This window comes from Scaptodrosophila lebanonensis, unplaced genomic scaffold (assembly GCF_003285725.1).
Source record: "Scaptodrosophila lebanonensis strain 11010-0011.00,11010-0021.00 unplaced genomic scaffold, SlebRS2 tig00000113-arrow-arrow-pilon, whole genome shotgun sequence".
NCBI classification, from domain to species: Eukaryota; Metazoa; Arthropoda; class Insecta; order Diptera; family Drosophilidae; genus Scaptodrosophila; species Scaptodrosophila lebanonensis.
The window spans coordinates 1,125,554-1,413,911 of NW_022060575.1; the positions used below are offsets into that span (position 1 = coordinate 1,125,554).

General features: G+C 38.6%; 18 protein-coding genes across 31 annotated transcripts in view; 8 read left to right on the forward strand and 10 right to left on the reverse strand.

The window, feature by feature from the left end:
- Positions 1-12,425: 12,425 nt before the first annotated feature.
- On the forward strand, positions 12,426-13,246 carry LOC115628292 (peptidoglycan-recognition protein SD). The gene has a single exon (XM_030524338.1). It carries the CDS (start codon positions 12,472-12,474, stop codon positions 13,039-13,041), a length of 570 nt encoding a protein of 189 aa, XP_030380198.1. The 5' UTR covers positions 12,426-12,471; the 3' UTR covers positions 13,042-13,246.
- Positions 13,247-13,560: 314 nt separating this feature from the next.
- LOC115628264 lies at positions 13,561-16,888 on the reverse strand. The gene is made up of 3 exons (XM_030524283.1): positions 16,381-16,888; positions 15,618-16,196; positions 13,561-15,236 (listed from the first exon to the last, which is right to left on the reverse strand). The coding sequence occupies exons 2-3, from the start codon at positions 16,177-16,179 to the stop codon at positions 14,275-14,277; spliced, it is 1,524 nt and encodes a 507-aa protein (XP_030380143.1). The 5' UTR covers positions 16,180-16,196; positions 16,381-16,888; the 3' UTR covers positions 13,561-14,274.
- Positions 16,889-17,103: 215 nt separating this feature from the next.
- On the forward strand, positions 17,104-135,711 carry LOC115628352 (elongation factor-like GTPase 1). Its single transcript, XM_030524425.1, has 6 exons — positions 17,104-17,122; positions 17,425-19,817; positions 19,919-20,360; positions 20,427-20,540; positions 125,429-125,613; positions 135,409-135,711. Exons 2-6 carry the CDS (start codon positions 17,622-17,624, stop codon positions 135,595-135,597), a joined length of 3,126 nt encoding a protein of 1,041 aa, XP_030380285.1. The 5' UTR covers positions 17,104-17,122; positions 17,425-17,621; the 3' UTR covers positions 135,598-135,711.
- On the reverse strand, positions 21,532-64,057 carry LOC115628327. Its single transcript, XM_030524384.1, has 7 exons — positions 63,416-64,057; positions 62,585-63,364; positions 29,381-29,529; positions 29,113-29,191; positions 22,366-22,516; positions 22,116-22,298; positions 21,532-22,061 (listed from the first exon to the last, which is right to left on the reverse strand). Exons 1-7 carry the CDS (start codon positions 64,055-64,057, stop codon positions 21,532-21,534), a joined length of 2,514 nt encoding a protein of 837 aa, XP_030380244.1.
- Positions 96,877-114,981, reverse strand: LOC115628399 (protein giant-lens). The gene is made up of 5 exons (XM_030524488.1): positions 114,861-114,981; positions 114,448-114,800; positions 97,906-98,513; positions 97,279-97,450; positions 96,877-97,211 (listed from the first exon to the last, which is right to left on the reverse strand). Exons 1-5 carry the CDS (start codon positions 114,979-114,981, stop codon positions 96,999-97,001), a joined length of 1,467 nt encoding a protein of 488 aa, XP_030380348.1. The 3' UTR covers positions 96,877-96,998.
- Positions 135,614-141,449, reverse strand: LOC115628353 (proton-coupled folate transporter). Of its 2 annotated transcripts, none has more exons than XM_030524426.1 (6): positions 141,403-141,449; positions 139,973-140,192; positions 138,222-138,986; positions 137,827-138,165; positions 137,431-137,759; positions 135,614-135,913 (listed from the first exon to the last, which is right to left on the reverse strand). In XM_030524426.1, the coding sequence occupies exons 2-6, from the start codon at positions 139,985-139,987 to the stop codon at positions 135,769-135,771; spliced, it is 1,593 nt and encodes a 530-aa protein (XP_030380286.1). In that variant the 5' UTR covers positions 139,988-140,192; positions 141,403-141,449; the 3' UTR covers positions 135,614-135,768. The 2 variants fall into 2 exon arrangements, with proteins under 2 accessions (XP_030380286.1, XP_030380288.1); XM_030524428.1 differs by having other exon boundaries at positions 139,973-140,186; positions 141,403-141,418.
- A 745-nt stretch (positions 141,450-142,194) lies between these two features.
- Positions 142,195-147,148, forward strand: LOC115628354 (protein scarlet). The gene is made up of 7 exons (XM_030524429.1): positions 142,195-142,594; positions 143,843-143,892; positions 144,020-144,156; positions 144,222-145,187; positions 146,228-146,469; positions 146,527-146,627; positions 146,691-147,148. Exons 1-7 carry the CDS (start codon positions 142,260-142,262, stop codon positions 146,864-146,866), a joined length of 2,007 nt encoding a protein of 668 aa, XP_030380289.1. The 5' UTR covers positions 142,195-142,259; the 3' UTR covers positions 146,867-147,148.
- Positions 147,149-149,790: 2,642 nt separating this feature from the next.
- LOC115628351 (adenylate cyclase type 6) lies at positions 149,791-178,078 on the reverse strand. Its single transcript, XM_030524424.1, has 24 exons — positions 177,834-178,078; positions 177,535-177,655; positions 176,187-176,388; positions 174,116-174,265; positions 172,298-172,419; positions 170,363-170,455; positions 168,979-169,125; positions 168,611-168,769; positions 163,972-164,116; positions 163,817-163,911; positions 161,876-162,035; positions 161,718-161,815; positions 161,456-161,546; positions 161,237-161,350; positions 158,979-159,134; positions 158,750-158,910; positions 157,282-157,415; positions 155,739-155,848; positions 153,961-154,130; positions 153,678-153,859; positions 153,473-153,597; positions 151,017-151,755; positions 150,667-150,932; positions 149,791-150,618 (listed from the first exon to the last, which is right to left on the reverse strand). The coding sequence occupies exons 1-24, from the start codon at positions 178,036-178,038 to the stop codon at positions 150,376-150,378; spliced, it is 4,188 nt and encodes a 1,395-aa protein (XP_030380284.1). The 5' UTR covers positions 178,039-178,078; the 3' UTR covers positions 149,791-150,375.
- Positions 178,079-213,220: 35,142 nt separating this feature from the next.
- Positions 213,221-215,293, reverse strand: LOC115628423 (proline-rich extensin-like protein EPR1). The gene is made up of 2 exons (XM_030524511.1): positions 215,240-215,293; positions 213,221-213,979 (listed from the first exon to the last, which is right to left on the reverse strand). Exons 1-2 carry the CDS (start codon positions 215,291-215,293, stop codon positions 213,221-213,223), a joined length of 813 nt encoding a protein of 270 aa, XP_030380371.1.
- A 5,294-nt stretch (positions 215,294-220,587) lies between these two features.
- LOC115628425 lies at positions 220,588-236,480 on the forward strand. The gene is made up of 2 exons (XM_030524512.1): positions 220,588-220,695; positions 235,785-236,480. Exons 1-2 carry the CDS (start codon positions 220,588-220,590, stop codon positions 236,478-236,480), a joined length of 804 nt encoding a protein of 267 aa, XP_030380372.1.
- A 9,363-nt stretch (positions 236,481-245,843) lies between these two features.
- On the reverse strand, positions 245,844-260,881 carry LOC115628295 (multiple inositol polyphosphate phosphatase 1). 2 transcript variants are annotated; one of them, XM_030524343.1, is made up of 5 exons: positions 260,431-260,881; positions 248,123-248,388; positions 247,824-248,060; positions 246,806-247,047; positions 245,844-246,738 (listed from the first exon to the last, which is right to left on the reverse strand). In XM_030524343.1, the coding sequence occupies exons 2-5, from the start codon at positions 248,384-248,386 to the stop codon at positions 246,087-246,089; spliced, it is 1,395 nt and encodes a 464-aa protein (XP_030380203.1). In that variant the 5' UTR covers positions 248,387-248,388; positions 260,431-260,881; the 3' UTR covers positions 245,844-246,086. The 2 variants fall into 2 exon arrangements, with proteins under 2 accessions (XP_030380203.1, XP_030380202.1); XM_030524342.1 differs by having other exon boundaries at positions 260,427-260,878.
- Positions 249,698-250,274, forward strand: LOC115628296. Its single transcript, XM_030524344.1, has 2 exons — positions 249,698-249,784; positions 249,964-250,274. The coding sequence occupies exons 1-2, from the start codon at positions 249,717-249,719 to the stop codon at positions 250,091-250,093; spliced, it is 198 nt and encodes a 65-aa protein (XP_030380204.1). The 5' UTR covers positions 249,698-249,716; the 3' UTR covers positions 250,094-250,274.
- A 162-nt stretch (positions 260,882-261,043) lies between the features above and the next one.
- On the reverse strand, positions 261,044-266,064 carry LOC115628294 (nuclear RNA export factor 2). Its single transcript, XM_030524340.1, has 8 exons — positions 266,012-266,064; positions 265,723-265,955; positions 265,207-265,659; positions 264,545-264,685; positions 264,329-264,475; positions 264,171-264,272; positions 262,977-264,116; positions 261,044-261,798 (listed from the first exon to the last, which is right to left on the reverse strand). The coding sequence occupies exons 1-8, from the start codon at positions 266,031-266,033 to the stop codon at positions 261,487-261,489; spliced, it is 2,550 nt and encodes an 849-aa protein (XP_030380200.1). The 5' UTR covers positions 266,034-266,064; the 3' UTR covers positions 261,044-261,486.
- Positions 266,065-266,788: 724 nt separating this feature from the next.
- LOC115628341 (survival motor neuron protein) lies at positions 266,789-267,659 on the reverse strand. Its single transcript, XM_030524404.1, has one exon. The coding sequence runs from the start codon at positions 267,578-267,580 to the stop codon at positions 266,891-266,893; it is 690 nt and encodes a 229-aa protein (XP_030380264.1). The 5' UTR covers positions 267,581-267,659; the 3' UTR covers positions 266,789-266,890.
- Positions 267,660-267,747: 88 nt separating this feature from the next.
- Positions 267,748-268,707, forward strand: LOC115628305 (26S proteasome non-ATPase regulatory subunit 8). Its single transcript, XM_030524352.1, has one exon. It carries the CDS (start codon positions 267,817-267,819, stop codon positions 268,609-268,611), a length of 795 nt encoding a protein of 264 aa, XP_030380212.1. The 5' UTR covers positions 267,748-267,816; the 3' UTR covers positions 268,612-268,707.
- A 367-nt stretch (positions 268,708-269,074) lies between these two features.
- On the forward strand, positions 269,075-270,949 carry LOC115628238 (cytochrome b-c1 complex subunit 2, mitochondrial). Its single transcript, XM_030524251.1, has 5 exons — positions 269,075-269,234; positions 269,398-269,537; positions 269,591-269,894; positions 269,958-270,716; positions 270,773-270,949. The coding sequence occupies exons 1-5, from the start codon at positions 269,190-269,192 to the stop codon at positions 270,857-270,859; spliced, it is 1,335 nt and encodes a 444-aa protein (XP_030380111.1). The 5' UTR covers positions 269,075-269,189; the 3' UTR covers positions 270,860-270,949.
- On the reverse strand, positions 270,937-271,874 carry LOC115628239 (syntaxin-8). The gene is made up of 2 exons (XM_030524252.1): positions 271,321-271,874; positions 270,937-271,263 (listed from the first exon to the last, which is right to left on the reverse strand). The coding sequence occupies exons 1-2, from the start codon at positions 271,829-271,831 to the stop codon at positions 271,103-271,105; spliced, it is 672 nt and encodes a 223-aa protein (XP_030380112.1). The 5' UTR covers positions 271,832-271,874; the 3' UTR covers positions 270,937-271,102.
- A 693-nt stretch (positions 271,875-272,567) lies between these two features.
- Positions 272,568-288,358, forward strand: part of LOC115628233 (protein boule) — a 39,854-nt gene continuing 24,063 nt past the window's right edge. For 3 of the 12 annotated variants that reach the window (XM_030524241.1, XM_030524244.1, XM_030524243.1), the window contains exon 1: positions 272,568-272,843. The gene's annotated coding sequence lies outside the window, so the exon portion shown is untranslated. Of the gene's footprint in view, positions 272,844-278,847; positions 279,002-288,358 lie in introns of those variants that run through there. The other 9 variants (XM_030524235.1, XM_030524238.1, XM_030524239.1 and 6 more) reach the window with 7 other exon arrangements.

The following is a 288,358-nucleotide window of genomic DNA, read 5'->3' on the forward strand; positions in this document are numbered from 1 at the left end:
ATTAACATTTCCACCAAATATGGCAGACAGAAATGAAGCAAATGTAAAAAATATTTGAATAATTGGTTCTTTTTACGCAAATTAAAAACTCTGAGTATTTTATATCCCGAGTACGAAGTAAAGGGAACTATGAAATTTTAGTTACCATAGGCATAATTTAAAATTTAACTCTAACTTGGTCCATTTCGAGTCGTTAGTCTTGAAGCTACCTTACAATGAAAACGTTGCGACTGTAAGCTATAGTACCATATTATTCAATAATTCATTAATTTATTATAATTTTGTAATCCATAGCCACATTTCACAACCCACGAATTATTCAACAACACTCCCTATATGATGCTATTTGTTTCCATAGACTTTATAAAAAAAATTTTCTCACAAAACATCTATTGTGTTCATATTAATAACGGTCAAAAATATTTCGTGTATTACGAAAGTTGTCTTACTTAAATTGAGTTTTTGCATTATTGTAATTTAATTAATTAACTAACTAAAATTAATTATGGCATAGTGGGTTGACGCGAAAAAGGCGTTGCTGCCTTATAGGACTGTAGTGATTAAAAGAATCAGATGGACAAAGGCAGGTCACGATTTGGACGCGTATGGTCATGTCTATTGTACACGTAGTTTAGCCGACGTACTATATACATATATTTTCTATACTAGTGTACTATTCTTCCTTCTGTGGGTAAGATAAGCTTACACCCCAAACGAATAAAGCGTTTGGCGAGTGGTTTATCAAGAAGCTAGGCATACATCAAATGCCTTATATGGATTTCCTTTACTCCTATATTTCTATTTTTATAAAATTACTGCTGTTTTATTTCTTGCGTTACAAATTGGTAGTAAATTTTGCGGTTGAGCTGTTACGAAATTGGCTTGAAAATTTATACGTTTTCGTAAGGACTCGGCCAGTCATAATATTTTATTTAACAATGAAAAATGCGCGATAAGTAGGTCGATTCAACTTGTGGAGCTGCTTTCTACGAGTATACGTTAACAGTTATACTTACACCGACATCTGTGCACGAGTGGGACTGTTGGAGCAGCCAAAAATAGTGCCTGAACACATAACTGTTCATATATAAGTATATACTTATGTACATATAGGCTAGTAAATGCACTCTGTGCTTTAAGTTTCCAAGTACTGCCAGAAGCGGCAATTTTGTTCATTTCTGCTGTCAATAAGCTGAGGAATAATATTTTCTGCTAAATTCATATTATAATTATTTCATTCATTTTATATTTATTTCGCTTATCGATTTTTGATGCAACTTGTGTCCTTTAGTTTGTCATATGTACAAAGCTAGACACTGTTTGTTTTCTTAAACTATCGGTATATTAATTGTTGCTGCAGGAATATTTAGTCGACAAGGCCTTCAGAGGCTGAACTAATTTATTTACTTTATTCGATTTGCATTGAATGTTGAGTTAGTTCGAAATCTTTCGCATCTTGACAAGAGTTTTGATTAAATACATAGAGATAGAAAAGCGATTTACAGAATACATGAATCGCATAAAAACATTGATTTCTTAAATTATTAATGAAATTTTATTAAAATTGCCATTCAATTTACTATGAATGCTGAACTCAAATAGTCGCATATTCATTAATTATTATTAGAGATAGAAAAGCGATTTACAGAATACATAAATCGTATAAAAACTTTTATTGCTTACATTTTTAATTAAATTGTATTAAAATTGCTGATCAATTTACTATGAATACTGAACTCAAATATTAATTGTGCATTTATTAAAAGAGTATTCTCCTAACAGTAAGGCAAAGAATGTGATTTTTAGGCATGTTAGCTGGAAATGGGCATTTTATATTTATTTTGAAATAACAGATATATGATTTTTTTCTTGTTAAATGTAGTAACTTAACTACAAATAAAACCTTTTTGATTCTTTCAGAAAACTGTGAAGAATAAATAAAAAATGGCCCTGTAGCTGTTGTTGTTCAATGTTGATGCGAAAACATTGTTTTAAGTATCTTTTTAACGGGGTTTTATAAGAAAAGTTGGCAAACATCTCTTTACAAGGACATTGGAGTAAATCTGCATATGCAGGAAAAGTCTTTTACGGCCCAAAGGCGATATAACTTGGTTTTGTGGGGACAGATTCAAGCCGCAATTAATTATAATGGATTTAAGCCACAATTAATTATAATGGGGATAATTTTTTTCCGAAATATTGAAAAGGATTTTTGCGATAGATAAACATAAGTACATACACGTGCGTCTTTAGCTTTGTGCCAACACCCTTTTGAGCTGACCTGCAGCTAGCGGAAGCAGTTGACTCCTGGCAAAAGCGTTTCTGGTTGTCTCTGGCAACGCACAAGTTGTTCGTTGCTAAAATAATTACTGACAAAGGCTTAAATATTAAATTACACACTTATTTATTTTGTCCAGCCCGGCTGGGCGGCGCAACCAAACCCAGCCAGCTGGCAGACAGGACACTCCAACGTCCACTCGAGCGCTCTCTGTCCTCAGCACGTCCTCACGTACAATGTGCTTGTGCCGCTCCATCGCTGTCGTTGTCGTTGTAGTTGTAGTTGTAGCTGTAAAAGTGTACGCAATGTCTTTGCTGGCTATTCAAATACCTTTTTGCCCGCCACTGCCACTCTGGTGTTTACTTTGTGGTTATTTTGAGGCTACAAGTTGCAACTTTTACATTTGCGAGCAAACAGCAGCAGCAGTAGCTGCGGAGGAGCGGAGCACACGTAGCTGCCACCAAAGGACCCCGTCCACATCCTGAAGTGCAGCCCAGCTATGCACTTGTCCCCTATTCCAATTGCGATTCCTGTGGCTTTGTGTTGGTAGCGATGAAGTTTGGAACGTTGCACCCACTTTCATTATTTTCTTTGGTTTGTTTGCAGCCCCCATCTCTGTTCATTGCAATGGAAATACTGGAGAAAAATATATTTAGATGCTTATCTTAATCTAATGAAAATGAAATGGGTGTACTCGCGCCCTCCCTCCGACCGCTGCTCATCGATTTGAGCGACACTGTCAGCCAGGTCGACATATTAAAGTGGCGTTTCATTAACCCTATTCTGTTTGCTGCCGCCTGCTGTTTTCCAGAGTGCAACTTAAATTTCAATAAACCGGAATGGAAACTTACGAGTACGTCTAAGCAGATGTCTAAGCGAGTGCATGTCTATGTTTCTGCCTCAGCACGCAGCGGGCTTCGAGCTGTCTGGCAGCGTTTAAATCAAAATTAAACCCCGAAAATAAGCTTGGCGCACAGACAGGCACCCGGAAAAGATGCAGTAACAGTAACAAGAACAACTAAGTATCTAAAGTCAATGGCTGATGTTGCAGGACGCTTTGGCCAATGCTGCGTATACGTAACGTGCTTCCATCTACGTCTCTGTATGTATGTATGCGTGTATGTATGTACGTATGTGCAAGCAAAACTTTGAGGCAACAACCAACCAAATTCAATGCCACACTCATACGAATACCAACACAGTAAATCAGCTCTAAGTGGAATACGAGTCCGGGCTCGAGTGACCCCTTTAAAGATTCAAAACAATTCTAAACAAAAAGAGCAAACCAAGTTAGTCCTCGAGCCATATCTTGGAACCATATCCCCAAAAGAAATATCGATGTTTCTCACGTATTTAATGATTTATTTTTAAAACAACTACAATACAATATTTCTTTATTTCTACTTTATGCTCTAGACAAAAAAAAAAATGTCATATCCATTGAAAAATTGTTATGCATACTAGGCCCAAAAATAAAAAAAATGTTGTTTATACAAAAACGTCTGAAAAGCATAGTAGTTGAGCACATTTACAATATTAGAACTCATCATGAACATACAAATAACGCTAAAGTATTCGAAACTCAAAAGCTAATTATTAAATAGGACGGTACGAGTATATGCAGCTGCAAGGCTACATAAAAAACTTTGACAAATGCAGTTCCAGATAGTACCAAAAAGAACAACTCTGGGCAGAAAACTATGTGAAACATTTATACGGAAGTAAATTGGCATAAAATACCTCACTGGAAACTTGAAAATTCAATAATAAAAGAGACATCAGGAAGCCCGGGAATCTACATTTTATTATGGCTACATTAAGTTTAAGTTAAGTTTTTTTAGGAGTTTTTTTTTTCAAATGAAAACTTCCGTCCACAAAAAAAACGCACATTAAAATATTAATGTGTGAATTTAAATGTAGATTTCTTCAAATACGATGTGAATACTAACTACGTAACGATTGATTTTCATTATTTTGAACTATAAATTATGAAAAACTTATTGAATCAATCAACTAATGCGTCAATTTGGTCCATATTGCAAATAAAATATTCAAAATTATTATAGTGTTTTTTATAATAACTTATAAAAAAAATCTATTTTTCTGCATATTCTTAGCTTCGTCGAAATAATTCATTTTATTTATGCAATACGTTTTCATTTCATTATCAGTGGCTGCCTCGGCTAGCTTTGTAATTGCGCATCCTTCTAATCCTGTTACCTATCCAAGATCTTCGTGGATTGCTCGAATAACACACGCAAACTTAAAAAAAAAAAGTCCATTAACTAAGTTTAATTCTGAAAATTCTACTTCTATATACTAACAATCACATCTTATTTACAGTGTCTGTTAAATAAACTTTATTTGTTAGATTTCTTGCGTTGTGCAAATTCAGTATTATTTTTTTTTCTATGGTATTGTAGGGTAGTATGCGATCTACTCGAAAAAAGACTAAGAATTGCATTTTGGTTTAAAGATATTTTTAATTTTAGTTAGAATATATGCACATTAAGTATGTTTTCGCTTAAGCATCCTGCAAGAGTCCTGCAAATTAAACACCACCTTAAGGTCCAGTGCGCCGCACGGTCCTTCATTTCTATTTTTAGGTGAATGATAAAATTTTAGAGGTCGGACTGTAGACATTCGTACATGCGTACAAGTAGCTGTCTGTAGCGATTTAATAAAAATAGATGAGTGAACTGGCATTAGAGTCACAATATGGCCGACATCACACAAACATGCAAACATGCAAACAGACACACAGACACACAAACACACTTACACATGCACATGCACACTCCATTGCCTTTGTGCCGCACTTCAAGCGTTACAAATTCAACTTTAAGCGTTTTGACGCTAAGTAGTTGATGATGGGGCCGTTGCTCGGCAACCGGGAGTAGAAAGCCAGCCACGAATGAGTGCACTCCTACAATATTTCTTTAGCATATATCAAAAGTTATAGTTAAGGCGTTGCATGTTTGCTGCCATATCTATATCCATATCCCATATCCCCTCTCACTCTCGTTCTCATTCTCGTCCTGGTTCTGGAGCTCGCCACTGCTAACGCCATCGCCATCGCCATCGCCTGCAGCTTCACTTCTTCTTCCTTCCGGCACTTTGACTGACTGGCTGTCTAACAGCCTGGCTGGCTGATTTTTGTCTGCTCGCCCGAATGCCACAGTCCTCTAACGTTCCGCTTTGCCATGTGCGCATCCTTCAGACCAAATTGAAGTGTTTGTGCACAGAACAAGTGCCCCAAAATGTATATGAAAACAGCTTACATTGCATGAAACTTGCTCCCACAAGAAGTCTCCATGCTGCCTTCGTTGATGATGAGGACTACCAGCGATGATGATAATACCACATACATACATATATACATACTTGTACATACCTACTGACTCTCCTCTTGGCTGAGCTAATGCTGATGCCACGCACATCATTGCACTTTAATATTGCATTATAAAGTTTCGCATTTTGACGCTTCTCATATTAAAAATGGCACGACTAGAGTAGGACAATCGTACCCCTAAGTTGACATTGCGTATACGTTAAATATTTTCGGTCACTCATTCGTAATGCAATGCTAATGCGATACATCAACAAACGCACCCTTTAAATACTCGTATAAACAGTGCACATATGTTATGTGCGACTTACTGAAATATTATTAAGATATTATTGTAAGTATAATGAACTAGAAGGAGGTGAAGATCTGGTCTATTTAGTTAACTAGTATACTCTTCTTCTGCTACAGCTGTCAAGAAGAGAAGAAACTCCTACCTCTTGAATTATTCTTGTCATAAGCTTGTTTCATGACTGTGACCCTAGTTGTAGGGAGTGTCCAATCCCCTTTAAATACTAATACTCGCATAAACAGTGCACATATGTTATGTGCAACTTACTGAAATATTATTAAGATATTATTATAAGTATAATGAATAAATGGTCATACCCAACTAAATTAATGTGAAGATCTGGTCTATTTGGTTAACTAGTATACTCTTCTTCTGCTACATCTATCAAGAAGAGAAGAAATTCCTACCTCTTGAATTATTCTTGTCACAAGCTTGTTTCATGACTGTGACCCTAGTTGTAGGGAGTGTCCAATCCCCTTTAAATACTAATACTCGCATAAGCCGAGCACATACTTGTATGTTATGTGCAACTTACTGAAATATTATTAAGATATTATTATAAGTATAATGAATAAATGGTCATACCCAACTAAATTAATGTGAAGATCTGGTCTATTTGGTTAACTAGTTTACTCTTCTTCTGCTACATCTATCAGAAAATAACTTGATGATTTGAAAATTATTATTGAGGCGTCGGCGTTATGGTGTAAGAAGGATTAGGAACTATTTCATGCCAGTCTCAGTAGACGAAATAGTTTATTTAAATAGCATGGAAATAGATATTGAATAACTGCTGTTTTACAAGCATCCCTTTACAATTCAGAACGCATGCAATTTTCATTGCATGCCAAATTTGTCAGCGACAATTTTGTGAAAATATTATGCAGCATTAATTTGCACTTTATTTAAATTCGTTGGCAGACATTTGAAGCTGCCGCAGGGCTTGCATATCAATGTGCCATATTACGATGACAACAAGTGCACCAACAGCAACAACAGCAACAACAACAGAAACGTCAGCTGCCGACAGAGCGGCGTATACGTAACGCTAATACCAAGCCGGGGGTATTTATTGCTCGTTGCTATCAAGTTGGGGAGCGATGCATTGGAATGTAAGGCGTATGCCTGGCTTGCCAATTAAATGGACGCCGTTCAGGAACAATGTTAACTTGGAAAGGGGGAGTAGGGGATTGGGGCGGCTTAGATGTAAATTCAAATCTACATGCATATCTACACAGAGGAGTAGTTGGCTTGGCAACCGCTAAGTGTGCGCCGGCATGCCAATTAGCAGCAGCACTCTACGTGTTAAAAAGTGCAACTGGCTTAAATCGGCCAGTGCCTCTTTAAGCCAACTGCAACCGCAACAACAACAGCAGCAGCACATCAACATGGGCACACATACTAGTATATACAGAAAAATTCATAAACGAACTTTATTCATTAGCTGCGCTGCATTCTGCCTCTGCCTCTGCAGCAGCATCAGCTCTGGCTGCAGTCGCTTACTGCAAACATCAACATCAACACAAGTTGCGCGGCTCGTAAACGAAATAAGTTTTTGTGTGCGAGGGTTTTGTGAAATTTAAACAAGTTGTCATAAAAATGTCGCACCGAAATCGCATTACTACTCGTACAAGTACAACTATCGCAGTCGCAGCCAAATCACAGCCCGTTGAGCGTTATCACCTAGAGATGGGTGCGTGAGTGACGATGACTACGCTCGTGTAAACATGCATTTATTTGAATCAAACAAAACGGACAATTCTCAGGACAAGAGTAAAAAAATGCATTACCTCAACTTTTATATATATTAGCAAAAGAAATTACAAAAACTGCCAACTTTAGATTTCTTCGATTGTTTTTTACAACAATTATAACATAATTTTATTATAATTAAATTATGTTTAAGATTGAAAATATTTTACGTGATGTTTTTTTCAAAATGGGTTTCAAATTGCAGTAACTTTTGAAGCAATAAATTTGTTTATTCTTATTTATATACGATACTAGCGACCCGGTACGTGCTTCGCTACGTATAAAGTGAAATAATAAAAAATATTTTATTAATTGCTAGCTATTTTAATACTTAATCCAAATCATTTGGATAAACAATATTTTTCCCCCATTTTGAGCATGAATAAACATACGGTTGGGGGTGTCGACTGTGGAACAGGCAACATAAAGTTGGAAATGTTTAAAATATGATTCTTCCAAATTCACACCACAATCCCCATCTGAATAAAGTTTTAATTTGCAAAATCCCCATGAACAAATTGATCCTCCATTTATTGAATTCATTTGTTACAAAAAATGTGATAAATAAAGAACCGCTCGTCCGATTATGTGCAAACTTCACATAAACCATCTACTAAATAGTCCGAACAAAGCCTAAGCATTTGGTTTGGATAGGTGAGCCCGTTCGTGAGTTATAAAATTACAACGAAAAGTGGCATTGCTTTTTATATACTTGTATATAGATTAACATTTACACATTTGAGGGCAAGGCATCTATTATAAGTAGAAGTTTGCTGTGGAGTTGGGTGCATCAGGAAACAGAAACGTTAACTTCCTAGGGCTTAAGGGAACCCGGATCACAAGTTTGGTTATTCTATCTCTTTCCCCTTCTGAGATCCTTGCGCTCATACAGACGGACAGACGGATGTGGCTATATTGACTCGTGTTGTCATTCTGGTCAAGAATATTTTTATATTTGTTTATTTATTATTAGTTAATAAATTTATGCACTACTTGTAGTCACAAAACTAAATTTTCTTAGATAAAATTAAGAGTTAAGTGAAAAGTTATTTTCCTTTAAAAATGTGTTTCGAGTCTTTTGAATACCCAAAAGGTTTAGGGATTTTACGGGATAAAAATATTAAAATGATAATAGTAATAGATAAATAGTTTTCCTGAGCCAGTGATATTAGATGTGCTCTAGGGTCAGTGTCACGCACTCATCTCTAGCTGCAGCTACCAATGCCGAGGAAAAGTTGTGCACGCTCTCGGCGTGCTTAAATCCACTGCGGTTGCTGACGCCCGCAACTTTTGCTCTTTCTGGTTCATGTTGCGATTGTCGTTGGCGACGGCTGTGGCAGCTGCAGCTTCTCCTCCTTGCAGCTTCTCTGGCTGCTCATCCTGCTGCCGCTGCTGCTGCAACAGTGCATGCAATTTGCTGTTTCGCCTTGTTTTCACAGAACTTCTTTACACAACAGTTTGGAGTTTTCGGGTGTCGGCTGCCACAATTGACACCTTTGAAATGTGACAGAAGCCCGAGGGTATTGAGGGTCTGGGCCTGGGTCTCGGTCTCGGTCTTGGGCTTGGGCTTTCACAAAGTGCGGACAAAAAGTTGTAAGAAGGTTGTTTGGTTGGTTTGTTGGTTGCTTGCCAGTATGTAGTATTACTGGGTTGTCGATGTTGCTGTGTTGCTTGGTGCGAATACTCGCATTTTAATTTGTGTGCATTGGCCAAAAACTCATTGCCTACCCGAGGGCGCTTTTTAGCCTTTCCGACTGCAATTTGGACAAAAGCTTGTCTCAGGCATACATAACTTGTTTCGCTCAGGTGGCTCAAGTTTTGTGCACTAATTTAATAGATGGCATTGTTTTTGGCGACAATGCGAAGGGCAAGAGCCCAACGTGCACAACAACAACAACAACAACTACAAAACGTGCCAAACATGAAATTTTCCGGAACAATTTGTAGCACGAAAACTTTTCTTTAAATCAGTGCGAAGACACAACGAATACAACGAACGAACGAACGAACGAACGAACGAACTAGCTGAGAGCACTAAGTTCTTTTAATTTTAATTAAACGGATGAGCAGCAATTAGCGGAATAAATCTGACAATTTTGCAAATGAGTCCAGTCTGGTAGGGAGCGTCTCAGGGGCTGCCAGCAAATTACCGAAGGCTGCAACAAAATGCTGGCGAATAGCTGTTAGTTGGTGTTGCTGGCTAAATCGCGTGTTTTTCCTCCTTTGATATAATTTAAATTGCAGCAGCTTCAATTGCAAAGCAAAGTCGCAGTTACGGCTCGAGTACAACAGCAATTTAATTGTACATTTTAGTTGAATTGCTTCACTTTGGTCCAGCCAAAGGGAAAAAAGGGCGAAAAAACTCGAAAATAATACGAAAAAGCGCTCGTTTAGCTTGAACTTCAGAGCTAAACGGTTTTTGCACTTTTCAACTGCTTCCCATTCCCTTCTGCGGGCTCCTGCGGCCTGCACTTTGAATAGTCCTTTTTTTTTGTTTTTTTGCTCCTGCGTTTTATATTCATTTTGTTGCTTTAATTGAGGCGCTTACTTGCATTTTCGTTGTCACTGCAGGATTTGTTGGAGCAGAAGGCATAAGCCAAGACATGGTGGGAAAGGGGGACAGAGGAAGCAGAGCCAGGACTCTGTCTGCAGCTTCCTGGCTGGCTATGTGACTCTGTGTGTGTGCCCCGTGTGCATCATCGCGTTGCGTCTTCACACAACATTCCCGCCTGCCATCAGTTTTTTTTTCGTTGTTTGCTTTTGCATTTAATTACGAAAGTTTTTAATTAAATTACTGGGTAGAACATCTGTGTCAAGTTGAGGTTTTTGGTGTTTGTGCGAATTAACATAAAGCCAGTGGGGCTGAATTTCAAAACACATCTTTAGAGCGAAAATGAAATTATTTTGAGCCCCCATGATATGTTTAAGGAAAATTAATAAAATTTTACCGGAACCTGAACGTGACCAGAATAGAACTTACTATATATAGAAAACATAGAACATACTACACCTAATTCTGTTTTTACACAGTAAAATGGTTCCAGAAAAAGTCGTGTAAAAAAACCGTGTAAAAAAAGACATTGCTCATATGTTATTTTGAATCATGCTAAATGGATATATACAATTTTTAATTTTCAAACCGTGTTAAATCAAAACCGTGTAAAAAAGGGCCGTGTAAAAACAGAATTAAGGGTAATCTTAACACCGAAGTTAAATGAAAAAAAAAAAAACATTCTTGAGTGTTCCAAAAATGTATTAATCTTCTAATTCTGCTCTTCTTTCCTAGTTTCGAAAAGCTTTCTTATTTTCAACATTAATGTAAAACTATGTTGTCAGAAGGATTCTTTCTACTTTCAACATTTTCCCAAATAATACTTTGCTAGGTTGATAGGGTACAAACATCGAAAAAAGTAAAGATATCCGCAATACATAGCTCTAATTACTTAGATGTATAAAATCCGCTTATGCATAAAATACCTACTATAAGAATTACAAATATAGTAGATCTTAATATCAGCCTGTATAACAAATGCAAAATCATGCACAAAACTTCTGAAACTAAGCAAATTAATACTATAACATTTAACATAAACCACATATTTTATTTTTCTCCCGCATTAAAAATATTTGTTCCCAAATCTTTTCATATACTAACTAAGCATTAGACAATAGCATAAAATAGTCAACGATAAAATATATTTTTGGTTAAATACCTCCATGTACATAAAAATGCTTTCATCAATATATAAATTCTTACTATAATATAAGAGCCCGTGGAATACTTTGAATTCCGATTTACAGCCTATCAAGTATGAGAAGTTAACTATTGATGACCAAACGAATACGAATGAAAAATTGTTTCGTAGTTTTTCCGAAAACTATCACGATATTGAAATTATTTTTCTTATTTCTTGCCAGCAGATACATAGGCCAAGAAAGGAAGAAGTTTATCAGGTTTATAGTTGTCAATGCAGGAAAGTCCGCTCCCAAGAAAAGGCTCACCTGGAAGCCCCACATTGTTGCTAAGCGCACACAACCTATCGATTAGCTTAGAAAAATGAACTGGTTGTTGGTTAGAGAATCTGAGCTAAAATAATGAAACGAGCTTTTGCTATAGTATACAAGAGTATACGCACGCCAGTTTGGACATATTACATCCACCTTTGCGGCACGGCCAAGATATTGCAAAACAAAGTACTGAGGAGAATCTCCAAAGCTAATCCGTTCATCACTAATGAGGGCAGTTATCGTGAACTTGGTGCTTTTTAAATCATAGACGAAGCAACGCTTCTTGTAACAAAAAGCTAATTTCAAAAAATATTCACAACAGAAATACATTTGTGTAGAGAGCGCTGTACTTGAAACAGTTTTGCTGATAGACAGCTATCACACCTTCACAACTATACATATTCTTATAAATACATACATATATACATACATACATATGTATATGAACGAGTTTGGGTGAATCCCCGAAGTGAGGGAATGCGTATAAAATGCCCCAGGGTTACGTCATAAATGTATATTTTATCTACAAACTCGTGAGTACATACATACATATGCATGTATTTACAAAAATTAATTGCAGTGTACATACATTTGGAAAGATCTTAAAAGTACCTTTAACATATTGCTTATTTATGTACATTTGTATGTTTGTACATATGTACATATATTTGCACATAAGGCTATCTGTGGGGGCACATCGTACTTAATCAGCGATGTTAGTGTGAGCGGGGAATTCGTAAATAGATGAGCCAGCTGAAGTCAGTTGCTCAGTTGTGTGTCAGATAGCGTGCTGGAATGATCTGTGAAAGATTTCTGATCTATATGGTGGCTGGTGTGGTGCTTGGTGTAGCCAACGCCGAAGATCTGGTCGTAGTTAAACGATCCGAATGGGGAGCCCGGCCGGCCACTGACGATATGAGACTTCTGGAATTGCCGGCAGACCGTGTGGTGATCGCCCACACGGCTAGCACGACCTGCAACGATGAGACGAGCTGTAAGGAGCGGGTGCGCAACCTCCAGCGTTTCCAAATGGTGACCGCACGCTTTGCGGACATCGCTTATCATTATCTAATTGGCAATGATGGGCGTGTGTATGAGGGAAGGAGTGCGACGAACCAAGGGGCTTTTGCAATCGGTCACAATGCTGGAAGTCTGGGCATTGCTTTCATAGGCTCCTTTAACGAGAATGTGCCCACGGATGAGGCACTGAAGGCTGCCCAGGACCTCATTGCCGAAGCTGTGCGACTGGGACAACTCAAGGAGGAGTATCAGCTGTATGGTCATCGTCAATTGTCGCCCACTGTCAGTCCTGGTGATGCTTTGTACGCCGTACTACAAAAATGGCCCCACTGGCAGAGCACGTGAAGCAGATATCGGGAAGTCCAAATTACTTGGCGTCTATTATATACAGACATATGAACTATCCGGTTTTTGAGACCCCTTCAACGTGATTTTTGTGGTATTAATCGTCTTTTAAATACGCTCACTTCATTCTCGCATCTGTACTTTCAAGAATTCATTTTTGTGGGTATGATCAAATAAAATCATTTGATAAATTTTAAAAAAGGAAGGATAAGGTGTTTCTTCTAGAGGGTGATCGAAAATTCCAAAAATTTACTTAATACAACTATGGAACAACCTAAGAGAATAATACATAACTACTTCTGGAAGTGCTTATCTCAGAAATCGAATATAGTTCGTCGATATGGGTATTTCATTCCTGCCATACATAGCATTATTAAGTTGGTATGGCCGATCAACTTCTGCATTGGTCTTGAACAAACGCATCCGTATAGTCAGCCTCAATTAGGCTCTCGAAATTAGTGCCAAACAGAAGAATCGATGTTCTAACTAAATGCACTGTTAGTAAGAAAAACCACGTGATTTTCATTTGAGATATCGACAGGTAAAGACGACCATTTCTTACACATTTATTGTAAATATAATTATGTATAATTTGTTGCTTGCTTAAATACCAATACTAAACTTTATTCTTCTTTCTTGATCTGTTTCTTATCAACTTTTTTTGCACAATCTCATGCAGTTTATTATTTTTTTTTGTTTTTTTTTTTTGGCTGCTCGTGTGCAGGTTGCTAAGCTCCCCAGGAGCACTGGGTATATTTTTTCTTTCGTATTGCGCAGTGGAGATTTGAGACATCACATATCATACACTGAACAGTTGGCGAATTCGCAGAGGCAAATAAGTTTTCAAATAATTGCTTGATTAAGGAGTTTACGCCGTGTACAAAAAAAAATTTTTATGCAATTCTGCTTAGGCCCAATATATTGATTTCGTGGGGACTAAGAAAGAGAGGAAGAAGCAAATACAATCCATAACGTTCTATCAAATATTTGCTAAAATTATTTACCTAAGGGAATTCACCATTTTTAATAAAATTAAACTAACTTTACAAAAGTTCGCATAGATGTAAAAGTACATAATAGAGATTGAGACTAAGACAAAGCTCGAAACATAATCAAGGCTTGGCAATCAAAATAAAGATGCATTAATTATAGAGGGAAACGACAGCAATGTGGATTTAGGAAATATTAAACAAGGAACTATACAAAATTCGTAAAGTACTTATATAAATTGCACTAATATAAGCCACCGTTCTGCACTGTTTCCAGTGGTAGCAGCTGCAGCCAGTTCTTTTTCTCTAGCCCCTCCTTTGTATCACCGCGTTGTGGACACAGAGGCTGAAAGCAAGTAGTCAGTCCTACGCTGGGCGTGAACTCTGCACGCTCGCGCAGCTCCTCCTCTGTGGCCAGCATAATACAATCATCATCGATGTCGTCGCTGTCGACGTACGCCAGCTGCTGTTGCTCCCGCTGCTGCTGCACAATGCTGTCACTGTTTCGCCGAAAGGAGTCATCCGTTTTGCGCAGGAAGTTGTAAAGCGCCACACAGCCGAGCACAACCTCACAAATATGCTTCTCACTCACTCGCAGCGGCTGCGCCAGTATTGGGAACATATTGCATAATATGCGAATCGTTTGCTCCGCGTGCGCAGTGACCTGCTCAAGCGCCTCATAGGCTGGACTATCTTTGGTCACATTGCGCGTGGTTACCAGATATGATCGGGCAGGTAGCACAGCATCACCCACAAAATAGTAACCTTTGCAATGGGGTTCGGCCTGCGTTTCCATCGCATTCATCTTGCTTTCTAACAGTTCCACGGCAGTTGTCTGGTTGTATATGTCGTTGGGCCGACTATTGGTGGCACGTTCAACGTTCACATATTGGAAATTGTTTTCTGCATCCACAATGCCTGTGAAAATGATGGGGGCGCGTTTACGATCATCACTAGCGCCTGAGCCGCCTGCGGCATTGCTCTGTAGTTGTATGCTGCGCATGAACAGGTTGCCCACACACTGTGGCAGGTTGTGCTTGCGCTCCATGTCTGTGGCCGCGTTGCGCCACTGCTCATCAGTCTTTGGTAGTTGCACGTATTGGTCCTTGAGGTGCTCGTAGAAGCCCAGACAGATATTGGCAATCATCTCGTTTATCACAAACTTCGAGGCACGGAAGCAGTAGTTTCGACAGGAATGTACTTCACCTGGAGACAGAGTTGGACAAAGAACAGTTAGAGAATAGTTCATCAACATAGTTTCACTATAGCTATTGACTAATAATTTTTCTAAATCTATGGTAAGACAGCGGAATAATTTGCGCACATATTTGTCAAGCTTCACAAGTATAATCCTTGGTTTTTACATTTAATGGATCACTTGTACAAATATACGACAATTATTTGCTTGAGACGTCCCAAATCCTTTAAATAGTTAAATGTGAAGAACTTTGCCATTAATGCTGAGGAGACAAAAGGTCTCAAAACTTTGAATATATCCAATATTATTAAGTTAAGCTTATTCTGGCGATCTGTATAGTCAGATGAAAAGTTAAACAATGGACAAGATGTTTGTTGATTATGACTTACCCGTTGCCAAATATTTGAGCGTGATGGCTAGTCGCTCCTCAGCACTGAAGGATTTCTTTTTGCGCTGAGGCGCATACTGACTGATAATCGGCTCCAGCTTCTGCACCAAGTACCGAAACTGGCTCTCAGTTATGGCTAGGAAGTAATTCAAATGGTAGCACTCGTTCTTCCTCGACTGCAGCTCACTTAGGAGATTTTCCTTGCTGAGAAACTCGGCCTGGTTCTTGCGCAGCCATTCCTTTGTCCATTCGAGCCGTCGCCGGGTATTCAAAATCCCGGCTAGATCTAGTGCGCTGATTTTTGAAGTCTGAGGTCGCGATAACACCGAAGTGCGGGCCGCCCCACCCACACCGACGGCAAGCGCATCGTTACGTTCTGCTCCAGGGGCGTTGCCATTGTCCCCATTGTCCTGTGTGACCCCGATTGTGACGGCCACGCCCACCTGATGACCACCGTTGACGACTCCGCCGCCACCGCCGCCGACACCACTGCTGCGATTCACGTTCGTGCCGCCGTCGCGTTCGCGCAGCACGCCAATAACCTTTAGTTTGATTTTGTCCATCGCACCAGTTAGTGCTGCTGCAATATAACAACGATTTACAACAACATTTACGTATGCATCTCATCAAAATAGTTCGCCAACTCGCCCACTTCCATTTGCCTCGTGTGTGTGCACATTCTCTGATGTGTATGTGTGTGTGAGCGAGTGTGTGCGTTTGTATGTTTGTGTGTCGTTTTGTGCAACAAATCGATTTTTACTCACCTCACCTCACTCCCCCCTTACGATGGCCTAGTGCTGCTGCTGCTGCTGCTCCCGTTCCTTCTGCGTTTTGGACGTTTGTCGTCGACGTTGTGTGTATAACCAGTTTCGTTCTTCAGAGGGTTGGGGGGAAAGTACAAAATATACGACTCTTGTATAATTCTATACGGCCCAGTGACGTTTTATCTGTGTGCGTTGCCTATCTGAATTTTACAAATTTGCACGTAGCTTTGACTTTTGCATCTGTCATCTGAGTTAGGTGATCGGTCCCTTAAAACGAAATCGTCGAACAAGACATAGGGCAACAACAACATACAGCTACGTTGGCCACGAGGCTATATTAGCAGCAATTTCATAGTCTGATTGTGCGTTTCTATTGTTTATACTTTATTAGCTATTGCTCCGCCCTCTGTCAATTACACAAATTTGTTTAATACGACATTATTATGTACATTTTCACAGCGAGTCCGTTTTTCTTAACCCCACCACTGTTCGCGTACACGACGAAGTGGTTCTTCGTTTAGTCAGCTGTGCTCAGCTGAGGGCAGGGTTGTCGAGCACTGGGCATGCGCCGAGCCAGTGTGGTTACCGGAACTAGTTAATTTTTTGAAAAGAATCAAGAGAATAAAGCTGTGAATGGCAAAAGCCATTGTAATTATTTTTGCCTTAATCATTAAAACAAAAACATCCACTCTTTTGAGAAAATTTAAGTAGTTCATAGACGGTTTTATTTGTATATGGTGAGGTAAGCATCCTTCTATAATAGTTCCTATGCAAGTATTACAAACAAATATTCGGAATGTCTTCAATGTTCAATGTTATTAAAAACGATATTGGTATAAATAGTCTTGTTTGGCATTTTACTTACGTGTACTAAAAAACAACGACTACAAAGAACAATGTTTTCGCAGCTCATTGTTATGTTTCTTTTTGTTACACTCATACAAACCTTGCATATACATTGAGCTTTCAATATCTGATAAGATAATGCAATTTAAATGCGCGGCTACCTTTTATACGAACTAATAACGTTCCAGTTCTCAATAGGCGGAATCAGTTCAGCAGTCAGCTGGAGCACTCACAGCTGTTTGGGCTTTTACGTTTACACGCCCAAACAAATTTGACGAACTGTTGCATCTGGTCACGAAATATACCGCGTGTGTTTTTGTTTACAATACGCGGGCAACAAACGCTCAATTGGAAATTCGAAAACTGAGCTCGCAATCCTTGAAATCCTTTGCAGAATGCCTGTTGTGGACGCTAGCGATCTGGCAATGCTGCAGAAGCGGCCGGAGCAAATACGAAATATTTGCATTCTGGCGCACGTGGACCATGGGAAGACAACATTGGCAGATTCACTGGTGGCTAGCAATGGAATAATTTCACAACGCATGGCTGGAAAGTTGCGATACCTGGACAATCGGCAGGATGAACAGGAGCGTGGCATCACTATGAAGAGCAGTAGCATTTCCCTGTATTACAGGGGCGGCAATGAGTTGGCATCCAAACAAAGTGATTATCTGATTAATCTGATTGATTCACCCGGTCATGTAGATTTCTCCAGCGAGGTGTCCACGGCCGTGCGCTTGTGTGACGGTGCCATTGTTGTAGTCGATGTAGTTGAGGGTGTAGGACCACAAACACGAGCGTGTTTGAAGCAAATCTATGAAGAGCAGCTAAAGCCTGTGCTGGTGCTCAATAAATTGGATCGACTGATATTGGAAAAGCAAATGACGCCGCTGGATGCCTATTTCCACATAAGCCAGTTGCTAGAGCAAGTGAATGCTGTGCTGGGAAGCATCTTTGCCTCCGATGTGCTGGCGAAGGAGGACATTACGCAGAAGGACAACTACGAATCGGCACTGGAACAACTAGACGATTCTGAGCTCTATTTCTCGCCTGCCACGGGTAACGTGGTCTTCTGCTCTGCCTACGATGGTTGGGCTTTTGCCGTGGGAGACTTTGCTGTTACGTATGCGGAGCGTTTGGGAATGACGCGGGACGATTTGGAGCAGGCGTTGTGGGGAGACTTTTACTACAATGCCAAGAAGAAATGCGCTGTGGCGGGTGCTCAGGAGAAGGCTAAGAAGCCAATGTTTGTGCAGTTTGTTTTAGAAAACATATGGAGCCTGTACGACATCATAGCGGTGCGCAAGGATAAGGAAAAGTTACCTTCCATAGCCGAAAAGCTGGGTCTGAAATTGCAGGCGCGCGACTTGCGCGTAACAGACCCTAAGGTGCAGATCAAAACAGTGCTGGGGCAATGGTTGCCCATCGATCGGAGTGTACTAGAGATGGTTGTCCGGCATGTACCGCCACCTCACAGTATCAGCGATGAGCGTGCCCAACACTTGCTCTATCCGGCCAATGTGGATTTAAGCTCGCTGCCCGTCGAGACGTTAGCATTGAAAGAAAACTTCAAGAGTTGCGCTGCGCAGAGTGAGAATGTCATAGTATTCGTGTCTAAGATGACGCCCGTCCATGTGTCGCAGCTGCCACAGAATCGGCCAAAACGCCTGAACGATGTGGAACTGCAGCAGCGTCGGGATGAAGTTCGTCGCCGTATCGAAGAACGCAAACAGCTGAGTGAGCAAGCAGCGTTGGCGCAGCTAACCGAAGGCATGGAGCAACTTCACACTGTGAGCGCGCAGACTGCAGAGTGTACGCCCACATCTCAACCAGAGGTGGAGCAGGAACAAAGTGACTTCGTGTTTGTGGCCTTTGCGCGCATTTTTAGCGGAACGCTTAGACGTGGCATGGAATTATATATTTTGATGCCCAAACATGATCCTCGCCAGCCCACGCATCGTGTACCTGAAGAGGCGCCCTATGCCACGCGCGTCGTTATCGGTGATCTTTACCTATTTATGGGTGGCGAGCTACAATTGCTGGACGAGGTACCAGCCGGCAACATTGTAGGCATGGGCGGACTGGAGACGCACATTGTGAAGACTGCCACAATCAGCAGCACGCTGAGCTGCACATCCTTTAGTGAACTGAGCGTGATGGCCACGCCCATTCTGCGCGTTGCCATTGAGCCGGTGCAACCACAGGATATGCCTAAACTTATCAAGGGTCTGAAGTTGCTCAATCAGGCGGACGCATGCGTGCAAGTCTCTGTGGCGCCTAGTGGAGAGCATGTGATTACCACATTGGGTGAGGTACATGTGGAGAAGTGTGTGCATGATCTGGAGCAGAGCTATGCCAAGATCAAGGTGAATGTGTCCAAGCCAATTGTGTCGTTCAGGGAAACCATTGTGCCTGCAGCTACTGTGGACATGGTCAATGAGGCTATTGTGAAGACAGCCGAGGACAAGGACATTAGCAAAAAGATAGCCACTCAGCATACGCTCAATAAGCTCGGGACTTTGTGTGTCATTGCACTCCCGTTACCGACTTCGGCTGTGGAACTGCTGGAGAAATACAGTAACTTCTTCAAGGTATGCACTCGACAATCAGAGGCTCGAAAAGTTTATGTATAATTGAAAAAAAAAAAAAGTGAACTAAATAACAAACTACCTTCTTCTATTGCTACTTACAGGAGCTTGCCAGCATATCACGCAACACATTGCTTTCTGAAAAGTATTCTACACTGCTGGCCCAGATAAAGGCTCAACTCACCACAGCCCTAGCTGATTTGGATTTGCTAGGCTTAAGCTCCCTTAAAGCTGAGGCTCTAGTCGATCGCATTTGGGCTCTGGGCCCACGCAATTGTGGTACAAACATTCTACTTAATCTGACTGATTACGAACAGCCAGACTTTTGGTCACCGCATTCCAAGAGTTCTGACACGGATGTCCGCGCATCATCAACAGATGTGCGGCGAGATTACAATAGCTCCTTGGTCAATGGCTTTCAACTGACTACGGCCGCGGGTCCATTGTGCGAGGAACCCATGCAGGGCGTTTGTTTTGCCATCCTAGAGTGGTCTGTCCAATCCGACCGTGAAGATTTAAATGCACGCGCTTTTGGGCCTTTTTCGGGTAAGCCGTAAAAAACGAAAAAGCACAGCAATGTTTACTTATTTCGAGTAAATTTTAATCTGTTAGGTCAAGTTCTTACCGCTTCTAAAGAGGCCTGCCGACAGGCATTTCAAAATCAACCGCAACGTCTGGTAACGCCCATGTATAGCTGTAATATTGTGGTGAACGCGGAAATGTTGGGTAAGTGGAATGACTTTTACTTACTTCCCCTCTCTCTGAAATGGCTAGCGAGATTTTTTTTTAAATCTTTGCACCATCTGTATCTTTTAATTCGTGCAAAGAATTTATTGTAGAAAATTGCAAGGATATGTCCTATCGTATAAGAACTCCATTCCCCTCTTCTCTGTTTTATGACATTTCCAGCATACTCGTAATACAAATTCAATTTCACTTTTACTTTTTACTAATGAGTATGTATTTTTAAATAATTTATTACATTTATTTCCATTTTCTTGAGCAAATTGCCAAAGGTTTGCATCATATTGGAAATGTTTCCGCATTTTTGTTCAAAAATGTTGTTATTGTTGTTTTTAATTATCTACTAGTAAATGCAGCTTAAAATTAAACATAAATAAGCAACTAAATGTAATTTTTAAATAGTGTTCGATTGTTTTTTTTTTTTAGATTTTGCACAATTTGCTTGCTTGGTCGGTGTTTGCTTTTTGTAATAGGTTATATTATAGTTTCAAGTAATTTGCACCTAAACTAGTTTATTTATTTTTGTATTCCATTTTTTTAAATAAATAAAAAAATGAATTGAGGCCACGTTTACGTTAAATGCAAAACAAATTAATTAAACAATTAATGATGGCGAGTCGCGCGTAATTGTTTAATTAATTCGTTGGTCGCTTCGTTTCAATAAAAGTAGAGTTAAAATTTTAGGCGACGACCAATCCCTGCCAGTGGCGCCGCCCCACAAATGCCATTTTAAATGCCTAAACTTTACGTGCCTAGCGCTAAATACATATAGTACGTGTTAAAACCGCCTCTCGCAGGCAATCCAGCTCTCATCTCCTCTCACTCCCTTCTGGCCCAGCTGCCTTGCTTCAGTCACAGTAGGTTGCAGTTTGTCTCAAAAATTCGCTCGCTCTCCTGGCTAATCGAAATTTTGTGCTATCAATTTTACGTTACTACGCTAATGTTGACGCGATGCTGACATCGTACGTCAACTTTAGTCCCAGACTATGGTCTGTTGGAATTCCAGTACACGATCCCAGGGAAACTCGGGCTCATAACTCTCCGCCTCCGACACCACGGAGCGTTTGCTGCGGCTCTCCAGCTGCTGCGGCTGCTGAGATTCCGTTGGTTTGGCGAGCTCACTGGCCGCAGCGGCCACTGCCTCGCTCAGTTCTGCTTGCAGCGTGGTGCGGGCTTCGTCGCTGGCCTGCGTGCTGCTGGCTATGGATGTCTCCTCTGCGCCTGCCGCCTCAATGGGCGCATCGCCGCGTCTTTCATTGTTGCGTCCGTAGTTGCTGCCTGGAAAATTGTTGATAGAGAATTGATCCGGACGGAAGTTGGGCGCATTATGCGAGTGCGTGCTCTCCGGGCGATTCAGATATTGATAGCTGCTGCCGCCGCCATTCTGAAAGCTTTGATCTGGTGGTTGGTAATTGGAGCTGAGAGCGGATGCACCACCGCCCGAGTTGCTACCACCGCTGTAGATGGGTCGTCCATAGCTATCCTTTTGAGCCGAACCATACACTGCACTGCCGCCGCCCAAAATGCTGCTGCTTAAGCCTCCGTTGCTGGCACCACCCGCCACTCCCACATAGCTGGATTGTGTGCCCGGTCTGTAGAAGGGCTTCTGCAACTGATAGCGTTTCGGCGGCTGCGAGCTGGGCTTGCGTACCGAATAGCCCGGCTTGACGCACATCATGCCGAATACGCGTATGCCGGGGACGCTGGCATACGTGGGCTGATCATGCGCCATTGGACCCTCTGCATGGAAATATAGAAAGTTTACTTTCTGCGATGCTACTGCCTGTGTTTTTGACGCTTCACTCACCCATTTTAAAATGATCCGGACAGCGACATATGACCAGGTAGTGGGACTTGCCAGTGCGCGTATTTTGCAGAGCCAGCAGCGACCAATCCTTGGGCGAGCGGCACTCGCGCATTTCTGTGGTGGCCTCGCAGGTCTTCGCCAAGGTAATTGCCTGTTGAAAGGAGCAGTAATGAATGTGTGCTACGATAGATGTGCCGTTAGCTTGTCTAGACTTTGATGATGGGTTGCTGCTCTAACTGTGGCTAATAGGTGATGCATTCACTTGGTGGCTGGGCATTTATTGCGTCTGCTATTTTGGCCGGAAGGCGCATCTCATTTTGACGAAGCAAAGAGAAATGAAAGTTGTCTCCTTGCCTTGGCTAGGCTTGTGGGCTTCCATTTTCATGTTAACGAAATTGGTCTTTTGATTAAAGGGTTGCTAGGCTTCGAGGTTTAAGATAATACAATTGCTTTTGGTAAAAATAAATGAAGAAATACTAGTTCTTGATAAAGTGAACGCGTTTCAGAGGCAAGAACACGTTGTGCATTTTTTTTTTCCAAAATAACTTGCTGGTTTCAACATCTTTTCTTGAAATACCAAAGTCGTGTTTTCCCAGGTCATGGTGTAAACATTGAATCCAAATAATGCCTTTACTGGTCCCCAAAAGACAATAAAGATGACGGCATAGAGTGCGAGGCGAATGACATTTTCAAAAATTGCCTTTTTTATTCTGGAAGGAATCTACTCGAAAACTAGTAGCAGTCTGCTATGAAATTGCGTATTCAAATATTTTACTTTGAGTGTCAACAATGCGTTTCATGGTAATAGAATAAAAAATATTTATTTATTTATACGCATACATTTTATATGAATAGTTTAGTAGCAGCCTTGCTCTTCCTTTGACAGAAAATTTAGTCTTACTAGTATTTCAGTCCCCACTGTACAACTTTTATAGGCTTTGACGATAGAGTGGGGCGGACTTAAAAGAATGCGCATATCAAGTTGGAAAACTTCAGTTCTCATTTTGTTCGGTAACCTTGCCTTTATACAGACGAATAGATGTCTTAGTATCTACGGATATCTACTGCTTTGAATAGAATATACATATTTGTTTTTCATTTGAGGATACCAATAATTGATACGTACTATTTATATCGACTTAGGGGTCTTTTAAACTTGTAGTTAAATGTACATCGATGTTCATAAGACAGACAGGCAGATAAACAAACAAGCTATATCGATTTAATTCAACTAGATTTTCCGGTCTGATATGAGTGTTGTGGCGCCTGCCACGTCTAGTTTTGCTTGCTACACTCACATCAAATCAGCTAGTAGGTAGGACATAGAAAAAGAGGAGAATTCTGCAAGTTCATCTTGCTTTCGATCACATCTTATTGTGAAAGTTTTAATTGAGCTTCTAGCTGTGCCCGCCAATGGGTTAATCTTTTCCAGCAATTTCAACTCTGCGTTCGATCAAGCCGCATGCTCGAGTGTCAAATTGAATAGCAACATGCAACCAGAGCGCTGACGGCCCAGTCAGACTGCCCTGATCCCAGCAGCCACCGTGTCAGCGCCATGCCTCAGTTTCGATTGGACAAGTAGCTGTCACTGAGTGGAGCCGCCACACTCACAGCTCGGAGTTGCCACCCAGAGGGCGCATTGAGTGTCTGTCTTTTTGTCTGCACTTTTAGTTGCAACTGCAAGGCGTGTTTGTGCCACATTAACTAAGCTTTCCCAAAATGACTGCCAATTGATGTGCTCAACAGCTTAACACTGTCCCGTGCTTGTGGCACAGTCTGATTTGTGTATAAATGTGTGTGCATCTAACTGATTTTTTTTCGACTTGGCTACGTGGCTACTTGGCTACTTGACTACTTGACTACCTGGTTACTGTTGCTGCCTGTTGTGTTGTTTGTGTGGTTGTTATTGTTGCTGTTGTCAATAATTTGATTGACTCGAGGCGCTTTGCATGTTGCCGCCATTTCTTTGGCCTCGCTTGCTACTGTGACGGCCAATTGGCGGCCATTCAGGTTAATGCGACTGCCAGTTGTCGGCGTTCCAGTTTTTGCATTTTCCATTCAGATCTTGGTGGTCTCTCTCTCTTGTTATTGTCACATTCTCATAATTTCCGCAACGGTACAGTTTCGCCAGAGCTTTGTTCAGCAAAGTGTTCGCACTTAACGGAATGTGGCAGCGCTCTCTGGCCATTAAAACTATTAGAGGTTTTATTGTTTAATTTATTTGAATGCCTTTTAATGCTTTGCTGCAAATACTCGTAGCCACAGACTCGACTGGATGGGTCTGCTTGCCACTTACTATACTCGTAACATATAACTCAACTAGCAGGTATTGCCCGTCTTAACCCGGCTCAATATAATGTTTCCAATTGTATTTATTTTGTGTGTGCATAACCTACCCATATGTTTTCACCTTATAAGTTACCAGTAGGAAGGCATTTAAGGTATTTAAATGAACATTTTCTGTTCTTGACAAAAAATTGTTCAGTAGTCCGTTACATTTTTGTTCTTGCCAAACTATTTCTTTAAACGAACATGACCACTATAACTAATATTTTTTTAAACCTCCCCCCTTTGGAGTTAGAATTTTCCAAAAGCCTTTCTTAGTGTGCTCCTACACTATGATGGATACTATGAAAGGATACTTGAGTCCAAATTTCATCTTTTACCGTTTGGGCTGTGCGTTGATCACCAATTAGTCAGGACAAACTGTTTTATATATAGAGATAACGCAACGTTTTAAGATAGACTATGTGCAAAAAAGGGGAATAATTATAAGGGTATATCCTAATTTTAAATTCACATTTGAGTCAATACGGTCACGCACAAACTCGGAATATGAAACACGGCACTCGTGTCAATGCCGTGCAGCGATGAGCCACGATCAAAAAGCACTGACAATTCTCATCTCAATTTGCTAGAGTAAAACTTTCGATAGTTGAAGCCACCGATACCATCAAAATATCGAAGTTTGAATGCAATAAGCAGAATATTTAAATAATAAAATCTAATTATTTATTGAGATCGATAAGAACAAATCATATACATACATACATCTGCCCGCAATGCGAAGCAGAATATGCGTAGCTCCGTTATTCGGTTTCTGCTTTACTATCGCATACGCAGTCGTTGCTTAGCGACGGTAACTGTAAACTTTTGGCGTTTTGCCTTTGCAATTAACATTAAATGGTCAAAACGAAAGAAGATGAGCGAGCCAACAACTTGAAGTTGTTGTTGTTGTTTTGTATTTACATGCTTCATACATATACAGGCATAGATACATATGCTTGTACATATGTATGTATGCATGGGCACACATAGACACGAACTGTTCCCAACTATTTGATATTTGATATATGGCAAGTAAAAAACATATTGCTATATTTTAATCGTTGAATGCCAATTTGTTGATATAGTTATGTTGATTACATTACCCAAATTTGAAATCGATCGGACAAAATTTATAACACAAACTATTCATTTGAAAAAGTGAATAAATATTAAAACCCCAATAATAAAATTAAATGCGATATATCGAAAATATCGATACTTGTGTTGATATATCGTAATACATGTCGAATACAAATACATCGAAAAACATCGTTTGAGAGTTATTGATTATAATACTGTATTCGATTGTACACTGTACACATACATACATACAAATTTATTTGTATGTGTACTGTAACTGTAAACTTTTGGCATTTTGCGTATGTAATGAACAGGCGTAAATGATCAAAACGAAAGAAGATTTGCGAGCCAATAACTTGAAGTTGTTGTTGTTGTTTTAAAAATTTTGATTTGAAACCATAGAAAACTATTTTTTACAATTAAACAACAGTGTTCGATAGCCCACTGCATACTTGTACATACAAACCTATATATGTATATAGGAATGTATGAACGTACATACATACTTATTGATGTACATACATACATATGTACATGCTATACATACAGACGTATGTACGTATGTAATACATATGGTGCTGCCGTAATTCATAATGCGAAATTCTTTCTAAGGGGAGAAATGTCCCCCCTGCCCAACCTGTGTACGCCCTTGTAGTCCGTTGTCCTAAAAACCCCTTATGCCAAATGTACTAAACAAAGAAAAAATAGCATAAAACTGTTTATGTTATAATGTTAATAATTTTTAATTAATTAACATTTCTTGCCCTGTCAGTGCAAGACGAATGTACTTTTGTACATACATATGTATGTATGTATGTACATATATGTGTACAAATGAACATTCACACATTAGTGTCTCACATTTTGCTTTGGCTACTTCAACCGTTTACACGCAACTACACGAACAGCTGCTTGTATGTATGTATGTGTGTGTGTGTGTATGTATACTTAGTTGTCCCCAACTGTTTGATATTTTGTATTGTTTGTTCTACCTGCATTTGTAAAATGCATATTTTAAAAATCGTTAAATGCAAAGTTGTAATTTTAGTTACGTAGATTATATTACCCAAATTTGAAATCGATCTGACAAAATTTATAACACAAACTTTTCATTTGAAAAAATGAATAAATTTTAAAACCCCAATAATTCAAGCTCCAACACAAATTTTGAAAAACCGAGTATGCAGTTTTGTTTGTATTCTTTTATAGATTATAAAACCTAAATTTAAAGTTGATCGATTCAAAAATGCAGAATTTTCAAACAAACTTTGGAGCTACTTTTCCCCCCTTTGGAGCTCGAATTTTCCAAAATCCCTTCTTAGTGCGCATCTACACCATGATAGGATACTTGAGCCCAAATTTCAGTTTCCTAGCTTTTACCGTTTGGGCTGTGGGGTGTTGATTGTGTTTCAATTTTTCCACAGAAAACCCCCCTTTTTTCATGCCCCAGGAAAAATGGTGAAAAACCAAGTATACAGTTTTTCTTGTATTCTTTTTGAGAGTATACAAACTAAGTTTGAAGTTAATTGGATGAAAATTGTAGATTTTTCATACAAACGTTGGAGCCCGTTTTCCCCCCTTTGGCGTTCGAATTTTCCAAAACCGCTTCTTAGTGCTCACCTACACCACTGAAGACAACATGTGTCCAATTTTCAGCCTCTTAGCTCTTACCGTTTGGGCTGTGCGTTGATTGCACATAGCTTTTCGTTTACCGAATTTTCCACCGGAAAATCATTATTATTCAGGCCGCAGGAAAAATATTGAAAATCCAAGTATACAGTTTTTTTTGTATTCTTTTTGAGAATATACAAACTAAGTTTGAAGTTAATCGGATAAAAATTGTAGATTTTTCATACAAACGTTGGAGCTCGTTTTCCCCCCTTTGGAGCTCGAATTTTCCGAAACCCCTTCTTAGTGCTCACTTTCACTATAAGAGGGATCTTGTGTCCAAATTTCAGCTTCCTAGCTCTTACCGTTTGGGCTGTGCGTTGATTGCCAATCAGTCAGTCAGTCAGTCAGTCAGTCAGTCAGTCAGTCAGTCAGTCAGTCAGGACAAACTGTTTTATATATATAGAGATTACGGTGCGGTACAAAAAAAAAAAAAACGCTCTGCCCACTAATAGACTACGTGAGATACACACACCACACTCAAACACATACATACATACACCGAGATGGCTACTGCTTTTGCAATTTTCACAGCGACCACATATACATATATATGTAAGTTTAAACACATTTCTAACACAACCTGCTCTGTAATTTGTAATTATATTCGCTTACGTTACAAAGAATTAATGAATTTCTTTTAAAAACTTCTGGAACGGTACAAAAGCGGTAAAAGGGCACACAAGATAAGTAGTAGTAACCAATCATAGTATGAGGAATCACGTAAATTTCATTTATGTTTTTATTCGTCTTACTATACGAGGGGCAGAGGCGGTGTTTTTTTTTTTTTTTTTTTTTTTTTTTTTTTTTTTTTTTGGGATTCCCCCTCCTCTTCCCTCTGCAGAACTTCATCAATACTGTCCCCAATTTCAAAGCAACTCATGCTAAACTTTACGTATGTACGTAATTAATATATAATTCCCTTCATCTAGATGCTAGAAGGATATATCCTGTTTAAATATGATGTTTTAAATATTATATGTACCTATTTTATAAGGTACTTGGATTTTCATCGTTATATCGTAAAAATTTGTTTTTTTCATGTTCCGGGGTTGTTTAGACATCCCAGTTATTTATTTATCCGAGTTATTTATTTATATCGTTCAGCCATTAAATTAAATCCGCTTATACGTACTACTATTCTCACTAATCGATGCTAATCATGAACTAAAATATTTTTCCAGAATTAACGTTGGGGCACAGTAAAGTAGACCTACGAGCTCTAATTTTTTTTTTTTAGAATCTTTCTTTAAAGGTTAAATTCGATCTCTAAGGCATTTTAGACCAACATAATGATACCAAATTAATGTATGCACTCTACTCCCGCCTTTCGCAGATATCTAGGTTGTGCCTTGCAATTATACACGATCATGAATTTAAGTTCTTCGTACACGAGTATGCATGTCGCATCTCGTTCGTGGATGTTGCCAGTCTGAGCCATCGTGCCACGGAGCTCAATGAAATCAAGTCAATTATGCGCTTGTTAGGCACTTAGTAGGAAACAGCTGGACATTAGACAGCGAAAATACTGTATTTGCATCTCTGCGAATGATGATGCAACTCTTTGAGTCTTGAAAACAGTTACTCAGTTACGTAATGAATGCAGCAAATGAATGAATACGTCGGGAGCAACGCCTCCTGCCGTTTTTAGTGCGCTTCCTGGTCACTTACCTTCTTTTTATTATCACCAACCAATTTCGTTGTGTGCTGATCGTCTTCGTTCAGACTGGCCGAGCAGGGATCACGATATCTGTGGCATATAGCATAGCAAACGTAAGGGATTAGTATCAGTGTTGAGTGGGGAAAGCTCAGCTGAGCTGTCTTAGATTAATTGCTGCCGCTGTTGAGTCGCTGTGGGCGCTGTCATTTCCAGAAACCCGACAACAAGAGACAAACAAAAAATGAAAGAAAACGGTTGCCCAGCAATCGGATCACTTACCTTGATGGACATGCGCAGAGCGGTTGGGTGTAATTTAAACGCACGTAGACAGCATTACAAACTTGCTGGATTGCACACTCGGGCAGCAGATAGATGTGTTGATTGTGTGGATAATAATGATATTTGGTGGGTTTCGCTGTCGCTGTTTTCTGTAAATGAGCAAGTTAGATGGAATGAGAAATGATTAGACATATAATTTGCAGATGCTTGTTGATTGATGTGCCAAGTGTTTGTAATTAAAGGCCCCTACACTCAGCTAACCATCTCGAAGGCTTAATAGATAGAGCCAACTTGACGTTGCGACTTCGCCGCCAATGGGCACTTTGTGGTAACAGACAGGCCGGCTTGAAGGACATAAAAGTACTCTTTGTTTGAGGAACGAGTATTTCTATTTTTAATTCACCTATGCTTTCTTATTTTCTGGAGCATGTTTAGTTTAATTCGAATTTTATTTAAGAGAATTTTGAATAAATTTGTAATTTATCTTTGACTCCTCTTTATGGGACATGAGCTACCGGTAAAAAGGGTGTAAATGCTCGTTTTACATTTTTAGTTCACTTATTCTTTCCTATTTTCTTGAGCATTTTTAGTTTAATTCTAACTTATGAAAAGAATTCCTTATATACATATGAAATTGTAATTTATTTTTGACTTCTCTGTATGCGCTAAAAAGGGTGAACCCAACCACCGCCCTTCAGAAAATATCTCTTAAATGTTTATATACATATGTTTGTACAAGCATTTTGCTACTCTAGCGGAGTAGTTGAAAAAGTCGAATATACAAGTAGAAGCTGAGCATCCCACAGTCGGTTGAACTCAATTGTATAAAGCGTTCTTCTGTCTTGCGCTTCATTCGCTAAAGTGTCGGACAGTACGCGCCTTTAGGCCTTCACTCGTCGCCAGTCTTGGCTTAGCTTGTTTGTCAGTTGCAAATATTTGTTTGTTTATTTATTTGTCTGCCAACCTGCCTGCCGGACTGCCTGCCTGCCTGCCTGCCTGTCTGCTTGCTGCTCTATGAGCCGTCTAAGTGTTGCACATAACACATATTTGCTACTCAGTTAGTGAGTGGAGACTTTAGAGCGCGAAATTGATGCTGTCGAGTGGCAGCAACAAACCATTTTTAAATAATAATAACAACAACTACTGCAGCAGCCGCTGCCGCAGCCGCAGCAGAAGCCGCAGCAGTAACAACAGCAGGAGTGTTGAAGGTAAGGAAAAATTGAAAACGGTTAAATGTAATAAAGTTCAGTCGTTCGTTGGTCGCATTCAAATAGCATACGGGTTGGCAAGTCAGCCAAAGCGGGTTAATGGCTAGCGAGACCCTCACATAATGCCGGTACGTTCGAGCTCTTGAAATTGGTTTGCTGCACTCGTCTTCTGTTCATCTTTTCCTCTTTTCCGTTCGCTCGTAACGAATGCAGCGGAACCGCAGTCAAGGAAAATGAAAAGTTATTAAGAAAATGGTGCAGCAGTATGTTCGGGAAATAGTGAGTTATGTGTGTATGTATGTGTGTGGTCGCTTGGTGTGGGTGAAGCGGAGCGGAAGGTAGGAAGCTGCCACTACTACCACTGCTAAATGCAACTTTTCTGGATAATTTCAGTTGCACGGCACTTGCGCGCTGCCACAACTTCCTTCCTGCAACTAAGACTCGCTTCCCTGCTCGAACTATTGCTTCTTGCTTCCAATTTCATTTATGCGGTCTGTTCTTTTTGTTTTTCATTAGTCGAAACTTTTCAAATATGGAAACGCACCTCACAAGTTTGGCTTGTGTGGGTCGGCTGCTCCTACGTTGTGGTTTTCGTTTCGGAAAACTATTCAAACATTTATGGCACATTTAAAAGTTTTGAGGTAGCTGCCACTTTGTCTAGCTTTGGCCAATTACACATTTTTCATGAATTATGTAGATTATATATATTTTAAAATCGAAATCAAGCACTCGCCTAATGAGAAAGAAACTGAGCCAATAATGGTTGTAATAAGTAAAGTTATTTATTTCTCACTGGGTTTCTATTTGTAAAGCAATTTATTAACATGCCTGCATTCACAGCTGGAATTGAATAAGCAAACACGATTTATTTTGATTCATTAACTTGAATTACTCAAAATATGATTTATGCGCCGCTTTGGTTGCACTCCATGTGCTCTTTGAATTAGGGGATCTAATCATCAGATCAGTAATATCTTCAACAATTTATTACTCATATACATATACAATCGATTAAATGGGGGGTCTACCTTGGGGGGGGGGGGGTCGTGTTCTCTGTTTTTTCTTAGTCTAGTTACTAGTTAATAATTGCATTCAAAATGTGACTAATTTTGACGAAATTCGCTAAAGGGGTGTAGGGGGAATCAAGATGGATATGTCTAGATCGATTTCTTTCGTCATGCTGATTAAGAAAATATGTACTTTACGGGGTCGGAGGCGATAAATTATGAAAGATATTGGGATAAGATTTGTCCGGGTTGTTCGCAAATTTCAAAGAAGAGAGAACGCTACAGTTGACCAAACCCAACAGTGTCATATATTTTTACACTACGGGTGCAGGATATGATTATCAAAGCATTTGAAATCGATTCCATGTTCCAGGAGAATATATCAAGACCTGCACCCCATTAATTCAATTTTGTTCGATATAAGTACATATATGTATGTTGTTTTATAGCGATCCGTTAACTTCCATTACCAGACACATTGCCTGCCATTTTCTCAGATAATCGGCAATTTTAAGTGCAACTAACTAATTGCTTCTCCAGCTCCTTGTTACCTGCTGTTAATTGAGCTTAACGTGGTGCTGGCTAGCAAAATGTTGTGCCATTGCACTTCACCTACAAAACGAAGTTTCCCATGTCAATCATTTGGTGTTTGCCACAAATGCAACGCTGCAACGTCGGACGCCATCCGCCTACTGTCGGGTAGGTCCAAAGCTTCACTTTTTGCTGCTGCTGCTGCTGCTGCAGAGGCTTACACTCTCTGTCTGTCCGATTGCATTATTATTGAATTTTTGCTGCAATGCTCTTTCCAACTGCTGCCTGCATAGTAACTTCTCCTTCGCTTCCCTCCCGCAATGTTCGGCTGTCTGTCGCAGCGTCAGCTGCTTGTCCTCTGTCTGTCGCATTGTCGCGGGCCTTGTCTAACTGTCGCCGCTTCGCATTGTTGAGTCGTCTGCCTGTCCGGTCGAACAATTGCCATCTTCCCGAATCTACGACCGTACGCTGTCTGTCTGCCAGTCTCTTTCACTTTGGTTAAGCACATATTTACCATGTTGTTGTTGTTTTTGTTGTTGTTGCTGTTGTTGCTGCTGTTGTTGCTGCTGTGGGGGTGCTTTTTCCATCAGGTTATGTTGGCTAACTAGGCCCTTGCTAAAGAATTTTCCACGAATTGCAAATTAAAGCGTCCGCTTTTCAGTTTAATTTTGTGCAGTTTCAGCTTCAGCTTCAGCTTCAGCTTAAGGCTCAGCTCACACATACACACACACACACACAAACACACATACATTGTGATGGCTCGTAGGTTAAAGTTCAGGCAGTGGCAGTTAGTAAGTGCGATCCCCCCTCTGCGCCTCCCCGCCCTCCAAGTGCCACTCGAAAATCGTGTTTGCCTTCATGTTTCGCTCGCTCGCTCGTTCGTTCGCTGGCTACCTTTCCGTTTTGTTTTTCCTACTTTATACTTATTTTTACCTCTTCTCGAGTGACGCGACCTTTCACGGCATTGCAGCACATTTTCCACTGTTGCCCCCTCTGCTTCAGTCGCTGCCTCCGTTGTTGCTGCCGCTTTGCATTGCAGTTGATTTTTTCGAGTGCCGTGAATTGCGTTTTGATTGAAAAGAAAGTGACATTTCCGTTGATTTCTTCTCGGCAGTGTTGTGTTGATTTTTCGCGCGTGCAGAGTTTTCCTTTTTACCATACACACACACACACACTCTTGTATTCTTCCATACACACATACGCGCACGCATACACTGAGTGTCGGACTTTCAGATGAATCGCCAATGTGTGTCGACTTTTGTTTTCTTGCGTGTTGTTAAATGAATTTCTGTTGCCACTATTTTGCATATGCCTGAAGTGTCAATTAAGGTGAAGTTTTTGGCGGCCATCCCGTCCATCCATCGATTCATCAATCCATCCATCATTCCTTCCATATATTAAGGCAAACATGTAGTTTTCTGTTTCATTAGCTGGTCAATATGCTGCCAATGGCTCGTATTCTGACACATCAGAGTAAACGCCTACAGACCTCTTTTCGGTAGAAGAACAATGTGGCGTATGCGTAATATTTGCAGTCCTTTTTTGCATCTTGAACTCTAAAGCTATGTTTGAGCAGTTGTCGGTAATAAATGGGGCCTGACATAGCTCATCAAGCTAAAAGGAATCCCGCAATGTGAATTCGTTTCCTGAACAAAACAGTCGCATTGTGTAATAAATTCGCGTTTTCATTTTAAAGGACAAATATAGGTTTTCAGCATTATTATGAACTAAGATAGCATTCTTTAGATATAATTGTAATAAACCACGTATTATCGCTTGCCTTTCGGTTGCATTCACCTGCAAATTTGTCAGAATCTTCTTTTAAATATCTGTTGCCCCTCATAGGTTTTTTTGCCCTCACTGTAAAAGAACAATCTACACAATTCTAGAAGCAAAACGTTTCAAAAAATCTTACCACAACAAAATTAATTGCTTCCAATTTTTCTTTTGAAAGCCTCTTGGATTATTGTTCTCACGAACCGCAAATCATCAAATTATTAAACCATGATATTGAGCACTAAAATGTAATGGATTTCATTAAAGAACGGAAATACAAACTTTGCAGCTATATTTGCGAATATTGTATGAAGATACGAACGCTTAGCTTGAAATTAAGATCTCCGATTGCAAGGTGTTAAAAACTATTTTTACAATTAAATTAAATAAAATATTTTTAGTCGTATGTTTTGCTTAGGCGTTATTTAAAAATATTCCAGCTACTTTAAATGATATTGCTTACTAAATAATTGTGATGAAATATTACTGCCAGCAGGATTTTATTTATTTTGTGGGTATTTTCACTATGATGCTATCGAATATGGAGTATATTTCTTTAAGTCTATTTCATTTTACTTTTGTGAATCTAAATTAATTAATGAACTTTTCTTGGGAATGTAATAAAATGTGGCTGAACATAGCGGTAGAGAAATTTGATTCAATTCGTGGGGCTACAAATGCCAAAAGGTCGCACAGCTGGTTACAGAGGCCTCCAAAGTTTGTTTATGCCAGAGTAGTTAGCGCTATTGTGAAGTCGTTATGGAAATAGCTGACGAGAAAGTGAGAGCACTGATGGATGATCTCGGCTGCACAAACTGCGTCATTATACTTACTATAGAGACGAATCTTTAATCGCTCTGCATTACTTTAATGGCACGAAGCCAGAAAGTTTACGGGCTGCACATTTTATGGGACAAGTCTGAACTTTTCGTATCAGTCCAAATACCTTTGAGCAATTTGAGTGGCTGAGACTTCTGGGAACTGTCCCATCAATAGCGCCTTGCCCTGCATCTGCATCTAATCAGTGTTGCCACGAGCAATGGCAACAGTTGTTGCCTACTTAGTTGCTCTTTGTGCCAAATGCTAAACGCCACGCGCTTGATTTATGCCAACACAAATTTGCTTTTAATGAGCGCCAACAGCAAATGTTTAACGCATGTAGCTGCCACTTGGCGTAGTAGCTCGTTGTACTATCTCACAGATACAGATACAGGCTCTGCTGCTTATGTGGTTGTAGCTTGTGAGCAGGCTGCTGCCACTTGGCTATTCAAATGCGCTTGAAAATTTCTCCGAGCGGCCTCAGAAATTCAAAGCCGTGGCTTTAATGCAAATTTACATTGACGTAGCCATCTCCCATCCCCTCCACCTCTGCTCGCACAGCCCACGGAAAATGCGCTTTAAGTGACATGCTCACTAGTCTGTGCCTGCAATTAATAAATAATTTTCATTTCATTTTCATTTGAAATTTTATTTAATTACGTGAAAGTGTGTGTGTGAGTGAAAAAGAACAGAAAATTAGCTGCCATTATTTATGTTTGTTATTGTAGCTGTTGCTGTTGTTGTCGTTGGCGTTGCATGTAAACAAGAAAACTCAAACCTGGCTTCGTTAGCTTGCCTCTTATTATTATTTTTATTTACTTTTTTTTCATTTCATTTGTATGGCCGCATCAAGGGCATTATTTAATTTTATGCATCAAGTGAAAATGAATTTTTGAGCTCTGCTTTATTTAATTGCTGGGCAAGTTCTCGTCAAACTTAGACTCGGTTGCTATGTACATATTTATAAAGCGTGAAATTTCAAGTAGTGTTGGAGCCAAGTGAAGGTACGAGTAGACGCGACCAAGATAATCGTTATGCCCGACGGAGGAGAGTGGAATGTACTCGTATGTAGAAAGAAGATTAAGTGAAGGCTGCCCGCTGGCTGCCAAATGCTACCGAAAATCTTATTTAACTTCAAGTTGTTTATTGTTTGTTGTCGCTGCTATTTCCACACACACACTCACATACACGAACACACACACTTACAATCCACTTGAGATGTTTTGTTTTTTGTTAACTGTAGTTTCTCATGCAAATCCACGCAATTCGTGTGCCGACCGTTTATTTGTTTCTTGCTGCGTTTCGTTCGTCTATTGTGGTTATGGTTGTTATTGTTGTTATTGTTGTGTTTTTCGTCTTTTCCGGTTTGGTAGTAATTGATAGTCATCATCAGCATCAACATAAACATCAGCATGCATGTCGTCTTGGTCTTTTGCTGCCTTCGATGTTGTTGTTATTGTCGTTTGTTTGTTTGTTTTCATTTTGGCCATTTCTTTTTAAGTTTGGCGCCAGTAAAAGTCAAGTGCCATGCGCTTGTTGTATCTTTGAACTGCACTTGGCCGCTCTCGTGGGTTACTTTTTGGTTTGTCAAAATCCAACTTCAAAACAGACATTCAAGTTGTTTGTGGCCCCGGGCCGTAATTAAAATGTTCAATAAATCAGTAAATGACCAAAGTGAAGGTGTACTCTTTATTTCTATTGCCAAAATGAACGACCGTAAAAGTCAGAGTGATTTATGTGCAGTTAACGGATACATTAAACAATGGAAATCTACTAGTATGAACTTTAGAAACACATCGCATTCCGTCCAATTCTATTTAACTACCAGTATTTCTGCAACTACAAGCCACTAAGAGCTAATCTGAAACTGACTTTATTGAAAATGACTTTGATAATAGTTTACCATTTAGTCATCACTAATCTAAAACAATGTCGCGACTTTTTTCTTAGTTAGTTGTTTGTTTGTTAAAAATATTTTCTTTTTAAACGTTAACTGAAGAAATGCTGCTGAAACCCATACAAATTTGTTAAATATCAACGAAAAACAAAATTTATCTAATCTAAAAAAAAACCCCGAAACTAAACGAAAGTATTGAATCTTTTAAATTCTGTTAAAGTTAAATTGCGGAAAAGCTTTCTTTAAATGTGGCCATGCCTTTATTTATTGCTAAAATATTGTTCCTCTGCTAAGCTATTTACAACATGTTTGTTTACAAGACTTTAGATAATCATACTTGACCTCCGTGGCGTGGGTCTGGCAAGATCAAACCAAATGACAAGGCATTACTTGAGGCAGTAATTTGCTATTCAACGTGAGTTAGATCTCTTCAACTGACTGGGGCTGTCCAGTTCAAAGTGCATGCAAACGCATGAAACAATTCGCAAACCGCATAACCTAAACTTCAACTTCAATTGCCAGCTTCTCAGAACATTCAGGCCATAACTAAAACATCACGACAAAGACAGGCAGCTGGCATAAACGAAACAACAAGCCAGCTATCACACGAGTGGCCATTTCGCTTCAGGCTCCAACTTTGGCTCTAGCTCTGGCTCTGGCTCTGTTTGTTACTCAGACTATGGCTCCATGCGCATGCGTAACTGATATCCATCTTTGGCTGCAGCGCGTTACATTTTTTTGCGCGCATAACTTGTCAAACAACAAACAAAGGTAGTCAGGCGGCTAGGCGGCCATTCGGGCAGCAACCGACGAGCGCATCTATGATATAAGGCGGGCAACAGAAATTGTTTAATAAAATGCTCAGCCTTCGCCTGAGATTGCATCAAAAAAGAAGAAGAAAAAACAGTGCAAAAGCGCAGAGAGGCAAGCAGCCTACACATAAAAGCTGAAAGCGTTCAAAGGCTGGCAGTTAAGGAGGCAGTGGGGGGCAAAAGGGGACTGCGAGCCGGCAATTACATTATTTCGCTTACCATTACAAGCAGCAGCGGCATTGGTGGCTACAACAAAATTAAATAATCCAATTGGTTGCAGTCTAGCAGCAGGCCGACATGCAACTGCAACAACATTCCATTGCCGGCAATGGCAACTACAGACGAGCCCGTCAAGTTGATCGTCCCTCAATATGTGGACCACAAAGCCGTGTAGACCGCTTTCTACTCAAGCTTGTAATACTTAAAAAGTAATTTATTTTTCCCTAGTGCACCAGCTGCTTGTCTTATATGTTGACCATGAAAAGATCTCTAATACATGTCATTAAGTCATAATACACTGCGACAAATTTGCTTTAATGTAGCAGGTTTTTGAGGCTCGCGCGCCCCTCTTTTATAAGTAACATTTTCTGGGCAAATCGATTAATAGGTAGTTCAGACAAAGCAAAATAAACTTTTTTCGGAAGTCGTCATTCGACTCAAATTGTATCAGAATGAACGTTTTTCTGTTAGACCCATCGAAACACAAACTATGTTTTTAATCCAACTGTATTACATTTTATTTATTACTTGATTTTGAACAATTCGCTTTCTGTATTCTATAATTTATCCAAAACATTAGAAACCGCTAGTAAACACCTTATGTAGTTTCGACTGTACTTGGCAATTGGTCGCCAGGAACTGACCGCTGCTGGCTGCGCGTGTTCATAATTGTTTAAATGCGAGCAGCAAGTTGTCGCCGACTGCCGACTGCCGACTTTGCAACTTGGCAACTGGCACTGCTCGCCTTAAATGGACAGGCGACGTGGCGTGGTCAATTTGCCAGGCCAGGCCAAGCCAGGCCAGAGCAGCAGCAGTAGTAGTAGCAATAGCAACAACAAAAACAACAGCAAATGCAACAGCATTCGCGCACTCCAGCGACAATCTGTTTAATGTGTCAAATGCAAGGCGTAAAGTGTAACATGTTGCAGCTGCACATTGGCATTGGCATCGGTGTTGGCTGTGGCCTCATTTAATGGCATTTTGTGTTAATGCATAGCAACATGTTGCTGATAAGAAAGCAACATTTTCCAGATACATACGAGTGCATGCACGCTGGCAGCCCACTGCACCGCTCGCAGCTTTTAGCCGATGGATGGATGGATGGATGAATGGATGCTGCTGCTCTAATTGCACTTCACTTGCGTCTAATTTACCGTTGATTTATTTCCCTCTAATGAATGTCATCAACATTGTGCCAACTTCGCTGGTCAAATTTTTCTGTCTAGTCATGAGCAGCACTCTGGTCCAAAGCTAACGAATTGTTCGCCCGTTTCTAATGCGTAGTGCCGTAATATTCGTAATGCTGTATAGTACTTGAACGTTGTTGTTGCTACCTACTGCTGCTTCTATTTTGCTTTGTGCTAGTTGTTGCCCGAGTTTATTGTTCTAGATTGGTTGCCACTGCCATTGCCGTTTCATAGCTCTTCTCCTTTTTTTTTGGTCTCAGTTTAAAGTTTGTTGAACTTATAATGAGTTTATATGATTGTTGTTGGTTTTCATTATGATATCTGTTAGCTGGGCCCTGTCTGCCTTTTCTGGGACAGTTTTTGGGGCAGGTAATGAGAAAGGCATGAGAACTTAGCAAAATTGAATGCCCATGCATTGTGTCAGCAGTGTGTCTAAGCCAAGCTATTTTAAATGCGCCCCAAATGAAATGAATAAGTTAATAACTTATTGAGTTATGGGTTTTGGTTTCTACACAAAGCAGACGCCTTTCGCTATGGAAATGCGAACTGGCGAGGTAGATTAAAAATTCCTCGGTGATGGTCGCTATTAAAGTCCCAATTGTATTAAATATTAATTTATTCACACACATAAAATCCACCTCTTTTAAAGTACATCAAAAAGTTCTTAAGCACAAAAGCCAATCTAAATTATGAGCCTGTTCGGTGAATTGTCGTTTTTATAAGAATATCACAATTCAATTAAAAGAAATATTATTTTTAAAGAACATCATATTTTTAAAACACTGAAGAACATTCTCTAATCAATAAAATATTCATTACACAAGATTGCTGTTTATGCTCCAAATGCAAGTTGTTTATAATTTATGCATCATAAAGATAAGTGTGTTTAGTAATACAATTTAGTGCACAGGTCGTTAAATTGCAACCATAATCATGTCATTTTTGCCGTTTTATTGGCTTAAAAATAAATAAAGCTGCTTTAAAAAGGAATATTTATAAATTGTTATAAAATAAATAATTTTTAAAAAAAAATTGTTATACAAGTATATCCTAAAGTTGCAGTAACACAAACGACAGACAGGTACATATATAGTGCGTAGATAAATGTTTCAATTTGTTGGCTTTTGTCGTCGACGATTCTTTTCTTCTAGTAATAAACCCATTTGATTGAATCGACTTATCTCAATGCATTTCACAAGTTGCTCCAGCATCCCAGCCTCCTCAGCCTCATCTGCTATTATTGTATAGCCAAGCAAATTCTAAGCTCGTTTAGTGAGAGCCACTTAAGCACATGACAAACACTTCAAATGGCGGCATAAAAACATTTTCCGAGCACACACATGTATCGGGGCCAATTGAGTTGGAGTTGGGAATAAATGCGTGTGTCGACATGCTTGCCTACCAACGGGTCATTTGTCCACTTGGCTTTAGCTGAACAACAAAAGGTCGCGGCAGTCAAAATGTTTACATTTGTTTTTAACGCAAATACGCACACAATACCCATAAACCGTACTGATCTCTGTGTACATAAAAATACTGAGCCGCCAACACAAAAGCCTCTCAGCATGTTTTACCTTTTGTGTTTTTCTAAACTTTTACAAATGGATACGAACATTTCTTGTACTCACGTAATTTTGCGGCTTTGTATTGAGACTGTTGCTTACCTGCAAATACAAAAGAAAGCGAAATTAGTTGCAATCCACTAACAATAATAATAAAAATAATAACAATAACAACAGCGACAACGATAACCCAAACATTTAAACAAATGGCAATACATTAGAAGAGCTTTGCATTTAATTTGAATTTGAATGAGTATTGTGCCTGGAAGCTTAGTAGTTGGCCATTGTGCGCAATTTAAACAGTTTAAATTTAAATAAGCTGTAAACTTTCTAAAAAAAAACTGTAAACTGAACTTGTTGCTCATTGTGAACGCCCCCAATTGTTGGCCCCACTTTCGAAAGGGGGTGGTCAGCCCTAAGGCTAAGATCAGTCTCTTGATGTCATCTGCATCTACACCTTCGTTTACGTACAAGTACGTATTGCCGAGAAAGCGCCCAGGCAAGATTTTCAATTAAATTTGCAACTTTGTGCCACTAATTTGTTGCGCCTAATTATTTCATTTGTTTTCATTGTCTTTGTTTTAGTTGCTGTCTTTGTGTGCTTGTCTTCGGTATAGTTTATTTCTTCATTATTTTCTTTTACAATACTTATAATGCATATTTACCAACTCGCCTCGAATCCGCCTACGGCGAACACTTTCTTCAGCTCAGCCATCGCACACTTTCTTCGAATTTATCAATGCCGCTTGAGTTGCACATCTCCGCCTGGCTACCACCCCTTTCTGCCTGTGCCCTAGGGCGGCATTTTGCCTTTTGTTTTTCTTGTTTTCGCATGCTGGTTTTTTACTGTGCCATGCAGAAAACATGAAAGAAAAATGCCAACATTACGCGCTTTGCATTTCTTTTATGTTAATTATGAGTTTCCGCTTGATTCGCCGCAGCTGAGACAAGACTGAGCACCAGACAGCAGGCAGTAAGCAAAGAGCAGCGGCTTCAGCCTTTGTGGCGTTTTTCCATTGCCCCCGACTGCTCGACTGACTCCCTGACTGAATGACTCTGAACGAATGAATGAGTGTGCGAGGGAATGCGCATCGGGCGCGCTAATGTCTTTATTAGACAAAAGAAAATATGGCGTTGTGTTTTCCTTACTTGCCACATTCCCATTCGCATGGCCGAGTGCCAGCCTGCCAGCCAGCCGCCTGCCTGCCTGCCTGCCTGGCTGTCTACTGCCTGACTTTAATTTCCGCATTGAAATTATTTTTAATAACTTGAAAGCAACATGTTGCTGCAACATGTGCACTGCTCGCATAGCAACTTCCGTTTCATTGTCCACACACTCGGCCAACAACAATCAAAGCATGCAAACATGTCTGTCTCCCATATGTGTAATAACTTGCTCTAAATGGCCAGCATTGCTGGACATGCATATTTGCAGATTTGTGTTTTCATGTGCGGTCCAACAAAAATGCTGTCTTTTCCGTCAGACAACTGGAAATATGTGACATGCTTTGCATTATGCTTGGCCTACTCCCAAAATGTACTTCACTTTAAACAGGCAATATGTAACATGACGTCACTTTTAAAGAATTGGAGGACATTTATAGTAAATATAAACGGGAATAAGCTAGTTACACCACCTGCGAGTGTACGCTATTTGTGTAACTAATACAACTTTTAACATAAAACACATACTTAAATTGTCTTCTACTTCGAATAAAAATAACTCAACATGTTAAAAGACAACCACCTAATAAATATACTTGTAAGCCTTATCACGTAAACGTTTTAAGCTGTTAAATTGCTAAAAGAAACGGAATTATTCTGGAAATCCAATACACATTATTTTATTAAGACAGCTTTGATTCCGTATTTATATTTGTACATACGTACATGAAATGGCAATCAAGTCAATTTACAAATATATGAAATATCATAAACTCATAATAAGAAATTGTTGAAGAATTTCAACATCATACCTCTAATCTGCGTCAAATTGTTATTAATTCAACATTCACACAGGGAGCAAGATTCTCGCGCTTTATCCATAACAAATATTAAAATATAGTTTGAGCTTTTCACACAATCATCACCTGACATTTTTGAAACTGTAACTAAAGTTTAGTTGAAGACGCCACAGTGTGGGATACATTTTTTGGAAAAATGTTTGAGGGTCATGTTTAAAGTATATTGAACGCCTTGAGCTTATATACTTGGTATATTTTTTATTGAATAGCTACAAATTTGATATGTTTTTCTTTAAGTTATAGAAAAGGTTTTAAAGTTGCAGAAAAGTGGACACATTTGTTTTAATGCTGTTCTTATTTAGTTTTTTTTTTGCATTGGATGTACATTGTTTAAAATTGTAGAAGTTGACTAAATACTTTTGGTGCAGGATCATAGCTCTCAGACTGTCATAATTTAGGCTTGAGAGTAAAATTCCATTTCGTAGTGCAACTTACATTCATGATAGCCTATGCAAGACAAACTAGGCGCATGATTATATAGTGACCCTAATTCGTTTAGACACTTTCTCTTACAGTTCTGACTCCGATCTCAATGCTTTTCAAATCGGCAGAAACTTGAACTTCCAATGGCGCTTCACCATTATTTAAATTAGCGAGCAGTTGCTCAACATTGGAATATGCAAATGGCATTTGCAGTTGCTGCCAAAAAGGCGCAAGTGAGAACTTTGTGAGCAATGTGGAAAAGTCATCAGCAGAGTTGTGCTGCATGTCTGAATCTTCGTCGGAAGTTGGTTGTGGCAAACCGCAGAGGAGGGAATCTCAGTCTGTTGGAATTTATGTAGCTGCTTATGGTAAAAATGCAATTTGCGACAAATGCGGAGTCGTGGTAGAAATTTCACTGCAATAGTTGACTGGTTGCCGACTGACTGACTGTCTGACTGACTGTCTGAATGAATGACTGAGTGTCGCCTGGACTGCCATTTTTGTGACTTGGCCACGCTGTAACCTCAATTTGCATTCGGACGCTGTGCAGGCTGTCTGCCATAAACGACAAATATGCAAGTATGGATAGCTCGATGATGGCTTGACTGACTCTCAAACTAACTTTATACGAGTACAAGAGATTCGGCTTCATTTTTTCGCCTGTTTTTGGTATTTGGTATTTGATATTTTTGAGGTTACGCCGTTTTGATTGCTATATAAAAAGAGATGTTGGCATCGTGCCGCAGGCCGTTGCAAATTAGCCAAGCAGCGCGTTAAGCTAACAGTAAATCAATCAGCATAGCAGCGACAGAGAAACAACAGCGGCCACTCGTACAATATACATACTTGTATCTAAGAGATACAAAGAACTGGCGCTCGTGTCTCGTGCCTTGAGTCTTGTGCTCACAAATCCACAATCAGAATTTACAGCTATCAATCATAATTAAATGAATGATAATCAAAATAGGCATAATTATGCATTTGAAAAGCACTCGGTTCTTGTTCATGTCCGATTCGTAGCATCTTTGTTCGCCAGCGTCCACATCCACATTCACAGCCAAGTCAGCGTCGGCTTTTGTATGCTATTAGAGGTAATGATAAAGCGCGAAAACCGTACGATCCGATGTGGTGGTCAGCAGCGACGAGCAGCGGAAAATATACAGGTCAGCACATTCATATGTGGCTCTAACAAGCGCATTCAAATGCGTTAGAATGCGACTCAGACAACGAGTGTGAGTTGGAGTACGCGTAGTTACAAGTCGTTCTATGTACACTTATGTACATACATTCTATCTACGAATGTGTCTGAGCCGTTGGTGCCGTTGCTTGACATGCCAACTGTTAACAAATTTAGTACGCTGAGCAGTTGTTGTAGCGGGTCTCTCGTACTAGCTTTCATTTTGCATAGGTGACAGCCCAGCTACTCGTACATACTCGCATGTGCAAGTCTACAGATATACATATAGTATATGAGTTACAGGCCCGCCATTTGCCCACCAACCCAACAACCGACTAGCCAACTAGGCAGGCTGACAGCCACATTAATTTATTAGTTGCACTTGCTTGTTGTGTAAAAGATACGCACTCTCACACTCAGACTCTCACAAATTCAGATTCTCCTGCCTGGCAGGCTTGTTGTGTCCACTCGTCGCCGCTGTTGGCTGCCTAGTTGTCTCCTATCAAATTACCCCAGCATGCCAACAACATTGAAATATCTGGCATTTATTGTTGTTGTTGCTGCTGCGGCTGAGTGGAAAATGTAACACGCATAGTTGTTTTAGCCAACTTGGCTAGCTAGCTAATCAGGTATTTGGCAATGCGCTTATGCGTACGTTCTATGCGTGAATTTGAATTTTTCAAACGCCGGGAATCCGGCTTAATGTGATATTAATTAAATGCACATTTTAAGAATCTACCCAATTTAATTAATTTAATTTAAGAGCATGGGCAAATCACTTATAAATGCCCGTAATAGTTAGCTGTTAGCTGAAAAACTGCTGCTCTGTCATCTACATTTCTAAAAGATCAGGCATTTAGAGCCTACAGGTCGTATGAGAAATGTTTAAAAGAACACAATTATGTTTCAGCGCATGTTCCGTTGACTAGCACATAAGTAAAAGTGCTGCATTATCTAACTTATTGCCAAAGTTCCAGTGCAGTTCATTCTGCTTCGAAATCATAGATATTCCATGTAAGTGCATTGCTAATAATGTACTTAAATGATCTACTTATAATGCAAAATACCCAGAAGAGAAGGTAATTTCACATTAAAAATTTGCTTCACTAAGGAATTTTACAATTATATAGTAAAGTTAATATCTCTGGAGCTATGAATATTTCAAGTCAAAGATTTTGTGGTTGATGAAGAGCACTTTTTTAAAGAATTTTTAGCATTACCAGAAGAGAGGGTAATTTTACAAGAGAGATTCATTAAAAATTTGCTTTACTAAGGAATTTTACAATTATATAGTAGAGTTAATATTTTTGTAACCATTCAAGTCAAGTATTTTGTGGTTGATGGCTGCAGAACTTTTTTTAAAGCATTTTTAGCATTACTATGAAACTCTTGAAACCACCTTTTTATTTAATCTATAAAACCGCATCTAACCAGTTATTGGATTTAAGTTTTTAAAAAAAGGACAATACGCTCTTTCATTTAAAATAACATTAGATTCTTTGCATTAAAATGTGAGCTTAAAAATATAAAAATTTATAATTTGTAATTAATATTCGAGTACATATTGCTACTCCGAAGCCATAGTTGTTCATTGGTTTTGATGCATGAAGAGAAAGCAAAATGCAGCAAGAAGAAGAGCAGCAGAGGGTAATGAGAGAAATGCTAAAAACAGCTGACCAGTATGATACTTTGGGAAAGTCTATCCAAAATATTGCTTAGATGAGAAAACAGACAGACCTACATATTAAATCAAAATGAATAGCATATTAAAATATTAATGTATAGTATGTAAGGCCATATCGTGTTAACTAAAATCGGATTAAGCTCGAACGTTTCTCCTAATTACATTTCGCCTACTGTAATGCATAAACATATGACATACACGTATGTATATACATATGTATGTATGTATGTATGTATGTATGTATGTATGCTTGCATGTATGTACATCAATCCTATAGCTACTTTATTGAGCACACATGCAATCCCATCTAGGAGTTCGGTCTTGGGCCCAGTTCGGCGAGCAAATTTTTGCTCATTAATTTGCGCGCGCTCGCCGCTTCTGCGTTTTGACGTTGATTGAAGATGCGGTCGTGTTATGGGTGCATGGGAACGGACTGAACATCGCAACCTGGCCATGATTAATAAAAGCTCTGCAGTGCAGCTCCGAAGTGATTGTGTGTCTGTATCTCTGTCTGCCTGTCTGAGCGCGACTTTGGTTATCTGAATGACTGAAGAGGATTGCCTCTGCTGTTGTTGTTGCTGTGGCTTCTGCCCGGCCATTACATACCTCTGCCTTCTGTCTGACTCGTTCGACCAGGGCTTTTCTTTGTGCGCGACTTTTGAACTCAATTAGTGTTTGTCTATCGTGCCGCTCTCCTCCGTCTCTTACCCTCCATAAGCCGCCGTCCTCTGCCACAGTCTCAGCCTCAGTTTCAGCCTCGTCCCTGCCGCCGTCGATTATGTCGACTTCAAATGACACATATTGCTTCTTTGGCTGCTGCCTGGCATAAATTTCCATTTCAATTGGGCGCAGGCCGGCCGCATTGCGCACGCCTACCGCACACGCTTTTAACCCACTGAGAGGCAGCGTGCAACTTTTGCTTTTTTGGCCTTTTTGTGTGCGGCGGCCGCCATTTTCTTGCCATTTCCTTTTCGGTTATTTTTTTGAGTCGTCTTTTTTTCTTCGTTTTTTCGCCAAATTTTGATGAAAATGATAAACTTCGATGGCTTCATGATAGGCTTTGTGCCCAGTTAGAAAGCGCATTTTTCTGTCTTGCCTTAAGTCGCTGCTTTGTTGTTGTTGCTGCTGCAGTTGCCAATGCTTTGCTGGCCATAATTGCTTGCTCGTCTCAGTCGTCGTCGCTGCTGCTGCTTGTACCCTTTTTGCACCATTTGTTGTGGTTTTCATGCCACTTACCGCCCCCTCCGCTCCATCACTGCAGCTGATGTTGCAGTCCTAGTTTCGTAGTTGTAGTTGTTGTTGTTGTTTTTGTTGTATTTTATTGCAGCTTTGGCAGCTTTGCAGCTTACGGTTTTGACCATTTTCGTTTCGTTCCGTTTCGAATCTTTGCGTTCGTTGCGTTCGTTTCGTGCGCAATTTGTTATTTTAATGATTTCGATGGAATCTGCCAAGTCTCGCACATAATTGCCGCGACCGTGCGCGGGTGTTGTTCTCCTTGTTGTTGTTGTTGTTGCTGTTGTTGTAGCCGTTGCTGTGCTTGGCCAGGCCCCATTGACTTCTGTTTTGGCTTTTGTTGAGAAAGTAGCGCGACGGTTGAAGTTGCATTCAAATGCATTCGCTTCCAATGGCAGTCAAAGTGTTTACACGCCTGACAATCAAAAACTGACAAATAGACAATACAACAGCCACAACAACAGTAACAACAACAACAACCACAACAGCACGGTTGCCACGAAATTGCTGGCTTTGCCACTGTTGGTCAGCACGGTAGTTGACACAAGAACAAGAAAACACAGACACACTCACTCTCACCTACTGCTTGAAAAGTGCTTGTGGCTGAGGAAAACTGACTACAGTAATAATCGTATAAGGGAACCACAAAATGTGGATAAAGACTGCAGGGCTTAGCTTTGGTGAAGACATTATTTTTATACCCTGTACCCAAAGGGTACAAGGGTATATTAGTTTTGTGCGAGTGCACATGGAACACACAGAAGGAGGCTTGGTAGACCCCACAAAGTATATATATTCTTGATCAGCAGGACAAGCCGAGTCGATATAGCCATGTCCGTCTGTTTGTCCGTCTGTCTGTCCGTCTGTCTGTCTGTATGAACGCAAGGATCTCCGAAAGTATAAGAGCTAGAATAACCAAACTTGGTATACAGATTCTCCTGAGACCGAGAAAGGACGAGTTTGTTCATTTTTTCTGATCCACCCCCCCACTCCCCCCCTATTAACGATTTTCTATAACTCCCGTAATTCTTGGAATTTTGAACTAAAATTTGGTTGTCACATTAGGTTAGTATCGTTAGTATAGTTATATCCGTATCTCATTATGATAGAATGATCGGAAAGAAAGTTATAGCCATATAACCAGGCCCAATGCACACATACATACATATGTACAAGTACACAAACACGCATAAGGCACGATTCTGATGTAAATGTAAATGTATGTGTGCATGCATGGAATATTTTATATTTAATTAGTTAATATTTAGTTAATTAATTAAATTAGTTTAGTTAATTAATTTAATTTAATTAATTAATTAATTTAAATACTTTTTTGTGGGGTGGTACAGGGTATTTAAGAGTTGAGCCTGCTCGACTTTAGCATTCCTTTCTTGTTTGTTCTCTCAAAAAGGTGTTGATGTTGTAAAATGTAGTTAATTGTTAAATAAAGATAATTAATTATTTGCCTTAATTTTAAACAAATGTGTTTTGGGGGAGTTCTACCTATATAGTATGATGCTTAGCATAGATATGTTTAGATAGGTGAAGTTATTGGCTGGCGGAATCACTCTCGCTTTCATCTACATTAAATGAGAAATAATTTTGATCTTATTTAAATTTTAAGCGAATCACTATTCGAGCAAAAATTTGTTATTACTTATATTTTCCCTTAAATTAGATAAAGCTGAAGCCCACTTTAAGCACATAACTGAAGCAACATTGAACAGTAGCTTTTGTTTGTATTAGGAGGTCTCGACACCTTTGCTGAACTTGCTGAACCTAAAAAGACATTATTACATTCCTATAACTTTAGGATTAAAGGGAAGAGATGCAAGGTTCGTTTGATGTGCAAAATGATGCGGAATAGCTATACAAGCGGTCTGTATTTCAGGATACTTGTAAATTTCTGTTTCGTGCGGTCTCTTTTAAACAATTTCTACCGTGTCAGCTTTCTTAGACACTCGAGACGCCTTAGCTCAGCATTGTCAGCCATTGTAATGATCGATATTCACATACAAGTATACGATGTCTTCGCACATGTTCATAAGTATACTTCTGGCATATACACAAATATTTACTTTTTCATAACAGCAAAAGCGATAGCAACAACAACTAAGTGCATTCGAATACTTGTAATATCCGTAATATACAAAAGGCTTTCAATATGCTCGTATCTCTAACAACAACTTAGTTTATACGACTATCTGTGCATAGAAGTGTGTGATAGTTGTGGCTTTATGGCAAGAGCTTGTTGCTGTTGTTGTTGTTGGCCGTTCGCTGTAGGGCACATTTGTGCGCTCAAGTTGTGCGTCGGTTGCTGTTGCTGCGGTGGCTCTATGGCCCAGTGGCACGTTGTCTGGCTTGCTTTTCCTTGGATTTGTTGTTGTTGTTATTATTGTTTCTGTTGTTGTTGCTGCTGCTGCTAGGGTTTGTTGTTTCTGATTATTTTTCTTTATGGAAATTGACACTTTTGTCGTAGTTGTTGTTGCAATACATAGTTCTCCTTGCTGTTGTTCTTGGCCCTTATTAAAAATTGTGTCAAGCTGTCAGCAATTACAACCACAGTCAACTGTCAGTCTGTCATTCAGCTCATAAATTTAACCTAAAAACTGACCACAGTTCTTGTAAATCCATGCGATGTAGTTGAATGAAGTTGATGAAGTTGAATTGAGAGACATTTGGCCCCCCTTGTGAATGCAAGGGAGGCACTTTTGCGGATATTAAAAAATTAATAATAATTGCTACAGGAAGAAGTAATTGGAATTAATCTATATATTTGATGATGCTAGGGTTCTAATTATTATACTGCGAGGTCCTATAAGCTGTACCCAAAGGAATAAAGATTATTCTAAAGTGCGAATGTATAAAAAATACAAAAGGAGACGTGGCAGGCCCCATATACTTGTACACATTTTCTTGATCAGTATAACGAGCTGTATGAGCGTACAAGACAAATAGTACTAAACTTGTATACCCATGTACGGGTTCATAAAATGTTTGTAAAGTGTTGTTTTCTGAGAAGTGAGTATAGAGTAATTAACAGTTCTGTTCACTCCATTCCATCCATGTTTCAATTGTATAGATTAAATGCTTCATTTATAGAAATTAATATTAATAAGTTGTTAACATAATGCACTTTTTAGATTAACATTTCAGTTTGAGTTATGATTAAGGGATTCATTACTTTATATCCACTCTTATTTGCCAATAATTTGCTCTTTTAAGTTCTGACATTTTTGGAGATTGTAATGCGTTGTTTTTAAAAGTGTTTGTAATTATACGTATATACATTATTTATTTATTTTTCATAGCCTTAGCCAAGTACCAAAAGAATTTAAAAGGAGGAATAAGATCAGTTAAAGGTTTAAAAGGAGTTCTTCTTTGACACGGAATCGTAAAGTTTTTTTTAGCCTTTTTTTTAGTCTAATTATTCGGTTCAAAGCTTTACTGTTGTTTGTTTCAAAATTTGAGAGTTTATTAATGTCTTCCGATTTATAGACATATTTATGTACATATGTACATTCACAAATGTATATTGTAATTACATATATTTTACATACATATATGCACATTCTGTCTCAAGAGTAAGATTCGATAGTCAGTGAGCTTCCGTTTCTGCAAAAGTTTGTGTCTGACTCATACGTAGATGCCATATGGAAATGCGGCCCTCTGGCCCTACCTAGGAATATTATTAAAGTGAGTTGCAAGTCTGTTACAGCAAGTAATAGATAGCCAACGCCCATTGAAGATGCCAACTGCTGACTTAACCACACTAAATTGCGCATTTTTATGTCACTGGAAAGGTCGTCTTGTCGGAAAACAAAAAGCATCATCTACTATACGTGTATGTTCCCTGCCATGTACAACAAATTATGCGCTTCGTCCGACAAAGTTGGCGCATTTTTATGCATTAAGTTGGCTACTGTTGCCCATGCCATTGAAGTTGCAAAGGAGGAGTTGCGGCAGCTGTGCAATGTCTAAGTTCATAGCAAGAAATTACAATTTATAAACATAAACATAAATAAATAAAAGGCCGGGGCAACTACTATAAACATAGTCGGGAAGAGAAACTGCAGAAGCAGCAACAGCAGCACTAGTATCGGGAAAAAAATTAGCAATTTAAATTCGTGCCAAGCCCAAAAGCGAAAATTGTGTATGCAATTGCAAATAATATTTTTACAAAAGTTGGCTCGTGTGCAATTTATGGGTTCAGCGGCTATTTGCAACATAGTTGCTGCAACATGTTGCTAATGTGTGGGAGCGCCGCAGCTTGCTGCTGGAGTTTGGCAAGAGCTAGATGTTTGTAGTAAAAGTTGTTGCCAAAAGTTAAAACAGAGATCATAATTTATGGTCCATCTAATGTGTGTGTTTGTGTGTGCTGAGTGAATTGTGTCAATGTGTTGTTTTTAGTGCAACTTGCCACGCCTCTCTTAGCACTTTCTTTTGTATAAGACATAAATATTATGACGCCTTTAATATTAGTGGTTGCTGCTTGGCGGCTTGGCTGTGTGAGAGGTCCGAAAACATTTAGCAGTCAGTAAAAGTTGTTGCTCTACAAAAATCAGCTGGAATGGCGGCAGTCGATTGCTTCTCATGCTTGAAATTATAAGTGCGCCACATTCAGTTGCCATTCAAAACAAAACTTACAATTTATTTTGTTAGTTTTTCGTTGATTGCATTCACCTGCCGCTCTACAGAGACGGAGACGATTTACCGGCCTGTCTTTTTATCCCCACACACACACACAAACACATTAGTCTGTAAAGCTGTGAGTGGGTTTAATGTTGCATGTCGTCTACATCGATTTGCTTTTGCAAGAAGAAAGTTTTATTGCCTCCTGTGTGTGAATGTGTGCACAGGCAGCTCACTCAGATCCATATCTAGATGCAGCCAAAATACTCAACGTTAATTGCTAGCAAACATAGAAATTGCTAAATTAAGATGCCGATGCGTAGATTAGGCCAAGCCGGCTGGCAGACTAGAAGACAAACAGACTGGTAGACTGGCAGACTTAAAACCAAAGTTGCTTGTGCAGCAATCAAGTCGGGCTTAAGGTCAAAGTTGCCCCGACTGCTCATTAAGAAACGCAACATATTGCATTGCCTTCGGGCTATTGCCAAGATATAGTATGTAGGCGTTTCATACAGCTCTCCAGGTGGAGAAAAAGGCCAGTGAAGCAGCATCGGCGTCTCTGCAAATTCAGTTGGTAACGTGGCTCAGATACTCAACTGTTCCCGCTTAGCATAATTTCTTGATTATTTGTTTAGAAAGTACAATAAATTTATAGACCATAAATGTGAAAATTGCCATGCCATGCCACATGCCGCGTTTGCCTTATAAATTATTTATCAATTCTAAGACCGCGCAATTCAATAGAATATAAAAGCAATAAAAAATGAATCTTTCGATGCGCAGATTGCTTACTCTTCTAAAATCTTTTACCTCTAATATTTCTATAGAAACTTCATGGAGCTTTAAGCTGAATTTCGCTCAATTCATAAATAATATAAAGTATGTAATTCAAGAAATAAAAGTTTTAAATATATATCGACTATTTTTTAACTGATTATTTCTAAATGGCATTTAAGTATACTCCAGTAAAATGGATGAAAATGGATATTGTTTGACTAAAAAAATGGGTTCAGTTTTCTTTATAAAAGTAAAGTTTATTATGCAGATTTTAAAACTCAAGAAGTTTTTTATAATAAGACGATCGTTTTTATGACAAAAATGGATGCATTGGGAGAATATCAAAGATTCAAAAATTGCTATATCAAATAAAATTGTTAAATGCAAGCAGAAATCGTAAGCAGCAGGTTTCAGATGCAGTTTATTTTATGTTTAAGGCTTAGAAAATTATAATTATTATATTTTGAAAACAATGTAAAAAAATATTAGGAGCCATATTTAAAGAAATTAATTTTCAATTATATCAATATTTTTAAGCACTTGTTTGCATGATATCTTTATGCTATAGACTCAGGCTGTATCGGGCCCAGGTAGCCAGATGGTAAGCAAAATACATCAATTAGATATTATTTTACAAGTACGAGTATATAGTTTTGTTGGATTATGATTATTGCATTGGGTTGTGATAACTTTCCCTGTGCGTTTCAAATATTATATAAAAGTTGGGGGTGCATTGCAGAAAAAACGGCAAAATTAGATAAAGCAATTGTATAAATTGTTTTTGTTGCCGCCGTATTTGCAGGAAATAGAAATACTATATGTACGAGTGTGGCAGCAGCAAGAAACTGAGGTAAATGCAAAAAGCAAAAATGTGATTTAAATGCAATCGAGTTTTCTGCTACAATTACACGACCTAGAAAGTCAGAGCAGCAGAAAGTAAAACAACAACAACACCAACGTTAAAACAGAGCTTAGCAAATGCGGCACAGCCACAGCCAATGGGCTAACGTGCAAAAGCCGCAGTTGATTTTGCTTTTAGCCATTGACTTTGACTTTGGATTTTCTCGACCACGGCCAAAAGCGAGCTTGCGAAAATTTGTAACATATTTGCCAGGCGACGGCAGGTGAGAGGGCAAGAGTGCAGGATGGTAAGAGTGTAAGAGTGTGTTGAGGGGGATGTGGGGGTTGTGTCTCGAGTGCTTTGTAATGCAAATAGTTTGTCGAGAGCGGCCCAAGAGACATTTTACAATTAGTTTCAAATGCTTTGAGATCTTAATTTGGCATGCACGGCCGAGCAAAGTTTTTTATCGCATTTATTTTTTCGCTTTTATTTTTTTGGGAGGTTTTGAATCGTGCGCCTGCGCACAAAAGTCGTGCGCCGGTTGCTTGCAGCGAATCAGCGAAGCAGCCTTAGCTGCTTGAACGGATGGGCGGATAGGATGGATGGATGGATGGATGGATGGATGGATGGATGGGTAGACAGGCGCAGTGCTACATTGCGATGAGGTGTCAGGTTTGTTTAGCTTGAACTTGATGTAGTTTGTTTTTGGCAGTGTCTAATGATTATTTACACTCTCACTCTCGTCAAGCACTTCAATTCGCTGTAATGGAAAGTGTTTTTTTTTCGTGCGCACGCGCATTCACATTAAGGCATCAATGTCTACTTTGGTGCGCTGGAAAATGCAGAAACGGGTACCTTCATGAACATGTACATAGGCATGGGTATAAGTACAAGCAAATGGAGACGGGGACGAAGATGCATCATTAGCCACTCAATGGCCAGGCGATTAATGTTGCTGACCAGCTGGGGAGCTGAATTGGCATTAGCGATGGACGTTTCGTGTATTTAATTTTTAATCATATACGGATTCGATTTGTTAGGAAAATATATTAATGTCAGAGAAAGAATGTAATTTATTTGTTAACACATTAATGAAAGTTAACCCCTAAAAAAAAGTTTATTTGTATTTTCCTACGCAAGCTTGAATCTCAAATGTCTTATTATGTCCTGTTGTCTACTTTAAACTAAATGCAATGTAATCATAATCTGTTCAAGTTTTGACAATAAAATAATGTTGAGAATAAATATTTAAGAAGCAATTTTGAAAATATTTAAATACAGACATTTAAGTGACATTTTGAATTATATGGGATTAATTTATCAGAAAGAAAATTAAAATATTAGTCTTAAAGAAGTTTTTTTTAAAGAGATCAGATGGTTTCAAAATATGAGAAGAGACTGAAGTTACACGGGATAGCACATTAAGAGTATTTACTCTAAAATCAGTCGATATTTTGATTTAAAGAATTGAAATTAGTAAAAACTTAATTCAATTGCACCAGAAATGGTTTTATATCTTTTTGCAATTATTTGTTTATACATGGAGTTATGTCTACAAAATTGGTATTTAATTACTGTCTGCTTGAACCTGTCAAAGATATGTTTCAAGTATACATTTTCATTTGAAACAAGTATATAAAAGTATATACTATACGTATGTACTTATTGAGTCTGCAACTCTTTTTCTTGTTAACGAACATAACGATCGAGACGGAAATCATGGTTTGCTCTTGAAATATCCGACACATCCTCTGGTCCACCTCTACTAGACATGATCAATAGGATGCAGCACAGCAACTGCAAATTAAATGGCAGCAAAATTGTGAGCAGTACGCACAATACGCCTTGGTCCACATGATAAATGTGGGCTGTAAATTCATGCCAATTCGTTGGCCTGGCTAGTTGGTAGAAAACGGCAGCCAAGTCATTCCTATAAATTGCTTCGAATTGTAGATAAATTATTTAACCATGCCACTCACAGTGCCACATTATTCAACTCAATGCAACATTGTTGCAAAAAAAAAAGAAGAAAAACAACAACTAAAAACCTAAAAGAAGGGGAAAAATACTATCCAACAGATACAAATGATGTTGAGCGTTGTGGACGCATTTTAATTGAAAAGCGGCTTCGGGTTTTGTGCTTATTGTTATTGTTGTTGCTGCTTCAATTGTATCTGCTGGCGCCAAGGCATAACTAATTGCTGTCCAGACCCGACTTGGGGGCTCTTAGGTTTTAATTTTTGTAGGGCATGCAACGTAAGTATGGCCAACAGAAATTTCACTTTTCATTGAAACTAGCCTTAGATTCGCACGCAATTTGAACGGTTCAACGAAATATACTTGTATATATAAAAGGTAAATATGTTGTTTCTGTTATTTATTTCCGTAACTGGCGGCAAACGAAAGCAAGTGTTTGTTTCTGCTGCTTTTGCTGATATCTTAAGCAATTTCATTTCAAACGAACAAAAATAAATAAATTACTGTTATTAGAGGGCTGCCGGTTTTGGGTTTTGGTTTTGTTTTCGCTGAGGCACGCCCCCCCAGGCTGCCTAATTGTTAGTAAAAGTTTTGGCTACTCTTTTTCTGACATTTCGTATTGTTATTATATTTGTTGTTGTTGTTGTTGGTATTTGCTGCTTTGCAAGTAAAACAAAAATGATTTAATAAATCATCATGTTGGCCGCAAACCCTTTCTCGAAAACAGTTAGAAAGCCGGCTTTCTTCTCTACGCTTGTTCATTGTTCGATTTTTCCTAATCATATGAATAATGTCTGCGCCTGCCTCCGCCTCTGCCTCTGCCTCTGCGTGTGTCTCTGCCACCGCCTCTGCATCTGCCTCATTGACTTGCTCGCTTTCTGCTCCATTGCTTTCATTTACATTTGATCGAGCATTTCGCTGGCCTGCAGAGTTTTCAGCTAACAACTTCGAGTGCTACCAGTTTTTGAAATCAACAAACAGTTGATTTTGCTTTTAGCCATTGACTTTGACTTTGGATTTTCTTTGGCTGGATGCCGCTGATGTCTTCTAACTTGTAATCGCTTTGGGAAATTAGCATAACTTTAGGCGCTTAATGTCAGCTACGATGGCCTAACGGTGCCTCTAATCAACCATTTGTGTTAACAATCATTGATGAAGCGGTTCGCCAAGCACTGCCGATTATGCAACGGACCAAAATGTACATTTTTATTTTGCAGCTGGCTATTGCATTCGTGCCGCTGTTGCGATCGGGAAAGGATTGTGGCGGTGTTTACGAAAATAAATATTAAATGAAGAGGTTAGAAGCTCAGCTAGTGCTGTTTGTAACTAATCTTAAATATTAGGGAGAATAAATTTGTAAAATGTTATAAAAATTATATTTAATTCTATTTTACAAATATTTGTGCTCTTCAGGCACGATTATATACTTCGGTTATAAAATGGAGGTAGAACTTATGTATGAAAAACTAAAATATTCGATTAGGAGTAATTTTTGAAGATTATTTTGGAATCTTATATTAAGATAAGATAAAGGTCGCGTAATTATTAAAAAGAGAAAGTAAAGATAAAACTGCGCCAGTAGAATTTAAGGTTTTTGGGGAGGTTACTGCAATCACGCAGCTCATAAGGCTCATAAGAAACCTATTGTATTGATAGGACAAGCCTAAGCTTATTGCTGTTCGTCAAGGATTCCCCAACCGGTTTTTCCACCACTTTGTAAAAATTAGTTGATTTTGTTTTTATAAGAAATGTTGAATAAATTGTATGGCAAATAATACAATTGGTATTGAGAATATTATTGTCATAGATTATATATACAGAACTGATTAACTCGATATTGTCTATAAATTTCAAGATTTTTAAGCTACATTCAACAGCTTATCATCAGCAAACATTTGGAGCATAGAAAACTCATTCATCTGCAATTCCAAGGAAAATATACATATAATATAAGTATTATATTATATTTTAACAGCTCATCATGAACGGTTAAACATGGCCTTTCTCCTTTGAAGCCTGTCTTTGGAAAACAAGCAGGTTTCCCATTCTTATATTGAAATATTTTGTGCGAATTGACAATTTTTCTTTTTTCGAACAATCCTTGCTTAAATTCCGTAAAAAAAGGAGCTGCCTTCAATCGGCATTATCCCCAGTCGCACTGAGAAGGAGTTTGGAAGCATTTCATTGCAGCTTAGGTTAGAGCCTGGCCAACACTTTCCAACAACCAGCCCACACATTTTCTGCATGACTTGACATGACTTGTGCCATTGTCAATCATGGGACTTAGCCATGCTCGTGCCCGCTGCTCCCTGCCCCCCCTTTGTTATCATCAAAAACTGATCGAGGTAACATGACGTGCGCAGTTGCAGCTGCCAATGGTCAGCAGTCGGAATCGTACTCGGACCTGAACCCGGGCCCGCATTAGACATAGTCGTTTGCTGTTCATCCATTCGTCTATCCGGCTGTCTGGCTGTCTGGCTGTGAGGCTGTCCGTTTGGCTGGCTCTCTTTCCGTCTCGTTACAAACTGTTACAAATTTTACACTTTTCAGAAAGTGCGCGCGCCTTATAATCGAATTGTTCCGGGAAAATGTTTTCAAAATGAATGCCGGCCTTTGATTTTCGACCGACGCGCACGCGGGGGCCGCTGTTTGTCATAATTTATGATTTGTTTAAATTACACTAACTGCAATTCACTTTTGTCTTGTGCTTTTCATTTCTTCATTTTATAGTTTTTTCATTTTCTCTGCCTTGCAGCTAAGCGTTGCTACTAGATATGAGCTTGTATGATTACATGCTCTATGCCTTAAGAAATTGCGTGGTGTCATTGTTGTTAGAGGCACGCGGCAAGCGGCAAGCGGCCAGCTTGTGCTGCAGGGATGTTGAGGGGTGAGGGCTGCGAGGAGAAGGGAGGGGACGGGACTTGGGTGGGTTGGTGGCTAACGGCACATGGCAGTGAAACTGCTTCTTAGTTTATTTCTTTTTGTTCAGTTTTGCGCCGACCAATGCAAATACAAAGCTATAATTAATTGCCAGTTACATGCCATCCATGTACATACTTGTACATACGTGTATGATGATGCATTAGACCTGTGCTGAGACCCAAGCCCAAGCTGGATGCGTTCGTTTTGGCGCATGCCATGTTGGGGATTGTTTTTTTTTTTTTTTTTTGTTTTTGTATCTTTGTTTTTTGCATAACTGCTGAGCTGGTTGGTAATTAGACGAGTTGAGAGCGTGAAAAAGTCGCATGTCAGTTGCATCATACTACATCGCAGAGATGTTTCTGACAGTGAAGTGCAATTCACTCCACTTATGACCCGGTGGAGTCGTCTACTTGCCACTTGCATTCGATTGGCATGCGGCAGTGGCATGTAAATTTCTATAACGGTAATTTAAATCTCTTCCCCACAATCAAACCTTGGACACATGCGAGCTGCGCTCAAACCATTGACATTGAAATCTTGAGTCATATTTTAGAGCATTGTGGAAATAGAACACATCGTCATTTATTGAGTTTGTGCTTTTAATTTGTTAATATATTGTATCATTAGCACCTTTAAAGATTTGTTCTCAGACAGCGGCTTGATAGAAAGCGAGTGTAAATAAAGGCGAGCGAAAGTTTTTGTTGCTATATACTACTCATGATAGTATGTATTATATTCTATGCAAATCCGTGTCGATGTCTGATAGATAATAGTCGCAGCTTCTTTTGTCCGATTAGTGTCAGCTTTGTGTGACAATTAAGCGCTACTTTATTTGATGAGTTTTTCTGACTTTGGCAGAATTTTGTTGTTTTTTTCTCTCTCTCTTTCCTCAACAATGTGTTAATTACTGCGGACTCGCGGTTGATGTGTTTTATTGTTGCTTTTGTTGTTGTTGGAAACAAAACCGTAAAACAAATCTGTGCTTAATCGTTAATTTATGATTTTTGTAGCGGTAAACGACAGCCAACAATCAGCAACGCCGCTCCGACCAATGCCCAGCTCCATTCGTGGCTGGGGCTGTGGTTGTGGTTGTGGATTCGGATTCGGATGGGTTGCTTGCTTGGTCGCACATGGGTAACTCATAAAGTTCGTTTTAATTGGAAGGTGCGGCGCGTGTGTGTGTAGCATTGATTCGATTTAATTTTATGGCTTTCCGAATCAAACGAAAAACATCCCGAATGTTTAGTCAATGAACACCAATTAAAAAATATATAACATGTTTTGCATAGCTAGATTCGTAGCGTAGCGGTGGCTCTAAATGAAATTCGCTTTGGCTTGGCTTCTGATTGATTGTTTGCCGGAAATACTAGCTGTGTTGTATCTGGGATTACATAAGATAATTGGATAAGGTCGTTAATTAGTTGCATACCTGCTGCGCGCAGGTATCGCCAAAGAGTTGGTTTGATCGTTGTGAGGATTTGAATAAGTATGCTATAATATCCACAGACGCAAAAAGTAAGCTTTCTTTCTCAAAAGTAGACAGCACAGGTAATAGGATAGGAAAGTTATGTGCATTTTAGATGGGGAAGCATGCTTCTAATGAGTGGATTAAGAGATTAACATTCTCATCATTTTGTTTTCAGACTTAGCTCTTATTCTCTTTCTCTTGCTTTCATTACCCTCTCCATCCAATGCGTAAACTAGTCTGGTGCGAATGTATGTTACACCCACAATGTGGCGATCACATATACATATTTTCTTGAACAATATTACAAGATAATTAGTCTGTATGAATGGTGGGGTTTCGGAGTGTATAAGAGTAATCAAACTTAGATGTTTACAACTTTTTGCTGATAATAACCAACTAAATCAATGTTGTCCAGTCATTTCAAAAATAAGGAAAGAATGAACGGTTTAAGGCTATCCAATCAAAATACCAGAAAAGACTGTCACAAAGTCTCAGATTAGAGCCCAAAGCATTTAGCGCGCATGCTCAAAGCTTAAAACGGCATCAAACGATGCAGCCGCACGGCTAGCGATCAGTTGTTAAGCCGCTGAACAAACCAATTTAGTTAGTCAGCAACAAACAATTAAAGACTTCATTATAGTCGGGCGTATAGCCTATTTAGGTGCGGATATGTGACTGCAATTTTAATTAGGCACACGGTCATTGATAGAGGGGAGAGGGAGAGGGAGAGAGGAAGTTAGGGAGACAGGGAGACAGAGAGATACCTAATGGAACTAACGCATTTTTATTTGCTTAATTTTCTTTACAGGTAAGTTAACCTGCTGCTGTCAACCTGTTGTTGGATCTACTGCTGCCGCTAATGTGTTTGTGTGTCAGACAGAACGCAGGTAGAACGTGGAGCACCGACTCGCTTAACCTGTCGATATTGGATAGGCAATTGTTGGCCAGCAGCAATGTGTGTCGGCGTCATCATCGTCATTGATGTCGTCGTCAATGGCAATTGGCAATTGCCAATCGCTGTCTCTGGCCATAAATTATGTTGTGCTTAGCTTGCGCCAGAGAGTCCAGCATTGGAGTCTTGAAGCGAACCAAACCATGCGAGTCGTCGTCGTCATAGGCGCACATCAAAATTTATAGGTCAGTAGTTGCAACAAATTACTATCGAGATGTGCAGGCTGACTTCGATTGCATTATGGAATGTGAGTTAGAGAAGCTGTGTGTGAAGCTGGTGACTTGTTGGCGACTATGTGGACTGTCTGCCCTCAGTCTTGGGACAGTGTTCATCGCTGCCTTCTTCGTTTGCCGCTTCATTGGCGCTCCATGTACGAGCATGTGAGGCGAGTGGCCAATTTTGCGCTGGCATGTGCATTGGAACGTGAAAATTAATAAGCAGTCTGTGCCCTTGCCACCACCAGTTTCCCCCTAAATATATTTATATATAAATACATATTTCCTGCTTTGCCGGCTTCTAACAACATGTGAAAAGCTGCCTGTCGTCTGCATTGCCAAAAACTGACCCACTCACTATACCCTGCAAGTTTGTCCATTGTCTCGGGACATTTAAGCGCCGTTGCCAAACAAGCAGCTCTCGACAATTGTTGTTTCTCTCGTTGCTGTTTGTTGTTGTTGTTGTTGCTGTTGCTGTTGCCTTGTTGCCTGTCGTCCCAACTTATGACAATCGATTTGCAATGGAAAGCCAAAGCCTTGAAGCGCTCCATTTATAACAAGTGGCTCGCTAGGCGCTCGCCTCTGTACTTGGGTGCCACTCCAATCGTTTTTTTTTTTCTTTCTTTCTTTCTTTCTTCTTATTTGAACTTTTTGCTGCTGATGCTGTTGTTGCTACAGACTGTTGCTGTTGCTGTTACTGTTGTGTTGCAGCTCTTGTCGTTGTCATCAACATTGGTTTCAACCGCCGCCGTTGTTGTTGTCGTCGCTGGCGTTGTTACAGTTTAAAAGTCAAGTTGTACCAATAATTCTGCATTTGACATTCATCGGCTGTGCTTTTTTGTTTTGGCTTGAGTTGCGGTCCAAACGGCCCAAAACTGTTTTTTAAGCATGGCTAACCACAAGTTGTCGCTATCGTTGCTGTTGTTGTTGTTGTTATATTGTGTTGGGAAAGTGCATATAGAGATATGCGCATAAGTTTAGGATACTCCGCTGCTAATTAAGCGGAAAATGTCAACATTAACCGCTAAGTCAATTTCCCAGTCAATGCCAAAATGTTGCAGTAATAACTATTTCCTACAGTCAAATCAGTCTATGATGACCACTAGGGATAAAAGGATACTGATTGTCCAGATGGTCTGGGAAAAGTATTACAATTATTGTTATGTTTTTATTTGCGATGATAGCTCGTAGGTTTTGTTTTATAAATACGTGTACATAAATTAAAAGGAGTGCTTCTCAGCACATCAGTGACTTTTCACAGAATTAGGTAATTCAAGAACTATCTATACATGTCCCTTCTCTTTGGCTAGTTTAGAAGAACTACTTCTCTTCACTTTAGCGGATTTAAGACCACGGCTCATTAACGCTAAAATGAGAATTGTTGAATCAAAAATCACGACTCCTAGTAAAGGAAAGGAAGTAAAAAATAAACTTAAATCTTAACTTTCTCTGCTTGGCAACTCCTTCATAAATACTCAATATTAGCCAGAAGCAGGTAAAGGTTCGTGGGCGATAAATAGAATTTGTTGAACTTAGGTTAGGACTGCCTGTACTGTGCAGAAGACAGGAGACAGCAAAGCAGCACACGTCAAAAATGCGCTCATTAAAATCCTGACCAGCGGGCTGGCAACCAACCGGTGACCATTAAGCAGGCGTTCTACGTTGACAGCAGCGCCGCCGCGTGGACGGCCCACCAGTCGGTTGGCTGTATTGGCCGAGTTGGCGACCATTTAGTGGACTGGGTAGATCGGTTCAGGTGGGTGCAAGTTGGTACTAGTAGTTGTAGTTGGTCAACTGGTTGTTTGCGATAGAGAGAGATGGAGAGAGAGAGAGAGAGAGAGAGTTGCTGCGATGCTCTTACCTTATTATCCTTGTTGTTAACGGTTTGCTTCTGCTGATAGTATTCCTCGCGTGCATGTGTGTTTAGGCTATCAATTATGGCCGATGCATTGACGTGCGCATCGTAGACGATGGCATCGTTATTATTACTGCTGTATGTTGAAGAGGGCGAGGCAGCGAGCGCAGCCACTGGTATATTGGCCTGTGGCGTGCGCGTGTAGAGTTGCTCCAAAGGCAGTGCTGGTGTGGCCGAATTGCTGGTTGCTGTCATTGCTGAGCTGCTACTGCTGCTACTTGAGTATAGATTGGGCGTAGTGCCTGTTGCGGAGGCGCTACTGACCTTGTTCTGTTGCTGCAGCACTGGCTTTCCAGGCGTCTGCAGCTTCTGCTGGTAACTGGTGCTAGCGGTCGAGCTTGTGGAGAGTTTCTGCTTGTTGCCACTGCTGGGCGTGCTGGGCCTCTGAGCTGCTGCAGCATTTGCAGCCGCGGTACTCACGCTATTCGGACGCTGACCACGCTTGGGGGCGGCGACCGTATTGGACTTGTGGCCAAAGGGTCGCTTGGTCGCACGATGCTTCAGCTTGCCCATGGTGGTCAGTGTGCGTTGATTGCCGGCACTGGTTGTTGTGGTCGTGCTGGGATCAGCATCGGCTGCTGTAATTGCGGCAATGTTGTTGTTGGAACGTGCGGCCACAAATTGATCATCAGGATCGGTGGCATCGGTCAGCGCATCATCGCTTGTGGTAGAGCCCAGCGACAATTCTGTGCTGTTTGTTTCGTCTTCCGGCTCCATTTCTTCGCCCTCGACAAGCGTGGTCTGTGGGGCTGCAGCTGTTTGCGTCTCTGCTGCCACTTGCTCGCTGGTGCTATCGCCCAATGCTGTATCCATGCTAATGTCTGTGGTGGTGGGCGCCTCTGCGCGCATGAGCGTCGTTTGGGCTGTGACCGCTGCCTGCAGGGCAGCCTGTTCGTCCATAGTTTGTTGCAGTTCCAGCAGTGTGGTCTCGTCTAGCAGCAGCGTGGGATCGGTTTCCGTTTCCATTTGCGCCGTGGGTGGCAATGTGCTGACCTCCTGCTCGCTGCTCAGCTGTTGCTGGGTCGTGCTGCTCTTGGCTGAGGTGTCCTCCTGTTGGCTCAGCTGTAGCTCCTCAATGTCGAGCGACTCCTTGAGCCGCGCGACACGCTCCACAATTCGTGCCAGCATGTCCTTTTGGGGTTCAGGCAAGTTCTTGGTATCCAAGGCCAGCAAACGATCATATTTCTTCATATTGCGCTTCACAGTTTCAATGTCGGCGCGTATTTTGGCAGCTGGAGGTGCCAACGTGGGATTGGAACTCTCCTCGGAGCTGGGCACGAAGTGCGTGCGCGCACGTCGATTGCTGTAGCCCACTAGTTCAATAACGCCGGGATATTCTGCCTGCGTCGAGGCCACCATTATGGCTAGCAGCAGCGTGAAGGTGGCTGCGATGCAGCTCCAGGCTGCACTGTTCGCCATTTTCTTGAACAGAACAGTTTAGATCACAGAAGCGCACAAGCACACACACAGACACAGACACAGCTATAATTACACACACAAAGTTGGTTGGGAGGATCGATTTTCTTGCTTATAAGCTCGCGACACGGTTTCAGTTTCCTTTTGTAATTTTTTTTTCGTTTCCAGTTTATCAGACCAGACCAGACCAGATCTTAGCTCTCACAGACCGCAGCTAAAAACACTTTTTTTATTAACGCATCTGTGCGCGTATTAATGTCAACTAACTGTTCTTCAGCTCACTGACTCCAAACACTTCACGACCGCACGTCCCTAGTCAAAGTCTCTCCGACTGCTCAGGCGCTTCTTGGGAGACTGGGAGGCTGGGAACACGACCGAAGCGAATATGGCGAATATAGCGAATATTCGAAGACAGACGTTTATGATGCCACTTCTCAATCAATAGTATAGTGTTTATTCAAAATCACACTGCTTTGCTTTTCCCGCTACAGCTCTCACTGTCACTTCTGTATATTTCTTCTATGAGCGCGCGCAGACTTCTAACCCTTACCAACGTCGTATTGCAAATGTTTCAGCGCGCGCTTGCGCAGCGTCTTTTAAAAAATTTTTTCAAGCTTGAGCTTCAGCTGGAAAATGCCAAGAGTCTGAAAGGCAGACTTTTCTCCCATTGCCAGAGCTTCTTTCACCAAGTTCATGGTTAGACGGTATAGACCGGTTTGAAACGAACATGTTGCAAGCGCAGCCGAGTGCTCTCTTTGGTTTGATTGTGTCGCCGTTGGCGCTGCAACTTTCTCTACATTCTCAGCAGCAATGTTGCTGGGCTGTTGCTCAAATGTTGCCGGCTCTTGTTGCTACTTTTGCTGTTGGTGCCTTGATAAAAAGTGCCGTAAATTTATTAATAAATGATGCACGCCTTTGCCTTTAATTAATTGAAGCCTTATCGCTGGGCAGCAAGTAGTTAGCTGTTGGTGAGTTTGTGGCTAAAACACTCATCGCCCGCCTACTGTACCATTAAATATGTGTGTGTGTACGCGTATCTTTATATATGTACATGTATATATTTTTATTTTCAATTAACCATGCTAGGCACACTTTTGTACACTCACTTGGCGGCTGACCGCCTGTCAACATTCTTAACGCTTTCGTCAGTTGTTTGCCGGCTGGCTGACTAGTTGACTGGCCTGGTTCTCTGGCTTTCGCTTCAATGTCACTGCCTCAGACATTAACTGTCATCGATTTGACTGCGAAAATTGTCGAGTCAAGAGAGATGGAATAAAACGGGTTAAACCTGACGCTTCACGCCTTGGCTGCTGCTTCTACCGCTTCTACCGTCCATTGTTGTTGTTCTTCTTCTCCTTGCTGTGGCGGCTTTTGTTGTAATTTTCTACTTCAATTTAGCTAAACGCTAAGATATTTGTATTAATTTGTCGCATGTTGTTGTGTTTAATTAGCAGAAACATCGCTGCTCAAGCAGCCTCTTATGGCCCTGGCCATCAACATCAACGTCAGAGCTGCGTGTGGCAATGATCTATCACCCATGCGCCCTGTTGCCCCCAGTCCGCCCCCTTTCGCTTATCGTACTGTTGTTGCCTCTGCTGCAATCAACTCGCATCGACTCTGTTGTCGGCTCTTTGTCGTACGTGCCAGGGCTGCTAATGATCTCTATAGATTTCATTTTCTAGCCACATTCTCTGGCTGTTGGCGTCAAAGTTTTGTTCTCATATTTTTGCCATTTAAATTTCCATAGCGCGTTTCGGTCTTCATGGGAAACTGGCGCGTCACAGCCGCAGCACCAAACCAACAACGGCAGCCAATAAAACAATAACAAACGTCGTCGTGTAAAATGCTAACGCTTCCCAGCTACTCGACTCATTTTTCACGTAGCCGCCGCGTAGCCGTGCAGCCAATAAAAGAAACTGAGCGTTAATTAAAAAAATAGCCATAGATCAATGCACCTGATAGATGGTGGGGAAATGTTTCTGTCGCTTTTAGCTGCCAGCAGCCAGCTTCCAGCTCCCGACTGCTGCGTTCTGCCTTCACCGGCCCACTGTGTGTACATTGTATACATTTGGGCAGCCTCGAAAACAGCAGCAGCAACAACAACAACCGCGACTCCGACTGCGACGATGTATGTACGAGTATGTAGATTAACGCGATGCGAAAATTTGCCAGCGGCAAATGTGTCTATAATTCGAGTGTGTGTACACTAGTCAGCAAAAGTGTTTCGAGTATACTTACTGTCTACTTTTTGGCACTTCTGTCGCCTGAATTAATGGAGAATGTGCCGGCTCTGTACTGGCTAAGCCTTACAGAATAAGGGAGAACAATAACTTCGTCGATGTTGGAAAAGTGATAAGCCGAGCTTAACACTAAAGCACTAAGCCTTGCAGTTGGCTGCGTGGAAGTTTGGTGCAGAAAAAAAAAGCCCAATTCTACGCTTCGATATAAATACCAGAGGCTCTACGCAAACTCCTTCTATCATGCTATTATGCTGCATTTATCCATAGCCCTATCTAAATTATTTTCGAGCAATTATTAAACTGTAAAAGAGTACATATATTTGTATATTTTCTTAAAATGCGACCAACAATATTCTGATCATATTTTTATTTGCAACTAAGATCCTAAAAGTGAAAAAGTGTGAATAGTTTCAAATATGTCTAAAACATTTTGCGGGCATTGTATTCGGAAAGTCAACAGTTGATACTTTTATTTCCAACATTTCGAAAATGTACTTTTCGGCTTCTTCAAGAAATGCTCCTTTTTTAAATTTTTTTTCAAATGTGAATATTAAATAATTGCAAGGGATTACTGGAAAATCTCGCACTCGTCCCCAGAATGAAGAATACTTCAAATAGAGTTATTTAAATTAAATGAATACTTTAATCATTTTGCAAGGAAACTGGTGGAATGCTTGTGTTGCGAAGCCCGTTTCTCATGGACACTGTAATTTATTAATTTTTATTATTAAAATAATATTTTTTACATTTCATTTCATTGTATATACAAGTACATATACTTATGGACATTTCCTTGCCATGCCAACTGATCACCAATTGCTGGCAGATTATTCGCAGAGTTACGTTTATCGCAAAACTTGTCAATATATCGATAATTCGATCGCTTTAATCGTTATCTACCACACACAAAAGAATATTATAACTGGACAGGTCAACAGTAAATGTAGAAATCGAGGATTACTTCAATTGTTCTGTCGAGCCTGGCTCAATATATACACGCCTGAGAAGTGTTACAGAAACAAAACGATTTCATAACGCTTAATGCAACAATTTGTTCCATAATAATTCCAGAAACACAAGAAAAACGCACTCAAATGAATTAATATGCCTTCTTTTTTCATTTAAAGCTAAATATGTATATATCTTAACTAAATATTGGTCTCACGATTTGAATCGTCGTTAAATTCGTTGTGCTGAAGAGTGTAATTGTTATTAATTGTGAGAAAAGCGCTCCCTTTTACGGGCTTGATTGGTCTTGCATCCAAAGGTGCTGCTTTCATTTGGGCGCCTAATTGAGCAGCCCAAGGCGTATGGGACCTTGGAAAAATCATTTTTTACATCGGCTTAAAGCACACCCTGTGTTCTAAACGAATGGCTATAAATGTTGACAAGCCCCAAAGCGCTTCATTAGCATTAAAACTGGTCAGGCTGGTGGTCAGTATTGATGGAGCATGAATGCAGCGTCCAGCATCAAATGACACACATAAGGCATAATAATCATTATAGAATATACTTATATGAGTTGCTGCCGTGACTGCTGTTGCGGCTGTTGCTGCTGTTGCGAGTGGGTGGGGAGACAGTAACGGCAATTGTTGTTGTTGCTGTTGTTGGTGTTGCGTGGCCAAATGTTGCTGGGGACAGGCAACTTTCGTCGGCTTATCTGTATATGCATATGCAACTTTTTGGTATGCAACGCATTGTGGCGTTTTTGCTGTTGCCGCTGCTGCCTCATCAGCGACGCTTACACACTCTTATGCATGCAGTTATAGAAGGCAGCAGCAGCAGCGGCAGCAGCAACATAAAATATGCACCCGATCATCTGGCAGCAACAACACAAGAGCCACAGACACAACAACTTCAACTCTGCCAGCAATGAAAAGCTTTTCAGTTTTTTCTATTCGATTTTAAGCCATGGTTTGGGCCCTTTACTAGCAACTTAGCGTTTAGCATTTGTAGCCAGCTTTGCTTTGCTGTTGCTGCCGCAAGCAACTTTTGGCATAAAGAGCGAGACAGTGAGCGGCGCAGGCGCAGGCGCAGGCAGACTGGAGCAGCAAGTCAAGCGCCGCACTGTGTTGCACACTGCAGTTTTTTGTTATTGTTGTTGTTATACTGGATGCTGCTGCAGTTGCACTCAAGTGCCAATGGCAATATATAGTATACATACATATAAAGTGTTTTTTTTTTTGTTTTTGCTGTACTCGTAGTTGCTTTTTCTACTTTGGCTTTTGTTGTTGTTTATTTCCCTACAGTTTGATCTTTTGGTCTTTGGCGGTAATTTTTGTTGCCTTCTACTACTAGTTGTTGTTGTTGCTGCTGCTGCTGCTGCAACTTTTTCTAGCAATTGTTGCAACGCTTTATTGGCTTTTGGTTACTGTCTGGCTGACTGCGCCTGCGTGGCTGCCTCTGCCATAGCATCGTCGGACTGTTTCTCCTGTTGCTTTTGCATCTATTTCTATTTTCATGTTATCTACAAGTTTTGTCTTCATTTTTATTTTAATAGTGCAAATGATTCTACTTCTTTTGCAAATTGCTGTAGATTTTTTACTAGCGATAAAATGCCATGTAACTATCCTCCTTAACCCCCACCCTGGCTCGTCCACCTCCTGTGTTCATCGAGTGTCGCCTCTAACTGAACTGCCGGCACATTTTTCGCAAGTGCCTGCAATTCCTCTTCCACCAACTGATTTGCGGTACTTTTTGGCTGCGCTTCTCTCTTTATCACATAATGATTTCAAATGGTTACCACTTTGGTGCGAAATTAATTTGAATTATTACTGTTATTAGATGTTATTTGTGTAATGTGAGCAGCAGCAACAGCAATTTCAGCTTATACTGAGAAAGTGGCAGTCTCAGTGGCAGTTACGAATGTGTGGTTCTTCTTGTTGTTGCTGTCGTAGTGGACTTGGGTGCTATGCTGGACTAAAGGGAGAAGCGCGTCCAGATGATGGATCACCAGGCTCTTCCTAAACATGCTGCCTTGAGTTTTTCCCAGCAAGATGTTGCTACCAAACTGCTAAGCTACAACTTTATGCAATCTTTAAGTGGCCAGCGCAACTAATGCACTGAAAATGCTCACAGTATTTTGTGATGAGCAACGAAAATGAAGCCACAACAGCAGTAACAGCGGGCATCACAATAACAGCAACAACAACAATAAGAGCCGCATGTATCTGAGCAGCAAGAATGTCTTCCTTTGCATAGCTTAGCATATTTGTTTGTTGCTGCTTCAATTACCAATTGTTGTAGTTGCCGTTGAAAATAGTTGCATTGTTGCTGCTGCCATGCCACATGCAACGGGCGCCTGTTGCACATTTAAATTTATTAAAACTGCGCCACAGAACAATCAGCCATCAACTTCTAACGGCGACTTCTGAGCAACAACAAAGTGACCGTGCGACGATTGGCCAGCCATGGAATGCAGCAACATGTTGCCGCTGTTACCATTACTGCTACTGCTACTGCAACTGCAACTGCCACTAACGCGCGATCAATGACCGACACTTTAGCCTTTATCTTGTCTACATCCATGTCCATGTCCATGGCCTTGTCTCGCATTTTGAGAACCGGCCACAATTAAATCAACAATGTTTAATTATTAGTGGGAAAATCTTGACTGGCGCCTTCAATGTATCTGTGAGTGCATCCTGTTGCTGTCTGTGTGATCGTTGCTGGCGCTCGTGTTATTTGTCATTTTGCATGCACTTTTAATATCATTTGTCATTTGCTAAATTGTGCTCAAGTGCTCTGTGTTTCCTGCGGTCATAACATCGGCTGCCACATTACTGTTTCTAATTGTGGCAAGGCACGCAGTGGGCAAAATAAATACTATATAAAAGCTAGTTGTGGACGTGGGTCGTGAGCACGATTACCGCAACTACTTGTATGTGATAGTGAAGAAATAAACACACTCTTAGAGTTTTTCAATTTGCAGACTAGTAATGGACAAGAACTACGCGACTGCATTACATTTATGGCCATTAATTTCTTTTCAATTGACCTACTACGATTAAACATGCATAACAAGAAAAACTCATTATGGAGGGTGGGAACCTAGGACTCGTAGCATGTTTGGTTATTCTAGCTCTTATATGTACTTTTCGAGATCCTGGCGTTCATACAGATAAACATGCCATGTATGACATACTTTAAAAAAACATATAGTATATCAGACGCTCTACACTCAGAATTTCGGATACAACTGAAACTGACTCAATGTATGTAATAAGTACTGGGAAGACATTTACTATTGCCTTGATTTGTTTATTTTATCTCTAAAAGATCTTGAGGAGGCAACATGAAATTATGTGTACAATTGAAAAAAATTGAAATTTTGTACGCTTAAAAATATTTTCCTTTTTAATAAGATCAATCTGTTGATGATAAATATTCAACATTTAACTTTTTCTTAATTTTGCTAATGTTTTGATCTGAAAAAAACAGCTGAAATTTAAGCAGCAAAACTGTTTTATGTGTATCTAGGACCGTAACCGTATAGGCTCTAAAAGAAGATTATTTCACAATTTGAGATAGAAGTGAACGCGAGGGACTAGTCATTGTAGTTGCCACAAGGCCGGCTAGAATTATAGTTGGGTAATGACAAATGCATATTCAGTCACGCACCCATCTCTAAAATATACACAGAACTGGGAGTAGGCACCTAGAAGAGCACAGTGAACACTCGACAGTTGCATCTGCAACCGCTCTTCGTCCGGCCGGCGGGCCATTTATTTTCAATTAATCAAGTTGTCGCTGCACGCGTCTATTAGCTGTTTATGACATGTTGGCCTCCAGCCAGGCTTGCTGCACTCATTAGCGGCGCCCCCGAGTTGCATATGAATGCCTGGTAGTGGTGTTATTAAACAAATTCCACATGGCCGGAGCGTGGCAGTTGCCGCTACTGCCTGGCGGGCGTTGCAGCGTTTTGTTTCATAATGGTGCCTACTTTTTTTGCTTTTTATTTTGAAGTTTTTAATGTTCTACTTTGGTTTATACTTTTGTACCGTTGCACAGCTCGATGGCTGACGTATGCAAAACGCTTTTTTTATTGCTCCTGCCTTTGTGTGATGGACAAGTTGCGCCATTTTGCGCCCAGGTGTCACAAGTTCGTTGAACGAAGGTGTTCACAGTTGGTGTTGAAATAATCTGTGAGTTGTCTGACTCTGTGACTTGCTCAGAGATGGCCACTTTGTGGAGGTTGCATAATGTGCCGGGCAGTCGACCGTAATTGCCTGGCTTGCCTGCAAATTGATTTTGAAGAGCTTAGCCAGTAATTTTCAGTTAGCATGGGGCTGAGAAACGGGTGCTAAGCTGGCTTGATTGACATATCTAGGAAGCGGTTGCTCTCTGCTGGGTCAACACTTTGTGGGCCAAACACATCATATCAGCATCTTAGCAGCTATCCTAGACTGCATAAGCAAAAGTTAAATCTTTGGTTGTTGTTCAACGACAATAAACTTTTAAGTTTTAAAACGTTCCGCTAAACTGAAAAATAAGAGAACAGTTTAAAGCTATTTCTTCTCGATTTCAATATAATCGTAAAAGTAAACATTTTTGTGGTGGCGTAAAAGTTTGGCTTTTCAACTTTGCAACACCGTAGTAGTATATACTGATAATTATTATAATAGACTTCAAGCCACAAAACAATATAAAACATTTCTGAACTTTGGAAACAAAAGGCTGTTGTTTTTCTCCTACTTGTTTAAAATCAAAACAATACTCGTACGAATAACTTAAAGGCTGAATGAAAAGAAATGCATAATATCTAGGGCGCTTTCTTCAGTTTTCATGATCAAACATTACCATTTAGACGCTTACATTAAAATGTTATGACCGTGAATAGTTTTACCGGAGGAAAGGTTTATTCTTTTAATCGATATTCATTCCATTTTCACTGGAGAAGTTAAATAATTAAATTTTACGATCAAAGCTAATATTTGCTGAGCTTAAATACTGTAATATGGAAATGTTAGGAAAGTGAATTCATTTTAATTTATGTATCCAAATCGAAATGTTTTGATATAAACCTATGTGATCAAACGATATCTAAACTGGGATCTAAACAATAGAAAACTGAATTAAATTGCTATGATTCTAAATCGATACTACTTTCATTTGTCAATTTTGTTTGGGAGAATATAAACTTGATCGGGTAAAGGCGAAGCGCCAGATATAATGGCAAATGACATAAGATCTCACATCATCTACCAACATTCGCGCTTCGAAATTGGACTATATTGAACTTTATTATGAAAACTTACAGCATTGCTTTATGGTGTATTTATGAAGTAAATTGACTTATAAATGTATATGTAAATAACTTTTCAAATGTGTTAACCATTTAAATTTGTATGTAACCATTGTATTTGTATATAACATTTAAAATGTTATCAAAAAGATTATTTTGAATGACAAACTAATTTCGGACAATACAGCTGTCCTTGAAAATCTGTTAATCTTTGGATTCTTGCTAAAATTCTTTTACTATTTGGATATGCTCTATGTTTTTGTAATAAACATATCGGTTATCAATGCAATTTAATTAACGAAGTATTTCATACTCGTATTGTTCAGAAATTACTAAGGCAACATAATTATTCTTTACCAATCCACCCTAAACAATTTAAATTGTTTAAATACACATTATGTGTCACATTAGAATTCATAATTAAAATGCTTTTGCATGAAATTTGAAAAAATAAACACCAATTAAAATGCACCTTGCCAAACTAGTTTTCTGCTGCTGAGGCCAGAATTGGGAAAATTAATTCATTGTTTTCCCAGTGCTAAACAAGAATAGAAGCAAAGACTAATTGCTCGCATTTGCATGTCAACTCTTCCCCCTCTTTGGATGAACGACACTGGAAGCAAATTAAAAGCTTGGCAAATATTGCAATTTTGCGGCCAGAGTGAACATTTTATGGGACATTTAATGCATCAGCCCCAGCTTGGGGCTGTCAGTGGCTGAATCAAGAGGAACCAGAATCAGAGCTAGAGCTATAGACATATATATATATACGAATATGCTTGGGTGTATGTTTGTAGTAGGCACGCAGATAGGCAGCTAGGCAGGTAGGCTGGCAGGTAGTTGCATTAAGTTTTTAATTTAGTGCCTAGGCAGCAATTTTCATGCGTTCGCATGTGTTTCTTTTATTTGTTGAGATGTTGCACATTTTCGTGGCACTTGTTGCGCTCGTTTGCCAAATGCAATTAAATCTGTGTGATGTCTCTGATGACTACTTTTTGTGGAGTATGATGTAGCACATGTATGTACGTGTGTTTGTGTAAGTGTGCCAAACTGGAAGTCTACTAGCCAGGAGGTGCATGTGTTGCCGAGGCAGCTGGCAGTCATGCAACTTGTGGGCCATGAAAAGTTGATGCGCCGCATGCAGCATGCAGCCTGCCGCGTGCTGCAAGACATATCACGCAAAAAATACATGAACTGCATAATTGTGCCAAATGAATTTGTAATTATGTGAACGCTGGCCAAAAAGGCGTTGATTAAATGCGAGCCATGTGAGTGACATCACAGCAGCATAAAAACGACAACAAGAATGTTGCCATGGCCAACACAGACATTCAAAGTCATTGTCGGCAAGGCGATGACATTACAGAAAGACTGACAAAATTTAATTAAGGCCCATGACGAAAAAGAATTCCATGAAAGAAAATGTTCAAAATATACGACAACAACCAACGGCAGCAACAAAAGCAAGAACAACTATACGGCGAAGCATGTTACGCATTTTGACACAAAAAAGTGTCGAAGTCATCAATGGTGGTTTTCTAATATACAGTGAACCCTTAATGTGGTGAATTGCAGTTGTTAAAGCGGCTTCTGATTTTTTAAAAGTTATGAAATATTCGTTCAATAACAAAAACTTGCCTTAATGATAATCAAAACCAAGTAGTGTAGTTTATTATTAAATTAAATTAATAGTGTTCTTTTCTTTTTTTAAACTGGGTGAACTAAGAGAGATATTGTTGGATCTTTTTATATCCCGAATTTAAAGTAATTGATTGCCAGTGTAATGTACTTGTATGTTTAAAAATGGAAGTGAAAAACGTAAAATACGAGTCTGCCATGTACCTGTTTCCTCCTTCACAATTATTCACTGCTATATTAAACTTTATTGTACAGATCGTTTCTTTGGCAGTTACATATATGAAAAATTGAATCCCATACTAGAACAAAAATTTCGATTGAGGTTGATATTTTCACTTATTGTTTCTATGGAAGGATAAAAGAAACCATAATAAATAAATAAATATGCAGCTAGTAATAAACACTTTTCGTCTAACTACATGGTAAAAACAAGTCTAGAGAATAAAATGTTTTTATGACAAAGTTTTGCTAACAAGTGCTAAGTAAAACCAAATTTTTTGGTGGATTAGATTTTGTAATATTTCCATTTATTTTGAAGCGAATATGTAGATTTTCAATTGACACCAAAAAGTAAGTGGCATAGTTCGTTATAGATATGCTCATCTGTATTATGGAGACCATTTCCTTCCACTGATGATAGTTACGACATATTTGGCAAGCGCACACTGAGCCAATTAAATGGCAACACATCTAAGCCATGGCCATGATATATTCCCTTGTGGTGGCAAGTAGGCGCACAAAAACATGAAGCCGAAGTGATATTATAAAAAATGGGTCAATGATGGCTCAAATTGTGTGGACGAGTATTTGTGTGAGTTGTATAAAACGAACAGCACTTGTGGCTGACATTTGATCGCAGGGACTGCTGTCAAACGAACAAGCAGTCGGAGAGACCGACTAACTGACTGAAGAACTGACAGACTGACTGTTTGAATGTTCGACACTCAGAGATTGTTTGATTGGTGGGAGTTGATGAATTTACAAACTGTTTGCGGTTGTCACTGCGTCGCTTGTATTGGCATTGGCACTGGTATTGGTATTGGCCACATTTGATTTATGATGTGTTGGCATCGGCTTGCAGTTGGCAGTCAACATTGCCAGCAGCTATCGCTGCCATTGTGGTTTCGGTTATTGAGACGTCTTCGCTGCGATGACTGCCACGGCCACGGCCGAAGTCAGAGTCAGAGTCAAAGTCAAAGTCGCTCTCTAGCACCCTGGCTGCTTGTCTACAACAATTTGTCTAATGTGCCAATTTGGCTGACTCTGCAGCCCGCTTTTAAATGCAAAGCATTGGCCGTGCAATCAGCTGCTAGATAGATCGTTAGCCAAGTAAGTGCAACATGATGTTGATTTCTTTTACCCACGTTTGCTATCAATGACAAGCCGAGAGATAGAGAACGGACGAGTGGGGGAGATGAAGGGCGGGCGGGCGGTCTGGCGGTCTTGCTGGCGGCTGGTCGATTCGATGATGATATACAGAGAACCCACCATCCGCATCCCTGCTGCTGAAGCCCTTTGTCTGTGCCAAGGCATATAATTTCCACACCAGTACTGCGACTTCTTCTCCGGCTTGGAGTTCGAGTTCGAGTTGGATTTAGACTCGCTCACTTGTCCCATTTATTTATTTTGTGATTTTGCCCGTTTAAATTTAATTCACGATTCGCATTTTGCAGCAGCAGCCGCAGACACAGACACAGTCACACTCACATTTTCAGACTCTGCAACAACAAAGGAAAATTCCCTCGACGGGGAAAAATTGCAATTTTTCTAACAAGCAAAACTTTTCTTTTGCTTACTTTCCGATTTCGTCGTCGTCGTCGTCGTCGTCGTCGACGTTGTCGGCGGCGCCGCCACCGTCTTCATTGGGGCTGGCGTTGGCGCTGGCGCTGACGCTGGGGCTGGAAGAAACTTTTCGTACTTAACCGCAATAATTTTGCTCATTTGAGTGTCGTGGAAATGAGTTGACTGGTTTGGCTTGGCTTGGCTTGGGTTGGCTTGCCTTGGCTTTAACTCGACTTTAGCTCCAGCTTTTGCCTTGGCTTTGGCGGCACTTGGCAGCGACTAATGTAATGTGAGCATTACTTATTTCCATTTTTTATTCGCTTCTGCTGCTGCTGCTACTGCTGCATAGCGTCTTAATTCATTAATTTCCCACAGCAATGCAGTGAATATCGCGACTTTGTTGTTGCTGCTATTGTCGCTTCTTTCGACGTCAATTCCAATTTCAAACGTGCGGCCGTTGAAAGTTATCACCTCACACACAAAGAGAAAGATTTTTCGTTGTTTTTCCTCTGATTTGTTTTTATTTTGGCATGACATTGCGGTGGCTGCTTTGGCGGCGCGAATTAGAGGCACCGCTGCAACTGCAACTGCAACAACAACATTGGCAACAACAAAACACGCGTATGTTTGTTGTTGCAGTTGCCGTTGCATTGTTACTGTTACTGACACCGTCACTGCACTCAGTGGCCGCAAAGTAAGCCAAAAAGGATCCCCACACCAAAAGAAGAAGGTTTGATCTGATGAAGCTGTTCGGTTTGTTTTCTGACGCATATTTATAGGCCAGTATGAACAAAAAAAAAAAAAACCATGCCTCAGGCAGGCCTGCTACTTTTGTATTACTCGTATATAAAGAATTGTTAATTACTATGCCTATTTGGCCCATTCTAACTAACTGGTGAGAAAATTAAATGTTGACTAGCAAGCTAACCAGTATATGTTATCTTTCATATACTCTCTGAGTTTCAAAGAAATTTCGAATGAAAGGCCGATTTACTTTTGCCATCCGTATAATTATTGGTCATAATTGTTGTTAAGATTTAAAATAAAATGCACAAATCTGAATGATTTTCGACAGAGTTTATCAACCTTTGGCAACCATTCTGTTGTATATAAAACATTATTAATTACTATGCCTATTTAGCCCATTCTAGTTAGCTGATGACAAAATTAAGTGTGGACTAGCAAGCTAATAAGTAGATTATATCTTTCAATTATGTACTTTATGGGTTTCAAAGAAATTTCGAATGAAAGGCCGATTTACTTGCGCCATCTATATTCATTGTTCCGCATACTATCAATAATTGAGGACAGCACAATAGTTACTATAATTATTGGATATAATTGTTGTTAAGATTTAAAAAAAAAAAAAACAAATCTGATTGATTTTCGACAGAGTCTATCAACCTTTGGCAACCATTTTGTTAAATGTCGGGACTTAATTTGAAAAGCCCTAGTCTCTCAGTAGCCACCAAGGCAAATAAATTTATTGATTTATGTATTTATTATTATTTCCTAGTTCGACAAGAAAAATTCTTAGAAATTACTGCACTAGACACAAAAATAACATAATAAAATAATTCAAAAAAAAAAAAAAAATAATAAACTCATCCTTTCTCGGACGTAGGACAATCTGGATTTCAACTTTGGTTATACCAGCTTTTATAGTTTCTGAGTTCCTTGCGTTCATCCAGACGGACAGACGGACGGACGGACATGTCTAGATCGATTTCTCTCGTCATGCTGATTCAGAATATATATACTTTATGGTGTCGGAGATGCTTCCTTCTGCATGTTACATACTTTGCACAAACCTAATATACCCTTTTTACCCTACGGGTACAGGGTATGAAAATAAACAAATTTTCATAGATAAGCATTTAATTTTTGCTCAACCCCCAGTGATCTTTGCTGTTGTTTGACGGATCTGTGAATGAATAAAGCAGTCAGTCAGAAAATATTTACAAAGAAATTTGCATATATTCGCTTGTTAATAGATATTGGATCTTACGTTTGTTTTAAAACAGCCTTGTCAAACGGTGTCTATATTATTATAGGAATGATTAATGTATTCGCCCATGTTTACAATATATAGTGACGGTTTCATAAATTGTTCCCCTTTCTGCAAAAGACTGTTTTGGGAAATAAACACCAATTATATTAAAACGAAACCCCGGAGAAGGATGTATAATTTGCCGAGTGCCGAGCATCTTTTGAAACGTAATTTGAATATTCAACTTATAAAAAATTCCTTACACAATTCAGTGCGTTTTATAGGTGCTTAGGTATGTACATTAGTCTCAGTCTAGATCACTAGAACTCCTGTTAATATGTTGCTTAACAATTACATCTAGTAGATTAACATAAATATGTACTTACTTTTGGCAATCAGTTGGTCAGAACCCGCATTATGTTTGTTTTTTTTTTTTATCCACATGTTGGTCTTTTGTTCCTGATAATACAAAATACCGACATAGCCGCAGTTAACTGTGCGCCTGGGCTACTTTTTATTGCGTAAGCATAAAAGGAAAAAATAATAACAAAATATTACGTAGTACATATCTGTTTATAGTCTAAATTACATGCTTCCAAGTATTTTTTCATAGTCTGCAACGGCAAGTTGTTGCTGTTTTGTCTTCTGTTCTCTGTTCTTTCATTCGTTCTCAGTCGTAACTTTTAGTAAGCAACTGGAAAGGCAATACTCGTAAGTTTCATATTTTGCCACATAAACCGTAGAATGTCTTTTTATACGTAGTATATTATTATGTAAAACGCACATTAAACGACACGGCAGACCAGGTCGAGACAAGTTTTGTATTTTTTTTCTCCATGTTGGCTCATTTTCCTGCGCAGTTGAAAGTCATAAAACATTGCCAAGACATAGATCTATCTGCGCCTCACACATTTTGGGCCAAATATTTTGCAGTTATGCATAGAACACAAATGGCTCGAAGCAACAGGCAACATGTCGTCCATTTATGGGTCAGTGCGACAGTTAGCGAGTATAATGCCGGTATTGGTTGCATTGGTTGGCTAAAGGGCAGAGTGCCGAGGCGGTTCCAGGCAAAAGGTGTCAAACGTTATGACCCACTCCGATACAGACTAAGCCATGAATCAGTTGCCATAGTCAGAGCAGCAGCAGCATCTACAACAATACAACAACAACAACAACAACAACTTCGATTCGCCTTTGTCTGCAACGCTGCTTTATTTGTAGCCATCCAGCATCCATTTGCATTTTGTAACTGTGCAAATGCGGCCGTCCCATATAAAGTCTTAGAACTTACGAGCATATACTCGTGTATATTCTGCGGTCTATTGTTCGGTCGGGGAATATTTATGTATTTGCTATTGATGCTGTGCTACACTTTTACTTTAAAGCATCGGCTTTTGATTTTACTCTCTTTTTATATGTTAATTAAATAATTTCAGTTCTATAGACGATGTCATATTTCTGCTTCGCATTTTTATGTTAATTTCTAAAACTGCTCTGTTCGCCTTCTTCTGCTCATTCTTCAGCCTCTTAAATTCTTAATCAATACTATGCCGTAGCTTTAGGCGCTTCAAACCCGCCAGCCTGCTCGTTGCTTTCAAATGAAAGTGTTTTTCTTGACCCCATTTCGCTGCAGTGCGCTGCGTTAGCATGGCGGCAACAGCGTCGCCAGCTATTCAAATACCATCTACAGAAGCACCATGGCTCAGTAGATAAATCTATCTGACGAAAAAGGAGAGAGGATAGCTCCATCCGGGTAACGTCCCTCTATATTAATCCATAGATCGCCACAGAAATTCTCCGACGCCTGCGCAGATCGAGTTCGGTTTACTTTTCGATAATATTTATGCATATTTACCTATATTTATAAATCGTGAATTACTACTTATCTATAATAGAAGTTTTTATTACTAAATCGAAACCTATCGTACGAATATTAAATAATTAGCTGTAACACTTTCAATTTTACAGTCGCTTATTTGCACATTTTTATAAATCTCCTTTTTTTACGTAGTTATATACCCTACATCCAAAGGGTCAGGCGATATTTTTAATAGAAATAGAAGAAGAATTCGTGGCAAACCACATGTTATAGATAACTTTTGAACAACTAGCTAACTGCAATGTTATATTGATTTATATACAGGGTGCGCCATCTTTTATGTCGGTATGTAAACATTGAATATCTTTGAAAATAATGCTAATTTGTTCACCAGCTGTATATAGCGTTTTTGTTTAATACGATTCCTAATTTAGAATTTATGAGCTATTTACTGTCATAGAAACAAATGCTATATCATATGAAAAATTGTTTTCTTTATGACAAAATTGTTACTGAACTTCTAGATTTGGAATAGTTGCTAATCATATTTAAAGTTTTATTGAAATCCGTACACAATATCATTTAATAATAATTTAAATAGTAGGACTGACGCAGATAGGATGCATACAAGTAGAGAGTAAGCCACTTTACCTTCTTTAGAAGTATAATTGCTTAATAATATGGGTATGCTTTTGGTTCCTTTAACACTTTCAAAAATTGAAAACAATAACAACTGTATATTCGTTTCGATTATAAACATTACACATATAAATTACTTTATTTCCACAGTTTGTTTTGAATTTACACAATTTTGGGATCGCCTCAAATGAACAGTCTTTAGACGGGTAGAATACAGTTTTGCTCCACTGTGCTGACACGCATTTTAAATATGCACACAAAATGTAGTTAGCGAAAAGAAAAATCTATGCTGTTTCGCATATTTATCATATTTCATGTTGAATTTTTCCTATATATTTTTTCGCTGCGCATTTTTTACAGCGTAGCTCTCACGTTCTTAATTACCCCCATCCACCCACTTTTCGTAGTTAAACATCAACTTGAGGCAAAGTGTCGGTTGTTGGATGCTGTTGCGACGTCGCGCCGTCTGCTGCATTCCTCATCTCCTCCTTTCAAAGTCTGTGGCGCCCCGTGCGCTTTGGACCGAGATTAAGTGCCAACTTCCTCTTTGGCAAGTTTATTTTACATTTTTTAAAACTTTTTTGACCATACCCTGTAGGGGAAGGGTAAAAAGGTTGCATTCGGTTTGTGAAAAGTATGTAACAGACAGAAGGAATCATTACACTATATGTGTAAACTTACTCGGCAAGACGAGACAAATCCATCTATTTGTAAAACTTGTTATAGTTTGTAGACGCTTCTAATCCCCAGGCAACACAAATTAAAATTATTTTATCTCTCATTCACCCATTTACATATACTGAATACTTACTCAATACTTACCTCTTACGCTACAACTAAAACTTACATGTATAATTTATATGTAACCTTACCTTTAGTTGCAACCAAATCCTAAGTAAGCATTTAGCACCTCGCTTTGGGTGCAGGGTGTTTAACGGTCGGACTTGCTCGGTTTTCTGAAGTTTGCGCTTGGTGGCATTTTAATTGCTAAATGGATTATAAATGCATAGTTAAAAGATGCTGCTGGCACTCTGTTTTATTTGAAAGCATTTTATAAAATCTACTCGTAGAGTGCAATATCTGTTTGTCAGTTTTTGAATTTTATTTTCGACGAATTCATTTGCATTGAGCCGACTTTCTTGGCTTACCCATTTCCGCACAGAAATGGAAAATCTCCTAACGTTGATGTATTTCTTAATTCATTCTGTTTTGTTGAAAATGTTTTCCATGAATATTCATTATTATCTGTATTTTAAGCAAGCACTTTCGAATGTTTGCCATGTCTTAATGTCAATATTTACGTATACATTGAAGTTTTATTTGTCAGCATTTAGCCAATTCTTCGGTATAATCTAATAATGTATTTAGCCTTTAATAATGGCCAATGTTGTATAGGAAATGTGTACTAAAGTACCACTTAATTATCGATTTCCTATCTACTATAATTTGTCATTGTTCAGTTCTGTATGAAAATATGCCACTTAATGTCAAAACAGAGTTTGTGGGAACTTGCGGAAGTCGCAAGACAGCTATTTAATTTGCTTTCTTCTACGAAGTAGAAAACACGAACAAATGAGATATTAAGGTCATGTTTATACTTCATTAGATACTAGTAGTGTACCTAGCTTTTATTGCTTCGCCACTTAATGATTTATTTTTCGTTAGTTAATTTGGTTTGAGGACGCCTTGGGTTCCTCAACAAATCTTGGGTTCATCTGTTTTGCATGTACATATAGTATAAGTGTATTTTAAGATATATTTGTTGTTAGATATATTGGTAAAAGATAGATAGAGAGAGGATACATCCATAGATAAATAGATAGATATACAAGTATGTATCGATAATTATCGCAATAAAGAATGTTTTGGGTATGACTTTTAATTTACATTTAATTGATAAAAAAAGTATTATAAATATTTATAGGGCAATATTATTTTGCTACCTAAAGAAGTTTAAGTAGGAACTAACCCCTCAAATGCATTTTTCGTCTATGAAATATGCACTTTATTAAATTTCAGAATTTATTTCGCCACATCTTGGATTCTGTCTGTTTTTGAAAATAGTTTCATCTTCGGGTTTGTGAACTTTTCAGTAGTTAGCACAATTTTAAGCCCCAAATTAAATAGTCAAATAGAAGTTGATTTGTGTGTTTTAATTTATTTATTTTCAAGAAAACATTTCGCTCAACTTAATTTGTTGACATCACATTTCTCATTCAGGGATTCGTAAATGCCCTTAATGCTTAAATGGTTAGTCTGTTCAATGCTATGTTTAATAAAATAATTTATTTGGCCCTTTTGCCCGTCTGTCCGTCTGTCCGTCTGTCCACCTGTCGAAAACCACTGAGAATTTGTCAACTTGGCCCACACACCATGCAACAAAGGGCACACGGGCAGTACGTTGCCAATTATGTGTATTTTAATGAGTTTTATGAGTTCATTAAAAATGTATTTGCAATATTAATATTAATATGCAGCAACTTAATGAAATTGTTATTGTTATATTGTTATTTGCATTGCAGCATTGCTCGGAGCATTTTTGCTTTGTTGGCATGGGGCATCATAAGATTTTAATTGCGCGACTTGGCGTGGCACGGCTTCATTAGCTGCCATTCAAGTGCAGCAGCAACAGACTGCAGTCACCACGCAACACACACGAGGCGCAGGCCCAGACCTAGACAGCCCAGCACACATGCCATTCAGCAAGTCAGTCAGGCAGTCAGTCATGCAACCCAACACCCGCAACTGCAACTGCAACGGCGGCAGCAGCAACACCGACAACGGCAACAACAACAACAAGGAAAACAACGTCAACTATTGCCGTTAAAATTGCTGATGATGTTGTGGCTGCCTGCTGCTGATGGCTGCCAACGCGTATTCATCATCATTTCTGTCAGTCGTTAGACACGTTAAGGAAAAATACGCGACGTCTGCGCTAAAGCTGCAGCTTCGACTTGGACCTCGTGATGTGCTTGATTTTCTCCGCACTTAAATTATATTTTGGCCATTTTCCTCAACACTAAACCCTGTTCACTGGAGCCGCTCAGCGACCCTGTGGTATTACTTTTCCCAGGACGGGTGTTGGGAATTTCTCATTAAGTCTGCAACGCACAAAGACTATGTTTTAGGTGTTTGCTTAGTTTTACACTATTCACTATTCACAATTCATATTAAAAACGTTTATCAGCATTTATTAATATACTCGTACCTATATTCATATTCCTCACATAACTGCCTTCAATCCTTTACCAATTCACATGTCAAGTCATTGGATAATTCAACACGGACTACTTTGGTCTAAGATAGAAGTGAAAGAATTATGACCAAACACACATAAAAACAAAATAGAACGTGTTGACGATATATGTTTAAATAAAAAGCTTTTCAGCTTAACTTAAGACTAATACGATTACTTGTATATTAGGCTGATTGCAAAGCGCTCAGCAATATTCTTTTTAGAGTGTATTATATTCGGCGTGATGATGCGATTTTCTTTAAATAATTTCATTTGATGTTCAAATTTTCTTTTGATGGTCTGTAGGCGTTGCAGGGCGTTCCGTGCTGAAATGGAAAGTCGTCGGCACTTCAATTTAGTTGTTGTACAACATTATTTTCACCACTTGGGCGTTCTATAAATTTGCGTCATTTTCGACTTTATTTCTTATTTACAAATATTTTCAACAGGATATGCCACTTTTAGCAACTTATTGTTGGCGTTGCTGCTGTTGTTTTGCTTTCATTACTTTTGGCCCAACATTTTTTCTGAGTAATTTAATCTAATGTTTTTCAACAGTTATTTTTACTTGTGCTTTTTTTTTTTGAGCAGTTTATTTAGTTGATTAGCGTTCCAAATTTCACTGGCATAATTCCGTCTTTGCAGTCGCCAAAACAAAACAAACGGCAACACTAATGAGGCCTAAGCAAATGTTGCCAAAGTCTACAGATATAACTTTTACAAATATTTGGGCTGGCATCCGCAAACACTGCAATGAGCGATAAAGAAAGCCGCTAGAATTCGGCATTACGAGGGATGTATAACGTATAATAACTACCTAGGGTACTTAGCTCAGCTATTGATACTAACTTATGCAACTGATTGATTTAGCTTCTTCAAATACACAGTCGTTTCTTTGAAATTTTTGCTAAAACTATATATTCAAACTAATTTTTTTATTTTCTAAACAAATGTTTGGCTTAAGCCAAGAGACAATGATGCAACGTATTTGTGCAGCATCGTAGTTCAAGAATGAACGCTAGCCTCTTTGTACTTGATTTTTTCGATTGTAAACTAAACTAAATACTCGCGGGTAATTCCTGAAATCCGCCTTCATACGTTAAATGCCTAGGAACGCACCATCTTCGTCATTGTCAGCACTTTGCCAGCATACTATTCTCAGAAAAAATAATGTTTATCCTTCTGAGATACAGTATTATGAGTTGCTTAGCTTTAAAAATTCATGTTTTAGCTACAAAATACTTAAATTTACATTTTAAAATAGTTTCTTATACATATTAAGTTTTAAATACTTGTTAGATATAAACAACTTGTTTTTTTTTCTACCAAATCTAAGGTGGAGCCGATTCAGTTTAAAATAGGTTCAAAAATCTGCATAATCTGTGCATAACATAATTTTCTTGATCGTTCGGGATTTCCATGTAAATGATAAGAAGCTTCTTTTTTGTTCTGTTCTTTTTTGTTTTTTTTACGAATTGTGTTCTGACTGATTGATGTTGTTATGGGTCCAAATTTTGCTTACAACCTTCGCTGGAATGTTTTCTCTTTCTTTGCGATTCTAGCTCCTCAATTACTTCATTCGTCACTTTAGCACGCGGCTATCTTACCAGGTGGCCGCCCTCAAAGCGTTGCGCACGTTCAAGTACACGTTCGACGGATTTAGATTCAGATGCGGATTCTGGGTGCTGGTGGTCGAGCGTTTGCACTTTCTAAGCGCTCTATTCGAAATTTGCGCACGCTAGACCAAAGGCAATCAAGTACACAACCCGTTTCGATTCCCATGCTATCTATCTGCTCTGGGCCCTGAGCTCACTGGCCAGCTAATTCTAAGGCGGTTGCCAAACCGAATGGTCGAACGGAAAAAATTGCAAACACCGCTGGGAAAAACAATCAACGCGTCTTTGGAATTGAAATTGCGGCGACTTACTCGTAACTTGTGCGGGGCGTCCAAAATTTGTTTGTTGGCTGTGTTTTTCTTTGGCTTTTGTTATTGTTGATGGTGTTTAACCAAAATAAATACTCAAATGTAGCGCACTTAAGGTTTGTGTATATTTGGCTTTGTAGACTTGATGTTGATTGTGTCGATGGTGTTGTGGTTGTTGCCATTGTTGTGGGCTGCAGCGAAAGTGAAACTATGCGAAATGTGCTAAAAAGCGGCCCACATTTCCGCTACACACTTCATTCTTTCAACTTCACACTTTAGCCCATTTGGGCTGCATAAAATTAGCATCTACTGCTGCGGCTGTTGCTGCTGTTGCTGCTGCTGCTGCTGCTACTGCCGTTAATGAAAGTTAATTACAACATCAAAGTGGAGCTGTTTTCGTCGTCGTTGTCTTGTCTATGGCTCATTAATATCTTGGCCTGGGCATCTTCAGCGCTCAGAAACAGTTAGGCAGCAGTACCAGCAGCAGCAGTGGTGGACAACAAGATTGGGCACAAGTTTCGATTAGGCGCGGCGAGCGCAAAAAAAGAGCCAGAAATTGTTGAAAAATAGGAAGGAAAAAATAAAAACAAAAAGGCAAGCAAACTTATTTTCCAACTAAACTCTAAGTAGAGAAAGTACATACAGCGCACATGTAAAAGTAACCAGAAGATGCGAATCTGCCAGCTTGCCGCTTGCCGCTTGCTGCTTGCTGCTTGGTGCTTTGACTTCGGGGTCACTCTGGGCATGCGCGCGCGACTTTTACTGGCGCGGCGCGCATTTTGTGGTAGCAGCAACGTCATCGTCATCGTCATCCTCAACCTCAACTTGGACCGAGACGTCGACGCCAACGCCCACGTTGTTGTTGTCGTCGTTGTCGTCGTCGTCGTTGTCATAAGTCGCTTGTAAATATTACAACATAACAGTTGTTTGTGCTGCAGCAGTTAGCGTTGATTGCTTTGCCCCTCCGCCTCACCGCCCGCCCGCCTGCCTGTCTGCCCCGCCATTTGCATGCTTAACACCTTCTCCGTCTTCATCAAATTGGAAAATTTCTACAGCACACACATTTCTCATTATCATGTGCTTGGCATCAAACAGTCAGCGTTCCCAGTCAATGGCCACGAACAGTGGGAACATGGTAGTAATGGGTTAATTTTAAGTCCGATCACTTGTGCGATTAAATTTGATCACTTTTGCAATAATTCAAATTGGAGGTATGGTAAAATCGAGTCAGTATCTTAATGCGTTTTATGCGTTTCGTCTAATTTTCGATGTAGAAAGATATTGGGAAACTTAACCTATGTTCAAACACTTAACAATTTGCACACAGATTTGGCTCAACTTGAACCAAAAGAAATATATTAATTCATAATACAATGAGAAAGTTTTCCATACATTAAATCTTTTGAAATTTACTTTTCAAAGCTTATTTGTAAAATTTGTGTGAAATGTTCTCTGCATGACTGCAATTTTTAATAACACATTACGAATTGCAATTAGTATTTGTTGCAATCACAAATCAAAATGTAATATTAATTTCTGTTATAACTTTGGAGGTTCTTTAAAGAAATTCAGATATATTGAAATTAATGCGACTGAGGGTGGGAGGCGATGAAAAAAGTAACATATTCCTATTTAATTTATTCTTTACACTATTTCTTTTTTATTTAGAACAATATAAGGTCTTTTTTGAAAGCAGATACCTCAAAAGTAATTCAGAAATAAGAAATTATAGTAAAATATAGTAAGTTCTGTACACACAATACAAACAGTTCTTTAAAGTAACAGTTCCTCAAAATTGAAATTAAGCTGTGGATGTCAATTAACTAGAATTTAATTGAGCAAATATTATTGTAGCCCTTCCAGGATATCACATTTCTTTAGATTCCACACATTCAGAAGCTTCTCTTGGATAAAAGCAACTGAAATAATAACTTTGGGAAAATTGGGTGTGGGAACATTCAAGCCGAATATTCAAATGCTGCCCACGGTGCAATGCACCTATTTGTGCACTTGAAGTGAGCGCTGAAAAGTTTACAAAGTTTACTTTTGTAATTAGAAAATAATCGAGACCGATGCGCTTGAGTGTTACTTTCAATTTCATTGCAGCGCATGCGTGTTTTTCCCAATAGGTTTTTCTAGTTTTTATTTTTTGTTTTCTTCTCAATGGCTTTTTTGCCCGAACGCTTTGTTATGCATGATTTTTATCTTTTGGCGGCGTGCGTTGTTGCATTTGGCCTTTTCTTTGTGGCTTTTTGGAGTGGCCTAGACTTCAGCTCGAGTTCGGGTTCGGGCTCGAGCTTGACTCGATCTTGGCTCGACAAATGGCTTTACTTTGCCAGCCAAGCATTCATTGCAGTGGTTGTTGCTGTTGTTGCATTGACTGCATTATTATTGCTTTATTGTTGTAGTTTATTGCGTTATTGCCTGAGCGATTGTTGCTACAATCATTATTGCCAGGTCTCGGATGCTTTTGTTTGCCATAAAATTTGTTATGAGTGTGAATTTGTGTGTATCTGCGTGTGTGTGTTTGTGTGTGTGTTCGAAAATCCATTAAGTTTTTATTCAGCAATTTTTAGTTGTCGGTTTTTTGTTTTTGCATATCATAAAAGTTTTTCCATTTGCTGAAAGTGATGCAGCCGCTCGCTCTTGACTTTTACTTGACTTCTTGCTGCCGCTTTGCTGCTGCTGTTGTTGTTGTTGTTGCTGCCACTGCTGCTTGCCTGCACTTTCACCCAGCTCTGGGCCCCCAACCCACGCTGCCAATACACCGCCACATTTCCGCCACATTAAAAAGCCATTAGGTCATAATATTTGCAAGCTGTTTATCAATCTAAATCAATAATGGAAACAGCAACAATACCAACAACACCAGCACCAACAATAGTAATCATTCGTTCAGGCCCTAACTAATAGCATTGATTAATGGCTTATCGCATTGACTTGACTGTCTGTCTCTTTGTCTGCCTGTCAATCTAAAGTCTGAAGTTCGCATACACAGTTGTGTTTCTAAAAATAAATTACAATCAAAAATAACTGTGCTGTTCAAATTTCACTTTCGAAGACGGCCAGAAGACTGCTGCTGCACAGTGGGAGAAATTAAATGGAAAATAATCATCGGCATGATTTAGCAAAGTGTGGTAAGACTCAAGAGATAAAGCGTTACGTTTTATAAGCATTTTGCAACATTTTAAGCCAAAAAACAAAATATAATGAAGATACAATTTTATAAAATATCGTGCATAATAAAGTGTTTGGTATCACCAAAGTTGTTTATAAAAGTATTTCCTTATGTCAATAGCAAACAAGTACAATTTGTTCTGTATCTTTGAGTAAATTACTGGAAAATATGAATGAATAGTAATACTTGTAGAAAATATACTGCCAAATGGACTCGTGAGACGACAAATATTTCGCAGGGAAAATGTTGTTGTGTTGCAAATAATGAGACTTATGTAGTTACTTGTATGTGTAAGGTGTTTGAATTGCTGAACTGATGTCAGATCAAATATTTGAAAATATTTGTATACTATGTATGTTTCCAATCATAGCACTACAAACGCTAAATAATTACTTATGATATGCAAAATAATGGAAAATGGAAAATAAATTATTGCACATGATTTATATAATATTCTGTAAAGATAGAATGTAGAACAAAAATTTGGTTGGCCAATTGAAAATCGAAATACCTTTTCGTAATATTTTTGTGATTTCATTTAAAGTCAGTTGAATTCTACTGCAATTCTAGCAAAACATTACGAGTGTTTATTCAGTAAATAGTTTTTAAGACTCTTCCACTGTATGCCCCCGGTCTTTCAATAAAAAAGCGATAAAAAACAAAACCAAAGCACAACACAGCAGGTGAAATCTTGCAACTTCCTGTAAACGGGCGCATGAGCGACGAGCGACGACCGTCCGCAGTCGAGTGTCCGAAGTAAAAATAAATATCAAGAATAATTATAGTGCGCTCTGTGAACTTTGGCCAAGCAACAACTTTGGCCAGGCCGACTTCAGACCAAAGTCGGCTAATTGATAAGCCGCATAATGTTGCTCAATTAAATTCATTGAGCTGCATAACTGGCCCAGCACCCTAATTATGCAGATGTTGGCCATTCAGCCGCCTCACATACCCAGGCCGAAGACCTACCTGCTCAGTTTTAAGTTTGGGACTAGGGCCGTGGCAGGGGCATGTCAGCATTATACTACATGACGTATTTACGTACATATATATGGCGTCTAATTAGTGCCAGGGAAATAAATGAGGTCTGGCCTCAGTCATGATGCAGTTAGCGAGTTAAAAGTGCGCGACCAAAAGAGTAAAATAGTTTTTTGACTGTCGTCGTTATTAGCATGCAACTTATGAATGATTGCCAGCTGTTGAGATTCTTTTGCTTCAAGCATTTCATATTTAATGCGACCAGACGAGGAACAATGTCATGCCCTCTAATTTGTTTTGTTTTAATCTTAGCCTGTTGCTCACCGTGTTTTTGTTGCTGTTTATTTTAATGATGTGAAAGAAAGTTACGACTTGTATATTGTTTCTCTCTTTGGTTTTCTAATGACGCTTATAAATCTTACCGAAAAATATTTTGCCGTTTAACTGTCAAAAATTAAGTAGAAAACTACATGCGGTTTACATCGCGTCGCTGCCAGCTGACATGCAAACTTAAGTCAGTCGGTCATCCATGTGGCTGCCGGCTAATCAATCAATAATAAAAACGCAGCACAGTAGCATGTCGCTCCCAAGTGGCTCTCAGCAAAGTCGTTGCTGTGAATCAAAAAGTCATAAATGGACACATCTCAGCTAATCATAAAAAATTAGCAATTACGATATGCACAACGGAAAATAACAACAATGTTGATTAAAGTGCTCAGCAGATCACACAATTGACAATTGAGCGTCAAAAACTTTCGCCAAATTCGTCAATTTCGAAGGCGCTTTAAGAGCATTCAAAGCAGACACATACTAAGTACTTATGTATATCTCTCTGTGGCAGTAAAGATTAAGTTAAAGTTATAAAAAATTAATTTAAATCCAAGAGCCATTTTGAAAATGCTGAGTAACAGTAGTTTTCAATGATGGCGAAAGAAATTCCCGAAAACGTGTAAAGGCTACCTGCAAATGAAAAAGTTTGTGGATGACACATAGCTAAGTAAGACTGACAATAGTTAAAAAAGGGAATGATGAAATGTAACGATTTCCTCAATTATAGTATTTGTGTGCGAAAATAAAGCTTTGCGTAATTGCCAACGTTTTAAAGTGTGGGAAATCAATTTTTCTAATTTTATAAAAAGAAATATTCGCACGTCTTTACATTTTAAGGAAGGGCTATACGAGTATACTTGTGATAAATAGATCTTCTCACAGAGCTACTAGTATTAATAGGAGGATACATCAAGAACATTAAAGTCTCGTTTTAAAAACACAGAATTTAACAATAAATAAATGAATTAAATCCGGAACTTTTGTGAGCATCGTCGATGTCCTCGGATTTGTACAATTTGTATTTGTTGAATGAAATTTCGATAAAAGAGGGATCTCCCGTGCTTTAACTGTTCTGTTAGCAACTTAAAATTTTTCATCTTTAGCTTAAGCCTTTCCATTATTAATGTAATATTGCTTGTATCATAAAGCTGCCTCGAAAATGAATTTGAGATTCAGTTTTTTATTCTTTAAAAATGCTAATAGAAGATTATATTTCTAAAAATACCATCATGCTTAAAAATGTTATTAAGATTTATTAAAAGTAGACCCAAAATGAGTTCTTGGACCTAATTGGGTTTTAGCTGGCGTAGTATCTGAAGATTTCTTACTCTGAAATTCAACTTTCGCATTGTCTTGAGTTTAATAATCCATGCCCTATTCGTTCTAATTTTTTATTTCATGATACTTTCATTAATATTTCTTGATCGTGGAGCTTCGGTCGTAGACAGCCACAATTTTTGTTTCTTTGTATTTATTTTCCTTTTGTTCTCGCAGACACCAGAAACTGTCCACGATTACTGGTGGCGGTGGCTTGAGATGCTTAACCTAATTGTGAGCGACGACAATGAATTATTTTCTAAACTGCAATTTGAGTCGAATGTGCGGATTTCATTTCTCCGATGATGCCTCTGATGCTGCTGATTCTCCTTTTTTACTCAACCTAATGAAAAACTGCGCGATGTTACTTTTTAAACTCTAATTAACGTTTCATGTGTTGTGGATTGTTGGTAGATCGGTGGCTCGGCTGGTAGGTTGGTAGGTTGTTAGGTTGGCTGGTGGTTTTTGATGCCCCGCAGGGGGGTCATCGTAATGCTATAAACTGTCTTGTAGTTGTGCTCATTCTGTCCGTTAAACGTGGCACTTGGGCACTTGAGAATTTCGGGAACCCAACAGTGGCGCTGACAAGAGCGGCTTAGTAGTTAGTTGCTGCTCTTTAAATTGTCTTTGGGTTGTGTGTGAAATGCGGCTCATAAAACATGCCATGTAATTAGCCGCACTTTAAGCCGACAAAGTCTTAGCATTTTTTATTAATAATTTCGCTTTATGCATTTCAAGAGACAAACTGCAGCTACAACAACGCCCCAAAATCCAGTTTTTTTCATTCTTTATTTCTTGCTGTTTTAACGCGCACAGCTTCCGGTCGTCTATAAAAACCCAGCAAAACAAAACCGCGCCTCTTTCTGAAGCTGTTGCTGTTGTTGTTTTAGGCTTTTACGAGATACTTTTCGCCATGTTGAGACAGCGCAATTTTACACTTTATCTTTTTACACTTGAACTTTTTATACGAATATAGTATGCATGTTTCTTAATAATTTTTGCCTGTTTTTATGTTATCTTCTGGGTTGTGGCACTCGACGCGTTAATTGAATTTGCGGTAAGGAGCTAAGTGTGCGCCACCTTCGTTACAAGCCCAATTTTTTGTGGAATTAGTTGTTTATGTGTGGGTTTTCTTTTTGCCCTTGTTTGCTGCTACAATTTGCTATTTATTTAATTATATTGCCGCCATAACCACCGTTGATTCTGTAAGTGCTGCTGGTGCTTTCTAATGCCGCATTTTTAATCAACAAAGCTGCTCGTTCTGTTTGAATGATTTGCGTTTTTAGCTGCCCAAGCTTTAATTTAGATACCTCTGGCTGTTCCATCTTTCCTTCTAATTGTTTTTGCGGCATTTGCTGGTATTCGATTCACTTGAGTTATTTTATACATTAGCATGCTCCATATTAGGCTAACACTATGTTTTTTATTCAGCCTTTATTTCAAATAATGCGGTAACGTTCATTCTTTAGGGCTTACAATAATTGTGCTGTTTTAAATTATATTTAAAAAAACGTTGCCTACTTTGAGGGATGTCGGAATTGCTTTAGTGATGACCCCCACTACTTTAGCCAAGTCTCAGACCATCTGGTTGGCTGCCTCGAATAAATGTCCGTTGCCTACTTTTTAGCTGCTTCTTAATTGCAGTGCTATTTATTCAGGGGCTTTCCCCTTGGACTCTTAGTAGTATTCGTGATTTAGGCGTTTAGTAAGCTACATATCTATATATATAAAACAGTTTGTCCTGACTGACTGACTGACTGAATGATTGGTGATCAACGTACAGCCCAAACGGTAAAGGCTAGGAAGCTGAAATTTGGACTGAAGTATCCTTTCATAGTCTAGGTCCCCACTAAGAAGGATTTTGGAAAACTCGAGCTCCAAAGGGGGGAAAACAGGCTCCAACGTTTGTATGAAAAATCTACAGTTTTCATCTGATTAACTTTAAACTTAGTTTGTATACTCCAATTCCAATTCCAAGAAAAACTGTATACTTGGTTTTTTGATATTTTTTTGGGGGCCTAAAATATGGGAGTTTTCCTGTAAAAAAAATGTTGGGGCACAAAAGCAAACCGCGTCAACAGCCCACAGCCCACACGGTAAAAGCTAGGATGCTGAAATTTGGGCTCAAGTATCCTATAATGGTGTAGATGAGCACTAAGAAGGGATTTTGGAAAATTCGAGCTCCAAAGGGGGGAAAATTAGCTCCAAAGTTTGTTTGAAAAATCCGCATTTTTCAACCGATCGACTTAAAACTTAGTTTCTAAAATCAATTAAAGGATACAAACAAAACTGCATACTCGGATTTTTGTGGTTTTGTGATTTGGAGCTTGAATTATTGGGGTTTTAATATTTATTCACTATTTCAAATGAAAAGTTTTTGTTATAAATTTAGTCCGATCGATTTAAAATTTGGATAATGTAATCTACGTAACTAAATCTACAACTTTGCATTCAAGGATTTTCAAAATATGCATTTTACAAAAGCAGGCAGAACAAACAATACAAAATATCAAACAGTTGGGGACAACTAAGTATACATATACACACATACAAATAGCTGTTCGTGCGTGCAAACGATTGAAATAGCCAAAGCAACATGTGAGACACTAATGTGTGAATGTCCATACATATGTGCACATCTATGTATGTACATATGTATCAACATATGTATGTATGTACATTCATCTTGCACTGACAGAGCAAGAAATGTTAATTAATTGAAAATTATATAATATAACATTTTTAAAAGTAATTTTTTCTTTGTTTAGTGCATTTGGCATTCGTGTTTTCATTAATAACTTTATGCAGCAACAACAAATATCAAATAGTTGGGGACATCACATACACACACTCACACACAACAAGCAACAGTTCGTGTCTATGTGTGCGGTTCTCTACGTACGGTTGAAAAAGTAAAGAGAAACATATGTACATATGTATGTATGCCTGTGTATGAATATAGCATGTATGTACATTCGTATTAATGTATACATTGGGCAATCGAACACAGTTGTTTGATTGTAAATAAAATAATGTTCTAAAAACAACAACAACTGCAAGTCATTAGCTCGCTCTTCTTCTTTCGTTTTGACCATTTAATGTTAATTGCAAAGGCAAAACGCCAAAATGTTACAGTTACCGTCGCTAGGCAACGACTGCGTAAGCGATAGTAAAGCAGAAACCGAATAACGGAGCTACGCATATTCTGCTTCGCATTGCGGGCAGATGTATGTATGTATATGATTTGTTCTTATTGATGTCAATAAATAATTAGATTTTGTTATTTAAATATTCTGCTTATTGCATTCAAACTTCGATATTTTGATGGTATCGGTGCCTGTGCTTTTTGATCGTGGCTCATCGCTGCACGGCATTGACACGAGTGCCGTGTTTCATATTCCGAGTTTGTGCGTGGCCGTATTGACTCAATATGGCACGAAAAGACTCAAATGTGAATTTAAATTTGGACTCAAGTATCGTTTCATAGTATCCATCATAGTGTAGGAGCACACTAAGAAAGGCTTTTGGAAAATTCTAGCTCCAACGGGGGGAAAACGAGCTTTATAAAATATTAGTTATAGTGGTCATGTTCGTTTAACGAAATAGTTTGTCAAGAACAAAAATGTAACGGACTACTGAACAATTTTTTGTCAAGAACAGAAAATGTTCATTTAAATACCTTAAATGCCTTCCTACTGGTAACCTTTAAGGTGAAAACATATGGGTAGGTTATGCACACACAAAATAAATACAATTGGAAACATATTGAGCCGGGTTAAGACGGGCAATACCTGCTAGTGTATGTATATACATACATGAAAACAGCGGTAGTAAGGAAAATGTGTTGAACACATTTAAAATGCATCATCGGTATGGTTGCATTATACAAGTATGTGCATAATTTGTTACTGCAATCTAAAACTTTTGAAAATATTGTTCATCTATTTATTTACTGAAAAAAGTTTACACAATTCCTTTTAAAGATTTGGATTACTATCCACCCTGCCCCATTTTCGCTTATAATTAAAATAATTGTTATACAAGTATATTTCTGGATGAGGTATAAGAAATTTTAACCCATTATTACAGATATCTGATAGTTTTTGGAGCTAACTTTTTAATTGTGGTTAGTCACTCTTACGCTCAACATAAAATTTGGGCGTCTTGAATAAGTATTATTCACTATTGTGCATTGGAAAAAAAGTTTGTTACATTTACTTCTTTCCTAGCTGTAGGCGAAATATTTACATTATTATTTAAAAAGGCGTTGTTTTTAAGATGTTGCCAAGATGATTAAGTCCTTAACTTATTTAGTGGGTTCATCTATCCGTCTGGCGTATGAATGTAGGCCTTAAGGTGTCGTTTCTCGTTGCGTACCCCAAAAATGCTAATGCTATTTTATTTAGCTGTGTTATTCAGTTTCTGTCATAGAAAAACATTGCCTCAGTTGGAGTCCTCTGCTAAAATATAGCATGCCAGTAAATGATTGTATTAAATTTGCTATATTTTTCTTACCTTTTTTGAATAGTTAAATATATTTACTCGCATATCCTTCATATATAATATTACATTTATTTGCATCGCTCTTTTTATGCGAAAGAAAAACATCAGCCGCACAACGGAATAATCATACTCATTATTTCAAACAAATGTTTTTGTATGTTTTATGCTTAATGCAGCGTTTGTAAGTATAGTATCGTTTACATTACTACAAGTATTTTAACGTTAATAATAGATTAAATTAATTTGGAAAGCTATACGCATTTTAACCAATTTCGGTTACGTCCCTCATGATTATATAGTTTGGAATTTTTGTAAAAATATTAAAGCAAACATGTTTAACGTTTCCATAGATTAGTTGCTCGAACTCACTTGCATGAAAATGTTGGTTGAATTGCACTAAAAAAAACTTCATCACTTCGTACCTGCCTGTGTTCATAACCTAATTTATGCTTCAATATGTGCGTAGCTCCTGTCACAGTTTCAAACTGTCTTTTTACGTTACTTGTTACTTGGCTATTCAGTAGAATTATAAATTAAAAAGAAACTAAAAACACTGCACCCTAGTTTGGCACGCATTGGATAAAAGTTGCTCTTTGAAGTGGCTCCTGTACTTTTTCCTTTTTATTTTTTGTTTTCATTATTTTTGTTCTCGTTTCATAATTTCACTTTTAATTATAAGCTTGCGTATTTTAATATATACAATTTATTTCATACAGGTGTAGTACGTGTGTGTGTGTGTGTGTGTACTATATTACATATACAATCGCTCTCGGTTTTATAAATATTTATTACAAATTATTTGTATAACAAAACTTCGCCCAGCCTTGCATCTTAGAACTAATTAAATATTTATGTTTATGACCAAATTTTGGTAGCAACTAAACAAACAAAAACTTTACAGACAAAAATATAGTATTACCACGCACTGCACTACATTCGAATTTTTAGTAAGTAGTTTTACATTTAATTGGTAAATTGGCGAGACTCAATTGGCTCAGTCGACATATGTATGCGATTCGATAAATAATTGTTGCTGCTAGCAGCGAACTGCCTGCTTTCTTTTTACACTCCTAAACTACGGGGGAAAGTTAAAAGAGGGAGTATTTAGGGGAATGCCGCTTAGCTTAATCATTGGCCATACAATAGCCAGAGTAGGTTTGTATGTTGTCCTCCAGGAAACTCTCGCCCGCAATGACGCTCGACTGTGTGTGATGACTGGGACAGCGATGACCCTTGGGACACTGACAGAGTGAATTGATGTTTACCTCGTCTAGGAACTCTTGACGCTTCCGCACCGTGAAGAGCTTGCAGGGTTGCTTGCGTTGGCAACGCAGGCGCTAAAAAATCAAATTAAGAAACATGAGTTCCCATATACTAAAAGACTTTAAACCCGTCTATACTAACCGTCAGAGGTGAACACGCAAACAAATATCGATAGCCTTGACTGCCATCTTCGGCAGACTCGCGTTTGGTCAGATATGTGACCGAGTTCTTAGGGCAACGACAGTGCACAACCTGTTCCGTAACATTCAGTTCCATCGACATAGTTAGGGTCCAGGTAAAGTCGCGAAAGTGTCTGAAATAGTATAAAAAGTAATACAACTTTTAATATTTAACAAAATACTTTTAATACCTTTTACTTTTAAACTATGTAGACTGTTTCCATTTCTAACAGTTTGGAAACAGTGTCTCATTGCAAGCAGAGAGATTTTCTTGTTTGGAAAGATTTGAAAATATCACTTGCGTTTTATCACAACAATAAATATAACTTGTTGAAAAAGGCTCAATTTAAAAATATATTTTCATTAAGAATGTTTGAAGAATGTCAAGTCTTATAGTCTGTTATAGTTAAAGTTTCAAGTTATAGTCTGTTGGTTGAATTATATAAATATATTTATCATAAATACATAAATATATTTATATTTATTTATTTATTTCGTGACGAAAAACTGCTAATGCCTTACAAATTTTTAAACTCAAAGTAATTAGTGTACAAAAATGCTTTTTAATTCTCTTTAAAGTTGTACTCACTTGCAAACAGGGAGCTTGTGCACGGGCTGGCACAATTTATAGTGCCTGGTCTTGTCTACTATGGTGTGACCATCCTCTACGCCCAAGCTGCTGGGACAACCGCCTATAAAGGTGAGGGGTTCCTTCTGGCCACGATGGCCAGAATGCCGCATATGGGCTGTCCCTCCGAACTCGCGACGAGGTGCATGGGGAAACTCATTATCCGCTGCATTCTCATCGTAAGCTGGTGCTGGTAATGCATCGTTGTAGTCTTGCTCCAAATAGTCCGTGGAGCGCAAATGCAAATCGTCCTCATACACAGCGCCCCACTTCTGCATCAGCTTCTTTAGGTGCAGGCTCTCGAATTTCTTGTCATTAAATTCTCCCAAGAGTAGACGCTTGTGTTGCAAGGACTTCTCCTTTTCATAGTAACTGCGATACTTCTGACCCTCCACCCCCGTCGTCGGCTCTGAGTGGACGCTGTGCGTGTGATGATGGAGTATGATATTGTTGGGTAGCCGATTGGACTCAGGACAGCGACACTGACGCTCGATCCAAGGCGTTTCATAAAGATCAATTTTAGAGCAGACCGCATTGGGCGCGCAAATAGGCAGATCATCTTCAGACTCCTGAAAGAGAGAGGAAATTGAATTGTTAAATTAAAATCAAGTCAAGGCAATAAGTTTAAGTTCCTTCTAAAAGTAATAGTTTTCTTTTACTATTTCAAGCACATTTTGGCAATTTTACAAGTGGAATTTTTTATAAGTCTTATGAGATTTGAAAGAAACCTAACTGGTTGTAATTCTCAAATTTTAGTAATAAAAACGTCCAACAACTGCGGGAATTATGAAAAAAAAAAAACATAATAGCGGGAATATGTACTAAACTAGCTGAAGCCGCCACATAATGTTCATTAATAAACAATTGGTTATTGTATCATTTTATTGATACTCCAATTCAAATACAAGGCAACGGTTGCCAATGCTTTTAAGTTTCAGGGAATGCGGGTCAAGGTTGATCTCTTTGGCACTTAAGATTTTCGATGGCATGCTTTCGTTTGCGCATAATGTGCAACTAAAATCGAGACGAATGATTTTATGACGTCATTTGCATAGTTAAGTGCCAGACAATAAACAGCACGACTCTGCCAGACTCTGGATCTGCTCTGCTCTGCTCTGCTCTACACGCCTCAGGGATGCATATCATAAAAGTAATTTCATTCATAACGCGCAGAAAATATCTGGACAGCATCCAGCAGCAACAGCAACAAAAACAACACCAACAACAACACCAACAACAAGGGCAACAACGATACTATGGAAGACTACTTGACAAGCGCTTGAGCTGCCGTCTCCTCCACCATTGCCATTGCCGTTGCGTTACTTTGAAGTGCCCATTCAAGGCATTATTATGAAGGCAACAGGCGAGGCGAGTGAAAGGCCGAAACTCGAAATTCAGAGTATAAGTGTGCGAGTAAGTAGAAAAACAAAATCAGCCCAAAAGGCGAGCAAACACTTGGAGTACGGTCCGAGCTACCGGTCTTGATTAACATATGGGTTTTCGGCATCTGTGCGGAGCGACTATATGTGTGTATGGCTGTGTGTGTGTGTGTGTGTGTGTGTGTGCATCTGTTTGTATTTGCTTTGGAGTCTTGTGTGCAGTCATGTAAATATGTAAACATTCTTCTAGATACTTTTCATTAATTGAATTCTAACACACTGTCCCATATCCTGAACCAGAACAACAAAGAACAGCAACAACAACAATGACTGCGCTCAGTGTTTATCATTTCCTGCTCTAAAGCTCTTAACATTTTTATTGTTGCTGCCACTGCTGTTACTGTTACTGTTACTGTTACTGTTGCTCCTTTGCCTTTCTGTTTACTTAATCCTGCTCAGCTTGTGCATAAAAACTTATGTTGCTGCCCTCCAGGCAACAGGCATTGGGCAGCAGGCAACGGGCAACGGGCACCAGGCAGCGGGACACAAGTGTAGCGATAAAAATAAAATCCAACTAGCATCTTGGGTTTATATTTGTTATGTGTTAGCACTTTAGACGATCTCGTTGTCATTCCTTTTTATTGTGAGCAGCGCAACAATAGCGACAACAGCTACAACAGCTACAACAGGTTTCAAATGAAATTATCGAAACCAATCAATTTTTTAAGTGGAACTCTGTTTTAACCTTTTCGTGTAATGTCACTCTCTCACTCGGTCAATACTTTTTGTATACCCTATATGTAAGGTTTGTGCAAATAATGAATGAATGGGGTGTTTCACAGTCTGGCTCTTATTGGCCGAGACTTTTCTTAAGACCTGTATACTCTATCTAGATCATGCATATATATGCTTATTTAATTTTTCAACTTTCGGCTACTTTTTAAGTGCGAAACCCTTCTTTAAACTTTCCCATCAACTACGGATTTATTGCTAAATATTGACCAACAATCTCAATTAAAAGTAGATTCCCGGACTTAGAGAAGAAGCCTCAACACAAACACGAACAAACAAAAAGGCTTGCTATAGTGTATCCTATAGTCGTAGAGCAGGACTACTTGTTTTTCTTCTTCTTCTTCTCTGCTCATGGTTTTCCTCTTGTTTGTTTCGGTTTCAATTTCGTTATCAATATTTTGTTTGGAATTTTTATTCAAATTATTTTTATAATGAAATCAATACACTGACTTGGGTTGCTCGTTGAGGCGTTGTTTGTCTATGATTTTCAATTGGTCGCCAGATGATTACACCTGCCTAAACACACACACACACATACACACACACGCACGCATATTAATACACACAAACACACGAATAAGAACGTTTGCGCTGAACGAAGGAAGGTCCTAACTACATGCCTTCCATTTGCTACGGTATTTGGCAGGCGAACAACGACAGGCGGTCCATTATTATTATTTTTCTTGTTTTTTTTTTTTGCCTTTACTTATAGCAGACAAATGACAAGCCGGAAGTGCGGAAGTGATTTAGTGCAGCGGGCAGCGGAAGTAAATAAATAAGTACGCACAGTCAAACTCACACATACTCATGCATATATGATCGGAGGATTAGCATGTGGAACTGAGCCGCCTGTTAGACTGGTCAGCAGGAAGTATATACACACATACGCACACATACTTAGGCATATGTACATATGTATTTATGTATGTACAGCAAAGGGCCTAGTGTAAGAACGTATTAAACAGACTAGCATGTTTCTGTGACCTGACCTTTGAGCCTTTGACTCAATTGAGCACTAAAAATGCCTTTACTTTTATCTCCCTCTCTCTCTCTCTCTCTCTCTCTCTCTCTCTCTCTCTCTCTCTCTCTACCTCTCTCCCTTTCGCCCTTGCCTAGGCATTTGCGGATGTAGTACGGCTTGCTTCCGCATTTTGTTGTTGTTCTCTTGTTGTTTAAGTTTCCTCGTTTTACGCTTCTTTATTAGTTTTATTTACTTCCGTTAGCTGCTTCCTTTTCCTACTACTTCCTCAACTTCCGCATTTGCCACTAATTTGCCGCCGCTGCTTTGTCGCTCCTTCATCGCTCCTTTCCCACGCATTTTGACCTACATTCCCCTCAAAACTGAACAACCAGAAAAATAATGAGAAGAAGAAGAAGAAGCACAAGCAGTTGCTAAGGAAGACCAAATCCTGCACCACCTGCGTCATTTGTAGTTCCTCCCTCTTGGCCTTTGATTTGAGGCGCTTCAACCCTTTTTTATTTAATTTTTGCATTTGTTGACAAAATGCGCCCCATTGTTGTTGTTATCCTTCTGCTCGTCGTTTATGTTGCTGTTGTTGTTGTTGTTGTTGTTGTTGTCCGCTACATCACTTCACATTGCTTATTCATATTTCATGGTAAGCTTGAGGATTATTAAAATTCCTGGGGCCTTCCTTCAGCACTCGAAGTGAGAGCCATTCTGTGCAGTACGAGTATGTGTGTTTGCTTCTGGGCAGGATATGTGAGGGAGCGTTGGTAAGCAGGGGCTAGGGAGAACATAGCAGAGAACATACTATACACGTCTCAAACATACACTTCACAACACGAGTGCGCTTGAGCGGCGGCTCGACGACGACTGCCGGCGTCTGATGTAAGCAGCGTGAGAAATTCTTTGAAATTCGAGCATGTTTATTGAACGCTGCTGCTCGGTATTTTATTCCGCCTCGCCCTCGAATCGTTTTTCGCGGCTCGCACTTCAAAGCGCTGATATTTCTGCCATATCTGGTGCCTCTGCGCCCCACACCACTGTGTAAGCCGATGCCAGCACCGTTATTTAGTTAATAAAAAACTTTACATATTGATAAGCAAATATTTCGACAAACGCTGCAAAAATTTACCAAAGGATGGACACTGCGAAAGCGCATAAATACGGTGAAACTTTCTGTGAATGAAAAGCAATAAATCACACAATATAATCTCAAATACATACTAATATGTATATATTTAAATACTCAGTTAAAAAATCGGCTCCAAACTCCGGGTACGTTTCATTTACTTTCAAAAGATTGTTTCAATAACTATTTACTGTTCTGGACTGTTCCCACTTGCAGTTCTGTATAGTACAGGGACAAAGTATAGCTTTTATTTATATTAAATCGAAATCGCTTTTTGACATTCTTCCGCACTTTATTGCTATTTTAAATGGGCGACTTCTGCAACCTTTTCGACAACTTTTCTATCTCATAACTCTTTATATAATATTATTATTATACAAACAATCTATGTCCCATTCATTAAAGAAAGGCAGTAAAAGTTCCAAGAGACATCGCATATTAAACAAAGGTGATATTTCAAATTTAAAGAATCGAAACCAATATTGCCAAAACCTTGAGCTCAAGTCCATTCTTAGGGCCAAAAATATGTTAACAAATTATGTACAATGATTTATTCAAGTCACTTTTGGGTATCCGGCTTTTGAAAGCGTTTTCGTGTTGGCCAGAAAATACCTTTCGACTTCTCATCCATTAGCCAACAATCAAATTGTCAAGAATGAGATGCTCGGTCGAGTTATGGATGTTTGACTATAATTCAGCGCGCTGTAAATTCTGTTAGAAGAGCGTGAACATTCTTTTGGGCCACATTCCGATGGCATGCGTTCATCGAGCACCATACAAGCATACATACATATACGTACATACATGGATGTGTGTGAGTATTGCCAGCCTGTAAATACGCAATCAAGTTGAGTAGCTGTCGGTCTGTCCAACTGTGAGTTGGTCCATTGGATGGCAGGTCGTACTATTCTAGGGCCAGTTCAAAGCTTTGGCAGTTGCTGCTCTTGCTGAGGTGACGACCGAAATTTCTCACAACTGCCTACAAACAAACAAACAAACATACATACATACATACAACTAAGAACTGGCAAGACCAGAGCGAGCGGGCGGGAGTGGAGCAGAGAAGATCAGAGAAGGGAAATGAGCGTTGACGAGACGAGATAAACACAACGCCAAAATAAGAAGAAAAAGCTGAGCAAGGTAAGGGAAGGCAAAGCAAAGTTTATACCAATGAAGTAGAAGTAAAAGTTGCTGTGAAAGAAAACAAACGCACACCGGATTTCCGGTTTAACACAGGAGCCAGAGCAGCCAGAGCAGCAAAAACAGCAGCTACAACAGCAACAACAACAATAACAGCAACAAACAATAACAGCAACATTAGCAGTAGAAGCGGCCACACTTTATAATTTGTACAAAAGCCCGTAAAAGTCACGCCCAGCTAACGGCCCAGCACGCTCCACAAACAATTAGCCTCATGTGTCAAAGTGCAAAACGGTCAACGGAAGTGGAGAACGCGCCAAAGACAATGAAAACCTAACGGGGCAATGGAGCGACTCCGGTTGCTGCAACGTGATGCGGCAAGCATTGAGTAACTTTTGGGCTTTTCACCGGCAACGTCAGCGACTTTTCTATTCAATGGAATCGAGACACAAAAGCCCCAACAGCCACATCGTGTGTGAATTATGGCCGATGTTCAAGAGGTGGCAAGCAACGGGCATACGAGTATGCATGTGGAAGGCTTCACACGCACTCGTATCGCCATTCGAGAAGAAGTAGATGAAGAAGAAGAAGCAACGACAATTTTAATTGAATCAAATTAACCCCAACACCCCGAAAAAAAAAGAAGAATACTCATAGAGAACACCGAGCTCAACTGTAAGCCGGCAGCTATAGCATTTGATGTGCGGCATGCTCCTCACAACGTCATGCTCCATGCGGCAACTGTCGAGGCAGTGGCAAAGTTGTAGCTTTGCTGGAGTTGCACGCACTCGCATACTCGGAATTCTGCTGTCAAGCACCGGAAGTATGTGCGAGCATCTTCAGCTCGTCACTGGCAAAGACAATGACTTACAGAATTTCGTTGAATGAATGCGCACAGTGGGCTTGGGATGGTGGGGAGATATTTCCATTTAAGCTCGCATGCATTAAATGCGTGGATATGGATAATGGGAGGCATCGGAAACCTGCTAGCAGAGAAGCTCTTCAAAACAAGCTGTCCGACATCCGCCTTCGACACGCTAAATACAATTTTTAAATCAAGATTTGAAGTAAGTAGGTTGTGCTCTTAATTCGGGCAATAGGCACGCATAGAGCTTCCATCGTTTCACTTTTTAAACGAGCACTAACCAAAATAGCTACAAATAATGAAGAACTAGTCTTAAAGAATTTACAAAACCATTCAAAAGATGATTGCCGAACAACTGTAATAGATGAAACGAAAAAACATTGTTTTGTGACACTGTACGGCCGCAGTTTTTTTTGCGGGATTTACTCTTACAAGCGCTCTTCGAATAAGCATTATTTGAAACACTTTACATTAAATAGTGATAAGAGTCTACTTGGTTGCAGCGCAAAAATCATATTCTCTGTTGAGTTGTTCTTATCTTTAGTTAAGTTTAATTTAAGTTATAGTCTAGAAGGAACAACCCTTTACTAAGGGGATTCTTAGCATAGTAGTCAGGCAGATTGAAAAGCGAATATCTGAACATATTGATTGCCCACCAGATAACGTCACTATCCATCCAATTTGTTGTGCCATTAGTCCACTGTGCAACCTTAGCTGTACGGCATACCAAAGCACATATCTTGCGTGCCACATACAGCTTTTGCCACAAGTACAGGCCTCCTCATTAGCTGGGCTGCTGCGTGTTTGTTATGTTTGTGGGGAAACCTTTGATTGCCTTTTAGTTGTTGGCAGCATTCTCTCCATAGCTGAAGCGTAATCCGAGGCTTATTGTGCATTTATGCACATACAAGTACGAGTACATGTGAAGCAGCGGTTGGGTAGAGTCGCCTTGACAACGGGATTGAGGCAACTCTGCTTTATTCCACTTCTATGACAAGTAACGACTGGAGGGATTGCCGATGGCTGCACCTGCCGCTATCAATAACTGGCAGTTGACATGACGCGCAAATCAAACAAAAGTCGGACTAACTGCGCCGAGCTAGGGATCCGGCCCCGTCCCCGTCCCCGGCCCTTGCCTTTGCCTTTGCCTCTGGCCCTAAGTAATGCGCCCTGCCGTGTGTCGCCAATCAGTGACATAAATTTTTTGTCTTGGTTTTTGGGTGCAGTTCGAAGTCCGAACCGGAACAGACGCACAAACACACAAACAGATGGCAGACAAAGATGATGATCATCATCATCATCATCATCATACACGCAGTTGGATGGGCCAGACAAAAAGCGAAATATGGCACCGGCAACAGTTGGACGAGATGCGTTTGTTGTGAGCTCGTTCATTGGTTTTGATTTTTCTTTACGTGTTTCCTTATTTTTTGGTTCCCATGAGGGCGTTGACGCAAAAAGAAATGAACGGCTGCTGCACATGCGCGGCACACACGGCCGTCTCGAGATCCCGAAACTCTGGACCGTTAGTACGGCAGCCGTTCGGCACAAGTGCAGACGGACGGCAACTACCTGCTATGTTCTTGTTGTTGGTGCTTTTTTTTCTTGCTGTTGCTATCTTTTGTCTGTGCGTTAATGATTTTTCTATACATTTCCTTTAACATTTTACTGCACTGCTGTTGTACTTATGTTGGGAACAACAAAGAGAAAAATTATGCAATCTGGCATGGCATGGCATACACACACACACACACACACTCGCACACTCACACACTCTCACACCCATACACACATGCACATATGCACACATGTGTGTGCCACATCTTACGAGTACTCGCACTACATTATAAATGGGGCGGAAGTGCGCCTTGAGGTCGCACTGGTCGGTCACTTGTGCTGTTTACACAAAAATTCAATTAAAAAATGAAAATTGTTCGGTTGCACGGAAGTGGTGGAAGCTTCTGGCTAACTTCTTGACTGTCTTATGGGATGGGAAGCTGCGTCTTGGGCGCTCCTCTCCGGAAGTCACACGGAAGTTGTTATGGCATTGGATATTGCCGACCTCCTCGCCTTCCTTCGCTACTCTCCTTGCTTGCCCACATGTCGATATACATATATATTTATGTATGTATGTACATCTATGAATGCTTATACACATATCTATGCCCTCACAAAGGGAATTTACTGCTATTGTCTAAGATTTGTAACATTTGGAATAAAGGAAACATCACATTTTCAAATCTGAAAATATGAAGGAATCTTTTTCTGTGCACACTAATATCTAAAACACAATAATTCATTAAGATATTATTATTTATTTAGAATGTGTCAGCCTTTAGTTAAGCAAACTAAAAAATTTAAAAAGTAATTTTGATATATGAGTTGCAATTAAACCCATTAAAAAAGTTGTTGTTTTATAAAATATAACACCAACCTTTATCAACAGATCAATTGATTATTATTTGCACAGAATGTGAAAGAAAATGTTCCCCCAAGAACAGAAGTCAAAAGTGCTTAATCTTCTGGATGCTGACGCCAAACTTTATTGCTTGTTTATCTTTTTTTCGGTGTGCTTTACGAATTTTCATACATAGATTTGTAAGAGAGATTCCATTGAAAAATTGAACTTATGTGGAAACGATGAGGTAAGCAGTGCCGGAAGTAGCATGACTTGCTCCCTTTACCAGTGTTGTTCTTGCAGCTGCTGCTGATGTTGCTGTTGTTGTTGTTGTTTTTGATTTTGTGCTACTTAGGTTTGTTTGTAGAAGACGTTAAGTTGCCGTTGGTCAGCGCAAGGTCTTGAGTTTGGCATAGTTGCTTCCTTTCAGTGCCACTTTTGCGCGCCTTAACGGAAACAACACAGCAACCGCAATCCCACAACAACGACAACAACAACAACAGCAGCAGCAGCAGCAACTACAACAAAAACAAGGCGATCAACGGTGAGCAAAAAATTTCATTCATAAAAGCGCAAAAATGCCAAAAGGAAGCAGTCGGACAGCATAAAAACAGGCTATTCTGAGAGTATATTGCGTGGATAGGTGGAGAGAGGCCCAGGGGGGGGCAGCAGGCGATCGCGTTTTTGCGAAGCGCATGAAAACTGGTTGAGCTGCTTATCTGGCTGCCTGGCTGCCTGCCTGTTTGGCCGCCCGCCTGCTTGTATGCCTGCATGCCAGCCTGTGTGTTGTTGCTGTTGCTGCTGCTGCTGCTGCTGCTGTTGGCCAATTGCAGCGGCAACAACTTTAGTTAAAGTTGCCGGCATGTTGCTGGCCCACCAACCCCTCCTCCATCCATGCCCTGGCATACCATAGCATACCATTGTTGTGGCTGGCTGACTGTTGATTTTGCGTAGCTTGTTGATCGTCACAATTAATGAACGTAGTTGCCATACGAAGTCTACGCATACGGACATCCACATCTAACCACATCCACATCCACATCCTCAGTTGCCGTCGCGACGGAAAAAAGCAATTCATTCATTGAAAAGGGGAGAGACACAGAGTCGAACGGACGGACACAACGTGGCATAGTTGTGGCAGAGCAATTGTTGCCTTTGCCAAACCGCAAAATGTTGCTAGCATGACGTTGCCTATAAACATGTTGTTGTTTCTGTTTGTGTTGCTACTGTTGCCAAGGCAGCAACGAGCAAGCAGCACTATGGGCAGAAGATGCTATTATATTTGAATTTCGTTAATGACTATATAATCGAAATATGATCTTTAAAAATAACTTAATGAACAGCTGATATGACGTAATATGACGAATAATTGCAAATATAAGGCAATAGGATGCAGTGTTTTGACTTTTACATTAATATCTATGTTTAGAAGATAAAGATTAGAATCTATTTCCTAGGCTGTTTAATTTAATTTCTTTTTTTATAAGCTTGCTTGGAGGCCTCAAATACTTCTCATTCTTACATGTTATAAAACGTGATTGCTGCCTCATTTAGTGCCCACTGTGCGAATTGTGGCTCCGAAGGCAAGCAGCGCCTGTTGTCTCTTTTTACGCGCAAATAAATAAATAAATCTTGGCTTGCAGTACACTTAGCGAGTGGTTGTTGTTGTTGTTGTTGTGATTGTGGTTATTGTTGCCACGGCAGCTACTTTCGATATTGTTTTTGTTGTTATAGCTGCAAACGCGTTTCGCAACATTTTTATGAATGAATGGCTGTTCAAATGAAAAAGTGGCTGATGTATATTTGTGTGTGTGTGTTAGCATTTTTCTCGAATTTTTTATTATCGCGCTTAAAACGCGCGCGAAACGCCTAGAGTTGATGCTTGGTAGGAACATGGGTCGGTTGCCGTTTGCTGCGGTCTGCCAGCTTGTTTGCTAATTACAAATGTGTTGCACTTGCACACGCCTCCCCACCCCACCTCTGTATACCCTCCCCGGGCAGCCATAATTGAAGGCAAAGCTATTGCCGCCGCTTGCTGTTTTGCTTTGTTTTGTTTAATGAACATATGGGCACTTGTTTACTCGTCCGTCGCTGAGGCTGCGGCTCGCGCGCGCATTTTTTGTTTTTATGAATGAACTACAACGACAACGGCAGCATCGGAGGAACGGGATGATGAGGTCTGGGCCTCGATCTCGTTTGATTGTACGTGGCTTTATTTATAGTCATACGCGTATGTATATGCATGTATTTATGTATTTTCGCAGCTGCCGCTGTAAACAATGCGTACTGCCCCCTTTTGGGCACGTAATTAGCACACTTATGGCGCAGCCTGCGACGGCAAATTGGAACGTGTTATGTCTATCGATAACTGTAACAAGAAGCAAGGCCTTGGCAAAAACGGAAACGCGACAATGATGGCGATGATGATAATGAAAATGATGCTGGTGATGGCGATGGCGATGGCGATGACAGCCAGCAATAACAGCAGCAGCAGCAATAACAACAACAACAATATTTAGCTTGTGTCTACTTTGTGCTAACTGTTCCGGACGCTTTCAAAATTTTCTGACATAGTTGGTAGTTGGCCAACAAAGTGGTACGGATATCCATTCATTCATTCATTGCCAATAAAGTTGAGTTGGGACTGACCGACCGACCGAGCGACCGATCCAATCTGATTTGATGTCGCTGCTTCAATCAATCGGCACGACTTTACACAAATTTGTTGTTGTTTGTTGATTTCTCAGTCTTTACTAGGCGCGCGCCTTCAACTCACGTTCAATACTTTACAAAATAAAAAAAAACCAACCTAATAATGTGGAAGAAAAAAGTGGGCAAACTAGTTTTTTTTTGGTACGAGCATCCGTTGGCTCAGGTTGTTGCTGCAGTATGGAGGCTTTTTTCTCAATGAGCTGAATTTAGACTTGATTTTTTTTCTCGATTTTGAAGTAAATTTAAGCTTTGCTTTAGTTGTTGTTGCCGTTGAACACTAAAGCTCCAGATAGTATCTTTGCCAATCTAGACATATCTAGACATACTTAACCGATTTTTGTGTTCAACTCTCTTCTCGTTCGCCGTCTTTTCTAACGTGTTTTGTTATGCTGTTGTTATTCCTGTATATTTTTACCTTCGATCACATTGAATAATTTCTAAATTTAGAAGCAATTTTGCAGTTATAGAACCTTTGAGAAATTAAGAAATGGTTGATAGTTTTCATGCACTACAAGAAATGTTTGTCATATGCAGGATTTCCTTTTTAGCATCAAAGATGTATTAAATTGTAAGCAAATTCCGTACTAGCATATCAAACTATCAAACAATATTTACATATCTTTCAAAATATCTACATAGTTACATCTGCTTTTGCAAATAATTCATTGTGAGGTATAGCTGAGATGTATTGATATCAGATTACCTCTTAAATCTGCGAAAGCTTTGATAGCTTGCTTTTTCCTCGATATTATCGAAAAGTATTAATTTATGACCTATAGCTTTACTATCAGCGCCACATTTAAAGCAAGCAGCCTTTACTCTTTATGCTGCCTAGCCGATAAATTATCATTGTCAATCGATGAAATTCATTCACGAATAAAACAGAAACAGTAATGAGTGTACAATTTCCTTTTAAATTACATGTCGAATGTGACTAAACCTTGACAGTCTCTGTTTTTACATATGTACGTTACTGATATAGAAGATTGCACTTTAACTCTCGAAACTAAACTTCAGCTGCTGGCGACCATGGGTAGCGCATCAAATGTCAGCAACATTAAAACTAATAGTAGTAATACAAAGAATTATAATAATCAATGGAATAGAAAAAGCAGTTAGTTATAATGAACCTCTTCAATTTTATGCCGACAGTTTTAATATAAATGCCAACGTATTAATTAACATAAAATAACACATGATAGCTAGAGACAAGGAGAAGGAAAGAGAGAGATAAAGATGAATGCCAGCAGCTTATGTTTTTGTAATAATTTCCAGTTGTTGCTGTTGTAGTTATGGTGCTGTTGTTTTTAAGGGCGTACCCGCCAGTCAAAGCTCATATAAATATTTATTGTAAGCCATTGAACAAACAAGGGAAAAATGAACAGCTTTTGACTTAGCGCACATTGCGCATACGCATAGTTGGCATGCGCCCACATTTGTTCGAGTGTGAGTGGAGTGCGAGCATAAAAGCCCAAATAAAAAACATCAGTTTTCACACCTGGCTACGCTCAATTCAATGCAGCAATGGGGGCACCCACGTGTCTTGCTACAAGTTACACAAACAATCAAGAAACGTGGCCCAAAGTCGACACAGGGCCTTCAGCGAAGAGGCCAGGCCAGCCAGGCCAGGGCAGACCGGAACGGGACGTGGCGTGACGGCCCAACAGAGATAGGCTAGTAGACGTAGTGACATGCAGATATGTTTACATTATGGCCGCGCTTGATTTGTTTATACATTTTTCAGTCAATTGAAATTGGAATTTCTTGTTCGACCCTCTCTGCCGCCCGCGTGTAATCGTGTTCGTCCATAGGTATTGGCTTTCTGAGTTTGGCCATGCCACGCGCACACAGACGCGACAAGATGTTTAGGCCAAATATGCGTAGCTGATCTGTTTGTATATGGCCAACAAATCGTTGCCGTCTGTCTGTCTTGTTGTTGGTGTTGTTGTTGCTGTTGTTTTTGTTGCTGATGCTAGTTAGGTTGGCCTTACCCTACCCATTTCTACACATTTGGACGCTCTGCCGCTTTACCATTCAATTCATTCATAGATTGACTTGCCCAGCCAAGCGCGTCAACGCGTCGAAGTTGGCGGTAACGTTGACGTTGACGCTGGCGTCGACGTTGACGTCGCTGCTGCTCATCGAGCACATCGCGCTTTACGTTTTCATTCATTCATGGTCTGCATGTCCCTTACTCACTCACTCACTAACTCATTCATTCATTCACTTACTCGCTCGCTCGCTGTCGTATTTCATTCATGAATTTTCTTTCATTCAGCTTTTGGACCCCATCAACTTCATCAACCCAGCAGTCAGTCTTTCAGTCACTCAGTCCGTCAGTTGGTCAGCCATTGCCATCAAGTTTTTGTTGTTGTTGTGTTGAAAACATTTTTAAATACCGGAACTGAATGTTTAGCGCTTTTAAGCATGGGAACTTTTTGTTTTCTTCTTCGAAGATTTTCTCTCTTTCTCTCCCTCTTGCTCTCTCTCTCTCCCTCGCACTCTCTCGCTTCATCTTGCACGGCACTTTTATGCGAGTTCGAAACAAAACATTTTTTGATATTTTTCTATTTTAGGTGTTGTTGTTGCCATAGTTGTTGCTGTTGTTGCTTGTTTTTATGTGTTGAAATTTATTGCAGACATTTGGTTTTTTAATTTATGGGCACATTCCTTAAGCCCGAGCGCGACTTCAATGCGTACGAGTATTTGTTGTTTTGTCTAACTTTTTATATATCGTCAATGCTTTCCTTTTGATTATTGTTGATATTTCACGCCTCAACAATAACAACAACAACAGCAACAAAACTACGAAAACCTCTTAGCAACCGACAGTCTAGCGGATATTTTTGTGTTTCACATTATGGGATATAATAGATATATGATATATGTCGCCTTTTAATGGCTTTGCACATCTACACATTGAACCATAAATATGTATCTACAGATTTTATTTGACATGTGAGGAAAGGTACAATGGCACCCACCTTATCAAGAGACAGCTTCTTCCACACCAAGCTCAGAATTCTCAGAGAAAATCAAAATCAAATCAATTGAAAAAAAAAAAAAAACTAAAACAGAAAGCACGGACAATCATAAGCTAGGTTTTGCTTGCTTATACGAGTGTTTTTTGGGAACAAAGAAATTTTGTCATAATTCCCATTATACTCAATAATTTGTTGAAAAATTGCAGTTGGAAAGTTTTGTCTATCCATGAGCTTGTCTTACTTATTATTATAAGTTCTGTACAATTTTATATATATATATATATACATATATATAGGAAATATATGTGTTGAAACTAATTAGTTTCAGTTCATATGAAGGGAAATTGTTTCCAATGACTCAAGAAATGTTTTTAGAAATTTTCATGAAAACGATCTTATCACAATCCCACTCTCTAATTGTCTTTTGAGCGTAGTTTCCCAGCTTACGAGGAATACTTAGTCATGAGCAACCATGCCACATGCAACATGCTGCTGTGTGGCATATTGCCAAATGGCAAAGTTTTGTGTCAGTCGTCATTGCTGCCATTAAACATTGAACTTATGACCGCTGCGCTAATTGGTTTTATAAGGTATATCAATTGTTGTTGCTGCCGACTTTAATTGATCAAATGTGACGACGACGATTCTGATGGTGATGGCGATGTTGATGCTGATGCCGATGCTGATGCTGAGAAACGTCAATAAGCTTTGCATGGAAAACTTTGCGCGCTCAACGCTGCAAACAACTTTCATTTTTCATGCGAGCGTAAAGCGGCAGCAACAACAAAAGCGGCAATATCCCTGGTGTTGTTGTTGCAGTTGCTGTTGCAATTAAATGCGCCATATACGCCACAAGCAGCAACAAAAAGCAGCGTAATGATCGCCACTCGTAAACATACATACATATCTCCAATGCTTACGGCTCTGCCCCTTTTGTGGGTGTCAAGTGTAATGGATATGAGTGAGCTTGAGTTTACAAGCATGCCTACATACATACACAAATATATGCTTATATAGATTTTTCTCTGAATGGTTACTGTTGATGTGCTTTAGGGCGCTGTCTGCGTCTCTGGTTTGTGGCTTACTAAAAATAGTCAAGCTTCTAAAATCAACTGGAATGCAATAACAAAAACCTGCCCAGGCGCAAGGCGCGTGGGCTTCTAAAGCCAGTTACAAATAGTCATTAGTTTGTTAATGTTGTTGCTGTTGTAGCAGTCATGTAGCTGGGCGAGAGAGCAGGTGTCGTGGCTGTTGCCAACATATGGCGGCGGCTGCTGCCGCTGTTGCATTATGCAACAACATTGCTTTTCTGTTGTTGTTGCTGTTGCTGAACACTGAAAACAATCAACAACCAATTTCAATGATAACAAAATCCACAGCTTTTCAGAATGGTACATTTATTAAAAAAGCTTGTGTAATAAGACTGCAAATAGTTGCACCAGTAAAAATAAATGTTGGATAACTTCAACATATTGTTGTATCATAATCAGCCTCATATCGATATGGCAATTCATGTTTCAAATTGCCAAGCTCTTTAAATATACATATATCGATCAATTGTTTGTATAAATTATAATCGATTGATTATATAAATTAATTAAGTGGTGAAACATTTGTGTCTTCCATTACGTCAATATTCATACATTTCTACACTTTAAAGAAATTAACTAGGATCATGAGGGAATTTCGAGAAATCAAGAACAAATTGTTTACAATGCCGTTTTCAAATTCCGCGACGAAATTTATTTGTGCCTTAAACATACATAAGTATAAGTATAAAAATTCTTATAAATTTGATGTATGTATTTAATGATTAATAGCCTACAATAATTCATTACCCCTACAACATAGGAAGGAGATTTATTTTTTCGCAGTGTAGCTGCAAGTTGTTAGCATGCAGCACACTGTCGCACCTCGTGTCATTTACAAACACACACATCTACAAATACACGAATAAATGCAAACACCTTGCGTTGTTGTTGTGTTTGCAACAAAAGCAGAAACAACAGCAACAATTATAATTAGCAATCGTGTGCTTCATTAATGGCGCATAAATCACGTTTTGTTATTGTAGTTGTAGTAGTAGGTGTTATTGTTGTTGTTGATGTTGTTGGTGTTATTGACTAGTTCTAGTACTCACCCCCACTTGGTAGAGAATGCGCAAATCCTTGCCAACATGCCCAACATGCTTGTTGTTGTTGTTCAGGTTTCTGTTATCGCCCACTGCATAGTAGCCGCCAAAACGATGTTGCTGTTGCTGATGTTGCTGCAACATTTGACGCGAACGACGTCCCTCCGCGGCGCCCTCTTCGGCGGACATGCTAACTACGGTTAGCTCCTCTGTCGGTTTCGACGAAGGCGCGCCTGTTGTTGTTGTTGTTATTGGCAATACTTTTGTTGTTGCTGTTGTTGTTGGCAGTGCACCTGCCGCCAACTCTTTGGCATCATAAATGGTATACTCCAAGCTTTTGTGCTTTAGTGCCATCGCCGCTGCTGCTGCTGCTGCTGCCGCTGCCGCTGCCGTCGTCGCTGTTGCTGCTGCTGCGGTTGCGCCCTGTTTTGGCGTCAGTTCGTAAACCTCGAGCGGTAGGCGCGTGCTCCGCACACCGCTCAGCAGTTCGCTGAGCAGCAGCAGCGCAAAGGCCGCCGGGCTGCTAAAGTTGTTGGTTTTCATGCTTAGATATAATATCTACTGTGTGCAAAGGTGTGTGTGTGTGTGTATGTGTGTGTGACTGTTGTAATTGACACTTTTGCGGCCAAGCCCGACTGAATAAAAATCGCTGCCTGCTGTCTATTTATTGATTATTGTAGTCGATTTTATTCGCAGTTTATTTTTGCAGTTTCTTTTGAAACTATTTATAATGTGCTTGGTTGGGTCTCGTTCGTTTGCTTATCAATTGGTGGTTTGATTTTTCATCATTTATTTATTTATTATTATGCACCAATGCTCCAATTACTCTGACAACAACTATTACAGTAACAATAGAAATCGTAGATACTCTGTATATGTGTGTGTGTGTGTGTGTGTGAAACCGCGCACCCACGTCAAAATAATTTTTAGCGCTAATTTGTTGGCGTTTGTTATTGTTTTGATTTTTGTTGTTTATTCGAAATGTTTTCACAGCTCAGGTTTGTTCCGCCGACTACTGCCCGACTCGGAATTGTTTTCGGCATTTTACAAGCGGGCCGCACGTAATTATTGTAGGAAATCGACAACAAAACCGAACGATCGCATAACCTTGATCATCGATCTCTCGAATTCAACTTTTCATTTGTTATACATACATATGTATGTATTTAGTTTAATCGTATGTGTATTTATTTGCTGTATTACAATACAATTTGTACAACAATTTAAAAAACTCGCGACGCGTCGATGTTGTCTCTTGTTTTTGTTTTTCTGTCTGTCTCGCCGATTCGCTCGCCCGTCGATCTGTTGCCGTCTGTGCAGAACAACTTCACTTTTGGAACTGATCGAACAGAACGAAACAAAACTTCAGGCAGCGACAGCAACAGCAACGACTACGACGGCGACGACAACAACAGCAACAGCAGAGTCATGAGTGTGCGTGTGTGTGCGTGCATGTGTGCGCAGTGTGTGCTTATCTGTGAGAGCGCGCAGGCAGCAAACTTGAATGAACACGCACACACCCAAACGCTACGACAGAGACGCTAGCATCGGCAGTGACGTAGGCACGTCTATAAATGAATGAATGAGTGTGCTGCGGGCAGCGTAGTCGACTGCACAGCATCCACATCCACGTCGGCCCCTTGTTGGTATGTGTTTGTATCTATGTGACTGCCTGTCTGTATGCTTGTGTGCGTGTTGCAGTTGCTGCTGCACCGGTCGCTGGTTTGCACTGGCAAGGTGTTTTGCCTTGCCATGGCTAGCAGTTAGTTGTTGTTGTTGTTGCCACAGTGGCTGTTTTTTAACCCATTGAAGCCCACCTGCTGCACTGTACAAACAGCAAAGTGGATGGATTCTCGATATCTTCTTCAATGAATATTACATCTGGCAGTCAATATGAATATGTTTTTTACATACCTACATATGTTAGTAGTATTCTAAATCAGAGCACATCGATAGCCTTTCGTAATTTCGAAAATTCAACCTTGAAGCCATATACATATGTACATACATATGTATTTACGACATCTGGAAATAGCAAAGATCTATAAACCAAATTTGATTGATTTTACTATATAAATATTAAACGACCCGAATGCTAGAGTCGCAAGCATAATTGCATCATTGCTTTACCTTTTTCTAAAGACTTTTTAATTCAAAATTGATTGAAACTTATGGCCTTTCTTAGATACAGATATAGATGAGAGATTTGCAGACTGTATTTGTCATACTTTTCGATATAGTATACTATATGCACCAATGGCAATTACATGAACTGCAACTAAATGCTGCTCCCAAACTATATTGTGGTTGAACTGGTAATCTGAAGAAAATTCTGTTTTAGTAAACTCTAAAAATCAAGTACTTCTATCTTACGTTGCAGATGTAACAAAAAATAGCGAAATTAGAATTGTAAAGAAGATCTGATCCATGCTCCTTTCAACTTTTTATACCCTGTACCCGTAGGGTAAAAAGGGTATATTAGTTTTGTGCAAAGTATGTAAATTGAAGAAGGAAGCATCTCCGACCCCATAAAGTATATATATTCTGAATCAGCATGACGAGAGAAATCGATCTAGACATGTCCGTCCGTCCGTCCGTCTGTCCGTCTGGATGAACGCAAGGATCTCAGAAACTATAAAAGCTAGAATAACCAAAGTTGGCATCCAGATTCTCCGTTCTAGGTCCGAGAAAGGACGAGTTTATTTTATTTTTTTTTAATTTTCCCCCCCTTCCCCCGCTACAGAATTTCGTCAATAGCGTCCACATTTCAAATGCTACCTAAACCAAACTTTGCACACATAATTTATATATAATTGTCTACTGTTGTTCAACATCAATTCAATTCGGTCAATTGTAAGTTAAAGTTAAAAGTTATTACCAAAACAAATTCTCGCCAGTACAACCCCCACAAACTGCAGCAACAAGTTCGCCTTCTTCTTCCTCTTTTTGCTGCTGCTATGGGCGCATATAACTCAGTGACGGAAGTTTACCTGGGTACAGGGTATTAAACTGTCGGGCTTGCTCGACTGTAGCGTTCTCTCTTGTTAATATTAATAATAATAATATACCATAATATCACACAATACACTATTTTCATAATTAAGGTTTTTTCGAATATTTCAAAAACTAAAAAATGGCCTCTAATACTCAGCAGCCATCAAAAGTTGAGTCGATATAGCCATTTCCGTTTGTTTGTCAACCTTCTAACTGAAAAGTGTAAGGGTATATTGTTTTTGGGCTGTAAGTTTGTAACACCCATAAGAGAATAACTAACTTCATACATACATAGTACATGGTTTTATGCAACAAGACGAAATCACTTCCATGTTGTTTGAAATACTAAACATATTTCGAAAATATCAAATATCATAGTGTTGGTAATTAATCTATCAATGGATACATGTATATTCTCCATGGACTAGGCCATAAAGGGTTAAAATGCTGCTGAAATGGCCGGTTGGTCGATTCTTTGGTTGGTCGACTGGCTCGCGTGCTGCCCATGCTACCCGCCTGAGGTCGATCAGCCGCCGCCGTCGTCATCAATGCCGCTTCCGTCGTCATTGCCGCCCTCAACATCGTCATCGCATCCTTTCGAACGCTCGCGCCTCTCTTTGCTGCTTTTTGCTGTAGCCTCTGCCAGTGGCTCGTTCTTGCTTTTTGCCGTGTTTATTTTGTTTTTGTCATTTTTACTACGACCGGAAACTAATTCCTGCCCAGCGACGACGTTGTTGTCGTCTACTTCGCTCATGTTGTTGCTGCCGCTGTTGTTGTTTGTTTTCTGCTGCTGCTGGTGCTGCTTCTGCTTCTGCCCAGCTTGGTTTTTTGTTATTTAATTTTTATACCCTGTACCCAAAGGGTACAAGGGTATATTAGTTTTGTGCGAGTGCACATGGAACACACAGAAGGAGGCTTGGTAGACCCCACAAAGTATATATATTCTTGATCAGCATGACAAGCCGAGTCGATATAGCCATGTCCGTCTGTCCGTCTGTCCGTCTGTCCGTCTGTCCGTCTGTCTGTCTGTCTGTCTGTCTGTATGAACGCAAGGATCTCCGAAAGTATAAGAGCTAGAATAACCAAACTTGGTATACAGATTCTCCTGAGACCGAGAAAGGACGAGTTTGTTCATTTTTTCTGATCCACCCCCCCACTCCCCCCCTATTACCGATTTTCTATAACTCCCGTAATTCTTGGAATTTTGAACTAAAATTTGGTAGTTACATTAGATTAGTAATTATATATCCGTATACCAAGTTTCATTATGATAGAATGATCGGAAAGAAAGTTATAGCCATATAACCAGGCCCAATGCACACATACATACATATGTACAAGTACACAAACACGCATAAGGCACGATTCTGATGTAAATGTAAATGTATGTATGCATGCATGGAATATTTTATATTTAATTAATTAATATTTAGTTAATTAATTAAATTAATTTAGTTAATTAATTTAATTAAATTAATTAATTAATTTAATTACTTTTTTATGGGGTGGTACAGGGTATTTAAGAGTTGAGCCTGCTCGACTTTAGCATTCCTTTCTTGTTATGTTTATGCTTTGCTGCGCGTTCTTGGTAAAAGAAAAAGCCTTGTCGCTTACCTTAACTTGCCTTACCTGTGCTCTCTGCGCCGCATGTAGCGCGCATGCGTCGCCGTCGACTGTCGACTGTCGACCGTCGCCTGTCCATTGTCCAACGTCTTCTTGGTTGTTTAATTTCGCGCGCATGCCAAAAAATAAGCAGCAAAAAAGCTGCCGGCAAGAGATTCAGCTTCCAGTTCATGCGAAGCACAGTGACTCGTGTACGATTTGCTGCCAAAGAAAATCATCAACTTCGAATAGCGAATGTATTTGTAACCAAAGATATTGGCAACAAATTAAATATTGGGAATGTTGCTGGCATATCAAATGGTCTGGGATCAGTTGTGGATCGCTAATGGCAATCATAAAAATGATTTCGAATGAAAGATCGGGTACTTATCACTCATTACAATAAATATTCTGCTGTCCATAACCACAGCGGCTGAGCATTTCAAAGAATTTGAAGGCACTGAATCACATCGTATTCATATTTAAAAAAAAATATATTTTACTAAAATGTATTGTAACTTTTATACAGAATATATGTAAAGTTATGTTAAGTACAATATATTTTTAAAAATGATACAAATTATAACAATAGTTCAATTAATTCAGTTCAATTCAATTCAATATGATTAATATGTTCACGACGGTTGGCGTTGACAACTTCTTCGACTGACGACCATTCACGACGACTCTCTGCAACGACTGTTCTCTCTCGACTGCTTCTAACGACTTGCTCTTCTCTTGTGTCTGTTGTCCCTCCGCTTCGTAGCTTTGTCGCTTTTGGTGTGTCGCCTGATCGCCTGTAACTTGCCTGCTTACATTCGGCCCTCCTGATTCTCGTCATCTGTCCCAGATGACAACAGATCCTCGTTTTCAGCCACATACCTCCATAACTTCATATTGTCATCGCTTGTAGCCGTAACATTTGGCCCTTCGACGTTTGCTGCTTTCTTGACTTCATAACGGCCGTTTCTCTTAGCCTTCGTTACCTCGTACGGACCCAGGAACTCTGTGGCTAGCTTGCGACCGGCAACAAACTGCGTTCTTTTTACTGCAACAAGATCGCCGACGCTATAGCCATGCTCTCGTTTACGCTTTTTGTCGAAATTGCGCTTATAGGTTCGTTGTGCATCTTTAATGTTATTTTTAACCAGCTGACGCAATTTTAGGCGCTCATCATCGAACTGCTTGATGTTGTCCTCATTTAGTATCTCCAAAACGCGATCCTCGACTTTGTTGTTCATCTTTGTACCAAACATGACTTCAAACGGAGAAGCCTTTGTGCTTGCATTCACGTTTGAATTAATAGCTTTCTGTACTTGCGCCACATGTTTGAACCACTTCGACGTTTCATCAATCGACAATTTTGTGATGACTGACAAAATAGAACGATTAACGCGCTCTATCTGCCCGTTCCCTCTGGCTACTCCTGTAGTACAACGCACGTGGTCAATCTGGTATTGGTTCAGAAACTCGCTGAATGCAACTGATGTAAATGCCGATCCTCTGTCGCTTACAATGCGCTTTGGAAACCCAAAAACATCAGACCAACTTTTCAGCTTACGTACGACTTCTTCTTGTCCAGTAGATTTTGTGGGAAACAGCCATACAAATTTTGAAAAAGCATCCACCATTGCGAAGATATATTTGTACTGTTTAGACGTCGCATCCAATGGCCCCAAGTGGTCAACGTGCAGCGTATGGAGGGGTGTATCTCCTTTGTCTATACAGTACAACAAGCCTTCCTGCTTTCCCAACTTTCTGTTACTTATTATGCACTTTATGCAATTGGCGACGAACTTTACAACTTTATGCTCTAAATGTGGGATCCAATACTGCTGTTGAATATAGTGCATGGTTTTTTGCGCTGCGAAATGACCAACTTCGTGAGCTTCTTGTATTACTTCGCGCTCCATCCCTTTTGGAACCACGAACAGTTCATTTCCGCTGACGCACTTGTAGAGAATGCCACCTTTCAGCTTGTAGTCTTGGTAGGGGCGTTCTTTAAGGACTTCTGCGACTGCCTTAATGTGCTCATCATTCTGCTGCGCTTTCTTTAACTGAGGTAGGATCTCTGCACTGGCGACATAGCATGATTGTGGGTTGCGGCTGAGGTAATCAACATGTTTCATTCTATCAGCTGAGCGGTGTTCAACATCAAACGTAAAGTCTTGCATGTACAATATCCATTGCGCGACTTCCCTTGGTACATCGATCTTGGACGTTGTCTGCTTAAAGGCAATACAGTCTGTTACCAACTTAAACTGTATTCCTAAAATGTAGTGTCGAAATTTCTTCAGGGCGAGGTAAGCTGCTTTCACTTCTAGGATGTAACTGTGCCTCTTGCAGTCTGCATCAGACGTCTTCTTGCTCCAGAAATATACCGGGTGGAACTTGGCATCAAACTTTTGCAGCAACATCGCACCGAATCCGTCTTTGCTAGCATCTGTGTGAACTTCTGTTTCGGCATATCGGTTGTAGATGTGCAAAATTGGCTCACTACTGAGAGCCTGTTTTAGCTGCTGTAGCGACTGCTTTTCTGCTGGACCAATTATAAACTCAGTATCCTTCTTTAGAAGATTCGTTAGCGGGCGAGCCATGTGAGCGTACTTAGGAATGAATCGCCTGAAAAATCCGGTAAGCCCAAGAAACCCCTGTACGGCTTTAATGTTATGCGGCTCAGCAAAACGAATAACGGCTGTAGTTTTCTCTCTTCCAGGCCATATTTTCCCATCTGCGACAAAATGTCCAAGAAAACTTATACGCGACTGAAGAAAGCTGCATTTTTTCCATTTTATTTTCAGCTTATACTGGAATGCTGTCTCTAAGACCATCTTAGTTTTCTGCATACATTCGTCTGGTGTTTTAGCGTAGACAATAATGTCATCCATATACAACTGCATTATGTCTTCGTTGATCAGCTCTTGGAATATGTAGTTCACAAAGCGAATGAAAGCGGCTGGTGAGTTCTTAAACCCAAATGGCGCTTTGTTGAACTCGAAAAGGCCCTCTCTGGTTACAAACGCCGTGAAAGCTCTGCTTTCTTCATCCACTGGTACGTGAAAGAACCCATTCTCGAGGTCCATGATGGTGAAGTATCTGGCAGCTTGAAGCTTCTCTAAGACCTCCTCCATTAGTGGCACAGGGAAACAATCGTCGAGTACCATCTTGTTCAGCTTTCTGTAGTCGACGCAAACTCGTAGTGTGCCATCTTTTTTCTTCACAACGACTACTCTGCTTGCCACGTTCGAAGTTGACTTGCGCACTACACCTTGCTCAAGCCACTCGTCCACTTGCTTTTTCACTGCATCTGATTCATCAGCCGATAGACGACTTGGCGAATGACGGAACGACTGGACAACTGTGTCCGGGACAATTTTCATAGTGATCGGACACTGCTTTGGTTCATCTGGTGGCATCTGGGTGCTGCTTTCTATTAACTGCTCTACACTCTTCAAGAACTGAGGCGGAGCTGTAATAGATGGGACTTCAATAACATTGTAAATGTTTAGGTCATACTTATCGTCAGAGATCTGCTGCGCTTCAAGGGCCTCAAACGCATAGCCCTTCGAATCGACAGTCAAGCGGAATTTTTCGATAAAATCATGCCCCAACAGTACATCGTAGTCGACTTTGCAGCTTGGGACCACCATAAACTTCTGATTTGTGTGCAGACCATCTACTGTTATTTCGGCTATGAAGAACCCAACAGGTTTCGTTGCTATGTTGCCCAAGCCTCGCAACATGGATGAACTCTTTAGAATGTCAACATTGGCGATATTTTTAGCTACATTTTCTTTAATAATTGTTACGTCAGAGCCGGTATCCACAAGGCACTCTACTTTTGTACCATTTATCCAGGCCAACTTCACACGGCGGCGATCAACAACAACACGCACTTTATTTTCGTTCTTAGGGCAACTACTAGATATGTGACCGCTTTGATTACACTTAAAACATTTTACAGCAGCTGTGCAATCCTTACGTTTATGCTCAGATGAGCCACAATTAAAGCAATGGTCCTTCTTTGCGCCTTGATCTACCACGTTTTTTATATTTGAATTCTGCTTCGGTTTGTTTTGCTTTTGCTCACTTGTGTTCAGCCGGTCAAAAATGTCATATTCCTCTTTTAATGCTTTAAATGTTTTACAACGATACATCGCGCACTTATATTCAGCTTTTATAAACAAACCATCAACAATATAGCGAATAACTGCCGCATCTTCCACATTACCGACTGACGCTAATTTTTTCATCTGTAGCATGTATTCGTGAAAGGTTTCGTCTTTTTTCTTTTTCCGCTCTTGCAACCGCTGATGTATATCTGCACTATTTAGGCTACATTCAAACTCTTCTAATAATGCTCTTTTCAATTCATAGTAGTCACCGACTGTTTCAGACTCTAAAAATAGCTTGGCGGCACCACACATTTTATTTCTAGCTTGTACATATTTCTGCATATCGGACAAATCATAGGCATTTGCATTCTTTTCAAACATTTCAAACCATTTATCTATCGGAACTGTATACCCATCACATTCACACACAACTTTGTCAAAACTGTCTATAGGGATTTTCACTCTTTCATTTTCTCTCTTTTCATCGATTTCCACTTTCAGTGTTAGCAACTGCAACATTTGCTGAATTTTGCACTCTATACCTTCTTGCTGCTTCTCCATCTTCTTTTCACACAACTGCTGCTCTATCTTCTTTTCACACAATTGGTCACCCTGATCTTGTTCAACAATAACAACTTCTTGCGGTACTAAACCAACAGCTTCCTGCATTTCATCACTTTGTTCTTTTACTTTTGCGTCCTTCTTTGCCGGCGTACGTTTGACCTTGGTCATAGTTTCGCTTTAATTGTTTTTTATTTCACAACTGCGGGTATATAACTGTAACTTTTCGCTCGATCGTATGATGCTGGCGCCAGGCTGACAATACGACGTAGAAAGACCTAGAATGTTCGACTGCCGAATTTCACAACTTTTGCAAATTTAACGACTTTTCAGCTTTTTGTTTCTGCATCGACCGATCAATTTAAACAAATTTAGCAACTTTACAACATTTCAACTTTTAGCTTCTGCATTGACCGATCAATTTAAACAAATTTAGCAACTTTACAACATTTCAACTTTTAGCTTCTGCATTGACCGATCAATTTAAACAACTTTAGCAACTTTCAACTTTTTATCAATCGGCCAAACTTCTGCTTTTGCAACTTTTGTCAATGTCCACTTTTACAAACTGATCAGTCGTTTTTTACACGCACTGAAGGAAATATTAACCGAGAATTGACCGAGACGAGCCCCCATATGTAAAGTTATGTTAAGTACAATATATTTTTAAAAATGATACAAATTATAACAATAGTTCAATTAATTCAGTTCAATTCAATTCAATATGATTAATATGTTCACGACGGTTGGCGTTGACAACTTCTTCGACTGACGACCATTCACGACGACTCTCTGCAACGACTGTTCTCTCTCGACTGCTTCTAACGACTTGCTCTTCTCTTGTGTCTGTTGTCCCTCCGCTTCGTAGCTTTGTCGCTTTTGGTGTGTCGCCTGATCGCCTGTAACTTGCCTGCTTACATATATTGTACTAAGTATTTTTGACATTGAAACAGTGCCTGTATATGCATGTACTTGAAACATCATATTACAAAACAAGAGAGAACGCTACAGTCGAGCAAATCCGCCAGTGAAATACCCTGTACCCAGGCAAATTTCCGGCACTTGCGGCAGAAGCAAAAAGAAGAAGGAGAGCGAACTTGGTGCTCCAGTTTGTGGGCGTAGTACTGGAGGGAAATTGTTTCGCTAATAACTTTAGTTAACTCTTAGAATTGACCGAATTGGATGAATTTTAAAACAAATTTAGGTAGTTGAAATTATAATTTGAAATGTGGACAGTATTGACGAAATCCAGACAGACGAACGGGCATTTCTATATCGATTTCTCTCGTCATGCTGATCAAGAATATGTATACTTTATGAGGTCGCAGATGCTTCCTTCTGCCTAATATACCCTACGGGTATAGGTTATAAAAATAATATTGTCGGCGACCACTGTGCGAGGTGGACGGGGACGGTTTTCACCTCGAAAGCGCGCCAATTTTTTATGGGACGACGAAAGGATTTTATTTTATGTGGCATTTGGTGCTTATCAATGGGCGTTTATTTATGCCCGCTAGCTGTTACCTTGAGAGTTTAATGGAGTATATCCACACTACATATACATACATACACATCTACACATATGTACAAGTATCTGCACACACTCAGATACGCTTTGAGACTCTTGTAGACTACTTGTAGATTGATATAAAGAGACTACTTTGTTTGCGGGACCAAGTTAACTAAAGTCAGCTGTTTTTCTTTCTAATTCGTTGCAGGCAAGATGTATGCGGTAATTGGACGACGTCATGGCAAAATCTTATCGGGGGACTTGACGCAGGGAAGCGGCAACTTTGCGGTGACCTGTCTGCTGCCCGTCATTGAATCTTTCAACTTTGCTCGGGAGATGCGCAAGCAGACATCTGGCCTGGCCTGTCCGCAGCTGATGTTTAGCCATTGGGAGGTGAGTGCCACACTATCAGCCACCAGTCCGACTGGCAAGTACCCACAGATTGTGCACCAACTGTTGTTGCTTTCTGATTTTGGCGCAAGTGCGCCACGTACGTGTCTGGCCACAGAAAAAGCAAAAGCAACAGCAACAGCACTTCCACTGCAACGACGAGGTCCACTTTGAGTTTTTGTGGCTCGCCATATGCGTGCTCTTGTGGTTTATATATTTGGTCAGCAAAAATCTCAGCTTACGAAGCGTTCAACCTTCTGTTACCTTCTTGGCTGGCTGTGCGGCTATGCGGCTATGCGGCTGACTGTCGCCGACTTGGGGGAAGTCTTATAAGCAAAACCGCATGGCAGCTTCAGCACCAGCAACAGCAACAGTTGGGCTGACTGGCTTGAAAGTTATATAGTACGAGTATGTGGTCCATTTGAAGCTGCAACTGTGTGCAATATTTTAACGGCCGTTGTCTGGAAAGACTCCATGTTGGTGTTTGCCGCTGTGTGTGCCTGCGTATGTGTGTGTGTGTGTGTGTGTGTGTGTGTAAAAAAACCCCAAACGACTTTTTCTGACCTTGTCATGCACAGTAAGCTACAATTAAGCAGCGGCTGCAGACTCGAGCCCCGAGCTCCGAGCCCCAAAAGCCCAACAGCCCAACAGCCATCGGCCAACTGCCAAAGCGAGCTTCGTCGGCATTAGAGCGACATAAGTCGCATACATCGGTTGCTAGGGCTATGGCAGAGATCGGGCCAGCTGGGCAGCGGGCTAACACTCGAACGGATGAATGGATGAACAGCACAAAAAATGATTAATATGCACGTGCAGGCGACAAAAAGTGTGCTTATGATATCGGCCGCGGAACAATGCCAGATCATTCCATTTACTTCAGAATTCTCCACCACTATGAGTTGAATATTTTATTTATACCAGGTTGAATTACATAACGTTGCTTAATGTCATACAAAATAAATAAAACTGTTGGAAATGTTGTTTATTCAATCACAACAATTTTTCTGAAGTGGTTGTTTCTTTCCAATTGGCGTATTCATCAGATAACTAATTATAAACGATTGAAACATTTTATCATTCTATCGCAATGGACAGAAATGCAATTAAGTTAGATTTAAATAAATCCTTAATTATGAGTAGGAAATACTTTCAAGTGATATAAGCAAATAGCTTGTGAGCTGAAACTCCAAGGAGAAGTGCCTGGGAAAGGCAACGGTTATGTTAAACCGTACCTTAAAATTAGTACGAGACATCCTGATATGCTCATGGAAGTGTTCCATCTTGTACCCTGGTATAGTAAGTTTCCTCAAAACACACTTAAAGCCGATCCGCTACTTAATTATAAGTATTATTATTATGCATATCAACATCATAATACAATACAGCAATCATAATCGCACACTATAACTATAATCCACACTATTTCTTCAATTTTTCACAAATTACAGCATTCCGCTGAAATCAGTAAACAATCATCACAAACCCCTAATCGAAATGGCCTGCTCAAGGATTAAATTATATAAAAACCTATCCATAATTTCGGCAGACTATAGACTAATGGATTGATTAAAAATATTTGACTTAAATGGCTAGATTTAAACAAGTAAAAAAGCTAAAGTCGGGTGTCCCAACTTTGAAATACTCTGTACATATGTTTAGAATAATTATAGAAATTAAAAAAAGTAAGAGATTTTACTTCTTTTGGTATTCGAACTCACGTAAAGGGTGTTAATCAAAAAAATAAAACAAACTCGTATAGCGTACACACATAAGGCATCTTTGTGCAAAAATCTTATAATCTCTGAGATCCAGGTGTTCATACGGACGGACAGACAAACAGACAGGGCTAGATCGACTCGTCTTGTCATGCTGATCAATAATATATACTTTGTGGGGTCTGCCACGCCTCCTTCCGCCTGTACCAGCTCCCGCAAACCTAATATACTTTTGTACATTTTATGTACAGAGTATAAAAAGATAGGTACGAAATAATGATTATTCAATACTGTTTCATTATTCCCTTTATCTTCAAGGTTAAATGTAGGCTAGTGCGAATAATGCGCACAAAAAGAATATACAGTCATCTAAGCCTTGTATTACATATATTCGCACTAAGCTGCGATACTATTTAACCCAAATGGTTGAAAAATTCACATTTTTCAATAGAAATTTCGAAATTTAAACTGCATCTAAGCAGACAATTTTGTTGGATACTTCATTTCCGTTCTTCAGACTCTCTCCCATTGGAAAGCTTTCTCAAATATGCTTTTGATAAATGCATATCCCTTATATAGGAGTATAAATATAATACCAATGCCGAATGTCTTGGCGGGTAACACATTTCCTAATTTTCTCCCTTCTGGGCATCAAGTGAATATTGGAATCACTCTGTCGGGTGCACAGGTATTTAGTGCACGTGTGCGTGTGTGCGTTTGTGCATATGTGTGTGCTTGTCTATATCGCCTAACCAATCGATAACAACAAGTTTTTGTATAATGACTTCCGGCGATTTTCTATTTCTCAGCTGAAGCTGTTGGGTTTTTTGCTGCTCGTGCGAGACAATGTCTGTCTCTAGACTCTCGAAGTATCCGACTCTCAGGCTCTCAGGCTGTAACTCTCAATTGGTCAGTTTGAAAGGAAACTAGTTTATTAATCAATAATTTACTATGAGAGCATATCGATTCGAATCAAATGCTACTTACTAACTTACTAGTGAGCCGTATCCTCAATATTATAAAGTTCCTAAATATCCGGTTAGTGAGTGAAACCAATTCATACTCGTAGTTCATGATACTTGTAGTTGCGCCTTGGCTCTAATTTAATGTTGTGGCGACAAGCTGTGGCAATTTTAAATTGGCTGCTAACGTCATCGTAATTACCAATGGCTACAAAAACAACAACAACAACAATAAATAAACAATGCAAAGTGTCACCTGACGTCGCATCGTCGTCGTCGTCGTCGTCGCTGTCGTTGGGTGTGTTTTGATTCTCTAAATGCTGTGGACATTTTGACAATTAAAACAGTTATACGCTTGGCTGCGTTGGAGTCGTCTCTGCCACTGCCACTGCCTCTGCCTCTGCCGCCCACACACCGCCCCAACACTTCAAGCTAGGCCGCGTGCGTGAGCGGCCCGTGGGCGGCTTTGTCACGTGCCCATAATAACAACAATGGCAGTAAGTGGAGTGGACCGGGCCTGGTCTTTATGAGTTTACATTTAAATTTTTTGCCGCATCATGGCCTACAATAAGTTCGTTAGGTTGCAGGCAGCAACAACAAAGATAACTGTGTTAAACTCAAAGCTAAATATATGTATGTATGTATATATATGCAACGACCATGTACGACCTCCAGACTGCAGTGTTGCCGTGCTGCAGGCGAGAAGAAGAGAGTATCTGAAGTGGCCGCGGTAGTAAAAAACTAATTTTCAGTTTTCATATTTTTCTTATTTTTTCACTTCACGTAACACATTAAAACTGCACACACACGCGCACACACACGTGCACGTAAATAAACAAACGTACACTCAGAGAAAAATCAAATTTCAATCAATACCGATTGCGCTTAATTTAAATCGTGATGAGCTCATGCTTCATGCAAGTGTTGCATTTTTTCATATTTAGGCTTACTCGAATTAAGCATTAAGCCCCAGTTCTATTATTAAATCAACAAATGTAGGCTTTGAATATATACATACTTGTATGTATATAAACTACTATTGTAGTAGAACTTTATAATTTCAACTTAAAAGATAAGAAAACCTCATAAAAATTTACAATAATGTTTCTGATATGTTGGGGAATCTTATTTTCCATACGTCCATAGCTACGCCCTGATTTACAGACCTAACAAGCTGAAAAAATAAAAAAATAGTGTGTAGAGGAAACTTAATTCTAATTAAGAACTAAGTAGATTACTTAAGGAGCAAAGCAGAGAAAGGGAAATCTCCATCGCGGTGGGGGAAGTTTAGTTGGGTATGGAGAAGAATTTTTAAAGAATACAGAGAGAGAGCGAGAGAGAAATCTGTCGACAGGAAGTGAAAAAGATCATTTTGGCTAGAACCCATAAGCCGAAAACGAATTAATTCGTTTACGATTTTCAAATCATTCCTAACGATCTTAGAGCGAATTCCTGTTTTTACTTGATTACTCACTATAAATGATGTAATTGCTCCATATAGAACTACTTGTACATTCGTACTGCATTACAACTTAATAGGTCTGTTAACCAACTATGGACTATGGATCGTTTATGAAATAATTGGCTTTTTTTGTCTGAGTGCATGTACTTTGTTGCAAGGAGCAACAAAGCTTCTGTTGTGGATGAAGCTACCGTCTTGCGCTTTTGTTATTATTTGATGTTTTCCTTTTATTTTATCTCCTCTCCTCTCGCTCCCTCCCTTCCTAACTCGCTTCATTTCTACACACACTCCACTTGTTGGAGTTGTTGGCTACTGCACTGCGCATTGCGCGCTTTTGATTACGTTGTAGTGATTATTATTATGAGAGACGGAGCTGGAGATGGAGACCCAGACCCAGACCCAGACCAAGACCCCAAACCCAAGCCGGAACCCCAGCACCAACAGACAACTGCCAAGCGGCAAGTGGCAAGTGGCAAGACAACCGCAGCTACCGGTCTTACACTCTAGAGCTCTGGAGTGGGCAGCCCAAAGAATTGGAAGCAGAGGATGAAGAAGAAGACGGAGAGTGCACAACTTTCAGTTTTGGACTGCACACGCGTCCAGGCAAATGGTCCGATGATGTTGTAGTTGTTATACGAGTATGTTGCTGTTGTCTTGGAGTGTTTATCATTAACGCATTGCATATTATTGTCGTCGTCATTGCCGCTTTGCATGCAAGGCATAACTCCAAACTACTCCAAAAGCATAGGAACAACAACAACAATAACAACAACTGTGACGAGAGAACCAAAAGACGGCAGCCGCAGCAAGGGAAGCGACGACCCAAGACAAATAACAAATAATCTGATAACTCGTTTTGTACCTGAGTCGAGCCTGAGCTCTCCATGCTAGTGCGCAAGCAAAGGGAAAGTCTTGTGGGCAGCATGTGGTGAAAAGCAGCGATTCCGATTCCGATATTGGCGATGGCGGAGGCAGCAGCAGGGACGGGAACGGGGATGGGGACTGCGACTACGCTGGCAAAATGTGATGGCGTGTGCTTGGCAGGCAGTGCCCTAAAGTCTGTGCTGTATGGGAGACATATGTACACGCATGGGCATTGTGATGCACTGAGAGAATTACTACAAATTAGTCAAAAAATTGCCAATAATTCTTGTAAAGATATTATGTTTATTTCAATCAAAAACACATTTCCTATTAGCCGCCTATGTTTCATGGCATGAATGGTTTCTAAGCGTACCAGAATAGAAAATACTTTAAAGACACATTTAATTGGTACGAGAATATCGTTTGAGATCCATTGAATACAGAGTCAACAATTTTCATATATGATTATAAATATTAATTCTCTTCACTGGCATAGCTCAACGAGCTAGCCGGAATCCCACAATGTGAGTTCGTTCTTTGACCATCAAGACAAGACGCATGATTACAAAATGTCAAAGTATCATAAAATTTAATAATTTTCCAACCTAGGACGGATCTTAAATAAACATTAAAGATTTACAAAAACTATAGAGCACTTTATGATCAGTGAATGTGAAGGGCTGTGAAAAATATTGTAATAATTATAACAGTTTTTACTATATTTTATTTATCGAATATAGATCAAGTTCAGTGCGTACTTCCTATTATAAGATATATGAGTATCACCCTCCGTTCAATTTGTACTCATTTATGTCTGATTAGCTTTTATTAAACGAAAAAAACTCTTTTTAAATAAATAAAAAATATTTAATATATTTAATTAATTAACTAAGACAACAAGTTTGGTAATTCCAGCTCTCGAATCTTCTGAGGTCCTTTCGTTCAAACAGACGGAAATACGGACATGGCGATCAAAAATATATACAAGAACTTTGTGGAGTTTTCCACGCCTCCTTCTGTGTGTTACATATACTCGCACAACACTAGTATGGCCTTTTACCCTTGGGGTTCAGGCTATAAAAACTCCTTCTATCGTGAAGATCCTTCACTGTCGCTCTAAAATACATTTAGTAAATGAAAAATTGAACGACTTTATTTGCTACTATTTTCTCAGTGTAGAGATTTATGATGCTATGTAAGTATGTATGTAAATCTTGAGGCCGTTCGGCAAGTGTTTATCCAAGTGGCAATCCTTCGGGCACTATGCTGCTCTTCCTATTGTTGTTGTTGCTGTTGCTGTTGTTGCTGCACTTAAGTGGAACGTGGTTTGCATTGTGCGCGCTGTCAAAATGACGCGACGCTCAACTCGACGCTCGACTCTGCGCATGCGCAACGCTAAACTCAGATCCAGCGGGCAGCACAATAACACCAACACCAATAACAATAACCACACGATAAACAGACAGCGGGACTGTGCGACGAATGGACGGACGTGGAACGTCCATTTGTGCTGTTGGCTCTGTTTCTGGCGCGCGATAATAATCTCGCTGCTGCCTTTTTGCTGCTGCTGCTGCTGCTGCTGTTGTTGTTGGCTACGACGCGTCGTCCACGTCCACATCCGCACCCGCACCCGTCCCCTCCTCTGCCATCACCATCGCTATCACACATCGTCTTGGCCGCCTGGCCACAGCTGCGGCTGCGGCGTATTTCGGTAGCTGCCGCGTAAATTACCTTTACCTGCATACTAAACCCCAACCGTAGCAGACGTGCGCAACGCTACACATATATATCTACATTCATACATACATACTATTTAGATATGTACATACGTACAAGTATGTATGTTTATGTCACGTCGTTTACTTTTGGATTTTGTTTTGGTTTTGTTTCGCTTCAATATTTCTTTAGCTACTTTTTGTATTTTCTTAATATTTTTCTTAAATTGTTATTGTTGGCATTGCGGTTGGTTCGATGGAGTTCTGGTTTTAAGACCACACTTCTCCACACTCACTTGTCTGCAATCTGGAGCGTGCAGCGCTCCGAGGCCGGTCAGCTAGTCATCAAGCGAGCTGCATCAGATCCATGTGGATAACAACTGTTGAGTGGTTGCTTTTTTTTCTCTCTCTCTCTCTCTCTCTCTCGTCAAAGTCTATATCTTGGCTATTGAGCTTATTTGTACAGGACACTGACAGAAATGTGACGAGCTTGCCAAAGGCGCAATTTCCCCGCCAGGAGGTTCAATAAACAATTTACATTTACTTTACGAATAAAAACAACAATTATTATTATGACGTCATGCGATTTTTCAAGTAAAATCTTTTTATTTTTCTACTTTCTATTTATACAAATTTTGCTACTTATTGTTTGTTAGTCTGCGTCCTTAACTAAATGCTTGTTTAACATTTTTTGTCGAGTCAGATGACCATCCTTCCAATTTAGTCACTCAAGTATTGAACAAAGCTAATTTCTACCATTTATATTGGATCGGATCAATTCTGTTCGCTCAGTAGAACTAAAGCATTCAAGTATTTTTGTTCAGAAGCATGCAGATGTATTTGTACTTGCTGGTTATACATTGTAAATATATAGCAACGAAAACTTATACATATATGTATGTATATACTTTAAATAGTACTGCTTCTTAGGTGATTGATGGCTTACGACCCAACCCTAGGAAGGGGTGGTTCATTGGGCTATGAACATTTCTTGGGAACTACTACACGTATATACTTAGTATAAATTATTTTCTACCGGCCGTCTCTAACAAAAGCATTTGCTATTCACAACCTGCAAAGCTTACATACATACTTGTATGTACAGACTGCATTCTCAAAAAAAGAAGTGCCTTCATTCCTAATACGCAGAATAGAGAAAAAATAGTTTGTCACATATAATTATTTTTACTGAGGTACTATAATCACATACAAGTAGGTAGTTATGCAAATTTTTGATCGTTTTTGAACGGTTGAAATAATACTTATGGTCTATTCTATGTACGTAGCTGTTATTCGAAAAATGTAACAAATAATTCTTCAATTCCCATTTTCAAATCATTTTATTGTATATTTTTATTCAATATCTATTCGCAAAAGTTCCAATCATTTCTGACTGTGCCAACTAATGTAATTTCTCGGATTTTAATGACTACATTAGATCGAGCAATCGATTAGTTCGATGGCGGATGGGAAGGCTGGTACCGACACTTATCATAAACTACCAAGGTCCTGCTACTGATGAGGCACAACAGATTCCTTCAAAGTATTTGAGAGTGATAATTGAAGAATATTACCTTTCTGTTACCATCCCCCATGCAAATTGATTTAGGGCCTTCGCTCATTCTACGTATTTTGCTGAGTGCAGACTCTCGAGGGACGATCATTATTTGTCTGTCTAGGTAAAGACGTAAGCTTTGCGCACTTCTGGAGCACTTCAGCTGCCGATGGCCTTGTTTTTGTTACTGCCCCGCCTGGTACTTCTTGTGCTGACGTGCCGTTGTGCGTTTGAAAAGGGATGGGGACGGCGGTACCCTCAGCATGATGAGCTGTTGCGCATGCGCTGCCGTTGGCAGTCAGAGGCAAAGGATAGCAAATCACACACATCCGCGTTGGCATCTCCTTTGTGTGTGTTTGGCCAGAGACCGGGATTGCTGAGTTGTGCGTGTCGTTGTCGTGCTACCGCCCCTCCACCCTGTACCCTCCTCCTGCTCCACTCTCCGTTGTTGTTAGTTGTTTTTAAACAAGCGAATCACTGTGCCTGATAAAGATCTACATAAAGTGGTGGAGAGGGGAGGGTAGCAAGCATCACCAACCAACAATCGGCAGTTTAGCGTAGTGCGAACAGATGGCAGAATTTTTCTCTGCCTGCCTGTCTGTCCGTCTGTCCGTTTGAAAAAAGTTTCTCCGGCTGGCAGGTTTTTTTCGTTTTGGTTTTTTACGCAGAAACTGAAACAAAATCCTGACAAAAGGGCAACTTTGCTGCTTTACTGTTGCGTCTTAATCAACGACCAGATCGAACTTTCCATTGAAGTGTTGTGACTGTGGCTGTGCATGTGTGTTTTCCAATGAATAGCTGACGAATAGACGACAAACGCCCTGACACCCGCCCGCTGTGTGCTCAAGTGCTAGTCCTCGTCCCCGTTGTTCTGTGCATCACGGAAAACAAAGCCAAACAGGCACACACTCTCAATAGAAGGCCCATGCACATGGATGAGTGGCTGAGAAGCAGAAATCATCAATCACCAAAAACAGCAAAACTTCACGCCATTCAGAAAAAGATGGAACAGAATTCCACGTACTAAATTGTGTGCGTTCGCATCCTGCCGTGCTTTATCACGCAATGTCCTTTGGCCGAGCAACATGAAAGTCATTAAAAATGCGCAGCCATTTGAATGTCTTTCAAACCTCTTGATCTCAACAATGAAGATGTGAAAATGCATGCTTTCCCTGATTGCTGCTGTCGGTTGCTTTTCCCTGCCTGTCTGTCTGTTTGCCTGCCTGCAGACAAACGGACCGGCACTAAACGCCACACAGAACTCATAAAATATCACGTAAATCCAATCACTCTGTCCAAAAGGATATTAGGCACAGGCATATCGATCTAGGCATAGGCATAAGCACAGGCGCAGGCGCATAGACCAACGGACGCCGCCGCCGCCGTCCCAGCGCGCGCCATTGTGTCGCACTCAAGTGCCTGGGCGCGGCACCATTGTGTCTAAATGATTTCTAGGAAAGAAGATGCCTGAAAACTGAATTGTCCCTTTCCGTTCATACATTTTGTTTCGTTTCGTTCCTTGCAGGTGATTGATATTGATCCCTTCTGGCTACCCACCACTGAGGAGGAACTGATGCACTTTGGCGAGAAGGCGGACTCGGCGAATCGCGCCAAGCTCTATATGGACAGTGTGCGCCGGCGCAAGGGCCTCTTTGTCGATGAGCAGGTGGTTGAGCATGCGGAGAAGCAGCGTACACTATCCAAGAACAAATAACGAAAAATAGCCCTACTTACCTGGTACTCTACAAATCGAGATGTATTTTTTATTTAAAACTACTTGCCTAAATTCAAAAGTACGTAATAAAGGAATGCACAATTGTAAACAGTAGTGGTTTAGAGATGTGGTTTTTTGCACAATAAATGTGTGAAAGTTATTGTGGATCTGCTAGGTATTGTCGTTGGTGTTCTCGGAATTCTTTGCTTCAATTGGACCTACCAAGGTAGGCGCTTCATTAGTAATCAAACCGCTCTCCTTCTCCGTCACCTCAGGCACGGTCAGCGAATTCTTGCCCAGAACAATATGTATGCAGCTGTGGGAGGAGGTAACAGATGGGAATAGGATTAAAAGTGTTTAGCTGATAAATCAGAGAGAACTTAACATAAAGTAATTCAGAAATGCGTAAGTTTGAAGTTAAACTAAATAGGTTGTAGGATATGGTGGCTATTTGTATTGGATTAGTGACCAAAACTTTTAAATACATGTACTATAATATGACTCTGCTTAACAGAAGGGCTGTTAAAGCCGAACTGGCAGTCTGACCACACATAAGTTCGTTAGTAGGGGCACCCTTAAGATGGGATTCTTCCCCAATTTTATGGAGGTTGACAGTCAACAAGCTGCGAAGCCGCATGGACAAACGCTATGGAGGCGGCACTTTCAACACTCTTGAAAACACACTCTTTTTACAAAGAAGTACAAGTTTCTGAAACTCCTTCCTCCCAAATAAAACACTTAGCATCAAATTCAGATGCAACGCAAATACCTGAGGGTCATCCTAGAAAGAAAACTGTACTGAGATGACGACATAGAAGAACGAGTCAATAAAGCTACACATGAATTTTAATTTTGCTACAAAGCCATCCGCACCAGAAAAAGGTTTTCGCTCAGTGTGGTACAATAGATCTATCTGGCCATCATCCCACTAATTTTACTTTATAAGATACAACCATCCAGCAAGCCACCCACTGAGCACCCAGTCAGTTAACTTGGCCAGGCGGATAGAAACAAAACTGCAAGTAAGTTGCCAAAATTAGTCGGCAGATTAGTTCCAAAAACTGTTGATTGTTAAAACCTAATGCTTATTATAAAGTAAAATAAAAAGAAGTTTAAGCCAATTGAAATATACTATATAACCCTCTTATGATTAAGCTTTTAACAGCTGTATACAATAGTTGCAGAAATCCTCCTTTGCCCTTAGTCCGTATTTAGGCACACTACGCCTAACGCCGGCCCTGGATACATCTACTAAGAATGAGGGTATGGGTACGCCTTAAGCTTTACTCCGGATTATGCCACGCGACTAAGCACGGACAATTTCACAACAGCGCTGGGAAGAAGAACATCTAAGCCCTTAAAGCTCAACAGAACGGAAGTCTCTGGTGTGGCCGCTCACTGGCCATTATCAGGTTGGCAGAGACGCTGCTAGACTCTTTAACGATTTCTGCAGAAGCTGCAGGGATGAAGAGAAGGAAGAAAGCGTTGAACACCTTCTCTACCGCTGCCCGGCAGTTAGCAGCTTTAGGGTAAACGGGCGTTTCAGGCCTGAGTGGTTAAGCATCATCGCCCCAGCCATTGAAACCTAACCTAAGCTAACCTCTAATATAAATTTTGTGCCCTTCTCGACCGCAGACAATTCCCAATCTAAAAAGCAGCTTACTAGACTTTGCGTTTTAATAAAATAAAATATAGTAATAAGTTGTTAGGACGAAGGGTCATGCATATTGTCTAGTTTTGAATTCCTAACAATTAGGTTAGATGAAGTTGAACTCTTGGCAATGCTTTGATGAAACGAGGTATGATTTTTTAATAGTGTGGAATCATACTTACAGTATCAGGACAAATACCGTCATCTGAGTGGCTATAGTCAGCATAAATACATCACCACCATGATTGTGGTCCAATGTAGCTCGATAAATCTGCGAGTAACAAACACCACTTATAAAGGGCACTGCATTGTCAAAGACGGAGAGCAGAGCAAAGACCTTGCCCCGCTCTGATTGTGGCACAATCTTTGAGGTCATGGCGCGTATCATGGGCCCTACAATGGGACCCAAGCTACAGACCACGGCGCCTGCATAGAGCAGCTTTGGCGTTGCAGCAAAATAGAAGAATACTCGCGCAATGGAGTGAGCCCAGGCACCAACAAAGATAATAGTCTGTTTAAATTAGAAATGTCCCCCAGATGAGGCTTGTCCAGTCAACAGAGATCTCTGCCACACTTACCGTGTCACGCCAGCCCAATAGTTTGTTCATCAATGGCACCGCCAACAACATGGCAATTACATATGCGGCCGACTTGAAAGTTTTGAATGTGCTGTATTCCCTTACCTCCCACTGAAACTTAGAGACTGTGTACAGATAGAGGTAACTGCCCTCGTCCCGCTGGAAAGTATAGAGTGCCATGCTGAAGAGTAAAATGGTGATGAAGATGCGACGATGACCTTGCCGGGGCTTTAGCAAAACGCCAAAGGAATCCTTCACATGCTGCTTATCGAAGAAGTCTGACCAGATGCCGCAACAGCCAAGTTCACGCAATGATCGCTGCCTAGGCGTTGTTTGCCACTGCAAGAAAGCTTGACTATATATGGAGAGCTACGAACTAAGGCTAGTGATTATACCTTTAATGCAAAGAGGGTGTAAATTATGGCCAGAGCCAACAGACTCGCATTTACCGTGAACATGTGCCCGTAAGAACGGTTGAAAACATGCTCAAACATATACGAACCCAGAGCAACACCCGTGGGCATGGCACTAAGGTAGACTGCGTCCAGAATTGTCACTCTTATGGTTCGCTGCTCCACAGTCGTTATGTCTGAGATGTAGGCAAAGCAGGAGGCAAATATTGCCACATCCGCACCCGTTAACGCCGATGGCAGTGTAGCCGTATAGATAATGTATTCCGCTGGCCACGTAGACTGGTTGGCATTAACCACAACCATGGTGGAGTAAATGCATTTTCCCACAAGGCCCATAAGCAATGGAAATTTTCGACCACGCCTATCCGAAAACGAGCCCAAAAAGAGTGCTAAGACAATGGGGAAAATATGTGCCGAAATGTTCTCCCATTGGTGGTATATGGCTGTGGTCTTAAACACCCTCTCCTGGTACTCCTTGTTCTCGGGCTTGTTGATATTTGTGCAGACCTCCTCACTAAAATTGTTATTGACGCGGCAGGCCTTGTACACAATGAAGTTCTGCTCCACCACAGAGGTGAACATAAAGGCGAACATGTACAGAAACATTGTCGGTTCGACGGATATGGCGCCAAATATACGTCTCCCGCGACTCCTCGGTCGGCTTTCGAGCGGGTGCTGTGCTTCGGAACTAGCATCGCTTCCATTGCTAGCGGAACCGCTGGCGCGTCTTTCATTTACAGCAGCTGGCTAAAAGTATGCAACACTTTGTAAGATAGACGCTACTGTGAATAGGTAACGTATATAGTATGTAATTGGACTGTAATGAAGATGACGAGGCTGCAATTTTATACATGTAATATTTCTATTATATTGGATTAATAGCGAATTAAAAACGAACAAATAAAAACATGTGTTTATTAGAAACTTGTATTTACGTTTGTTTTAATATGAAAGAGCACTCAGGGATTGGCACTTTTCGAACAAACCGCCTTCTGCATGCATTTTTATTTTGTGTTGGTAATGCCTTCGCAAATATTCAATGCGAGGAACTTGAACGTGAGAGAGAGCGAGCGCATGGCAACTTGAATGAAAAGCTTTCGTTAGACGGCACAACACGTTTTATGTTAAATAAGCACTCTACTGGTAACGGCTGCTATACACTCTTTGAATTGGACAAATACCCAGAAGCCGGTTTGAGTGCCTTTTGGAGGAAGTTTTACTTGCAGAGAATACAAAAGTCTTCGTCACACAACACTTTAAAAATGCGTGACGTACACATTCATTTTCGTATTTCAATTATTTTGTACAGATTGTGAACAATCTGTTTAGAACACCCAAAAATACTACACCCGTGTAGCAAATGTATACATACACATAATTTATTTATTTTAGATGGTCATTATACTGCCGGCGATATATTTTATTGTAGATTTGAGCACTGCTGATAATTTTACTTTTCTCTTTTATTATGCTTCTATGTTTCATATTTAAATAGCTTCAATTATACATACTCATCAACGCATGTGTGCTTAGAATTGTTATGCATACGTAACACTTGGTGTTAACACCAGTCGTTCGCTTTAAATAAATTTCATTTAATTTAATTATATTCTAAGCGATGGTTCACAATTATTTATTATTTTTATATAAACTTATCACTCTTTTTTATTGCTTGTGTTTTGTCGACATATTGCTTTAAACACAAAGTTGACACTTTATAGCGCTTCACTCACCTCTGTGCCGCTCATTTCGTTTGCCGCCTCTTTTTGTCGCTCTGCACGCTCACTGCCGCTCGTTATATTGGTACTATTAGGGTTGCAAACAAGCCTCAATACAATGTTTATTGATGGTTCATTCCCAGAGCTTTTTGCTTTTGTTGCTCTTTATTGTTCTCTTAATGCTTTCGACTGTCGCACAACCGCGTTGAGTTTGAAATTCGACGTAGAACTGTAACTTGATGCAAGAAATTAATTTTCTAAGGTAAATGCAGATGTTGCTTTATCATCGGCGGTGCCTATAAAGATATTCAATATTTGTCTAGCTTAAAAGCCACAATTTGCGCGCTTTATTTATCGTGTAAATCATGTGTTAAACCAGACGCTATTAAAACAAAAAACCGCACAATGCAACAAACTTTTATGGCTTTTCAGCTAATCTCAATATTTTCAAACTTCGTTATGCTTATCAAAAAGCAAATTGCACGTTATCCAGATCATTGGCGTTGATAAGCTCAACAGGTATTTCCAAGTCGTATAACATACATACATGTACCTATAAAAATTAACTATCATGCAGAGTATTGAAATCAAAATCACATAAAGTTTGGTGTGATAATTGTTTTATAATTGTTTGCTATTGCTAGTTAGTCATAGGTGTATGTAGATAGTTCAATTGTTAATTTACGAACGTTTTAGCGTCCTATCAATTAATGCATTTTCCTGTCACTAACGTAGTTGGTAACTTGGATGCACTTCCAACTCGTACTTACAATTTCACAGAAACGGAGCGTAAAATGGTTTTATTTTTAAATTAAATAATTAAAATTAAATAGCTAAATTCAATAGTTAGGTTTTATATCATTGTCAGAGTGACTGCTTCACAGTTCTTGTTATAGTAATAAATTTATTCAAATGGTTTGGAATTTCGAAGATTATCATCTTTTGGTTCCCGTTTTTGTATGTAGACATAGATTTTTGAAGAATCTTGACAAACAAACATATATGTACGTAAATGTATATTCCTTTGACACTGGTGGATCAAAATGTTTTCAAGCAGCTTAAGCCAAAATTCAATTTATATGTTGTTATTAGTAGAACTCTAAAAACGTATAAAAAAAATTATAATAAATCACACAACTTTTAATATTTCAATAGTCCCCTCTTTATTGACCTCCACTCGTAACAAAAACCAAAACAAATTTAATCGCACTTGTTCCCAGTGTCGGTCTCAGAAACTGCAGACTGGGAAATATTTTTGCAATTTGTAAACAACTACTATACAAGTATAGTCTTATGTATGTACATATTAAATTTCACAGTATGTTTACACGAAGTATACCGATCGACTGACAAAGAGATATCACTCGCTATAAATATATTCACTCCACAATGTCCAAATTACTGTGATTGCTTAATTAAGTGGAAAATATAAAATCAAAACAAACCGATCGATCCAGTTTAGTTTAAACGACTACGAACCGCTCGTTCTAATCGCCAATAAGCAACTGCCGCTGCTTGTGCAGCATGGAAGCTGATAAGCCCCGGTGAAGCAGCCGTTAATATTGAGCTTGAAAATATTGACACTAATATTGTTATATTATTGTGGCTGTGTGAGTGTTCTAATCAAGAGTTATTCAAGATCGCTCAACTTCTGTTATTGCAGCATTTTTTAATTGCAGCCTGAAAGTAGGCAATATTATTTTTTCTTTTCGTTTTGCTTCTCAGTTGGACAGATTGCCATTCTTGTTGTTGTTTTTGTTGTAATTAACACATATGCTCGTTCGCATTACCTTGTGCGCCTTACCTTGTTCACAAACTAGCTCTCCAGCTTTCCCGCTATACCGCTTTCCCACTTTCCTGTTGCTGCGATTTCCCGTTGCCGCTTTTGCCTTTTCATTATTATTGTCTGCGGCTTAGAGGGCTTCCCTTTGGCCAGGCAGGCAGCGGTTTGTAATACGAGAAACAGCTTAGACTGTTGATTCTGCGAATAGCAGAGACTAAACGCCGGAGCCCTCACTGCCTCCCGCTTTCCATTTGTTTGCCATTGCTGCCTGGCAGACTGTCGGCAATTGGTAAAAGATCAAGTGCTGCCTCCCCAAAGAGTGCGGCTAACTTACGAGTATTTGCATAGCTCAGTGAGTCGTCGCAACGACGTCGGCGTCAGTCAGAAAAGTCAGTTAGTTGGTGCTTTAGTTGCCGTTAAACTGTCGTACATGTCGGTTTGCCACTAAACAGTCGCGCATACTACTCCCCCAACAAAAAAGAACAAGATAAAACGCAACTTGTTCAGACAGTAGATAATATGTCAGATAGCAGGCTCATCGATGTGGATCCACAGGACCAGCTAGAGCTGCAGATTTTGGACCCGAGCCAAGACAGTCCACCCCAGGGAAGTGGGAGTGTCAGCCTGGGCAGCACACCGCCCCAACGGCTGTCAAAGCGCAACAGTTCTGAGCGCAGTCTACCCCTCCGCAGCTACAGTAAATGGGCGCCCACGGAGCAAGGCGCGACACTTGTCTGGCGCGACTTGTGTGTCTACACAAATGTGGGTGGATCCGGCAAAAACATGAAGCGGATCATTAATAACTCTACTGGCGCCATCCAGCCAGGCACGCTGATGGCGCTCATGGGTGCTAGGTGAGTAGACAGAATTCGAAAGACAGTTACATTCAAAGTCGAATAAATGCTCCCAATATAAATAGTGACACCTAATTATGTTTGGAAAAAAAAGTAAACAAAAAGTTAAACAATTGTGAATGGATGTAAGTGAGATGCTCGAGTGAATCACCAGCTCTGACTGCTAGATCGGTAATCGATATGATCGACCACAGCCTGTGTTTCTCAAAGCATATCAGGTTACGTATGTGTTGATTGACTTCGCCTTGAGGGCTGTGCCAAAGAATTTAATGTAATGCGATTCGCGGAATGTAAATAAGTGTCAAATGTTATGTAAGATATGCTGAGAATGCCGAGTGATTGCATATGCTTTCATTAATACCGCAGATGTGCAAATGGATTAACTTTATCGTTTAAACAAATGCACGTACTCTTGTTTACATTCAGACCACACAACATATTGGAATTTGGTTTGGTCAAGCAGGGCGTGTAAAGGCTTAACATAATGCCAAATCTTAGGCTGTCTTACCTAAAAACTAAAACATCGTATGGCGTACAGAATTAAAAGTAGGGGCTACCTGATACTTATACTTTTTAAGCGTTTCCGACTTTCTGTACAATTAGAAAAATAGGCGTGGTTACCATCTTAGACATACCTACGGGATGTATTGCAGCAGCATTATGGATATACGTAGAGTGATTGCAATAAAGATACAACGCAGTTTTCCATTATTCCAAGATACTTAAATTGTATTTGCGAGGCACTAATTTAATTAGAATATCTTAAGGATGTGATGACTGTGATTGTTCTTCGTTCATCAGAGTCCCGTGGACATTTCTTTTCTTCTTCTAAGAAGTATTCGTCATGTAACAGTCGGAATCATCTCTGAAATACTATAAAATTTGATGCTGTGAAATGTATAGTAATGTTTCAAAGATAGTTTTAAGTGTTGACTCGATGTCTTAGCGACCCACTCATCTGGAAAGTTACTTACCTCTGCCACGCTACACTAAGCACGTTGTCTGCATCGTAGTAGACATATAATGATAGCTATATTTTAAGAGCAATCGTAAACCCAAAGATAGTAAAGTGGCACAGAAATTCGGTGGTTGATACACTTTTTTTCCAACCGCACGATTCACTTACCCTTTTTTAATCTCTGAAAAGTGAATTGTCACATAAAGTTGTTCTAGATATTTAATTAAGCAGATACCTTAGATATGATCCTGCATGTGCCTAAACATTTGCTCACTGCTTCTCATTTTCAGTGGCTCGGGAAAGACGACTCTAATGTCAACACTGGCCTATCGGCAGCCAGGTAGATAAAGTTGCAATATAAAACAGCCTTGATAAGATAAGCCAGAATACGATTGTTTATCTCTTTGTCTATGAAATCTGAACTGAACCTGCATCCAACACTTCACACAATGTTGCGTCCGATGCAGCCGGCACTGTGGTTCAAGGTGATATACTGATAAACGGCCGACGCATTGGACCGTTCATGCACCGCATCAGTGGATATGTGTATCAAGACGATCTCTTCATGGGCACGCTCACAGTGCTGGAGCACTTAAATTTCATGGTAAGGCGTCATACCCACATCATTACACAGGAGAACATTCCATTGAATGCCGCTAATCCCGCCAGGCCCAACTGCGCTTGGACCGGAGGGTGTCGCCGCAGGAGCGCAAGCTGATCATTAGCGAGTTGCTGGAGCGCACAGGCCTCCTGTCGGCGGCCCATACGCGGATTGGCAGCGGGGACGACAAGAAGGTGCTTTCGGGGGGCGAGCGCAAGCGTCTGGCGTTTGCGGTCGAGCTGCTCAACAATCCGGTAATTCTTTTTTGCGACGAGCCCACCACCGGCTTGGACTCGTTCAGCGCCCAGCAGCTCGTACAGACGCTCTACGAGCTGGCCCAGAAGGGCACAACCATACTGTGTACCATACACCAGCCCTCAAGTCAACTGTTCGATAACTTCAATAATGTGATGTTACTGGCCGATGGTCGTGTGGCCTTCACTGGCTCGCCACAAAACGCGCTCACCTTCTTTGCTCAGCACGGTTACTACTGCCCGGATACTTACAATCCGGCAGATTTCCTAATTGGCGTGCTGGCCACGGACCCGGGATTCGAGCAAGCCTCGCAGCGTTCTGCGCAGCATATGTGTGATCAGTTTGCCGTCAGTTCGGCGGCCAAGCAGCGCGACATGCTCGTCAATCTGGAAATTCATATGGCTCAGACTGGAAACTTTCCCTTCGACAAGGAGGTGGAGCTATTCAGAGGAGCCGCCTGGTTCAGGCAATTTCGCGTCGTCTGGATGCGCGCCACATTAACACTACTGCGGGATCCGTCCATTCAGTTGGTCCGTCTGATTCAGAAAATGGTCCTGACCCTGGTTATAGGCGCCTGTTTTGCGGGCACTATAGATACCACCCAGCTAGGCGTACAAGCGGTGCAGGGCGCCCTCTTTATCATGATATCTGAGAACACCTACCAGCCCATGTACTCGGTCATGAATGTCTTCCCACAGGGCTTTCCGCTCTTTTGGCGGGAGACGCGATCTGGCCTATACACCACAGCGCAATATTATGTTGGCACCGTGCTTGCTATGGTAAGTCGTCTACAAATAATACTTATCTTTATGTCAGGAAGAATACTTAAAAATAGATATAAGCAAATACATTTTATAGAAAACATCTCTATACTAAAGGGCAGGTTGCAGGCAGTACTACTCAAAAGAAATATATGCATCATAGAAAACCTCTTGAAGAGGTAAAAAATCAATCGTCATACCACATGTAAAGGTTTCGGGGTACAGACCATTTAGTAGAGTAAAGTATTAATCGAATAAATGATTAGCCTAACGTTAAAAGTAATTTAATTTAGGAGATCCACCGACTTCCTTTTTTTAAGAAAAATATTTAGATAGAATACTCATACGAAAACGGGCATAAGAGTACTTCACTTGCATGCTTCAGAATTTCCTCATTACTATATATACAACACAAGCTCCATAAACCAAATGCACACGCAGTCTATATAGAATTATCAACTTTTGTTTTAAATTTCATAAAAATCGGCCAATTCTAAGAATTCACTCCAATACTACGCCCACAAACTGCATCATCAAGTTCACTCTTCTTCTTCTTCTTCTTTTGCTATGGGCGCATTTAACTCAGTGCCGGAAATGTGTCTGGGTACAGGGTATTTCACTGTCGGGCTGCAATTCAATACACTGTAATTGTTTCATCGGTATTTCCTTCAGAGAGTTCTCTAAAAATAAACGAAGACCGCTTAGGGATTACATGTAATACATTCTGGAAATCTTGAAGGGGAGATCCTTTAGTTCAGTTTCAATTTTCAGGAACTATCTGCTCAGTTTTTATTCTATACAGTGTTTCCTTCTTTGGCAGCGCTTTTTAAAATTAAACGCACAAGTTATATTATTAAGGAATTGCTGTGAAATCGTCCATAAAAACAGTAACTCGATATCAAAATGGAATATCCTCACAACAAATTATGTTCAAGAACGAAACTGAAAAACACTCTAGTCAATCTACGTTTTAGGACTGTTTCTATGCACAATTAATACAAGTAATTTGCATTTAAGCAGCTGGAAAGTAATTTTTAGAGTAATTTCTTAATTTTCAGCTGCCGGGCATGTTAATCGATCCGCTGCTGTTTGTAAGCGTTTGCTATTGGATATGCGGGCTGCGTCCCGATTTGTATGCCTTCGGTATCACAGCAATATTTGTGGTGCTGACACTGAATGTGGCAACTGCTTGTGGCTGCTTCTTCTCGACTGCCTTCAATTCGGTACCGCTGGCCATGGCCTATCTGGTGCCGGTTGATTACATAATCATGATTACCTCGGGCATATTTATCAAAATTAGGTGAGAATCAGTGCCTCGCTTTATCAATTAAATGATATATCCCTTTAAATAATACAGCACCTTGCCAGTGGCCTTTTATTGGACGCAGTTTCTCTCCTGGATGCTGTACGCCAACGAGGCCATGACCATTGTGCAATGGTCCGGCGTGCAAAATATCAGTGAGTAGCCGCTTAGGTAGTCAAATCGAAAATCATTCCCTAATCATACTCGTTGTTGTGCAGCCTGCTTCGAGGAGAGCGAGGACCTGCCCTGCTTCCACACTGGCCAGGATGTGCTGGACAAATACAGCTTCGATGAGTCGCATCTCTATCGCAACATGCTGGCCTGTCTGGGCCTCTACTTTGGCTTCCACCTGCTCGGCTACTATTGCCTGTGGCGGCGGGCGCGAAAAATTTAAAATTAAACATCAACAATGTTTGTCTCTGTTAATATAAATTAATGTCGCGCTGTTGTTGTGAAGCAATGCAACACTTTCTAGCAAACATACCTACCAACATAAAGTACACACAAATGTAAATAGTTATGAAATGCTTCGACACTTGCCAAACTTATTTGTAAGTTTTATTAACACATTTTTTGCAGTTTGCACATTAAACATTTACAACATTTCGCGACAATTTGTTTCGATTTTGGATGATATATATATTTTTTTTTTAATATCGTACACGTACATATACATATCAGCGTTTATTTTAACTCAACAGCAAGCTACTTAACGTCAGTTTAACTCGTATTTGAAAATTTAAATTAGTTGCCTTGCCACTCAATTGCCAAAAAGCACAAACACTTGTAAGTGGTGTGTGTACTAAGAGGAATGTTGCAGCTCCGCAGCAGATGCTGCAACTAGTCGTTGCAAAGTAAAAAATTCCAAAGTTTTGCATAGTTTGAGGCATTTTCTCAACAATTCTGCTGCCAAGCACAGCCGCTGTACTTGTATGTGTTTGTGCATGTGTATGTGTGTAGGTAGCTAAATGATAGGTAGTACGTATATATATGTATGTAGTCAGCTAAGGTCAGAGCGAGTGAACAGTTAAAACTTCAAGTTAAAACTAGGTAACAAAAATGTATAAAATAATTCATAATTTATACTTTCTTTCATAGAAATCACAGCGAGAATTTTGTTCCGGTATATATTTGTATGATATTTAATAATTATTTACCGCCTTTATTTTATTTTTTAATATTTATATATTTTTTCTTTTTTTAGTGTTTTTTTCTTTCAGCAACATTGAGACACACAACATACACGTAAAACATTGTACATCTATCAACATTTATGATTAGCTAACTGGTATTATATTCGTATATTGTATGATCTGTTGTAAGAGTAATTTGTGTATATACTATACATTTATATTTGCGTTTAATATTTGCTTAACATTTAAAAATAGTGTGTTCCGCTTAAGCTTCTTGTGGATACAGTTAAATAAAAGTACAGCCTTAAATTGACAGAGTTGGTTACTTAAGTGTATTTATTCGTAAAAGGTTTATTGAAAACACTGATAGCCAAGACTTCATGAAGTGAAGATTCCATTAGGCAATCCCCAGAGTAACAGTGCTCCAGAAAGAAATGATCGAATGGTCAGTTTATATGCATGCTTTCACTTGATTTCCACTTCAATATTTCGGTTAATACTCGACTGACAATCAATCAATCAATTAATTTCTTCACAAGGTTGGAAATGCAATTTTACTTTTTCTTTTGAAGTTGCAAATCGAGAAATTTAAGGCATTTCTCTGCATATGACATGGCATCTAGCTATCAAATATCGTTCCTTTAAAAAGGTCGGGGCAGAGTCGACTTATCGTACAAATTCATTAAACTTTAATTCAAATTTATCGGCTGCTTTTTACGTTTAAAGCAATCCAGACTGAACTAGGTTCCTTGCAGTACTCAATAGTTAATAACTTTAAGTGTCACATCTATGTAACACTCATGAAGTCTCTCATTATTTATTTATGGGCCGCTATTTTCTATTTAGTTTATGTTGATGATGAAGTTTGTTTCGCTTGCCAGAATATACAAAATTTTCGTCGACTATTGCTGTATGTTGAAAGAGTAGATAATCTTCTAACATCTCCAGTACTGCTTCAATTTTGCTTAGAGAAGTGAAATTTATATACGGATGAAAATTTGAATTTTTTGATACTGGCCTGTTCCTTGTGACAGTAAGCAAGAGTGGATTCCATTTCACCACCATGTGTTTCCAAAGCAACTATTTGTTATTTTGGGTGAAAACTGAATTAATTAAAAGCGTCATACTTTGTAATGACGGCCTGTAATTACGCTTTCTAAGAAGTTAAAACAATTGGGCATCGTATTGCTATATGCTTTACTGCAATGGGACAAATTCTTTTATTTAGTGGATTTAAAATATTACAAGTGTATGTATTCGATTGCAAGAGTGGAAGACAAACAGAATCGATAACAAAAGCTAACACTAACAAATTCACATCTATCAGTGCTTTCATAAACATAGCATCGTCATAAAAATAGGTAAATACATATATATCTTTTTTAATATATGTATCCTTGTTGTTTTATTTAAATTCGTTTGCACACTAGCTTCATTCATTTGCGACCGATAGTTAGGAACCTTTCCTTCCTCCTCCAGATCCCGATTAGCTTATGATCTACGGACTAGCTATCAATAATTAAACCGACTAGTTCTACATGCTTTGGTACCCAGTTCGTGCATTTAGCTTCGTACTATATTGTGATATGAACGTTTTAGTTGGAGATCAATGTAAATACATCTTATACTCGTATAGTTACCCTGTTTCTGTACAAAGTGAAACCCCAAAAACTAAGCCCCACCGTCTTGGTGGTAAAACATTGATATTTCAAATAACGACAACAACACCTATTGCTAAGCGAGAGATCATACAGAAAAATAATAATGAAGTTAATTGAAAATTGTGAATTTCATAATTGTCTTCTGGCACTTGACTAAAAACTGAACCATTAACTTTTGTACTTTTTATTCATTGCTGAACTGTTTTGCATTTGAGTTCAGTTTTTAGTATACTTGTACTTGTAGTGCCATGAAGCTCTATGAGTTTTTAAGTTTTTGATTTTTTGGGTATGTTTAACTTCAATATCTCTGAATATTCTGTTAATATATTTTTCAATCACTATATATGAGATATAGTATACTGCCGCTCAACTGAATAGTTTTATTTCGACTGTAATTTATATTAAATGAAGGACCATCAAGTGTTTAAAAATCAAGGCAGTATAAGTGTATTGTAATTAATTTTCTTCATTCTGATGATTTTATAAGTCTATTATAGCTAGCATTATTGGAAATATTTAGGTGCATCATTCTAAAGAATGGATTCGGAAGTGGATCAAATGCTTTTACTTGTATACGGTACGGATGTTCCGAATATTTGCAGTTGAAAATTCAAATAATTTATCGGAGGGTAAAATTGATCCCAAAGCTATAGTCAATTCAACTCAAGACCTTTAACAATATTTTAGATTAATAGAAATAAGTAGAAGCTAAATTAGTACCCAATGAGGTTTTCAATTGCACCGAAGCACTTAGGCTACTATATATGTTTTAAACACTTGATGCTTCGTATTTCTAAGTATTCCTATTCTGAATTAATTCTTGTTTCTCCACTATTTCAATTAATTTGATTCTGAAAAGAAGATCATGAGCTTGAAGCTAGAAAGCAGAAAAGTAGTCGTGATAAGCGAGGTAAGACTGTACATACATCTATCAAATCCCACTCCCACTTGAGCCCCACATAACAGCTCTACTAAGAATCCTGCATCGACCTTGTGCCTTAAATGCGGCTGCATATTTTACATATTTACACGATTTATATTTCCAAGCCTAACCCCCTGGCGTACCCTCTCGTACCACCATCTCCCATCTTCCTTGCCTGCCAATGCAATTATGTGCTGACATCCTGCAAAACGTAAGCGGCAGCACCACCAGCAGTGCCCGGACTGCTGCCACCTCCGGCTCCACTTCCACTGCCACCACCATCGCCCCCGCTGCTGCTTATCAGAATCATGCTGCGACTGTTAGGCAGAACAAACACCTCGGTGGTCAGGCCGATTGGACTCATCGATTGCGAGGTCTTGATGGGACTGCGGTTCGGTTCGAGCGTCGCTGTGCGCGGCTGCCAGTCGTGCTCGACGCTGCTGCCGGCACTGGCATTGGAACGACGCACTGCATCCGCTTGGCTGCTTTCTGCTCGTTCCAGTAGACTGGTGGGCCCATCCTGCGTTTCGAGGGTGCCCGGTGCCGTTTGGGTGGAACTGTTGCTCTCGTCTGATAATAGACGGGTCGTTGTTGTTGCTGTCGATATGCAGCTGACCATCATCGTTGTCACCGACTTGCGTTTTCTTTGTAGCTGCTGCTGCTGCTGTTGTTGTTGTTGCTGTGGCGTCGACGCCAGTGCTTCCGTTACATTGAAGCTGACGATTGTGTCGCGTTTCCGCAGCGCTGTGCTTGTCGTTGTTGTTGTTGTGGTCGTTGGTGGTAGGGGTAGGGGTAGGGGTAAGGGTAGTGGTAGTGGTGGCAACTCACCTGTCGTGGTGCTGCGTAGATTCTGCTGCTGTTTGTTGCTCAAATCGGACAAACTAATGTTGTTTTTCAGTAGAATTTCTAAATTTTCAATCGAGTCCTTGAGAGTGCATTTCTCATCGCGTGTGATTTCATCCTTAAGCTCTGCGACCAGCGTTCGAGGAGGAGGTGGGGCAACGGGCGAGTTGGTGACCATCGAAACAGATTTGTTCTGGCCACACTCGGAGCAATTGTCAGCCATATTGCTGGCATTGGCGCTTTTGAGCAGCGCTGGCAAGGCGCCAATTGTCACTACACTGGAGCTGTTCGAGAGACTGGGCGTAATGGCCGTCGAGCTGCTAACATTGGTGCCGAAAGAGGAGGAGATGTTGTGCTGTCGACAGAGCGATTTGCGACGCTGTGCCGTCAAGCTCTGCATATTCGAGTTGAGATCAATGTCGGGTGAAGGCAACTCGTCGGCATCATCCTGGGCATCCTCCTTGGCATTCGTCTCTGCCGCTGCTGTTGCCGCTGTTTCTGCCATTGAATCGCTCTGTAAATTTGAAGCTGGCTGAGCATTGATTGTCAAGGTCTTGGGCGGTTCCACAGCGACCTCCGCTTTTGTGGCCACATCGCTGCCACCCGCCAGCTTGCCCTTGAGAAAGTAGGTGATCATGGAGCCCTTGCCCTTTACATTGACACTGCCACGACAAGTCAACTCGTAGCCGCGACTCTCCAGTATCTGCTGCGTCTCTTGGGTAACCTTTGAACCGCGGCATTGCGAAAAGAAGAAGAAATTTTGCAAAATGGTAACATAAATTTCAGGCGACAAGTTCAATGGCAATGCCCTCACTTCCTATTTACTTTTATTTATTTACACAAACCCAAACACACACACGCACACGCACAGCTACAAATGCAAAAGACACACGCACATAAACACATCTGTCTACAAGCATTGGACTCCATTTTTCATGATAGCGCCAGTTCCAACAACAACTGGCAACTGGCAACTGGGTAGCCTCCTCCCCATCACATGCTGAAGCGACCCGCTTAATAATTTATTTCTGTTTCGTTTGGTTTTTATCGATGGCAAACGGCAAATAAAATCAAATGCACGTTTTTATCTGTGCTGGCTGCCCTCGTCTCTTTATTTGTATTTGTATTCGTATTCCTATCTGTGTTTCTGTAAGTAGCAGGAGTGTGCTTGTGTGTGTGTGTGTACGTGGGCGTGTGTGGGTTTATGCCATGAAAGATGCATGACACGCGGCGTATACGCATTGGGCTCTTGGCCGCTTGGCTGCTTGGTTGCTTGGCCGATTCGCCTGTTGCTGCCCGTGCGACTCCCAAAGTTTTGTTGACACTAAAAGTTTACCCCCCACTGTCCATTGGCCAACATCAGCCACAATTGATTAGAAGCTCCCCCAGGGTGGTCTGTTCTGAAGATGCGTTTAGACAGAGTTTGTGCAATATTTGACAAACTTGGCCAAAATGTGCTGGTGTTTTCCCCGGTATGTAATCCCAGAAGTAAGTAAAAAGAATGTTTACTAAATTACAGAATGTTTAATAAAACTCCATTCTCCAATACATGCGCCAATTAAATTATTTTTTTAGTTAATTATAAGGCGTTTTCTTCCAACTTTGATTTGCCTTTACTCGTATGTTATAATTAAGTAAATTATCAATTAAAAAAAAAAAAAACTGCTTGAACACAAGTTTAACAGACAAAGAACTGATAAGAAGTTATTAATTGATTTCGCATGTATTGAACTAATGCACTTTAAAGCAAATCAGTTGAAGTAATTATCCTTTTTAATCGCTCTCTTTAGTTGACATTTTAGAGACCATCAAGCTTTTAGTATTCATATTCCCTTCATTAAATACATAAACTTATTTTTTTCAATTTGCAAATTTGTTTTGATAAACTCCTCAAAATATTGTCCCGAATATTATAATTATTACGCCTTAGAATATTCGTAGTCTCATATATTTTTCAGCGTCAACAACAACTTAAATAATTTATTAATTCAATTCGAACCACTAGCCGTAAACTTTTTTTATCAACTTTAATCGTCAAGGTTACAAAATGAGTTTATGAAATTAATTTCATGGTCCAAACACAATTTAAGAATCCACCCTGCTAGCAAAAGAGGAAAACTTTCGGTTTTGTTTGAAAGTAACTTTCAGAACAAAGATTTTTGTGCAGAATTTCATCGCTTTTTGATTTTAGTCGAATGGAAAATTTCAAAGCGCACATCAGTGAAAGCAATTGTGAAATTGGAATACCAGCTCAGCACTTTGTTTGCTAACCGGATAAGTGAACAAGAAGCAAATAGCATTTCACTTAAGTGCGCCCAATTGCATTGAATCGAAATCCGTCAACTAAACACGACTATTAATTATCGATTGCGCATGCAGTTAATTAAAATCACAAAATAATGTCGGCAATTGATTTATTGACCATGTTTGGCCACACTCACCTGAATGTGATCCACCAGACCTGTAGAGTCCATGCGCGAGGCCACATTTACCGCATTGCCCCAGATATCGTATTGCGGCTTGCAGGCCCCGATTACTCCCGCCACGACCGGACCAATATTGATGCCTGCATGGGTTGATTGGATGAGAATATATATACTACTTAGTATACCCACAAACGAAGCAAGTCAATCAAACTCTTCATACCTATGCGCATTCGGAAATTGTTGAAGGAATGCATATTAACCTCCTCGATTTTGTCAAACAACTGCAGCGCGTAGTCCGCCATAGCCGTGACGTGACTAAAGTTAACCTGGTCGCAGGTATTGGCCGTCAGCCCCGAGGCGGCCATGTAGGTGGCCCCCGTACTCTTGATTTTCTCGATGTAGCTGCAAGCAATGAGAAATACGGATGTATATATTGATTCTCAGTTTCAGGCTGCGGCCGTAAAGGAGTAACTGTTGCTGCACTCCAGACAAAATAATCTTACCGAAAACGCTCCTCACTCAGTAATTCATCGAAATCGGCAATAATCTCGTTGAGCAAGCGTAAACATTCAACACCCTCGTTGTTGCCCTCCAGCTCTACATAGAACTCGGAGAAGTTTGGTATTGAAGCAAAGAGGATGCACACACTGTCGCATTGTTCGTGGTACAGATCCTGTAATGGGAAACCAATTGTAGACGAAATCAAATATTTGGCCAACCATGGCCCTGCTCTGCACTCTGGCCAGTTTGCAATTGTGGGTGGATGATGGTAAGTGGCTATGTGTGGATGTTTGTGGATGAAGGGGTATTATGTGCTCAGCTAATGAGTATGAAATGAGCTTAACTTACGTATCCATAAACATTGACCTGGCTTCACAACTACCTCTTAAGTACCACTGTCTGTAAAGCTATTGAATCTGTGTTGGATTTGTAAGTAATGATTTCTAATTTTCTGCAAGAGCACTGACTTGAGCTGTATTATTTAATTACCTAAGAGATTCTGTTTTTAAGCCGTTGTCGACTTTTTTCTGAGAAAGAAATACACAAACACATCACACTATTTCTATCCATGTCCAAAAATAGCATTACATATCTGCATTCTCTGTATTGAAAATGTTATTTTAGTTCTTTATTTAGACAAAAAAGTTGTCAATGACCTTCTAGGTAAGAAGCTTGCACAAACCAATTGGTACTATCATTCAAAATATTAACGACTCGTGCTCATTGAAAGAGTTTCATTTGCCATACCATTCAGACCAACTTTCTCTGAACAAGAAAGCTAATGTGCACCTTATTGAGAGATGATAAATGCTCAGGAGGACGGATAGCGTTCTTTTTACACATATAGACAACAATAACTATTGTCCAAGTCGTTGTAGAAATTACAAATATTTAAATAAGTATTTGAATTAGTTCCGAACCCTTAATAAAAAGCAATTCACATGCAAATCCACAAATTATTTCGAAAAGGAATAGAATTTATGATTACATTTAACTCCATTAGTAGAAAAGTATTGCTGTTTTAAGTGTTTACGCTTTTGTTGGACCTTATAGCAAGAAAAAACCTTATTGTTCAAGTTTTTGTGCGGTTTATAGGCCAAAATATTTTTTATTGTAGCCAATTAGTAACAAAAAAGCTTCAAATTAAACCTGTCCTGATTATTCAACATCTGGATTCAAACTAACTCAGTTTGTCTTTAAGAGGAACATACCGTGTAGCTAACGTGAATCTAAAATTTAAAGCTAAAAAGAAACAGCTCTCAAATTGTGAGCAATCGATTTTCAGGCCATGTTTAAGTTGGCAAAGGTGACTGAAGTGAAAATAAAATGGAATTTATACAAAAGTGGAATGCCCGCGTTTCCGTTCCCAAAAGTCCTCAAATGTTGCAAATGGCTGAAATAATTTGCTTAATGAATTTCTCACTTTCCAGCAAAGAACTAAAAGCAATCCAACTCAACAGTATTTTTTACCTACGATCTGAGTTGCTGGCTTGGCCAGCTGCCCAGATTTGTTGACCGGAAATAGTGCAAGCGTTTCAATGCCAGAATCGGCATCAAAATAAAATGCATGCACCTCCTGCTCGTGCTCAAGGAAGTGTTGCAGGCCGCAGTGGCATTTCAACTGACGGTGGCAGGAAACTGACATACTTGCAACTCAAGCTGGATTTTAATAGCCATGCTGAAAATTCATCTGCATTCAAGTGAACCTACATATACGATATGTTGAGGCATACATATGCACATTATGGCTATGAATTTGAATATGGGTGCGAATACTTACGTCAATGTGCTTCTCTCGACTGAGGAAATGCTCGGCAACATGCACGGGCAAAATGTTTTCGAGCAGTTTACGATTATAAGCCTGTAGATGCTCCATATCCTCCTTTTCCTCTGAAAAACGTATATGAATAGCGTAAAATTGCAGTATCAGTTATCGTTTAATGAACCGTAGAAAAAGAAAAAAAACAAGATAGAAACACTTGATAGAAACACTTGATGCTGCAGTTTGTTAGCGTAGTACTAGTCTAAAATTGTTTCGATGGAAATTCTAAACAAAAATTGAGAACTACAATTTACTAATAAATTATTAATTATTCAATTAAGTAATTAATTAAAGTTTATTTTCTGTAGCTTTGGAATTGTGGACAAAATTAAGGGAGGTGGAAAGGACAATTCAAAAAAAAAAATAATAATAATAATTGAAAATTCGCGTTGTTTAGGGATTAGAAGACTCTATATAGTATACTAAGTCTTTATGCTTTTATGGGTTTGGAGATGCTTCCTTCCACCTGTTACAAACCTAATATAGCCTTTAAAGCCTTCGGGTATAGGGTATAAGAAAACAAAAAAAAAAACATCCACTGCATGAACAACAGTAACAAGAGTTGCACGTGTGTATGTGGCTGAGCTACCAATGCTATTCCATTAGTAAAAGCTGTTATTAGATGATTCTACATTTGATAGAAATATAATGCCTTTCAATGAACCGTAGCCTTATCTTATATCTCGGATAAAACAGGAAAGGAATTTGCTAACAGTTTGCCATTAAAAAATATATAAAATACCATAAGTGGCAAAAGTAACTAAAAAATATGGATAGTGAGCGCCTGGGCTTGTTGGTCGAAACAATTCTTAGTTATCTCCCGCTTAAATTTTCTTTTAATTATGCATTCTTTTTTCAGTTATATAATTAGGTCATGTAGGTCAACTTAAAGAAACACAAAATGCGTAACTATAACATTTAATTACTAGAATTTATCATTTTAGTAATAAATTAAATCAGTTACAAAGTTAGTCAGTATAATTAGAGGACCATTTACTCCTCCGTTTCTTTATGGCACCTCAAGGCCTTATTGACATTTTAGTTTTCATTTGGTATTCAAAAAGATAAGTTAAGAATTTGTTGTAGTATCAATACTCAGTCTGGTTACTAACCCATATCAACAAATCCTATTAAAATAAAGTTATGAGCATAGAGATAACTAACATCTCCAAAAGTACTTTATGATATTGTGATGCCTTCACCTCCATAAATAAATGTTCTCTTCTTAAATGCTCACTGACGTCACAATTTTAAAATGTTTAAAAGCACTAGACATCGCTAGGTGGCTAGGAGGAACTGTCAGGCAGTTTTGTGGGCTAAAGTTGCATGCAAAGCTGCGCTGTTAGCCCCCGCCTTCGGCAGTTACTCCTGGCCAGGACCTCTAATTCATTAGAAAACAGCGTCAGTCAGTCACTGGTCAAAGGAAAACTTTGAGCAGCATGGCATGCTAATTAGTTTGAGAAGTTGTGGGCTTTCGCACATTTGAGTGTTAGTTACTCACCCGTTGCCTGCAGTTTCCAAATAAAGTCCAAACGATATGTCGCCTCAGTCTGATGGCTGTGAAAAATCAAAGCCAGCATAAATGCAAAGAGGAAGATTGAATCAATTATGTAGCGCAGCAAGGCTTCCTCATTACTAATGCTGCATCCCGAGCGCCCAAGTGCCAGTAACCAACGGCAGCGCCGGCATTGTTGGCAATGACGAAGTTATTCCAGTCCATTAACAAGTTATACAGGCGCAAGGACACGCGACAATGCGACACGAGATGCCGAGTGTTGAGCCACCAGGAGTCACATCAGCGGCACCCGAAGTGGCAGAGGAGCAGAGGTAAAAGGGGTACATAGATAGCAAAAAAGAGTGTAGCATTGAGTGAGTAGTTGTAATTATGCAGTCGTAGTTTCACACTTATCGAAATATGTATTCAGACAACTGATAATCCACACCTTGTAAGATTTTAGTCGAATTTTGTAAAAAACGAACCCTCTATTTTTTATTAAATATGTTTATGCTTCTGTTAGAAACATTTAATTGTTGAAAGATACTGCATCTGTTTGTAAAAAGTAAGTCAGTTCTCTTTAGGGAAATATGAAAATAAATGGCTTCACTATGAGATAAGGAAGTACAGTGTGGTTTAGTTTAGTTCTATTATAAGTATTTGTTATTGCCTTAAAAAATTGTAACATAACAATGAAGAAACCGAACTTTTTTGGTAAAATTTGAAAACATCATTGAAAATGTAAGCCAGCAACTTACTTATTTTGCTGATTTCAATTAAAAGTGAAACCGATATTAACAATTTTACTACAAGTAGAACCGAGTGTTCGGAAAATTTTGGGATTTCCTCACTTCCCTTTTCTAATGAAAAACACACAAATCGATAGCGAATAAATTAAGTTAAAACCTGTTTTAGCCAATATGAAACTTGAAAAAATCTCCGTATCACTGAACGACTGCCATATTTATAAAGTAATTAAATACTTCAGGGCTTATTTACGTTTTAGTTTTAAAATCTAGAGTGTTTCTTTACATTAACAAATTATAAATTGTTTTAAAAATTTTGAAGGATGTTTTGTCTTGTCTTTGGTGTGCAGATACATTTTTGCGTCCCTGTGTGCTTTTGTGGCAGTCGCAGTAGTCTAGTAGGTAGAGCCATTTCGCAGCCTGATAAATGAAGTTGGACAGACCCGCTGCTTGCTAAAATAGCGCAGCTGACTTGGCGAGTGCTAAATACAATTTTAATGCAGTTTGTGGCTGCAGCAAATGCATTTGAGCAGCAGGAGGTCCTGTCTCCACCAGGGTGGCAGAGGGTCAGCCACTTGGCGCAGAACAAATTGCATTACGAGTACAGCATAATGCGTTTTCATTTCTCGTACGCGACCTGCCTGGCAAATGCCGCTGGCTCGGGAGAATCTAAAGCAGGAGGCAGAATGGGGGTAGGGGCAGGGGTAGATGTAGATGTAGATACTTACGCCAATTCATAACTGATTTCCTTGCTGTGTGCATACAAGTAGAGGGAGCAGGCCAGGTAGGAGGCGGCGGCAAAGAGCAGCAGCATTAGCTTTAGTAAAATGCGCAAAACTTGGTATGTGGCACAGGTCATCATCGAGAGCAGCGTGAGCAGTAAAAAGGTCTGTAATGGATGGTTGGGGATTGGAGTAAATGGGCTACCCCTCCTCTCACTCTTAGTCTAAGACTTACGTTACAAGCTAAGTAGAAATCACAGGAGGCAGCACTTGTTTCTATAGCTTCAATTACGCTGTCGCTTATATTTGTTGTGCTGTTTGTTTTCGCAAGCGAGTTCATCATATCGTAGTTGGTCTGTAGTATCTTCAGTTGACGCCAAGACTCCTGAAACTATGTATTTAAAATGTGTCAGTGGATGAGTACAAGTGGGTGAGAACGCTAATTAGTTGTTCGCTTATCACAACACCATTGGCTGTGACTTTTGTGATTACTTTACGAACTGTGGGCCGAGCTTTAACGACGCTTTAAAGCAACCATTTGCTGCCCATAAAAACTGTCCAGCCAAATGAATAGAAATGGCCCGCCAGAAATGCTTAAAGTGCCATTAAACGCCCATACAAAAGTTGGCCACCAAATGTCAGAAGCTGCATAACATCCTCAGCACTGCGGTAAGCTCTGTGATGCCATGAACTCGGAAACTGGCAGTCGCGCACCGACAGCCAGACAGGTAGACAGGCAGACTCAGGTGTATAGGTATCTCATAAATGGACGGCTTCATACACAGACCATACACATATGTATGAAGCGAAGTGCGTTTAAACACTGCTTTGTTATACACTTTTCAAAAGAGGGTATTATGCATAAGCCCAGGACCAGGACATACGAAATAGCATCGATATGCAGCAGATATTTTGAATCCTTGTTTTTTCACTGATTTTAATATGTTCTAGAGATAAGGGACCTATCACCTATTTTTGCATATTATCAATGCCTCGTTTTACACGGGTTTTCTGGATCCCATCTACCGTGTAAAAACAAAATGAGGTGTATTTGTTTAGCTCCCACCATTTCTAAATCGGAAACGCATTACGAATATATTTCCGGTATATTAATAATGTGACTATAATGAGATAAACAAATCAATTTCTATAGTTTTCTTCTTTAAAATATTTTCTTTCCACACTTGTCTTATTTGGATGCTAATTATATGGGGCCTGCTCTCACATATACAGACATTTTTAATCGCTACTCCTCTAAGAGTTGTAGATCAATTTGAACTTTATATAGCTCTTATAGAATTTTTGTTTTTAAAAATAATGGAAAGAAATCAAATATTGAAAACTCTGAAAGAGTTGTGTCGCATATGGGCGACAAAATACCTTTTGAAATGACATTTCAAAGACAAGTAAAACACTTGAAACAATACATTATCTTGTTGGCTAATCTGAGAGCACAATTCCCATTTCGAGTATCGATAACCTTGTTGAAACTGGCAGCGGCTGGATAGTGTAACAGTTTTCCAAGTAGAGTACAGAATCATCGCCTCTGTTCCTCTCGTGTATTCTCATAGCCCGCCATGGTTATCAGCCAATGCCGAACTTTAATGGAAAAACTTTTGTTTTGATGCGCTCAGCAGCAGAAAAAACAGCCACTAACAAGAGCTACATAACAAAAACAACAACAATAGCAAGAACCACAGTCGGGACAAGCAACCAGCTCGCGCCCCCATTTTATTTTGGCAATTTTTGTTTGCTTTTTAAATTTTATTTTCATTCTTATTCTCATGTTGACTGCCGCTGCCCCCCTTCACAGGCTATTGCCTACACAGTCCACCCACTTCCGTCCTGCCTCATCAGATGAAATATACTTGTATGTATGTACGTGCGTACACACATACATAAAACATTTGTCGCTTCATTCCCATCAAAAGCGCGGTAAATTATGATGTTAAGTGTCTCAGACCTTTTACGTGTATGTCGAAGATTTGTGCGCTCGCATATTTTTTTTGATGTTGCGCATACGCCGCGTATGCTAATTTTGCAGAAATTTGCAAAGAAAATAAAAGAAATGCAAACTTTTACACGCAAAATTTATATGAGAAATATTTTTACATTTGTGATATTTTATGCTTGATGCTATATGCATGATATAATATTTCTAAATTTGGGAACAAGCGGGCAGGGCATCCACCAAGGACACATCAAAGAGCAGCCAATCAAATTAGTCGTACCAGTTGACTGTTGACTGTCCGTGCACTGTCTCAGCAATGTAGATTCTACAAGTAATCACCTAATGCACGCATTTGCCCAGAATTTGGTCTAAGTTTAACCGCTGCTTAATATTTTATAGAAAGGCCAAGCGGATTGGGTCACGGATATTTAAAGGAGCCCAGTTTTGTGCAAAGCGCCGTGAAATTGAAAGGTAAAATTAAGAAAGCTTAATCTCAGACCCAGATCTCTAGCGACACCCCTTTTCCCTCCACTGGTACTTACCATGACGAAGAGCGTGGTCAGAGCAATCAGAGCTACCGTGGCGAAGGCAAAAAATTGCGAGAGCCTTCGATTGCTATGAATATGTAATGAAAACCTTTTGATGCCCATTGGTAGCTAAATGGAATATGTAAATAAATGCAATAAAATATGAAACACCTATACGTTAAAAACAAAGGGAATGATTCGATTTATAAATCCAACCTGTAGCCCGATGCATACCTTCAAATTGATTTCGTGACATGCCACCAAAAATACCAGCAGCAGCATCAAGAGCAGGGCTCCCAGGGACAGCGCCAGTGCCGATGGAGTGCTGCAACAAAAGAGGGGATAGGGATCAAGTTAGGTGGGGAAAGTTTCAATGAAAAAACAGCACACAGCGTTCTCTTTTTAACATGTGCGATGCGTTCAAAGGACGTTTATTTGCATTCGCATTCATATACGTGTATGTACATGGCTCTGATCTGATTCTTTGTTGACTTACCTCTGGAAAACAGTTAGGCGCATGACGCTGGTGCCCAGTAGCACCAAAAGACTACAGTAGAAATACACGCAGAGCATTCGATCTGGTTCGCTGGCATACTGCAATGAAAGTGCAAAAGCATTAGTATTTATTGGTCATACGAACACGACCGGTCGCACTTTATTCTCCAACGCATTGTCCTTAAAACAAAGCAACAGCGATTGACAATGCTCGGCCCGCAAGTGGTCGATACTGCGAGCGTCTATGGCACGCATAAGATATTCATTGACCTCGTCCTCTGGATCCTTGGTACTCTCCGCACTGTCACCAAAGCCAAATCTGCAGGAGAAATGGTGCAAGAAAATTAAGATGAGAAAAATATACCATTGAGCTAACTATTAAACTAACTAAATAGAATTTAGTTTCGACGGCAATTAAAAATAATTAAATCTGTTGTGAGAAGCTGCATTTAAACTTTCAACTAAATATCAGTCAAAGTTTTACTTTGCTTCATAATATTGGTATCTTTTTTGTAGTTGAATTCATAGAGAGTTTTTACATATTTATCTTTTTGCCATTCATGTGTGTTTTGCCTTTAATAATTAATATACAATTTTGAATCGAGCATGTGTCGAAGGTTATAGTAATAAGGTATTTCTGATTAAAATGTAAATATTGTAGTGGTTAATTTAAGTGTCTGCCTTTTTTCGGTAAATGAAAACAAGAGAGAACGCTACAGTCGAGCAAGCCCGACAGTGTAATACCCTGTACCCAGGTAAACTTCCGTCACTGAGTTATATGCGCCCATAGCAGCAACAAAAAGAGGAAGAAGAAGAGCGAACTTGTTGCTGCAGTTTGTGGGGGTTGTACTGGCGAGAATTTGTTTCGCTAATAACTTTTCTTAGAATTGACCGAATTGAATAAAATTTTGAACAACAGTAGACAATTATATATAAATTATGTGTGCAAAGTTTGGTTTAGGTAGCATTTGAAATGTGGACGCTATTGACGAAATTCTGTAGCGGGGGAAGGGGGGGAAAATTAAAAAAAAAAAATAAACTCGTCCTTACTCGGACCTAGGAGAATCTGGATGCCAACTTTGGTTATTCTAGCTTTTATAGTTTCTGAGATCCTTGCGTTCATCCAGACGGACGGACAGACGGACGGACAGACGGACAGACGGACGGACATGTCTAGATCGACTCGTCTCGTCATGCTGATCAAGAATATATATACTTTATGGGGTCGGAGATGCTTCCTTCTGTATGTTACATACTTTGCACAAACCTAATATACCCTGTTTACCCTACGGGTACAGGGTATAAAAACAAACAATTTTTCCTTTGAAAATAATGAAGTGTGTAATCAATAACATAATGTATAATTTATAGTTATAAATAATAAATTATAATTCAAAGAAAATGTTGAATTGGATTTACGAAATGGAATAAAGGAATGCAATAATAACACATTAATGAAATGTATACCGACCGCTGTTTTATTAAATAATTCAATAAATTAACGAAATTATCAGTAAAGTAAATTGCGCTTCTAAAACCAATGTTTAATATTAGTCTTTAATCATATCAGGAACATAACTGGCATATATTTATTTCCACAAATAAGTTATAATTTGTAACTTTATAAGTATGAATATAGTTTTCAAGTTAAGAACATGTAAACTTCGATTGTTGCTGAATGGAAATTAGTATACTTTAAAAATAATATAATTAGTGCTGAAGTCCCATATTTTCTCTTTCTGTTCTAATCTACATATTATTCTATGGAGCCTTTAAAAACAAACTTGTCTCTTCACTGTTAAACATTCGTGTGTCTTTTTCAATTTCTTGATTAAACGATTGAGTGATGAAAAGGCACATTTAACGCATTCATAAAAGAAATGCTATTTTTGTGAAATGAAGAGAATTTCAGGCTAATTTTTACTTTTAGGATAAGTTTGAAGTCGCATTCAAAACTTCTTCGTAAAAGTGCAAGGACAATCTTAAATATATTTCAATATCTTTATGTCATGTACGGCGTTCTTGAAAACTTCCTAAGATAGGATGTATTTTCTTTACCGTAGTTCGGAGTTTGTAAAATCAATTTTAACATTAACTTACTTCGATGTGTGTTTCTGCGCAGTGCCATGGCCCATCATGCGCAGCTCCTTTGAGATGTTACCATTAACCTGCAGACGATTGCGCGACTTTTTGTGCTGAAAGTGGTTGATAAATGAATAAGACGTGCTCAAAGCTTTCCACTGCTTACCACCTACCGGTCTGTAGATATCGCCCGGCACTATGAGATACGTCTCAATCTGATGATCCTTCAGATAGGAGTTGCGTTCGGCACCCTTGCCTGCCTCTACCTCGTAATCGCCGTCGAGACATTTGAGCGTCTCCTTGGTGATGTGCACTCGCCTGCAATGAGCGCAAAAATTGAATAAGGCTTTGTCAGTCAGCCATCCAGCGACACATGGCGTATGCGTAATATGTGCGTTAATGCAGCAGCTCGTGCATTTTCAATCCAATTGATTGGCAGCAACTAAACAGACGTTGTCAGGAGAAGCTTCCCACAGTACAGACGAGGGGCATGTCTTCTTCCCTTTAAGGACTTCATATTATTTCTCTTTCCCCATTTTTATTTGCTGCGGCTTGCAACTTATGCGCCACACATACACCAACAAACACATCAGTGCGGTGGCAAACACAGCTCGTTGGCTGCCACATGCAGCTAACCGCAGCTTGCATTACATGTCGTTACATGCTGCACTGGCGCTGCTTCCCCTGCAGCACTACTTTCACATACTCTCCCCTCCTCCTTCAACACACTAAATACTTTTTAATGTTTTCATGGCTTTCGCCGCTTGCAACATGTTGAGTAAGCAAGCGAGCTGCCACCGCTGCAAGTCAGCATCAGTGGCTTTATTAAATTGTCATTTCGCACACACGCCCATACGCACATACACACAACACACAACACACTCGTACGGTCACACAGGCACTTTCAAATGCCACATGCGTCGGCGGCCACGTGCCACTGGCAGGATATCGCAAATTCAACTAGAGATGAGCAGCCACATTATGGCCATAGCCGTGAGGATTCTTTAAAAGTTCTCATCAATTTTCTTTGCCTAGCAAACGCGCTGTCATCTTTATTCCTTTGACCCTTTTGCAGTTATGGGAAGAATGTTTCAGAAGCAACCCATACACTCGCTGAGTATTTGGACATTAAATACGTACATAATGGCCTACGTTTTTGGGCTAACTACGTCACTTATGAGAAGCACAATCAGCTAGGTATTTAAATAAATGCTTTTTAATAGAGAATTTGTTCCGAAAATCTAAGTATTTCATGCGTAGAAAACACTTTTGGTCTTCTGAAAGGCTGAAATTAAGCCTACGGCAATCCGAGCCCATTTAAATTAGTTGTCAGCCACAATCAATTCACAACAACGCATCTGATGTATTGAATACTTGACAGTAATGTAAGATGCGAACTTACGACCTGTCCCAGATCTACGAAAAGTACAATCAACTAACGCTAATGTGCTTAGAATTTTTTGTGGTGTAGTATAGTTTTGTCCATTATCATACAATGTTTGCTTACAAATTACAAATAAATCATTAACATTCAACAAATGAAGAACTTTGGAATTAATTTTCACTACATTCGAAACAGAATACAGGTTTATAGTGCCCGTGCATCTTGCGATGAATACTATATAAGGAGTTTTTCTGAATTTTAAACATGATTTAAAGCAAAAAAAAATCCAACTTATACTCCTGTGAAATAATTCTATGTTCAATGCATAATGTCTAAGCCAAAACCAAAAATTGTTGAAGGCATATAATTATTTTATATGAAATTCTCGACTTCTATGGTTTATCGGTAATATCGGAACCACAAATGGAACCACAGGTGGATGGAAGAATATTTCACATAAAAAATGGGCAAAATACTTTTAAAATAACAACTGCATACCAAAAAACAACGTACTATTATCTTACAATAAGGAACACAGAATACACATATACAAGTAAAGCACATATAATTCCTTTACAGGAGTACTATAGTTGTTCTACAGCTATAATTTTGCCTTTAAGTTGTATAAAAACAAATGTAACAATATTCTGCCAGGCCTTGATTCCACAGTTATAAAACTGTAATACTGTAATGCACACTGTAATCCCATAACCCTGCCTCTCAATGCAAACATTGTTATTCGATTCATGTTATTTGATATTCACAGACACGCCCTTTGTTTAATTACGTTGCCAGCATCCTTAATCACGCTGCCGTCTCCAATGGCTTCGAAGTTGAATTGCGGAAAATTGTGCAGCATTGTCTGGCAGTGCGTGAAAAGTGCAACAATGCAGTGTCATGGTGTTGATGTTGTTGATTTTATTGATAATTATAGTGGGTGTCCATTTATAAATGGACGCATAACATCCCCCTCATTCACAGATGTGTGGTGGCATGTAGTTCGCAAGTTTTGCATGCAAAGGACAGAATGGAGAAGGAGCATTGAAGTGCTTCCTGGAACTACTGTGGCGTAAACAAAAAATTCGCTCTGCTGAATTGCAGTTTATCAGGCAACAGTTATGTACGAGTACCTCCCGCCACCCTCTGACAAGTTATTTACTTTTAATTTCACTCGAGACAAGCTAACAAACGAGCTGGGCGGTGACGGCCACAAAGGCAAACCGACCCAGCTAAGAAAATTTGACCCAAATACGAGTAAACTGAGTTGCTGTTACTTAAACTTATATTTCTTTAAAGGCGATGCAGGGTCGTGGGCGAAGCAATTTGGTGAAATTAAAGAAAACAAAAACAAAAACTGGCTTGCGAGGAGGGGCACAACTGTAACAAATTGCTCAAGTGTTGAAAGTGCAGCAACGGCAACCTAAATCAACAAAATGGCGGCACATTTGCAAAAGGCGTACCGGCAACAACAACAACCCCAGTAATGCCATTCAACTGCATTTGCAGCGCGTGTAACAAGTTGTGTGTGGTGTTGGTGTTAGTGTTGGTGTTGGTGTTGGCGCGTGTATGGTGTGCGAGGTGTTGGTGTGTCGTAATCGATTGGACAGCACCACAAACTAAGTTACCAATGGCTTTACGCCGCATACCTACTTACACCCAAGCTATATAGCACAATGTAGTATGTATATGCAAATTTGTGCAACAGCAGCTCAATTATAGAAAAGGCACTGCCATGAAGGACAACAAGTTTCAAAAGCCACTGAAGTGCGCGACACTTGAGCACATTCATAGAGTGTTCAATGCTTCGGGCACAATGTGCACAGTGTTCACTGCAAGGAGCACTTGAACGGCCAGCAATTTTAACCCACCCATCAACCCGAGAATCGAAATGATAAAATATTTTACAGGGCATAGTTTTTAAGCAAATTCAAGATTGGAAATCCGCATTTAAAACTTGAATTTTTAATTTTGTATTGGATATTCTGGCAAATCCAAACTAAACACTATACTCGTACTTTACAGAGTACTAGAGTTGGCTTAGAGAAAAACATTTATAGGTTCAGCGAGAAAATAATACAAAACACTGCAAGGAATCGCAGCTACACTCTAACTAAACACTACTATATAACAGTATTTCACTGAAGCAACAACAAAAGTACGATCTGTGTTCGTCTTCTCAATGAAAACAAATCAAAATGTATCAAGAATAAGGGCCAGGTATGATGATTTTCCTTGAAAACCGACTGGTACAACGCGTCGCGACGCTTTATGTAAAAATTCTGTACTTGATAAACATCCTATTTTTCGTTTGGTTTCTTATTTCAGCTTGTACTCAGGTTGAATTACACTTCTAGAATACACACATAGGTACATATGCATTTTAAAGAAAGCCTTTGGTAAATCAGTACCTTAATGTATGTATTGAGATTTTATTTATTTATTTTAAAATCGTAGCTATTATTTTTAAAAATGCATTAAAATCGTAGCTATTATTTTTAAAAATCCATCCTAATGGATTAAGACCACTATTTGAATTACAAAATTGACATTAAAAAATTAAATCAATTAAATACGAAATACGCATGCACTTTGCAAGTATGTGTTGGCTTCAATGGGTTAACTTGCGAATTTGCGTTTAATTGTACTTCGCAAGCACACACACAGGCATAGTCATGCAAATGTACACACACGCATACAATTTCGACTATCAAAACGGAAGTGAGTGAAACTTGTCAACGACTATGGTAAGTTTGCTTTTACTTGTTCCTCGGCTCCCACACCAGCCAACCAAATGAAACATCAAGCGAAAGGCGTTAAAGAAGAGCTGGACAGAAAAAACCCACGTTTGGCAAAAGTTTTTCTTTGAATGTTTTGCGGTTTTGGGCCAACAATAACCGGTCAACGATAAGCGTCGAAATAGCCACAACAAGGCATTGAAAGAGGTCAGTAACTAACTGTGTGGGTGTCTGTGTATAAAAGTATATAAATATGTGGGTGTTGTAGCATAACTTTCAGCTGTCGTTCTTAGGTGTTGGATCGTTAGGAAAACTGGAACAGGGCGTCGCTGACCATTACAAGGGTTTTGTATCTGTATCTGTATCTGTGTTTGCGCTCGAATGCAACAATAAGCGACAGGCAGAAGTGTCAGCAGGCGAAGTAATAAAGAAAAATGTGCGACTCTGGGACAGTAAGTAAGGACAAAGCAAGGACTGTTGAGGTCAGGATTTGTGGCGCTTAGGCGACTCAAAAGACAAAAACGAAGACACAGACAGAAAGCTTTAGCTTTGAAGTGGGTCAGACCAGCGGTCAGTCTCGGGTCACACTTGATGTACTAAGTCGGTAACTGTGGGCGTCTTTCACACAAAGTAATTAATAAGTACTAAAAGTAATTGATCTGTGCGATTAAAGTCTTCAAACATGCTACTTACCCTGGTATGCCGCCGCTCTCCATGTGATTCGCCAATGTTACATCATTGGACCAGACATCGAATTGCCACTTGACCAGACCCAGAACGCCGCAATGCACGCGGCCTGTATGAATGCCCACACGCATGTTGACGTTCACAGCCATAACCTCGCGGACCAGCCTGCAACAACAACCATTAAGCCATTTAGTATTGAAAAACAGCCGCAGCCGCAGCCCCAACCGCAGCCACTCAAAGCTGAGGCCCAAGCCGAATCCCCATCAAAAGAAAGAGCTAGAGCGGTCCAACCCAGCCTCTAACTGCATTGTCAATGGCCCAGAGCCCATGCGGCCATCCTCATTGTTATTTGTTTCTGCTTCTCGTATACTCACGCAATGGCGTCTATCATATCGAGACCCATTTCAACGGCACAATGTGCATGATCCGGCCTTGGTTCGGGTAAACCGGAGACGCAATAATAACAATCGCCCAGCAGCTTAATGCGCAGACAATGATGCTCAGCAGCCAATCGATCAAAGCTACACGGCAGCACACAAAGGAGAGAGAGAAAAAAGCAGAACTGAGCAAAACGGTTGAAAATGACAAAATAAAAACTCCATTACAAAATGGCCAACAGCTAATGGCCAAATATGAACAGCCAAAAAAAGGTTATTTGCCTGCTGCTAACGAACCTAAGCCGACCTATTGCACAGTGGGCTTCAAAGCTAATTGGAATTAGTCCCCAACCGAAGCGTGCATTGTAACGTATACTTAATGGGGTTCATGACAAAAGTTTGCCTAAAAGATTGTCTCAGAATTTTGTTACTAATAATAAGTACCATCTTTACAATGAATTGAAAGCTATTTTTATCAAAAGCATTTTAAATGGGTATATATGTAGTACAGTACGTTTAAACACTTTATTCTCAATACAGGATATAGTTCTATGAAGCCGTGGAATAGGGACTACGAGTATATCCAAATAGTCGCCCGATAATACTATATAGTTATACCCTTAGCTTACGGAGAGCACATTGGATTGGCTAAACCCCTGCCAAACAATTTTTATTTTGCACTTCATCTTGTATTTTAGTTGACCATGCTTTTGGACAGAGAAATCATTTATAAAATTAATTATCTAGGCAAAGTGATCATTCTATATAAACAAACAAAATACTATTCTATGGCTATGGCCATTGTAAGCCAATTTGTCAAAAATTTTAAAATAATTATAAGTACTATGAATTTAATCAAAATCAATAAAAAGTATTATAAGCAGAGATAGGTTTTTGCTATAAAAAAAACACTTTTTGTAATTGTCAGGACCTTTTGAATTTAATATTCGACATAAAGCTCTGAAACCACACTCTGCCACCTTTAAGAATACTCTTCTTTAGTTGTAATAAATTCTTTCTTATTATGCAACACTATCTACACTAAATAGTATATAATTAAATTTATTTTGTACATATTTGATCTTTCTGACCACTGTGCACGGCTCGGAGTTAAACCAATCAGCCCTTTGAATGTGCAATTAATTTGGCCAGCGTCTGTTTAGTTTTCCATGTCTTTACTTACATGTTCGCATATGTGTATGGGAATTGTGTATATTTAGGCAGGTTTCTTAAGCTCTGGGCGCAAAAACATAATACGCACTACCTTAACACATGTGCGTGTCATCGACTATCCGAACAACAACAGCAAGGCCATTTCACTAATTATGCCACAAAACTCAAGACGGCCATCTGAGTTTTCTCTTTAATACATTTCGCTTACCGTGCAAATAACTCGTTCAAGAGGCGCACCAATTCCTCAGCCGTGCATTGATCCGAAAGGCTTGTGAAGCCGCAAATGTCCGCAAAAAGAATGCTACGAAAAGTAATAATAATAAAAATAAAAGTGGAGAATTAAAGAAGGGAACGGAATGAATGCATATTACAAGTATAACCTGCGGTTGCTTGGTCGACTGGTTGACTGAGTCAGAAAGATTTTCTTGCGTAGGCTGCAGTCCAGTCAACGTTTGAAATAAGTCGCATAGTTTGTACATATACATACATACATAGTATGTGTGGCCGTGTGGATGTATGGATGTGCGTCACACACACACACACAGCTGTGGCAAAGAATTTTTTAATATATTCCACTATTTTAGTCACGGGCAAAAGCCGACACAATTTTTCGCTTTGGCTCACGTTAAATTTTAAAGTCCTGCTAAATAAATGTGTCTGTTGGCAGCATTTTGTTATTTATGTTTAACGAGTACACACGCACACACACGCACACACACGCACATGCACACTCAGACACATGCACTCCCAAATCAGCGTCAATGCCAAGTTAGCGGGCTTGCGACGTGGTTTACCGCTCACGTTTTTCTTTTTTTCTCTTCATCTTTGCGTTACCAATTTTACGACTGCGCCACTCGTAACTGAGCGGCTTAAGCAGCTCAGCGCGTAATTTAATACAAAACATGGCAGACAACAGAGCAGAAAGCTGGTGGAGAGGTGCAGGTGTGAGCAATAGAATGGCAAACAGGCGGTGACAGCAACGAGTCAGACGACAAACAGGTGGCTCCTAAAATTATGCTTTATAATGCTCAATTGCATCGAATCCTTGCCAGCATTGAGATGAAGGATATATTCTAGATAATGCCTATATTGACGTCAACAAAATACAATTCTTTTTCTCTATCTCTTTTAGGAATTGTCAATGTTTGCTTCTTGCAGGTGTTTTTTTTTTTTTTTTTTTTTTTTTTGGCAAAAAATATGCCTGTATTAGGAAGAAATCAACGTTATTGTTCACAGAAGTGAACTCACACAAATTTAGTTTGTTTCAGATTATAGCATGATAGAAATTACCAGTCCGCATAAAATTGAATAATTGTCCTCCTAGGACAGGTCTTAAATAAACAACTACATATACAACTAGATTAAGCTGTCAGATAGGTAGTAGGATACTAGTTTAAAAATTTTGCAATAACTGATCTAACTATTTTTGAAAATTGTTGTACATGATGATTTTCATAATTTTCATCCTTAAAACGATGAACTAAATAGGACTTTAAATATGTCCCAGTTTTGTTGTTCACATAACTACCATAAATATACTAAGGCTGTATCATATTATAGCGAAGAAGAACAGCTACAATGTTAAGCATTGTACAGAATATATATCATATGCCACTTAGCTTAATAAATGAATTAGGAATTAGCTTAATAAATTAATTCATAATTCTTTCCCGTACTTAACAGTAGGAAACGGTAGAATGATATACTCATTCACCTCAATAATTTCTCTAATTTTAATTTTTAATTCTACCCTCAGAGCCTTGAAGCTGAAAGAGTTTCTCCTAACCATGATAAATGTAACTTTTCCATTTATATGAACACTTTTATTATGACTATTTTCATCGGTAGAAAATGTTTGCTGGGTTTCCAGTTAGTGGGCAGACTAACGTGAACGTTATGCATGACAGTTGACAAAAATCAGGTTCACTCTGCACCGGTGCTTTACATAAAAAGTCACGGAGCTGCCAAGCGGTCGGGTTACTCAAACATACTCACACACACACACACACACACACAAACAAACAGAGTCACACTCGAAGCCAACATTTTATTGACTTTACATGCAAATAAATTTACACATGAATGCGTGCATGTGTATGTTATGCTTGTAGGTGTTTAGGTGTGTAGTTATGCTTGCACTCACCTGACATTCTCATGTCGCTGTATATAAATCTTATGAAACTGCGTATCACGTGGCTGTCCTGCAATGTCGTCCTTCATCTCCATAGCAACGTGACGCGGCAGCACGGAGAGCAGCAGACGTTCCTGAAACGACAACAACGACATCAGCAGACACAAATATAACGAGGCATAATAAGTAAACACAACCAAGTGTATAATGGTACGTTTGCTTAACTTGCGAGCGCCTTAAATTATGCTATGGAAAATGCGTGGACGCGCGTGTGATTGCAAACAGTTGTTTGTAAGCCCGCCTGCTTTTCTGCTTACTTCCTTGGTGACATAAAATGCCTGACACGAACAGCAGACTCAGGAGCAGCAGCAACAAGTTAAAGGCTCGACAAAGGCATAGCAGACGCCTTTTCAGCTTTTCCTTCAGAAGCTGTTGGCAATCAAAGCCATGGCACGTTGCTCCTTTTTGTGCACAGAGTTTGATTAAGGGCTGTTTAGACTGCGAAATATGATCATAATCATAATTATACTTATTGTGCCAGTAACCTCTTGCTCCCAATTATTAAAAGTAATTTTGAGTGATATTTTGCCTCCTTCGTTAGTTATGATAGGTAGGTAGGTAGGTGCCGTCGTCGGGGACTGACTCACTTAGTTGTGTTAGTGTTTATTATTTTTTATACAAATTGAATATCCTATTTTTATTGGTAAATACATTTTTATAGATACAGAAAAACAAGCTGTAACTAATGGTAAGAAACTAGGATGAAGCCATCTCACTATAATCAAATTTAAGCTAAATTGTTCCAATAATTAAATTGTTGTTAAATTTTGTAAAAAAAAATCATGAAGACTACTATAATAAAAATGATTCATGTTATTATCTATTCCTAAATATATTTTTTTTTTTCTAAAATCTGTTAAAGAAGCAGTTATTAAAATAAAGTATATAAACTTCTTGAATCAAATAAAAATGTTGTAGCAATTTTTAATTAAATCGATTTGATAAATTTGAAACATTTGATGAGAAATTTGTCCATAATAAAAATTATATTTTTAAATCAAATTCTAATTGACAGAACTTGCATAAATTCCCAGAATAAATGTTTCCATATTATCTAAAAGACGGTCTTACTATAGGTTAAATCATGTATTTAGATAAATATTAACCTTTTCAATATCTCAACAAATTCCGCTCTCCCACAAAATATCTTCATATATTATACACCCTTCACCCTATTAGATCTCAATTCTATGCTCAATACGAACTTTATGGATAATTTATGTGCATATACTTGTAGTACACCTGTTGTATTTTATGCCAAATAATAAAAAGCAAAAATTCATAAATAATTCCAATTGATTTTGATTTGATAAGTGAAACGATGCGTATAAACACGTCCTAATCCTGTCTATCGCTCACTCGGTTGCTGTAAAATTCATTTGCGTATTTCACCATCCTAATATGTGGGTATGTATGTTTATTTATTTCTGCTGCTATCGCTTGTTCGCCGCATTTTTGCGCATTTCAAACATACACACACACAGACAGACAGACACATACGCAGACGCCCACACGATTACACATACCCATACCTATACTCAGACTCACAAAAATGGCAAGTGAAAGCTCAGAGAACTTTCACTTTGATGCCCATTTTGAAGTCTTGATTGAATTTTGATGGGGTTTGCCTTTTTCGAATCAACTCTTGTTCATTTGCCTGTCAGAGAGATTGGATGCCTGGTTTATTTGCATAAGCAACGTTGTAAATGCAAATCGTGTGTTGTTGGCAAAGCATGCTCTTAGGCGGCATTATTTAGAACTTTTACTCACTTGCTGCTGATTTTCGCGCTGGGTACGTAATCGTGCCTCGATGCATTGGCGGGTCTCTATGAAGGCCTTACGTTGGGCCTTCTCCTTTGGCCAGTGCGTATAGATGCCCGTCAAATTGGCCAAAAACAATGCCACGCACGTACACAACAGCTGTGGGCGCCAAAAGACAGAGCCGCAGAACAGACCAACAGAAGAGAGAGGAGGTTGTTAAATGGTTATAAATTAATAACATTAAAGTAAATACAATAAAAATCATAATAAATCAGTTATAAAAGCAACAGCACGTCACAGACAGGCAACAACACTTGCACAGCCACACACTCTCATACATGTAGACACACAACACCAACAAACACACACGGCCACACACGACTATTGAGCATCTCTCGCCTCTTTTTCCTGGCACTGCAAATTTCATTCAATTTTGCGGCAATTTCATTTCATTTATATTTTTTTCTCACTGCACTTAATGGCAATACGACGGCAATGGCAACGGCAATAGCGACGGCAACGAGTGGCAAGTGCCACCATTTCCGCTCGTCTGTGCAACCTGTAGAGATTTCCTTTATTTATATATGACGGCCAACTTGCTCAGTATTTCAGCTTATGTATTAATCCGATGTGCGTGCTGACAATTGTCGCACAATTAAAGCTAGACATCCAACAAACCAACCAACTATTTAACAGCCCGCAACAGCTGTATGTCGAAGGTAGTGGAAGGCATTCAATTGGCGGCTTGTGCGCTTTAATGGACGCCATTGACTCCGATTCATAGTAACTTAGCAGAAAAGCGATTGATTAACCCAACAATACTTAACTTTTTTAAAGTTGTCTGCCCACTTTTATTCTAAAGAGCCTTATTTAAAGGCATATAATACTAAAGAAATTCGTATTTATTAGAAATTTAAGTTTTTGGTATTTAAATTCATTGTGTTAGGGAATAAAAATGAATATAAAATTTAAGTTAAATAAATTATATCTAAAGCTTTATATAATTAAAAAAAATGTATATTGAAAATACAATGTAATCTTTTCCCTGGCTTTTTCCCCCCTAGCTAGATATAATTTTGCATTTACAAATATTGAAAAATTGTGAGAAACATACAAGTAGCTGCCATTGCAATTTATGTATAAAAAAAGAATAAATAATTTTAAGACTGCTTATACTTGACTATACCACATTGATTTTTAAACAAGTTTATTATTCTTTTTCTAAATATAATAGCCTTACAAAAAAAGAAACTTCAAATTATGGATCAATAAATTTAACACTTTTTGAAAGCATTTATTATTTTTTTTTGAAATTTTACCCTAAATGTTAGAAAAACGGGAATATAGCCCAAGTATATTTAAAATCAATATGTTCATAGATTTTTTGTATAATCGATTATTTAAGTATCAAATATCGACTTGGCTAAAATGTAGTCCTTGTATGAGATTTTCCATATTTCTAGGCACTAGCACTATTGGTTGTGATGAAGGGCTGCCGTCATGGCATGAGCGTGATCGGCTAATGTCCAAAGACTGCAGCTATTAGTTAATGATTATCTCTTTTAAGCTTGTCTAGCGTATCAGTTGACATTTGTTCCCAAAATAAACTATATTTCGTAAAAATATTGAATTCGAATTTACTTCGACTTGACATCTTTATAAATACAATGGAATGTCAAACATTATCTTCTATATTAATAAAAGGATAACCAGCTGGAGTATACTTTTTAAAACGGGGATCTTTTTTAGTAACAATTCAGATGATACCATACCATACCACCAATCCATGACTTATATACATACAATATCTATTTCAAAACGGCCAATATTGTTTTATTATAAGTCTACATCACGAAATAATATCCACAATCTGTTTGCTGACTATTAATATCAGATGTTTCTGTCAACCTCGTGGTTTTCAGCACGCTCTAGTAAGAAAGGGTTAAAAGCTAACCGTTGATTTGCAGCAGCTGTTGCACAACTAAATGACAAACACGCGTGCAACCTTAACCATACACACACACTCATACAAGCACACACACACACACACACACATGGCTTAGGGCAATAACTAACTCACCTCCTGCCAGTGAATTTCTGTCATTGTTGGCATTGTTGTTGTTGTCGCTGTCGTTGACGAGGACACGTTTCGCAGACAGGTGTATAGGTGCATGCCACTGAGCAACACGCCACCTATAAGCGCCTCACTCAAACGCAGCGGCAACATTGTGTATGTCATGTAGACGAGCACAATGCAACAGGCGCTGCCGTTAAAGGATTTGCTGTCGACATGAGATGTGGTGAGATGGAAAGAGGAAAGTGCAAGTGGTTACAAAAACAGGAACTCTAAATCAAAGGGAAATCAAAGGCAGAGGTCATACACAATACATAACATAATGCTTTTAGCTCATTATTAAATAATGCAAGTGCTTCTCGTAAAAATAATGTATTGTTGGACTTGCAATTTTGATTTTAATATTCATACAAGATATATTCCAAAGTAAACTAAAATATGGCATTTCCCGTTCACGCTATCTGTATGGGCTAAGTAAAAATTCCATGATATTTCTTCCATTGGAAGACAAAAAAGATTGTCCAATGAAGAGCAATTATTGACATCGTTCTTAAGCTCGCATTTTAATCGAACACTTGGGTCTGGTTCTTGACAAAAATCACATTTTAATCATCAACCACTCCCCGAATTTGCCTGATTTGGCACCGTACGACTTTTACCTTTACGGAATAATACATTTGGCGGTAAAAGGAGAACGTTATGTGAACGTAGAAGCCACTTAAAAGACTTTAGCCGATATTCTTAAGACCATCCGATGAAACACTCGTTCGATATGTTTGTAAGTCGTGCAAAAAAAAACCCTGCAGTCCAAAAGACACAATGTCTATCAAAATCTTTCAGCTCAGTTTTTATATTCAAACTTGATCAACCCGGTTAAATAAAATAATTTATTATTAATTGTAACTACGGAAATAAGAGATCATATTCCACATAATAATGTAAATACACTGAAGATTCCCTTGCTATCTTGAAGTATTGTGCGCATTGGATTTGCATTTAATATTTTCCATGTCAATTGTCTGCCCTATGTGCTGGTGTAGAACTCAAAGGCACACTATTCAAAGTCACATTTCGTGCCCTTGCAAACCCTTTTCATTTTCCGCCTCGTTTCTTTACTACTAAATTAATTGTTAGCTGTTGTTGCTTAGCGAAACTTTTTCCCATGTTCTAATTTTAGAAGCAATTAGTATTGTATTTATAGCGTTCTAATTAGTGCCTCAACAGTTGTGCCTTGAGCTTTTGATTAATTTTCAACCGAGTGCCGGCGGCAACAAGAAACGGAAAAGGAAAAAACAAAGCAATAGATGTCCCCCTCCCCTACCCTATCCTACCCAAGGACTTTCCAAGCACTCACCTGGGCTGCATAGCATAGCTGACGGCAATCTCAATGCCCAGAAACGTGCCCAATATGACATAGGAGACCAACACGAGGAATATTTCATTCATGGCTGGCTTAGAGAGTATGCAGAGCAGAACTGAAAGCAGATGAAAGCAAACAAAGTAGAAGGAGTGAAAGAGTTAAAGCTACTAAAGTAAAACGCTGTCACAGAACAAATTGCCAAGGGGATGCTGGCAATTAGAAAGAAGTGGCGACATACATATTTAACACGAAAACCGTTAAAAATGACAAGAAATATGCAAGCGAACACTCACATGCATAGATAATGCCACAAATTAGCATGGCAATGAGAAAGACGAGCACTGTCTCATCAATTTGTGTAATCACAGACGACAAAATGTAATTCAATGAAGTGTCGGCATTATCATCAAACATATCGGCTGTTCCATCCTCGCGATCTGGCTCGTTAGCCAGCCTCACCGTCATGTTGAGCACTTCATCACGTGCCTCGATTTCCATGGCTTGGCGTCTAGCTTCATTGTTCTGATGCGATGCGGCGCGTACACGAGGCGTATGCGTAATGTGTTTAATGCCATCTGCGTTCGTAGCCATGTCAATAATGTCGACACCAGCGCCATCCTCATCATCATCAGCATTCGGTCGACCAGCAGAAGCATCATGATTATCATCAATATGTACATCAGGGATGGCCAAAGCGCGCTCAGTGCGTAATCTGTATCTTATAGGCAGAAAAATAAGATAAAAACAAATTTTATTCGTTTGCTAAATATAAAACGAAAAAATAAGTATACATATATACAGATACGATATAATCCAAGCTATTCCAGAGAATAGAGAATGCATTACAAAAATATTTGGCGCCCTATCTATCATCGTTGCATAAATACAAGTATATACGTGTATGAGAATAAATCTAAATGTAAATTCCTTGGCCAAGTTAATAGCAGCCCCCATTGTGAGCGATGCTTTCGGTCCGGCATGATCTATATATACACATATGTATTCATATTTTATGTATTGCTTCAACATTTCCCTGGGCGCAACCCCTCTCCATGCTAAGGTGCCTCTTCTATCGAACTATGTGTATGCGACACCTTTCAAATATTTGTGTGCTTTGTCGTTTGAGCATGTGTGGGTGCATGTGTGCTTATGGGCTGGGAATCTTCTTTTTTTGAAATATTTTCGACACGTGTTGTGCGAAACACTGCCTTGCCAATTTCTAGCTCGACGCAATTTTCAATTGAAAGCATTTTCATAGCAATTTGCACAATTTGACTGCCTTGTCAATTGTTTTATGTGTTTCTGACTGGCAGCCACTTTCACTTTTCGGCTCCTGTCGCTTTCAATTTGATTTATGCGCACTCTTTCACCACCCAATTTAAATACGACAATAATTCCAGATTTCAGTTATTCTAAGGCAATACAATTTATTAGCCTATTTTTTATGCTCAAATGAAATCGACGTTTAACTGGGGTTCTAGCAAGGTCTGTGCAACGTTGTAGCATACTTTTCTGCATCTAAACAGGACCTATTGCAGTTATACAACAATTAAATCGAAATACAACTTATGTATACAATTAATTTGTAGATCAGTTGAAAAATATTTTAAATGTCCTTTATTGGATTTAGTGGAGCCCACAAACCAAATTTGATTAGTCCACCTCTGATGCTTTCCAAAATCCGTGTGCTCATACAAATGGAAGGAAGAAATATGCTATCGCACCTCGTCATCCAGGCACCTATAGCAATAATATATGTATCAGAAGAATATACAGAAGTCAGTCATCAGCTGGAATAAAATCATCAGCAGAATTTAGTCAGTAGCAGTCCTCGAACTTATATATCAGTTGGTAACTGATACAATTGTATTAGTCGGGTTGAAATTCAACTCTTCTCCAATCTGTTGTATTTATATTACTCTTTAACGATTTACATATTCCAATAAACCAGTAGTACAATCCATCTTATATTTATGCAGTGGAACCTTTCCCACCTCCTTCTGGATGTTACATACAAAACTAGTATTTAATCCATTAGGCAAGGAAACTAAAGTTTCATGATAATAATTAGAATATGATTCTTAAACCATTTTTGTTTGTTTCAACATTACAAAAAGGGAATAACTCAAAGCATAGTTTTGCCCTCAAACAAGTAATGAAAAGTATGCGCCAGTTTTAAAAATTTTAAATTCACCTGAAGAAGACTCTTCACTGACGGTCATGAATGGTTTTTTCATAAGTAGGGTGCACAACATGGCGTATGCGTAACGCACGCTGCCTGTCAAAATGCCAAGCGCATAACATTTAATTATTAAACAGTTGGTGACGGCTAAATGGCCGGTTGGTAAGCTTAAAAACCAGCGCACTTTCAGTTGCCTGTATCCCCCACTCACCTGGTCCGCTGCTTGTAGCGATGTTTGTGCAAACGCCGATAATGTTTGTGCTTTTGCCCACGCTGAAATGACAGGCGGCGCGTCGAGGACTCCAAAACGATTGGCGTTGGTGGCTGCGGCCGCACATTATCGTCAACATCAAAATCAACGTCAACATAGTTGTAACCGCCGAAATCGGGTAAAGTATAACGCCTTGCTTCATGTGGGTGGGGATTTTGGTGGTGATGCTGATGCTGATGCTGGCGCTTACGTCGCCGCAACTTGATGCCATTCGCAAATTTCTGACCAATTTGCGACGATGCGTGCTCATTCGCGACTGGCGTGCGGGCGGTGGAAAGGGTCGCATTAAAGTGGAACTGAAACGTGCGCGCCGGCTGATAACTCATTTCCTTTTCGGGTGCAACAAGATGTCTGCTGTTGTTGTTGTTGCTGCTGTCAAAGTCCGTCGAATTTAAGTCCACGGCTAAACTTTCCAACGTTATTCGGTCCAGTACTCTGTGAATTGTTGTTGTTGCTGTTTTAGCAGCTGTAAGCGAAGCAGTCTGGCTAGCGAGGTTGCGTTGAATATGAAGCGTGGTGAAGACGACGTGCGTGCAGGATAGCGCCAGAATGAGGGTCAAGAGCAATACCAAAATGTGCGTTGTGTTACTTTGATTCATGCGCAAAAAATAACGCTGATAAAGCATTTCCACCTGAAAGAAAAGTGCGAAGGAGGCAAATAAGAAAAACCAAACTGCGGAACTGCTACGAAAATATTCAAAAGTTTTCTCCGACGCTTTTCCCGAGTGCTATTTCTGGAAGTTGTTGGGAGGTCGGCAATTTGAAAGGATTTATAGCAAACGAGACGACGCTAAGCTTTCAATCGATTCTCAGTTGCTTTTGAGCTTCACATTCACTTCAGCTCTCACAGATATATTAAAAAAATAAAAGTTTCAACAATTTAAGTAGCTTACCTGCAAATTTTTAAACTGATGCGTCGAGCACAAACGCAAAATGATGCGATTCAGGCGATACCAAAAAGAAATGCTAGGACTAACAGCGCCTGCGGTGCTCAGATTGGCTTCGATGTTCCGTCCATCTCCCGTTTCACCTGATGGTAGGTGGGTTAGAAAGTATTGAAAAGTTGGTATAAAAATTGAATTACCAGCATGAGCAATTCGAAACTTATAAATGGGCAATTAGAGTGGTCAGTATGAGAGGCACTGTCATACAGCCAACCACAATGGAATGCAATTTCACAACTAGTTGGCCCGTGTTAACTATTTACATATGTGCACCCACACACTCACACACGGATACATACATTTTACATTGCACCTGAAACGAACAGATGAGTTTTGTTGCTATTGATTCTATTATTTCAGCCCTCATTTTCACCTGGACAACAAGTTCTGACATTATACCAAACGCTTCTACTAAATTCTCTATGCAAATCGATATTGAATGCATATAAATAATTAGAAGTCACAAACAAAGGTCGTTTGGCTTCCAATCTGGTAAATGCATCTGACACTCACAAAGCTTAATTTTGCACATAAACTATGAGCGCACAACGGAAAACAATTCTAATTAATTGTAAAAAGAGAAATGATGGGGACATGCAAATTATTTTGAAGGCAATATATGATAATATTAAACATTAACATTATCTGATATAGACAAGCAACTTTGAATTTCAATAACTGGCTTCACGCTTCATTGAGCTTATCAACAGTTTTTGTTTGCAGATCTTAATGACTTTATCATGTTGACCTTTAAGAAGCAGATCTCAAGCGTATCTAATGTACGGCTTACTTTGTACCCACACATTAGTTATCCATATCCCCACACCATGTATATTATTCACCTCGGATAATTCTAACTTCGATGATTAAGAAAAATGGAAACGGTTTACTGTTTGATAAACCGCATTGAGACATTACTGTGTTAGCAAAGGAATCAATGAAAACCAAAGAGAAGAAGAACAATGGACAGATTAATTTAGAGAGGGAGAGAGAGAGAGAGCGGTGCAAACAGATAACTGCTTTACATTAACACGAGCTGAACTAGGTACAAATAAAACTGATTGTTTTGAGGTGTGCTTTTTTTGTTTCAACTACTACCATTATAGTATATTCTATTCTTTCATTTTATTTAAATATGTTAATGGTGCTTCAAAATTAAACCAAATGCACCTTTTTAGGTTAAACTATTACTGGTATTTGATTCCAATACTGCTCCAATTCACAATATGAATGAAGTATAGATATGAAGTATAGATAATGAAATAGAGATATTTGAATTATAGCATACTAGTACCAGGTAAATGAAAGGAGTAACAAAACTGCAATTCATGTAAGAAAATGAGGATACGAATAGAAAGAGCACAAAATTGAAAATAAAGTTAATGAAGTATAGATAATGAAATAGAGATATTTGAATTATAGCATACTAGTACCTGGTAAATGAAAGGAGTAATAAAAATGCAATTCATGTAAGTAAGTAAGTCCATTTACTATAGAACGAGCACGAAATTGAAAATAAAGCTAATGAGGTAGAGATATTTGAATTATAGCATACAAGTATCTAAAACCACTATGGTCCTTATGTTACCATAAGTTGTAACAACAAAGTCCCAGAATATTTGTCACCCCTCTTCAGCATACATCTCTTTTCCATTAACACTTTTAATGTTACTTCGACTTCGCATAACAAATAGCAAACCTAACTTTCCAATTTATTCCCATTGTAAAGCGACAGCAACAAGAAACATGTTTTTTGCTGATTCTGACATTTTTAGGTATTGTTGAAAAATAATTTAAATGCAACGCACAAAACCATAAGTTGTATAAAACGACATGGCTCAAATCGTCCCATTAAAATCATTGAACCGTCTGTTGACCACAATGCAAAAGCCACACAAAAACACATTCGTAAAACCCTCCGACAAAAACATCAAAAAACATGCACATAAAATGTGTTTTTTATATGCATCAATAAATAAATGCCAAACGTGATTATGTAAATTTCCATGGAAATCTGCGCATATCAAAAGCAAACATGGTAGCGCTCATAGAAATAAAACTACACACATGAAATAAATCAAATAATAGAGTATGATTTTGGTGGATGTGGTAGTGGTGTTTGTGGGACACTAGACATGTTAGGGAAGGGCCATCAAGGCAACCAGAAGACGACGATACTACAAATAGTACACACATAATCACACACATCGTTTAGGAGCTGTCAAAAAAAAAAAACCTAACGCATAGAAAATTCTGCAAGCAGAACACGCAGTGTTGAGTGACAGAGAGCGAGTGAGTGGGGGAGCTTGGGCGAAATACGTGGTGGAATGAGGGACTGTATGTACATGACAAAAAATAGCAGAAACAAATTCAATATGACAATGACAATCAACATGTGACATTTGTGTGAGCCTACAATATACATACTATATATAGATAGGAAGAGCCCAGGCGGCAGACACCAACGACAATGGACAGCCAGGCATACACACGCACGTTGACATTTATATTGCCTCTTCTTTACGCTGCAGACTGGACACTCATTCCGCACTCATTCATGACTTGATTACATTCTAAGTGCCCTTGCCTATATACGTGTATTGCTCCTGCGTCTGCCTTGGCACTTTCTTGCCGACGGTACTCACTTTGTTGCAGCAGCTGCGCCTCATCGCGCTGATAGATCATGGGACTGTGACAGGTGGAGCTGGAGTTGGTCGAATCGATGGACTCGTCAATGTTGCATCGTGTAATGCCAGCCTGTGGTAAAGTCAACGTAAACATATTATTGCAGGCACACTATCCATCATGTGGAAGCATTTGCGAATAATTTATTCCTTAATACTTCTGGACCCAAATGTATAAATATATTATAAAACTAAAAAGTTGTCGAGCTATCTTTCATGATTTTTAAACTGTTGCCTACAATTAAGTATAAGAAGAGCTAAAATATTAGTTTAGCAAAGAACGTCATTCACCTCAAATATAGCTTAAGAACATAATATTGAACCTTCATATTAAAGAATTTGTTGTCAAATGCTTCAATAAAGTAGTCTAGTTTTCTTTTTGCTTGCCAACTTCGTTATTTACAAGGCAGCCATTTTTTCAGATTTTAAATACAAAATAACAGCGGCCACATTTTAATGCCCAGCAGAATGTTTTGATGTTCCGTTTGCGCAAAATAGCAAACACTATTTGAAAGGATAATGAAATTAATAAATATTTATTCGTCACACCTGCGCTCCAATTTATCCCGCTTAGTGGAAAGACTTATTGACTCTTCTTCTTTTACATAAATTTTTTATTGATTCTGAGAGCATTCACCTCGAACGATAATACACGTTCCTTTTATTATAGGCGGCGCCTGTGCGTATGCTATAATATTTTTCATGGAAAGAAATTATAAATAGAACTGCAACCCCAAAACGAACACTATAGCATAGCGCATTTGTATAACTTTCAACTTTGTTGCATAAAAAAGCTTGCAGCAAACACATGTACACACTCAGAGACTGCCATATACTTGTATGTGTATGTGAACTCCCTTTGTGTGCACTTATTTGCTCCGTTTGCCCCCTTGGCGTCTTTAAACAAATTGCTGCCTGTTGGCTGCCGCTTTTTATGCACTAAACTTTTTCAATTGACTCTCAACAGCAGCCGAGCACAAATGCAAACACACACACAAACACACGGACGCATAAAGTGGCCTCTTGTGTTGGCAGGCGTTGCATGTGTAGATGTGTGCCGTTGTGTGTATGTGTTTGTATGTGTCATGCATTCGCTATCCCTTGCCTCACACACTTCTGCTGCCTCTTGTCACATCTGCTGTCGTCAACCGCTTTTTCGAACGCAAAGGTGTTAACTTTTTTGTCAAGTGCCGCGCTGTGCACTTGAGCCCATCACTTTGGTCATAACTATTTAAAACTATTAGCCAAAAGTTGTGCGCAATTGCACAAACTGTTGCCACACCGCAACCACTTTCCCAGTCCAATTCATGCATGACTTATCTGAAGGGTCGAATTATAAGCCATTGAACAACTTTTATTTCTTTGCGTAAAAAAACACCGTTCGGCCTTCATCCCACACTCAGTTTGTTGATTCATTGAATTCTATGGAACCAATTAATCTTTAATTGATTTAATTTGGCTTTCGACAGATCGTTTTAATTTGTGAAAAATATGTTGTTTTTAATGAAGTTTATTGAAAGCTACAGCTTTTTTTATCACTATTACTATTGGGGCCTGGCATAGCCCAACGAGCTAGCAAGAATCCAGCAATGTGAACTCATTCCAATCACTGCGCTACTATCACTAAAAAATTACTTGCAGTCTTTAAATTATGTAAAAGTGGTTAGTCGCAGAGATCCAGGTGCTCATACGGATATACAGACTGACAAATGGTAAGACAGGTCTAGATCGAGTCGTCTTGTCATGCTGATCAAGAATATATATACTTTATGGGGTCTGCCACGCCTTGTTCAACATGTTATATTTTTTACTTCCCGCAAACTTTATATACTCTTGTACCTTTTAGGAACAGTATAAAAAAACTATTACTATTTGGAATTAATGCTTAGAAATATATAAATTAGGCTATTGTGTACTATTTTAAAGAACAACTTCCAATTTTTGTAAGCAAAGGATTGGATTTTCTATTTTCCAGTCATAAAGAACAACTACTTTGAAAATTACCCTTCAAGCTTACAGAAAAAAACTTCTGCTTGTTTCAAAAATATTCTTTTGTGCTACCTCCTTGAACTTTGCATATCATTTGCATATATGAATCAGCAAATAAAATTCTCTGGTCTTCTGTGTCTTTTTAAAAAACTAACGTTTCAGTTAACTAAGTAAAAAACGGGTCAATTCGAAAACTTTGTAATGTATTGATGGTTATATTACAGCGAATTTTTTTGAACACCAAGAATAAATTTTAAAATCTATATTTCAACTGGAATAATAAATGCTTTCAGTCTTTTCGTTTTTTTCAGTTCAGTACCGTAAAACAACTATCATTCTGAAGAGTAAAAATAAAAATATCAACGAAATTTTGTTGCACAGCAACAATAAATTTTAAAAATATATTTTAACTGGAATAATAAATGCTTTCAGTCTTTTCATTTTTTTCAGTTCAGTACCGAAAAACAACTATCATTCTGAAGAGTAAAAATAAAAATATCATAAAAAAATAAAATTTAATTTAAAGCTCTATAACTAACTTTAAAAACGAAAAAGCATTGAATTACCGAAAACAGCAAGTTTATTTAATTGGCAAACTTTAAACTGTTGCCATACCAAATTGCACTGCATTAAAAATGATTATTTTTCATCCTAAACGAATAACCAAGCAGTTACATTCCAATAAGAGCCCTTATGTAGCTAAAACAACCGTAAGTCTTTACCACGCACTATTTAATTAAATTGCCCTTTAATTTCCTTTAATTTGGCTACTGCTTATGGCAAAATCAAATTAAATATTTAAATCGGTGCAAACAACAATTTACTGCGGGATACGCAGAGGGTCGCAGATAGTCCCTGCTGCTTTCCATTATAAGAGTAAATTAATTGATGTTCATCCGCTCACACCAATGTACCCCAAATGCTTACCGCAATCAAACTGCTGCTCACCATCGCCTTGCCGCTCTTCGCACTCGTATTGAAATGTTCGATCACCTCCCAATTCGATTTCTTGGGAGTTGATGGCTGTGTTATTGGCTGCGACTGTTGCTGGGCTGGCGAACTTGCCCCGGATGACTGTCCGGGCACATGTAATTCCATAGAAGCTTGCGTGCTGCTCCCGGCCTGCTTTAAAGAAGCTGAGCGGCTAAAAAACTTTCTCTGCTTGGCGCTGCTGCTGTTACCAGCCTCCTGTAAGGGGCAGCGAGTTGAGGTGCGCCACACTTATTAGCTTCAGTAATTAACTTACCTCCTTGCTGGAGCCAGCTCCAGGCAGAGCCAGTCCTGTGCCGCCATGCCGCATGCCACGCAAAGACAGGCGCTTGGACCATTCTCGTTTCTGGCTCTCCGATGATAGCGACCGAAAGATGTGTGTCGAGGTAGAGGACGAGGCGGAGACGGACATGTTTTTGCTGTAAGTAAGCCAAAAATATTTATATTTGAATAGCTGTGTGGCCCTCGCGGCGTATACATAATGTATCTGAAATTGATTTTTTCTTATTTGTACTTTTCATGCGCTAATTTCTAAACAAATTGCCAATTTTTGCTTTCGTCAGTCAAACCGGTGCATGAAACGGCATTAAAACAATAAATTCGATTTTCGAACGCTGTCAAAAAGCAAAAACAACACTAACAACAATGACAACAATGCTCTCTCATATTAAATACACCATAATGATGGGAGCGTGACAAAGTGAATAGAATAATGTGTCGTATGTATAAAGGCATATACATGCAGACAGGCATACAATGTAAAATAATTATCGAAATGATTCCCCAATTAATAGATAGGAATTCCAATTTCAAAAACACATATATTCATACATTCAGATTATCTAAAATGATAAATTTATTTATGGTGATTGCGACAGCTGGAAAACTTAAAACTTCTTTTATTTATTTGAAATTTAATGGCAAATGATACTGTCATTTTGTATAAAACAAACTTATAACATAAAAAAAGGAAAGAAAAAAAGCAGAATTTAATATTAAAAAATGTAGTAATACAGTACTAAACTTAAAGGGGTATTTTAGTCGCCGAAATAGGCCGCTGTGCCCCGACTCACAGCAAGAGATTAGTACTGCATTAGTGCAAGTGTATTTAATGATGGTTAGTTAAGTATAAGGAGATGTTACTGCTTAAGTTACTAGGGGATTGAATAAATGAAATTAAACGATAGAGTTCATAATAATGTGAACATAGAACACGAAAAGGAGAGTAAATTGCGAAATTTGTGGTACAGGGCTCAAGATGTAGAGGTCGGAAATTTCTTGAGGGTCTAGAGGGAACGACGAAGCTTATACGATGAATTAGGTACTTGTAGCATGAAAAGATTTCATTCGCCAGTAGCTTGTAAATAAGAACTACACCATTACAGGTTCTACGATCTTCCAAGGTAGGGATGGCTGATTCGGTAATGATCCTTGATCGCAATAGTGTATCTTTATTGACATGAATAAATATTTATCTCAATTTCCTATTTTTTCTATATCATTTAAAAAATTAATCTAAACTTTAAATATTCTAAAATTAGATTCGAAAATACGGAAATTTTCTCCACGCCACCATATGATATTTAAAATAATTGAAATTCTTCCCTTATTAGAGAAGTTTTTTTTCTACATCTTTTACAGCATTTCGTTTTTGTTGTTTTTAGTATGTATTACTATTGCTTTCTTAACTATTTAGCATTTGACCAAGTCGCAGGTCCATCTCCAATGTAAAGACAAGCACACACTTTGTGTATGCCTTGCGCTGTTGTTTGTCTGCCAATAAATATATCTACTTGGGCGGCCCACTTAAGTCGCACGATATACGCGCCAGACACGCGAGCCCCGGACCCGTGCCCTGACAAACAACTACAAAAACACACTCCAAAATGAAAAGCGGCAGCGGCAACGGCAACAACAAAAACAATCTGCAATTTTGTATAAAACATAAAGTGTGCCGCACACGATGTTAGAAGAGCAGGAACAGTTACAGAAGCAGAAGCAGAAGCCCAACCACAACGAACAGAACTGAACGGAAGAGCCAAACAGAAAAGCGCTAAGCAGCGCCCTCAGACAACGCCACTTGTACTCGCCCAGGGCGCCAGAGTCGTTTTTGCAAAGTCTTGAAGCCAGACGGCAATGGGGGCAGACGGGCACTTTTTGGGCCTTTTGTTTTAGCCGGCAAGATATTGGGTGTTGGGCGATGCTTGAATGCCGGCACAAGAATTCTAGCCGCCGGCATAAATATGTCAAAAACACAGCGAGCGCTATAAACAAATTGTTTGTTGGCTTGCCAAAAAACAAGTGAAAAAAGTGGAAATTGAATGGAAAATCGAAAAGTGGAAAAGTGTGGCAAATGCGGCCAGCATGTCATGACGCAGGCGGCACAGGTATGGGAAAAGGCATTAAATTACATTTCAGTATTTCAACTGTGTCTTGATCTTTCGCCTCAACTCTGATTGTCTAAGCAGGCAGTGACTGCACACAAATTTCAAGACTACTGCTTAGATACTTTTCTTAAGAATAAACACTCTTTATTATCAAATAATACAAGCAATAATACACAGAGCTGGCTACTAGTCAGTACAGTTATATATGGGTCTGAACTTAGTAATATGCTTTATAAGAATGTTTGAAATGCAAGTTTCATTCAAAATGATGCACGTATATGTTTTGGGAGTGTACACTATCAAGATCGAAAGTATTTGAGGGGCATAAATCGTTCAGTAAGAGGTCTGAGAGCTGTGAGGTCGTAGAAAACTTGAAACTTGGAAGTCGTTAATCCACATCTGTCAATTGAAATTTAAATTGTACTAAAAATTCGTTTTAGCAATAGAAATAAAACAAAAGTTCTTAACATGTCTTATGGATTGACTTGACACCTTTTGCTTGATGGGTTCGGGTGCAATACGTGTAGAAATACTTGCCAACGTAGCTGGCGAGCACACATTCATCAAACAGATTTTTACTGGTAATGAGACGTAGGTTTATGAATATGACGTCGAAACTTGTAGCAAATTCATCAATTTATAAACTAAATACATATGTCCTTTTATCCGGGTAAGCACAACGATCCCAAATAGTATAAGAGATAACACAACATATCAAAAAATAGGAGCAGCTGATTGGCATTGTACATACATAACTCTGTGTTAATACTAAACTTTCTCTTTATAATTTTAGCTCATGAAAGGTTATGCAGCAATTATTGTGTATGGGATTAGTTTTTAAAGTGAACTTTCTTTACTATTTCCCCACTGCAATGACACGCGAAATAGCACAGTGTTATTTTTCTTTCCTGGCATTTGCAGCCATAGCAGAAGCACAAAAAGAAGAGTCAAACCGATGTTTCAGCTTGTAGATGTAGTACTGGAGTGAAATTGTTTCGCTTATAACTTTTTTATTATTACATATAAATTATGTACGCAAAGTTAAGTTAATATAGCTTTAGAATTGTGAACAATATTGACGAAAAAGATGAAGGCATCAGTGTGCAAAATTAGTTAAATCTACTCATCTCCTAATGATTAATATTTTGATTTACAATTTTCACTTTGCACAAATCTAGTACACCCCTTCTATCTTTTGGGTACACTTTCTAAAAGAGAGTGTAGGAAAGTTCCCCGTTATAAAAACGTAAAACTATGGTTCTGAGTCATTTATAACTTTGCCATTTCCAAAACATTAACAAAAAAGATGATATCCATGGATATAATCCAAATTTCGTACTTTTAAAAATGCCCGTCCATTTTTAATCGCAAATGTATTGTAATTGCACATAATTATTTATCTTACCGATAATATACAGTTAAGATTACCAATATTTGCCCTTGACGCTCCACGCACTTCCGGCTACTGACCAATAGGCTCTTAAGAATGCGAGAAAAGCATTTTGTTTACACACCAAACTACAAACATTTCTTAGATTATTGAAAACATTAGTCAGATGCGCTGCTTATTGGTATGCCAAGCGCTGGCTATTGGTATGCCATTAAAGTGCTTCTAAAATTACCAAATGAAAAAGCGATTTTCAGCACAGGGAAATGTTTTTCCTTCCCTGTCTACCACCCACAGCGGTTGATGGAAAAAGCACAAGCAATAATAACAAAAATAAAAGCATGCGTGCGTGTGCTTATTTGTCTTATTAATATTTAAAAAGCTTCAATATTTCGAATTGTAGGGCGTAAAACATCGACTGCTAAGGCCAGTAATAATTACAAACAATTTTCTTTTTGGCCGAACACAACTTTGAGTTTAACGGAATGTGTCCAGATCTGTTTCTAATTAGGAACTTTATTAAAATTATATGGATTGTGAAATGCTTTTGTGCAAACATTTTTCATTGTAATTTTTAATTATAATTTGCAAAATAATAAGGAAAATATGACTATAAAATGGCCATCAATAAAAATCAACAAAACAATTCAGGAACTGGTCAAAATTAAAGCCAACATTAAATTGTCAACAAACATCAAATATGCAACAAAACACAATTCAATTATGTTTCCCTAAACTTATTGACAGATGACGACCAAAGGCAGGTAAGCAAAAGGCAACCAAAGCTTTGAACAGTTTTTTTTTTTTAAATATACATACGTGTATAATGTAAATGCAACTGGAAAGAAGTAAAAGGCAACTTTTACACACGAGTGAAGCTTAAGGAAGGCAGGTCAAAGTTTCCATCAGAAAAAGTTTTGCTCGCATTAGGAATGGCTGCTATCACCTTCCTCTCATATACTTGTATACAACATACTTATTTACAAAGCCTGCGCAAATGCTGAAGTTGAGCAAAAGGATTAAAAAATCGATATCAACATTTGCAAAAATACAACATCAACATAGAACACTAATAAATCAAAAGGTTTTTCATATTTTTTAATTTTAATTTTTTAATAAAAGTAATAAAGTGAGAAAAATTAAACAAAATTAAACATTCTATACATTCCTATACTTTTTGAAATTCTTGCCCTCATACAAACTGACAAGCGAGGAGATACTATAGATAGCACTATTATCGACTTATCTCTTCACACTGGTCAAGAAAATACACACTTTCTGACGCTGCGACGCCTTGTTCTCAATGCTACATATATTTGCACTAAGTTACTTAGTAAATAATATTTCCCTTTGCGTAGAGGCTATTACAAAAGAGTATGTTTCATTCAAACATTGATATTGCTATTGCTTATGCGCCTTATAATTCTTTATAGGATTGTGAGAAGAAACAGTGGTATAGCCACAAATTGAAATTTCCATAAGCGGTCTTTTTACACGGTTTTGATTTAAGACGGTTTGAAAATTAAAAATTTGATATATGGTTTCACGAATTTATTTCATTTAGCACGATTCAAAATAACACACAGCTGAAAAATAGCTAGAAACTATTCTTATATGGGTCGTGTTTTCTCACTGATTGTAATAGGTTTTAGAGATAACGAACCAATCACCTATTTTTGCATATGATAAATGTCTATTTTTACACGGTATTTTTTACACGACTTTTTTAGGAACAAATCTACCGTGTAAAAACAGAATTAGGTGTGCTTCAGCGCCACTGAAACAAATGTATTGAAATTTAATAGCCATGCTATGGAAATAAGTCTATTTATACACAATAAGCGTAATTAAATGTTTTCTATTCATTCTAAGCCATAGATTCCATATCCACAAACATAAGCTAAGAACATGATATGCTATTTTAAAAATGCCTTCTTTCTTTACCAATTCTACAAAAAAATTAAGCACATAATTAATAACGTACGAGTACACTACACATATAAACGAAATCATATCATAGGTTATAATCTATAGCCGTAAGCCCAAAATAAAACAGTGGTATCTTACTATATTAGAACTAGTTATGCAAGCTGACTAACTTTAATTAATGATTAAAATAATAACCAAAAATTATGTGATTTTATTATTATTTTGATTATTATACTCGTAGATTTAGAATTACCGACTGTATTGATGTTAATCAAAACAAGAGAGAACGCTACAGACGAGCAAGCCCGACAGTGTAATACCCTGTACCCAGGTAAACTTCCGTCACTGAGTAATATGCGCCCAAAGCAGCAGCAAAGAGAGGAAGAAGAAGAGCGAACTTGTTGCTGCAGCTTGGTTGTACTGGCGAGAATTTGTCTCGCTAATAACTTTTCTTAGAATTCACCAAATTGAATAAAATTTTAAACAACAGTAGACAATTATATATATATTGACAAAATTCTGTAGCGGGTGAAGGGGGGGAAAATTAAAAAAAAAAAAAAATAAACTCGTCCTTTCTCGAACCTAGGAGAATCTGGATACTAACTTTGGTTGTTCCAGTTTCTATAGTTTCTGAGATCCTTGCGTTCATCCAGATGGACGGACAGACGGACGGACAGACGGACGGACAGACGGACGGACAAACGGACGGACGGACATGTCTAGATCGATTTCTCTCGTCATGCTTATTCAGAATTACATCTTTCGTAAAGATATTTTTTTTCGGCTATATGTATAACCAGCTGGGAAAAGGATTTTGCAAATTCCAATTTTAACCGAACTTCGCGCGCTGTTCTTTGATCTTAGGCTAGACCAACGAAATACCCCTACCCCTGCGGTATTTTTGGACGATTTGCAAATAGCAGATTAAGCTGGTGAAGCGTGTATATTTATATTGAACACTGATTTGTCAAGCAAATATGTATTTAAATATCCATCAGGTTTTTCAAGGTCAAGAACATCATTTAAACTTTCCTTAATATTTGAGTGATTTTACGCTCTCTTTTACCATCTCTATCAAATCATTTAAATGTGATTAAACATTTTCCAAATGCGTGCATCAAATAAGTGACAAGAGAGAATATTGCAGTCGAGCAAGCAACAGCAACGACAAAAACCCTATAGTCAAACAAATTCCATATCTGCATTTTTGCGCTCATAGTAGAAGCAAAATGATGAAAAGAAAAGACGAACCCCATCCTTGAAAGCGAAGTTCTGAAGTCAAAATAATTTCCTAATAACCCTTCTTAGAATGAAAAGATTGGAATAAACATATAAATGAAGGAATTAAATAGAAGACAATATTGGAGAATTTCTGTAGTGAGAGCAAATAGTATATACAAGTATTTAAGAAATTTGCTTAATGTGAGCTCAGCGGCTTTCGAAATCTACTGTAAACGTTCATACAGACAGATTTATTCAGATGTATTCATTAAGAATACAAGTATTCCAATATGCTTTTGTACATAGTTATATTTTTGTTGTATATTTCAATTAACTACTATAAGTTAAAACGATTCAAAGAACTGGGTGAATGTTTTTGAAAAAATGATAAAAACGCAGTTTATTACTAATTCATACTATATATACTCCTGTCAAATAATAGAGGGGTCTATAGATCTAAGACGATTATATTTAATTCGTATGATGTGCTTGTAAGGTTAAGATACCCTTAAGAAATGAGTGTATCTACTAATCCTTGCCAAATATGGTAATCCGATGTGATAAATATTTCAGCAAAGAAGGAAAATATTTCTCTTTTGAAAACAACGCTCCCCATTGAATATATTCAATACACCCAAATGCTCTTTTGCAGCTTAAAAGATGGAGGGCAGCATATAATTGGCATCCCTTAGAGCGTTCATAAATTTGGCATTACCATTGCCTGCACTGGGCATTAAGTATTTAGGTCTGATCAGAAATTCAACAGTTTATCACAGCTGCCAAAATTTCGAATGCCAACTCCCAGCTATTTAGCATATTTATGCCATAAGCTTACCCCTCCCACTCCCCCTCCCCCCAACCACTACCACATCAACATAAATAACAACAGCAATCATGGAACCAAGCAACAGCCTGTTGATTTAATTAATTTTTATGTACATTTATAATGTGGCAAATAACGTTGCGGGGCAGGCAGCAGCCAAATCCAAACAGCTTGTTAATCAATGTCAAATGTGCGCGCGTGTGTTCTAAATGTATACGAGTATGTGGTAACAACACACATTTGCTGGCAGGTAAGTGGCATGTATATGCCATATACGAGTATATGAGGTTACCAGTGTCGTCGATAAGCAATGCAGGCAAGCAGAGAAGCCACCAACGCGTTATTGAGTCGAGTATAGGGGCGCCCGTACTCGTCGTCTATTATCCGACCTGGCTCTGGGTGTTCAATAGCAATTCATTATGTTAATGGCGCTAATGGTCTGGTAAACATTTTGGCAAAAAGGGAAAATATTTGGTGTCAGCGTTGAAGCGCGCGCGAATTAATAAAAACAAAAAAGGAACAAAACAAATTTGATAAGCAGCTCAAATTAATTGCCGACATATGTAATAGGCAAGCAAAATGATTTAAAGGATTTCGCACTCACTCACTCACTCACCCACTCACTCACTTACTATACAGTGCGAACTCTGCATGCATATTCATTCATTAACCAGCGAACAGCTGCTGGCATTTCGCACCTCTATATATAGGTACTGGTATAGGTGTGCTCTTATTTATAGCCCGACAAGCAAATGTTTATGCTGCCTTCTGTTGCCATTGTTTTGGGTCGCAGTTTTGTTTACGCAACTCAGCTTTGGGCATTAGTTGTCAAAGGTGTATGGCGCATAGAATTTGTAATGGAAATTATTTCATTAGTTAGCAGAGCAGGTCTAGGCAGGCATGAAAAATATGAAAAGCCCTTGCCACTGAGCTCGACGCATCCGAAAATGCAAATGCATGCAAATGTCTACAAGCAATGCGGCGTATACGTAATTTTTAGTAGCACTTAGTGCGTTAGGCAAAAGTAAACTAACTCACCAACTTACAAACGCACATACATATACGTGTACATAGTCCATTCATACACACATCCACATTTATCGTATATCTTTATTTATTTCACATAATTTAGCCGAGCGGCAACGAAAGTTATCCCAGACACAAATTAAAAGACTCTCACGTACGTGTTATACGAGTATGTACACAAATATATGTAAATATATACATTTTATCCGTAATAAATAGTCAGGGAAATGGCAACAAATTTATGGAACACAAATTATACGAAAACAGAAAAATACGATACATATATAAAGCAAAATAGGTGGTACGAGTAATAGAGAACAGCAATATTTTCAAATTAAATCTGATGCCAAATGAAAAAAGGGCAACACATGAAATTATGCTGGAGGAACAGTAACAACTTACATATACAAGTATGTGATACATAATTAATGAATGCAACGTTTGTTTAACTTTCGTACAAAACAAATCTGAAAAAAATCGGTTGAAAAGGAAAACAACAAATTCAATTTGGAAGCCGATTGAAATATATGTGTATGTGAAAAGGTCATACAAAACTGATAAAATATGACAAGAGTAAGAGTAGTGGACAACAAAAAGCAACATGAAAACAAAAAGTAAACACGAATATATGCACACAGAGACAATTTTAAAGCAGGACATCACCAGGGGGCATGAAAGATGACTTACTAATTTGTTACAAGATCAGGTTAACCAAGGCAATGGCAAACAACAACACGATGAGCACCAGCGTCAAACAATAACTACCGACCGGTAAACAGCACTCCAGCAAAAGCTTCTGCTGGGATTTTCTAGGCTTAACGCCTATAGGACCATAATAAAAAATTTAACAGATAATACAAATTGAAAGTGGAATTATGGAAAAAAACTGATAATGTCTATTATATATTTATTTTAACTGCTTCCACTTTATTTGTATTCAGCTCCAATTTTAATCCGTCTTGAAAAAAATGAATGGAATAAATGGAATGCCTTATTTCACAAATTTGAGTAAAGCCCACATTCGATATTTTTATTTCCAGTTGTTTCGCTAGCAAAAGTCGATTGTGCAACATTGTAGCAACAAATTTTTGCTAATTTTACATACGTAAGACTTTAATTATTTACGTTTGGACCTATGTTGTATACTTTGGCAAAAACCTATGGTAATTAACAAATATAGAACCAAAAAATCCTTCTGAATAGACAAACACCTCTATAAATTTGTCTCTCATTTGTCGAAAATTGCGAAAGGATAAAATTAAAATATCTTTTATATACTGTCTTTCCATATAGTATACTCGTATATACTTTACAGTTAATTAATGCGTGAAATAGACTCATGTCGCATACCATTAAATATTATTATTGTTCCTATAATTATGGGGTTCGTTTTTACGATTTAGATTCTAAACCGTATAAATAAGATATAAGCCCATATCGTCGATATAATCTAATTCTGTAAACGTATTGTCATCATTACTGCACCGTCAGTACACATTTCTCAATTCTTTTTTGATAGACTTAATAACGTATCTGACTACTCTCTGCTGTGAATCGGGGCATAGCTGGCCGTTTGGCAAATAAAATTCCACCATCGTGTCGGATTCGTTATTAGATATTTTTGTTATTTTTATAGGCTTTTTTATTTCTTTAGTTTTATTTGGTTTAAGTTTTCCATTGTACATATTTATGTAAATACATATTTTTTTCTTTTTCTTTTACATCGACTGCATTGTTTGTCGATGAAATAAATAAATAAATGAACAGCAGCTTTAAATATTACACCAGTTCGTTGAATTTTGCCAATTCTGATGAAGAGTACATCACCTATGAATATGTGGTAGTATATTATTAGAAATCTGACACACCACAAATTTTTGTGTAATTAAGACTGTATGTATGGTTAAAATTATAATGTTAGTTTAATAAGTTTTAAACAAGAAATACGACGCAATTCGTTGACATGTCCTTTCCAAGACATGCCTTTAAAAATCAGGCACCAATTTGAGGAATGTTGGATCCTTAGAAATATGAAAATGTAGTTCCACTAATTGCCTCGTGTCAATACCTTTACTGTATGTCCTGTGGTGGTAATAAGGGTACGGTGATAATTTGATAAACTGAATCATTTAGAGAAAACTACACTTGTGCCTCTCAAATTTGATATTGGTTCGAAGCTAAATTCTCTTCATTAAAGTAATATTTTGTTTGGGAAATTATATGACCCTTGGCTTTTAAGGAGTTAAACAGTCCTTTCGGTCTGTGCAACTGTTTTGCTCGCTCGTGCTCGGTAACGTTGGAAAAATGCATTGAGCAAAAAGGCTGGATGCCTGGGCGTTGTTGTTTATGCCAAGACTGTTTTTGTTTTTACTTCTGCCTTTATGCCTGCCCTCTTTCGCCATTTTCCTTCCATGTTCTATGCTATTGTTTGCCTTAAATCCATTATCCTTTATGCTTTCGCATGCTTTGCACAGTGCATTTGCTGCCGGCTGCCTTTGCATGGCCGTTACAATCACAAACTACTACCACGGGCTAGGGTTGCCAGGTAACTGCAAACTATGCCACCATCTTCATATGCTTTGGTTGACAGAACGACCCGCTCTTAGTTGTTTTTTGCTGTGTGTTTATACTCTGTACATGAAATGTACAAGAGTATATTAGGTTTGCGGGAGCTGAAAAATGTAACAGGCAGAAGGAGGCGTGGCAGACCCCACAAAGTATATATATTCTTGATCAGCATGACGAGACGAGTCGATCTAGCCCTGTCTGTCTGTCTGTCCGTCTGTCCGTCTGTCCGTCTGTCCGTCCGTATGAACACCTGGATCTCAGAGACTATAAGAGATAGAGACACCAAATTTTGCACAAAGATGCGTTATGTGTGTATTCTATACGAGTTTGTTTTATTTTTTTGATTTTCCCCCCCACTTCCCCCCTATGGGGGTTTTCCCGATTTTCCATTCGTATAATCGCCTATATCTCGGAGACTATAAGACCTAGGAACACCAAATTTTAGTCCCAGATGCCTTATGTGAATACGCAGAAAATGTATATTTTGGAATTCCCCTGCCTCCCCCCTCTACCCCGCAAATCGTAACTCCCGTAATTCTTGGAATTTCGAACTAAAATTTTGGAAATACCCCCAGTTGGTTATTATGTGTCCGTATGCCAAATTTCATTATGATAGACCGATTTAACAAGAAGTTATAGCCATAAATATATTTGCTGCTGCAGCGCTGCTGCAGCGCTGCTCAAGCGCTGCCTGCGGCTGTTGTTGATGTTGCTGTTTGGTTGACTGCGAAAATGCTTACACAGACACGAATAGATGCGCATAGGCATACATACACTCACACAGACGCAATTGCTATGTAAATGTGCAATTATACACCCTTTACGTGAGTTCGAATACCGAGAGAGGTAAAATCGATCAAATTTTTTTTTTTATTTTCTTAATTTTTTTATTTTCTATAATTATTGTACACATATGTACAGAGTATTTCAAAGTCGGGACACCCGACTTTAGCTTTTTTACTTGTTTAAATAAGTAAAACTGCATATTTAGTTTGCGGCAATGAAAGTGCAGCCACCTTTGTTGGGGTTTAAGGATGTGTAAGGACGATTATGTGTGTGTGTGTGTGTGTGAATTGCTTATACAGCAACCACAGGCGCACAAATTCTCTATGTAACCCAAGTTATTTACAGTTAAAATGAAACGACGTTTATTAAAGAAGCGTCATGTGCTGGCAATTTCATTAAAATTATGCAGAGTCCACATATGTGCATACGGTCACCCAACAAGGCAAGTTTCGAGCCTTAGCCTTACTCTCACAGCCTCCGACTGCACTTAAGTGCAGACACATTGCTGTCAACGGGTGACTTGGGGTTTTGTCTGGTACCGGACAACCCAGTCAGGCCACAGCAATGTCAAGTGCTGATTTGGCAGCCGGCCAGGACGAACTAAAACCTGAGAGAATTCAGCCTTCAATGTCTGCCAAGTTGAAGGCAGTCGGGCATTGATTTTGTTGCTTGGCAACAATATCTGCTGCTACTTAAGTCCACACACAAACACGTACTCATAAATGCATGTGTTTGTGGGTATTCCCATATGTAATGCAAATCTCTTTTTTATAACAACCAATATCTTTGACGCGTCTTAACATATAAACGTTTAGATACATCTAAGCAATGCTTACATTAAATTATAAAACGACACCAGCCAACCCGTGTTTCATGAAGAAAATTAATTTAAAGTAATAAAAATAAAATTCACACCTCAACCAATTATCATGTCATATCCACAGTTACAATACACGTGAATACAAATGGAAATGGCTTCATGTGTTCTATACAAATATATTTGTATCAAAAGGTCACACTGCGCACAATCAAAATAAGTGTCACATTTGCAAGCAATTATCTTGATGTGCAATTTCAAAAAATCAACTAATTAAAAGTAACTGATTTATGCATGGTTTACTCAGAATGAAGAAAGAAGTTCTGAATAACCTGTATTCAAAGGATAAACAGATATTTCAGAGGCGTATCAGATGCCACGTTCCGGAAATACAAGTGTATTGTAAACATTGTATTGTACTAAAAACTATGTACTTGATATATATTTTCTGATAGTAAGACAAATCAATGGAAACACATCTAAGCAGGTTAAGTTTGTTTTTTTTTTTCTGTGGGAGTGAGAACAGGGATTTTACGAATATGGTCGGCTTGTCTCTAGCATTCTAATCACATGTCATATTACTTTTATCCTCAAATATTAATTTAATCATTAATTTTTCTTTTAGTAATAAAAATGGAAATAAAAACAAACACCATAGCAAAGTTCAGAAAATCACATAATGGATCTCTATAAAAAAAATGCACATCAATGAACTATGCTTTTTATTGTTGCAAAGAAACAAACAGTTGAATACTTCCTCAACGCAAAATAGACAAATATTCTTTTTTAGGTAATGCTTTTACAGCCAAGCAAATAAAGGACCATCAAATAGAAAAACAGAATTACAAGATTATCGAAGTACTTTGATAACCAAAAGCCAAGTGTTTAAATAATAACAAAAATTGAAGCAAATGTCTAGTCTATGTTTGGACCAATAAGCACATAATTTCTGTTCTATCATTTTCATCCCACAATTACTTTTCAAGTGGGCTGTAGATTGTTTGAGTACATTATTATTCAAAATGTTTTTCCTAAATATTTTCATGAATTTTTATTGACTCGAATGGAACGTTGTCTATTTAAGAAACGAAAGGCAATTAAAAGACCAATCTAACCAAATAAATTGCATAGTACTTGTTACTATTTACAACGAATTAAAATTTCCCAATATATGCAAGTATTCCTTAATAAACAAGTTGGAATGTTTTTGAAAAATACTATGTTTCCAACAAAATGTTTCACACTTGAATACGAACATTGCTTTCTATTCATTCAAATAATTGTAGCAAATTTACAGAAAGACTTTCCGAAATTGCATTTATTATGCATGTACTCGTACATTTTTTTTCTATTTGTACAACCGGTGGCATAAACAAATTCTTGCGCACATGAATTTTACAATTTATTGTTGTTTATGCTCGAATGGCTGGCTGGCTGCCTTTATTTACTTACATGCCAAATATTGTGCCGATTTCATGGATCAGCTATGTGAGGGAAGTAAACAAAATGTTTCTGGTTCATTGTCGAAAGACGCTCTGTTTAATTACAAAGCAGGAAGAAGTATTGTGAGCAATTTTTATTGAGTCGCGGGGTGGCAGCAAACTTAATTGGCAGTTGGTGGATTCATCAAATCGATTTTAATTGTACAATCCAAACAAAAAATGCTAAACATCAAATTGTATTGGCATGTCTAGACACATGCCTTTCGAATGAAAAAGTCGACCAAATCTCAACTACCGCGCATAATTTCGGATGATTCAATACATTTTTTACCAATACTATAGAGAGAGTTTATTACAGCAAGTTCAAGGACATGCCCAAGGCCGACAGAAAGGCGCCACCCCAAGTCTCCAGTTGCTCCACTACGGCTCACATGTCAAAGACATGCCCGGGGAATTAAACTAAACCGAATTGACTACATCATAGATTGAAAACGAAAGCAAACCAACTATGAGCATATTGAGCAGCGTATTCCGTTTCAGTTGCGTGCCTGGCATAGCAAACAAAGCCCAAGAATGTTTTGGAATTAATGAGGAAGAGCACTCGGTGGGGGCTAGGAAAATGTTGCATTGACCTTGTCGAGTCAAATATAGCCGCCGGCCATGGACATTTTATGAATAAATTAACACAAGCCAGCTGATTAGATTTTGTTTTTAGATCTAAATTGAACCCTCCACGTATACAAGCATGTAGCATACTGCCTCATCCTATACTCGTACATGTGTCACATCTGAGTAATGAATATGGATTTAAATAATGTTATCCCCTATTAGCTAATTAGCTGCGTGTTATTACAAATTAGCCATTGATTAGATTACATTCGATTCGTCACGACAGGTACGTTGAACTATTACGCCTTAACACATAGTATTCAGAAATATATCTGTTTAATCAATTTATTACACTGGCTTTAACAGTAAATAACGGTAATTTGGTATATTTGGGAAAATTCGAAAAGCGATAATGGATTTGCCTCCAAAATAACTTGAAAGGGACACTTGTGTCTATTGACTTGTCTACTTTAAAATGAAAAAATAATATCAACGTGAATGACCTAAAATCATAATGTGCTATAGAAAATGTATCTAAGTACACTTGAGCCATGGGAAATGTATCAATATATACTTTTATTTTTAGTAAGTGGGAAACAAACTGCCTATTGTGTCCAGGCAAAATTCGAACAAACTTCTTAAAGCTTCTTCAAACTTGCGCTCACACTGCCATGTTCATCTTTATACGGAAAAGTGCTTAAAGATACTTCAACTTTTTACAAAAAGCAACATTCAAGCACTTGTAATGTATTCAATCGAAATGAAACTTTTCATTAATATTATTCTACGAAATTTAAGAAATTCTATTCTTTTAGTGTGGGCAGTACAATTTTACTAGAGCAAAATTTATTTTAAAAAAATATATAAAAAATGGAAGAAAACATGTAATAGACAATTGGCTAAGGAATATCTGAATAATTTTTTAAATATTCCATCAGCAAAATGGCATAAAGAAGAAGATATTTAATTTGTCGTTGAACCTTTAATTAATTATGATGAAGGTGTCAATTACGATAATGATTAATCATTAATAACAACTTGTACCACATTTTCATATCAAGTTTCTTAGTATTTTGATACTGAAGTTTACTGTCTAAGATTTCCATCGATTCACTCAATTAATATGTTCGACCCAATATTATTCGGTTACTGTTTAGTTTGTATACAATACATATTCCCTACACTAACTATAGTGTTTCTTAATTAACCAGAAACTTGCAAAGTTCTGAACTATCCAATTAGGTTATGAAAATACAACCAATGTGCCCATACTGAATTATTACAAATTGTATGTTTTGCCATAAGATAAATTATTTTAAAGCTCCTTTTAAATGCCACTCCTAATATTTGCCGCCTTAATCTGTACTAATAATTGAAGAAGTTGGCCAGCTGGCAAATAAATCGTCTTTGGTTACTAACTACCTATCGGACAAAGCGTAAAAAGATGCTCTTGGAGCACACATATTTTAGTCCAGTTATGTATAGCCATAACCTTACGCACTAAACACGTTCAACGTTGAACTAACCACAGCAGCTGATACAAGTATAGTAGCCAAGCTGCGGGCCAACAAATTTAAACCTCATTACGTATACTTAATAATTCACAGAATTTATATTACACATACGCATTATTGCCACTGTAATGGGAGTGCGGCAGAGCGCAAATACGCCAAAAATCTCGGCAATGCAGTCTTGGAACTCACACACATACACTACCACACACTCGCACAGCAACACGTGCTCTTACATTTGTGACCCCACTTCTGACATTAACAACAACAGACGCCAGCGTCAGACCGCAGCAAACAGCTAACAGCAAATAGACCCAACAGTTGAGACTACTAAAAACTGACTAAAATATCAGCAGGCGCCCATGGCTTATGTGAGAACGTCACCACAGTAATTGAGAAAAATATTGGAACAAAGTTAAAAGGAATTTAAAGTTATATAGAATTTAAATAGGCGTAAATATATTTTTGCAGTCATAGCCACTTCATTTATCAAGGGACAAGATTTTATTTGAAACCTTTGATGTATAATTTTTTTGTGTTGTTCAATTGTTGTTAGGCGTCAATGAAAAGGGCATTTAAAAAAGTTCCCCAATATATGCCCGAAAAACTTACCCTGATATGTAAGAAGCCATTCTATGTACATAGAAAGGAAGCAAAATTTTAAAAGTGCAAGATCCAATATTATTAAAAGAAGTTATGAAATACCGTTTTGCATTTGTATCTAGAAAAGCTGAACGAATCCAGAGAGGTATTTAATCTTAATATAAGATTGACCGATTTCACCCTATGGTTCCAAAATGAAAACTGCATGTGACTTAATGACTAAGAAAACCTTAATGCACATCGCAATCATATCTTGGGAACTGGAAAAGAAAATGAAAATGCTTGGCCACCAGATAACTATTTTATTTTCATAAACAGCACAGCAATAGAATTTATAATTTTTAGTTCGCACAGAAACCATCCACTAATGTTGAACACCATTTATATCTGGCAACAGCTCTTGCAGTATCGATGTTCATTATGAGAAGTGCCAAGAGTAATGTCAGGGCGAAGCAGTGTGATTTCATATGCATCTCAAATGAGGAAAATTTGACGAAGTGAGAAATGAAATCCAAAAACAAACTGAAATATGTTCACTTACGAAAGGTATGACAGATTGATGAATTATTGTTTCAAATAAGCATATAATTAACCATAAAGCATAAAACAGCAGTCAATTTAAGTGTGAAACTATTACGAACATTTCTATATATTATTTTTGCAGATTTTAAATGGTTATCGATATTTCAACATTGGTATTTACTATTCAAAAATTCAAAAGCAAAACCTTTAGGTACCTAGAGTTCATATTAAAACCAAATGCATATGAAGTGCGCAACTTAACTTAATTTTTATATATCGAATATTACAAATTGAAAAATATTCCTCTTTTGTGTTTCATAAAAATTATAAATATAATAACGAAGCAACGCGAACTTTGAAAATATCCCTTTTAAAAGCCAAAACAAACCAAAAGTAATTAATTCATCTAAAGTTCAGATTGTAGGCCACCAGCAATTCTAATTAACCAACCAGGTTAGTATTCAAAGGGGCCAGTTTAATTAGTGGCTAGACTTCCAAACTATTCTAAAGATAAATAATTGAGAAATATTCCTAATCTGAAATGTTTCCATTTAATTTCATGCCTCACATTTCACATGGGGTATGTGACCTGTGCAGTCTCGAAGCCGCACTTACACTTTGTTGGCACATTTCCAATTCTAAGCGAACTAAGATTTCTACAAAAAAATCCAATGAATATGAAACAGCTTATAGATCTCTTAAAGGAAATTAAGATATTACGAATCGGAGATTTTTAAATTAATCAAATAAAAAAAATTAAAGGAATAAATATAATGGCTGAAGACGGTAAATTATTTATTGATTAAGTTTGGCTGTAACACCAACATCTTTTCCGAACTTCACCGCCAACGATCTGGTATCTGAGGAAGTCCTGGGCAGTCAGGTGTAGTAACCTATGTAATTCAGCTTAATTGTTAGTGATCCAGACGGTTTAAGCCAAATCGATATATACTTATTTAATTAAGAAACGTTTTGTTAACCTTTTTAAAGTTATTATGAAAATTAATAAGGCTTCTACTACTACTGGAAATTAATTTTATGTTTATACTTGTATGGTGAAGCACCTTGCACACAAGGAACCGTTGCTGAGAGTTGTCAGCATACAAAGGCGGAATAGTGTAAACACTCATGTGTGTGTTGTGTGATGTACTCGTATGTGGCAAAGCCGGAAAGCTGTTGGTTTTTAGAGCACTGCGTCAGTGGCTTTGTCTCTACATGTTGTGCAAATGAAGCGCACGCTATCGTGCAACATAATTAAATAATTAAGAGCTTAAGTTGTATACTGTTTTTGGCTGTGGGTTTACCAATGCTTTTTCACCTCATAAATTAAGTGAAAACACCAAAGCTAAGGCACAAAATTGGAGGCGACCACGGGCAAAACACAAAATGCAAAAAAAAACACACAGAACACAATTACCGTATATAGCAAGACAAGTTTATGGATGTTTCACATACCATATAAATAACAATTTATGTTATGCGTTTTACGTACCTGCCAAGATTTTAGCTATTACTGGCTGTAGTATCTGGTGCCTGGCAACGCCCACGCCTCAAAGTATGCAGCGCCAAAAGAAAACTTTTGCCGAAACACGCACTTGACTCTCTTTTCTTGTTTCTGACTTGCAATTGGCCGTCGGAGGCCGTTCTTCTTCCTTCTATGCTCGCTTGTCTGCCTCGTCGCTGTTATGATTATTTATTTTAATATTTTTCATGCATTTAAGCATAATAAAGAATTTCACTTTTACTTTTCACTTGTTCTTCTTTTATTTTATAATTTCTGTTGGTGTTGCCTGGGCGGCAACATTCAATTTATCAGCTTTAAAACGTTTCCATTAACTTGAAGCATTCTCTTTATGTTATTGTTGTTGTTGTTGCTGCTGTATTTGTCTGGTAAATGAAATGCGCGCATAAACGAAAAATTTTTAAAACAATTATTTATAAATATTTGTGTCTTGGCTTATTTCCAGTTTTGACGTCAGTTTTGCATGTTTTGCCCGAAAGGTCTTGGCCGTGTTTGTGCTCCGGAGTTCCAAGGCACTGGAATTCCTGTTTTTAAAAAGCAAACACCCACAATTTCACACACACACTAAAGCGTAAATATGCACAAAAGTAAGAAATTCAAAGTAAACTGTTTCTTGTTATTTGTTGTTTTTTTTTGTTTTTTTTTTTTGTTTTTGTTCTTGATTGTTTCCCGGTTTTTGCTCCTTCTGCTTGACGGCCTTGCACGCCTACCTTTTTTGCTTTATTTATATGCAGAACTTTTCAGTTATTTCGCATAATTGTATACGCCGCGCTAGTCGTTCGATAAAATTTATTAACGCGTATTTTAACAGCCGTTTTCTTTTTTATTTATTTATTTAGTTTTTTAGTACATCACTCCGTTTTTTGAAAACCCTAAATACTTATAATGCTATGACGTTTTTCTGTTTAAGCAGAAAAAGAAAATGTCCATTTCTATTGACAGTATCGAAGGTGTCAAAGCAATCACAATTTGTTTACATTAGCTATACGCACCCTTGCAGACACATTTATATTAATTTTCGCTCAATGCCTTGCAAATCAAATTATGTACTTTTCTCATTATTGTGTACCGCAAATTACAAGAAATCAAAGCAACTGACACAGGCAAATAGACACTACAGAAATGGGCAGCAATTTGCATAGCAAATGAAAATGACAAACAAAGACAAATACGAGCCACAGAGCTTTTTAAAACTCATAAAAACAAACAAGAACACCAACAACAAGGAAAGAAACTGCAAGCGTATAATAAACAAAATGACAGGCAGCACGCCATATAGCCATCAGACACTCATTCGTTCATTATTTCAATCACTAACTCACTCATTCTCGCAGATTATGAAAACTCGTGGCCCATCAAACCACGCTTCAAAGCCTTCAAAGTATGGAGCAAATCAGCGCCCAATCAAAAGCAAATGGAAATGAGAAGCAAATCAACAGAAACAGTAAAATCGGAAAAAATGTAAAAACATGAAGCATCAACTCATTTGTTGCCCGCGTTTGGCAAATGAAGCGAAAAATTAGAAAATGATCAGAGCAAGCAGACCCGTTAGCGTCCAAGTGACAAACACAAAATACCCTTCCATATCGCTATATAATACTTTACTGAATACTGACATCCATTCAACATTATTAATGGAACCATTTATTCTGGCTCTCAGCTTGCCTAAATCTATTATTTTACTATTTTTAATGTGTATACCTCTGGATCAGGTAGAATATTAGAAAATGGATATTGGCTTTGACAATCTGAGCGTGTAAAGGTATAGGCACCTATTGGAAGGGTCTATATTATATTTCTTTGACACAACAAATGGCTTGCTCTGCTACTGCTCCTGCTTCTGCTGACGCTGTTGTTGTTGCCACTTGAGCAGGAAGCATCGCGCTCGGCACAATGACAACAATGCCTTCTGCTGAGGATGCTGCAGCAGCAGCTGTAAGGACGACTAGGTGGCAAAGATAAACCCAACCCCCCCGTTCTTCTCCTTGCTGTCATTCTGCATACTTTGTTTTGGCGCTATTGTTATTATTGCTGTAATACGCTTTGTGAGTAGATTACAATGTCTGATTACTTTGTTATTAATAAATACAAAAGCGAGCCTCACACACACACATGCACACACATTCATGCATGCCAAACGGCGCGTATACGCGTTTATTTTATCAGCACATTGTACTCAACTGTTTATTAATAAACCGTTTGTATGCTAAGGGCAGCATAAACGCAACAGCCACAACAGAAAAACGCCAACAGCACCAATCCATAATGTTGCCAGCAGGCTAAGCAAAGATATTTCGTGCACTATGTTAGCTCTGACAACCACTCAAATGTAATAAATAGCAACATTTTTTGTCTCTTGTTTGTTGTTGTATGGCAAAGAAGAAAAGCTTTCAATAATTGCATTTCTATAAAAGCATTTAAAGTTTACATGTAATTAAATTTTACAGCATAAATTGCATTTTAATTGCATTATGTGTATCAATTCGAATATTAATATTATTTTAATTGCAGAAAACAGAAACTCAAACTAAATTGGAAATGCTAAAATAGTTAATTTTAGTTTATTTTGAGAGACCAAACCATATTAAATGTTTGAAGCAAATAAAATAAATTGCACACCTTTTGCTTTTATTAATGAAATATTGATTTTTGATTAAATTATTTTTTTCATGTACTTTGATATTAGAGTACATACTTCAATTATACATGTATATGTTTAATTTACTGTTCACAATTTTTAAACTTAAATCAATAAGCAACCCATAATTTTGAATTTTGAAAAAAAACATGGTGTCGTTTACGTTTTCCAATATAGCCATATCTGCATTCTGCTATTTTATATATTGTCTGTTTATATGAATATTTTATAAAAGTGATATTTATATTTATATTGAATTCCCTTTTTATTGTTTATACATCAGTTTATTTATCTTTGCTTTAATATGTTTTGATACTGGCTTTATTTGAATTATTTTACAGCACATTTCAAATATTTTCCGTGTACACTTTAACAAATATTCAGCTTATTTATTATACATATTTTGTAGCTGTTCGCACTTTCTATCTGACGCACACGTACACGTACACTTCCACTTCTATTCGCTCAGCCATTTATGGCATGTTTACATTTTGGCCAATAAGTTTAGCTGCTGGTGTTGTGAATATTATTTGTATGTAGGCTTTTTAGTTACTTTTCAAAATGTACCGCTTTCTTTCATCACTTTTGCGCTTACGTGCGCTTTCCCGCTGTTTCATCCGCAACTGAGTTGAGTTTTCCCAAGCAGCGCCCTTTTATATGCTTTTCCCGAACGTTTCGTTAAATATTGAACGTCGTTGGCCGAGGAAAAGCGTGCATGGCAAAGCTTTGGCAGCCACCAAGCTTTCAACCGCACCCAACGAAACTGCTTTCAATGCAATGCTTTCAATCTAATTCGACGGTTTACAGGTGTCCGTTTGGCATCAATTGCCACTCATTTTGTTTTTGGCTTGTGTTGCATGTGCAGCAACAGCAAGAACAACAACAACAACAACAACTACAACTAAAAGAGGGCAGTGCACTTAAAGACTGTTTTAGTTGTTGAACTCGTGGTTAACCAAAACAAAATAGAAAAAATAAATAACAAATACTGATGTCAGCTTGTTGCTGCTTGTGGCACATTGAACCCACTTGTTGCTGGCGATGTTCTCACTGGGCCGTTCAATTTTAATTTTTGAGAGCGCTCGCGAAAGTAGGCAACACATTTTGTTTGTTTATTCACGTTTTTCGCATAAAGTACAAGCTAAGGCCAACACTTTTTGAAGACGAATCAATTATTAAGGACACAAACGCGCCAATGAACATAAAAATGCCATTAATATGTTTAAACAGCAGCAAAAAACGTTTACTGTTTAAACATTAATGCCAATCGTTGTGGAGTTTAAATTAGAACTTGATGAATTATTGACAAGCCAAAGCAAAACAACAGCAGCAGACAAAGATAATGAAAGAAGCAAAAACAATAAAATGTAGACTCACAACTTTGGTCGTAAAAGGCATCCCAAACCTAAATAAGGTGCATAAAGGCATTGCGGTAGGCGTGCCTCACAATGTATCAACAGTAGGAGACACTGAAAAAAGCGCAAGGATTGAAAGCTATAAGCAGCCCAAAGCGACAACCAAAACAAAGGCGCAAATCAATTGTGGAAGCCACATGACAGCAATGTAAGGACAATGACTAAAGTAATAGCAACAACCATGATGTTGATATACCGCTCATGCATATGTAGGTGTACATATATGAGTAAATGTGAACAGCCTTGCCTCATTCTGTTTCCTTGTTCCTTCCCTCTACTGTGTTTGCTGCGTGAGTAACAAAATAAAAACATTTTTCTAATTTCCTGTCATCAATATAAATGAAATGTTCGAAAGGGGAGGAAGGAAGGAGGCAACATAGCAAAACAAACAGTGGAATGAATGAATAAACAAAACGACAATAGAAGCTAAGTCAAGCCAAGCTGTCGTTATTGAAGTGTGCTGCGATTGATTATAACATTAATATTTAAAGAAAGTTAAACTGCAACCCACAAAATTTCTGGTATACATTTTGTGTCAAAATAATTAATTCTTTTTTTATTACCACAAAGTGCTATACACATAAATGGAAACAAAATTATACTTAAGAATTATAATGTATATCTTAGTTATATTTTAGACGAGCATATCGTCAATTATTGTTGCACAGTGTGCTGTAAAAAGCGTTTTTGGGTAATCCAAAGAAGGGAAACGCGCTCCAAAATTTGTTTGAAAAATATTTTCTTGGAGCTTGAATTATTGGGGTTTTAATATTTATTTACATTTATTCCACTGAAAAAAATTTTGATATAAATTTAGTCCGATCGATTTAAAATTTGGGTTACATAATCAACATAAGTATATCTACAACTTGGATTTCAACGATTCGCCAAGCTACCAAAACAAGTATCAAATAGTTGGGAACATCACATACGTTAGGAAATACATACTCGAATAATTATTTCAATGTTATTGCACATACACGTAGTCTATTTAAAACGTTGCGTTATGTATATGTATGGTTTTTTTATTTATTTATTAAATGTTCCTATGCGATGTGAAAACGACATACGAACAGTATGTATATGTATGTATTCTGTACTGTATTCTGAAAAATTATAAGATCAATTTAGCCTTAAGCTATTCTGTAAATATACTCTTGCAAGTTACAAAAGCAAAAATATAGTTTCAAAACTCACAACATTCATATTTTTAATTAAAAACATAAAATAGTGTTAAATTGAAAAATTGAATTTATGCTACACGCATACTATATGTACATACATGTATATAGGTAGATAGCGCTTGCATGAAAAATGTTTGTACATATTTACATACCTAGACACATATTTACATACTATACATACACACATATGTGAATTTTTCAACACATCTTCTTCATTGGGACTTGGAATACGAAAACTATTGTATGTAAATATGTAAGTTAGTAGCTGCAATCAACGCAAAGCTCAAATGGTAAGCGTTAAAAAGCTGAAATTTAGACACAAGTTTCCTGTTAAAGTGTAGGTGACTTTAACTTACACTTGGGTTATTTACTCTAAGAAAGAATACAAGATAAACTGCGTAATGTTCTTGGAAGAAGAAATAATTATAATACATACATACACACTTATTTTGTGCATATTCATACAAATGTATGTACATATGTATGTACAAATGTATACTCCTTTATATGTTTTACAGTTTCATCAGTTCAACAAATATCTTTGCCAAATCTTAGAGCTTTTAATCAAACTACATAAATATACATACATATGTATGTAAATAGTTCGTGTATGGTGTATTGTGATTTAGTTTTTCAGAAATTTCACAATTTAATTCTCGATTTGCCAGCGCTTAGGTACTTGGTATGAGAATCGCAGAGAAGGGCGGCCACAATACACAGGGTATACTAGTTCTAACACACAGAAGGACAGACCCCCAAAAGTATATATATATTATTGATCAGGATGGCAAGATAAGTCGATATAACCATGTCCACTATTCTGATGAAAATTTATTCTATTGATATTGTACAATACACTTATTCATGTATGCATGTGTTGAATATTTTATATTTAATTTAATTAATTTAATTAATTTATTTAAATACTTTTTTTTAATTTTCCTTTTTTGTGGAGAGTACAGGGTATTTTACTGTCGGGCTTCCTCGACTATAGCGTTCTATCTTGATTTATTTAATTTATCAGAAATTTCACAATTTAATTCCACAATATTATTATTTAATTTTTCAGAAATTACGCAATTTAATTCTCTATGAGAACCGCGGAAGGAGTATCTTAATAGGCACATAAGTTATTCTGAAATGTGGTTTTCCGCTTATCGATACTTTTTAATCGATCCTTACAAGCCTAGGAAGTCTACGAATATAATTAAATTAAATGATACTTAATAAATTTCAAAATTATTCCTACTAATTAAATAGTTAGTTAAAATTTAAATTATACGAAGAAAGTTAAATGATAATAAGATTAGTGCTTTAAAAGCACTTCTTGCTATGAGTAAGGCTAAAACTTCAAAGCAGTTTCCCATTACAAGTATAAACATTTGCTTTAGATCTCAACTAAATTAATTTGCTTAAATTATGTGATATATATGTATAGTTTAAATAGCGTCAATTTGTGTATATTTGTGTATATGCATGTGCTTATCAGCAATTTAATTGTGTATGTGTAAAGTTCAGAGTTCCGCTGGGGCAGAGCTTGGGCGACGGATTACTATTATGGGTATAACTTCTTTTCAAATTTGCTTATCACGATAAAACACTGCGGGCTCACTCCTTGGAAGTTCTTGCTAAATTTGAGCTTAAATTCAAAGTTTTGGAAAACCACTTATATCGGGGAAGCCGGGGAAAGAAGAAAATTTTGAATTACACTTGGACTGCGTACACATATGTGGCATCTGTGTGCATTTGTGCTGATATCTCAAGATCTTATAGTCTTACAGGGTGGTACATAAAAAACAAAAACTCATACTACGTACACATAAAAATTTAGTGTCTCTAAGTTGTATGGTCTCTGAGACCCAGGTGTTCATACGGGCTTCCTCGAGAAGTTTTTTCATCCTGATATACTTCGTCGGGTCTGCCACGCATTCTTCTGTCTTTTTCACTTTGCACAAGCCTAATCTACTTTTGTAGCTTGAAAATAGTATAACTACGTGTTTTTACTTTATTTCTTAAATTAAAAATTAGTTATACATTTAATTAATCAAGAAATCACTGACCTTTAGAATACGAATGAGTAGAAAATCTTTATTGGCGGCGATGAACGCCAATTGGCAGTGTCATGAGTGTAAGCAATAGATATTATAGAAATAAACAACAAAGCTCATATAATATAACAAATGATAAATGCAAATGTGTTGTGTTTTGGAAGTAGTCCTCTGCGATGCGTCTAGAAGAGACGCACACGCTTAATGGCACGATAGTGGTAACCATCGTCTAGCAAGGCGGCGCTCTCATCATTATCTGGACCATCGGCCACAACGACGTTGTCCCCCAATGGCGGCAGATACTCACGTGTGGGCAGCTCCTTAATTTCCGGCACCGGCGACAAGTCGGGAATGAACGCAGGCTTGTTATAGTGATAGCCATCGGCCTGCAGAGCTCCGGACTCGACGGGCTCGTGTGTTTTCAGCTCAGGTTCCTCCTCTAACACAGCCTCAGTCGTAGCCTCGGTAGTTGGCAGTTCCGTGGTCGTTGGCTCTGGTTCAGCTTCTGTTGTTGTAGTTGGTTCCGGCTCTGGCTCCTCCTCGACCAGCTCATTCACAGGTGCTGGCGGCAAATACTCGTTGTTCGGCTTGGGCTCAACTGGTGGCAAATAATCTCGCGCTGGCTCCACCACGCTTGGCAGGCTTGCTGCTTGACGCTCCACCGGGGGCAAATAGTCGCGACTAGGTAATGGGGGCAGCTCTACAGGTGGCAAATACTCCAAAGGCAAGTGCGAGACATCTCGACGCTGGCGCAACCTATAGCGGCGATGACGCACAGTCCTATAGACATAGCCTTGGGATTGGTCCTCACTCGTCGACTTGGATGCTTGCAGCTCGGCGGGTGGCAAATACTTGGGCGCCAATTCGCTGACATCGCGCCTCGAACGCAGTGACGCGGCGCTGACAGCTACCAGCAGAAGGCTAAGCACATAAACAGTTCGCTGCGGGCCCAAATGTTTGAATCGGGAATGAATATGTTAGTGATGGCACCTCTGGAGCTCTGTCTGTCCAACTCACCATCTTGTTGCTCTCTGGCTGTGACTGTTGCTACTGATACTCGTAATCTTCTGTCGACTCTGACTGTTTTGGCTGTTTTAACTACTTTAGTGGCTCGACGGTCGTGCTCGACCTGCTCTACTTGACCAGAAGTTGCGCAGTGTTTGGCACTTTTGAAATTGTTTTTACTATTTATATGAAAAATTAGCACCGATTGCAATCGAAGCATCGACGTTCGCTTCAAACGCGTCATCAAGTTCGATCAAACAGGCCGTGGCTGCCCCAACCGCTCAATGTTAGTTTAACATTTAATTTTGGAAAATGTTTACATACACTTCATAATAAGATTATAGTTGTAGTGTGGCTTATGCCCTGCAGACTCTGCAAAGTACGTGAGAGACAAAAGAAAATATTATTTTTAAAAAGAATTTCCGGTGAATTAAAGAAGTTTTTTTTTACTTTTAAATAAACTCTTATATCTTACCCAATCACTTGAAATGTGCATTGCTAATAGAGTTTTTATTAAGTAAGCTAAGTGACATCTCATAATGAGATTATAGATTAAAGAGAAACTTTTAAATCTTACCCAATCACTTGAAATGTTCAGTACTAATAAACTTTTTATTAGGTAAGCAAAATACAAGTACTGTATATTAGGTATGAACCAAGACTGTTTTAGGCCAGGTTGACATTGTGACCTTAATATGCTGGTTTTGATTGGATAGATGAGATATATTTGTAATGCAGTCTAGTCTAAAGTGCTCCAAAACAGGTATATAACATTCTGCAAAAGGCAGAGAAGTTTGGAAAGGCATGAAAGCAACTAAAGAGCATTTATCTTACTATAATATAAACGTTTATTTGGTAAGTGTATACATGTTCACTCGTATTTATTCTTAATAACGGGGATTTGAAAGTTTGACAATTAAATTAATTTATTTAAGGATAATTCGTAATATTCAAGAGAGTCACAATTTTAAAGCGTATATAAGCTTCGTTATTATTGAATTCTGTCACTTAACATTAAATTTGGCAATTATGATTGTTGTTGCTGTGCCATTGTTTTCTTTGCGTCGGCGCTTCATTAAACACACTTAGCACTGTTGCCGTTGTTGCTGTTGCTGCTGCTGCGCTGTTGCTGTTGCTGCTGCTGCTGCTGCGCTGCTGGTGATGCTTCCGCAACACTTCAAAGAGGTATTGCTTACATGCTTCATACACTTGACGTTCATCATCTTCGAACCCGTTCCAACCAGCGCCATTAGGTTCGAGCAGCGCCCCCACATACAGTAGCTTCCAGCTTATTACGACCAGTAAAGCTTTAAAGTCAAAGTGTTTCTCTCTTATTCCGAATAATTTTCCGCAAAGGCATTTCTGATACTTTTACCTTTCGCGTTGTAGCGATATACGGAGTTGAGTAAAAACACGATGCACACCAGGGAAGACTTTCCATTCTTGGCATAATGCGTAAAACTTAAAATCAATGTTTTAAGTCGCCAAAAAAGTTCCAATAAAAAACACCAGCTTTAATAGCGTAGAACCAAATATCTTCAAAAATTATACGCAATACTATATATGAAATTTCGAATAGTTTTGTCATATATCTAATTAGAGCACTTTGAATTTTAATACTGCACTTGGTTGAAGTAAGCTGGGATCCACTGTAGCTCTAATCGCTTTAGATGTTGTTGAGCGAACGGCTTGACTGGCACTTGAACGGCATGGTCATGATGCCTTCGTTCAGGCGTTCGTTCGTTCGATGGATCGTTTTGATTGACTCCGTCCCGTAACAATGTAGCGCCATCAGCAGCAACCACAACAGCAACAACAAGCAACAATAGCAACGCAACTCATCCGCCCGACACTTTGCTGAGTAAATAGGAAGACGCTTTGCTGTTTGTTGTTGGTTTGTTTGGTGGTTTGTTTGCCTGGCTACCCGCTTGCCTCTGTGACTGCTTGTTTGCTTCGGCAGAATATTTCGCATTCAATTTAAAAACTGTCAATATTTTCCTTCACGCACACACACACACAAACACACCCACAGACACACACTCACACACACATTCTACAAATAGCTTAAGCCCATTTTCAATGTCCATCAAAACGCTTTTCAATGTCAAATGTAAGCGCACGCCTCTGGAGCTGAGTGGTTGGCTGCGACTGCGTCCAAGAGTATATCGATCTTGGATCCATTGTTTGTACGCGCTTTGGTTACAATGTCAAGTTGAGCATTCCAAAAATTGTTTAGCGCAATACCTGCTGGTGATATCGAGGGTGATGTTGATGATGATGATGATGCTGGCGATGATGCGGCAACTTTTGCCACCTCAGAATTGTGCCACGGTGGTCACGAGCCGGTCTGCGCTAACACTAAATGCTGCATCATCGTTTGTGGCATTAGACACAGTCCATAAGCACATTATCCAGTTGGGGCTGGTGCAGCTGCAGCTCAACTTATCACACATACGTCACGTTGCGCGTACTCGCTTATTAATTTCCATCTAAGCCGATTGCCAAACTGAATTTAAGAAAACTCAACGAAGGTGGCACACAATAGGACCAGATAGCGGAATAGGAGCGTCGGCGAGAAGCGTTATGCAAAAATGAATGAAAATTTTTCAATCAAAAGCAGTAAACCAAGTTAAGCTCTCTGAAATCCATTTCACCATTAAAAATATTAGTCCGAGCACGATGTTCAATTACACAGTACAGTAAAACGTAGCAAATAGGAATCTCCGTATTTTGCTACTTGTGAGACTATTATATATATATTATAACAGCTTAAATCCCTAATATTTCCATGATGTGAAGTGATATTATTATTATTCATTACATAATAAGTAGGTCTCTATCAGTAAAATTGAATGGTATTTAAAAATGTTTGTTTAGCCTACGAGTGGTGTTAAATGTTGTCTTGGAATTAGTAACCTAGTTAAATCAAATCCATTGATTAATAATTTACTCTACTAGTGAGCAATATATTCGTGGCAAATCGCTTATGTACAATTGAAAAAAGATCAAAACACCACTTAAGCAGCAACATCAGAAATAGTGCTCTTGATAAACATTCATTCATGATTTCATTTTATGATTTCAATGAGTTTATCAAGTATGTATAAAAGAACGCTGGAGTAAACCAGTATATCCAAACAATTCTACTAGTTATTTATAGTCAATCACTAAGCGTTGACATAAATGTTAAGGGTTCACTTAACTCTACATATAGCTTTTCAAATAGTAGTATAAATCAATTAATCAGGTCTGTTTGTAAAGCTGTATGTCGTTATTCCGCCATTTTGTCAAATGTGTAGATATGTTAAGTTTGTAGAAAACAAGACCGAAGACTGAGAGAACTCCGCTGTGATCATAAATGTTGAATATTTATAAATGGATTGAACTTTAAATACGTGGGGTGTTGGTGTAAATACTTATAGCGCAAAGACACTTAGTTGTTTGTATTATTATAATTTATGCAACAATATAAAGACCGAGAATAGTTTACAATAAAATTATATATATTATATCCCGAATTCAGTTTTTTGCTTACTAAACTGCAAGCTAATGAGAGTTGAACTAATAGTTTATGTCATTTCACATTCTGTGCCCAAGCATGATCCAAGTTATAGCTATACCAATACTCCTATCAGCCATATATTTAAACAGTGTTACTTTCCCTTTGAATTTAAATTAAATTTTCATTACATTTTCATTTTCATTTATAAGCATTTTTTGAGTAAGATATTTGCTAACGCAAGCGAAATGGTTTTAGCCGTTGTCATTGGCACACTAAAGTTCAATCTATTTTGTTCGGCCACAGTCCGCGGAATACGAAAAAATTGAAAAAGTTGTTCGCACCAATGCAGTTGTTTGCCTAATGGAAAAGCAAAATATTTTGATAGGAATTTTAACTAAACTGCGAGGGGCCGTTGGTATTTAGGGCGATGACGCCAACGATACGCTTACAACGGTTGGCAGGAGCTGCGGAAATTGCATAAGCGGCAAACGCAGCGGCAGCAGCAATCGAAGCACCATCCTTGCTGGTCGCCCTCGCATTCCGCGACATGCAACTAAATTTCACAATGAAAACCGCGCCATGCAACTGAGGTAGTCGGAATGTTTGCCCAATTGCAACTGTGACCGAGTACGAAAAATTTGCTCAGCTGTGCAACAGCAGTGGCACGGGGATGGGTAGTGGGAGAGGAAGTGGAAGTGGAAAGAACGGCTGACAGTGCAACGCATGTCAAACGGAAATGTGAGTTGCGCACATGAATGCCACAGTGGCCAGCTTTCAGTATTGCTGACAAAACAAACCAACGAACCAATCTCTCTTCTCTTCATGTTTTTTAATTTTTTTCTTCATCCAAAAAATAAAAACTGTGAATGCAAATTGGAAAGCAAAACCTCTGCCGACCATCTATATGTCTGTATAGTGTGTGTGTCAGTCTTTTAAAATCAATTTTGCGAACAGACTGTTGCTAAAGCTGTCAATGTGGCTAGGCAATTGAATTTTGTTTTAAAATGAATATCTTGCCATAAATGAAAAAGTCTCTTTAGATTTTACAGCAAAGCCTAAAGTATTTGTCCTCAATATTTATAAATAGCCAAATGCAGAGGCTAGCAAATTTCATGCCCTAATCGATGAATGCCAAACTTAAGTAAGAGCTACAATAAGAGCTACTTGAGGGCTTGTGAGAAACTCTTGAAAATGTTAATCCAAATAATACATAAAATTTATAAATAAAATCTACACTGAAACACAGGCAGCCGAGTAACCACAAATGTTAATATTTGGACTACGAGGGTAAAAGTATGAAAAATATTTATTTACTCAAAATAAAAAGATTACAATATAAGAAACTATTTTAATATTAAATATGAAATAAATTAAAAAATAAAATAAAAATCGAAAGATATTGTTTACAATAATCAAAATAGTTGTAGCTAATTTAATGATACAATACATTTTATACTTCCCCATTGTACATACAGCTGCTGTTAGCGGAAGAACTTAATCAAAACTATCTCATATAGTTAATGCATCAGCAAATGCCTTCTCTAAATACAATACTACTGTACAAAATATTTCAAATAAAAATGATAAATATTTGCAATTATTGCAAAGTTGCTTTCGTTTTTATTTCAACTTTGCCGCTACTTTGTCAAAATTACTCTTTTTCCATTCAACTGGAAAAGCGGCTTAGAACTCATACAGGTAGATTTTTATATATTTTTTATTCCTACTTCGATTTTAAAGAGCTTATTTTTGAAAGCCATACTTGTACATATAAACCAACTACTTGTTGTTTCTGAATTGCATTCCCTGAAAGATAATTGAAGTAAAATTTTTTGCGAGCTACATTGATATTTCAAATGTTTATTGCTTTAATGATGGAATGATGCAGCTACTCAAGAGGTATATTTAATTGAAAATTAAGTAATACTTGTAGTAAGCAAACAATTAATCACGTTGGAGCTTGCAACAACTATGCAAATGAGTGGGATTTACTGTACATACTTGTAGTTGTAGGCAAAGGCCATGGCTAATTGTTTACACAGTTGAGGTGTAACATTCACTGCTTAAATTACATTAAAAGCCGATTTTGTCTTCGTCTTCTGAAACTTTGATAGCTTCTTAGCCAATCAATTAATCAGTGAAAATATTCTAGCACTTTAAACAATACAACACTTCAATGCTACACCAATCAATGATTTAAATAAATTGTTTACAAGCACACCCTTCGTCATACAAAAATAAAGAATGGCAATCGACTTTCAAGAGCTACCATCAGATATGAAACCATTTGCACTAATTGGGAGATAAATTTAAACGAGCAAAGAAGTTCAGCGAAATGTGTGCTGTATATATACAATTATTGACTCGAAATTACCTTCGCGACATCTGTATTGTAGTGATGAAGGAAAAAGTGGAAGGAACACAATGAATGCACAATCCCCATAGGTAGTATGCAATAACGATTCAACTTCTGTTGCCATCTAATTGATCAATTGCTTGGTGCAATTAATTGGAGCTATTTCGTGCAACTTCAGAAGAACTCGTACATATCAGTAATGATTTAACTTCTGATATGCTTTGTATGTTCTTGGAAAGAGTATGCTGGAAACTGGTTTCCTTAGAACATAAGCCCTATTGTCTTAGTTAGTTTCAATTATTGGCATTTGGCTTTGCACTGATTGATGTGTGCTTTTGCATTCAGTGTTCGCCCAAGGACACTGCAATTGCGCTTATTGTTAGACACACACACACACACACACACACGCACACTTATACACATGTCTAGAGAAAGCGCAATGTAATCACGCCGTAAAATATGCAAAAGTTGCAGCCAAAGGAAAGCAACAACAAACACACAAGCAAGCAAACAGGCCGCAAATTAGACGCACTTCGCTTGTCTGTCGCTTTAACACATTACGGTTCAATTACGCGACGGCACGATGCAAGTGAGCATGTTTGTCTGTGTGTGTGTGTGTGTGTATCAAAATATCACTTTCTGCATAACAAAATCAGTTGAATGTGTCAGCAGTAAGGCAGAAAGACATGCCTCGCATGCCAAGCGTGACCGAGAAGCATGGCTGCTGTTTGTCTTACCAGGATGCGGGCGTGGGCAAGAATCTGAATGGCATCATCGGCTTAAACTGGCACAAAGTGCGTCCTAGGCAATGCATACTAAACAACCAACTATTCAGTTATGCAACAGCTGCAGTCAGTCAACCATTCAACCAGTCAGCTATCAAGACACTGTGCAAGTCATGCACACAGGCCCCAAAGATGCGCATTCAAAGTCATACTTGGTTAGCGCATATGAAAAGCAATTTGCGCCAAGAGCCTGCGAAACCAAGGTATAGGCAACTAACTAACACAACTTCCACTCCAAATTTAATTACAACTTTTTTTCTACTCTATGTAGGCGAAAAAAAAAGCAGCAGTTAGGCAATATAAACTTTTTCAGAAGATATGCGGATGCATATTGATAGAAGCTCAAATGAAATACTGCGAAAGCTCTCGGGATACCAAATCCAATTAGATTTGTACTCAAAATTACTTTAAGATGAATATACTAAAATCGATCGAAGATTTATATTGAAATAACATCACTTCATCATCTTCGTATATATATATTTTGGCACTGGAAAAAGTACTCAAATACAATTATATATCTGCTTCAAATTTTAATTATACATAAATAATAAATTTAATTTTCTGCAGGTTTGTTAAACTCTAACATTTCTGTAATTAGTTATTAAAAAACGCATAGCATATACTACTTATAAAACATATATATATTTCTACTTTAATGTTATTAAGAAAACACTAATTCGAATAATTCTGGCATGACTTTGACACTCTCCTACGTAACAATGGTAGTTTGTTCTGTTTTAAAACAAAGTCGTTTAAGCACAGATTTGTATTATTATTTGGTTTAGCCAATAACCGAATTTGAACCAATAATCTCTAACATTAACTCTCATCATTGATTTTTTATTATCTATACTTACAAGGCAGTTCTTTAAGATTCAGAATATTGGTTTTTAAATTTATTAAATTTAATCTAGAAAGGAATGCTTTAAAAATAATATTAAATAACGAACCAATTGTATTAAGAGTGGCGCATAGTCGAGTGTCGCGCTCTTCCCCGTTGACTCAGCTGCCTTTGGTAACCCTTTTAGGGCTGCTTTCACCCTTTTCCTTATTATTTATTACATTTCACTTCTATGCTACTGCTGATTTGCGTCGCGCTTCCCTATTGTCCCATTTTCAAACTCAATTTAATTGTCTCAATTACGCGCTAAACGCCGAGCCCTACAACCCAAATCATGCCAAGGTCGTGACGGGCCAGCAACTGACTGGTCCGTCCAACTTACTGGTTGCTGAAAAGTAGAAGAACAACAGGCGAACTTCATTGAAACAATTTTCTCTAAATTTACAGGCTTCAAAAATATTCAAGAGCAACAAGGGAAAAAAATAAAAAAAAATAAAGAAAGCGACGCCTTAATAATGAAGTGACTTACTGAAAAGCTAACGCAATTTTGTGGCAACTTCAAAAGTTTCTTCAACCCGTTGGCATGCGAAACCCAAGCCGTGGCACTGCCGCTAGCCCCATCCCTGCCTCGCCATTCCCATCCTCGGCGATTGCTTTGGAACACGGCGACGCTCTTGAGGGCGTTGCCTTAATTTTCACGCACAGTTGAATGCACTTTTGTGGCATTCATTAACGGGTACTGCTCCACTCAATGGCAGCGAGACAACGAGACAGATGCGGGGACATATAGCTTCGGGCTGTGCCACTCAGTCGCACAAATTCGGCACAAACTTTAGCCCCATCAGGCTACTGTATCGCGTTTTAGCACCTACTAAAATATGAATATTTGTGCCAAATAGCGCGTAAGTATGCTTAAATTTCTGGCTTATCGTTCGCACAAATTTTTGCGTTGATTAAGACGGGACGATAGACCGATGGAAATGGGTGCTTATAGGCGGCTTTGTTTTCAACACACCCACCTGCCCAAGTTCCCAGCTGGAAATTAGACGCATTTACTTTGTGCAATGCGGCGTATTTGTAATTAACGACATTGTAATTAAAAAGCAACAAACACATACAGTCCTTTAAAAAAGTGAGTTTACATTGCATAATAATTATTCATTAATCTTTTTAGCTGCTCTTTAAGAAATTTGTATTTATTTATTTACTGGATTATTGCGATGACTCTCGATGTAATGTTGCCCATAACAATTGTCGGTAGAAAGTTGCCTGGCATTTAATTCATTTTATAAATGCATTTCAAAGTTGTTCATTGTTAATGGTCCCATTTGGCAAACATTCTTTATAAACTAATGCTAACGTATATTTAAAAGGAACCATACGATTTAGGCCGATGAAAATAACCAATTCTATCTAAATATATTATGTGTGTAAGATATGCATATTTGTGGGTAGGATAAGAAGACTTTAACATTTGAATATTGTTATAAAATATTCTATATGGTATCACTTATACATAAAATAGAAGATATATCGCAACGCACTTGCTCAAAGAAGTAGGGGTAAGATGAGTTTGTATTCACTTCTGATTTAGCAGTGTTCGAGCTTCGAAGACAGATTTTAAAAAGTGTGAAAATTGTTGAAATAAAGCTACTGTATGTTGACTAAGAGTGTTGGGTGTACAGAATTGAGGCCCCTGACAGCCCCTTACAATATTTGATTCATAAATTTCCAAAGAGGCATATCTTTTTTCCTAAACCTTAACTAATAAAAATTTGACAGTTGTAAACTTAAGCTCATAGTTCCTTTTGATTTTTCCCACATTGTAAAGATATTTGCGTTCGTTCCTGTATCATTTTGTTTAAGTTTTGCTTAATAGATACGAAAATACAGCCAACAGGAGTCTTAAAATAGTAATTTTTGAATGACTATTTATTGCCAATACAAATTGTCTGAATAATTATCAATATTCCATCCCCCTTGAATCGGAATATTTTTATATATTTTTGTTTAATTACCGATCTCTATTTAACGCAGTGACACTCACTCAATAAATAAATAATTTACATTAATGACACAAAAAATGATGTATTTTGTTGTTAACTACTTGTATACATATTATGTATATACATTATATAAAAACACTTTCCCCACAAACTGTAAATAAGTACTTACGCACATAGCTGCCCAGACATACACATGTGCTCGTGTTCACATTTTCATAATTTCACACTTAGTTGCGCATAATTTTGTCACATTTGTTGGCTCGGTCCCCTCTCATCCCATGTACTATCTCTGGCGCCAAATAATTAAAATTCCCAGCCACCAGGAGCAACACTTTCGGAGATGCGAGTACTGACAACGCATGCAAATGTTTACTTGTGCCACATGTGAAAAACAAATTTAGGTCTGCAAATATAGGAAATTGTACAAATATTGAACGGAAATATCCTGCGGCTTTGTCAGCCATATTGGCAGCTTTTTGGTCAAGGGATGACGAAAATGTAAATTGCTCGTTTGGCTGATTGAACGGACATATTGAGTTGGCAAAGCCCTCGGTAGAACCTCATTTATTTCGTCAGCAGGACCACGCTAGTCTACAGATTCAATGGACACCACAATTATAGTAAAACAACAGCAGCAGTTGCAGGAACGTTGATAATTTTAAACCAAACTTAATTATATTAACTTGGGCATTACAATTTCACTTTATATAATGCATATGTAAGTGCACTTGTGAGAGGCTATAGGGATAGCTCTAACAATGGCACTAGCTTGTATTTTCCAATTAAGTTCAATTTAAAGTGCAATAAGCTGACAGCTACAGCCACATGAGTCGCCTGTAAATTGTTCGCTTCTGGGTGGTCAGGATGTACACACATTGTGCAGGTAATGTTCGTTCTATATATAAGTATTTATTGTATTATGTTGTATGCCGTTTTACACTGAAATTAATACTCAATAACATTTACACTTTGTAAATCGATTTAAGGAAGATACCCTCTTCGGCCTTGTTCCTTTTATTAAAAAAAAAAATAAGTAAAATACCTTCGGAGGCTAAAGCAACCTTGCAGCCGACGCGTCGTTGGTATGGCATCTGTATATATTGTATAGTAGACTGATATCGCTGACTAAATCAAGCGATAGTGTATATATGTAACTACAAAATATATGTGTAATTTATTTAAATAAATCTACGTTAAAACTAGTGCAATGACCAAAAGTCAAACTTATCCTAAATATTAATATAACTATGCCGTTTGTTTGGTTTGACCCATAACTTTGGTAATTCTTCTGCTATCAATATAAGAGTTATACTGTCTTGTTTCACTTGTTTTACATATGACGCTTTATTTCATGTCCAAAAAAAAAAAAACAAAATCAAAATCGGACAATGTTAAATAACAAATGGTTCGTTTCTGATCCCAGATTTAATTGTAAATATCTTACCTACAAAACTAAGTGTTTTTTAGTTATTATCATAAGGCGGTGACGCGGCCTACAATAATGATAACAAAAGGAAACCAAACTAAACAAAACATATACAAAATTATAAGATTAACATAATAATGTAAGGTTGAGTCTTGAAAGTTTGAAGGGACATTAATAGCTTTATCTATAAAATCTTTTATTATAACGACTCGCTTGCAACTAAGTAGTAATAGGTATTTTTTATATTATTACTTTGTAATGACGCCAATATTCATTTAAATCTAGATCCACCTTTATATTAGTTACTTGTTACAACTTGATGCTCGCACGCAAACCAATTAAATGGACCATTCCTGTGGGTAGCAAATTTTAATTAAAAAAACATTAGCAACACAACTATGTACAAAACACAAACAGACAAAGATAAAACTGAACAAATTGTTGCCACTTTGTCTGTGTGTCTGCCTGTGTCATTTTCTCAGTCAGTCAGTTGCGGGGCAAATTAAATCGACACTTCATGCCACGCTACACGAAAGTCCTTTAAATTCTGGGCACATTGCAGGGTTCCATGTTGTTGTTGCAGATGTTTGCGTTTGTCTTCTATAGATATTTACAACAATTATTTGAATATTAAAAAAGTTTGGCACCCAACAAGCCAAATGGAAACAGAAAAACAGCGCCAACAACAAATTGTGATTAATTAAAAGTGATTGTAAGTGAAATACGAGACGGCAATTGGCGCAATGGAAACCTAATTAGAAAACATAAGTCGTTGAATTTACTTACTAATTGAAAACGAAACAACTGGCCGATGAACTTGAAATTTAGCTGCAGCTGCAATACCTATGGTTCCTCAAAGGTGGAATATTTCGCTTCGTGAAATTTGGCTATCGTTGGGTTTTTAAATGGAAATTAAATAGCAGACGTTACCAAGTTTACTTTAGCCCCGACCCGGCCCGACACGACCTAAGCTGCGCTACTCGGGGTAGCATACTCTTCCCCAAACCATTGCACCCTACCATGACCTGTCACAGGGGCGTTGAGCAAATTGCCAGCAATGCAAACAAACAAATAAACAAACGGTAAAGCAAGCAAACAGAGGCAAATTGTTGTGGCTCTTGTTGTTGCTGTTGCTGTTGATGTTGCTATTGCTGTTGACCTGCGTTGTCGCTTGCTTAGCTGACTGACTTTATTTGTTTTCATGCTCCTTCATTCTTTCTCAGGGTTTTTTCTGTTGCTTTTAAGTTGTTGCTGCCACCGCTGCAAGCCGCCACAGTCAGGTTTGCAACCCGAAGGTGTCTGGGGAAATTAACTGCGTCTGTAGGTGTAGGCGGCAATTCACAGACCACGACGCTCCACCCCCTACTCTATCACTCTATCTCGCTCACTCTCTCTCTATCTCTCTTTCTCTCTTTAGACAACTGGTGCTTTATTATTTTAAGTGAAATATGGCTTTGTGACCTTTGAATTCTACGCAGACACATCACAAAAATTGTTCGCAGAAAAGTTATCCACAAAAATTGCGCATACGCACTGTTGAACATCTTGAACGCCGCAACAACAAAAGACGCACATTTCCAACACAATTCTCCGCCAGCACTTAATTAATACGTCTGACTGCACAGCTAATTGCTGCAAACGCGTGCTGCAAAGTCATGCCGCCCTAAACCTTTTTTGCCGGCTTATGATTTCACAGGTCCTGTGCATTCTCAGCAATTTTATTTACTTTTCTGATGTTCTGACTGACAATGACAGCCTGACTATAGCTATCTGCCCCGGTGGCACATGAACCAACACACAGTGGTCCCAATGTACAATAACCATAGGTAATAATTTGTTATGCGCTTTAACTTTACACTTACCATTATAAGTTAGTTTCATTTCATTTTGTATTGAATATTGTGCATTTTAGAAAATATTGTAGTTTATATGTAGCATCGTAGTATCTTTTATGTAAACTATAGTTCCATTCTCATAAGCTTTGCTTATTTTCTGTGGTTGGAAATCTGTTCACATACCTCCCTATATTCTATTAAAAGCAATGTCTTTTCTAAAATCAAAATTACTCCATTTATTGATCAAATGAGTTTAAGCTCTTTGGTTACATAGTATAGCTACTACTTTTTAGTTACGTCTTTTTTAAAATATAAATAACAATTAATTTCCGGAACATGAACATTTTAAGAAATTGTACTCTGTGCCCAAACTGATATACTGATATATTTTAATCTGATTCCATATGTTTTATTAGAAAATTATCAGATATATCCATTTTTACAATATTACAGCAAGCAATACAGCACTAAACATTTTTAACTGATATATTTTTTTTAATCCATTCGGAAAACTAATATCTAAAAGGTATTGAAATGTCATATATGTAGTCATTGATTTTTTAAAGTCCACTTTGAACCACTTGCTGTTTTTAATGAATTTAAATTGTTTCACAATCTTTGTTTTTCTGTGAGATCATTTGGAAAGGCAGGGTTACCCAAGAAGAGTGCTAAGTGCTGGACAATAACAAAAAATGTGCTCTAGGATTTCCTCGTCTTTCTTTATAGATTATGCACCACAAACGTGAAAAACCACTGAAAACATAGGCAATACATAAGCACCAACCATTTTGTTTTATACAAAATGCAAAGTTATTAGAATAATAATAAAAATACCAAATACTATCTGAATACTGATTCCTTTTTGGGCCATTAACACCGGTATAAAAATTATATTCTATAAAACTTAGTTGAACAGTAAATAACTTTTAGAATTAAGATATTTCTAATGGTGTGGGGTAATACTTTGATTGTGCTACTATTTCTTTCCTTCCTTTTCTAGTGTATTAAAAAAACTCAAATAATACGAGTAATACTTTATATTTGCTGACACACATTTGAATAAAAGCATAACAGAAATACTTAAGACCTTCAGAAAAACATAAATGTAGTAGTGTAGCTGTTGAAGAATTTTCCTACTTTTCGTTTCACCTCAATCGTCACCTGTGAGCCTTCGTTCTCTGACAAACTATCTAAGTATACCTAAGCCTAATCATAAATTTATGTTTTCATAGCTACAAGCTTATTTTCTCTTTCGATGTGAATTGAAATACCTTTATCCTGGTGGATTTCAATTGGAAGACACTGTGCGACTTAGAGGGGGTTTGGCTTGATGGTTGGTCAGCGTGTGCTTCGCAGGTTGACCCACGAACTCGTTTCCTTTTGTCTGCTCATGTTGGTTATAGGAATGGCTTCCATTTTGCAATTCCCTGTGGTATTTTTTGTTGCTGTCCGTTCTCTTTGTTTCTCCGTATGCCTGTTTGTCTGTTAGCTTGTCCGTTGTGGCTAAATAAACAAGCATGATAATGCGTTTAATAACAATTATAATAAAATTTGGGCACAAATTAATGAAACTAATAAAATTACACAGCAAATTGCTAACTAGGCAATGACAGCAAATAACTGTTCTGCCTAAAAGCCGCAGCAAAGACGCAGCAATAAACCGACAGACAAACAGACACATAGGCTAACTATTAAAAAAGAAAAGAAGGCGGTACGCATACGCCACGTGCTTTCTTCATTGTACTTGTATTTCTATAAATAATTGTAGAACTCTGGGTTTGGTTTTCATTTTTGAAGATTTTCGTTTTGACTCGTCTCTGCCATCGTAAATTTAAATTGAATTTTAAAAATGTAGGAGCCCCTCAAGAACACTTCTCGATACAGAAAAGACCTTTTCACGTAGGCGTGTTTGTTAACATGTGTGTGTGTATCTTCCCGGGTATGTTTGTGAGTGCTGTGAGTTTGTGTGATTATGTGAGAGAGAGTTGCTTTGCCTAATAAACACATTAACCTTAGCTTTGCTATCGATTTTGATGTTTTGTGTCCGTTTGCTTTCGAAACTTATAAATATTTATGGCCATGTTTTTGGTTGGCGTATGTCTTTGAAACTTCTGCTATTGGCTTTTCTAGTGCAGGTGGCGGTCGGCAACAAAAACTATAAAAGGGCAACAAGGAGCATTATAAACTTTATGTGTTTCACACAAAACCTGTGAAAAGCGTATAAACTCCAAATACAAAGATTGACATTGGAATTGAATTAATAAAACAAAAAGTGTGAAACAAAAGTCTCAAGATATGTGGCTTACCAATAAGATGCTTTTATAAAATTAAATGAAACCTTTTCTCTCTTTTTGCACAGTCTTACATTGAATAAGAGAGAACGCTACAGTCGAGCCAGCTCGACAGTGAAATACTCTGTACCCAGACAAACTTCCAGCACTGCGTTTTATGCACCCATAACATAAGCAAAAATAAGAAGAAGAATAGCGAACTTAATGCTACACTTTTACTAATACCTTTTATTTGACCAATTTTGATAAAGCTTAAAACAAAAGTAGATAATTGTATGCAGATTACGTTCGGTTTATGTAGCTTTTGAAATGTGTGCTCAGTCGTTTCGGAAATCCAGGCGTTCATCCAAACGGACAGACGGACTCACGGATATGTCTAAATCGATTCGACTCGTCATGATTAAGAATATACAAGTACACTCATGGACAGAATAATGGATGTGAGCATATTTTTTTTCCAAAAAAATGCTTGGCGCCCATATGTATTTTAATTATTATCAAAGAATTTGTTAGTTTTCAATATAAACATTTTTCAGCGTAAAAACAAATGATAAAATGCTTTTCAAACTATACAAATAACTTGGACAGAGAATAGGTGTGCCCAACAGAAATAGTAATAAATTTTGTTTTTTTACTGAACTCAGTAGACCGCACCTAATACCCTGAATATCCGCCCATTTTCTTGATGTTTTTTCGATTCCTGCAGACAAAAAGGATACCAACTTCTTACAAATCTTTACAGGAACGGTATAAAAAACTTTTTGGATATTAAGCTTTGTGGGGTCGGAGGTGCATCCATCTGCCTGTAACATACTTGGCACAACCTAATATACCCTTTTTACCCTACGGCTACAGGGTATAAGAACGTAATTGCCACACAATTTCTTAAAAACTTAAAAACGATTGACCTCAATCTCATAGACGAAAGGTAACTATAAGATCATTTGTAAATTTCATACACAAATTGCAACTTAATTCGTCAACCGACTTCTCAACTCAGAAACTAACTGTGGTGTTGCTTTTCATAATTTGTTTACAGCAAGAGTCAACTTTGAAGTGATTTGTGACAGATTAACTGGCTATAATGAATATTTCACATGAGACGTCAAGACTTGACTTAATTACAGACCACAAGCTGTTATTCATTAATAGTGAGCTGTGTGTGTGGCCATTATATATAGCCGGCAGGAAGCTACACCTCAGCAGGAGAGCTTTTGTATGGCCTGTATGGCTCAAAGATTTGCAAAGCACAACAGTTTCAATTTAATGAAGTTGTCACAACTGAAGTTAACTTGAGGCTGTTAACTGGTACGGTAGCAGGTACGAGTAATTGAACGCGTCAACGTTGCGCATACTTAACGCAGATCGTAGATTTCATTGAGTAGTGATTGCAGACGCTTGTAGCAAATGCAAATGATTATAGACGGGAAAAGCGTTTTCATGTTTCAATTTGTATAAGTGTATGGCGAATACGCGTGAGATTTGCCAATGTCAGCATCGTTTTTTAATGCAGGTTCCTCCTATATATACATGTATACTGGTTAATGTACAAATATAAAGCTTTGTTTGTTGTTTGTGTTTGTCCTGCTTTTGTGTCAAGAACAGCAACAAGAAAGAAACTTAATTTAAATTTTGTAAATAGCTTCTGTAAATCGATACGAGTATGTGGACCCTGTCCGGGCATGATGGTTGGCAACCTTCTTTATGCCAACATCGCTGGCCTTTTTTCTATTTAAAGTATATAAATATTTTAACTTAATAAATGCGGCATCAAGTTTTTTGGCGCCTGCGGCCGACTAGTGAGCGGCTGCTGGTGCTGTCTACGACAAGTGCTGAGCATACAAAACCCAAACATTTGCATAAACTAAGACGGTAGGTCTAGGGCGCCACTTAGTTCGCCACTGAATTAGAGAAGGGCTTGATGTTTTATCGCAATTTCAGTTCTTTATATTAATGGAAAAATCTCAGTAATATAAAAAAACATGTATATAAGAAGGAAATATCTCATACAAATGTCTAATTTTATGATTCTGATACGAATAATTAATCAAAGTTTAGGCCAGCTGCATGTTTCGAAAAAAAATTTAAAAATATTAAACACTTTTTATGAAGCAGATGATTATAGATGGAAAAAGCGTGAAATATAAAACTCATATGCTGTGTAAGTATAAGAATTTTTAAAAAATAATATTCCGCTCGTGGAATACTGAACTTCCAACCTACAACCAATTCGTAATATGCTTTTAAATCCGATAAACATCATGTAATTACATATAGTGTTACCAAAAGTATAATTTCAGTTGGTATTTTCATTTCCCACCAACTGTTTTAGCGAGAAGAAACTACGATGACACTATAACAACGAAAACAAAGCATCCAAGTACTCATACTTGAGCCAACATCAAAGGGCAGTTATTAGATCTTCAATTTGTAAATTAATTCACAACAAATAAGAGAGTAACAAATATGAAAGCAACAAAAAACATGCCTGTTTCTCACGAGACCATCTCTAAGCGGCAAGGAAAGGATTTGTTTTGTTTTGCACCCTGTTTATGTTTGCTCAAAGAAAGACCCACATTTTCAAGTTATAGGAGGCTCGAAGGCATGAGCCAGTATGCCGCTGCCCTTTACTAGACTCTTTCTTAAAGCGTTTTCATTGAAATGGTTGTGCAAACACGCGCACAAGACAAATGACCCAACTTAAAGTTGCAATACAGGTAATTTTGGTAAAGGTTCTGACAGCAGCATTAACGGCTAATAGCCGCTGAGCTCTTAACAGCGGCAAGAACCTAAGACGAATTTAAAGTATATGGGCAGCGGCTGTGCGGCTTCCGGCCACTCATCCCAGAACCTACAACCAACACGTGCGGCAGCTGCCTCATCTTCATTTTCATATTTATCGTTGCGGTGTCAAACATTCAATGACCTGGTCCATTGCCAAAATGTCCGGAACATGTAAATTGTCTGTGAAATATACGGCCGTAACAGACATCGGCTGTGCTAAGTGATGCGCAAATATTATGGAAATAAAAATCAAAATCAAAATAAAAACAAGCATAGCAAGAGCCAGTCGAGTGTCTGAGACAAGCTTATGGAAAACCCTATAGGGCTCGATGAGTGTATTCTTAGCCATTCGCAACAAATAGTGAATTATGCTGCGGACAGACATAAAATATTGCGCATGGCTGCCTTTTTACAATCGATACATAAAACATTAAGAACACGCTTAAGAATTCTCTTGAAACGGGACCAGGTACTTTACATGTGGAAGCAAGATGAAGCTCAACAAGTCACACAAAAATATAAATAAGATATGTATTTCGAGATCTTTATTTTAACGCCGTTGCCTGGCGTGCGGAAATTGTTGCCGCCTTTTAGGCAACAGTCAGCAATATATGAGCATTGCTTGTTGTTGTTTTTGTTGTTGTTGTGCATCAACGTTTATTAGATTAGGCTATACTGTTGTCGTTGGTTACATGATTACGTGTGTGTTTGTGTACACGCGTTTTTACGGCTGTTTAAATCTTTTTATCTTCAGTTGTCTATGTAAACATGTAACTGATTTGCATATGTTAGGCACGAAGATCCCAAAGACACGCGCCAGCTGTGCGCTTCCGGGCCCACAATTGAAGCAAATTGAATTCTTAAGATGACATTGCCTATTTCTATATCAAAATGTACACTTACAACATTTGCATTAACAACAAAAACACGCGCAAGCTGCAAACAACCCTGCAAACGACCCTAAAATAAAGCCAGCAGCCCCAAAAGGCTAATGACATTGCACGTTTTAAGGTCGAATGCGCGTCATTGCGCTAGCTAGATGACTATAAAAATCGCTGTTAAAAAAAGTTCATCATTCCTATGTCCACTTAAACAATTTTTTCGCTTTCTTTAAACATTGTAAACATTGATTGAACAATCTAAGCCAGTTAAATTTGAATGGAATAATTTGCAGCTATCATTTTTTTATTTTTTTAAAGAATATATACAAAATAAATGCATCGTTTGATTTTTGCTTTAATTATTTTAAATAATGTACACATACGAATATCAAACAAGCTCATATTTTGTGGCAGCCAATGCTTTCGATGCAAACAAATAAATATGCAAATCATCAAAACAAACCATCAGCGTTTGCAATGGGCGACATAAATAAATTGTGATATTAAACATTTACGATTTTACATTAAAATTTACACAAATATCTGTGAGTTGTGTGTTGTTATGGATTATCCGATTTGCCAGTTCTATGAATCACGGAAAGCATCAAACACTTGCATGCCTCTTTCCACAATCAGAACAGCAATTTATTAATTAATTTATGGTTTTATTAATTTTTTAAATGTTAGTTTTAGGACTCAATTTTTCATAGCTGACGGATTCCTTCAACCAGCCAACAGAAATGCTTATCTATTAGCTAGAAATTCAACATCGCTTCCATAAATTCGTATATATAAACCACAAACGAAAATTTCAATAACATTGTTTATAATTCAAAAAAGCACAAAGTACAATTCCAAGGAAGACAAGGGAGAATGTAACAAACCCGCAATACCCTGTACCCAAAAAATACTACCACCACTATGTTAAATGGGCAGAGTAGAAGTAGAAAGATGAAGAAGAACAGCAGCACCCGAGGTTGCAGTTTATTGCGGCAGTTCTTAAGCAAAATTGTTTTCGTAATGACTTTTCTTAGAATTTAGAATATAGTGTATGTAGCATTGAGATTATGACGAAATTATGTAGGACGGAGGGTAAAATAAAGTCGTGTTGCCAAGGGCGTAGGCAGCTTTTACTAAAGGGGGGCCAACAAATTACAATTTTGATTAAATAATGCACGATACATTTAAAAACTAACTTATGCATATGATCAATGAAAAAACTTCAACAAATCCACTCCTACTCCATAATGAACGTGTGGTCGACTTTATATGGCAACATTTTTCTGCCTACGCCCTTGCGTTTTGCCTAGGAATCACGAGAGTCTACATACCAAGCGTGGTTAATGTTGGCTTTGCCGTTTTCTAAATGAGAGCGGACAGACGATTTGTCTGCAAAAGCCTTTTTACCCCTAGGGTTCAAGATACATACAAAGTACAGCAATATTCTTAAATTTAAATCAAGAATCGTGAAGCAATTGTTACAAGCCGAATTATCAAACGGATGGTTGACTTCCACCCAAAGAAACTAGGCTCTTTTATAATCAACAACAAACCTTTAACCTTCATAAAGTCAATTTTATTTTCTGAAAACCAGTTTTTTCAATTCTTCCAACTTGCCTCTTTTATGTATTCAGACAATTAATTTGATATTTATTATTCTGTAAATATATTAAAGATATTTAATGCTAAATGTTAAAAGGAAAAAAGTTATCATTTCAAGCATCTGCAACCTCTTGTGCTATATCCGTCGCTATATCTCATTAACAATTCCAAAACTGGGGCAACACAAAATTAGTCAAGCGATACAAGTGCGTAAAAGCCCGCAAATGCATAAACGATGCACATATATGGACGAGTATAATGTTTTGTCAATTCAATTTGTAATTTGTAGAATTACGTAGCATTTTATGCATTTTGTAATGTTTATGACTGTTTAATGACTTTCGTTCGGAAAATATTAAATTATACCTTGGGCAGCATTCGGAAATATGAAATGACAAACCGCAGTGTCCAACGAGTGGTAGCGGCTGTAAATGAGAAATTCAATCAATAACTAATTTCCGCAACAAGTTTTAAAGCCGACCGCCGTTGATTGCCATTTTATTGACGCCCACAGCGCGAGAGCGTTGAATATTTAAAACATTTCATTTGCGCATAATTAGTTTAAATTTTAAATGAGTGAGCCATGGCCCAACTGCTCAAAATTAGCTTTACTCGATGACAAGACGGTTTACAATATGAGTTTGTACATTTATGTTAAGCTCGTAGCATGGCCAATGCCTTAAAGCACCTTTTGAGTCGTGGAAGCCACTTGAGAGCCAGGCCTAAAATAAACTGAAATGCTGAAAACATTTCCGGCTGTCACACTCGAATTGACGGCCTAAAGGGCACACCAAATTAACACCTCAAAAGTAAACTCATACGTGTGCATACCTCGTACCCCCGTGCTTCGAGAAAAAGACCGAACATTGATTTAACGAACTGGCGAAAGGTCAATGGGAACGAGTCGTCAAGTATGCCACTTGACATTGCAACGGAGCGTCAGAGCAACGCTCGAATAAAATGCAAGACAGTAAATCGTAGATCGTCCGAAATCGAATATGCCGCGGGCCGACGGAGCAAGCCAAACAATATCGAGTGCCACTCCAAGTGACAGCTTCTACAACAACAAGGCGAGCCAAATTCCGGGCCAAAGAGTTTGCTTTTTTCATTATTATTATCGTATGAGCTCCACTCGTACCTACAATGTTTACATACGAGTGTATGAATTTGTTGATGATTTTTAATTAAGTTTAAGACAACTCAACTGGAAGCAGTCGAAAAAGTTTTTGGCTATAAATTGCCCAACACGCTAGCCATAAACCATCAAACAGTCAACGCAACTTTTAATTGCAACACGCAACTCCCGCGGCAATCATCCGTTAACAAGAATTCTGTGAAAAATGGTGTGTGCTGATATAAGAATCTTTTTGTTTTTTCATTCGCTGATGCCTGGAGGTCTAATGCGGACGTGAATATTTCATCTTTGCAGAAAATCTTTGCGCTTGGTAGTGTCCTCACTTTCTCGGCCGTAGCCAGTGCCGCCTTCGCCTCGCCCCTCTCCAGCCTCCGGCAGCGTCGCGATGTGTCCGAGTTGGCCACCAACTCGGCGGAATATTTGCCACCTGCTGCCGATGCTGCCGATGCTGCCATCCTTCCTGAGCCTGAGAGCGCCCCATTGGGTGATGAGGGCTACGAGTATCGTGCCGTGCGTCGCCTGAAGCTGCGCCATCGCAATCGCCGCGATGTCTCGCACTTGCCACGTCAATACTTGCCACCGAACAACATGTACCTGCCGCCCGCTGCCGCCGATGATACCGAAGAAGTCATCTCTGCTGCCGAGCCAAAGGTGGCACGCGAGTATTTGCCACCTACTGTGGAGCAAACGGAAGCGCCCGAAACCGAAGCGCCCGCCACAGAGGCGCCTGCTGCTGACCTGGAGGAGCCCGATGTACGCGTAGTGGATGTTCCACAGCCCAGCGGTGAGCTCCTGGACGATGGCTATCATTATAATAAACCAGCTGAAGTGCCCACTCTACGTGAGGCGACCATGGAGTACTTGCCACCGGTGGCACCACCAGTCGAGGACGAGGAGAGCGTGGTGGTTGAGGGACCCGCCGATGGAGCAAGCGCTGCACTTGCCCAGGACGGCTACCATTATCGTGCGGTCAGACGGTACAGATTTTAGATTTTTTAACTGATTTGCTTTGTTGTTTGTTCGCTAACATTTATATTAAATCCATTAAATCGAATATTTGAGACAAGATTGGTGTATTTTCTTTAATAAAAACATATGAAGACTATCAAGGAATAACCTTTTTCTAATACTGATTAAAGCCACTGAGTATTTCACTATACTTAATATCAGTTCAATTACACAGTATTGACTATTGATTTTAATTGTAATTTGTTTACCAGCCTAGAAGTCCGGCACCTGTTAAATTAATTTATATAAAGCTTTACACGTTTTTTTGACAAAGTAATGAAACTTTAAAATCAGTTTCATTTCATTTATTGACAAATATCGTTACATTATTTACTTAATTAAATATAAAGTGTGTTTTTACAATTTATGAGTGAACGGACAGTTTCTAATATGTAACAAAAGCGGGAGAAAAAAATTAATCAAAAATCCATGAGTAAATAAGTTTGCTAAGAAATGTTCAGATATTTTTGTAAATATTTTTATTCAGATATTATTTTGTTTATTTAAAAAAATATATTGTTGAAGCATTAAAACATTGAATCCGTTTGTGAAATTTGTTGTTCTCAAACGGAGCAAATCTTGTATAAAATATTGCGGTTTTAAAAATTAAAACCTATTTTACTTAGTATGTTTACAATTTTAAAAGCAATCATTTTCATAAACACAAATAGAGCAGTGCAAGCTATTTTTTGTGTATGTTTGGGGCTTTAAATTACAAAGTACCATATTTTATTAAAATTCTTAGAAACCTGTACTGGATCAACCATGAACAATATATAGTTAGGTTATACTTTTTCGATAATCTGCACTCCCCAGTCTCAGAATTTGATAAAGCCGACTTCAATTTATAGTTTTTGTTGCTTTATACAAGCGAATATATTTCTCACAATTTTAAATTGATACACTGATTGATAGAAGAAATAATAATGTCTAAAACATCAAAATCTTTAACATCTACTTGAATAGGTGCCAGGCAACATTAAAACCTTTAAATTTATGGGTCTTGGATGTAAATGTAATTGTTGTCGTAAACGAATCATTAGATTATATAATGATAGTTAATTGAAAACTAAATTGCCTGCTTTTTGACACTATTTCCGATACATTTTGCAGTTGTGCGAAATTCCTCTCACATTTTCCAGATCGCAATATCGTTTTAAATTTTTAAGCTAGTCTAAACGTTTGGTCACATATTGTAACATTTAAGTACTGTACGAAACATATGAAATTCCGAAAACGAAGCGCAGATTTTTTTAACAAATATTCCCATCGTGCGCCCACGTCTCACCCGCATTTATGCAGCATGTTTCTTTACACATAAATATGTATTTAGTTGACTTTACAGCCATATGATCAAAGTTTGCTTTTAGATTTTGTAAATGCGTAGATATTTTCCGGCTTTTATGACTGCCTACGTGCTTTGGTATTCGCAACCAACGCTGCGTATACGCAACATGTTCTTCGAGCATTGACGAGAATCGCCCATTTATTTGGCTTGATAGTTCCGTGTGCCTACCTTTGGTACCTTAAGGGCCAGCTTACTGCCAATAAGTTGGCGTCATTAAATACACATTTTATAAGGTACTATATCCCAGAATGAACGAAAGTTGCTGCTCGTGGTTTGGCCGTCAATTGTGGTCATGAGGCCGTTCTTAGCATACTTAGCAGGAACCACTCTGCCAAAAGCTGCTCCCACTAGTCGACTTAAGCCTTTTACCCGCCGTCCATGTTAAATCATTGTGGCCATTTAACGTTTTATGTCCATGTTCATGCCTCTGCCACGGCCTCTGCCCCTGCCGTTGAAAGCTGTCCACGTCATGGTTACCATGGTGGACTTTATGCTTAATTAATGCTCTTGCGCGTTAATTCAACTTAACTGCCCGGCGAGCACAGACAGAACAGCAACAACAACAAGCAGGAATGAAAACATTAAGTGCTCACTCGAGTTAAGTTCCTTGGCTTGTTGCTGAACGCTTCAGGGCGAAAATCGGAGATAATGGCACGCGCACATGCTTTTCAATTTTTATTTTCATTTCCACTTTTTTTCGAAGTTCCACACTTTCTGCGGGCATTTCTTAATTAACAACTCAATTGCATAAAAAACAATTTGGTTTGCATTTTTCTCGAGCTGTGGCTGGCAAGTGAGGCGAGAAAATGAGATTGCAACATTTTACAACCGCTTCAACAACTCAACAACATTTTGTAACTATTCCGAAAACAATTTGTCAAGCATAGCACTAAAAAAAGAAAAATTCTATTATTTATTTGTCCAATAATGGGTGTTCTGAGTGCTCTGTGTCTGACAGCCCGCTTATTGCATATTAAATTGTCTGCGTCGAATTTCAGACTTCAAATCAAAGCAGCAGTCAAACAACACAACCATATTCACAGCAACCATGAAACTATCTAAAAGGACTCTACAAGGCCACTATTGTTGAGCATGTTCCATAGCTTTCATAAAATTACCAATATATAATGTGCAAATTATTAGCTAGTCTGAAGGCAAAATCATACGAGGCATATGCACATTTTTTTGAATTCATATTTTATTAATTAAATCATGTCAGCTAATAAAGGCGTTGGCTTATGATAGAATTTCAAAACTGTAAAAGAACCCCATTATATTTTCAATAATGTTTGATAAAATATTATATATAATATTTTATATAATATTTTATATAATATTTTATATAATATTTTATATAATATTTTATATAATATTTTATATAATATTTTATATATTTTATCAAGTCGTCCATCTCGTCCATCCAGCTAAATGACTTCGGACCTTTTATCCTCGAAGATACAACATTTTGAATGTGTTTCTAATAATAATTAAATATTATTTCCTGTATTGTTAAACTCTAATATAGACAAGCCAATTTTTAACTTTTATTATCATTTATTATATTTGAAATAAATCGGATTATATAGAATCAATTAATTGATTATTTCCTAAGCCTAGCTTTCTTGTATAGTTCTTGACATCAAGCAGTCAGTTTGCCTCCTTTTTATAACTTAACATGTCCTTATTTCCTCTCTGTGTAGGGTATAGGGACAGAAAAATTCTAAAGCACACATACAGATGCAGGCAATCAGTAGAAGAGTAGGGCCAGCAAGAAAGACAAAGAATGTAACTGTAAAGTTAAATAAAACATTTTTAAAGTGGACAACAACTGGGTGCTCAATGCGCAATTGTTTCGCACATAATTTAATAAAATTGTCAAATTTTGTACGCAGAATTGTCAAAGGAAATCGCTGGGAAAAATCCAATGTATTTCTCTGACAGCTACCCAGAAATGTTATTAAAAAATATGCATATTTATTTTCTCAATACTGGCAGGCCATAAACATGCACATGCAAACAAACAAGTGTACTTGTATATGGCTATGCACAAATTTAAAAAAAGAGCAACCATTGCTACAGGCTTTAAATCGACGCAGTTTGCAACTTTCTGATATATCGGTCGCTTTACGTACATATGTGCGTACACATCATATTTTTCCATTTCATTCTGACTGTTGCTTTAACTGCTGCTGCTGCTGCGGACCACCTTAAATCCATGTCTTTATGTTTGTGTTTAATGTTGGGTTATTTAAAAATTTAAAGACACATATCGCATGTAAAGGCACTTCTGCACATTTGCACATTTTTATGCAAAGCATAATTAATCAGCAATGCAAATTACGTAATAATACAAAGGATACTCACATTTTTGTACATTTATGTATGTATGTATGTATGGAGAGACACACCCATATATGCAAGTACAAAAATGTAGCTTGTGCTGGGCAAACTTTTAATGCCTGCATAACGATTTGGCGCGTTATAGCTCCTAAGCAATGTCTGTTGCTAATTGAGCTCTAAAAATAACATTACAATTTCTCCTAGCACCCAAGCAAACTTCCTTTGCTTTGCTTCTTCTATATACAAGTATATGTAATGAGTATATACTTTGTTCGTCTTTAAAATTAGAAGTTTAAGAATGTATCGTTTGAGTGCCGCAAAGTTTATTTTGGTCTTGGCATTTTAACATGATTGCGAAAAAGATAAGCTATTTAAAAAAGGCAAAGCTTGTTTGTTCCATTTAGGATTATTTAAACTTAAGCCAAGCCTTCATAAATAAAGTATATAAGAAGTCTGTTCAAATGGTAAGTTGAATTTTCCCTGTTACATTTTTCACCTCCTGCTAACATTTACATTTTATGTACAGAGTATAAAAAAATGGATAATCGAAATTTACACAGCCCAAATTTACCTTTTCCTTTGAACAGACCTCGTATCTTATCAATCCCATGCAAGAACAGTCCCAGGAATATCTGACCCAAATATAAAAACATAGCTGCGCCAAACGCAAACGATTAAACACCAAGCTCGGGAAGCCATGTACTTAGTAACTCACTGCTGCAAAACGTAAAACATTGCTTAAATTAAGGTAAGGTCCATCATCAAAATAAATATTAGGCTCATTAGGGACGATCTTAATGATATATTGAAAAAAGAATGCCTTTTCTTCAAATTTTCCAACAATTTTTAATTTTCGAAAGCTATGGTCAGAATCGCAAATAATTTGCCACCAAATTTTAATTAATTCCAATTTTAAACTAAAATGGAGATATCTGCAAGAACAAACTTATTACGCATTTACTTTTCAAAGCCTAAATAAATAACATATTTTAATAATATTTCCGACTGAAGCATAATAATAATATATCCAGTAAAAGCTAAAATAATATATTTTTGCAATTAGCTGAATACATTTTTAGAGCAGCTTCTAGAAACATTTTTATGTGTATTCTAGCGCTATTAAGGGCAATTTTTGTTTATGAATGTAGTGCTAAACACTTAGTTACACATTTATAATTAAAACATAATTAATTAATAATACAGCCTTTAATTGGTAAAAGTCAAATTAAATGAAAAAGAAGTGAAATCAAGAAAATGTTGAACAAAACCACATTTTAACTTAATTAAAATGTCAGAAGAACAATAAACAAAAAAATTTCAAAAGTCAAAAAAATGTATTGTTGTTTAACACACACACACACACATCTACGAGTATTGGGCAATTGCATTGTGTTTTTACAGGAACACATGTGCCTTCACCAAATCCCCATCATATTACACAATTTTGTGGTCAAGCTATTAATTTTGGTAACGAGGAAATTGAAAATGTCATTTGGTTGGAGGCAATGAAAAATGTGTCGACATGAAAACTTGTGTGTGTGCTTAGGGAAAACATAGCCACACACATACACCAGTCGTCTGTCTTGTCCTTGCGAATCCTGCAGCTCTACATGCAAAATCATGAAACACAAGCCACTAGCATACGCATGTAGGAGTCGGCTTGTAACAACTTACTCGTATAAAGCTGACGATAACAATGAAGCCAATAAAATTCCATCAAATTGTACCGAGAGACACATAAACTGCACGCCAACATTCTTGTAGGCGGCACACAATGCCAAAATCACAACAACAAAGCAATTAGTTAGAGAAAGCAGAGCAACAAGTTTTTTGAGCCATCCAAGCAACCAGATGGCCCCAAAACTAATTGGCCATTTCTGTAATCCGAGGACAAGTGTTTCAAATTTTATGGTACATTTCTTTGATAAGCTTGTTGTCGTTGTTGTCGTTGTTGTCGTTGTTGCCACCCTGCCGACGGCCATTCGTAGAAGCCTAATAATTAACCAATTATATACCTGGCCCACTTGAAGGCTAACGATTCATTTTTCCCAGCTCAAGGACCCTATGTGGTCCCTTAAATAGTTCAGTAGTCACCGTGGCTTGCATCCCAATAAAATTTGCCATTTAATCTGTTATATGTGTTATGTAGCATAATTTACCTATTTCATATATTCGGAGTATAAATAGAAATTATATCGGCAACATACTCGTACTGGTCTTCAATTTTAAAACGATTTACATATCTTTACTCTTTAGTGAAGAGTGTAATTGTTTTTGGAAAGTAAGTTTGTAATACCTATTATACTTGTAGTTATTAGGAGTTATACTACATGAATACAAATATGTATGATAAGCATGACGAAACGAACTCAAATCACGAAAAATAAGGAAAATATGCTGTCAAATGAAAAATTAAATGCACAGTATAATATACCGTGTGATAAGTTGAAGATAATTTCTTAGCTTTTTTAAGGTTTATTTGGATTAAAATGCATTAGGTTCAGAATAGAAAAACCTTTTGTATGAAATTTTGTGATCGGCTTAAAGTCCATTACACAAATTTAAAAATGTATACTTGCCACAAAATGTATTGCTTTAGCGCCAATTATTTTAAATACCGATTAAATTGTAATTTTTTCAGTTCGAAAATTATTAGAAATTATAATCATTTGATTAGTATTCGCTTAGGTTTGTTCTTGCAAACAAAGTAATGAGTCAAATTAACATTTTCGATTTAAATTTAACGAAAGTACTCGCACAAAACACTAACAAAAAATTACCTTACTAATACTATATATTTTGTTATGAGAACTTGTTAACATTCAGTAGGGCTGCCGAATTTTCAGTTCGTGCTTAACGCGACCTGTTGTTAAGACTTAGTTATGATCATATGAAACAAAAGTATATTCTTCTAATATGAGTGCCTAATCGGTTTTAAAACAATCTAGAACATTGTGATTTATGCGGTTGTGCAACACGTAAACTTACCTGTTGGCCCTTTGCCTAAGCCCTTTGTAAGTAATGTAAGTATCTCGCTCCCGTTTTTACAGAAAAACAAGCACACCGCACACGCTTTAAGCAGCCTCAGGCCAGGGACACTGTTTCAAAACTTTCATTTGCAGCAGCGCTTGGTTAAACATTGGTTATTCATAGCTCAGAACTGTACAAATGAGCGAGGCATTAAGTTAACCCTCGACAGAACTATGCACACATCAAAACGTAATGAAAACTCTGCAAAAATGGGCAAGTTTTCTTTTCCCCATTTTTTTTTGGTTTTGGTTTTATCAAAAGGGATGGGACAGGCAGGGACCGTCAGTTTAGGTAAAAGGCCACAAAAGTGGATCGTAGACTTCGAGCCAAAGATAACAACCAGCTTTGGGCATATAAACACGTACACAGTGGGCCTGGCAAATATGGCGCCAACGAACCACTTCTAAGTAACTATAAAGCACTATAGACTGCATCGAGACCGACACACACTCAGATACAAACGCGTACTCGTGGGCATCAGGCAGACAGACGCACGTACGATTACGTGGAATTTGACTTTGACTGGAAGCTGTTTGTGAACTATGGGCGTATACTCGCGTGTTTGTGCATGGCCTTTCACTGGGTTACCTTGGCATTCAGGCACAACAGGCATACAGTCACCTGCTTGCCCACATTTGGAACAGGGCGTTGTAGTCGACGAAGTGAAATAAAAAATAAACGCATATTGCGTAAATTTTGATGTCAAAGGTGGCGCAGGACGCCAAAGTCAGGTGCGTGTGCGGCACTTATGAGTGCCACTTAGTTCGGGCTAATACCCATCATTAGAGTATTTAACAGGAAACACGTGACGGCACATAAAAGTTGGGCACTCTAAAAATGGAAGATGCCAGAAAAAACACTAAAGGTGTCGTCGCAGCAACGGCAGCAGCGTTTTTACGCCAAAGGATTTGTCAACTTGAATTTTAAAGCGAGCATACCACATACATACATACATGTAGACTGTCATGATGAGTGCGACACGCGCCAAATGCGATTCAACCAGCACAGCAAATGGAAGATGGAGTCATGAAGCCGGAAGCCGGGAGCAGTAACAGGCGCCAACGCATTTCGCACACAATCATAATCTGACCCCCAATGTCTGTTTGTGTGCTTCAGTGGGTGTGTGTATGGGTGTATTAAGACCATATGTAATTAATTTCTTATTAATTCCAGTTGTATTTGTGTAAGTGTGGTGTGCATGGGATTGAGTTATAAATACACAAATCCCAAACCATATCTCGATATCTCGACCAAACCATGGTCGAATGTTACTCAATCGGTGAGGGATTTTCAGTAAGACAACAAGAAATTGCACAATAGGCACCACAGTATACAACAATCATGTAATTATGTGAACACATTGCTCGTGCAAATTGTCGTATGTATAAATAAATTATGAGAACCTTCATATATATTTAGCTACCTATTTGCTTAAACTGGACGAAATAGGTAATATAATTGAAATTCTATGTTAAACTCGTACTATAAGTGTACATACGTACTTATAATTTATTAAATAAGGAATTTGTAGAAAATCTCCATGCTGTTGTAACTATATACTATTTATTATCCATTTTATTGTTGTGGCATTTAAAGTAAAACATTAAAAATTGCGAGTAGCCACCTAGCGGTAATAATCTGCAACCAATTTACCACATGGTAGATCCAATTTGGCCACCATGTGGTGAGCTTTCGCTTACCAAGTGGTAAATTGCAAAACTCCGTTACACCACTAACGATTCACTGGTTAGTGGCTATACCCTTATCCGTGCAGCTCAAAAAATGCAATAAGAAACTTGCCCCCTTAAATACCTATGTACGAGTATATCCTATATTGGAAATACATCATTGAAATTGACCCTAAAGACACTTTTTCCTTTCACTTTCCTTTGTGCTCCTTTATTTCGACGGGTCAAGAATTAGTATGGAAAGTATGGTGCCGTTTGAGTCGTCGAAGAGAAGTGAGGGTGGACAAGAGCACAGAATTAAACTAAAGTTATTCTTATTTTAAATTCCCATATATATTGTTTCTAACGTTAATAACTTGTATGTAATCAACTAAAGAAATGCATACAATTGAAGAACCTGACAAGCGGTTATTTTAAGAACATATTGAAAATAAATATCTTCAAATCTCATGCACTTTAACAGTGAAGAAGTTTTTTAAGTGCATTCAGAAACACTGTGAAGTTGCAACATATTCGCAGATCCCACCTTACCCATTGCTTAAATATTCAATTCCTAATGGAGAATAGAATATAAGAGAACTGATAGCCAGTCAATACATATGTACTCGAATGTACAATTCCATGGACTTATTTTATTAAATGGAAATGAATCAAATTAAATTCATTTCCGTGGCCGTCAGCGCCGGGGATGCCCAAACAGTTATGAATAAATCAACATTCATTAGAAATATTTATTCAATATTTAATTAAAATATTTGTTTTATATAAGTATTTATAAAGCTATTCGACGACTATTGGACTTTTATTAGTTTTCGTTTAATTAGAATGTAAGAAAAATGTAAGACTTTGTTTTATTAAATATAGCAAAAAGTTAATGGACATAAAATGTTTGCATTTGTAGCTGCGCGTATTGACTAAATCGTTGTGTTTGTTTGCTTGTGCTTTTGTAAATACGAGTATAAACAATGCATATACCGTATGTTTATTGAAAAATACTTCCTCACGCCTTCCATTTCCTTCTCATCACTTCTACAGCTGGCGCTGTTTCCTCGTGGCCTGCCAATAGGTCTGTCTCTGTCTTAATGCATCTTCGCCATTTTGGTACGGACTTTGTACATTTATTTAAAAATTAAACTAAACTAGAACGCAAAGACTTAACTGCTTTTGTTATCATTTGGTGCATTAGTGCATTAAGTAAACAATGGCAGCGATCAACAACGACGCATGCGTCGCAATCTTAGCAGCACTAGAACGGCAGTAGTATTCATCACAGTTGGCATCAGCCAGATTCTTGTAGCGCTGCTGAACCTCGGACCAATTGCACAAGCCTACATTGCACCAGTCGAGCTGCACGGCATTCTGATTGAGGAAGAACACAACCTTCTCCTTTTCAAGGTCGGTGGGACAAGCATATTTGACGGCCACAAAGTTTCCTGCAAACGGATCAATGTTGCTTGTCTTCCAGCGACGACTTGTCAAGCTATTGTAGTTGTCCGCCTTTAGCTGCAGATCGTCCTTATTAATGCCCAATGCGGTGATTAAAGTTTGCAGGCCAGTCGAGTGTCCAAAATAGGCGACCACATGTGGCGAAGCGGGGCTGCTCAGATGGCTCAGCATATCCTTTACGGCACGGCAGTTCAGTCGCGAATTATCTTCGTAGCCATAGCCGGACTTGTAGTAGTACTTCAGATCGTCCTCGTACTCAAGCACTGTAACCTGTTCGGGCAGGAAGGCGGCACACCAGACGCTTGTGCGATCCACCTGCCATGCCTGCTCGTAGCGACACATATCGTACATAAGCAAAATATCGTCAGCAGACAAAGTGTATTGGAATCTGTAACGAACCACATTAAAAACAAGTATTAGCAAGAAAACGTATCAAGCTTATTATCAATACCTACCCCAAGCGTCTAGATATATCAGTTAGTGTGTTGTTCCATAGTGCAGACTGTCGATACTTGTAGCTGTCAGAGTCCGGTCCTTTATAGTTTTGCTCCTTGTACGCAGTGCAGTAGTCGTAAGGACGCAGCAGCAGATCCTCATCAGGAATGTCAACCGCATGTGCAGGATTGTTCTCACCAAACAAACCCTCAGCAAAGGCCTTGAAACTTTCAGTAGTACGTTGAGTGTCGGTGTGGCGGAACTGTGAAAAGATAGAAACTTGTAAGTTCCATATACTGCTATATAGTTGTTCTTGCTACATTTGTATGTACTTTCTACAGTTTTAAAGCTAACGCGCTAAATATTTTCTTAAAGGTTTGTTTTTCGACACTCATTGTAGGGAGATAATTCATAAAATCATCATATTAAATATCATCAGATACATTTTATCACTGATATCGTTGCTAGAAATTAGAATCAAATTCGAAATTAATTTAAATGTTTTTATTTGAATTTACTAATTAAAATATATTTATATACTTTACTTTGAAGTTGTCAGGATTTTCGTGCTGTGTGTGTAATTTCAAAGAATACACCGACTTCCTGTGAAGTTCTGTCAACTTATGTGCCGATGAGATAATCAGATACAACCTGCTTATCTTATCCTACTGTTTTTGAATGCATAAATCATTAAGGAGCACATTTGCGACAAAGGTTTTTGTAACTAATTCCTTTTACCGGAATTAAATATTACATATGCCATATAGATGTTACATAAATTTATAAAATGCTGATAAGTTTGAACATTTTTAATTTACCATGATATTGACGCTAAATTATAATGCCTGATTATATATCTCACGCGAAGGACTGAACTGAAACCCTGACTTCTGTGGACTTTGCTATAAAGTCAAAATTTTAATATATTGCTACTCTTTTTAGTCGAAAGAAGAAAACAAAAGCCAAGAACATTTAAGGAATATTGAAAAAATTATTTCAATCTCTTTAAGGCATTGTACTAATTGATAGATTACTTACTAAGTAGTACGTGTCATTGTAGTTTTTGGTGAGCACTTGAGGGTAGTAGCGCTGATAGAGCTTGGCAGTGCCCCGCAAGTCCTCATAGCCCTGCCTGGTCAAATGCTCCTCAATGTCCACGGTGATGCTGCTATTCCACCTCCACATCTGGATGCCAAACTGATCCTCTTTACATAAAGCATTTGTATCGGGCTGCGTTCGCAGCACACGATAATTTTTCACAATTAAATCGCGCAGCTGTAAAAGATGAAAAAGAGATTACACCGCAGCTCGACAGGTAGTAAATATATTAAGCCTACCTCCTCTAGCCGAGGGGCTGCCTCAATTGTGCTCGGCGTGGGCAGCCGTGTACCATGTCTGTGGAAAATCCACATTTTTATGGGCTCACACTTTGGCACCTGATATTGCTTGTCGATGTTGGTGCCCTTGATGATCTGATAGGCCGTCTTCGAAGTGAATTGACGAGTCTGCGTGCGCTCCTGATCCTTGCCAAAGCAATAATCTTCCTGAGCACTCACCAGTCCATGCAGCGCCAACAGCGCGCAGAGCAGTAAAAATCGCATGGCTGCAAAGAATTAGAAGAAGAAGAACGTGGTTAAAATCAGAGTGGCCCAGCCTTTCGAGTTATGTATGTTTGTACAAAAGTATCCTTGAGCTGTTCGCCTGTCCATTCGCCTGCATATTGACGTGCCGTAATGGCCACGGTGAGTGTCATATGTAGGGTGCCAAGGGTGTGGCCATTTAAATTGCTTTGCTGGCGTCTGCAAGGAGTTAACGTCCGCCAAGACAATAAAAGTAGAACCCGTGCGCCCCGCCAGCACTGATAGGGCTGAGTTCTACCGACATGCGTGGCTCGAAAATCGAACAAATTAAGGCGAAGAAAATGCTCGCTCACACAAACATCCACCCATTTGCATATGACTTTCTCTTTCTCGTTCCCTTTATCTTGTCTATCTCATACACATACTATACGTGTATAGTGTATGCGGCGCCTAAAATTAGGCTAATGATTTTGTGGGATTTTCGCGCTCGCTTGACAAATTGCTGCATTTCTTGCCAGCTGCCCTTAGTCATCAAATTGACCCACAAATGGGTCAAGGTACGTTCGCAGTTGGTCGGACAAACAGCTGCAAGTCGTTCCACACGCCAGCGTCCGGTCATCACGTCCAAAGCTATTTGATTTGTGCCAGTATACGGTTTATATGGCCATTTTGATGCGCCCGCATTAAACGCTCACTAAATTGATTTATCATCAAATTCATGTGCACATCCCCACCCACCGCTCAGGCGTTCCCCCAAGATGGTCTCTTAATGCGCACACAATAGTCGCTCATTTGTTGATTACATTTTAATTGATAGGGTTCGCCGTTCTACTCGTACTCGTATAAGTAACTTGAGACTTTGACTGATATCAAGATATTATGCCGGCGCTTGTATGCTGTTCATAAAATCATGTACAATTAAGTCGTGAGTGGAGAACAATTAAACAGCTGCCCAGCTGGCCTTGACAACAATTTCTTTATCTTCGTTTTTGGAAGCTCTTATAAAGATATATTTGAATAAATCGACAAATTTTTGAACAAAGTCAAAAGGTAAGGAAAAATGCAAAGTAAAAAGGATATTTGCGCGTCCTCGTGAGTATTGCAAATAGAGTTTCTTAAGGCATGTGTTCCTACAAAAGCAAATCTCGATGCAATTGATCCACGCCCAAATAAATTTCAAGTCAAAGATATAGTGCAAAGATTGATTTATGATGAATATTGGAAACACACAGCGACTCTTATTTAACCTTTTACCCACCCATAATTGTAATTTTTTTTTTTACACAGCATCCACTCTAGTTTATGTTATCTCTGAAATCCTGGCCATTTTGAAGTGTGGAAACGAAACAAAATGAGCATTAAAAAAATAATGCAGCGTTTGCCAGTGGGCAAGAAACATAAGCAAATTGCCATATCTTTGTGAGTGAAATATACTTTCAAATACATCACTTCAAAAGGATATATATTGCATGTACATTTGTTGAATTCCTCAAACACTTAAGAAGGCTTAATCAGTTGCTAAAATCGACGAGTTTGCGTGCAAAATATTGTATTACCGTAATATGCCCATCTTTATTAAAATTACGTTTCTCTTACAGTTTGCCATCGGCCGCTGTGTTCGGCTTGGCAGCTGGAATGGCTCTGGTTTATTATACCGATTGGAAGGTAGTGGCAAAGTATTTGCCAATCTACAACACCAAGTTTCCCAAGGAAGAAGAGGAAAAGTAGCAGCCCACATTTTGGATGATTGACAGCAGCTTTTTACTCTACTCTACTAAACATCTCTTGAATCAAATATTAACGATCATGTATTTATTGTGGTAAGATGCATTTTTGTCTCGCGCACATTCGGAAAAAGCAACACGAGAAAAAAAAACTAAAAGTAAAAACAATAAATAATTCAAACCCATTCGCACCCAGTCAACAATCACAGCGGTAATAGAAAAAGCAAAACAAACCGGGGCATAAAATTTAAAACAACAAATAAGGCAACTAATCCGTAAATGCGGCAACTATAAATAGGCGAAATGGTGGCACATCTGTGCCGCTCTACCCGCCATATAATCGGTCCGGCCAGACCGACCAGGCCATACTGGACGGCAGACATTGCACCAGCCGGGGCAGCCTCATTTCCAACTTTGTTTACAACAATCCATTATATCTTTGGATAGGCTGGAGCCGGTGTAGGAGGCGGGCCGACTTCGACCATATAATGCATGCATTGCATAAGATTTCAGCGCCACCTGTGACGTCATCGAGGGCTGTCACTTGTGGCAGGCAGCAAAGGTCAAGCAGCTAAAACGCAAGCCAAACAAATAAGCAGAACGAGAGCGAGCGAGAGTATGTGTCTGTCAGATACAAAATGTGTGCCAAAGGCAACAGGCACGCAATTAGCCTTTAAAGCAATTTACCGCTTATGCAGAGACAATCAACAGGCGGCTCTCTGCTCAATTGCCAGCCGTTTCTGTCAAGGCCAGAGACATTGTCGACAACGCGACGACAGTGTCATCGTTGCGGTTTTGCAAATTAAAAGCCAAACGGCACGCATTTTATTTATGCACACAGCTACGCAAGTTTCAAGTGCAAGCTTAGTGTACTATCGCAATCAGTTGAATAGACACACGCAGCACTTTTCCTAAAACTAAAAGAAATAAACTTATATCTCGACTTAAATATAGTAATTAAATATTTCTTGTCTAGTTCAGGCCAAGCTTATTTTGGTTTATAGAATTAAGTATTTAATAGATATATGATTTGAAAAATTTGTATAACAAGCCCTTGGCGACACAAATCTGCCAAGTTATTTAAATAGAAAATAGGTGTCACTTTTTATATCCTTCACTGAAATGTAAAAAGGTATGTATATTACCTTTGGTATGTTAGCTTATAATACCCTGAAGAAAAATGGTAGACTACATGTTATAGACACATATAGTAAGTACGATCGGCATGGCAAGTGGAATCCAAATCGTGTTGTTCATCTGTCTGCTTCAGTTACTTCTTTTAAAGCCATCGTTGAAACATTGCACTGAGGCTTCTTTTTGATGTTAATAGACCGCCTATAACAGATCTCTTAACCATACAAGTATAACTGTCAAAGAAGCGATGTGATTTTAAAATAGTTTTTCTATCAGAAACTTGTTTATTTCTGAACATACTTGTATGGGAATTACATATTGAGAATTTTACAGTCATATCTGAGGGATTTGCAGTACTTGAGTGTATCAAATGGTGACTATAAATGCCAAATTGCGAAATTGGCAAAAAAGAGAATTCTAATAAAATATAAGATATTAGTACAGGAAGAGTAGGGTAATTCGCGGCCCATGACCAAGGAGTTTAGGAGGTCAATTGCTTTTGAAGCAGACAAAGATAACATTTTATCTTATTCTTTTCCAGTGAACTCATCTCTTTAAATGAATGAATTCGACCAACACTATTATTTATTTTAATGAAATTAACATTTGTAATGTAAATAATTATATTTTTCTCGAAAGTAAGAACATAATAACATGCATAATAAACTTGATTAAAAAGCCCTTTTTATAGCTATGTTCCTACTTTCAAAACAAAATTGTGCTTTTAATTAATGAAAAAAAAAAGCAGTGATGAATGAATAAGTATACATAATAAAGGCTCTAATGAGGGTACTAAAACTGTATTATGTTTTAATTAACATAATGGAATCTCAAAAGATTTATAATATAATTATTTTTCTGCCCCCAATCCCCAAAGCCCTCAAACAGCAAAAAATAGCTATTTTAAGATCAGCTTCATTTACTATTTCTTTTCTTTTCTGTGTAAACAAAATGACAACAAAATTGCATTGCTATTGGGCTAATATTATGTTAAAGTAGTAGTTTTTAGCATCAATACTGTACTGTTGAACAATAACTCCAAATATGTTAGCCAATTAGTTGTATTAATTATGAATTTTGTGTTTAAAAACAACTTTATAGGTAAAAGCTCAACTTTATGAATAAGTAAATATTTTAGATATGTTTCGTTTTTGATTGATTTCCTTTGCCCTTTTAAAAATGTTTCCCATCCAATTTCTGAAAACTTCATTAATTAATTAATTAATAGTCTGTTCATTTCTATATTGTCCCTTTTCCACTTCCAAATTTCACCTGAATGATTGTTTTCTATTTTACTTTTTAAACGCCTTTCGAACTGGAGATGGGAACATACTCGTACTACATTTATAAATAATTATGTTCAAATATATACTCGTATATATTGGTATTTACTGTCCCTATTTAATTGATTGTGAATGTATCTGCATAGTTGCATACAAATTGCATCAAATAAACGTCACGCGCCACCAACGACCGTGCATCTAATGGATGCGAATATTTGTATATTTGCAGATGCATTACAAACGGGCTTGATACATACATACGAGTACATACATACTTACTTAGCTTCATATCGTATTTGTATCTTAGGCCTTAGTCGTGGGGGCGCGCGCGCTCTCTATCTGTAATTGTCAGTGAAAAATTCACACGCCCCTGCAATTGAATGCCCTGCCTTTGTTTTTCATTTGCTAGTATTTCCAATGCCTGCCACTTGCCACTTTTGTTTGTTCAATGCAAAATTAAAATTCCAAATTGACTGCACTTAGCTCGATATGTGACTCGAAGTCTATACTTATACATACGTGTATATACAAGTATGTGTATACGTATTTTTAAATATGTGCATACACTATATACTGAGGTATTTCTAGCGATATTCTGCCGCCACTGTTAATTATAGTTTAATAAATTTATTTATGCGATTTAAAACACATATCGCGTAAATATTTCGTTGGTATATATTTCGTTGGCACAGGCGTAATATAACTATGTATTTGTTTTATATTTATGTTTTTCGCTTTCGTTATGTACGTGACGTTTTTGCGAATTTTCCTCAATGCTTGTTGTTGTTATTGTTTTGCGTTTCCATTAAATTTTCGCGTAGTAATTTGGATGTCTCGGCTATTGCCACGTTTCAGAGCTATTTGGAGCATATCATAAATCAAATAGAGATTTTCATATGAGTTTTATGGGCTAAGCAGCTGCTTGGAATTTGCAAAATTTATGCGCTTGAATTACAAAACTATAAAATTTCACTAATTTTTCAATGACGTTTGCAGCCATCCACTAAAGTCAGAGCCATTTGGTTGCTGATGCTGATGCTGTTGCTTCCAAAAAAAATATCAAAGAACACAAATGTGAAGCATAACATGACATCAATCATCTTAATAGACAAAGGCATTTAATTGATTTGTTATGCGGTTGCCTGCCTGCCTGCCTGTAGTCAGCCGATCTAAATACATAAATTGTTGGCGCTCCAAATTGGAGCACAGATTGCGTGGCCAGCCGCGTAACGAACAGTGTCGATAGTGCGTTCAACTTGGGAGTGTGAATGGAACACTTTTATCGTAAATAATGCCTCCAACAATTATGCCCATGGGAACCACTACTGTTTATTTATTTTCTCGGGTGCGAGATGTTATCTATAGTATTCTTGTGTATTCAAACATGCTCCAGAAATGTTGTAAAACATGAAGTAAAATATTGATATTCCAGTGCTATCTATAAGCAAAAATCTAATTTTGAAATCTCTCAAAGAATATAAAAAATTGGTGAAGGAATCACAGAATCCTTTATTCAAGAATGAACAAAATTTGACCTTACAATGCTACAGTCGTTTATTTTTTCAACGAGGCATCGTATTTTAAAAAGAATAAAAAATATTAAATAAATGTAAGATATAAATGATTTATGTAATAATTTGTTTTTGCTTGTAAGATTTTATTTCAAATCATAAACTTTTTTGCGCATCTTAATGGTTTTTTAGACTGACAGACTGGCCACTGACCCCGATTTGGGTTAAATTCCTAAATAAAGCATTTTCTAAGATTCTCTAGATCCATTTCAAAGTACCAAAGTAACTGAAGGTAAGTAAAGTAAATGTTGTTTTAGACTCCTATCTAAGGCCTTACTATATGACTTCTGACCTATATTTACTTAAAACGTAATTTTTTGGTGAAGAAACTAGGAGACAAATTCGACACAATCAACTCTAATGGGCTTCCCTTCTGTATTAATGTAATTCCACCCCACTCGGTACAACATTTTGGTGATTGAGTTCTTTAAAGAGTTTATGACCTTATTATACATTTTAATACTAGAAGGAACATTTTTTTTAAAAAGATTAAGTGAAACTTGCTATACTTGTGTCATAATTCAATGCCAACATGAATGCAAACATTATTTCTATTACCTTTTATTATTCAGATGTATGCAATTTTTAAATCCTTTATAGACGAATTAGTTAATGTCCAATAAAACAAATCAATTTCTTACAAATTATTTGCATAAAAGAAAAGTTAAAATAAGAACAAAGCACATATTTATATTTAATAGGATAGGCAAATGCCAGACCACTAAAGCTCTGGTTTGTTTGCATTCGACGCATTTTAAAAATTTAGTTTGTATTACTTTCACTATAAAATTAGATAGCATTAAATTAAGGCATATATTGCTTCACTAGAGATGCCCCACAAAATCGACCCAATCAAGAATGTGGAGCAACGGTTCAGAGGGGGTTATCAAATAGAAAGTACACGCGATCAATTTTGGCGGCAATGTTTTTCTCGCGTCTTCGTCGCGTTTTTAATCGCCCTGTCCATCTGGACAATTTGCACTGACATGCTAAGAGTGAGAAATTGCAACTGTAATTGTATTATATCACACATGCCATTGGAAATTACTTTGCACTTCCTTTGCATGCATTTTAATTAGCGTCGAATTGGGAAATATTGAAAAACAGGTAGTGATAGGCAGTGATCTGACGGCTATCATGCGGTACTCGCTGGTTGCTGTACGCCATCCAATTATCATAATAGCATACACAAGTGTAATTTGCCTTAATGCCAAACACGTCAACGAAAAGTGAGCACATCGGGCCGCCTATATTTATGGATTTATGTACGAGAGTATAGAATCGCACTCAATTCTTATGCCACTTGCGTAGTACATAATTTGTTTTTTTTTTGTCGTCCATTACTGTCGGAACACGAGGTCTAGACATCTCAAAAGGGGAACCTGGTTAATATGCAGAACGACAAGAGTCGACACGCTGCCCTTTAGGAAGTAGGGAGTATTATTCGTCGCCGTCTGCTCGACACACACAATGCGCATTTTTAATTAAAACCAACAACCAGCTAACAAACAAACAGACGCCCAAAAAACATGCCTTCATGATCAACTCTTTGGCGTCTATTACAAAACACAATAGACGGCCGCAAATAAAAAATTAGACATTTAATTTATCACTTGGTCGCCAAGAGAGAGAGAGAGAGAGAGACACATGTACATAGAAATAGAGAAAGACAGAGAGAGAGAGAGAGGAGAAAGAGGGGAAGAAGGAAAAGTCATAGAATATTTGGGCAACCTTATGCCGAAGACGTTGTCTGGCCTCAACATAAAATATTTAAAATTAAGCCGACTAGCAGTGGCTGCTTGACCTTAAGTCATTGAGGGCGTGGTGGCGTCACACACACACACACACACACACCATACCGAAGACAAACGGACAGACGCACAAACAGATAAACAGACAAAACAGCCATTTCCTTACACAATATTCGAATGGGTGCTTCGACGGCCGTCCATGTTGTAAAGTATTCGAAGCCAAAATACAAAGAATTTGTTTTTATGATCTGAACCACGCAACAAACTCGAAATAGTCCAAATATTTGGCAAACATCACAAGCGTGTGGAAAACTTTAAATGAACAAAAATGTTCTGCTCTTTTTCTTTTCCTCGTTGTCATTGTGCTTGGGTTTTTCTAAAATTATTACTTTTAACTTATTCCACCGGCTGCATGATTTGACATCAAACGCTATTTTCGGCAATTTCCCAAACTATACGAGTAGACGTATATTCGTACATACATATTCGCATATGTATGTACGAGAAACTGCTTATTTAAAAGCGAATCTGTGAAGAAACAGCATCAGCATCAACATTTTCCTAAGGTTAAGTGCGCCATTATCTACGCTCAAAGCATTGGGGAAAATGCTTTTGGCAGCGCAGCCAAATATACGGGGACTGGTGGGGTCAGTTTTTCCCATCTCTTCGCTTCTCTTGACAAATTTCACTATTTATTTCGAATAGTTGCCAGTTGAAAAACATATTGGACAAATAAATAAACGAGGCAACGAAAATAACAATTACTGATGCTGTCCTCATATCAAAAATATCATTTTGTACGAATCGCTTCAACGGATATTTTCATATTATTGATAATTTGGGTGCAAAACATATTCCACGCTATCTCTTCATTTGTTTTCATTTACAGATGATTGTAAGAAACTCAAGATAATGTTATGGTAAGTAAAATTAATTAGTATTACTAATCATAAGTATATGATTTTTTGACGACGTGTTCTTTTCAATATTTTGCTAATACCATTTCCTTTTTATTATTTTTATTTTTATTAAATATCGGACTTATTTCTAAATTTGATCGCGCATGAACACCAACAATTCAAAGAAGAGAATGAAAAAGACACGCAAACTTAGAATTTATTTCTAAAATCCTAAATATGGTAATGTTTGTGTTTTATCATGAACGTGTTCCTGAAATTTGTTACAGGTGCTAGCCAAAAATTTATTAGTGCAGAATGCCTTTTCTTTATTTAATTGACTACCACAGACGCTTAAATCCTTCACTAGTTGATTTTCAATAGGCATAGTTCAACCGACAACCAAAATCCCAAGAATGGCTTATAGGCTTTTTTGTGACATTTTCTACCTTTCCATGCATTAATGCTTTTCGAAAACATAACTTGCCCTAATGTGTAAAAACAAACAAACAAACAGGATTTCTTCCTACTTATAAATACTCCTGAATAGTTTCAAATTTTTTCAAATACTTTTCACATGCACAAATTTTCCATAAGCGATCGAGAGAGCGCTAAAGGGAGAGGCTGAGAGAACACATGTATAGTATTTGGGCCGGGCCCGAAAATGTGGCTCAAAAGGTAAACGCGCTAAAACTGTAAAACCGGTTTCGACTCGCCGTTGTTGACGTTTTTCATCGAGTCATTTTCAAGCCAAGCGGTAGCACGGGTAACAACACACAGCCAACACGCACACACACACTCATACACACACACACACACACACACAGAAGTGTCAACATTTACACATGACAACAACAAACAGCTGCGGCTGGAAAAACAAGGTGGTTATAACAGACCCATAGAGTTATGCGATCTTTAAGCTTTTTTTTGGACGGACGCCACATATGAATGCCACACTTGATGCGTGCAACACACAGCCACATCACTTCTAATGAGCTGCACATTAGCGTGCTTTAATTAGTTTAGTCAGTCGAGTTAATCTTGGTCGTTGTTGTCGCGTGCCGCTGCCAAAAGCCACCAAGCCATAAATCTGTGAGCAGCTACTTGGGAGTTGGGAGCTAGAGGGAGAACTTTAGAGCTCAGCAATTGTAAAAATAAAAAGTATTTGCCCAACACCCAACTTGGCTTTGTCTTGTTAACCTGATTTGTTTGTGGCTTATCGTTTAAACAAAGCCTTTTAATCGCTGTGTAGATTAATTTCTTTATTTTTTTCATTTTATTTTTATAGCACGCACTGCTGCTCTCCTTTGTGTCACGTTTTATTTCTGTTAGACTCTGTTTGTTTCGTTTGTGAATTCGTTAATTCATTTGAGTGCGCCTCTGGGCTCACTTTGTAATTGGCTACTGGCTAACTAATTATTTTAATTGCTACTCAAGCACAACATGCAAAAACCGCCAAAAACAAAAAAAAAAGTTAAAAAGGGAATTGCCTGGCGTGCGAAACTCGCTAGAATTTCAAACGTAGGGCTTGGATCGAGGCGTTTCAAACTGCGGTCATTTGCTTGATTGCTTCAATAATAAAAGGCTAGAACTAACATTACTAGGTACTTTTTGTTTTTCCTTCTGTTCATGTGTGTAGATATGTACATACAAGTCTTGTCAATAGATCTACATCTCAGCTATGTAGCACAAAAATGTCTCTGTCCACAAAATTACGTCAATCTCCGCCTATTTGTTTGTCAATTTAAATAAGCTACCTCACTGCTTGGCTGACTGACTGCCTCTCTGCCTGCTTGCTTGTCTATGAAAACAAAAACCAAAAACAACAACAAATTACAGCACAAAACAACAGCAACAAATAATAAACTCTGGCAATTTTTTACGGTCAGCAGAGAAAATTACAAACGGACGGTTCGTTGAACCCAACAAGATAGCCGGTGTAGTAACCAGCAACGATTAACTGCTCTTATGTAGTTGTACCAACTTATACCTTAGCCTTCATAAGTATTCGAACCTAATTAACAATAAGTGGTAAGTGTTTATTCAGTTATGACGAGAGATGCGAAAAAGCTACTAAAAGGATCTCAAGGCCTTTCTAGCGTTGAAAAACAAATTAAATAGGTAACTCAAAACTGATTTGTCAAGTACTTGAAATTAATAAAAGTACAAATTCTAACTACTTTTAAGATAAAGAACCCGTATTTTGCACCGTTCGTTTATTTTATTTATTAAAATATTTTCTTTATTTTAATATTTAAGTAAAAAATATACCCTGCAAATTATTTTTAATACTATTTATCTACTGCTTTCAACTATTTTGAATAAGTGATCTTTCTCCTATTTCAATTGAGAAATATACAATTTTAATTAGTATTTACAAAATTTAATATAATTTTATTTCCGCCTTAACCCTAAAAATTCACAACGACCGCTATATTTGACAAATTCCCATTTATTTTTATAAATGATTTGAAAATTAATGTAATTGGTGTTCCAATTTGGTTGATCTTAGAATCTGATTGCAATGAAAAAATGTATGCGGCGTTTATTTCAATATTTTAGGAACTAGTGTAACGTGATCTGATCAAACGTCGATAGAATTATGGAATATTTTGAAATTTTTAAAATAAAATTGAATTTCCGTGAATTCATATGAATTAAAAGAAGGAGAACTGATAGTCAACCATTTTTTCTTGGGCTTTTCAAAATACTTATAATATCTAATGTGAAGATAAGTTAATGTCCGTGTCTTACATCTTGGACAATCTGCGGGTCTAGCCATGACGACTTACAAATACTTAAACAAACAAGTCTCCCATGCCAGTACCAATTTTTAAAATGCCTCACATTAAAAGTCACACGCTGCGTAGCCATATTATACTCGTATCCCCCTCCTCCGCCTTGGTGAAAACAAAGCAAGAACACGAAAAACCAAAAATGTTCCCAAAGCTGATTAATGTTGCCCAACTCAAATTTCAACCATTTTCATTCATATGCAAAATTAGACTTCGCTGTCATTTTCAAGCCAGCGCCATTTCGAGCCGGCCAGCTGAATAATATTGGTGAACATTTTGTTGAGCTCATCAGAAAGAGTGCTGGTATTTTGTTGTTGCTGTTGTTTGTTGTCGTGTCGCTGCCAAAAAGGTGTAGACAAATAAAAATACAATAACAGAAAAACACTGCACGAAAGTTATATAACAATTATGGCTTGCTAATTAATAACAAATCAGGCAAGCAAACAGGTTTTCAGTTTTTCATTTTGGCGCGTTGTTCTATGACGGCAGAATTTATAAATAAACAGCAATTAAATTACATTATAAGTATATTGCAAATGCTGTTGAAACATTGCAGTATAAGCCAATCATTTTCCCCTTAAAGTGTTCTATTTAAAACTACATTTTTCAAATAAAAACAACTCTTGCTCGATTCTTTGAAAATGTAAAATATAATTCACACAATAATTCGACACAAGCTTGGCATAATTTTTAAAGTAAATATGTAAATGTATATATCAATATGTATGAGGCAATGTTTATTTATATTCCCATGCTACTATTTTGCATTAAACGCTCAATAAATTAATGTCGAGCTGCATAAATTATCAACAAATTGTTTTCACAAGCAAGACAAAAATATTAAAAGAATCAAACACAGACACACATGGACACACACAAATAGGTAGCAAGAGACGAAAACACGCACCTACTTAGTTTTTGAAATGCACTTGAAATTGAATATATCGGCCAAGAAGTTCTTAACCGTTTCGCAGTGTCAATACAATTCAACTTTGAATCGGTGGAAAACGCGCGCTGCTTTAACCGCCAGCACCGCACACGAAAGCGTTCGAAACGAAACTGGCTAAGCGAGTTGAAAGCGACGCGCGTTTATGCTTACGCCGAGCCCGAGCACTGCCCGTGGAAGAGAGCGAGAAAGAGAGCGCTTTTGTTCTTGTGTTTCCCAGGCGGGCAGCTATGCAGGCGAGCGCGCGCAGTTGAGGCTTAAATGCAGGCGATAAGAGATTTTATACAAGTATGCACACGCAAGGTACGGGCGATGAGGGCGCGTGTGGCTGACAAATGACCCTAGGTGCGTGGGCAGGTGCGTGTTTGTGTTTAGACCAAGAATGCGCAGCAAATATCAGAGGCACACCCTTGGCTAGGACGTGTAGTCTAATTTAGGGGCAAGTAAACTTGAAATTAAAATCGAAATGCTTGTGAACTATATCAGTACGGAGATTATAAGTACAAAACCGATTTATTAAAATAAACAATTGACAACTGATAAGCTAACAATAACGCTTTAGAACACCGCTACAATAATAGAAACACTCAGACGTATAAAGACAAATCAGACATTAATTGTAATCTAATATACATATATTTGACAGTTTAACCCCGAAATAACATTATCTTTTAAAATTCGCCTTGATATACTCTCATTGAAAAAGGAAAATCTTGCAAAATTTCCATGAAAATATTGTGCCAGACCTATTAAATGTTCGTTTTAAAGATAACTCTAAAGGCCTCTCACGTTGTATGTATTATATATGTATGTATATTATCAACTTAGTAGTTAAGGCACTTGACAAGCTCACTAGCGTTGTAGAGCTTATTCCGCGAAAGATTCCCGATACGTTAAGAGTTTGGTATGAATTGTGAACATCTAACTGATATCAACTGCTATTAACTTGAATCGCCGTATGTGTGCCTGCGTCATTAAACAGCTGCGAATGTATTTTGTATTGTGTCAGGATTGACGTCAACTATAGGAAGGAGTTATCTGACAGCTCGTTGCTGGCCTCCATTTTTAGAAAATTTTTGAGAGCTTCTTCGAAATTCCAATTCGCATCTTCCAGACAACGGGTGCACCACACCTGCAATAGGCCTGTGATTTCCTGAAACAGTAACAGCTTGTGTTCCTTCACATCGACGGATTCTTCCTCATCCTTCACATCCATTCCATTATTAAAGTAAGCATCCAGCTTAAAAGACGTTTTAGTTTGCTTTGTCGAGGCTTTCATAATGTTTAAGCGCTCATTTGTGATTTTATAGCGTCTGGCTCTGCCGCATATGCCCTGTAAGATAATGTTTTAAAATTATATTAAAATGCAAGATAAGAGAAAGTGCTACAGTCGACCTAGCCCGACAGTGAAATATCCTGTTCCCAAACAAACTTCTATATGCAACCATAGCAGAAGCAAAGAGATGAAAATTTGGGGGCGTATTACTAGAGTGAAATTATTTCGCTGAGAACTCTTGGAAGGGATGAAATAAAAATAAAAACAAAACTCGTGTTGCCTGGGGATATGAAGAGTCTACATACCAAGTATGACCAATCTGGACTGAGCCATTTCCGAAATCCAGGAATTCATTCAAGGAAATAGATGAACGGACGAATAGACGGACATAGCTCTGTCGTCATGCTGATTAGGAATGTATATACTTTTACACAAACTAAATTTACACTTTTTACCCTTCATTTACAGGGTATAATAATATTAAAAACAAAAAACGAATGCTAGACTTGAGCAGGCTCTTAAATACCCTGTACCCACTTCCAAAAATAGGAAAACATTTTTATTTTTAAAATTTTAAAAATAAATGTAAGAAAATTTTAATTAACTAAATAACTATTATTCAGTACATACGTATGTACATAAGTGGAAACATATGTGTGAAGTACAGAATTAAGTTAACAAACAGCAACAACAACGAAAACAGCTGCGGCAAAGATTACATTTATGGCTATAACATTCTTTATAATTGACCTATCATAACGAAACGGATACGTAACCACAAACTTGGTGCAATTACTAAATTTGAGTTCGAAATTCAAAGAATTACGGGAGTTATGAAAAATCGCTTAAAATCGGACTTAGCAGAATCTGGATACCAAGGTTATTCTGGCTCTTATACTTTCCGAGATCCCTGCGTTCATACGGACGGACAGACGGACATGGCTATATTAACTCGGCTTGCCGCCCTGATCAAGAATATATATACTATATATACCACGCTTCCTTCTATGTGTTCCATACATTCGCCCAAACTAGTATCCCTTTACCCCATTATATTTTATTTAAGCAACATTTTCGTTCCTATGCCTTTCGGTTTCCATTTAACTTAATCATAGCTCACTACCTGTGATACGTAGACTTTTTTAATACCGGCACCAAATATTGAAGATAATTTGACACAAATGTAGTGAATCAATCAATAAATTTAAAAATGGAAAAACATGCAATGGACTTACTTGGCCCTCAGCATCCACCTTCAGTATGAATTGCCGACTGAAAGCCAGGATTAGAGGCTCCCCTTGCAGTACATTTGCCTTTTCTGGCTCAGCGTCACGTAGCACGCCTGTCACATATATTACAGCCGACTTTGAATCGTAGTGCATTACATCCGTTTGCAAGGACGAAAAGTCGTGTTTAACATTAGGAAGTTTCATATATATGTGCAAAATGTTCGCCCAGCCAAAATGGATGGCAGACCCAGGCTGCATTTTTTCACAGCGAGCGTACGCAGTGAATTTGTTAATAGCTGCTTTATGCGTACTCGACGTGTCCCTATTTGCTGTACAAGTGCAGGTCATGGTGAAGATGGTATGATCCGTATAGAATTTCTCTAGATTATACCTATCATCCAGGTTTTCAAATTCCCGAAGGAATGTATTAAGAAAGAGCAGGCCCACCAATTCATATGCAGCGGTATTGACCAGGAAATTTTTTTGAGGGGCCAGGCCAGGTTTGCTGCCTAGATCGACGCCATCCAATTTGGTTAAATGAGGAAAATGTTCCTTCACGGCTGCGATGTACTCACAAGGAAGGCGGTATGCGTTACAAAGCCGATTTCCATGTAAACGCAAAGACTTGAGATGCAACACTCTCAGCGACTTAATATCGGTTAGATCGGATATCCAATTATGTCCCAGATCCAGAGCCTGCAGGCTAATTAATAACGACAGAGGGCGTGCACTTAAAAGGCTGACAATCTTGTTGTTGCACATACGTATTTCGGAACAATTACTGATAAACTTGCGAGACGCAATTGTCAAAATATTATGCGTAATTTTAGGGGAGCTCATGTGAACGACGACATTTTTTAAGGTATCATCCTGTTGGAATTGCTCTAAATCGAGCACTCTGTTCATGGCATTGTAGCGCTTTTGAAGTGCTTCTTCTATGGTCGAGTTGACATCCAGGTGTCTCTTTTTGAATGTGCACACATTCATCAGAAGATAAAACGAAATGGAGCGATCATAAATGATCTGCGGCATATCATCCGTATCCACCAGATTCGGTATTTTCAGCTCCAAACTGCAGTTATTCACCAAATTGTGTATTTGATCGAAACAGTTACGCACAAGAAAGCGATGTTCCTGTTGCTGGTACTGCAAGGCGAAGAGTGTTTTAGTTGGATTTCGGCGCACATCCTTCATACTTACTATATAGTAGCAGGGATAGAACTCGCTGAGCGTTTGGTCTACAGAAATGAACAGGTAATCAAATATCACATCTTTGCTGAACTCTCTCTTTGGATCGGGAATCTAAAAAGCAAATATATTATGAGCAAGCTGTGAGCAAAGCGTCATTGCCTTATCACCATAAATGCATGCCAATCAGGGCTGTCTTTAAATAGCTGGAGAGCGGGCATATTTGTTTTGTCGATGCGCTCCCCATTGGTTTGTACATTTATTTCGTGGATAAATGGGTTATAGTTCTTATACATTTTGTCAATCGGGTCGCCGTCCTGCAAGAAAATTCAAGTAATGCCTGATATCTGTTCTGTAGTATGAGCATGTAAGCAGAATTTACTTACCACCAACTTGAAATTATACATCAAAGGTTTCAAGCAGTCGGGACTTTTGCCAATCTCTTTCATTATCGGGTTATTTTCCAGCTTCAACTCGTTAGCCTTGATGTTTGCCAAGTCCTCGCACAATTGCTTTACAGACCTTATCTGAGAGATACACATAAGTAACAACAGTTTTTAGATTTGTTAGTAATTTACAACGCCAACCAAATACAAGTATTTATAAAACGAATCATCAACTCGAGCCAATTTAGTTTCTTGAGTTTGGCGACCCAATCAAAGGAACCGAAGAGAGCATGATAGTGGACTTTAAACACAACGCAGGATGCCATTCAACACATCGGCACATACACAGTACAATAAGGATGCTATGGCTCTGTGCTATTGATGCCAATGAAATAAAATAAACTTGTATTGCCTAGGGACTACGAACGTGTATATATCAAGTTCGGTTGACGTCCATTTAGCTGTTTCCGAAATCCAGGCGTTCGTACAGACGGACGGACAGACGCACGAGCATGTCTAGATCGATTCGTCTCGTCATACTGATTAAGAATATATTCTTTATGCGGTAGGAAATGTTTCCTTCAGCCTGTACATACTTTGCACAAACCTAATACAACCTTCTAATCGTACGAGTGTAGGATATAAAAACTGCAAAGGCTTACCCGATTATTACTAAGATCGAGCAGAGCGTACTCCACTCTTCCAAAGATTTGCAACGGCTTCAGGCTACGAATTCCATTGCTCGCCAATATAAGGCCATTCACAGCACAAAAACGATCGTTCTGATTGATTGCATTGCACAGATGCGTGAAAGTGGCTGCGTTGGAGAGACGAACGACCACATCCCTAAAATAGTGCTTGGAGGAAAAGTCCCTGAGATTGAGGATGTTGCTGATGCCACCATGTTGCTCTAAGCTGTCCATAAGACGGTTCACCACTTGCGAAATAAGCGTTTGCGGGCTGATCTGGTTCTGCTCAAAGGCGGCCACGTTGAATTGCACGGTAATTGGCACAGTAGCGCCACTTGGACCCCTCAGCTTTAGGCCTTGGGCAAAGAGTTTGTCCAACGCTGGCCTGCAGGCACGTGCCAGGAATGTATCAAATTTTGTGCCTGCCTTGAAATGGAAGAACATGGCTTAAGAAGCTATTAACGGAAAATTGCGCATTGGTTCGCTTACCTGGTAAGCCACGGGATAGAACTCCTCGCCGTCAACGGCGGCAAACAGGATATTCAGTATCGTCTCCGTGGAATCCTTCAAGTAGTTCAGCAGGCCATTGTGGTTTATCCTAAACTCGTGCCAATTACAGCTAATGCCACTTTGGTCATAGTTTTTGCATTGCGAATATATTTTTGGATCGTTATACTCCAAATTAATGGGTGCCACACGGCCGTCAAAGTAAATTATACGTCCTACAATAAAAGAATCTAATAATTATTTGTTTACCGACAATTTTACTTTAACATACTTTTACTCATTTTCACTTTCATTCACTTCGTGAACAATGCTGGAAAATGTAAAACAAAATGTACGCGCTAAAAAAGTGCTGTACATACATACATATGTATGTATGTACGTACGTGTATGTATGTACAAAGGAATTGCTGTGATCAGCTGCGCATATATGTATGTATCAACATATTACATGCATACATATAGATAGAGATGGGCATTTGCCGTTTATCTTTAACTTCTACATACATATGTATGTACATATGTATGTAAATCACGGCCCATCACGGAATTTATGGATTTAAAAATATTACTATACAGATGACTATTACTATCGAATCATTAACACAAATATGTTTATGGTAGAACTGTCATTAAAACTGTCAAAATCGACATTTAGCTAACATTTTTAATTGCCCTGTAACTTCGTGAAGAGTTCTTCAGAAATACATATATCATAAATAAAATAAAATCCTTCATTGACCAAAATTTCATATGGAAGCAGTCCGTTTCAAAACACAATCACGACCGAACATTATTTTCAGTATGCTGAAAAACTAATAATAATAATAAATAAATTCATAAATGGTTCCAATTATTAGGCATTGTTATTTGGTAGACAGGATAAATAGGGCATTTTTTTCAATTTGGTTTTTAATCGTGTTATTATCGTGTTTTCTTGTGCACGAAGTCGAAATATGAAACACGAACACGCATTTGCATATATTACAACAATGGGCCACAAACACATACACCTCTAATGTACACTACAAATGTACATCAAACACATCCGTTCTTCCAGGCTTATAGCAATTTTATTTATCTATACATTAATATACATATGTAGAGGTACGTACTTAAATGCCTAGGCAACAAAGTCTTTTCGAGATTAAAATTAATTATTCTTGGAACATTTCTTCTGCTTGCTATTGCCTTGCATTTTGCCTTGATAAAGTCCTGTATAGTAGCCAGACATGTACCACGACATAAGCATAGCGGCTAAATCCTGCCCCGCCTCGCCATCCATGCCATTGTTAGGATTGAACATCGGTGGCAGTGGCGGCGGTGGCGGCATACGCAGTGCAGCTGCGCTACGACCAGCAGCAAAGGCATCGGTTTCGGGCTTGCCTTTGCCCGATTTCCTGGCAGCCTTGGCACGCTGCTGCTGTGGTTCTTCCTCGTCCTTCTCAGCTTCTTCCTGTTTGGCATAGATAACCTGCTCACGGCGCGCCTTCTTGCCCCAGGACGGTAAGAGCTCGGCCAAAGGCACTTCCTGCTCATTCTCATAGCCCACATAGCGTAGCACACAGGAAGCTGTCTCTGCATTGATGGAAATCACTGTGCCCTCATAGTCCAGCCCATCCGTATATGTGGCACGTGCAAAGTCACCCACCTTGAACTCGACCACTTCAGGTGTGGTAGGTCCTGTAGCGGTATCGGCCAGTTCCTTGTTCACTTCGGCACGACGATTTGTGGAATCGGCAATACGGCGAGCCAAGTCCTCGCGTGCCAGTTTCACGGAGTCATCATATGCCTTAATAAGGAGGTTGTCGTCCCAGGCGTAATTGTTTTCCTCATCAGACATTGCGGTAGCCGTTGTTGCAATTGGTTGTTTAATTTTCGAAAACGCAAAAATCGTCAGTCGGCGTCAACTTGCGTACTAGCGTTGCCATACACTGTTTGCTTGTCAGCCGACGGCGTAGTTTGGACAGAATGGTCGGCCTGTGACTTGTTAATAGCAGATAAAGAAGAAGATCAAAAGTAAAAATCATTCTCGGTCACAAAGTTTTCGTTTACATAGTTTCTTATTCCAAATAAAAAATGGCTTCAGTGGAGGCGCTGTACAAGGAGCTCACCGTCGAGTGGTCAAAACGTCCACCAAACACCAATAAGTGCGGCCAGTTGTTGGATCAACTAAAGGTGGCCCTGGTAAAGTTGGCGTTTCTGCCTACAGACGGCAATGATGCCCAAAACTCGAAAAAACAATTGTTGCTGGCGCGGAACGTGCTGGAAATAGCTGTGGAGTACAGCGTTATAAGTAAAGATCTGCTCGCCTTCGAGCGCTACATGTCGCAGCTGAAGTGCTATTACTATGACTATGCCAAGATTATTGGCGAGTCGGAGAACAAATACAAGTTACTGGGCCTTAATCTGCTATACTTGCTGTCTGGTAATCGTGTGTCTGACTTCCACACTGAACTGGAGCTGCTGTCAGTGGATATTATACAGCATAACCAGTATATACGACCGATTCTAGCACTCGAGCAGTACATCATGGAGGGCCGGTACAATAAAATTTTCCAGGCGAAGTCGTCGATGCCAGCCGACGTATACAATTATTTCATGGACCGGCTTGTGCAGACAGTTCGCGACGAGATTGGGGCCTGCATAGAGATGTCCTACGAGAAAATCTCAGCCACGGAGGCCGCTAAACGCTTGAACCTGCGCGTACCCAACGAAATCAAGGCGTTCGGTGAGTCCCGCAACTGGAAATTAGTGGATGATGGTAATTACAGCTTCACGGATAGAAGCATAAAGCCCAAAGAGCTACTACCTTCCGTGGAGCTAGCCGAGCAGGTGCTTAGCTACGCACGCGATTTGGAAATGATAGTTTAAGACTCTACGCAGCCAATGTCATCGGCAATATACATATTAAAGTATAATAAATATAAATGAAATAAATCGTTTTTATAAGTTTTATGTCAGCATTAATTGCATTTTGTTGAAGTAAAAGAGATTCCTACAAGAAATTTACAATCTATGTACATACATATAGGTGTTATATTTGTAATAGACTTGATCAAAAAGTTCTGTTCATACCAAGTTCAGTGTGGCTACATATCCAAAAACCATATCATTTCAAATAATAATTAATATTTTATCACCCTTTCTGTGTGAGATTGCATTTGACAATGCACTTACTATCTAGATTAGTGAGACATACCATTAATTTTTTCTATTTCAAATTGACTGACAAAAGATGCATTTCGATTTATTATTATGGTGAATTGAAAGACCAAGGCTGCCAGACTGATTAAACTTATAATTTTAGTATTCATGTCAGTTTTCAGTGTGCCCGTGCAATTGTTAGCGACCGAACGAGCAGAGCAGCGGAGTAGATAAATTTTCGCTCGCCTGCGAATATTTGTAGTGAATTTGAGCAAGAAACGCTAATAAGTTAAAAAGTAAATACAATGGCCTGCAACGCAAGCAAGACTCCACTCTTGCGCGCTATCGCTGTAAGTTGACTGGGTTCCTAAACTACCTTATCCAAGTGCAACTTAACCCCAAAGCCTGAAAAGCAGAAAAGTCTTTAGTGGGGACTCGTGTTACGTAAAACTTGAATTGTTAAATTTTAAGCAAATGTGTTGGGAAATCAATTTAATTATTGTTTTTCTTTAGAAACGCGGATATGCCGCTAATGTGTGCCCCCGCCCAGTTGGCGACACCTCGGCCATCAATGTGAACGTGCTCGAGAACAAATTGGTGGTGGCGACAGCTGATGCCACAGTCCCCGTATCGCGCGTCTCCATTGTATTGCGGTAAGCATAGATGCAGCGTTACGGCAGAACTCGCCACTAATCTTCTCGTGCAGCGCTGGTTCCCGCAACGAGTCCTACGACACCCAGGGTGCTTCTCATCTGTTGCGCCTTGCCGGGACCTTAAGCACGCAAAACTCCACGGCTTTTGCCATTGCCCGTCATATTCAGCAGGTGGGCGGCACCTTGACCACCTGGGGTGATCGCGAGCTTGTCGGCTATACCGTCGAGACCACATCTGACAATGTTGAGACCGGTCTGCGATACCTGCAGGATCTTGTGCGTCCCGCTTTCAAGCCCTGGGAGTTGACAGACAATGCCAAGACGCTGTTAAATCAGCTGAATGCCGTCACCACAGAGGTGTGCACAAGTGACAATCTTAAATGTTGGCAACAATAACCCTTACTTGAAATATATTTGCAGCAACGTGCCATTGAGCTGGCACACAAGGCTGCCTTCCGCACCGGTCTGGGCAACTCCATCTACATCCCAAGGTTCCAATTGGGCAGGCTTTCCACAGAATCCCTGTTGCACTATGTTGCCAGCACTTTTAATGCCGGCAATGCTGCTGTCGTCGGTGTGGGTATTGACAACAACACTTTGTCCGGTTTTGCTCAGACCCTGGACTTCCCCGGCAAGGGAGGTAGCGGTAAGAGCGGTGCACCCAACTACTATGGTGGGGATGCACGCAAGGACACTGCCGGTAACCGTGCCACTGTTGCCGTCGTTGGCCAGGGTGGCGCTGCTTTGAACCACAAAGAGGCTTTGACTTTTGCCATTCTGCAGCAGGCTGTGGGCGCTGGAGCGTCCACCGCGCACGGTAAGCCAGGCGGCATATTTGGGGAAGCTGTGTCTTGTGCCGGTGACGCACCAGTGTCCTTAAAGGCTATCAATGCCAGCTACGCGGACGCCGGTTTATTTGGGTTCGTTGCTTCTGCCGGCGCCAGTGATATTGGCAAGGCTGTGGACTTCCTGGTGCGCGCCCTCAAATCGGGCTCTGTCTCCGAGAAGGATGTGTCACGTGGCAAGGCTCTGCTGAAGGCACGCATTATTGGCAAGTACGCTTCGGATGGTGGTCTGATCAAGGAGATCGGCCGCCAAGCTGCCCTCAGCCGAACTGTGCTCGATGCGGACACCATTGTCGCTGCCATCGATGGTATTACGCAACAACAAGTGCAAGAAGTAAGTCCATAAATTTTCAGTTGTTAGTTTCCAGTTGATAACCGTTTCCTTTGCAGGCTGCCAAGAAGGTTGCAGGCTCGAAGCTTTCCGTGGGCGCCATAGGTAACCTGGCGAATGTGCCCTACGCTTCGGACTTGGCTTAAGTAAATAAAACGATAAACTGTAAATGTAAATTAAATCGCGTGCGTCTTAACTAACGAAATAAACTTGTTGGAAAACATACAATACCATAATACTATTTATTGGTCGTTTAAAAATATGTAATTGTGTATAATTTTGATTTGATCTGGGCCAGAAAAACATCTTTGGAAAATGCACACATATATTTATATGGAATACAGTGCTTACGTATTTAACAAAACACTCGAACGCTCTCCGGGTTTCATTTAAATTAACACTACCACGAGTATGGCCAAAAACAATGCGATTATTACAATCCAATAGCCACAAGTGCCGTCTCTTCGATTCACCTGAGACAAGGATCGCGTCTCCACCTGCACGCGTGTGTCCACACGATCCATTGAATTGGCTAGATTGTCCAAAATGGCTGCAGAACAGATCCAGTGTGGCAGTCATTATAATATATATACAAAGCTATACTCACTATTCTGATCCTCAACCTCGTTGCCAAGTCGTGTGGCTATCTCGCGTTGTCGCGATATGGTAGCCGACAAGACTTCCAGGCTGTTATCCTGTTGCTTCATCATTTCCGCCTGCCGCTGTTTTAGCGTCTTTACATCAGTCGGTATATCCGCGCTGGAGGATGGTCCTTCATTATCCCAAAACGAGCCAGCTGCATTGGAAGTACCTTTAAACTTTTCGACAGCTTCTTGCAACTGTGAGGAAAGCTTGGCTAATACCCTGCGTCGTCGTTCCAATTCATCTGGTGTGCTCGTCTCCCACGTGATAGCATTGTCCTGCACCACTTGCAAGTGCGCCACATCCTTGCGCAATTGATCCAGGCCCGAGTGTATGCTGAGAGAGAGCTGCTTGTAGGCTGGCAGGGTGGGCTCGCGGATTTGCTGGCGATTATGGAGCTGAGTCCGCACTTGGTGCAGCATTCGTTCACAGCCCTCATATTCAATCTCAAATGAATCATGATCTACCAACGCCATTTATTACGGGTATCTGTTTAAATGAAAACAACAAAAAATCTACGCCTCAAGACGAAGACAAACAGCAACAAAGAGCAACAGCTGTGCAACGGCAAGTGCTGGTAAATACTCAATAATACAACAGCTGTGGTGTATAAGAGCAAGTATAAGTATAGGTAACAGAAGTAGTGCATATACGCAGTTCGCACTAATCACTTGCACACATATGTTTATACTTATAATCTCATTCTTATAACATACTCTATCGATGTCGACCGATATGATGCGATATCAATTTCGATTTCGATTTCACTTCGCGTAACAACGTCTCTTTGCCGCCGTAAAGACGTCGCGTGTGTGTGCAGTAATAATAAATATAAAAATTTTTGTAATTCTTATATGAAAATTTTCGTAGAATATCAACGACTCGCGATTTAGAGCGTGCGCACACAACAAATTTTATTTATTTGGTTCGTTCGGCAAGCGAAACTAGGTGCAATTGTTACGTCACACGCTCTAAGAAAATTTCGTTGCGGAAAAGCGTATGATTTTCAAGTAGCTGCAGCAGCAACAACAACGACGACGGCATTTCCTTTTTATAGCATCGCATTGTATAGTGTACGTGTGAGCGAAATTCGCCTACTTTGTGTGTAAAATTGCTTAAAACGAAAATAAAAATAATACACAAGAGCAGTTGGCGTTTTATTTTGTTGTCAGTAACGGGGATTTTTGAAAGGCTTGTATTCATTTATAATTGTGATTCGTAGGAAGTAAGATCTCTAGTGCAGAAATATTTATTATAAAATATAGTAATAGTATAATTTCTAAATCGGAACACAACAATAATATACAACCAACCAATCCACCACATAAAACTAAGTACGCAAAACGCAAACATTTTAGAAAATATATTCAAAAATATATTTAAAAGACGCGCGTGTGTGTGAGTTCAAATATAACTAACAGAAGAAGAACATCAGCCCTTCAAGAGCTGCAACAATAACAACGACATCGTAGACGCAACGGCTAAAGGGTAAGCGGAAACCCGACTCATATATTTTACATTTTTGTAGCAATTGGAATGAAAAATAGAATTGTCAGTTTGGGAGAAAAATGGAAAAAGGCAGTAAGTGGCGAAAATTCTTTGCCTGCAACCCGTTTGTATACATGTGTGCGTGTGCTAGTGTATGAGTGTATGTATGTATGTATGTAAACATGCAACGGAAAACGTGTATTCGTAAGAAAAACCAGAAAATCGAAACCGGGAATTGGGTCACTGTGTCAAACGCGCGCGCGACTCTCGCACGTTGCCAGAGCTTTAGTTAGCTTGTCAGCTTGGCTCTAACTTTGGCTCTGACTCTGGCTTTGCTCCCGCTCACACACACACATTTACACATACATATGTATATACAAATACAGGTGCAGCAGACATTGAGGCTGAAAAACGTGTATGGCGGCTGGTTGGCTATTTTCTAGTTGGCGGCTATTTGATAGCAGCTTTTTTGTTCCGTTTATCTGTTCGCCAGATTCTAGTCGTTGGCACTTGACACTCTAGCCTGTTTCGCCGCCGGAATCGCCAGAATGCTGCTTACAGCATCCGAATTAGCTGCCTACGTTACCATGCGTGTTTATATGTTTACGTGTGTGCTGCTGTCTAATTGCCACTCGCGGGGAGTTTTTCTTTTAGTTCGTGCTTGCTTGCGCTCTCTCCCTCTCTTTTTCTCGCTCGCTTGATTTTCGGCCACTCGCTCCATTTGATCTTGCTGTCGGCTCTGCTGTTTTGGCGACGACAGCGCTGCCGGCTGCAAGACGACGCTCTTACCTTGAGCTCGCCTCCAAGCGGGTCTGCTGCACTTGTCGGCACAGATCTTGTGCCTCTCTCACACGCCTATACTACAAGTATGCCTACAGTGCCGGTCAGTTGATTAGATATTTTCAAATTATTTAAGATGGATCAAATGTGATTATTAGCGTTGATCGCTAGAGTTAAAATTTTGGCACAAATGTTTTGTAGATCGTCTTTGTCCTCTGCAAAAATTATGATTATGAAGAGGGAATCCAGAAAAATTTAGTAGTTGATGTACTGTGTGGGCCAATATCATGTCTCTATGCTAGCTTTTAGAGGATACATTATAAATACTGTAAATATTAAGTGGTTAACGATTGAAAGACGATTACTTACCAAGTTTGGTGTCCCGTGCTCATAGGGGTTAAAAGCCCTCAATGTTTATGGCAATATTAATTCGTCTCGTTATGCTCGTTATGATTACATGGTTTACAATTATAAGCTTTCATTTATCGAGTACAGTATAGTAAATTAGGGAATTTTGCGTTTCGGGCGCTAGCTACCTATTAAAAAATACCAAAATAAAAATATGGCATGCAGTTAGTTTTCGATCTACTCTTGTCTTATATCAATAAAAAATAATTGCTCTGTTTTTAATTTTATGAGCGGCATTGTAAGCATGTCTGCCTCTCAGTGCGTGCTGTCTGTTTTCTTATTTGATTTTAAACTTCTAAAATGGAGCCAACACCTTTCGAAATAACCGTCTAACCAGACGAGCAGCCGGTCAACCAACAAACTAACCGCTAGCCGCTTTTGATGTTTGCTAATAAAATTATTACGACTCGGCCAAGCGGCGACGACGACTATAGAGACGACTAATGTTAATGCGTTTTAAGGTCACTTCTTTGGCGTTTGCTTCTGAGCAGCTGAGCGACTGACCCAATAAAACTCTTTCACATAATAAATGCTGGCGTTCGCTTACATTTTCTCGGTCCATTTAACACGACATAGCCGCTAGCTCTGTGGTGTAGTGCCTTCCCCACCCCCGTACATTTTCCCTCCGGGCGGGCCGCTTTGGCGATTTCCACGCGATTTATGATTTATTTCAAAATTATTTATTATACAATCAAGCGAAACGTAAAAATAAACAAACAACGGCACACCATGTAAATAAATGAAGAGCAGCGCCAGAAGCAGAGGAAGCAGAGAGTGTTTGAGGAGCACATGGGAATGCCAGAGAGCCATGTCGGCGCCATTTTGTTGTCAGCTGTGCTCGAACAGGATAACAAAATAATCACAATAAAAACAACTCCAAAACGGAAGATGCTCACACTTCAGGCGTCGCTTTCTGTGTATATTATAGGTTGCTGGTTTACTAGTTAACTGGGGCTGTCGCTTCCTGTTGGCCACCCACCCACACACCCCACCACATACACATACACACACACACACACACACACAAACACAAACACAAGCACGCGTGTCTGTTGGGCTCTGACACTGACAGTGAGCATGGCTAGTTGTCGTCGCCGACGTCGTCGCCGGCGTCGTCGGCTGAATAAGAGCAATAAATTATGAATGTGAAGAGAGTAGTCACAAGAGCAGAGAAACAGCAGCCGCTGCTTCTGTCGTCGTCGTAGTTGTTGGGGGTTGTTGTCGTCGTCTATGATTTTTGCACTTAAGAGCAGCAACAAAAAGTGGCTTTGATTTTGTTGTACTGCTGCTGCTGCTGCTGCTGCTGCTGCTGCTGCTGTTACTGATATTGTTGTTGTTGGTGGGTACTGTAGTGGGTATTTTTGTTGGAGGCGCCCCCATTTGCATATGCCAGTCAGGCGGCAGGCAGGCAGGCCACAGCTAGCTGCTGCTCTCCCAATTTGTAGTCGAGCTGTTGCCATGTTGTTGTTGTCGTTGCTATACGTACATAGTTGCCCACCTACATCCAATAGGATACTTTTGCCGAATCGGGTTCGGGCGTGCGTGTGTGTGTGCGCGTGTATATGAGCATGAGCACGGAAAAAGTGCTAACCTATATAATTTTTTTACATTTTGCTTCTAATATGGCACACAATTCGCTTCCCCCATCCCACCCCAACAATAATAACAACAACAGCATCGTCATCATCATTGACGATGGCAATGGCGGCAACGCTTTGTCAGGCGCTCGCCCCGCTGGCAGTTGAAGGTTCTTTTTTATAATTTAAAAACTTTTTTTAGACGAGACGTGCACACGATGGATGTGTTGAGTATTCTGACTTGCCGAAAGCTGTGGCATCAACGCAACGGAGGAGGAGCTTTTGTTGTTGTTGTTATTAGTGCCATTGCTGCTGCTTTGAATTTAATGTTAAGTATACGCATCAGTGAACTCAATTTAATTATCATGATTGTTTTCCTCGCTGTTTTCTGTCCGTATATGTGTGTATGTGTGTGTCTGCTCAAATTTAAATTGTTCAAACTTCACAAACACTCTTAAACACACACACACAGACACACACGTCCGTTAGTTTTGTGTTTTTGAGTTGCCATTCATTGTCAGCCACTTGCGTTCTCTAGCTAGAGATTTTCATCGAACGCTTTTCACTTATGTAATGCGAGCGTAATAAAAACAAAAATAAAAGCTTTACAAAACCCAAATCAAGTTGATAAAGAAAAAACAAAATACAACAAAAAGCATTTGGCCATAATTACGCTGGTGCCCTTCATCCATTTTTATCAGCAGTTAATTTATGCGCCCATGTCAACAACACAGGCATATACATACATACATACCTACATTTGAATGTACGTATTTAACACTGTTTGAAGTGCAACGTACCGAAAAGGGAAACTAAAATACGGCGGAACGGCCAGTGTTTTCATTTTTTACATGATAAGTACATATACGAATTTACATATACATAGTATAGAACCTATGTGTGGACTTATGTGCATACATATAGTACATAGGTAGCAGCAAAAGCCAAAAGACAATTAAGTTGCCATGGCTCATTGCACAATGAGCAAAGAATCAAACCAAGAACAAAAATAAAAACAACAACAGCAAACATGCCCAATACATCCAGCACACATAACTGTGTTTGCTCGACCAGGCATATCGCACGGGACGGCAGCGGTTGCGTTTCGGCGTCAACGGTAGCGTCAACGCAGCACAGCGCATTGGCAACCCTAATCGCTGCCGTCTATGCGCCTGTCTCTGTGGGTGTGGGTGTGTGTGTGTGTGTGTGTGTGGGAGAGTCGTAGTCAGCATCGTTGTTGTTACTGCCGCTGCTGCTTAATAAATAGGCCAAATATGTAATATCGCTAAAATGTGTTTATTGTAATCTTTTTCACACATACATACATACATGCTTGCACACGCACACACACAAATGCATACGGTATCTGTGGGAGCCCTCGTCGCAGCGCAGCGCAGCGCTACTCTCTGCTAACGTGTTCTTACAAAGAGAGCGCGCAGTCGGTGATAAAAAGAGAACGAGTGTACGAGTAGAAACGAACGATGCCGACGTCGGCATCTGTCGCTATTAGCGTTAGCGTCGCTGCTGTTGGCCCCTTTGTGGGGGCCAGTCAGTGGAGCATTTGGTTGAGTCGTTGTTCTACCGTTGTCGTGATTGCAACACTTCTGCCACATACACCATAATAGCAACAACAACGAAATTAAAGCGCAAGAGTCGCGCGTCGGTCGTTCGTTCGTTAGTTAGTTGGTTCGTTTGCCTGAAAATTTTCACGTTTTTTGTTAAATTCTACGCTAGACGTTCACGTCTCCACAGCAGCAGCAACAGCAACAACCACAAACATTTCAATGTGATGCCCAATTCTGTGATTGTGTGTGCGTGTGTTGTGTGCTAGTTTTACGTTTATTTTTCAGCTGGTGCACCAGCAGCAACAGCGAGAACAAGAACAGCAGGCAAAACACAGTTACCACATAATCGAGCCGATTCGAGTCGAGCTGAGTCGCAACCAGTCGCGCATTTAAAAATATAAACTATGCCCGCTTTTCGCCAAAAAAGACATAAAAAATAAAAATACACACAGACAACTTTTTAAAGTGTTGGCCCGGCCAAATGGCAGCCAAAAGTCAACGACAGAAGACAACAAAAACAACAAAAAGAAAATACGAGTATATAGTGAGGACAGGCGACAACGAGCACAGGCGAGAACCAAATCGGCATAATAAAAATAAAAATTCTGTGTTTATGTGGCATGTATGTATGTATGTACATATATACATAAGTGTGAGTGTGTATGAACGTACTTGATTTTGGGCCGCCAGTAGTGCAGTTGTTGTTGCTAATGTTGTGCCAGACAGTGGCTGTTGGCGTGTTGTTTTATTTCAGTGCCCTGGCGATTTTCGCAGAAAAACATTTACAGCACTCAACTCGAGAATAAAAAAATAACAGGCCACTCACACACACGAACACACACGAACACACACAAACACACATAAAATACACACACACACACTTGGGCGCACATTTTATGCGTGACACACAAATTTGTTGTCGGATTGTTGTTGCTGCTGCTACTGATATTGTAACGGGCAGGACTGAAACAATTTTTGTGTATACCAAGCGCCACCCCCGCACCCTGCAAATCGACGGCTCGGTGTGGCACTCGGCGTCGTCGTAATCGTCGTTATCGTCTCGTCGTCCCTTGTGTGGTCGTAAACGTAGCCTTTCGCATACGCGGCGTATACGTAACGCGCCATAAACAAAATTCCTCATACACACAAAACGTACTCACAAATTCATACAAACACAGACAGCCTGTCAAAATTCGTTTATTGAAATTTTCATCTTAGCCTTTTTTGTTCTCTGACTGCTTTTTGTCTGTCGTCATGTGCTGTCGAGGATTCCTTTGATGAGTTGATAAAAGCGACCCATTGATCTTGCCTCAAAAGACCGCAGATGATGCACAAACGCACGCACACACACACACACACACACACACACACTGACATAATCACACTCGCACTCACGTGCCCATCTAGTTAACCGACAAAAAAAAACAACGCAGCTCTGGTTGATTTGAAAATAATTTTTTGGCTCGTTTTTGGCCATTTAAGCAGATGGTGTGCGCGTGAATTAAAAAAGTGATAAAAGGAAAAAATATTTTGTATGCAAAATAAATATTAAAACGCACGCGTTTCATTTTAAAAGGTGCTAATATTTTAAGCAGTTGAGTGGCAATAATAATTTGTTTAAATAAAGCATTACAATAACAATATCTGAAAAAAATTATTGAGCATAACCAATTGTTAAGTTTGAATAAAAAGAAATAGAATAATAAATCAATAAATACAAATTTTTAAAACCAAACCCAAAGCAAATAACGTATGGAAAGTTTTCTTGGTGCATAGAAATAAAAGAAAATCGTACAAGTTAAAGCTCTTTACAACAAATAATAATAAGGTAAAACAAAAACACTCCAACGAAACAAGATAAATCTTCATATAAGTATTTTTAGTTGCATTCGCTGATGAAATGCAAATCAAATTCGTATCGCCTATAAAAAAGCATCTCGTGAAAAATGTGTTACTAACCCACGCAGAATGCTATATGGGAGAAGAAAATTTGTCAGCGAAAATGTCACCCTGACGCCTTGAAGCAATTTCTACTTTTAAAGGGTGTTTATTAGCTATGAATTCTATCTGCCTTTTGCGCATTATGCAAAATCAAATAAAAATGGAAGGCAATCAAATAAATGTCAAGGCTAACGTGTGTAGAATTCTGAGTTTTTTGCAGCTCTGTACTTCTTCAAAAGATTCTTCAGATAGCCCTTTGAAGCCAAAAGCGACGAGAAATTTCTTCTGCAAGTCTTTGCTTGAATTTAAGCCTTAGGAGGCCAGTATAAGCTTTTTCTAATGTTTTATTCCTAAACCAAAAAAGAAAAATTTCCTTTTAGGTTTTACAAAACTTTAAATCTACTTGAGCTATTGCGTCAGGGGCCTTCGGCTGAAACAAGACTTCCTCTTAATACATACTATATACACACTTGTATATATATGCACATGCTCACTAAGGTGAAGGTAATCGATATAGGTATTTATCTTAATAATTAGTTTAAGTACTTATATATATAGTATATACGAGTATATTGCTACTTTAATGTTATAAAATATTATGGAATTCTTCTTTATCATGAATAATATTGATTATAGATTTTAATAAAGAAGTTTTAAGAGTTAATAGAACTGCTTTTTAAAAATGTAGACTAAGGCATTTACTTAAATTGTTTAGAATGGATTTAAAACTAGTACATATCAAAATTGTTGGCACAATATTTTTGACCATGAGGTTAGTTTCAGCCTCTTCAAAAAATGTATACTTACTCTAGAAAGTATGTAACAGGAAGAATAAGGCGTAGCCATTATGTAACAGGAAGAATAGGGCGTGGCTATCCCTTGTTAAAGGTGCAATCAGTATCAATTTGACGAAAGAGGCAGAACATTTATCATTTAGCAATGTCGGTTGCCTTCTTTTAATCGAAAGTATAACTATTAGTGCTTCATTTGGAAAAAGCAACAAAGCAGAACATAAAAAAATCAGTCGTTCATGCTTTTATTTGAGAATATAACGATTTGAGATTTGACAGAAGTGTCAAACGTATAATACAAATGCTTGGATGGCACTGAAGTTATGGCATACTCGTAAATGTTAGTTTTTTAAAAACTCTTTTAAACACTCTTCTTTAGTTGCTCATCACCACAGTTATGCAATATACAAATCGAACTAAGTATATCCAAGTAATAGGGTATGCCCTTCCAGTAGCGCAGTCAAGCGAGATAATGAAAAAAATCCTACGTTTGCTCTCTAACAGAATTTGCTTATGTTCAATGGCAACTTTTTTTTTTTAAATATAGATTGAAATGAAGATTACACAAATAAAGCTTTAGGAGGCTTTGCTTGGCCGTCGGCATGCCTTCGGTAATTTTGAAATATGCATTTTGAGAGATTTGAGGGGCTTATGGGGAAAACTGAAGAAGCAAGCGGGACACCCTGTACATAAATCTAAAATTATATGCGCACTGTTGGTTTTCTATATTCATTTGGCAGTCGTTGTTGTTGCTGTCGTTGTCGTCGCAAGGCGGCTCCAAGTGAAATTTCTGTTACTTTTGAGATTTTCTTTATAACGCCAAAAAAACATAAACACACATACAATCATATGCATAAGTGCTTTTGTGTGTGCGTGTATACATACATATATGTTTTCATTTAATTTTTAACTAAAAGATACGTTTGGCTTTTGCGCTCGAGCCAAAAAACTTGCGCATTGTCGTGGTAGTTGCTGCGTTGAGAGTTGGCGTGCTTTTTGGCAACGCCGACGGCGACGGCGGCATCTTTGGCGACAGCTGTTCTGGTTGTAGGTGGAGACGGGAACGGGAGTATTGTTATTATTGTTTTTCTTTCTGCTGTGCTGCTTGGCTATAAAAATATTATTCCACGATTTCGGGGATGCTGCCGCCTCAGTTATCGAAACGGTTGTTTTAGGGTATTTACTGGTTCACAAAGCTCACCATAAACGGAGGAGTCAGCAGGAGTGGCAAGCACATACACGCATTTACATGTACATGTACATGCCGAAGCAGCTAAGCTTAAGCGAATTATGGCTAAGAAGCGTCAGAGCCTGCGCCACAGGCTATAAAGAAAATCTGTGCCGGCATACAAACAAACCAAAGGATGGTGTGTAGATGGGAAATGAAAGAAAAACCTTATAGGCAAAACATTTGTTGTGCGCCACATCTAAAATGGTCGGCCCCCTGCCTGTCTGTCTGTCTGTGCCTGTCTGCTTATAACTTTGACTTTCAGTTGGCATAACATTAAAAATATAACTTTTGGCAACTGCCGTCGTCGCTATTCCAATTGAGCTGCAGCAAAGTCTGTTTAGGTCTCGTAACATTATCGCTGCGATTTTGGGTATTTTTTTCTTTTTTTGAGGCAAGAGCTCTAAGCCACTTATGCGGATAAATGTATCTAGACTGCATGAATGACTGCCTCTCTCCTTCGTTCCTTCCTCTCGGTCCCTGCTTACCCATTGAACTTTAACGTTGCAGGCCCACATTCACATGCAAAACAGCTACGACGGCTTCTGCACTCTAGCGTGGCCATGGGCAGCCATTTGGACCACAACTACTCACCGATAAATACATACATATGTATCTGTACATATGTGTACAGCAGCAGTCACGTGATTATGTACAATAACTTTGTACTGAGCCGCAAATATTCCAAAATGAAATTGCATTTTCATTATCAATTATACACAACCCCTTACTTTGCTTGCAAATAGTAGACAATATTTAGTTAAAATACATATATGAGAATCTAAAACTATAATAGCAATCATCTGCTGTTCGAATCTTTGTTGCACGCATCCATTCTTTCTTTTGAAATTTTAGGTTTTGTTTTGTTTTGTTTAAAGAGGTTGTTAGTCTCTCGCTGTAAAAAGTTGCATTTAAAAGTTGTACCATTCATTATTATTACTTCCATTTACTAATTCAGAAATTTTGTTACCTTTTAAGTTTGTCTTAATTGGAATATAAAAGCCGATTATACCTTTAAAATTCAAAGCTTAATGACAATGTACGATCTCTGTTGATTGATTGTTAATATTTGTGGATTCGCTGTTGCTTTTATTTTCCGTTTTAAATTATTTTTTTTTTAATCAATTGGCAAATCTTTCCCCACTAAATGTTTTTGAAATGTCGATATTTTATGGTTTATCCTATCGCTAAAGCATCCAAATCAAATACAGCTTACAAGTATATTTTAATATACTTAATATAAACTAATTTGTTAGGGACAAGATACGTGTTTTTCTTGAATAAAACGAAGTGCATATACAAAATTGACTGCTATTGTAAGGTAAGCACCTACCTAAATGCGACAGTCCAACGTGGGTCAATCGTTTTATGGCCGTCGTTCTGTCGAATTCGATTCAAAATGGCCATAAATAGCTTGCCACGCTGCACGCACTGCGCTAGTTTTTGGGGGCTTAACTCTTTAGTTTCTGCTTTAGTATTTTTTTATTATTTTATGCCCAATTATTTTGCTTTGCATTTTCCACACAGAGCAGAGTCGCTTTGATGAAGCGGAGGCGCGCTGAATTCAAATAGCGCACGATTTTTCATTCATACTCGAATCTAACAAAAAACGCAGCCAGTTTTCTTCTACGATTTTGTTTCTTTCCACGCTTCATTCATTCATTCATTCGAACATACATGCATATGTACAAACAAACAAACAAACAAACAAAAATTTAATATTAGTTATCTACATATTTTCACGGTTTTAAATACACGCTGCCCACTAACGGATACACACAATCATGCAAATATGCATACAAAATCATACTAATATGGATGTGAGTGAAGTCGTATGAGAACTCGAAAAACGAGACGCCAATGTGTTGCACAGGAAATAATAAAGGTTGTTAGTTAACAATGAACCTATGCAAGGCCTAGTGCAATTCCAATTAAGCATGTGAAATGATATCCCATTGGTTTCGTCTAGTTGCGAACTGAGATCTTTTTGAAGAATCTTTAAACAATTTCACTGTAAATTCTCAATACTATCAGCTGCACTTTTTCACTTTTTTCCAACTAAGCCAACTGCTAAAAACTATTATAACTAAAAAGTTAATTATCACAGTTTGTAATTCTATCTCAATCCCTTTGCTTTTTTGTTAATAGTTAGAATATAAGTTCTCTTAAAGCAATTTTCCTATCTCTTCCAAATTAATAAAAGAGCAGAATATTTTCGATATTAAAATTTGAATTTGTATCAAATTTAATCAATCAGAAGGAAGTTTTGTTTTAACATTTCATTTAATGTCTCTTCTTTAATGCCGCATTCATAAAATGCCTGAAATCAAGAAATTTTTATTATGTATGTACACAAGTATGTTGTATTTGATGATTTTTATGGTTCGGCAAGATTTCTCAAATATTTATTTTGAAGCATTCCGGCAAAACGCACGCTTCGGTTTCTTGTCGGCTGACTTACCAACAACTTTGTTAGCATTTTTGTGTTTAAAAAAATAATAAAACACAAAATGGCATGAACAGAAACAAACATATACATATGTATATACGCGGGTGGGCCGTAAATTTACTGCAAATTTATGAAGTTCGAATTTACCAAAGGATTTGTTTCCATTTTGGTACAAATAATCTATAATGATACGGCGAATATATTTGACACTAATCTTGCGTTCATTTTTGTCATCATAAGATGGTATATTACAAAAAGTGAAAAGGGCCGTTTTAATAACAATTCTAAGCCTCCTCTTGGCAATCACTCTTGTAAATTCTAACTAGAAATGAAAGCAATCGAATAATGATTAAAAACATTAACGTTAGATTTGCTTAGAAAACATTTGTGAATTTTCACAATAAATAAGATTTCATGTGATTTTTTGGAATTGCCAATTTGAGAAACCGGAATAGTCCTGGATCCTATAAATCAAATAGATCTTAACTTAGGGTGACTTTTAAACCAATTTGCAAAGGAAAACTCGACTTTCTTACCCAGTTTTTACGAAATCCCTTTTTTGTACGAATCAAAATATACCTAAGCCATTTGTAATGAACGATATTGTGAAATTGTTTTTGGGAGAAAAAAAAGTTCATTAGTATTAGAACTTAGATTAAAACTGTATGCTGAACTAGAACCGAAATAGTGTACTACTTGTATGAGTTATAAGGGAAAGATTGAGCCCAAAAATAACATTGCTTAAAAATGTATTCAGAAAATGAATCATTATTCTTGTTGGTGAAAGACTATGCTAGAAACATACACCTCGACTGCATTTCTCTTCCTCACCTTCCCAACCTCGTTTTGGCCACTCCTCGTACGGCGTACTTATATAAATATAGCTACAACGTCATACATATATCTCTTTCGTGTCAGTTTGCGACTTAATTTTCGTTAACTTTGTATGTATTGTCTGTGTGTGTGCGAATTTTCTGCCATAGCTTCCTCCTCGCTTCCTCTCTATCTCTCTCACACTCGCTAAGTTTGATGAGTGTGTGTGTATATATGTATGTGTGCGACATTCAGATAAGCTCTTCATAGTTATAACTAAACTACATTTCAAGTAAAACGCATTTGCATAACTTTATATAAATTAGTCAGCTCTGCCTGTGTGCGCGTGTGTGTGTGTGTGGCCTAAGTTTGTAATTAGATTGCACGACTGTGTCGACTCTAGTGTGATGATAATCATAAAACTTGAGACGTAAATGAGCCAAAACTGTATTTAAAAAAATATTGTTGGCCATTATTTTCCTTGGCCATGCCAAAAATATTAAACAAAAAAAAATATATGTATATATGACTGCCGAAACAAAAGCCAAAATGTTGGCTATATCTCTTATATATGAGAGAGCTATATGCATTTGTATGAAGTACATATGTACATACATATATATGCATATAATACATATAAACAAACGTGCCCATACATACATTTTCGCTTATATTGTGACCACGACGAGCGGCAGCATCTCCCACCTACAGACTTGTCGACGACGTCAAGTGCGACGATTGATGCTGCTGCTGCTTCTGCTACCGCTGCTGACGTAGAAGCTGACGCTGGCGTTGGCGTCGGTGTTGGCGTTAGCGTCATCGCAGCGCGCTTGATTGAAGTGCTTGCTGCGTTGCTTTTGAATTTTCATTTTATTCTCTAGACGGCAGCAACAGCAGCAGCAGCAACCATTTTGATGACGTACTCTCAGCTGCGCTTTTTCGCTTTTACCCAACTAAGCCACACACCCACACAGGCACATACACACACACACACACTCACAGAAGTACCTATATGCTCAGATGTTAGCCTACAACTCGCTGCTCTCTTCTGTCCCCTCCCCACTTACCCCCTGCCATGGTGTCTATCTTGCCTTTTTGTTATGCGCTTGCCATTGTCTGCATTTTCGCATTTTAATTTTATGCGCTTAGGCCAGGCAGCTGTGTCTACAAATAGTTGGGTCTCTCTATATAGACACATACACACACACATACACGTACACTTATGTACATGGTTACACTTTTACGCCATTTCTTTTCACTTTTTTGTGCCGTTTTTTGCTTTACTGCGCTTTATATTTTGTTTCGTTCTTTTTCCTTTGCAGACCCCTCTGTTGTTGCTTTTCTCATGATTGCATTTTTTTATAGCTCGCTTTGCGCGGCAGCCAACGATGACACGCACACACACACACACACGCACACACACACACACAAGAATATACGCATTAGGCTTTACTTTGTTGCCATACATTTGCATATTTTTGTGCTCAAGCAGAGAAATGTTAAATTTTTGGGCAAGGCAAAGGCAAAAGTAAGCCAAAAAGGCGCACCTGAGCATATACAAATAATACAGATACATACGCACGCACGCACACAATTATGCGTGTAAAACATAAAGCAGAGCCAGGAAGGCATTGCATAAATATTAAGTATACGCCACAGTAGCTTTGCTTAACAAACAAGCAGAACCGCCGCCTCAATGAAATGTGTTTTTAATGACTTAATTTGCCAACGCATTTAAAATAGATATCGCAGCAGCATATAGAGTAGTTGTATTTTAGATATTCTACCCTCTTACTTTTCTATACTCGTATATCAATTTCCACTTAAACCCAAAACCCTTTTGCCCGCCTGTGCCACATCATTCATCGCTCATACGCAGCGTTGTCTGCTGTGCCAGCAATAAATCATTCAGACCCAAATGCTGCAGGCAGTCAGTCAGAAGGCAGTCGGGCGACTGGCAAACTTTTAGCCACATTCAAACACAATGAAAACCACATGTCCCTTTTTTCCTAGGCATATAGATTGATGTGCATTTTGTCAAAATTAATTCGAGCGTTGAGCTCAGCGAAGTACCGCCTCCAGCCTCCAGCTGAGCCGAATCCAACCGAGGCGAGTTCAGTTCAAGATTAGTTTAGTTTGGTTGCACACGACGTAAAGTTTGATGGCAAATGTTAGACGTGGACAGCTAACACAAATACAAACTGTTGGTCACACATATACATATGCATATATACGAGTACATATAGTCTCATCAAACAATTTAACGCTGCGCTACTGCACAGCGACAACGACAGGAACAAAGTTTCATTGTTTGACAAAACTTTTCTTTGGCTGTAACACACACTACAAGTATAACACACATCCACCAAACCACACACACACACATTCGCAATGAGACATTGTCCATTTTTTCTGCCCGCGCTTTGCAGTTGGCATGTCCGTTTTGCTGCTGCTGCTGCTGCGGCTTGGATTATGGATTTTTATATATCCCCACCCTCACCCCCACTCAGGCAGGCAGACAGACACACAACAGTGTATGCTTGGTAAAGAGTCACCCTCAAAAACTTTCAGGGAATGAATACAAGGCAACATTAATGTAATCAGCTTTATTGATTCAAAGTTTCTTTTACAGAAATATTAACATTTTAAAAAGGTTTATCTTTCTTTTTACCGCATATGGTTGAAATGTGGAGCTACTGACTGTTGTTCTCTGACAAGCTACCATTTCGTTTAAAGTCCGGCAATGAAAGAGAAATTATGATAATATATTTATGAATAATTCCTTAAAGCGGAAACACGAACAGCGGGCAGTGAGACTTTCAAAGTAATATTTATAGCAGAGCACCACAAATTTAATTAAATTGCTTTTAATGAAATAATATCGATTTTGTCGCTTTTCAATTAATTTTTGACCAATATCTATTAGGGTAGCTTACTTTCAGTAGCTGCTTTAATGCCAGTATCATTGACATGTTTCTGTTTATAATATTGAATTTAAGTGCAGTCTTTAATCGTGCCTTAATAAATGGAAAATTAGTGTGGTACAACATGTTGGACTGAAACTGCTACATTTTTATGAAACTACCCGGGCAAAACACTTTATAGATATTACGTAACACATTAAAGGAAGTTATAGTTTCAACTTACTTTTGAAATACTATCAAGAACATTTGGTGGGCGTGTGAAGAATAAGTCAATTCATTAACAAAACTCTGTCGATGTTTAACTCGAATGGGGCCATAAAATCGATTTGGGAATATCTACTACTTGTTCTTTATCCTCAGAGGTTCATCTTGGGGAACGTCATTAAAGCGCTTGAAGTAATAACTAAACATAACTTAAAATGTCATTATTTGTGCATGATGTTATAATATTGAGCATCTACTGTAGGATCATTTGTTCCATCACACATGAAGGCCTCGACATGCCATCAATTCTGCCCTCGCTGACGCTGATGAGTGTGCGGGAACGCGCCCGTCTCCAGCTTTGGCATCAACATGGCTCACGTCTCGTGCGCGTCATGCTCATCATGATGTTTGGCTGAATATTTGTGTCTGCGCCTAGCAAGCTGCCTGTTATTGTAGGTGTGTGTCTGTAAGAGTGTGCTGGTATGCCTTTATGTGTATGGATGTGTGTTTGAGTGAGTATGCTACAATTTCCTTTCACTTGACTGACACAAGCAACGTCCTCGCCCGCCACACTTCCACACTCAAGGATTGTGTAACATGTGCTTGCCATCCTTTTTTTACTTTTCCTACACACAAACCCACACATATACACATACACGCAAATATACAAAGTTGCTTCTGACGTGGCAGGCATTTCCGGCGCGCTGTCTGTCAGTGCATGTGCATGTGTGTCTGTACGAGTATGTGTGCCACTTTTGCGCTTTCTCATGTTTCTCTTGACTTTCTTACGCTTTGCTATTGTTGTTGTAGTGTTGAGTTGGTCTGGTTACAGTTT

What these genes read in the sequence shown, in the direction of transcription:
- LOC115628292 (XM_030524338.1), top strand. Translation starts at nt 12,472, where the DNA reads ATGATCTGTGAAAGATTTCTGATCTATATGGTGGCTGGTGTGGTGCTT.
- LOC115628264 (XM_030524283.1), bottom strand. Translation starts at nt 16,179, where the DNA reads ATGGACAAAATCAAACTAAAGGTTATTGGCGTGCTGCGCGAACGCGAC. An exon ending in GCTCAAATATTTGGCAACGG is followed by an intron (nt 15,237 to 15,617) that starts GTAAGTCATAAT and finishes CTCTGTCTCCAG; the next exon opens with GTGAAGTACATTCCTGTCGA.
- LOC115628352 (XM_030524425.1), top strand. Translation starts at nt 17,622, where the DNA reads ATGCCTGTTGTGGACGCTAGCGATCTGGCAATGCTGCAGAAGCGGCCG. An exon ending in CGCTTTTGGGCCTTTTTCGG is followed by an intron (nt 20,361 to 20,426) that starts GTAAGCCGTAAA and finishes TTAATCTGTTAG; the next exon opens with GTCAAGTTCTTACCGCTTCT. An exon ending in TGATGTTTAGCCATTGGGAG is followed by an intron (nt 125,614 to 135,408) that starts GTGAGTGCCACA and finishes CGTTCCTTGCAG; the next exon opens with GTGATTGATATTGATCCCTT.
- LOC115628327 (XM_030524384.1), bottom strand. Translation starts at nt 64,057, where the DNA reads ATGGCGAACAGTGCAGCCTGGAGCTGCATCGCAGCCACCTTCACGCTG. An exon ending in TTGGTGATAATAAAAAGAAG is followed by an intron (nt 22,517 to 29,112) that starts GTAAGTGACCAG and finishes TCCTTTCAACAG; the next exon opens with GCAATTACCTTGGCGAAGAC. An exon ending in TCCGGATCATTTTAAAATGG is followed by an intron (nt 22,299 to 22,365) that starts GTGAGTGAAGCG and finishes ATTTCCATGCAG; the next exon opens with AGGGTCCAATGGCGCATGAT.
- LOC115628399 (XM_030524488.1), bottom strand. Translation starts at nt 114,981, where the DNA reads ATGAAAACCAACAACTTTAGCAGCCCGGCGGCCTTTGCGCTGCTGCTG. An exon ending in CGAACTGACGCCAAAACAGG is followed by an intron (nt 114,801 to 114,860) that starts GCGCAACCGCAG and finishes CAGCAGCAGCAG; the next exon opens with CAGCGGCGATGGCACTAAAG. An exon ending in GCATTCTCTACCAAGTGGGG is followed by an intron (nt 98,514 to 114,447) that starts GTGAGTACTAGA and finishes TCTCTCTTTCAG; the next exon opens with GAGTCTGAAGATGATCTGCC.
- LOC115628353 (XM_030524426.1), bottom strand. An exon ending in ACACCCTCTTTGCATTAAAG is followed by an intron (nt 138,166 to 138,221) that starts GTATAATCACTA and finishes GCTTTCTTGCAG; the next exon opens with TGGCAAACAACGCCTAGGCA. An exon ending in ACGGTATTTGTCCTGATACT is followed by an intron (nt 135,914 to 137,430) that starts GTAAGTATGATT and finishes CTCCTCCCACAG; the next exon opens with CTGCATACATATTGTTCTGG.
- LOC115628354 (XM_030524429.1), top strand. Translation starts at nt 142,260, where the DNA reads ATGTCAGATAGCAGGCTCATCGATGTGGATCCACAGGACCAGCTAGAG. An exon ending in TGGAGCACTTAAATTTCATG is followed by an intron (nt 144,157 to 144,221) that starts GTAAGGCGTCAT and finishes TAATCCCGCCAG; the next exon opens with GCCCAACTGCGCTTGGACCG. An exon ending in TTGGCACCGTGCTTGCTATG is followed by an intron (nt 145,188 to 146,227) that starts GTAAGTCGTCTA and finishes CTTAATTTTCAG; the next exon opens with CTGCCGGGCATGTTAATCGA.
- LOC115628351 (XM_030524424.1), bottom strand. Translation starts at nt 178,038, where the DNA reads ATGGAAATCGAGGCACGTGATGAAGTGCTCAACATGACGGTGAGGCTG. An exon ending in GATATGATAGACGCCATTGC is followed by an intron (nt 168,770 to 168,978) that starts GTGAGTATACGA and finishes TTGTTGTTGCAG; the next exon opens with GCTGGTCCGCGAGGTTATGG. An exon ending in ACAATGCGTTGGAGAATAAA is followed by an intron (nt 161,816 to 161,875) that starts GTGCGACCGGTC and finishes CTTTCATTGCAG; the next exon opens with TATGCCAGCGAACCAGATCG.
- LOC115628423 (XM_030524511.1), bottom strand. Translation starts at nt 215,293, where the DNA reads ATGGCGCTGGTTGGAACGGGTTCGAAGATGATGAACGTCAAGTGTATG. An exon ending in ACGTCAAGTGTATGAAGCAT is followed by an intron (nt 213,980 to 215,239) that starts GTAAGCAATACC and finishes TTGGGCCCGCAG; the next exon opens with CGAACTGTTTATGTGCTTAG.
- LOC115628425 (XM_030524512.1), top strand. Translation starts at nt 220,588, where the DNA reads ATGCCTCGCATGCCAAGCGTGACCGAGAAGCATGGCTGCTGTTTGTCT. An exon ending in TCGGCTTAAACTGGCACAAA is followed by an intron (nt 220,696 to 235,784) that starts GTGCGTCCTAGG and finishes TCATCTTTGCAG; the next exon opens with AAAATCTTTGCGCTTGGTAG.
- LOC115628295 (XM_030524343.1), bottom strand. Translation starts at nt 248,386, where the DNA reads ATGCGATTTTTACTGCTCTGCGCGCTGTTGGCGCTGCATGGACTGGTG. An exon ending in ACAATGACACGTACTACTTA is followed by an intron (nt 247,048 to 247,823) that starts GTAAGTAATCTA and finishes ATCTTTTCACAG; the next exon opens with TTCCGCCACACCGACACTCA. An exon ending in GATATATCTAGACGCTTGGG is followed by an intron (nt 246,739 to 246,805) that starts GTAGGTATTGAT and finishes GGTTCGTTACAG; the next exon opens with ATTCCAATACACTTTGTCTG.
- LOC115628296 (XM_030524344.1), top strand. Translation starts at nt 249,717, where the DNA reads ATGAGCATTAAAAAAATAATGCAGCGTTTGCCAGTGGGCAAGAAACAT. An exon ending in AAGCAAATTGCCATATCTTT is followed by an intron (nt 249,785 to 249,963) that starts GTGAGTGAAATA and finishes TTTCTCTTACAG; the next exon opens with TTTGCCATCGGCCGCTGTGT.
- LOC115628294 (XM_030524340.1), bottom strand. Translation starts at nt 266,033, where the DNA reads ATGAAAGTGAAAATGAGTAAAA. An exon ending in TGTATAATTTCAAGTTGGTG is followed by an intron (nt 264,476 to 264,544) that starts GTAAGTAAATTC and finishes ATTTTCTTGCAG; the next exon opens with GACGGCGACCCGATTGACAA. An exon ending in TCTATCCCTGCTACTATATA is followed by an intron (nt 264,117 to 264,170) that starts GTAAGTATGAAG and finishes TTCGCCTTGCAG; the next exon opens with TACCAGCAACAGGAACATCG.
- LOC115628341 (XM_030524404.1), bottom strand. Translation starts at nt 267,580, where the DNA reads ATGTCTGATGAGGAAAACAATTACGCCTGGGACGACAACCTCCTTATT.
- LOC115628305 (XM_030524352.1), top strand. Translation starts at nt 267,817, where the DNA reads ATGGCTTCAGTGGAGGCGCTGTACAAGGAGCTCACCGTCGAGTGGTCA.
- LOC115628238 (XM_030524251.1), top strand. Translation starts at nt 269,190, where the DNA reads ATGGCCTGCAACGCAAGCAAGACTCCACTCTTGCGCGCTATCGCT. An exon ending in TGAATGCCGTCACCACAGAG is followed by an intron (nt 269,895 to 269,957) that starts GTGTGCACAAGT and finishes ATATATTTGCAG; the next exon opens with CAACGTGCCATTGAGCTGGC. An exon ending in CGCAACAACAAGTGCAAGAA is followed by an intron (nt 270,717 to 270,772) that starts GTAAGTCCATAA and finishes TTTCCTTTGCAG; the next exon opens with GCTGCCAAGAAGGTTGCAGG.
- LOC115628239 (XM_030524252.1), bottom strand. Translation starts at nt 271,831, where the DNA reads ATGGCGTTGGTAGATCATGATTCATTTGAGATTGAATATGAGGGCTGT. An exon ending in CGAGGTTGAGGATCAGAATA is followed by an intron (nt 271,264 to 271,320) that starts GTGAGTATAGCT and finishes TCTGTTCTGCAG; the next exon opens with CCATTTTGGACAATCTAGCC.